We start from the raw sequence: 279,433 nt of genomic DNA, 5'->3' as shown, positions 1-279,433 counted from the left end.
ACAGTTTTCCAAACTGTGTGAACCATTTTAGAACCATTATACATTTAGCAGTGTTTAAGTCCCCAGGTTGTACAAACAGTTAAGGTGCTCAGCTGCTAACAAAAGGTTGGAGGTTCACGTCCACCCAGTGGCACCTTGGAAGAAAGGCCTGGTGATCTAAGAAAAAAAAAAAATTTCTTTTTCCCCCCCAAAAATCAGCCATTGAAAACCCTATGGAACACAGTTCTACTGAGACACGCATGGGGTCCCATGAGTCCAAATCGATTCAGCAGTCACTAGAGTAGACGGGAAGCAGTGTATAAGCATTCCATTTGTTCCATATCCTCAACAGCACTTGACCTTGACTTTTTGCATTTTAGCCATTCTGATGGGTATTGTTTTGTGGTTTGAATTTAAATTTCCTGATGATTATTGAGGTCAAGCACCTTTTTATTTGCTTGTTGGTTATTCGCATATCCTCTTGTAAAGTACTTATTCAAGTCCTTTGCCCTGGCTTTGTAAATTTACCTTTTTCTTAAACTGACTTTTGAAATAAATACTAAGCTTGTATGTATGAACATTCTCACTCAGAGGGCTAGCAAACCCCATTGACTCCATTACAGCAGATAACTTCCAAGACGTCTGCTGATATATGTGTTAAACCAAGACGGTTTTCTTCCCACAAGATTGTCTTCTAGGTAACTTTAGGAGCAAGAGGAAACCTTGAATGGAGTATTCTTTTCAGGTCATTTTTTTTAAGTGTTAAATGAAACTGTCAGCATTTATTGTTGGTAAGGAAGGACAAAATAAATTTTTGTCCTTCCTTACCAATAATATTGGTCCAAAAAAATTTTTTTAAGAAATACAAACTTTTTCTAATTAGCCTTTAGAATTTTATTACTTTTTTGCCTTTTTGTTTCTATGAATTTGTTTTATGAATTCTGATTATTAACAGAATCAGCTGTTAATTAGTAAAAACCTTACTAATTAGAAGAGTTAAGAAAAGAATGTGGCTATCTCTGTAGTTGCTGAGTTGGTTTTTGTTTTGTTTTTCTGCTTACAGAGTAATATGTGCTCATGGCCAAAACTTCAATAGTTATAGAAATACGTAGCATAGAAATTGAAAGTCTCCCCTAACCTCACCACCCAGATACAACCTCTGTTAAACTTGGTTTGTATTCACACAAATTTTCTTTCTATACATTTTCTTACACATATCACAAATGATAACATACTGTGTATACTGACTTGTTTTTGTAACCTAAGACTTACTATTACTGAATTTTCAGAGGTTTTTTTACTATAATTGGATACTCATTATCCAATAAATAAAATGTAAATAGTCTATCAATTTTATTAATTTTAGGTCCTTAAAAATTGATTCATTTTCTGGTAAGTTAAGTATGCATCTTTTCGTTTACTTAGTACAATGTTTTCCTAGTACACAGAAAAATTCCAACTAAGGGAATCTAAATTATTGGAGTTCATGAACAAATTCAAAGTGATTTGATTTTTCAGCAATTCCTTTTACATTTGAAACATCCTAATTGTGAAAATTGAGTTATTAAATTGGTAAATTTACCCTGTATTCAGAATGACACCGGAGATGGCATGATAGAATTTTTTAAGAACAATGACCTATTCATTGGAAATACCTATTTTCAACAACATAAATGGTGACTGTACATGTGGACCTCACCAGATGGAACACACAAGAATCAAATATACTACCTCTGTGGAAAGAGACAATGGAAAAGCTCAATATCATCAGTCAAAACAAGGTCAGGGGTGACTGTGGAACAGACCATCAATTGTTCATAAGCAAGTTTAACTTCAGGATGAAGAAAATTAAAGCAAGTCCATGAAAACCAAAGTGCAACACTGAGCATATCCCACCTGAAATTAGAGACCATCTAAGAATAGATTTGATTCACCGAACATTAGTGACCGAAGACCAGATGACATCATACATGAAGAAAGCAAAAAGTAAAGACAGGGAAGAAAGACCAAAATGGATGTCAGAAGAGGCTCTGAAACTTGGTCTTGATGTAGAGTAGCTAGAGCAAATGGTAAAATGATGAAGTAAAAGAACTGAACAGAAGATTTAGGGCAGCTCGAGAAAACAAAGTAAAATATAATGAAATGTACAAAGACATGGAGTTAGAAAACCAAAAGGGAAGAACACATTCAGTATTTCTCAAGATGAAAGAACTGAAGAAAAAATTAAAGACTCGAGTGGCAATATTGAAGGCTTCTTTGGGCAAAATATTGAACAATGTAGGAATCATCAAAAGAAGGTGAAAGGAACACACAGAGTCACTGTCCCAAAAAGAACTGGTCAATGATCAGCCATTTCAGGAGGTAGCGTATGATCAAGAACCAATGGTACTGAAGCAAAAAGTCCAAGCTGCACTGAAGGCATCGGCAAAAAACAGGGCTCCAGGAATTGACAGAGTACTAACTGAGATGTTTCAACAAACAGATGCAAAGCTGGAAGCGCTCACGGGAACTGCCAGAAATTCAAGCCAAACTCAGAATAGGACATGAAACAAGGGATATCATTGCTGATGTCAGACGGATTTGGGCTGAAAGCAGAGACTACCAGAAAGATGTTTACCTGTGTTTTATTGACTATGCAAAGGCATTTGACTGTGGGGATCATAACAAAATATGGATAACGTTGTGAAGAATGGGGATTCCAGAGCACTTAATTGTGCTCACGTGGAACCTGTGCATAGACCAGGAGGCAGGTCATTCAGACAGAACATGGGGATACTGCGTGGTTTAAAGTCAGGAAAGGTATGTGTCATGGTTGTATCCTTTCATCATACTTACTCAGTGTGTATGCTGAACAAATAATGCAAGAAGCCAGACTATAGGAAGCATCAGGATTGGAGGAAGATTCATTAACAACCTGCGATTTCCAGATGACACGACCTTGCTTGCTGAAAGTGAAGAGGACTTGAAGCACTTACCGGTGAAGATCAAGACTACACCCTTCAGTATGGATTACATTTCAACATAAAGAAAAGAAAAATTCTCACAACTGGACCAATAAGCAACATTGTGATAAACGGAGAAAATATTGAAGTTGTCAAGGATTTCATTTTACTTAGATCCACTATCAACACCCATGGAGACAGCAGTCAAGAAATCAAACTACTTATTGCATTGGACAAATCTGCTTCAAAAGACCTCTTTATGTTAAGAAGTGAAGATGTCACTTTGAAGACTGAGGTGCGCCCGACCCCAAGCCAGGGTATTTTCAGTCACCTGGACGATGAATAAAGAAGCCCAAAGAAGAATTGATGCATTTGAATTATGGTGTTGGCGAAGAATACTGAATGTACCATAGATTGCCCAAAGAATGAACAAATCTGTGTTGCAAGAACTAAAGCCAGAATGCTCCTTAGAAGGACGGCAAAACGTCATTTCACGTACTTTGGACAGGTTATCAGGAGGGACCAGTCCCTGGAGAAGGACATCATGCTTGGTTAAGTAGAGGATCAGCAAAAAAGAGGAGGACCCTCAATGAGATGGATTGGAGCAGCGGCCACAACAATGGGCTCAAACACAGCAATGATTTTGAGGATGGCGCAGGACCCGGCAGTGTCTCGTTCTGTTGTACATAAGTCACTGTGAGTCAGAACCAACTTGATAGCACTTAACTACAACAGCCCTGTATTCTTCATTAGAATTTCTGGTGTATGGGATTGAGCCTACACTTTGTAATAAAACTTCTGACCACTTCAGCTAGTCCAGGTGACAGTAGTCAGATTAAGGATGTGGTGGTCTACAGAGGACTTGCAGATCCAACTGATGACCCAAGTGCTCTGCTTGTTTTCTAGGTCTGTACTCAGCATTGTTAGGGATGTCATAGTGTCCTTCCTAAATGCCAGTATGCTAGTCTCTGACTGGAAATCTCCAATTGCTTTTTTTTTTTTGAACAGTGAGGCTAATGTAAAAGTATATGCTGTTAGGCTATATAAAAAGCAATATTGTACAAACGAAATAACATAAATTCCAAGACATTCTACTTTGGGGAGTAGTATAACATCTAATGTACAAACAAAATCTTCATTTTCCTCTAATCCAGACGCAGCTTTTCAGACAAGGGATTATATTTTGAGGTCTTTAATCTCAAGAGATTGCACCTTAGACTGAAATGAGAATAATTGAGCTGCATTTTCTCTATCCAATTTTAAAAGACTGTATAAAATAGTGTGAAATATTAAAGAAGATACGTTCTTTTAATATTATACCTTCATTGTGACTGTTGTTGGTGAAATCAGCATGTTTCTAGGTTTGGGATTTAATTGTCTTGAGTTTCCCGTCCTTAAGCACTAGTTTGCTAGTTGAAGATCGCCTTCCAGTTTTATACAATATTACACCAAATGTGTTTTTCTTTTCCAAAGGGACTAGATAGAAGTTTCTCTGTAGATTATAGGCTTGGCAGTCTCAGGGATAGAAAATAGACATTCTTCTCTGGAGGCTTTTCTGTGACCCAACTGGTATCACGTAACAGATGTCCTCAATAAGAACTGGGGAATAGGAAAGGTGTTTCCATGTAAGGGGAAAAATGCTGTGGCGTGTTGTTCCTTCTCTGTAAATGTGAAGTAATAGTTTTACTGGCTAATCAAATCATTGGTAGAATAAATTGTCTTATGCTGGCTCCAAAAAAAAGTGATTGAGATAATCTAACCATTTGATTTGCTTGGAAACACTAGGATCCAGAGGAGCATAAATGTAACCTTGTTCCTCTACTTCTTCCATGGATAGTATGGGAACCCAGATAAAATGACGATTAACCCTGTGTTTTGTAGATGTTTCCACTAATTGTATGGGAAAACATAATTGCTTCCCATTTATTCTTCTGGAAACACAGAGCTATAGTTCTTCAAACTGTTTGCGTAAGTGGTGAAATTACTTTTTTGTTTTTAAATGAGATTGTTTCCTGAGCTGAGAACTTGCTACCAGATTTACCCTGCAGTATGTTTTGTTGACTAAATTAAAGCAAATCAAAACAAAGCAACAACAAAGAAAATGCCCGCCATAACCTGCATGTAGGTTTTTAGCAGTAAGGAACCACTGGTGACAGATGCGGAGCCATTGTCATGTGAACGACTTTGTTGTAATAAACATAAACAAGAGTTGCACTGGGGGGACCTACTGGAACTGACTGATCAGACTTTAAGGAGACTCATTATACCTTACATAGCTTGACTGCTTAGGGAGTGTCTGTTCAAGATGTTGAAAAACTCAGTGTATGGCGCTGTGAAGGTTACAAGGCAGCGCTGTTCCCTAATGCCTAATACCAGATTTTATAGTTTTCGTTTTTAGTTTGAGTATCCTGTTGGTACCTTCCGTGTTAACTTTTTAAAATAATTTCTTCCTTTTCTTTTAAGTGAATCATGAAATAGGAACAAAAAAAAAAAAACCTGACTTCAGGGCCCTGGAAACAATACCTTGTGAGGAGATTTAATTTGTGAATAGAGTCTTGAGCTAGTATTGGCTAGCATAAAAATGACTTTCAGTGTATTTTATGGAATATATGTAATTAATTAGCCTTGTCCTTTATTCCTGATGTTTATAGGCTATGTGAAAAAAATCAGGTACTGCTTATAGAATTTCATTGCTCAAGATCTGACTTTGCAACTGCAGTTTTCTCTATGTTTTTGAATTGAAGAAGATATTAAGTGGGCCCCCTGAAAAGTTCAGAGAGAAGCAAATTAAACAAGCATAATCAAACCCCCAAGATGTTTTGGTTTCTTTTGTTTTGATTGTCGTTTTTGTTCTTTTTGACGGGGCGGGGGGTCTCTGATGATGCTATTCTCTTAGAGTGTTAGTATTTATCTTTTTTGTTTCCTTTAGTTTAATGTTTGAAATTCATTAAATGGGTTGAGTAAAATGGGAGTCCTGCCTTAAGGACTTTCCTGCTTAGTGGAAAAGCTGTGATTTATAAAGTCACAGCATAATGAAATAAAGTGGTAATGAAAAGCCTTGAGCAGACTGTTTGTGTCATAAATTTTAGGCAAGTTACCCAGGTTGGTTTGTTTAATTATTATGGGGCGGGGGGAGTCTTATCAAAATTTTCGTTTCTAATAGAAGGATCCCTCAAACTAATAGCTCAGATTTTTTCTTAAAGTCCAAACCATTCCTTTAAAGGCAAATAAATGTTTACCCTTCTCTTTAGTTAGTGAAAGATGACACTGAAGCCTTAACCAGTTCCTTTCCTCTTTGCTTTTAAAACATCACATTAAATAGATTTGGATCTCTTTGGGCTTTTGACCAAAGCACACACTCATATCCACCCGTTCTCCCTGGATCTAGTTCAAGATTTGGAGAGAAGGGTTTGTTTGGGGGCGTTTCCCTTGTCTTATCTCTGTGTGAGCATATGCTAGGGTTGCATTTATTTTGACCCTTCCCTTTTAAATTTGGAACTGAAGTGAGAGTTTAAAGTACAGCCAGAGAAGGAAGTCTGCTGAACTTTAGACATGAGGGATCCAGCGAGGAAGGTGCGTACATACATTCTGAAGCTTTCTCACAGAGGTGGCCATTTCTTACGTATGTAGATCTTTATAAGCTAATTCAATTAGCTATTCAAAGGGAAAATACTTAAAGCTATGTAAGGTCTAGGTGGTACTTACATTTTGTGTTTACATGCTTAAGTTTAGCAGCAGTGCCTCTGGTATTCATAATTTTGAAACTGATAGCAGAATAGAAGCAAATTCTGAATTTTTAGAGCTTTATGGAAACACTTAGGAGGGTGGGTATTTGCAAGGAAAAAATGTACAATTTGTGATTGATCTTCAGGGGAAAAACTGAAAAAGTATGTAGCTATTTTAAGCATTCTATCATTTTGTCTTCTAAAGCATCAAAGAAAGAATTACAAATGGTTATTATTAGATAAAGGTCACCCAGATTCTCCTCAGAGTTGAGAAGCAATTCTCTCTTCATTGATCTTTACTTATCTTTGTCCAGTAATTTCCAGCACAGTACCTTGCATATACAGTAGACTGGATTGATTTCTTTTTAACTGATCTTTTCCAGAGCCTGGCCCAACTAGAGAATCTGTGCAAACAGCTGTACGAAACAACAGATACCACCACTCGACTCCAGGCAGAGAAGGCCTTGGTTGAATTCACCAACAGCCCCGATTGCCTGAGCAAGTGCCAGCTGCTCCTCGAGAGAGGGAGTGTACGTAAGATTTGAAAAATCCCAAAGGATAACAGAGGCTTAGGAAAATAGACCCTGGTTCTAATGGTAGGGGTGGATTGTGATAGCTTCTGTTCGTTGATTCTTCTAGATGTCCCTGCCTTCTAATTTCACTTTTTAAAGGCACCATACTTGCCAGGTAGGCAAAACAGTCCATATCGACCCATCAGGAAAATCTCTTTGAACATATATTTTTGTCCTATCATTTTTCATCTGCGATCAAATTCCTAGGACTCCTTTTCTGTTTTTAAACTCCGTGTTATTTTATAAGATCCCCAGGCATCAATTTCTCCTCTTCTGTACCACAGCTGCTGCTTCTTGTTTAGAAGTCTAGGAAAAATTTATCTTGACAATGAAAGTACAGGATGTTTTAGGTTTTAAAAGTGGAATTAGAACCTCTTCCAAATGACATTAGACATTAAAAATGACATTGTAGTGATCAAAATAATACTACAAATGAGATGCCATTTGATTAATTTTAGGGGGAGGTTTGGTCTTTGGAAAGGTAAGATCCCACCAGGGTACCCTGAAAGGGTATTATAAAAGTCAGAATACCAACTAGAGTCTAGAATCTAGTGCTATCCTTCTTTAGACAAAGTGGCAGCATAACATGTCCAGTCTGCCTCTTATTTTTTCAAATGCTTAAACTACTTTCCATGCATGCTTACTTATTACCCTGCTTCACAGATGAAGGGAAGAAACCAAGAAAAAAAAAAAAAAAAAAATTTTTTTTTTTTTTTTTCAGAGAGTACAAATATTAGCCATAATTATTATCAGTGTAGCAGAGGGGAAAATAGGAATGATAGTGCTGTGTTATATCCTGAACAACAATGAATCCCTCAAGAATTGGTTATTAAAAATTTACTTTCCAAAAAGCATCCTTAAGGCTAAAAGGAGATGTGGGGGGAAAGAATGAAAGCAGTTAATTTGTTGAGAGGGTGGAATTCTAGATAGCTTCATTTACAAATCAGTGTTGTTACGATATTTATGCAGTGAATAGAACAAACTATAGTTGGTTTAAAATTATCCTTTAATAGCTGAGGTATCTGATTCTTCTTCCAAGTATCTCAGGGTTATAGATAGGATCATGGTCAGAGACTGTATGTAGGTACAGTCAGAGACTGTAGTGCTGTGATCTAAGTTTTACACATATTATATTTCTTTTAAATCACCTGGTTTTTGGGTTGATCCACATGTCTGTTGTAGAGGAGGTGTTCAGCTGGCTCTTCCAGTTGACCCTCACTGGAGGGACACGCTATACTCTCTGACACTGCTAATGCCAGTTACTCATTACTGACAATCAAAAAGCTGGAAAACAGGATAGGTACAATACTAAAAACCTTTCATTTTAGTGGTATGTTTCTTTTTTAATCTCTCAGTTGATTTCTTGGTGACTTAGCAAATTTGTTGAAATTAAGTGTACAAACCATGATCTGTAAGTTAGAGTAGGATATTTTCCACTATTAGTAAGTAGTTTGACATACCTGCTTTGACTAACCAATTTAAACCATGCTCAGGGGTGTTGATAAAAATCGTATTAATTTTCAAAGTCACTTTTATAGATTTTTTTTCTTAATCTTAGATGTTCTTTATACCTGGTGGTATTACATAATGCTAACATAGATGACCAACTGTCTTAGAATTCTTAGTTTCATGAAAAATTATCTTTGAGGTTGGTTAAGTTATCTTTAATGGCTCTGAGTCTGTTTCTTTTATATGACGTGCTGTAATAAAGCCACCTGCAGGGCTGCTTTTGTGGCTCCCTCTTATGCATTATAATCAGACAGAATGCTTGATTCTCCGTAGGGTTAAAAGCCACAGAATGAGATAATGCTGTTCTGTTGCTGAGGGTATAGTTTTTCCTTCTCACAAATAATTGTTGAGAAGTTTACTTTAAAACTAGCGTATATATTCCCCAGAGCTGTAGCCGACAGCTGTGTTAATAAAAAGATATAATTTGGGGACTAACTATATAGCCTAATGTGGTGGTTCCCCCTAATATTTCTTTTTTCTTTCTGATACTATACAGACAGGAATATTATGAGGTGAAACTTTTTGAAGTATTTTTAAAAACAGGGATATTGAGGGGAGAACATTTTTTGGTTAAATGAAAGATTTTTCTTCTAAAGATCTTATGATATCTTTCTGAAAAGATCTCTAGCATCTACCCCTCACTGATCCAAATATCTGCATTGGATTCAGTTTGGTCGTGCCATTCACTTTATCTTGCCCCTTGTTTGTGACTGAAGTCAGCTAAATAAGCTCTTATGCTATATGGTACTTATTTTATGGGAAATAAAATGATACACCCTCTAAAATCCAGGGGATCAAATATAGCAAAACTGATTTTTTTTACCCCCCTCATCTTAGCACAGATCTCCAAGTAAAAATCTTATGGCTTACTTATCCAATAATTTTAATTATAGGTCCTTTTCTTTCCTTCTTTTCACAGTCATCTTACTCCCAATTACTGGCAGCTACATGCCTTACAAAGCTTATATCACGCACAAACAACCCCCTACCATTGGAACAACGAATAGATATTCGTAAGTAGAGAATTTTCTGTTCTGTTTTAAAGAAATCAGTTTGTTTAGTAATGTGCTAGTAACAGTTAGATTTATGTGCTTGTTTGACAACACTCTGAAATTTCCTAAGCATACAGACTATCTAGAATCCAAGTTTTTTCCAGAACTTTGAGTTATTGAAAGTGAGCCAGCCAGTTGCCTCAAGTGGATTCTAATTCATGTCAATCCCATGTGTGTCAGGGTAGAACCATGCTCCATAGGTTTTTCAGTAGAAGAGGGTCCAATATAATTACTTCCAGGAAAATCCTAAGTCATTCCTTTTATTGTCAGAGGTTTCTTTCATTCAGTCTTTACTGCCACTAATAACTAAGAAAAACATTGTTAAACATTTTTAATTCTATTCAGAGGATATTATTTAACCCCCTGGGTGGTGCAAACAGTTAAATGCAGGTCTACTAGCCCAAAGGCTGGCTGTTCGAACCCATCCAGAGGCACCTAGAGAGACATGCCTGGAAATCTGCTTCTGAAAGGTTACAGCCTTAAAAACCCCGTGGAGCGGTTCGACTCTGCACACACGGGGTTGCCATGAGTCGGAGTCAACTCAGCAGCAGCTTACAACCGCAGGGTGGATTCAGGTCTATCATACTTCGTCTTCTTCTTTATGAAAATAAAATTCTGAATTAAAAAGCTAGTAATTCCAAATTCAAGGTCCTGTTTCTCAGTGGCATAATGAATAATGAGTGTTTAGGATAAATAGTCTAAATTTACCAATTCTTGGCCATTTAGTACATATTTAAAGATGTACACCTTTCTCTGTCAGAGCTTTCTATTATGTGAATTATTTTTGTTTTATAGGGAACTATGTGCTCAACTACCTTGCCACTCGGCCGAAGTTGGCTACTTTTGTGACCCAAGCACTCATTCAGTTATATGCCAGAATCACAAAACTGGGCTGGTTTGACTGTCAGAAGGATGACTATGTCTTCAGAAATGCAATCACAGATGTCACAAGATTTTTACAAGTAGGATGTGTATATTCGACATAATAAAATGGAAGAAGTAAAATGTATATACTTAGCTGCTTTTAAAAAATTACTCAAAGTGGAATTATTTCGTATATTTTCTTTTGCACCTTTTTTACTGTTAATACATCCTGGCAGTGTTTGCATGTTAGCACAAACAAACCCTGCTTCATTCTTTCTAATGCCTCCATACTATTTCAATCTAAAACACCATAATTTAATTAACTAATCTTTATAGATGGACATTTAGTTTGTTTCTAGGTTTTTTACTGTTAAATAATTACTTGAGTGAATATCCCAGTACATATACCTTGCCATACTTTGAATAAGTGTGTTGGTAGGATGAATTCCTAGCCTTGGAATTATTGAATCAGAGGTGTATGTATGTGTGTGTGAGTATATATATTTCTTTCTTTCAAAGATACTTCTAAATTACCCTCAAAAAAGTTATACCGTTTATACTTCCACCAATGGTTTGTAAGAGTGCCTGTTTCCCTGCACCTCAGCCTCTGAGGCAAAACTTTTTATTTTTCCAATTTGGTAGGTAAAAAGAATTAGTATCTCGTTGTTTGGGTTATAAGTGAGACAGAACAAGTTTTCATATGTTAATTTACTACTTATCTTTATTTTTCTGTGAACTTTCTGTTCATATCTTATGTGCATTTTTGTTATCAGGCTCTTTGCCTTTTTCTCATTGTTTATACAGTCTTTGTAAATTAAGTAACACATTTATTTTTCATTTATCTTACAAATGTGACTTAGCAGTTTATCTTTTCACAGTATTTATGGTATAAAGCTTATGGCACTTTTTAAAATACAAGAATTTTAAATTTTGATGAAGTCAGAGTTTATCAGTCCTCCTTTACAGCAGTTAGACTTTATGTCCTGCAGAGCAACAGTTGGAAATTAGAATTCCTTGCTTCTTTGTCTAGGTAGTTTCATTAGTGACACAGGAATCCATCATTCCAAAGCCTGACCTCATCCCAAATGCAGAAAGCAAGCTGCACATGCTAACTCCTTCTGCCTTGTGTTTTTTAACCAGGATAGTGTTGAATACTGCATCATTGGCGTCACAATTTTATCTCAGCTAACCAATGAAATTAATCAAGTAAGTGCTACAGCCTTCCTCATTGAAGTAAGTGCCATATTTTTTCTCAGTATTAGTGTTTTCTGCTGTGTGTGGGATGATCTTTTTTGGCAGTTGTGTGCTTTTGCGGTAAGTGATTAACGCCCTTTTGAAACAAGATAGTTCTATTGGGTTTTCCTCTGCAAGTATGACCTACCTCACTCTTATTGCCCCAGTCTGTTTTTGTCTCCAGAATTTTTTACCCTCCCACCTTGGCTTTCCTTCTTGGTATTAATTGTTCATCGTTCGAGATAAGAGCAATGGTCCTAAGTCAAAACTGTAATGAAATATTGCCTTGCTAGTGAAAGAGAATGAAAATGTGTCTTAGAAAAACAGATCATAAAAGTGGAATCAGCATCATTTGTATGCTCTCTCTGCTCCTGTGTACAGAAAAAGAGCTAACCGAAAGATTGGCAGTGCGAATCCACCAGCAGTTCCTTGGAAACCCTATGGGGCAGTTCTACTCTGTCCTGTAGGGTCACTATGAGCCAAAATTGACTCAAGGGCAACAAGTTTGATTTGGTTTTGGTGTAGTCATTTAAAAATCAGTTCCCATGGGCTATTATTAAAGATTTTGCCGGCAATCTTTTCAGAATATATGAAACATTGTTAAATACCATATAATTCTTTAGTCATTGATGGCACAGATTACTACAGAGGAAACACCAGTTGCTTTTAGTGCTCTATTATTTTCTCAATCATTTAACGTTTGTGTCCAGCTAAAATTTTATAGTTATTGGATGGGCCAGTATTAGTATTAGTTGTAACACCGCACCCTTAAGTTGTCAGCGTATTAATTACATTAGCATCACTGTTGCTGTTGCTCATAATTATGCAGACATTTTTATTAACCCTGAGAAATTGTCACTGGAGTTGGTATTGTTTTAAATGCACCAACTGATAGCCTATTAAAATCTGGAGTCCACATCATAGTCTGTGTCGCACGCAGTCCCCATGTGGTCAGTTATTATCAAAACCATAAAACTTACACTTTTGAGTGACTGTTGTGTGCCAGGCACTGTTGTAAGCATTTCCCTTATATTCGCTAATTTTATTCTTGCACCAGTCCTATGAGATAGGTACTGTTATCTCATTTTCTGGATAAGGAAGCTGTGGCACATAAAGGTTAAATAATTTACCTAAAATTTGACAGTTAGTAAGCAACAGTATCTGAATTTGAATCCAAGTAGTCTTATTCCAGAGCCTGTACTCGTAACAACAAACTTACTATTTAACCACTGTTACCTTAGTAGTGAAGTCTCTGGGTGTTGCAAACAGTTAAGCACTGGGCTACAAACCGAAAGGTTGGTAGTTTGAATCTACCCAGAGATGCCTCAGAAGAAAGGCCTGGAGATCTACTTCTGAAAGATCACAGCTATTGGAAAACCCTATGGAGCTCAGTTCTCCTCTGCAACCTGTGGGGTTACCATAAGTCAGAATTGACTCGGCAGCAACTGTTTTTGTTCACCTTAGTGGTAGGAGAGCAGGCATTAATACAGATACTGTGAGGTTAATGTTCTCCCCTCTGAAGCCTGGTCCCACAAAATACATCAATGTTGGTGTAAAAAAAATCTTTGTAAAATTTTACTTTGCTTTCTTAAGAAAATGACAGACATGTGTCTGTCCAAGATATTTATGATAACACAGGAACACTGAAGCTAGAATTGAGGAATATTATGAGCCTCTCTATAACTTAATCTACTGTTGTTTTTTGGTTGTCAGATTTAAATCAGAAAGTAGGTTTCTGTCACCATTACTGTTTGAACTTAAAATAAAATCAAGGCACATCCAACTTGATTGTCTGTCAGCAATCCTGCTGCATTACTCTTTAATGTGGCAAAGCAAAATGAGCTCTTGGATGAACTGATCAGTAATGAAGAGATTTAAGCTTTGCAACCTCAAAATTCTTTTTATTTCACTATTGAGCACCTACTATGGTCTAAAACTAGAGAGTATGCTAAAGAAGTAAAATATTTAGTCTTTAACCACAAAAAAACCTATAATTTAGCGAAAAGTCAAGAACAGCAATAAGTAAGAGACTAATAAAGCCATTTAAGTATTCACTTGTATGGTATAGACTGTACGTTGACTAAATGAGAAGGAAGAGCGAATTACAGGCTATTGTCATTTATCTTAAGTTCGTGGCTATTCGTTAATGTCTGTTTTGGCAGTTCTGTGAGTCGGAATCGACTGGACGGTGGGGTCGTGGGTTTTTTTTTTTTTTTTTAACAGTAACTTCAGCCCTGAATGGTTTGTTTACTAAAATCCAAACTCTGCTGTTTTGTCTATTTTTGAGACTAAGCCACAACGCAACATGACGGTAATTATTAGCAGTGTCTGCCAGCAACTTGGACATTTTACCTACCTGTGTGCAGAGGAAAATAAAAATCTACAGTGGAGATCCTCATCCCTTCTCCTTTTTCCCCTTGTAAGCTAGAGAGAGGTGATATCCTGGCTACCTATTTAACCAGTTTATGCTCTGCACACTCTCACCATGTATGATTTAACAGTCATCGAAATGTTAAAAATGTGTTTAGATGTTGTTACTGGAAATCCTTCTAATTTATTTGAAGTCTGTGTGATAATTTTTTTCTTTGCAATAAATTGTAAAACTTGCTTTGGTTTATTCTTTTTCCTTACAGGCAGACACCACCCATCCTTTGACCAAGCACAGAAAAATAGCCTCTTCTTTCCGAGATTCATCATTATTTGATATCTTCACACTTTCCTGCAATTTACTAAAACAGGTGAGATTGTAGGTTGGGTCATGCTCCCAGGCCCTTTTGAAAGGATAAGAATGAGTAGGGACTTGTTAGATGGATGTCAGCTCTTTGATCTTTCACATAATACATTTCTCAGAGGCCGTTAGAGAAACTTGCCAGATTGATCACTGAAGTTTGAAAACAATTGTGATTTCCCTATTTTCGATCCATTCGCCTAGGCAAAGAGCAGCAAGCAAACACTCATCCCATGCTGCTGTCTTAAAGGAATCCCGTTTACCACAGAGTTTGAAGTTTTGTTGTTTGTTTTTTTATAGCCACATAAAATCTTCCTATACGGAGTGAAAACATGTTAATTTTGTAGTGTTTGGATTCTTAGTACTCTGAAAGCAGGTTCAAACTACATTGTTAGCATACAAAAACCAGTCTGCCTTCCTTGTCCCCTGCTGAGCTAAGAGCATCAAGTAAACAAGAACATCTGTAAGGACAAGTAGACTCTGAATTTTTGACAACCATTTAGATTTAATAACCTGAAGGGATAGACAGTATCACATAAGGAAATTACCTGTTTTTAAAATAGAAAGTTGATGTTTCTATCCATTTATTGATAGAGTTGGGCTAATTAACCTAAGAGTCCTGCACATTTATAACAGTGTTGAGATCCTTGATGCTTTGTCCCTGTAGAAAGCTAAGTGGAATCTGTAAACATTACCTCTGGCTTAATGTTCGTTTTTTGTTTTTGGCTCTCATTTTCCAGTTTGTCGCAATTTTAGTGTTAGAAGCAAATTTGAATTCTTTCTGTTGCCCATCTTTTTCCTCAATTACGTATCTCAGATTTCCCAAACAATCCTCAGGTTGGGCAAGCTGCCTGGCAAAGTTCATTCTCCGTGCTAGAGGGAAAAGGCTTTGAGAAAACTTTAAGGATTGAACCCTCATCACTGATATCATCAAAAACTGTTAATTTTCTCTTAGCCAGCCAGTCATTGAGGCCATGGCTGGTATAACTTTTGAATCTGATAGTCACAGCAGCTGTGAACCTGTATTAAGCTATAGTCAGGTTCTCTGCAAATGAATAAATAAAATGCAGTGGTGCTTTTGTTTTAATTATGGTTTGAAAGATTTTTGTTCATGATAGTGATGATGGTGTTAAAAACAGGAAGGAAGGTAGGGCAGGGTGCAGAACTTGCTCAGAACTCTCTCCCAGAGTGTAATCCTTGCCCTATCTAGAAATAGCTAGGATTTTACAGGCAAATGAACCCACAGGCATCCCACATTGCTTCACAATTCCCTGTGGCCACTATGTCTACAACATATAAAAAGTAAGTGCTAAAAAAAGGTTTTTTGTTTTGTTTTCTTAATAGCAGCTTTATGTTTTTCAGTATCATTTAATGTTGTCTAGCACAGCTTTTCTGCAGAGAGATCCCTCTTTATAAGAATTTCTTTAACAAGCATGCCAAACATCCCTTATTCTTTAAGCAATATGACTTCTCTGAGTCTGTATTCTTATCCATCCCTTTTTACCACCTTTTATCCCTTGGAAACCCCAGCCTATTCTTAAGAGTGCTAACTAAACTAACAGGTAAGTAATCTCAGTTTCCATTTATCAGACATTTATACGCATCACTGGTCCCCTTCCATCCCCTGAATTGTCAAAAAATTTTGCCCTTTCCATTTTCTCCCCTGGTTCCTGACAGAATTTATTAGTAGCAAGTAACTAACCAGTCTACAAAATGTATGGCTGGCTAAGCTCTTATCTTAGTTGTACAACTAGTGACTTTTTCTGTAACAGTAAGTAAGGAACTAGACATTTTCATCGTGACGTTAAGACACTGGAAGTGCGGCATCCTTCTGGGAAAAGGCATCACTTTACGGCATTGAAATATAGCCCTCCTTTTCTGCTTCAACAGCCTCCTTTTGAGTCTGGGAGCAAGCTTGGAAGAGAGAAGTGATTATTAGGGGCTCATTATGTGGTCATTTTTACAGGCTTCAGGAAAGAATCTAAACTTGAATGATGAAAGTCAGCATGGCTTGCTCATGCAACTGCTCAAACTCACTCATAACTGCCTAAACTTTGATTTCATTGGCACGTCTACTGATGAGTCCTCAGATGACCTGTGTACCGTACAGATTCCCACCAGCTGGAGATCAGGTAACAGAACTCCACCTAAAATGACCTGCTGCCAAACTACCTGGTATCTATAGGATGATCTGAATAACCCTTGGTAATACCTTGTTTTACTCTGAGAGACAATTCAGAATTTTAGCATCTCTCTTTATTAATGGGGGAAGCAGTTAGTAGGGAAATTTTTACTGCTTTCCCCCAGCAAGGGAGAACTCTTACTTACTGACTACTAACTGATACGTATTTGACTTCCTTGCATTAATCAGCCTAGAGACTTCTGTTACCTCATATTCATTTGGGTAATGTCTATCTTTAAAAACAAAATTAAATAAAAGAACTTGTGCCTGTTTTTCTGTTCTTCGGGCTAAAAATTCCTGCTATGGACGAGTCCTAGTTGTCTGAAGTTCCTCAGAATCAGAAGAGTGAGTCTGTTTCTTAGAGAAGCTAAAAGCTAGTTCTTAAAAAGGGGGTGGAGGGTGGGAGGGGCAGTAAGCCACTATTGGCATGTCACTTTCTAAGGAAAAAATCATTCTATCAGAAAAGTAAGCAGAAGAGTATGTTCCCTAATAGTGCCAGAGGTAGGCCACCAGCAGTGTGCAGACATAGCCCGTAAAATGCTGTCTTTTGTCTTTGTTTCAGCATTCTTGGATTCTTCAACGCTGCAGCTGTTTTTTGACCTGTATCATTCCATCCCTCCTTCGTTTTCACCTCTGGTGAGTCAAGACCACTGTTCCTAAAGCAAAACTATTTCTAGAAAGTAACAATGGTGAATGAGCCTTGTGTTCATTTTCCTTTACAGAATCATGGAAGTAAGGCACAAAAATACTAGGGTTAGTTATCTAGCCTTTTGAGATAGTTCGTACCCTAAATCTTTTCACTATAAAATTGTTACTTATTATTTTTAAATTATTTCTGTCTAATGGGCAGTTGCCACTGATGGTCAAACTCTTTTGGTCTCATAACCAGATCTGACTTTATGCTCACCTCAAACTGCCATAGGCTACAGTGTGGGAATTCACTTGATACTGTCTGATTGAACCCTTAAGATTGTCCTGACTGAGAAAATTTTGGAAAATCCTTCAGGCATTTGTTACAGAAATGATAAATGGAAGCTGTAATGGGAAGGCAAATTTGCATACTCATCCACATACATTTGAAAGCTATTAGGAATGGTGTATTTCTCCTTTAAAGCAATAATTAACCTCCTCAAACTCCCACAATCCATTCAGGTTCTAAAATACTATTAGTACAGTATTACATGTTGGTGGTCTAAAATACTGTTGTACATAAAGTATGCAAAGAAAATACAGTAAAGTCATGGCTGCTTGGCATTGTGTTTCTGCAATAAACAACTTTCCTGGCCACTGTATTACTTTTCCAAGTTAACATAGATCTTGGCTTTAGCAGAAGTATGAATTTAGTGTAGTTGTGTGTATCATTAAGGTTACTGCAGGGAAGGTAGTACAGTAAAGAGGAATGATTAATGAAAGGATTTTTTGCAAAGGTGTGGGCAGAATTAAGGAAATCCAACCAAGGGTGGTGATGCACACCCCCTGGGTCTAACAAAAGTGGAAAGCTACCAATAGTGGGGAGCATCAAGGGAAAGGGAAGAAAACCCTGGAGAGAGCTGAAGCTGTGGCTTAGGAGAGGGATATACAACAGGAGCTATGGCCATCAGTAGAGAAAATCAACCACTGCCAACCCATAGCCCAGCCAGGGTGGAAAGAGTACCTCTTTCCTTCTGCCCTCTTATTTCCTGGTACTTTCCATTGGTTGAAGCCAACTAGAAGCCAGAGGACAGGGAACTTGGTTGTTCTAATCCATAGACGTCAGCCTCCCAGGGAACAGAGCAGTGTAAAGAAGGATAAAAATGGACCTGGAGGGACAAACAGAGAATATAAGTATCTAGCACAGAAGGGAAAGGGTAAATGTTTGCTGTGTAAAAGCTGTTTTTTTTTTTTCAGGGCTTCGATCTGACTTGGTTATTTCATTATAGCACTCTGTAGCAAAGCTTGATTAGCCAAAAGGCTCTAGTAAAACTAAAAAAACTTAGACCTTTAATCAGAAATCTTAAATATTTATACTATTGCTTGGTATTTGCAAGCATTAAATATATATATGTATGTGTGTGTATATATATATATAAACAAGAATCAAAGAAGCCATTGGGGTGGTCAAAGAATAGTACTTAAGTGTGTTTTCAAACTGCTAATTAATTGCTATGATCAACTTGGACCTAAGGCTTTTTTTTTTTTTTTAATCTATTTTAGATATGATCTTCCCATGTTCTTATAGTGGTAGCAGGGATAGAAAGGACAGAATTAGTGACATTTGTAAAGGAGAATATTATAGGAGGGGAAAGGGTCTGGTGAAAAATACCTGTGCCATCTTTTTAATCAGTTTTGTTTCGGGTTGTGTCCTTGCTTTTAGGTATTATCCTGCTTAGTACAGATTGCCTCGGTCCGAAGATCCCTGTTTAACAATGCAGAGAGGGCCAAGTTTCTCTCTCATCTTGTTGATGGAGTTAAACGAATACTGGAAAATCCACAGGTAAGATATGACTGTATATATATGTACATATGTAGGACTAGTATATGCCTATATGGAGTCCCAATAAGGAGACACAAATCTGTCTTGGAAGAAGTACAACCAGAATGCTCCTTAGAAGCAAGGATGGTGAGACTACGTCTCACATACTTTGGACATGTTATCAGGAGGGATCAGTCCCTGAAGAAGGACATCATGCTTGGTAAAATAGAGGGTCAGCAAAAAAACAGGAAGACCCTCAATGAGATGGACTGACACAGTGGCTGCAACAATGGGCTGAAGCTTAATGATGATTGTGAGGATGGCACAGGACTGGACAGTGTTTCGTTCTGTTGTACACAGGGTCGGTATGAGTCAGAACCGACTCAATGGCACCTAACAACAACATAAGGAATCCCTGGGTGGTGCGCCGGTTAACCACTTGGCTGCTAACCAAAAGGTTGGCAGTTTGAACCCACCCAGCAGCTCCATGGGAGAAAGACCTAGCAATCTGCTTCTGTAAAGACTGCAGCCAAGAAAACCCTGTGGCGTAGTTCTACTTTGTCACATGGGGTCACTATGAGGAGTCAGAATCAACTCAGTGGCACCCAGCAACAACTAACTGAAAGGTTGGCAGCTCATACCCACCCAGGGGCACCTCAGAAGTTAAGGTCTGTCAGTCTGCTTCTAAAATGTCACGGCCTTCATTGAAAACCATGTGGAGAAGTTTTACTCCACACACATGAGGTCACTATGAGTCAGAATCCACTCGACAGCAACTAACAATATCATATGCCTATCTACTAGAGGGTTGACCTATATATGTATACTAGAAAGAGATCCATCTAGAGGCCACACTTAGCAGAAAACAGTTCAGTCCGTTCATAGGAAGATTTGTGTGAATCACATTTGTAGGCAAATTCTGAGAGTATTTGTCCACAAGAGGCGCTTGTGTCCTCCAGCTTCAGTAATGCACGAATTGTACAAAGTGATAACTTTGAAAGAGGAAAATAAGGATGGAGCTAGTTATTTTTTCCCAAGAAATTAAGAATCCAGAGTTCGTTTTTGTTTTTTTTAATGTACATCATTAACCTGAGTGGATAAGGCTGCTTTTAGGTGGGAAGGGTGATGTGGCTCTTTCAATAACTTGATTGTCCTTTTTGTCTCAAAGATACAGCCAACACCTACTTTTTTAAAGTGCCACTTCCCAATACTAGGAAATATTGTAAAAAAAAATTTAATTTTAAATATACCTAGTTTAATCACTCTTGTAAAATTCATTTATTCATTTGACAAATTGTATCAAGCACCTACTATGTGCCAGGCACTATACTAGGCACGGGGATGAGTAGTGAACAAAACAAAGCATCTGCCTTCATATCCTAATAGGTGAAGATATATATAAAGAAACATTTAATTAAACAAACAGGTATAATATATAAATAAGTTAATACTATTTGATACAAGTATATAATCAAATATATAATTATAGTAATATGTGGATGAGGAGACCTGGTGGTGCAGTGGTTAAGAGCTCAGCTGCGAACCAAAAGGTCGGCAGTTCAAATCCACCATCCACTCCTTGGAAACCATATGGGGCAATTCTCTGTCCTATAGGGTCACTATGAGTCAGAATCAACTCAACAGCAATGGGTCAGTATATGGATAAATACATTTATTATAGTAATGATGACATAATATAAACATATAAACCATTTGTGTAACTTTGCCACTGTAGCTCAGTTGTGTTTCATGATAAATTTGACAGTGGTGAAAATGAAATTTCATTATCTTTTCTTTCACTGGTAGAAAGCAAACAGATCAGTCCCATCTTGGATTATGCCCTATTTCTCCCTTAATCACCTCTATAATTTTTAGGCAAGTAGTGTAATCCTTCTGGGCTTTCATTTCACATCCTTTGAATAGGAGTTAATAATCTCATTTTATAGGATGATTATTACAAACAGATGAGACATCCCTTTTAAAAGTGAGATTTTTTTTTTAATTGTTTTTAAACCTTATACAGACATATCATTAAGGATAATGATTTATAGCCCAGAAGTTAGAAAGTAGAGTCTTCCCCTATATGTCATCCTTGAAGTATGGTGAGTCACATTTTACGTTTTATTTTCCTCTTACACTGTTACCAGAGTTTATCAGACCCAAACAATTACCACGAGTTTTGCAGACTACTGGCTCGATTGAAAAGTAACTATCAACTGGGAGAATTGGTGAAGGTGGAAAACTACCCTGAGGTCATCCGATTGATAGCCAACTTCACAGTGACCAGCCTACAGGTTTGTCTTTGATTGCTTGTCCTTTTCTTCCCAAACATCAGAACCCCTTTTCTTTTACTCATTGGTTTTAACCTTGTAAGAATACTCTTTAGTTTTTTCTTGTTGACAAAGGCAAATGTAAGTATAGGATAACCCTGCAGAGAAGTTACTGTTACAGCCTATCCATACACATTTGCAAAAATGCAAGGAGTGGTTAGAGGAACATGTGGGAATTAGAAGGATAATATCTGGATTCAAGGCACACAGAATTCCCTCATAATTACCCCCAAAAGGGCAAGATTGGAACAGGGAACTAGACATAAGAGTCTCTCCTTTCTTTGTTCATCATGTAATAATAGGGCAGAAGTTCTCAAACTTTATGGCTTACATCAAAATCATGCAAGGAGCTTGATGAAAAATACAAGTGCTTGGGTTTTACCCCACAACTACTGATTCACTAGATCTTGGGTGGAGCCCAGGCGTCTATATTTCTAACAAGCTTGCCAAGTGATTCCGATGCATACCACCGCTTGAGAGCCACTTACATAAGGCTTTCCTTGTGGTAAGGTTTACACAACCAGCTTAGAACAGCTCTTCTCATCAGGCTTATCCTCTGAAATACTTAATAAACATTGAACTAGTTGCCACACACGGAACAAAGCCCATAAAATTTTCTCCTTTAAAAAAAAAAAGTCTTTATCTGTATTGAGTGGCCTGGGACTGATGTATCCTGTACAAAAATGAAAACTATGCCTTCTGCTCTTGATTTTCCGTAGCACTGGGAATTTGCCCCAAATAGTGTACACTATCTCCTGAGCCTGTGGCAGCGGCTAGCAGCCTCTGTGCCATACGTTAAAGCCACAGAGCCCCACATGCTGGAAACGTATACCCCTGAGGTCACCAAAGCCTACATAACGTCCCGCTTGGAATCTGTGCACATCATACTGAGGTAAGGGAACCGGGCAGCCTCCGTCATACCCCACCAGTAGCCTGGTGTCAGGCTCACCAGACTCAATTGGACACTCACTTGAGCCTTATTGGATCTAATACTCTTAACGAATCTTTTTCCTTGTCAACAGAATAGCAGATGAGAACATAAAGTGTGAAAGTCTTTAACACCCTATTTACGCCCCCCTTTATTACCATCAATAATTTTTTTTTTATTACCATCAATAGCTTGAATATAAAGTTTGTATAGTCAGTATATAGTAAATCAATATGTTTATCCTTGCCACAGGTTTTCTTTAAATGTGAGAGAAACATTTGTAGGATATAGGTGATAAGAATTACAATGTGTAAGTTATAGGTGCCTCATGTGAACTGCTAGAGAAATAAGTAGATAAAGTCACGCTATCTAGTTATCAACTCTAATTCCAGAGCTAACTAGAAAACGTAAGAATTTTAGGCAGCTGATCACTGATTCAGTCGCTAATCTAAACCATAAAGCACATGGTTTCTGTTCACCTTACCTATTAACTGGACCAGAAACCTGTAGCTAAAGAAATGTCAGACTCTTTTAAAATAGCTTTTATATAAAGCAAAGGTATTCTTTGTTTAGGGACCTTTGGTGTATATTTTTTCATTGGCTATTCCTCAAGGGAATTCTCTTAAGGTCTGGGTTGTTGTTGTAGTTGTATTAAGTAACTTGGGTTCTTAATTTGCTCAGAGTTTAGTGCCATTAGTTGTCATAGAGCTACAGTCTTAATGATTTATAACTTGAGTCATTTCAAATTCTGAGTAATCCTGAAGTTCACTGAAAAACACTGTTCTATTATTAGCTCTGGAGCTCTGGTGGCACAGTGGTTAAGAGCTCGGCTGCTAACCAAAAGGTCAGCAGTTTGAATTCACCAGCCTTGTAAACCTTATGGGGCAGTTCTCCTGTGTGTTGTAAGGTTGATGTGAGTCAGAATCAACTCGACGGCAACGGGTTTGGTTTTTTTGGTATCATTAGCTCCACAGTTTCTGTTCCTGAGGAATCAGCTGATTTAATGAGATAGTATTGCAGACTGATTAAGTGTATGTGGGGGCTCTGGGGCCAGAAAGTCAGCTAATAGCTGTGTACTCTTAGGCAAGTTTCTCAGTTTCCTTATTTGTAAAATATGAATAGTAATAGGCCTACCTCATAAGGTTATTAGGAGGATTAACATGTCCTAGAGCAGCGATCCACGAAAACAACACAGTATTAACTGCTCGTGGTGGTAGCAATGCTAGTGCTGCTGTTGCTACAGTGTGACAACAGACAGCTTGTCATAGGGCAAGACTTTAAAATCTAGGAACCAGTAGATAAGAAAGACTTGGTGCAGATCCACAACCCTTTGTCTCCAGTTCTGAAATTCAAGAAACCGTGAAAGCTAAATTTTCTCATAAATTTGGCGCTAAAACTCATTTGGTGGCAAAACTGGACATAAACTGCTATAAGGTCATTTGGAGTCTTGATAATCCTATTAATATGATTCATACATTTTGCTGCAGAAATGTGTTTGATACCGCCTCCAAGCCCATTGAGGTTCTACGTAGCATAGTAGAGGCATCATATTTCGTTCCTTTAATCTGAAAATTTTTGAATTCCAAAACACATCTGGCCCCATTGACTTCAGACAAAGGATTGTGTACCTGTAGTAAGTCCCAAGCTTACTATGGTCAAGACAAGCTAAAGACACAGAACTAAGAGCTCATAGAGGTGAGAAGCATGGGACTGAGAGGGTCAAGACAGACAAATGTTAAGGGACTGATAATTCAGATATACCAACATGCGGACTACAGGAGACTGATGCTAGGGCAGAGACAGCTGCCTTCCAACTGTTTCTATATCCCTTCCCTGGTAAAAAGTCGTGTGAGGATGTGGGCTTCTAGGATTGGAAATGGGGGCTTTAGCTGATTAAGAATTAATTGCTGAATTGGGGAAATCAATGGGCATGTTTTAAGAGAGCTGCCGTCCTTCTTCCCTGGGGAACAGAGATGGGCTGGAAGATCCTCTGGAAGATACAGGCCTGGTCCAGCAGCAGTTGGACCAGCTGTCTACAATTGGGCGTTGTGAATATGAGAAGACATGTGCACTCCTTGTGCAGCTGTTTGACCAGTCGGCCCAGTCCTATCAGGAGCTGCTACAAAGTGCCAGTGCAAGTCCTATGGATATTGCAGTGCAGGAAGGTGAGTGTACAGTGCTTTTACCTTGAACTCTAGACCCATAAGGAGAGGCCCTCATACCCCCTCACTCATTACCATCTTTCTTTTCTGCCTCTCCCTCAAAGAGATCCTTTCATCATCAATTACCTCCATATACACACACACAAAAATTGTGAATAAATATTTCAGGGAATTAGGAAAGAGTAACTAAAACCATATATGCAGTGGCTGTTTTTAACTCTAAAAAAGTGTTGTTGGTAGTTGCCACTGAGTCGATTCCAACTTGTGGCAACCCCAGGTATGCAGTTCTGCTGCTCCATGGGGTTTTCAAGGCTGTGACCTTTCAGAAGCATATTGCCAGGCCTGTCTTCTGAGGTGCCTCTGGACGGGTTCAGACTGCCAGCCTTTTGGCTAGCAGTCAAGTGCTAACTGTTTGCACCGCCCAGGTACTCCCTAAGTACTTGTCTGAAATAGGAATTCTAATGAATTTTCTGCTAGGCATCTCCGTTTTCCCAGAACAGAGTAGTGGCTCTACTATAGTGCTCTTAAGATTAAGGAAGTTCATAGTAAGAATTAACCTCATAGAGTAATTTCTTCATGAAATTATCACTGGAGATGACACTGATGGATCTTCTTTCTGTTTCAGGAAGGCTGACGTGGCTGGTTTACATCATTGGAGCAGTGATTGGTGGCCGGGTTTCTTTTGCCAGTACTGATGAGCAAGATGCTATGGATGGCGAGCTTGTCTGTCGGTAAGTGCTCCCCAGAGGGTTTCCATTTCATCACCATGTCCTCTACCCCTTTCTTTGAGTCCTGCAGCCATGGGGACTTGACATGCTTCTGTTAATGCTTTCCTCCCGTTTATAGAATAGAATCTTGTGAAAGTGATGATAGCCCATAGAAACGAAGGATTGTTACAGGTCCAACTTCAAGCCTTTTATAAGTATGGCAAGAATTCTGCCTAATAGTCTTACTTTTTAAAAAAAAGGATCTACAGTAATTTTGTAAAGAGATGATGGATAGGGAATTAGAAAAACCAAAGCGGGTAATAGCTTTCAGTTCTGTTTAAGGACAATGTCTCAGAGTTAGTAAAATGTGGGCTGCTTTTGTCAAATCAAAATAAATCTAATAGAAAGTTATGGGAAGCCCCCAAAGATGGAATTAAAGATTTCCAACAGCCTTTCAAATCTCTTGGCCATACATTTTTCCACGTAGAGAATTTCAAATTATTTTGTGTCTGTGTAATTCTCATCAAACACCTTTAAATGAGCATTAAAATTCTGGGCTGAAGGGAGGAGAAAATAAAACATATTAGTGATTTCCAAAAACTTTACCTAATGTAGAAATAAAAAGGCAGATTTTTTTAATATCCTAAAGCAGAAGTTCTTAAACCTTTTGGTCTCAGGACCACTTTCCCGTCTTAAAAATTATTGAGGATATCAAACGTCTTAGGTTTATTGGATTATATCTATTGATATCTACCATATTAGAAATTAAAACTGAGAAACTTTTAAAATATTTATTAATTTGTTTTAAAATAATAAACCCATTAAATGTTAATATATTTTTATGAAAAAAACTATATTTTCCCCCCAAAAATTAATGAGAAGAGTGTCTTAGTTTTACATTTTTACAACTTGCTTTAATGTTTGGCTTAGTGAAAGACAGCCGGATTCTCATATCTGCTTCTGCGTTCAGTCTGTTGTGACATCACAGGTCTCGTAGCCTCTGGCAAACCCCACTATACCCTCATGAGAATGCTAGTGGAAAGGGCAAATAATATCTTAGTATTATGATGAAAATGGTTTTGTGACCTTGAAGAGAAGTACTACCCCAAAGGGTTCTAAACCTTCAGATGCTTTCCTTAGAGATGAACATGTTTAAACTTCTAATACCTTAGAATTTGGTGCCACAGTGGTTAAGCACTCTGATGCTAACTGAAAGGTCGGCGGTTTAAACCTACCACCTGCTCTTCGGGAGAAAGATGTAGCAGAATGCTTCCATGAAGATTATAGCCTTGGAAACCCTACGAGGCAGTTCTACTCTGTCCTGAAGGGTCACTGTGAGTCGTAATCTACTTGACAGCAACAGGTTTTGAAACATCTCATTTAAAGATTGGGCTATAATTCCGATTCTTCATCTGGAAGTCCGATTTGTCTCTTTCCTGTCCTCTTTTTCTTTATCCAATGCCTGTTTGCCCATAGGTGCCTTAGTCCTAACAAAAGTCTCCATGGCATTGTGCCACGGCATTTTTTGAAGGATTCAGCAAAGATGTAATAAGGATGAAAATCTGATACGTTTCTGATTCTGCAGCCTGGTGTGATACTGTGTATGTGTCATAATGTAAATTTAGAGTTTAGAACATTGTCTTGTTGATTGGTTCTAAGCCTGAGTATTGCAACATTGAGTCTAATTCACTCATGATATGTCACAAATAGTTTGTTACCTATTCTCACAGTATGTAAATGTCAAATGACTCACTTGTAATAACATCATTCTTATTCATTGAACATCTACTCACTTGGATTCCAGTATGCTTTCGTTTGAGGGGAAGGCCACAAACAAAAAGGGGTGAAGTCACAGCTAGTGTATCTGCTATTTGTCCCTGCAAGTGTTCCCTGCCTGTGAGCATCATCTTCTACGTGTGTCCGTTCTTTTCATGGCTCTTTAGGAAAAAAGATTTGAGAACCACTGGTCTAGTCCAGTCTCCCTCGTTTCATAGAGAGGAACCTGAACTCAGAAAGTAAATTGCTTTACCCAAGGTCTCACAGAAGTTTCGAGGAAGCCGTTACCGCTCATACTAGTGTTTTGTCACTATTTTTAAGCTGATCAGGAGTTCTGCCTCAATCTGTAGTCTCAGTGGATTAGAAGTCTTAAACATCTGACTAGTCACTCCTCTACATGTTTCCTGTGAGGCAGAAATGAGGAGAATTTTGTCCCTCAACAGAGTTTAGAGCCTGCAAGAATGCCTTTCACACAGGATGGGTAAGGAGAGGAGGTATATATGACTATTCTGGGGTAGGTTGGATTTTCTAGAGTGACCAGGATATCCTGCTGTTGAGAGAATCATTGCTCCTCTTCCTCTAGGGTGCTGCAGCTGATGAACCTAACAGATTCTCGCTTGGCTCAGGCTGGTAACGAGAAGCTAGAACTGGCCATGCTGAGCTTTTTTGAACAATTTCGTAAGATCTACATTGGGGACCAGGTCCAGAAATCCTCTAAGGTAACAGAGACTCTCAGTTGGCTTCATTTAGTTTTCACTTCTTACTTATGGAATTGCTGATTGAGGGAAATGGTTGGTAACACTTCAGATCTAGCTTCCAGATCTTAGGTATCAGGATAGTCCAAGTATCTCCTCTTAGTCTATAGAATTCTGGGAGACTCATCAAAGAATTGGGTCCATTTCTCTAATGCTCCATATGCTTAACAAGTGGCCAGTCAGAACATCTGTTGTTCCTCTCAGAATGGGCAGTGCTTAGTCTCAATACATGAATTGTTCAGAACAGCAGAAATTCTTTTTATAATTTCAGGGTTGAAGGGGGCCAGTAAGTTAGCTCAGTATCATCCAGTGTTCATTAATACTTAGAAATTAGCTCATCCCTTCAGTAAAGTCTTCCCCAGCATTGTTGCCCATTTTCTTCCCACATCTTTCCCCCTCAATGTGGACAGAATAGTACTGGAGTGTGATTGTTCTAATCCTTATTTCCTGCTTACTCTTCCTTGAACACAACATCAGCTGTACCGCCGACTCTCAGAAGTTCTGGGCTTGAATGATGAGACCATGGTCCTCAGCGTCTTCATAGGAAAAATGTAAGTGTTTTACTTGCCATCAGCAAGAGTCCCTTGCAATCCTTTTGCAAGTGTAAAATGTGATCTTGGCATCGTGTTGCCAGTGCCTTGGTATCCTAGCATTGATCGTTTGCGTCAGAAAATTGTGTATTTGAGTGTGTGACAAGCTGTGCTTAGAGATATGGCCCGGCCCCAGAGCATTCCAGGCTTGTACAGGCAAGGATTTAATTTTGTTCATGTGGAATCCCATCTTCAGCCTCTGGAATCACAGGTGAAACCCCTGTCACAGCGTTAGCAAAACAAACCTGCCTCCCCAGTGATTGGCGCGCATCCTGTCACCCGATCACCGTGCTGCCAGGGACCCCCGGAGGAGGCATTCACTTCCTGGTGCTGACTGGCACTAGCTATGCCCCACAGGAGGAGAGCCCCACTTTAAAACAGGCTTTTTCCTCTCGAGAAGCTTCACCCTTTGGGAGTCTTGAGTCTCCAAAATATAGTGCTATTGTTTGAGCTGTCTTTAAAGTTGAATTTCCTAATTGGCCCTTTTTCTTTTAAGTTATGCTCTTTCGATTACTTTTTAGGAGCTCAATTTATTAAAGCACACACCAGCCAAGTATATTATCCAGGCTGTGTGCAAAGTATCATTTTGCCTCCTTGCAACTCCAACTATCCCAACCCTAAACACTCATATCCAAGAGCTGGTGAATAATTTCAGATGAATAAAGCAAAGGGGGTCTAAAGGACTCTCCCAGCCAAGAATCCAGAAGCAAGGGCTACTAGAATTCTGCAGCTGACAGTGGATGGTGCAGGTGCAGAATTGCATACGTCTGCATGTTATCACTGCCGCAGAAATCTCTTACCCTTGCTGCAGAAATCAGCCCTGGAGTGCCCCAGAATTCCAAGGGCCTGGGTATGGGCCAGTGTAGCTTTGGAACCAAGTAGTGAAGATTATCTGAAGGATAATTTTTCTAGTCAACCAAATGTAAGTACAGAGATTTTATACCCATTTTTCGTGGTCGTGATGTCTGTGAATTGGTGATGGAGGTGAATGGTGACTTTTGATGGATGATTTTCTTCTTCTCCCAACCCTCAAAGAAACCATGAAAATCAAAAGTGTCTTTTGCTTTTCTTTTCTTTTTGTCCTCCAGCATCACCAATTTGAAGTACTGGGGCCGTTGTGAACCAATCACCTCCAAGACACTACAGCTTCTCAATGACCTCTCCATTGGATATCCTTTTCTAAGATAGCTTCTGTGGACAACAGACTTTGTCGTGCTATAGTATAGAAATCATGGCCTCTCTGTTTCCCCTTTCATTTCATTCTAGTGTATATTCAAGTATTTTACATTTCCCGGTGAGCCAACACACAACCTAATAGTTCACTATATAGATTTTTCTCTGGCTGTTCCTACAGTCTACATATTTCATGTTCACCAGATCTGTCTCACAGGTATATAGACTCTGTGTAGCAAGAGTTTAGCACCTTCAGCGGAGTCAAAGTCCTTCTTGATTTCTCCTCTCAGCTGATTGGTAGAAGGATTCTGATTAGAAGCTTTGCAGTAAAAGGAATACACTTCCTCTTGACTTGGATTACCTATTGCTGTCAAGTTGATTCCAACTCACAGTGACACTATAGGACAGAGTAGAACTGCTCCATAGGGTTTCCAGGGAGTGGCTAGTGGATTTGAACTGCTGACTTTTTGGTTAGCAGTGGTAGCACGCCATAGCTCTTAACCACCGCACCACCAGGGCCCCTGACTTGGATTAGGTCTGCTATAAAGTTTGAGTTGTTCAAGTGCAGTCTTTCACAACCAGGGTTCTGCAAGTGAATTGAACCCTGTGAAAATTATTTAAGTGACCTTTTCTTTTCTCATTTCTCCAAAAGATTATACAATATAACTAGTACCGTTCTGAATGCATAGGAGAGAAGTTCATTACACACGACGGATGCCTTAGGCAGGGTATTAGGACTTAATTCCCTCTTAGAACCTCTGTTGAGAAAAGATACTGTAGGATATCCATGATTCTTGGGGAAAACTACCGGGATTTACTTATTTTCTTACAAATAGGAGTTTGGTATGGGTATTCTCTTATTGGTCTGTTAAATACTGCTTAAAAGAACAAATTTTTTCCTGCTTGAATGACAGTGGTATACTCAAGCAGTTAAGAAAAATAAGATATTTGGGTGTGGAAATCATAGTAAAGAAATAAACTGTACTTTATCCTGGAAAGTTTCAGTTTGCCTTAAATATTCTTAGTTTGCCTCACACTTTCCTTGACCTTCTCCCTTTGCCTTCACATACAGTAGTGTAAGGAAACTAGTGAAGCTTAGTGCGGTACAGTTCATGCTGAACAATCACACGGTGAGTAATTTACCCCCTTCCTGGTTCTAACCTCCAGTCACACATAGACGCATACACACACTTTCTTAGTTCTTAGTACATAAAGTAGATTTTTTAATTTAGGTCTTGGTGCTACTACAGCAAAGACTGTGTTCCCTAACCCATATCACGTTTCCAGATGATAAGTTTTTCCCAAAGGTTGGTCTGCCGTATTACACTTACTGCCCTCAGGGCTTTTCTTTGGGATCCCGATGATCCGAGTTATGGTGAAGTCACCCACTACTACATTCATACCTCATATAAATTACTTAAAGGTATGAACAACAATAATGGAAAAAAATATCCCTCAGATCCTTAAGGAATGACCATGTGGCCATTAGCTTGAGAGGGCTCAGTAATTCCTAAATTACTGGCTTGCATTCTACTTCTAATCCATGTTTTTACCTTTTTAACTTGTTTTCTTTTTTTCAATAGAGCGAGCACTTTTCATTTTTGGGTATTAACAATCAGTCCAACCTGACAGACATGCGGTGTCGGACTACCTTCTACACGGCACTTGGGCGTCTCCTCATGGTGGATTTAGGTACTGCAGTAAATCCTAGAGGCTCATGAAGTAATCTGGCACTGTTCTAAATTTTTATCTGAGGATAGAAGACTACACGTGGAGGAGGTCTTTTCTGTTATTTCAACAGTAACAAAACTATTTGAAATAACAGCCTGATTTCACCAAGAACAGATCATGCTATCATGGTTCCTGTAACTGGACGTGAATAACAACATGCTCCTGAAGTTTTTATCTGATATGCAGTGGTTTTAAAATTCTATCCATTACCTCATCTGTAAGATAAGGGGATTGAGAACTGCGGTTCCTAAATGCTTCTCATTGGCCAGATAAACCCCACCCCATGTTGAGGTGTGACCCCCCTGAGATGGTCAATAAAACTTTATACAACCCAGCTCATTAGCACATGTGAGTAGGAGAGCTTAATCACCTTTCTAGCTCTTGTGATATTAACAGTTTTGGGTCAACTAATATTGAAGCTCGATGTTATTATCATAGTTTTGAGCTGTTGAAATTCAGTCCCACTAAAATGATGCTATAAAACCTTCCAGGTTTACGAAGGGTTATGGGGGGAAGAGGGTGTAAATAAAGCCTCCACGAGCACCTGACTCAAGTTTGAATTTTATCTAGTTCTCATACACCAGACTCAGTCCTTTCTCAACTGGCAATATATCCATTGCTGTCGAGTTGATTCCAACTCAGAACGACCCTATAGGACAGAGTAGAACTGCCCCATAGAGTTTCCAAGGAGCACGTGATGGATTCAAACTGCTGACCTTTTGGTTAGCAGCCGTAGCTCTTAACCACTACGCTACCAGGATTTCCAGGCGGTATAGTTCTCACTTAAGGAAAAATAAATAGCTTAATACATTATACACATATGAATCTCTGGTATTGTGGCCCATTATTGAAAAAAATTAGGACATCCCTGGACTAGATGATTTCTGTAGTTTCCTAGTTTAAAAATCCCTGTTTCTGTGTATACACTTCACTCTTAAATTACTAATACCTGTTGGGATAACAAAGGGACCCCAATTTCCTAGTTTAAAAATTACTGTTTCTAGACATACACTTTACTCTTAATTATTACTAATACCTGTTGGGATAATAAAGGGACCTCTTTCAGTTATCCTTGGGTCATTCATCCTTCATCCCATCTTACTTTCCATACTTATACACCTTTGAATATTTGCCGTTGAGGCCACACCTTGGGTTGTTCTCCTTACAGGAGAGGATGAAGATCAGTATGAGCAGTTCATGCTGCCACTTACAGCGGCATTTGAGGCTGTGGCCCAGATGTTTAGCACCAACAGTTTCAACGAGCAAGAGGCAAAGGTGAGTCCTTCACCCGCTGATCAACTTCTGCTGGAGACTGGATTAGCTAGTACTGCAGAAAATGGTGCTTGTCCATAAACTAACCAGTGGTTTAGCTTTTTATTAATCTCTTGGTCTTCTGGAATTTTGAAATAGAGGGACCAGTATAGATGTACAGACTCTTGTATTTATGTTAAAGGTATACTCCTAAGCAGCTCTTAGGATTTCTTTTCATCTAGTTTTTCACATGTATTAGCATAAAGTTATTTATAGTTCTCTCATTGCCTTTTTAATCTCTGTTTTATTTTCCAACTGTGTCCGCTTTTCATTTTTGATATTGCCTATTAGTGCTTTCTCTCTTTTTTCTTGATTGGTCTTTCCAGAGATTTGTCAGTTTTATTAATGTTTGGGGGAAAACAGATTTTTGGTTTTTTATTATTTTAGCTCTGTTCTATCTGTGTTTTCTATTTCATTTATTTCCGCTCTTTATTTTCTTGCTTATGTCTTCCTTGGGGTTATGCTGTTTTATCAGATTTCTTAACTTTTCAGCCCTTCTTACCTTATGAAATCATTTAAGACTATAAATGTTCCCCTAGTTACAGTGTTCAACTAGTTTTGATACATAATATTTTCATTATCATTCAGTACACTGTATTTTCTAATTTCCATTAAGATTTCTTCTTCGACACATGAGTTATTCATAAGGGTTTTTAACTTCCATATGCATGGAATTTTACTTTTAGCAGGGCTTTGAACCAGAAAGTTACACATCAAGAACCACCTAGTGATCTTATAAAATATAGATTCTGCTTCAGTATATCTAGGGTGGAAATGCAAATTGTCAGCAGGGAACTTCTTAGAAATGTAAATTCTCAGCAGAAGTTCAAACTGAGCTGAACCAGTTTGAAGCCCTGCTTTTTAGTTACTGAATTTTAGCTCTCAGAATTGTCATTTCTTGATTTTTGTTTCCGTCCTCTTTTTACTTCACACACACCTGCTCTCTGTGCCAAAATCAGAAGACATTAGGATATTAATATTTGTGGGACTTTTTGCAGTGTCCTCAAGGACACGGGACCTGAATTGTAGAGCCACCAAATAGCCAGGAGTACTGCCAGAAAAAAATACTAGGCTTTACCTGACATTCTAAAGTTCTTTTATCTTTAGAAAACTTGTTTCCTAAGTCCAAGTCAGCAGGGAAATCAGATAGCAACATCACTTTGTCTAACTCTCTCCCTTCTTAGTCTGATGGTTTCAGAGGTAGAGTTAGTATATAACACATAAGAAACTTAGAATATCAACCAATATCTTCAACTTAATTATGGGATATCAGTGAACCTCAGCCCTTTTCCCCATCACATTAGTTCCATACAAAGCAAATAAAATGAACAAAAAGAAGCACCCGGGCCGTGGACTGCAACTGTCACCCATGCCTTTGGCACGCTCCCTATAACAAGTCTTTTAGATTGATGATATCTTAGATGTGAAAATTGAGCTTATGGTATCAGCTTAGGAATAGAACTATTTGCTTAAAGCAAGCTGTTAGCAGGGTGCAGAAGTTTTTGACAAATGAGTGAAGACACCAAATATGCTGCCTCCCTGAGCATATTGATGACCATTAGCTTTTAAGGCAGTCTTACTGCTGGCCCACAAGTAAGTTTTATTGAGGAAGACCTGTGATAGACTAGATAATGGATTTGGAGTCTCAGTGCTTTGAGTCCTAATCCTGACCCTCCTACCACCTACCAGTATGACCCTGGGCAAGTCATTTGACCTCTTTAGGGCTTAGCCTTTTTCTGTAAAAGAAGAGTATGGTATTTTCTCACTGTAATATTCAACATCTCAGTCTTATTTCCAGACACCCCAAGCAAAGGGACCAGCTAGACTCCCCTCTTTGTCTTCCCCTTGGCAGGGTCTGCATTTGAGCTCCTTTGATGTTGATGCCCTCGTGTAATTAGGTACAGCACCAGGCCTTTAGCTTATGTGGCCCTTCTACCTCTTGTATGAATGCGTTTTCCACTTTTTACATATGATTTACCACTTTAATGTCTTAAAACTTTATCAGCCTCTGCTTATGCTGTGATGGGCCAGGAACCATCCCATTTTCTTAGTTTAACGAGCTTCTAAAATTAATTTTCCAAACAAAAAGATTTCATTCTAGCATTGAAAAATATTTGGGAAGGAATGGGTCACTCTGAGTTGGAATCAACTCAGTGTTAACGGGTTATTTGTTAAAACTGTGGGAGGAAGAATTTAATTACAGATACGAAAAATCCTCCATCAGGTGGTTATAGGCTTTGTTTTTCTATTTTAACATATTTCTGCCTTCTACTACAGAGAACTCTAGTTGGCCTAGTAAGAGACCTGAGAGGGATAGCTTTCGCCTTCAACGCCAAGACCAGCTTCATGATGCTGTTTGAATGGATGTATCCTAACTCAGACTAGGAGTGGGCCACAGCAGGCCTCAGCTGGGGTGTGAATGGGCGATGGAGTCACTGGGGAAGGAGGGGGAGTAAAGTGTGGTGAGGCACAGAAGACACAGAGTTATCCAAAAGGCCTGGCACACATATCCTGTGAACTGCCTCTCCCTAGATGTCTAATGACATAATGTCTGCTCTGGTCATCGAGATTGAGAAATGTGTGAGGAAGTTTCCAAATTTCACTTTTGGGTCCCAGATAGAAATGCCTGTGGAACTATACCGTATAGACTACTGTACATGCATTTTGCTACACTCAGAAAAGAGAGACAGTTCTTGCTTTAAAAAGAAAAAAAAAAGGCAGCTTTACTAAGAATTAGGAAGTTTGGGTTTTTTTTTTTTTTTAATCTTTATTACTGACTTCATAACCTTAATCAGATTATTTAAAATCTGAGTGCCTCTGTTTCTCCAGTAGTTACTAATGGAAATAGCTGAGTCCTTACATCATAGAAGTAGTGAGAGGATCAATAACAATCTGAAATACAGTGGGCACTTCAGAAGTAAGGCATTATGTAACTTAAAATGTATTAATAGATTCCTGTAACAGGTTAAGGAGCCCTGGTGGTACCGTAGGTAAAGCTCATGGCTGTTAACCAAAAGGTTAGGTTAGTGGTTTGAAGCTCTGAGGGACAAAGATGTGGCAGTCTGCTTTCATAGAGATAACAGCCTTGGAAACCTATGGGGCAGTTCTGCTCTGTCTCGTAGGGTCACTGTGAGTCAGAATCAATTCAACAGCAGTGGGTTTGGGGTTTTATTACAGGTTAAAGGACACAGTTACTTCAGCATCTTTTGGTAAGAAAGACCCCAAGATTAACAAGAGGGAAGAGACAGGCAGTGAGAGAGTTGTAATTTAATAGTTTATGCTTAGCTAGTGCTGAGTAATTATTTTAAATTCTGAACCTTTCTGGATTCAGAAACTTTTCCTTAGCTTCTCACTTACAGATATCCATCCTACATGCCAATTCTCCAGCGGGCAATTGAGCTGTGGTACCATGATCCAGCCTGTACCACACCTGTGCTAAAGCTGATGGCTGAATTAGTTCATAATCGGTAAGCAAGAAGAAGACTCTCAAAGGGCACAACTGCCCTTTTCCTTGAGAAAGGCCTGAGAGAACTTGCTTTATCTATTGTCTTAGGCAGATTGTGAGAGATAAGAGGATTCACTGCTATTAAAATTTGAAAACCTATCTTTATGTGCATATGTTTTTGTATTTGAAATAACAGTATACCCAAACAAAGCCTAGCAGCTTGCAGGAAGGAAACCACTTTAGGAAGAGTCTGAAGGTATCCATTCTTATGAGCAGTGAATTTGGCAACCTTTCCACAGATGTCAAAGTTAACGTTTTGGCGGTGGTGCCATATCCATCACGTTTAGATAGATAGAGACAATTGAGAATGCTATGGGATGTAGCAGAATACCATTTCTTAAGAAAGGTACTTCATTAGGCAAATTGTAGCTGAATCAGTAAAGAGTTACCAAAAAAGAAAGCAAAAAAAAAATTTTCCAATGTACTAAATTTTACACTTACCCAACAATTTAGGGATGGAAACAAAGAAAAATCCAGCACCTTGACTTTGCTAGAATTTCTGATATGTGCATCTGCCTCTCTTGGGACTCCTGAGAATTAATATTAAAACTACCTTAGTTAGGGGGAGTGAGTAATACTCAGAAGCTGTATCCTCCCATGAGGCTCATATTCAAGAGCTACTCATTTATAAAACAGATTTGGACCTGTCTACTCATTGCCAGACAAAATCTGCCCTCTTGGATGTTGCAATCTGTGGGGAAGACAGACAAAACTAATAAATAAAATACAGAAGTATCAGACAGTGATAAGTGCTATGAAAAAAATAGTAAAACAAGGTAATAGAGTAGAGAGGAACTTGAAGAATAGGGTCAGGAAAGGCCTTTCTGGGGTAATATTTAAGCTGGCATCTAAATGACAAAGATTCTAGCAGCCTTGCAAAGATAAAGGAGAAAGAGTGTTCTAAACAGAGAAAACAACCCCAAGAGTCCTAAGCTAAGCTGGGATGAGCTTGCTGGGACCATGAGGCAGAAAAATGCCAGTATGGTAGATGAGTGGCCATGGTAGACAATGAGCCGAAGACGTGGGCAGAGACCTGGTCATGTAAGGGTCTAGTGTGGTAGCAGTGAGGACCGGGCCTTTATTCTCCTTGTGATGGGAAGCTGTTGGATTCTTTGAAGAAAGAGATTAAAATGATCCCATTTACATTTTTAAAAGGCATTCTGGCCTGGGAGACCATACAGGAAGTGAATGGATTCAGGGCATATTTTAGAGCTAGATCTTGATGGATGAGATGTGGAGAGAGAAGGAAAGAAGGATCAAGGAGGACTTGTAGGTCTGAAGCCTTAACAACTAGAATCCAGTGAAGCTCATTAAAGGGTGAGCAGGATAAAGAGGGGTTCTTGTCTAATGAACAGTTAGTAACTCAAAACTAAGGTGGTTTTAAAAAATAAAGTCCTCCCCTGCCTGACTTGTTCTGTAGCATTCCAGGTCCCTTTGCATCTGTACAGGTTTCTTTTTATAAAGTGGTAATATTCCTTGTACCCTTCCCTCACCTGCCACTGAAGCCATAAAGTGAGATGTAAATTAATGTCAGCAGTAGTAGGAAGTGACTGTGACAGAAGCTATACTTTAATCAAATGAAAACTGAGAATTCTAAGAGAGTTATTATATCTGCTGCCTCCTTTTTTGGTTCCTTTAAATGTTTTTAATTTGAGCAGCAAAACTTGAATCTAGCATGTTGGTCTTCAAAGATACATCACTGACTAAATACCTTTGACTAATTTGGTTTCTTCATACTAGGATAGGTAATTTGTGCATCTTAGTGCAAAAAGAATCATCCAAGGTACTCAGAAGAGAAACTGAAGTACCTCAGTCGTCCAGCAGCCCATCTCTGACGTTTTCTCCTTCTTGTTCTCTGCTCAGATCTCAGCGACTGCAGTTTGATGTCTCTTCCCCCAATGGCATCTTACTGTTCCGAGAAACCAGCAAGATGATAACAATGTATGGTAAGTGTTTTAGTGGCTGGAAGTGAATCCCAGCTCAATCACCACGCTGTATGCAGTGTGTGGGTCTCAGGACAACATTCCCATGGGCTGGTTGTATTCCTCATCAGTTTGTATTAAGAGTGCCAACTGTCATCAAGGGCCTGCCAGAATTTGTATGCCTTTGAAGTAGGATGGTTGTGTTTGGATATACTTGTTGTTGTATACTGTCGCCTCAATTCCAACTCGTAGCGACCCCATGTGACAGGAGAACTGCCCCACAGGGTTTCCTAGGCTGTAATCTTTATGGGACCATATCACCAGATCTTTCTCCCGTAGAGCCACCAGTGAGTTTGAACAGCTGACCTTTTGGTTAGCAGCCCAGCACTTAACCATTGCACCACCAGAGCTCCTTTGGTATATACTGTGATTTAATAAATACATATATTTGTTAAATATAAATTACATATTGTACATCTACTTAGGCAATCGCATCCTGACACTAGGAGAGGTCCCAAAGGATCAGGTCTATGCGCTGAAGCTCAAGGGCATCTCCATCTGCTTCTCCATGCTGAAGGCCGCACTCAGTGGGAGCTATGTCAATTTTGGAGTCTTCCGTCTCTACGGAGATGATGCCCTGGACAATGCTCTACAGACCTTCATCAAGCTGCTCCTCTCTATTCCCCACAGTGATCTCCTGGTAAGCCTTCAGCTTCATTGACAGGCTTCTGCCCTCATCACGTTCAGACTCTTTTTTTACCTGAGACCGTGACTGAAGGTTTCTCTTCAGAAACCGTTAAGCTAGATCCTTTGCACTATAACTCTCTCCTGGACAGAACTAAGCTATTTAAGATCCTGCTCCCTGCATGTTAACGGTACTCAGTGCCTAACCTGATTTTCTTCCTCCTCTGCTCCCACAGGATTACCCCAAGCTCAGCCAGTCTTATTATTCATTACTGGAAGTCCTGACTCAGGACCACATGAACTTTATTGCAAGCCTGGAACCTCATGTCATCATGTATATTCTCTCTTCCATTTCTGAAGGACTTACTGCACTTGGTAAGCATTTGGGCTTTGTTTGTTACCGCTCAACTAAACTGAAGGGAAGAGTCTTGCCCCAACGTCCAGCTGGATTACTGCTTTGGGGAGTTGGATGTCACAACAGAGTGCATAATTCACAGGTACATTTTCATCCAGCACATGGTCACTGATCCCTCCTAAGTGCCAGGCACTGTGCTGGACACTAAGGAGACAGTAATTAACAACACACAGTTCCTGTTCTTGAAGAGCTGTTTGTCTGGTGGATGAAACAAACACCATACTTAAGTACTACGATGGGGGTGAATACCAAATGCTGTGGAAGCCTTCAGGAAGAATACTGAAACTCCTGGTTTTGAGGTGGGTCAGGGATAGCTTGCTGAGAGAATTAGCATCAATGCTTAAATATAAAAGCAGAACTAGTGTCAGCCAAGTTAGCAGGGGGAGGATTCCTAGCAGCAGGAACAGCAAAGACTAACACCTCTAGGCAAGAAAGAACAAGAAAATGAGAGGGCTGGCACAGCAGTGCAGAAGAGTTGGCGGGGAATGAAGTGAACAGGGAATGAAATGAGCTGTAGAGATAAGCAGGGGCAGATTATGAAGGGGACCCTTATGCCATATGACAGTACTTCATCCTGAGGGCAGTGGAAACCAGGGAAGGGTTTCAAGTAGCTCATTGCATAAGTTTTTTCACCCTAGTCCAGCTGGTTCCTGTCAACTATTTTGTTTCTAGGCTGCCTTCCAGCAGTGTTATTAAGTGTATGTGTCCAGAGAATAAAGCATATGTTAGGCTGAGAAAAAATATAAATAGGAAGATTAAGTCAACTGAAAAATAATCATGATACATTGCAAATACACAGAAGGCCTTTTGGATTGTCTGCTGTCGTGACTAAGCCACAGCTCTGTGCCACTTTGTTGATAGGTATTTCCTTCGAGCAGGGTCCACGGCCACATCTAGTACAGTCCAGCCACGGTGTCAGACTTTCCTTTGGGAGGCTGTTTTATAGCTTCTTGAAAATAGAGGGACCTCTGCATATAGTATCAGCCCATGAGAAACAGAATGGGTTAGTGTTTTGAGGGCCCATGCCTAAGTCCTTTGGCCTGTGCCTCACCAAGTCAAAGTTCTGACCACAGGTTTGCTGCAGTGTCCACTTTATAAAATGCATGGAAGAGTCTGTGGCTTCTTCCCTGCCCTCTCCCCAGAGATGCTTCAGAGATAAATAATACAGTGCCACATTCTCACAAATTGTAGCTGTCTACATACTATCTAAGTTGGCTCTGATGACATCCCCCAAGTAACCTGGACTATGGGCTCACTTCTCAGACTTCTTTGATTCTAATACAGCTCTTCCAGTTAGTAGCAGCGTGATTGTCAGGCAAGCACATAACCTCCCCAAACTTTGGTTTCCTTGTCTGTAAAATGGAACACCACTTCATGGAGTTCTTGAGGATAAACTAGAGATAATACCTATAAGGCATTTAGCACAATATCTGGCACAAAAGAAGCACTTACTGAATGTAAATTAATATTTTATTGTTTTATGAAGCAAGAGACATACATCCAATCCACAACACACCAAGTCAAAAATTGTCAGTACTGTTCATGTTATCTGTTACCACACACTGTCAAACTTAGAAATCAGGCCTTGCTATATCATAAGGTAAGAGAGTAACAGGAGTAGTGAATAGTGAGTAGTGGCCTTGGCTGAAATGGCTGTAGCTCCCCGTCTGACTGGGTACCTCTGTGGTCTCAGGTTAGGCCGAGGGAATCCATGTTTGCCAAGTGACCACCAGCCATTCAGTAACCCTGTTCTACTCCACCCTGCCCCTCTTCTTCCAGATACCATGGTATGCACAGGCTGCTGCTCTTGCCTAGACCACATTGTGACATACCTCTTCAAGCAGCTGTCACGTAGCACCAAGAAGAGGACGACACCCCTCAACCAGGAGAGTGACCGCTTTCTGCACATCATGCAGCAGCATCCAGAGATGATCCAGCAGGTAAGGATCGTGAGCGTTAGGAGGCAGTGAGGAGTGTCCTGCGGTGGGGGAAATCTCTCTGCAGGATGATGAGTTTGACTAAGACATCATCAAGTTAACAGCGCCGGGGTGAAGTTACTGCAGTGGGCTTTTAGATTTTACTGAGTTATCGTTGGATATGGAAAATCTGGGGAGAAAAATCATGTTCTAATTGTTCTTCCAAATGTCACCCACCCTCCTGTATGCCTTGCCCCATCTAATAAGCACTCTTTCCATGAAAATGACTCTGTTCACCTACTGCCAGAAATGGAACATGGGTCAGCAGTGTCTATCCTTATGGCCTGTATTCTCATTTGCAAAACGGGAACAAGAATGCAGGTCAGAAGGAAATAACTGACCCATATGCTTGCCTTCAGTTTATTTGTATGCAATATCTTTTCAAAAATAAGATATTTGAAGCAAATTAAATATGATACTAGATAAAAATAGATAAGGAAATGGGCCAGTGGAGTTATTGTCATAGTATTTTACCAATCTCACCTTTGTCCACATTGTTCTCTATAAAGCAGTGAAGTAATTCACTTCCCCATCACATTCCCAAAAATGTTACAAAGCTGTCTCCTCAGAGACAAGTACCTGGGAGCAATAATGCAAGGCAGTATCGCCTACTGTAATTGTTTGCTTGACCCCATCCCATTCCCTACAAAAATCAGGATGACCTGGGAAAGTCCAGTTTTTAAGGAAATTATCAAACTAATTTAAAGAACAGGAAACATCTGAGAAGAAAAGCTTACCTTGAAATGTAAGATTAAAATGAAACTCCATAAAAGATTTGTCTGGCTTACCCGAGACAGAAAAGACCTTCAGCTAATTTGGAATCTGTGACTTTATCTCCCACCAAACCACACACTTCCCAGGGTCATGCCTCAGTTCTCCATTTCCAGATGCTGTCAACGGTGCTGAACATCATCATCTTCGAGGACTGCAGGAACCAGTGGTCTATGTCCCGTCCCCTGCTCGGCTTGATACTACTTAATGAAAAGGTAGGTAAGCCAGACCTCTGCCCAGAGCCAGCAGAGTGGTAGGCACGCAGTTAGCTCTCATTTTCCGGGGCACTGTGAGAAGCCCTAACAAACACCCCCAAAGGGTAAAATGGAGAGGAAAGGGCCCATTTACTAAGCATATCCTATTCGTGCTTTAAACATCAACTATACTAATAATTGCTTAAAATGGTTGGAAGTCCGCACGTGTGGCAGTCAGACAAAGGTAAAGGATGAGGAAGAAAAAGAAATGCTTTAAAAGGAGAAATAGTACCTGAAGGTCAAAGCACCTAAGTTCTAGTTCCAGCCCTGCCGTAAATGAATGTAAACAGAGAAGTCTTGAGATTCTTATAAAAGAAAGGTCTGGATCAGGTGACCCTTAAGGTGCTTTACAGGTTTAAAATTCTTTATTTTTAAGTTGAGCGTAGATAAATTATCCTGCAAGTGTTTGCCTTAAAAAAAAGAAGTCTGATAGATAGATGTTCCCTCCTGAAGAACATTCCTTCAGCCCTGCAGATGACGGGGGCTGATCCGCCTTTCCCCCATCTTCTCCTTACCCTCTGTCTTACTCCTTGCCCCACAGTATTTTTCTGACCTAAGGAACAGTATCGTCAACAGCCAGCCACCAGAGAAGCAGCAGGCTATGCATCTGTGTTTTGAAAACCTGATGGAAGGCATCGAGCGAAACCTTCTTACAAAAAACAGAGACAGGTGAGTGTAGTGGGTCCTGCCAAGAAATCCTGGGCAGTTGTTATTTTTCAAGCCATTGAAGCAAGAGAGATGCTTTAAAAGTCTTTGTGTACCCATATATGGAGACCATCTAAAGCAGTGCTGTCCAAGAGAAAAGCGAGCCACATATGTAATTTTAAATTTTCTAGGAGCAACATTTAAATAAAAAGAAACAGGCAGAACTCATTTTAATAATATATCTTATTTAATCTAATGTACCCAGAATATTATCATGTCAATGTGTAATTCATATAATAATTGAGAATTTAAATTCCTTTTTTTTGTACTAAGTCTTCAAAATCCTGTGTGTATTTTACACTTGCAGTGCAGCTCAATTCAGATGCTAAATTTTCATCAGAAATACTTAATCTGTATTTAGATTCCATAAATTTTCCAATAACTGAATCGATTATCAGGGTTGTTGGTTTTCTTTTTTAATTAATTAAATTTAAAATTCTGTTTCTCATTTGCACTGGCCATAATTCAGGTACTCACTAGCCACATGTGGCTAGTGGCTACCATACGGGACAGCACAAATCTAAGCCATTGGTCTCCTGACATTAAGAAATGATACAGCTTCATCCTCTTACTGCCCTACTTGGTGAAGGCTACTTCCTACCTGTGGCAGTGAGCCAGCTTAAATGTAGCCCCAAGACCAGATTCTTTTTGTGCTCCATGAGCCCAACATGGCTCACAAGGCCCCAGATTTAACCAGATCTCTAGCTACCATGAAGTTGCCAGGTAGAAAGGGGGGCAAGAGTAGCCCAGCTTTCCCATATAGTCTTAAGACAGAGATTAACTGACTTTAGAAACAAAACCCATCAGTTCAGACATTCTGCTTCTCAGTAGCCACTTCTCTGCTAAGAACATTTTAGCCAAAGACCTTTCCCTTCCACCCTATTCCCCCAACCCACATGCATCCTCTCTGCAGGTTCACCCAGAACCTGTCAGCATTCCGTCGAGAAGTCAACGACTCGATGAAGAATTCCACTTATGGCGTGAATAGCAATGACATGATGAGCTGACACCTCCTTGGACTCTACCTGTACAGAGCAGCGTCCCTTTGGTCTGGCCCAGAGGGGTGAACAGTTACAAGGGAGAGGGCCTCGCTGATCCTGGCTCCTTCCTCCAGGGGTGTGGGGGAAATGGTGAAGGTCAACTAGCTGTTTCCCCAGGGAATAGGGGTGTGAGTGCACTCACTGGGGCAGGACGCTGTTGGTTCCTAGGGGATTGGGCGGGGAGGGTGGTGGGAGGAGACAGAGACACAAACGTGTGAGACTCCAGCCCCCTCCTCCTGGGGCCACCCAAGGCGGGAGAACCCCCAGTGTCCTGCCACAACCTGCCTTGTATAAACATGTACATTTTTTCATAACATTTTGAACAAGGTTTATATTGACTCAAGTTTAAAAACAAAAAGCGTGACTGAAAAATTTTTACAGAGTCTAGTGCACCAATGCTGATGTGAGGGGCTGTGTATGCGAGTGAAGAAAATGTGTATTCTGGTGGCCTGAAGCTTTACTGGACAAGGACGTGTGAAAGTGCAGAGATATATTTAGTGACACAAGTGTAGAGAGGCAAAAAAGAAAGATTCCAAATGTATATTTTTTCTTATTGCCCTTTCCTCGCCCCCCAAATTATCACTTCCTGTTACTGTATTAACCCTTGTTATTAGGAACTCTAAGCCATGCCAGAGCACCATCCCTCCCCTTAACCACAGATGCTGCCCTAGGTCCCCTGGCCTCGCAGTGACACAACTCCAGCCAGAAGTGTTTGCTGTTTTTATATCCTTTTCCCACTTTGATCCTCAGACAGATGCCTCTTGCTTTTAAAGTCCGGTTTTTACCTATAAATTTAGGGTCCTTTGTCTCTGGAAAGGTGGAGACCTGAGAGAAGTAATTTTAAGCCAGTTGCTCTGCTGCTGAGTAACTTAGATGCATCCATCAGAGGCCCGACTGCGTGTGGCCAGTAACTTTTAGTCTTCCCCGCCCTTGAGGCAGTGTGTGTGGGTGTGTGCGTGTGGCTATTTATGTATACCCTGCACTCGTGAATGTATGAACTGGAGGAAGTTACTACAGTGGAGGGTTCTTAGTAACAAGGTCTGCCTAGCATGAAGTATTTAACATTATCCCACCTCTTTAAAAATATACATTTTTATAAAATGAAAACCATAATAAATGTTTTGAATATTAAAAAAATTAACCTACAGAGGAAAATTAATGGAGAAAGCTATTTGCCTTGTACTTTTTCCACAATTGTTGCTGCTAGTTGTACGCATCTCTAGTTCAGCTCTTGCCCATGGGACACTCATCAATTAGGTTTTATTTTTATTTCTCTCCTCTACCCCAGAAACAACCTGTTAATTTTTTTTCTTTCTCCTCTGGCGACTGTGTGGTGAATCCTTTCTTGCGTGATCAGGTTGCGGATAGACTTGTAAGGGTGTTTGCTGCATACAGTGTAAGCATTGTGACCGCCAATAAACTTCAATGGTTTCTACTGACCTGGTTTCAGCAATCAAGTCTAGTGTGTTTATAGGGACATGTTTAACTCTAAACACATGAAGATATTTGAAACATGCATTCTTAAAAACCAGTGGATGGCAGGGGCCCCTCAGCCTTCTAAAATTAGCTTGTTTCTCATTGGACTAAGTCTGACTCAATTTCCTTTAAAAATACTACTTTAGTTAATGTGTGTGTATGTATATATATATATATATATATGGCATATACTATTGTCTGTAGCTATAGAAGGGAAGCTACTCTACCTGGCCTTTTTTTTACTAGCTTCCATGTAATGATACGGCTACCAGCAGAGAAGTAGTAATTGAAGAAAGCCCAGTTTTGTTCATGTTCTGACATCTCTGATGAAGGCTGGACTTTCTCATTAGACCTTGTCAAGTTCAAGGGCAAATGTTATCTAATAGAATACTCTGCAAACCTCACAGGTCAGATTTATCAAATGAACACTGTAGTTCTCAGGGACTACTTCTGATCCCTCCATTCTATAGTACCCGAGTGTGAGGGAACATCAGTGCCAGGAACATTGAGAAGCATTAAAATACAGATAGGTATCTGTACCTAAACGCAGATTTAAATCCTGTGAATTACAGGCTAGAGTGCCACTCGTGTCTGCCTCATTTAGGTATTCTACTACATTGATGGGCTCTATAGGGTCGCTATGAGAAGGAATGGACTCAACGGCAACAGGTTGCGGTTACAGGTTTAGTCTGCTGGATTCTATTACAACCTTCCTGGTCCTGAGTTATTTCAAAGGCAAAACAAAATTGTATTCTGTTAACCTGGAAGGCAAATAGAAATGAGTATTATCTTAGCCAAGTTCCTTCTCTAGGTTTAATGGAAATACAAAATTGTGAAGCTTAATTTGGAAAACAGTCCTGTCATATGCTCCAGGGACCTAGAATTCTAATCCTGTAGTATATGAGACTACAAATAACTCTCACAGAAAAAGTGGGAGAAGAGCCTCCCCTCCCCACCAAATACTCTGGGATGATGACTGATCAGCAAAACCCCACATCCCCCTTCCTTTCCACAAGAACAATTCCAGAGGCAAGAAACTCACCAGAGAGATGTTTGGTTTCACTGCAGCCCTAAGCACAGTCCAGCCCTGACAAGGTGCCGTGGTTAAACTTCCACAGCCCCCTTCAAGCTTTTCAAACAGTACAGTTGGTCCCCTCCTTCACTGACAATTAGAAGAGGGGACATAAAAAAGGAGTCATTTCTTTTGGTCAAAAATGGTCAATTACCAGCAATTTCCTATGACTCAATAAATGTGAAAGTCAATTACCTTTAAACTCTGGTTTCCCCCAGAAATCATGTGAGAGGCTTTATTCAGTCAAAACAGGCATTTATTTAGAAGTTTCTGGGCTATCCTGGTACCACACTCATTAAGCTGTGTCTTTAGATGATGTTTCCTGACACAAACCATACCTTACATTGGCAGAATCCCTGAATTTTTCACCGCAGATTATTAAATCTTATTATGTATGTATTTTGTTGGCTCAGTTCAAGTAAGAGTTGTCTGTTGCCACTAAAGAATAAATCAGACAAAGGAAGAAGGGATTTGACCCAACATCACAATTTTAAGATTTTAGATTTTTAAAAGAAATGGCTTTCAGAAGTATAAATTTTCTAATGACAAGTGACAACCTATTAAGAAATAAAAGTTTAACATTCTGCAAAAAAATGGTCTTATTCAAAAAAACCTTTTTCCGTAAGTGGAAGAAATATTGTTTTAGTACTCTATTAAATTTCAACCAAGTACAGAAACAAACCAGTTTCTAAAAATATCCATGGGCATGGAGTAACATGAATTTAAATCTAGAAAGCCAAACCCCATCAAGCTGATTCTGACTTATGGCGACCCCATGTGTTACTGAGCTGCTCCATGGGGTCTTCTTGGGTATAATCTTAATGGAAGCCAATAGCCAGGCCTTTCTTCTGCAGTACCACTGGGTGGGTTTGACGCACCATCTTTAGTTGAGCACAAACCATTTGCACCAAAACACCTCTCTCCTATTTGCCACCAGCCAACCCCACAGCCCCAGCATTTTTGGCTAGTTCTACAAACCTAGGTTGACATCTACCATGCCAAAGCCAAATACCAAAACAAAAAAAAAAGGCAAGATAGTTACAGGAAGCTTTCAAAAATATAAATCTGATAGGCAGGCCTTAAAAAATGTTTTACTACTTTCAAGCCCTATGTTCTTTTAAATAACTGAAAGGATAAAAATGTATCCCATTAGCCCAGTGCCGTCTACACCACCCATAATTAAACAGCTGCCAATTAAATGCTAGATAATATCTAAGAGGATTCTTACCTCTGTAGCTTGTGTTGTAGGTCCATTACATCTATCTCAGGTATCTTTGATACCCTGGAATTCACAGGTCACCCACTTGGAGCGTCTCTGGAATGGTGGGTCAACTAAAGAAATCAGTTGCCAGACAATGGGGCGTTAGATAGTTGGAATGGAGGATGGAATCAAGTTTGGAATGATAATACCCCCTTACTCAGAAAACCCTTACAGGTCAAAGGACAGTCTGGCTGCTTCCTCTGTCCTCTGTTCATTCACCAAATACAGCAACAAAAAAACGAATCTCAGAAGCAAAAATCTTTGCAAAGCAAATTTATTTCTACCCTTCTGCTTTCTGTGGGTAAGATCCCTCAGTAGAACTGATTCCAAAACACACATGCAAGCACCATAAGCAGCAGTTACGTTTTTAATTTCGCCTGACAGCCATGAAGACAGACAACTCATAATAGACTTAAGCGTGCAGCATTACTCATATGGCCCAAAACCATCTCAGTATAACTTGCAAAGGAGTGAAAAACCACGAATGGGGAATTTCCTAACCCCTACTGTTTTATGACAAATTAAGCGGGTCTGCGTCTTTGGGTTCAGGATCTGAAGGGCAACCAGACTGTCACCGGATAAAAACTTACTAATGGACAATGGACCTATGTAAAGCTCAGCGAGGTCACTATACAGGGTGATAAGTACTCCCTGCAGCTAATAAAAGGATGGGAAAAGATAAAGCAGTACTCTAGAAGTCAGAAAACCCAGGCCACCTCTTCAGCTCTTAAATACTGTACAACGAAGATAAATCATCTTCTCAGGGCTGAATTAATTCTGGAAAAATGGTTGTTGAGAACACCAAGTAAAATAATGGAAATGAAACCACTCGTTTTAAGAGTATAGCGAAACATCATCGTATTTATTAGAAACCAATTACCCATCTTTAACACCTTGCAGTTCGGGGTGTGTTTAATAAAGCAGACCATGTCATAAACTTTATCAACCAAGCTACAAACTGGCTGCAGCAGAATCCTTCAACTAGACTCATGTAACTGTCACCTCTGCCTCCAAGCCCAGTTACTTCACGCCTTTTCCCGGTCTGCAGAATCCTTCTCGGTCTAAACTTCCACATCATCCTTTGCCCACCTACCCTTTTCAAGACCCAAAGTCGAACCCCACTCCCTCTCAAGTCTTCTCTTACTGTCTCCGTCCCTAATAATCTTACAGCCTGCTCACCCGTCTACTCACTGTTTCTGAGTTTTGCTAGTCCCCACTCTCTCGCCGTCCCGGCAGCCAAACTACGCCTTACAAGTAGGGAGGGACCGGGGGGGAAAGATCATGATCAATGAAAAAGAGAGGTAGTTTCTGGGGCGTGGGGAGTGCAGAGGCCGGCAGGTGCCGGATGGAGGGAGTAGGAGGGACATGTTTGCGGAAACCCCTGCGGAGATGCCAAGCTTTCTGGTTTGGGTGGGCTAAACTCACATCTTTGCCATAGACTTCTACCGAAAGGCAAAGGGCAGAAGCCGCTAACACCATTCCCCCCTGGACCCTGCAGAGGAAAGAGGTAAGGAGTTCTCGACCCGGCTCGGCTTCTGCAACGACCACCCACTAGCTGGCCGCGGCCACGCTACCGCCAGAAACAGCCGCCCGCTTTCCCGGAAGTGACTCTCGGCGGTCCTTCAGCCGGCGGACACGCTGCGGCTGGCGCTCCCGTCGCGTCTGCGCAGAGAGGCGGCTCCCGGGGCGAGTCGTCTCCGCGCCGTCGTTTGCCCCGCCTTCGCCCCCCTGCGCAGGCGCAGTCATCGCTCCTTCCTGCACGGTAGGGTGGGTTGTGTGGCCGCCGAGAGACTGGGAGTTTGACTGCTTAGTCCCTGTGAGGTCGTTCTTCTTGAAGAAGACCTGGGTTGAGCTGCTGCCGCCTCCGGCCCCACTCAAGCCGAGTGCCTGGCAGAAGCTGGAGTTCACGCGCGTCGTGTTCTCACAGTGGTAACCGTAGAGGCCCTGGTCCATGAGGTACAGGGATAAAGGACCAGGTCCCGGCCTTGGAAGAACTCCGTGGAGTGGGCAGGCAGACGGAAAAGGATGATTGATTACCGCGCAGCACGGAATGCCCTGGGAGTGCGAAGGCGGAGCACCCAAACTGAGCCCTAACGATTAAAACTAACCAGTCGAAGAGGGCAGAGAACACTACTCAGGCTGAGGGACTCAAGCGCGAAAACGTTAAGGCATGAAACACCTTGTACCTCTCTAGGAGTTGCAAAAATTGTTTGGCCGGTGGTAGAGTGCAGCCGTCTATGGGTGAAGGTGGGGCGCTTTGCTGGCTGCATAGCAGGAGGCTGGGATTTGATCCTAAAAGCAGTAAGTTTCCAAAGGCCACTCACTATGCACAGCAACCTAGTGATTAGTCTTTACTTCGAAAAGGCCACTGTTGCAGCCATGCACTGTGGAGAATAAATTTGAAGAGACCAGCTAGGGTAACGAGGACTTGAACCAAGATGAACGCTGTGTGGAAAGAGTTGAGAAATATTAAAGGTCTTTGTGACCAGTTGAATGTGGAGAGTAAAGGAAAGAGAGGATTCTATATGACTCCCAGTTTCCAAAAAAAGATGTGGGGATCCTGAGCTAGAGGACAAAGAAGGAAGGTCAGGTTGGAGAGATGGGGAGGGAGAGGACATCAGACAGAGGAAGGCCTGAGCAGAGATATGTGATCATTGACGATCTGGGTTTGGAGGAGGGTGTGAAGAGTAAGAGCAGAGAGCTGGGGGCAGAACCCTAGGGAGACATGTGTAGCGGAGGAGAATGAGAAAGAATAGTCAGAGTGGTGTTCCAGAAGCCAAGAGCTTGCAAGGGGAGTGAGCAACTGTGTCAGACACCACAGGTTAAGTACATTAAGCACAAAGAAGTGTCCATTACAATTACATATTAAGAGCTGTGGTACTAATTAGGATTGTTCATCACATATCTCAGTTTTTCTTCCCTGACCTGTTTTGAAGTTAGGCATGACCATGAAACTTTGGTCAGTAAAATGTTAGCAGAGATGAGGGTGTGACTTCCGAGTGGAAACTTTAAAAGCTAGTGCATAGTTTGCCATGTGCATTGTCCACTACTGGGTAAATTTGAAAGCCTCCACAGCCTGGGTCCTTGAGTGACTGAAGCGCAGAGCCCCACTACCATGCATGTTGGACATACAATGTAAGTGAGAAAGAAACTTCTTGTGTTTTAAGCCAATGAGTTTTCAGGGTTACTTGTTCCACAGCATAACGTATGCCATCCTGACTGATGAAGGCACTCAGTGAAAACCTTTGCAAGAACAGTTTCAACAGTGATAGGAACTGAAACCAGAAAGCAGTAGTTGAGGAGGGAATGCCTAACTGTGAGGGAAGAGAAGCATGGTCTGGAAATAGCAGTGAGAAGCTAGAAGAGACATGAATCTGGCCTCTGTTACTTATAGGGAATGGGAGGACAGGGGCCACAAGGATAGACTCCTTAGAGGAAAACCAGGGCTCAAGTAGGCACAAAGAATCCTCATGGGATTAAGAGTTAGGTTGCTCATCAGAGGGCAAAATAGAAGAGGGAGGGAAAAGACTTAGTGCAGCAGCTGAGTCAAGGAAGAGGAAGCATGGGGTGAGTGTCGTGTAGAGATGGCACAGTGCTTGGTGAGCCTGAACAGAACTCAGATCCAAAGACACTTCCCTGCTGTTACAGGCAGAGCACCTGAGAGTTGTCAAAAGCTGATTCTTAAAGAAGAAATAATACCAGTCACACTAAACCTCAAAAGATAGAATACTTCCCAACTCGTTTTATGATATCAAAACCCGACAAAGACATTACAAAAGAAAAAAAAAAAACTTTTAGACTAATATCCCTCATGAATATAGATGCAAATATCCTAAACAAAATATGAGCAAATAAAATCCAGCAATACGTAATAAGGATAATACATCATGACCAAGTGGGATTTATCCTAGGAATGCAAGGTTGGTTCAAAATTCAAAAAAAAAAAAAATCAGTAAAAGTCATTCACCATATAAACAAAATAATGGAGAGAAAAAAATATCATCTATATAGATAAAAAGCATTTGACAACATTCAACACCCATTCATGGTAAAAACTCTAAGCAAACAAGGACTAAAGAGCAGCATTCTTAACCTGATAAAGGACATCTGTAAAAAGCCTTCCACCAACAGCATATTTGATGGTGAAAGATTGAATAGTTTTCCCCTACAATCAAGAACAAGGCAAGGATGCTCACTCTGAACACTTTTATTCAACATTGTACCAGAGGTCCTAGCCAGAGCAATAAGGCACAAAAATGAACTGCAAACAGATCAGTAAAGAAGTAAAACTGCCTTTATTCACAGATGACATGATTTGGGGTACAAAAAAAGCTACTAGAACTAATAAGAGAATTTAGCAAAATCACAGAATACAAGGTCAATATACCAAAAAAAAAGTTGTATTTCTATAAATTAACAATTAGGAAATGAAATTTTAAAAATATGTACTATTTACTATGGCATCCAAAAACATGAAACATGGGAATAAATATAAGAAGATAAGTGCCAGCCTGTATACTAAACATTGCTAAGGAAAATTTTAAAAGACCTAAATAAATGGAGAGATTATAACCCGTTCATGGATTGGATGACTCAAAATCGTGTTGTCAGTTCTCCTCGAATTGACCTATACATTCAGCAAAATCCCAGGATGGTGTTTGTACAAATTGACAAGCTGATTCTAAAATGTATATGAAAATGCAAAGGATCTAGACTAACCAAGATTTGTTGTAAAAGAACAGAGTTGAAGGACATGATTTTAAGATTTACTGTAAAGCTACAGTAATGAAGACTGTGGTATTGGGCTTAGTGTAGACTTGTAGATCAGTGGGACACAATAAGGTCCAGAAATAGACCAACACACATATGGTTAATTGATTTTCAACAAAGGTGCCAAGGTAATTCGATAGGAAAGGGATAGTCTTTTCTAAAAATGGTGCTGGAGGAACTGGATACCCACTTGGGTCGGGGGTAGGGGGTGGAGAACTTCAACTCTTAACACCATACACAAAAATTGACTCAAAATGGATCGTAGATATAAAAAAGTGAAACTAAGTTTTCTAAAAGAAAATTTAGGAAAATCTCACGACCTTGGATTAAGCAAAGATTTCTTAAGACATCAAAAGCACGAAGTCATAAAAAAAAGTATTGGACTTAAGAAAAATGTCTGCTCTTCAAAAGGCACCACTAAGAAAATGAAAAGGCAAGCCATAGACTGGAGTGAAAAAAAATCTATGTAATACATGTATTTGACACAGACAGGTATCCAGAATATATAAAGAACATCTGCAACTCAAGGAAACAAGCCAATTTAAAAGTGGGCAAAAGACTTGAAAAATAGTTCACAAAAGAAGATATGCAAATGGCCAATAATCAACATTCCTAGTTATCAAGGAAATACAAATAAAAGCCACAGTGAGATGCCATTCAATGTCCACTGGAAGAGCCAAAATAAAGACTGACAATACTGAGTCCACAAGGGTATGGAGCAAGTGGAACTGTTACATATTGCTAATGAGAATGTGAAATGGTACAGCCACTCTGGAAACCAGTTGGCAGTTTTGTGTAAAGTTAAACGTACACTTACCCTATGACTCAGCCATTCCACTATTAGGTATTTACCTAAGAGGAAACATAGGTCCACACAAAATCTTACTCTGAAGTGTTTATAACAGCTGTATTCATGACAGCTTTCTTCGTAAAGAGGAAGACCCTCAATGAGATGGATCGACATGGCTGCAACAGTGGGCTCGAGCATACCGACGATTGTGAGGATGGCACAGGACCAGTGTTTTGTTCTGTTGTACGTAGGGCTGCTATGAGTGGGAGTCAACTCGATGGCACCTAGCAACAACAACATAACAGTTTAAAACTGGAAACTATCCAAGTGTTCATCAACAGGTGACTAGATAAACACATTGCAGTACAGCCATACAATGGGATACTGCTCAACAATAGAAAGAAGGAACTACAGTATGGGTAAATCTCAAACATTTTGCTGAGCAAAAGAAGGTAGATAAAAAATAGTACATTCTGTGTGGTTCCATTTATATGAAATTCTAGAGCAGCCAATATTAATCGATAGTATCAGAAAGCAGATAGCATTTGCCTAATGCTAGGGGTGAGGGAAGGGATTGACTGCAAGAGAAACAAAACTTTCTGGAATGACGGAAATTAGTCTATAGCTTGGCTGTGACAGTGGTTACATGGGTGTATCCACCACCACCGGTTGCCATCAAGTCAATTACGATTCATGGCGACCCAGTGTGTATCAGAGTAGAACTGTGTTCCACAAGGTTTTCGGTGGCTGATTTTTTGGAAGTAGATCCCCAGGCCTTTTCTTCTGAGGTACCTCTGGGTGGACTAAAACTTCCAGCCTTTTGGTTAGTAGCCGAACGTGTTAACCATTTGCACCATCCAGGGACTCCCATAGGTATATATATTTGTTAAAATTCATCGAATTATACTCTTAAAATTGGTGCATTTTATTCTGTGAAAATTTTTTTTCAATAAAGTTGATTTCTTTAAAAAAGAAGAAAAAGTTGATTCTTGCACAGCAGAAGCTGTCTGATCAGGGTTCCAGAAAGGACACTGGTAAGAAGTTTTCCAGGTGGGAGTGAAGGGTCAATGCAATGAGAGAAATCCCTGTTTAGTTCCAACTCCCAAACAGGTGTTTTATGAGTGGGACAGAAAGGAGTATGGTAGCTGAAACGCCTGCTCCTCTTCACGACCCCGATCCAAACAAGCATTTAAGTGCATCACTGTGCCCTATAAACTACTTGTTAGCAATTGGTCCATGCAAAGTCGCTGTACTCTGTAGCTCATCTCTTACTGAGGTTGCAGGCGCCTCTCCAGTCACTTTCCCCACCTCCCACCCCTTCCCGGCCAGACTTCCTTATGGGAGAATTGATCATTCTGGAAGCAGGTCTCTCACTCCCTGGATACCTCAGCCCTGGGGAACAGAGCCCTCTGGGCCTTGGAAAAGGCCTGCACTTGTGGGGGCGGGGGGGTGGGGAGCACAGGAAAGGCAATAAACAAATAAGCCAAAAAAACTCCGTTGTCATCGCATCAATTTTGACTCATAGTGACCCTATAGGACAGAGTAGAACTGCCCCATAGGGTTTCCAAGGAGCGGCTGGTGAATTTGGGCTGCTGACATTCGGTTGGCAGCCGTAGCACTTAACCACTGGTCCACCAGGGCTCCAAACTAATGAGGCAGAGCACTTACTGCTGCTGCTTCATACTGGGTCACAAAGCATCTCTAAGCTTGGCAGCAAGGGTTCCCTCTCTGCAGTGGCACATCTAAGGTATTGCACCTGCCCTGGGTGTGTGGTGCCACTGAGCAGTTTCTGTTAAGCTGGTACAGCCCAACATCCTTCATCAAGCATAGTAATGTGTTAATTAAAATATTAACGAGCTTGACTTTTATTTTTGAGCTGATTTTTTTTATTATTATTATTATGGTAAAATTATCTAAAAAGAGGGGTATCAGATATTTCAACAGGGACCCGATTTCAATGTTTTCCATAGGCACCATTTTCTGTAGCTGTGCTGCTGGTCATACTAGAGTTAATAGAAACTGCTCGGTGGTACCAGGTGGCCAGGACCGGTGTGGTACCTGCCATAATCACATACTCTAGTTATGCCTCCACACCCCGGTGCAGTAGAGAGCATGTTCTTGTTAGTTGCCATGGAATTGATTCCAACTCATGGCATTCCTATACGTGCAGAGTAGACCTGCTCCATAGGGTTTTCAAAGCTGTGACCTTTCAGAAACAGATCGCCAGGCCTGTCTTCCAAGGCACCTCTGGGTAGGTTAGAACTGCCACTCTTTCACCTAGTAGTCTAGCATGTAACCATTTGTGCAACTCAGGCACACCATAGTAGAGAGCATTAAAAATAAAAATAAATTGCCGAGAAGTCAATTCTGACTCATAGCGACCCCATGGGACAGAGTAGAACTGCCCCATAAGGTTTCCAAGACTATAATCTTTACAGAAGCAGAATGCCACATCTTTCCTCCATGGTGCGGCTGGTGGGTTCAAGCCTCAACCTTTTGGTTAGCAGCCAAGTGCTTAACCGCTGCAACACCAGGGCTCCTTCAGCAAATCAAACCCACTGCCGTTGATTCTGACTGATAGTGACCCTACAGGACCAGGTGTACCTGCTCCATAGGGTTTCCAAGGCTGTACATCTTTACAGAAGCAGACAGCCACATCTTTCTCCAGTGGAGCAGTTGGTGGGTTCCAACCACTGACCTTTCAGTTAGCAGCAAGCACTTAACCACTGCACCACCAGGGCTCCTTCAGCAAATCATAACCAAACCCATTGCTGTCAAATCAATTCTGACTCAGCGACCCTGTAAAACAGAGTAGAACTGCTCCATAGGGTTATCAAAGGAGGCTGGTGAATTCAAACTAACAACTTTTTGGTTTGCGGCTAAGCTGTTAAGCACTGTGCCACCAGCAAATCATAAGTCTCAGCAAATCCTCTTGGCTATGGCAGTGGTTCTCACTGCGTTATTCCTGGCCAGCAGCAGCAACCTTACCTGGGAGCTTGTTACGCATGCTAATTCTCTTGGCCCACCTAGACTTTGTTATCCTGTGCCAGGAGACCTACTGAATCAGAAACTCCTGGCGGGGGAGCCCAGCAATCTGTGTTTTAACAAGCCCTGCAGGTGGTTTGGGGCACAAAGAGGAGGAAAGAATAGAAGAATGGAATGGGGCTTTAAGAGCCTATCCTGAAGGATAATTGGCCACCTCCCATTCTCCTCCCAGGCTTCATAATGGCCATCAGGTGCACCAGGTTGAGGCTGGAGTGAGTGTGCTTCTGAGAGAGAAGAGCTCCGAAGAGCAGTGGATGGCCTGGTTGGCAGCCCGCAGAAAAGAGACAGTCAGGTTGAGGGGCTGAGAAGGACCGGGACCCAGGGTATGAGAGTAACTGAGACCAACATGGGCACAGACCCGGACTTTCTTTGGGATTCTGCAAGGAAGTCACACCCACTCGGGGTCTCTCCTCAAGGGTGTTGGGAGGGCCATTCTCCATGAGGGGAGCTAGGAGGTCCCACAGAAACCTTTCGAGCTTGGGGTTGACCTGACTCATCATCTGGGCTGCTCTGACAGGTATGTCAGTTAGTCTTTCAGGAATTTAATGACTCGATTGTCAGGCACTCACTTAGGCCAGAGCCAAGGCCTCATCACCTCACCAGGCTGGGCAATGGAGTGAGTGCTGCTGGGATCCCAACAGAGAGAGCAGGCCATCTCTCTACAGGCTCCCCTTCTTCACAGCTGTTCTCCCACCCTCAGCTCCTCTGCCCAGTGCCATGAGTCACAGCAGCACCAGCAGCAGAGAGGAGAAGGCAGTAACAACCATGCTGTGGGGTGAGTTAGAGATGGAGGTTCATTCTCATAGTGGTCTAGGCAATGTTCCACCTTCTATCCCGGGCAGAAGGGCAGAAGCCTGCACTCGGGGGTGTGCAGATGAGTGAGGGCTGGAAGGGCGAAAGGGAGTGCTTCTCTTGAGCCTCCCTGCCCCATTTCCCTCTCTCCCTCCCTTCCCAGGCTGTGAGCTAAATCAGGAGAAGCGAACTTGGACCCTCAAACCCCAGAAGGAGGGGAAGCAGGACTGTAAGCTGTTGCTTAGTACGGTGAGTGTCCCTCAAGGAGGTGAGGAAGGTTGAAGCGGGGAAGAACTTAGCGCTACTTCAGAGGAGGAGGTGGGAGTCTCTGGTCCCAACAGACAAGAACAGGGTTTTCACTTCTGCCCTCAGTGTGATGGGGTACCTCTGTTTTCAACTCCTCTCAGATTTGCTTGGGCGAGAAAGCCAAAGATGAGATGAATCTCGTGGAAATCCTGCCCCCAGCAAACCAGGTGGATAAGAAGACACAGCCTGTTACCATTGCCTGTCTTCAGGCCTCCATCCTACCCATGGTAAGCTACTCCTGGCAGCTGAGGAAAATTGCTGCCCACTCTGGCACCAGGAGGCCCCTCTGGGTGGGATGGACACAAACAGGGGGAAACACTCATTCTACAGAAGGACACACACGCCAGAGAGGCAATGTGGCCTCTGACCGAGAGTCAGGGAGAAAGCCCAGGGCTTCCATTCCAGCTTTGCCACTTACGAGCTATGTGACCTTGGGCAAGTCAGATTACCTGTCTTGAAAGATTACATTTTAAAGTTGCTTATTGCTGGCAACAGAAAACACTGCTTATGTTTTACTTATTTATTGTGTATTCAAGTTGTATGTCCAGAAATTCTCATTAATTCTAATAACTTACCTTGGATTTTCTAGAAATAATTATTGTGAATGATGGCAATTTTGTTTTGTTTTGTTTTTTTAATTCTACTACACTGACTAGGACATCCAGTATGTTGTTGGATAAAAGTGATAATAGTTGCTGGTTTTTAAAGGGAGTGCATCCAATGTTTTTTCCATTAAGGATGATGGTTTTGGTAGATACCCTTTATCAGGTTAGGGAAGTCCCCATCGAGTTTACTTTGCTTTACATTGTTTTAATCATGAATGGAAGTTAAAATTTTATCAAATGCTTTTTTATTGTGGAAACCCTGGTGGCATAGTGGTTAAGTGCTACGGCTGCTAACCAAAGGGTCAGCAGTTCGAATCCACCAGGTGCTCCTTGGAAACTCTATGGGGCAGTTCTACTCTGTCCTGTAGGGTCGCTGTGAGTCGGAATTGACTTGATGGCACTGGGTTTAGTTTTTGGTTTTTTTATTGTGATCATGAGTTATTTCTTCTTTAATCTGTTAATCGGTAAGTTATAGTAATAGAATAATACTTAACCAGCTTTGCATTCCTGGGGTAGACACTGCTTGATCATATCATACACTTTTAGATGATCTGCTTTGCTAATATATTAAGACCTTTTTTTTTATTATTTAACTTATACACTCATAAGTGAGGTTGGCTTATAATTTATCTTATTTGGGTGTCAAGATAACACTGGCCTCATGAACTGAAGGATGGATTATCCTCTCTTCATTCTCTTGAATGGCTAGTTTAAGATAGAATTCTCTGTCCCTGAAGGTTTGGGAGAACCCATCTGCAAAACTGCCCTCAGACTTATTTTCTTTTTTTAATCTATACACACTCCCTAGGAGATCTCATCCGTACCCATGATTTTAAAGACCATCTATATACAAAGAAAAACTCTGATATTTTTATCTCTAAACCCAACCTCTCTCTTGCACTCCAGGTCCTATATGCAGCTACCCAACTCAATGTATCTAATGGATATTTAACGGATATTCCAAACTATTCTTACCATGTATGTCTAAATCCAAGTTCTTGGATTTTCCCCAAATCTGACCCTTTCCCAGTAAATAGCAAGTCTGTTCTTCCAATTAGGACAAACACCTCTCTCTCAAACCCTGTATTTGATCCACCAACAAATCCTGTTGGCTCTACTTTCATAATATACCCCGACTCTAACCACGTCTCAACACCTGCCCTGCTACACTCTGGTCCAGGTGATCATTGCCTCTTGCTCAATTTTATTGCAAGGCCTCCTGTCTGGTCTGCTTGCCCTTGGTCCCTTACGATCTATTTCAGGGTTTGGCAAACTACAGGGCTAAGTGCAACCCACTGCCTGTTTGTATAAGCCAAGTTTTATTGGTACACAGCCTACTCATTTGTTTACACATTGTCCATGGCTGCTTTTACCCTTCAACAGCAGAGTTGAGTAGTCTCAACAGAGACTATAGGGCTGGCAACCCTAAAATATTTACTATCTGACCCCTGCTCTATTCTGTACACAACTGCCAGAAAGATCCTTTTAAACACAAGTCAGATCATGGTGCTTCTCTGATAGAACACTTTGGTCAATGGCTTCTCTTTTCACTCAAAATAAGATCCAAAATCCTTACCACAGCCTTAAAGCCCTTTGTATTCTAGCCCCAGCAACCTCTCTGGCCTCAACCTTTGCTATTCTCCCCTCCCTAAGCCTGCTCTAACCACAGCAGCTTCTTTGACTGTACCTTGAAAACTCCAAACTAGATTCATTCAGGTCCGAACCCCTGCTGAGAACTTACATTTCTTACAGGTTCCCAGGAGATGAGGATACTGCTGGTTAGAGACCAATTCTGAGAACCACTAGTGGAGCAGTGGTTCTCAAAATTTATCATACATAAGAATCACATGGAGATGTTAAAATGTAGATGCTGGTTCAGTATATCTGGGGTGGAAATGCAAATTCTCAGCAGGGATTTTTGAACCAGTTCCCAGCCCTGCTCCAAACACACTCCTCCTCAGGGTCTTTGCACTTACTCTTCCCGATGCTGGAAGCATTTTTCCCTTGCATATTCCTGTGGCTCTCTCCCTTACTTCAACCCAATCTTTGCTCAAATGTCATCTCAACAAGGCGGTCTTCCCTGACTACAAGCAGCATCCCTTCTTCCTGCCCCTCCCACAATCACTTCTTTCTTCCCCATTGGACCCCTCACTGACATCATTTTTTGTCTACTGTCTTTCTCACCAACCAGCATATAAGCTCCAAGAAGGCAGGGAATTTGTTTCGTGTGCTGCGTAATGTATATACGATAAAATTCACCATTGTTAAGTTACAATTTGATGAGTTTTGATAAAGGTATATAATTGTGTAACCACCATGACAATCAAGGTAGAGAAAATTTCTATCGCTCCAAAAAATTTCCCCATGCCTCTTTGCAGTTAGTCCCTTCCACCTACGCCCCTTTCTCTGGCAACAATTGATCTACGGTCTCTTACTGTAGTTTTGCCTTTTCTGGAATTTCATATAAATGGAATCCTACAGTATGCTATCAGTCGTACCCAACTCTTTTCACTTGACATAATGCTTTTGAGATTTATCCATGTCATTGGTGAGTAATGTGCCCAGCTAAGGGCTGGGTAATATTCCATTCTATGGATGGATGTATCTAATTTATTCATTCACCTGTTAGTGGACATTTGAGTTGTTTCCAGTTTCAGACTATTATGAATGAAGCTGTTATGGACGTTTGAGTGGAAGTCTTTGTGTGAACATGTTTTCATTTCTCTCTGGTAAATCCTAGGAGTGGAATTGCTGGATCATATGGTAAATGTATGTTATACAAAGCTGCTAAACTATTTTGCAAACTGATATACCATTTTGCTGTCAGCAGTGTATGGGAATTCCAGTTGCTCCATATCTTCACGAATACTTGATATTGTTAGTCTTCTTAGTTTGAGCTAGTCTAGTGGATGTATAGATAGTGTATACCACATCTCATTGTGGGGTTGATTTGTATTTCCTTAAGACGTTAAGTCTCTTTTCATGTATTTATTGGTCATTTGTATATCTTTTGCAAAATGCATGTTCAGATATTTTGTTCATTTTTAAGTTGGATTATTATCATTACTGAGTTGCTGTTGGTTACCATCGAGTCAATTCTGACTCATGGTGACACCGTGAGTTATAGAGTAGAACTGCTCCATAGGATTTTTTTTGGATAATCTTAACAGAAGCAGATTGCCAGGCCTTTTCTTCCACTGTACTGCTGGATGGGTTCCAACCACCAACCTTTCCGAAAGCAGCTGAGCACACACCATTTGCACTACCCAGGGACCTTTTATTGCATAACAGGAGTTCTTTATATATTTTAGATGCAAGTCCTTTATCAAATGTATGTATTTCAGATATTTTCTCCAAGTGTATGGCTTGCCCATTTCATTTTCTTAATGTTTTTTGAAGAGCACAAGTTTTAATTTTGATGAAGTCCAGTTTAACAGGTTCTTCTTTTGGTATCTTATCTAAGAAACCTTGGCCTAAACTAAGGTCACAAATATTTTCTTCTAGAAATGCTACTGTTTTAGCTCTTATATTTGTCTATGATCTATTTCAAGTTAACTTTTATGTATGGTGTGAGGTGTAAGGATAGAGCAACATTTTTTTTCCAAATTGCTCCTCAGTGCTCCAGTACCTTCTTTTGAAAAGACTATCCTTCCCCTATACAGTTACCTTGGTATCTCTGCCAAAAGTCAATCAACCATATGTGTATGTATACAGCTCTACACTCTATTCTGTCTCATTGCCTGTATGTTTACCCTTATGCCAATACCACACTGATTTGATTATTGCAGTTTTACAGTAAGTCTTGAAATTGTGTAGCGTGAGTTATTCTCTTCCAAAATTGTTTTGGCTATTCTAGGTCCTTAGCATGTCCCTATAAATTTCAAAATCGACTTATTTTTAAAAAGCAAACAACCTGCTGGAATTTTAATTGAGATGGTATGGAATCTATAGGTTACTTTGATGAGGAAAATCAGCATCTTAACAGTTTTGAGTCACCCGATAATTGAGCATGATGTATTCCTCCATGTAATAAGGTCTTCTTTAAAATTTTAACAAGGCTCTGTAGTTTGTCATTTTCAGTGTACTGGTTATAGGCACACTTTGTCAAATTTACCTCTACATATTTCATGAGTTGTGGTGCTATTAGGAATGGTACATTTTAACATATTTATTGACAGGTAATTCACATGCCGTAAATTTCACTGATTTAAAGTATACAATTCAGTGGCTTTTAGTAAATTCACAGAGTTGTGCAACCGTCATCACAATCTAAGTTAGAACATTTTCCTCATCCAAGAAAAGAAAAAAAAACCATATCCAATAGCAGTCACTCCCATTTCCTATACCACCCACCTATCTCCTATCACTACGCAACTACTAATCTTCTTTCTCTATAGATTTGCCTATTCTGGACTTTCATATAAATAGATTTGTAAATATATAGTCATTTGTGACTGACTTCTTTCACTTAGCATGTTTTTAAGTTCATCTATGTTGTAGCATGTATCACTACTTCATTTCTTTTTGTTGTCAAATAATATTCCATGTATGGATATACTATATTTTATTTATCTATTCATTTGTTGATGAATATTTGGGTGGTTTCTACATTTTTTTTTCTTTTATTGTGGTTTAGGTGACAGTTTACAGCTCAAGTTAATTTCTCATTCAAAAATTTATATACATATTGTTTTGTGACATTGGTGCAATTCCCACAACGTGACAGCATGCTCCCCCTTTTCACCCTGGGTTCCCTGTGTCCATTCATCCAGTTCTTGTCCCTTCCTGCTGTCTCATCTTGCTTTAGGACAGGAGTTGCCCATTTGGTCTTTTTTTTTTTTGTGCTTTAAGTGAAAGTTTACAAATCAAGTCAGTCTCTCATACAAAAACTTACATATACCTTGCTACATACTCCCAATTGCTCTCCCCCTAATGAGACAGCCCAATCCCTCCTTCCACTCTCTCTTTTCGTGTCCATTTCGCCCATTTGGTCTTCTATATTTGATTGAACTAAGAAGCACATTCCTCACGTGTTATTTTTTTTATTTTATAGGCCTGTCTAATCTTTGTCTGAAAAGTGGACTTCAGGAATGATTTCAGTTTGGGGTTAGCAGAGTATCCAGAGGCCATAGTCTTAGGCAGTCCTCCGCTCTCTATCAGACCAGTAAGTCTGGTCTTTTTTCATGAATTTGAATTCTGTTCTGCATTTTTCTCCTCTGTCCAGGACTCTCTGTTGTGACCCCTGTCAGAGCAGTCAGTGGTGGTAGCTGGGCACTATCTAGTTCTGATCTCCGGCTGGTGGAGTCTCTGGTTCATGTGGTTCTTTAGTCCTTTGGGCTACTATTTTCCTGATGTCTTTGGCTTTCTTCATACTCCTTTGCTCCTCACAGGATGGGACCAATAGATGTATCTTAGATGGCCATTCACAAGCTCCTAAGACCCCAGATGCTACTCACCAAAGTGGGATGTAGAACATTTTCTTTATGAACTATGCTATGCCAGTTGACCTAGATGTCCCCCGAGACTATGGTCCGCAGCCTCCATCCCCAGCTACTTGGTCCCTCAAAGTGCTTGGATGTGTCTAGGAAACTTCTACGCTTTTGCTTTGGTCCAGTTGTGCTGAATTCTCTTAAATTGTGTGCTGTCCTTCCCTTCACAAGTGACACTTGTCTACTATCTGGTTAGTGATTTTTCCCTCCCTCATAACCATCAAAGATGGTTTTTCTTCTGTGTGTAAACCTTTTCTTGAGTTCTTCTAATCGTGGTCTCATACAATATTTGTCCTTTTGTGACTGACTTATTTCATTCAGCATAATGCCCTCCAGATCTCATCTGTGTTGTGAGATGTTTCACAGATTCATCATTGTTCTTTATCATTGCATAGTATTCCATTGTGTGTATGTACCATAATTTCTTTATCCATTCATCTGTTGGTGGGCATTTAGATTGTTTCCATCTTTTTGCTATTGTGAATAGTGCTGCAATGAACATGAGTGTGCATATGTCTGTTCGTGTGATGGCTCTTACTTCTCTAGTATATTCCTAGAAGTGGCATTGGTGGATCGTATATTGTTTCTCTTTCTAGCTTTTTAAGGAAGCACCATATTGTTTTCCAGAATGGTTGTACCATTTTATATTCCCACCAGTAGTGCATAAGAATTCCAGTCTCCTTGCAACCTTGGTTATTTTGTGTTTTTTTTTTTTTTTTAGATGGGGTGAGATAGTATCTCAGTGTAGTTTCGATTTGCATTTCTCTAATGGCTAATGATCGCAAACATTTCCTCATGTGTCTTTTAGCCACCTGAATGTCTTCTCTGGCGAAGCGTCTGTTCATATCCTTTGCCCATATTGTAGTTGGGTTATTTGTCTCTTTGTTGTTGAGGTGTTGCAGTATCTTATAGATTTTAGAGATTAGACCCTTGTTGGATATGTTGTAGCCAAAAAATTTTTTCCACCTCATAGATTCTCTTTTTACTCTTTTGGTGAAGTCTTTTGATAAGCATAAGTGTTTAATTTTTAGGAGCTCCCAGTTATCTAGTTTCTATTCTGGTGTTTGTGCACTGTTAGTTATGGTTTGTATCATTTTAAATTTTTATATTTAGGTCTTTGATCCATTTTGAGTTATTTTTTGTGCATAGTGTAAAGGATGGATCTTGTTTCATTTTTTTACAGATGGACATCCAATTATGCCAACATCATTTGTTAAAGCGACTGTCTTTTCCCCACTTAACGGACTTTGGCCATGTGTCAAATATCAACTGCTCTTAGATGAATGGATTTACATCTGGTTCTCAATTCTATTCTATTGGTCTTTGTGTCTTGTTGTACCAGTACCAGGCTGTTTTGACTACCGTGGCTGTATAATAGTTTCTAAAATCAGGTGGGTGTGAGGCGTCCCACTTTGCTCTTCTCCAGTAATGCTTTACTTATCCGAGGCATCTTCCATTTCTGTATAAAGTTGGTGAGTTGTTTCTCCAACTCATTAAAGAATGCATTTGGAATTCAGATGGGGATTGCATTGTACCTGTTGATCGCTTTGGGCAGAATTGATATTTTCAGTGTTGAGTCTTCTATCCATGAGCATGGTATGTTTTTCCCCTTATGTAGGTCTCTTTTGATTTCTTGCAATAGTATTTTGTAGTTTTCTTTGTATAGGTCTTTTACGTCCCCAGTTAAATTTATTCCCGAGTACTTTATCTTCTTGGGGGCTGTTGTAAGTACTTTTGATTTGGTGATTTCCTTTTGGAAGTTCTCTTTGTTGGTGTAGAGGAATTCAACTGATTTTTGTATGTTAATCTTGTGTCCTGCTACTTTGCTGAAATCATCTATTAGTTCCAGTAGCTTTCATGTGAATTCTTTGGGGTTTTCTGTATGTAAGATCATATCATTGCAAATAGGAATAGTTTTACCTCTTTACCCGTTTGGATGCCTTTATTTCTTTTTCTTCCCTTATTGCTCTAGTTAGAACTTCCAGCACAATGTTGAATGAGAGTGGTGAAAAAGGGCATCCTTGTCTGGATCCCATTGTCAAGGGGAATGCTTTCAGTCTCTCTCCATTTAGAATGACATTGGCTGTTGGTTTTGTATACCAAACCAAAAACCAAACCCGTTGCCATTGAGTCAATTCTGACTCGTAGCAACTCTATAGGACAGAGTAGAACTGCCCCCAAGTGCCCTTTATTATGTGGAGGAATTTCCCTTCTATTCCTATTTTGCTGAGAGTTTTTATCAGGAATGTGTGTTTGATTTTGACAAATGCCTTTTTTGCATCAACTGATAAAGCATGTGGTTCTTTTGTTTTATTTGTGTGGTGGATTATATTGATTGCTTTTTCGAATGTTGAACCATCCCTGCATACCTGGTGTGAATCCCACTTGGTCATGATGTATTATTTTTTTTATTTACTGTTGAGTTCTATTGGCTAGAATTTTGTTGAGAATTTTTGTGTCTATGTTCGTGAGGAATATAGGCCTGTAGTTTTCTTTTGTTGTGGTGTCTTTGCCTTGGCTTTGGTATCAAGGTTATGCTGGCTTCATAGAATTAATTTGGGAGTATTCCTTCCTTTTTGTGTGCTCTGAAATAGCTTGAGTAGCATTGGTGTTTGTTCTTCTCTGCAGGTTTGGTAGAATTCTCCAGTGAAGCTGCACAGGCCAGGGCTTTTGTTGTTGTTGTTGTTGTTGTTAGGAGTTTATTCCTTTTCAGCCTTTTCTTTTGTTGTAGGTCTGTTTAGTTCTTCTACCTCAGTTTGTGTTTAGGTAGGTAGGGTGTTTCTAGAAATTTGTCCATTTCCTCTTGGTTTTCAAATTTGTTGGAGTACAGTTTTTCATAGTATTCTGTTCTGATGTTTTTATTTCAGTTGGGTCTGTTGTTTCACATGTCTCATTTCTTATTTGGGTTATTTGCTTCCTCTCCTGTTTTTCTTTTGTCAGTTTGATTTTGTTGAGCTTTTCAAAGAACCAACTTTTGGTCTTCTTGATTCTTTCAGTTGTTTTTATTTCATTTATTTCTACTCTAATCTTACTTCTTTCTAAAAGTGCCTGAGGGCTACTTTTGCTGCTCTTTTTCTATTTGTTCGAGTTATTTTGATTTTGGCCTTTTATCTTTTTGGATGTGTGCATTTATTGCTGTAAATTGGCCTCTAAGTACTGCTTTTGCTGTGTCCCAAAAGTTTTGGTCAGATGTGTTTTCATTCTCATTTGATTCTATGATTTTTTTTTTATTCCGCCCATGATTTTTTTGTATTACCCAGTAGCTTTTAAGCAAGGTGTTTTTCAGTTTCCATGTATTTGATTTTTTTCCCTTGCTGTTTGTTACTGATTTCTACTTTTATGGCGTTATTACCAGAGAAGATGTTTTATATTATTTCGATGTTTTGGATTTTGTTAAGGCTTGCTTTGTGGACTAGAATGTGGTCTATTCTGGAGAATGTTCCATGCACACTGGAAAAGAATGTGTATTTTGCTGCTGTTGAGAGGAGTGTTCTGTATATGTTTATGAGGTCAAGTTGGTTGGTTGTGGCATTTAGGTCTTCTGTATCTTTACTGAGTTTCTTTCTAGACATTCTGTCCTTCACCAGAAGTGATGTGGTTGAAGTCTCCTACTATTATTGTGGAACTATTTCTCATTTCAATGCTGTTAGTTTGTTTTATATATTTTGGAGCCTTGTCATTGGGTGCATATGTACTTACTATGGTTATGTCCTCCCAGCGTATTGGCCTTTCATTATATAGTGTCCTTCCTTATCCTTTATGATGTATTTTGCTTTAAATTCTATTTTGACAGAGATTAATATTGGCACTCTTGCTCTTCTTTGGTTATTGTTCGTCTGATATATTTTTCTATCCTTTGAGTTTTAGTTCGTTTATGTCTTTGTGTCCAAGGTGTGTCTCTTGTAGGCAGTGTTCTGCCACTCTCTGTCTCTTTACTGGTACATCTAGGCCATTTATATTCAGTGTAATTATTGATTTTTTTTATGAGTTTACTGTTGTCATTTTGATGTATTTGTGTGTGTGTGTGTGCTGCTGGTGGTTTTTTATTCTGCTTAATTTTCTGTATTTAGTTCTTTTTGTTTATGTGTTTTCTTTTCATCTGTTTCATTACTGTTGATTTTGTGTTTGCTGAGTCGTTTTGGTTTTCTTTATTTTCATGGTGTGATCAACTTGGCTGGGCCATAATTCTCAGTTGTCTGACATTTATGAAATAGTTTGGCAGTTATATGATAATGTGATCACTTCCATGATGGGATCTGCTCTGAGTAGCCAACCAGCTGAAAGGGAGTTTCCTTGGGAGTATGGCCTGCATTGAATATATGTGAACTTTCTGGCAAGGCTTGCAGGCTTTTATTCACTCTGGATCCTGCAGCTGGTTCCTGTTTGTCTGACCTCTGGTTGTTGGGACTAGAGCTCACAGCTTGCCTGTGGTCTTGACTGCTGATCTTGGGATTCGCCAGTCTTTGCAGCCTGTGAGCCAAAGCCCTGCTCTCTGACCTGCTGATCTTGGATTCATCAGCCCCTGTGGCTATGTGAATCAAGAGAAGCCTCCAGCCTGACACACAGATTTGGGATGTACTAGCCTCTACAACCACATGAGCCATTTCCTTGATATAAACCTCTCTATATAGATATTTATACTCTTTACTGGTTTTGCTTCTCTAGAGAACCCAGCCTAATACAGATGGGTAGGTTTTGTTAGCTTCCTTTGTGGTTACCTTGAAATTTACCTTTATTTTTCTAAGTTTAAACCAGACTTTTATTTCTTGATATGTCCTTGATTTCTTCTCCATATGGAAATTCTATGTCTACACCACTTATTCCCTCTTCATTGTTTTGATGTTGTTGTCATTTACATGTTGACATCTCTGGTTTTCTATTTTCAGTATTTTAACTTTGTTTCATTTTTGCGAATTCTCTATTCAGGTTGGTATCTGGTTGATCTGTCCTGTGTCCTAGTCTTGGATTGTTATCTGATGTCATTGATTCTTTTTAACTGGAGTATTCCCTTTAATATTTCTTGTAATTTTGGTCTGATTTTTACAAATTCCCTTAATTTCTGTTTATCTGGATGTGACCTAATTTCACCATATCTGAGAGACAATTTTGCTGGATAAATAATTCAGGTTTTTTTTCCTTCAAGGCTTTATGTGTGTCATTCCATTGCCTTCTTGCCTATAAGGTTTCTGCTGAGTAATCAGAGTTTAGTCTTACTGGTTCTTTCTTGTAGGTGACTTTTCCTTTATCCCTAGCCACTCTCAGAATTCTTTCTTTGTCTTTTGTTTTGGCAGATTTGATTATGATATGTCTTGGTGACTTTCTTTTGGGGTCTATCCTATATGGGGTTCATTGAGCTTCTTGGATAGATATTTTCTCATCTTTCATGATGTTAGGGAAGTTTTCTGCCTGCAAATCTTCAACAATTCTCTCTGTGTTTTCCATCGTGCCCTCCTGTTCTGGTAATCCTATCACTCATAGGTTTTTCCTCTTGATAATATCCCAAATAATTCTTGGGCTTTCTTCTTCTTCTTTTTTTTTTTTTTTTCTTTCTCTTTTCTGATTTTTCCTCAAACAAATCAGTGTCAAGGTATTTATCTTCAGCCTCTTTAATTCTGACTTCTGTTGTCTCATTCTGCCCCTATAACCATCTATTTACTTGCCTAATTGTGAAATTTTATTGTTAGTTTTTGGATTTCTAGTTGCTGTTTCTGTGTGGTTTCTAGCAGCCTGTTCTGTCATTTTGTTCTTGTATTGTTTTCCTGAATTCTTCTATTGCTTTGTTTGTGTGTTCCTTCGTTTAGTCAGTGTTTTGCCAGATCTCCTTCTTGATCTCTTGGAGAGCTCTGTATATTAGTCTTTTGAATTCTTTATCAAGTAATTCCATTACCTTATCTTCCTCTGGAAGGTTTTCTGCTTCTTTATTTTGGTTCCTTACTGGAATCGTCTTGTCCTGCTTCTTTATGTGATTTGATATTGACTGTTGTGTCTAAGATTCAGTAAGTTATTATATTTATTAATTGTATTTTTGTTTACTGCATCCTGTATTTTTGTTTCATTTTCTCTTGTTTTGATATGTCCAAGTAGGCTGGGCATGTGTGCTACTCTGGTCATTGGCATCATTGAAGGTCTCACCTCCTGTCTCCAGGTGGTAAGAGCAGCTACTAGGTGTGTGAGCCCAGGAGTCTGTTCACTGTTCTTGCAGGGATGCTGAAGATGTAGGCAAAAATTTTTGGTGAGGTGATGAATCTGTCCGGCTGGTCACCTGGCCAGGGTTGCAGGGGGTGTTCTCCCTGGTTGTTGGGTTGGGTGTTGTGTGTGTGCTCCATTGCTTAGTGGATGGGTGCCAGGATCATGGGTCACTGAGTGTGTGGTGCAGAGACTCTCACCAACAGTCCTGGGCAGGCAGAATTGTGTGGATATGTTCAGAAGAGGCTCAGGTCTCTGGCTGCAGTGAAGGGTGATGTGGGGGGCAAGGCAGGGGCTGTCGGCTACCCCCCGGGTGCCTAGATGGAAGATGTGCCCTTATCCACTACTGCACATGGTAGGGGGCAGTGCAACCAGTCCTTGGGTACCCTGTGCCATTGGCTGAAGGAATTGGAAGGCACCACTAATTCTCAGGCCTCTGTCGTGGGTGGTACCACAGGCCCTCAGACCCCCAGTGTGAGTAGGTGAGGCCCCTTCTCAGGGGGCGGAGCAGTATTGAATGTCAGGAATCTGCAGCTCCCACTTGGATGTTGCAGGTGAAAACGGGCTTCAGCTGGATGCCCTGCCCATTTCATCCTAATGAGAGCATGCCATGCTGGGTATGCCTGCAAGGCCCTAGTCCTAGTAACCGGCAGGGATAAAGGGTGCTGCAAGTCTGTGGCTCCCCTATGCCAGTGGTTGGGCAAAGGAATGGCTACCTCCAGGCCCAGCTGTCCTAGTTTATGGGGTGTGGTGGTGGTGAATGCTGCAGGACTGCTGTCAGAGCGGGGAGGGGGACAGATGAGGGGAAGGAAGTACTACTCAGCAGTGGAGCTCTGTTGGGGTGAGGGGTTATGGTACACCCATAGTGGTTTTGGAGCTTGCACTTTCCCAGGGCTGCTGTTGCTGCTGTTTGGTTCTGGAGGTGCATGCAGGTTCTCTGCAGTTTGGCTGCACCTGGGGTGAGTTTCAAGCTTAGAATGTTGTGGCTTGCTCAACCTGTGTGTAGTGTGCAAATTCAGCTATCAGGACACTGGCGAGCCTGTGATCTGTAATTGCCTGTTTCTGCTGTTTTTGAATTGTTTCTCCTTCTACCTATGGCTCAGTCTAATTCTTCAGCTTTGTCTTTGATGATTAGGTTTCCTAGATTGTCTATATATCCAATTCACTTGTTTTTTTTTTTTATTATTATTTGATCTTTGTTGTAAGAAGACAACACGAAGCATCAGACAATTTCACCATCTTGGCCCTGCTTCTGTTTCTACATTTTGGCTATTAAGAATAATGCCACTATGAACATTCATATACAGATTTTTTTTATAAACATGTTTTCATTTTTCTGGGCCATATGGTAGCTCTATATTTAACATTTTGACAAACTTCCAGACTATTTTCCAAAACAGTCACACTATTTTACAATCCCACCAAAAAAGTTTAAGGATTCCAACTTTTCCACATCCTCGCTTGTTATTATCTGTTGTTCTGATTATAGTCACCCACTTTAGAATTAGTGGGTATGATGTGGTGTCTCTTTGTGGTTTTGTGGTGCAGTGGTTAAGAGCTATGGCTGCTAACCAAAGGGTCAGCAGTTCAAATCTACCAGGTGCTCCTTGGAAACCCTGTGGGGCAGTTCTACACTGCCCTCTAGGGTCACTATGAGTTGGAATCGACTCGACGGCAAAGATTTGGTTTTTGGTTTTAATGATTAATAACGTTGAACATCTTTTCATGTGTTTATTGAACATTTGTACAACTTCTTTGGAGAATGTCTATTCAAATCCCTTGCTCATTTTTTAAAATTGGGTTATTCGTCTTTTTATTGAGTTGTATGAGCTCTTTAAGGAGCACTGTTTGTGCGATGGTTAAGCAGCTTGGCTGCTAACCAAAAGGTCAACAGTTTGAAACCACCAGCTACTCTGTGGGAGAAAGATGTGGCAGTCTGCTTTCATAAAAATTTACAGCCTAGGAATCCCTATGGGGCAATTCTACTCTGTCTTATAGGGACACTGAGTCAGAACCAACTTGACAGCACAACAACAGCAACTAGTTCTTCATACATTCTGCATACAAGCTTCTTACGTGATTTACAAATACATCTTCTCCTATTCCATGGGTTATCTTTTTACTTTCTTAATGATTTCATTTGCACCACTAAAGTTTTTAATTTTTATATAACTCAATCTATTTTTTTCTTTTGTTGCTTGTGCTTTTGGTATTGAATCTAAGAAACTGTTGTCTAACCCAAGGTCACAAACTGTTACTCCTATATTTTCTTCTAGGAGTTTCATACAAGCATTTCACGCATCCTACTTGTATTTAGGTCTATGATCATTTTGAATTAATATTTGTGTATGATGTGAGATATACAAATGATATTTTAAAATTTCATTTTACAATTGCTCGTTGCTAGTACGTAGTTACTCAATTTTTTTTCTATAAAGCAACCTTGCTAAATTTGCATATAAGTACTAGTAGCTTTTTTGTTGCTTCCTTGCTGTGTATTTATTCATGTCATCTGTGGGGAAAGACGATTTAACTTCTTCCTTTTTGATCTCTATGTTTTGTATTTCTTTTTCCTGCCTTATTGTACTGGCTAGGATCTGTTGGCACAGCAGTTAATTGATACAGCTGCTAACCAAAACATCAGCAGTTCAAATCCACCAGTTGCTCCTTAGAACCCTATTGGGACGGTTCTACTCTGTCCTGTAGGATCACTATAACTAAGAATCGACTCCACAGCCACGGGTTAGTTCAGATTAGTTAGGTCCTCAATTACAATGTTGAATAAAAGTGGTAAGAGCAGGGGCATTCTTTTTTTGTTCTAGATCTTAAAGGAAGAACATTCAGTCTTTCACCATTAAGTAAGAAAAAGGATTTTTATAGATGTCCTATCTCAGGTTGAACACATTCCCTTCTATTCATAGTTTGCTGAGATATTTTATCATGAAGGGGTGTTGAATGTTATCAAATGATTTTTTTTTTCCATCTATTGAGGTGATTTTTTTCTCCTGTATTCTCTTATGTGGTAAATTGCCTTTATTGATTTTTCAAATTTTTAAAAATTTTTATTGTGTTTTAGGTGAAAGTTTATAGTGCTAATTAGTTTCTCAATCAAAAATTTTACACACAAGTTGTTTTGTGACATTAGTTGCAATACCCACAATGTGTCAGCACTCTCCCTGTCATGAATTGAATTGTGTCCCCAGAAATGTGTGTCAACTTGGCTAGGCCATGATTCCCAGTATTGTCTGATTGTCCACCATTTTGTCATCTGGTGTGATTTTCTTACGCGTTGTAAATCCTGCCTCTACGATGTTAATGAGGCAGAACTAGAGGCAGTTATATTAATGAGGCAGGACTCAATCTCAAGATTAGATTGTGTCTTTCGAGATATAAAAGAGAATCAAGCAGAAACATGGACAACTCTTGCCAACAAGAAACAAGAGCCAGGAGAATAGCTCCATGACCAGGAAAAATTGATGACAAGGACCTTCCCCCAGAGCCAACAGAGTGAGAAAGCCTTCCCCTGGAGCTGGCACCCTCATTACAGACTTCTAGCCTCCTAGACTGTGAGAATAAATTTCTCTTTGTTAAAGCCATCCACTTGCGGTATTTCTGTTATAGCAGCATTAGGAAACTAAGACATTAACCCTTTTCTTTTCCACCCTGGGTTCTCAGTGTCCATCCAGTTTTCCTGTCCCTTCCTCCCTTCAGGTGTTAACCATTTGGTCACATATACTTGATTGAACTAAGAAGCATGTTCCTCACATGTGTCGTTTGTTTCATAGGCCTATCTAATCTGGCTGAAAGGGATACTCCAGGAGTGGCTTCAGTTCAGAGCTAGCAGGGTATTTGGGGGCCATAGTCTCAGGGGTTCCTCCAGTCACTGTTAGGACTAGTAAGTCTGGTCTTTTTTTGTGAATTTGAGTTTTGTTCTACACTCTTCTCCCACTCTGCCTGGGACCTTCTATTGTGGTGGTAGCCAGGCACCATCGAGTTCTTCTGGGCTTAGGCTGGTGGAGGCTGTGGTTCATATGGTCCACTAGTCTTTTGGACTGATATTTTCCTTGTATCTTCAGTTTTCTTCATTCTCCTTTGCTCCAAATGTGATGAGACCAATACATTTATTTTAGATGGCCTCTCACAAGCTTTTAGGACCCAGACGCTACTCACCAAAGTAGGATGTAGAACATTTTCTTTACGAACTATGTTATGCCAGTTGAGCTAGATATCCCCAAGACCATGGTCCCCAGCCCTCAGCCCTAGTAACTCAGTCCTTCAAGGTGTTTGGATGTGTCTAGGAAGCTTCTATGGCTTTGCCTTGGTTGAGTTGTACTGACTTCCGCTGTATTGTGTGTTGTCTTTCCCTTCACCATAGTTAACACTTGTCTTCTACCTAGTTAGTGATTTCCCCTCCCCACCCTTCCTCTCCCTCATAACCAAAAAGATTGTTTTTTTCTGTGTGTAAACCTTTTCTTGAGTTTTTGTAATAGTGGTCTCATACAATATTTGTCCTTTTGCGATTGACTTATTTCACTCAGCATAATGCCCTCCAGGTTCATCCATGTTATGAGATGTTTCACAGATTCATCATTGTTCTTTGATCATTGCATAGTATCCCCCTGTGTGTATGTACCATAATTTGTTTATCCATTCATCTGTTGATGAGTTATTTTTCAAATTTTAAATTCACTGTGCATTCTTAGGATAAGGCCCTTTTGATCAAAACATGTTATCCTTTATGTTAGATTCCATTTGCTAATATTTTCTTAAGGATAGTCTGTGTTTATAAGCGACATTGATCTGTTGTTTCCTTTAATGTCTTTGTCTGGTTTTAGAATCAGGGTAATGCTGGCTTCATAAAATGAGAAGGAAAGTATTATTTCCTGTTCTATTTTCTGCAAGAGTTCATATAAATTTAGTATTAACTCCTTCTTGAACATTTGGTAGAAGACACCTGTTTTTGTTAGTTGTTGTTAATTCTGACTCATGGTAACCCTATGTGTGCAGAGTAAAACTGCTCCATAGAGTGGAGATTTCCAGACCTGTCTTCCAAGACATCTCTGGGTAAGTCTGAACTGCCAACCTTTTGGCTAGTAGTTGAGCCCTTAACCATTTGTATCACCCAGGTACTCCCAAAGTTGTTCATAATATTTCCTTACTGTCCTTTCTGTATGATCTGTGGTGAAGTTCCCTCTTTTATTCCTGATACTGGTAATTTAAGGAGCCCTGGTGGTAAAGCGGTTAAGCACTCAGCTGCTAACCAGAAGATTGGTGGTTTTAACCCACCAGCTGCTCTACAGGAGAAAGATGTGGCACTCTGCTTCCATAACGATTACAGCCTTGAAAACCCTATGGGGCAGTTCTATTCTGTCCTATAGGGTCACTATGAGTGAAATCAACTTAGTGGCAATGGGTTTTGTTTTGTTTTTATTGGTAATTTGTGTCTTCTCTCCTTTTATTCCTTATCTAGTCTGGCTAGAGATTTAATAATTTTATCAAACTTTTTCAAGAACCAGCTTTTGGTTTCCTCTATTTTTTTTTTTTTATTGTTTATTCATTTTTGTATTCTATTAATCTCTGTTCTTTTATTTGCTTGCTTCTGCTTATTTTGGTTTTAATTTGCTCTTTTTCTAGTTTCTTAAGGCAGAAGCTTAGATCACTGATTTGTTTATATCTTTCTTGTTTTTCTGATACAAGCATTTCATGTTATTTTCTTCCAAGCACCAGTCATGCTTCATCCCATAAATTTTGATAAGCACTGTTTTCAATTTCATTTAGTTCAAATGATTTTCTAGTTCTCACCTTTAGCCCCTGGTGTATTTAGAAGTGTGTGCTTTAAATTTCCAAATATTTAGGGATTTTCTAAGATTCTTTTATTGATTTCTAGTTTAATTCCACTGTGGTCTGAGAACATACACTAGATCATTTTAGCCTATAATGTGTTTTATGGCCCAAAATATGTTCTATCTTGGTGATTATTTCATTTACATCTAAAGAATATGTGTTCTTTTGTTGTTCAGTGTAGTGTTCTGTAAATGTCAATTACATTAACTTGGTTGATAATTTTGTTCAAGTCTTCTATATCCTTACTCATTTTTCCTCTACTTGATCTATTACTGAGAGAAGTATTGAGGCCTCCAACAATAATCATGGCTTTGTCTAGTTATCCTTTCATTATCAGGTTTTGCCTCAAATATTTTTTATTGTAGTAAAATATATATACCAAAACAATTGACATTTAAATTTTTTTTACATGTACAATTCAGTGTGTTTCATGTACTCTGAAGCTCTTTTTTAGGTACATACATATCTAGGATTGTTATATTCTCTTGGTTAATTGATCCCTTTATCCTTATGAAATGTCCCTCTGTATCAATGAGAACATTCCTTATTCTGAAGTCTACTTAGTCTAATTAACAATCTTGCTTTCTTTTGATTGGTGTTTACATGATTTTTTTTCTATTTTACTTTTAACCTCTGTATCTGTTAATCCCATAAGTGTTTCTTCATCTCAGGTATTACAGTTTTCATCTCTAAAAATTAGGGTTTTTTTTTTTTTTTATCTTCCATGTCGCTAACATTTACAATATTTCCTCTAGTTTCTTGAATATATGAACACCAGTCATAAGAATTGTTTTAATGTCTTTGTCTACTAACTCTATCATCTGTATAATTTTTGTGTCAGTTTAGATTGAATTTTTTTCCTCCTCAATCCACTTGATGGCACTGGGTTTTTTTTTTTTTCTGGGTCACTATTTTTTTTTTTATAGATGTAGCTTGCTGCTTCTTTCTATGTCTGGTAATTTTTTGTTGAATGCAGGACATTGATTTTTATGTTGCATGCTGGATGTTTTTGTAATCCAATAAGTGCTTATGAGTTTTGTTCTGAGATGCAGTCAAGCTACGTGAATGCCATTCAATCCTTTTGAGTTTCGTTTTAAAGCTTTGTTAGGTAGACTAGAGCTGAGTTTAGCCTAGAGTTAATTATTCCCTCCCCATGCCCCCACTACTGAGGCAAGACCTTCTTAATAAATGATGAGATTTTCCACTCTGACTGTTGGAAACAGGTACTATTCCTGACCCTGTATGAGCTCTAGGAATGTTATTTTTAATTCTTTGTTGTTGTTATGTTGTTAGGCGACATTGAGTCAGTTCTGACTCATAGCGACCCTATTTACAACTCCCTGGTCCTACACCATCCTCACAATCATTACCATGCTTCAGCCCATTGTTGCAGCTACTGTGTCAATCCATCTCATTGAGGGTCTTCCTCTGTTTCACTGACCCTCTACTTTACCAAACATTATGTCCTTCCCCAGGGAATGATCCCTCCTGATAACACACCCAAAGTATGTGAGATGAATTCTCGCCATCCTTACTTCTAAGGAGCATTCTGGCTGTACTTCTTCCAACACAAATTTGTTTTTTTGGCAGTCCATGGTATATTCAGTATCCTTCGCCAACACCATAATTCAAAGGCATCAATTCTTCTTTGGTCTTCTTTATTCATTGTCCAGCTTTCACATGCATATGAGGCAATTGAAAACACCATAGTTTGGGTCAGGCACACCTTAAGTCTTAAGATGATATCTTTTTTTTTTTTTTTTTAACACTTTAAAGAGGTCTTTTACAGCAGATTTACTGAATGCAATGCATCGTTTGATTTCTTGGCTGCTGCTTCCATTTACTTGTGGATCCAAGTAAAATGAGATCTTTGACAACTTTAATGTTTTCTCCTTTTATCATGATGTTGCTTACTGGTCCAGTTGTCAGGATTTTTGTTTTTTTTAGTTGAAGTGTAATCCATATTGAAGGCTGAAGTCTTTGATCTGCATCAGTAAGTGCTTCAAGTCCTCTTTACTTTCAGCAAGCAAGGTTGGGTCATCTGCATATGGTAGGTTATTAATGAGTCTTCCTCCAGTCCTGATGCTGCATTCTTCATATGGTCTAGCTTCTCAGGTTATATGCTCAGCATACAGATTGAATCAGTATGGTAAAAGGATACAACCATGACACACACCTTTCGTGACTTTAAACCACAGAGTATCCCTTGGTTTTGTTCGAACAACTGCCTCTTGATCTATGTGCAGGTTCCTCATGAGCACAATTAAGTGTTCGGGAATTCCTATCCTTCCCAATGCTATCCATAATGCCACACAGTTGAATGCCTTTGCCTAGTCAATAAAACACAGGTAAACATCTTTCTGGTATTCTCTGCCTTCAGCAAGGATCCATCTGACATCAGCAATGATATCCCTCATTCCACGTCCTTTTCTGAATCCAGCTTGAATTTTTGACAGTTCCCTGTCGATGTACTGCTGCAACTGATTTCGAATGATTTTCAGCAACATTTTACTTGTGTGTGATATTACTGATATTGTTTGCTGATTCAACTGAATGAGAAAATTATCTTTCTTTGGAATAGGCATAAATATGGGTCTCTTCTAGTCAGCTGGCCAACTAGCTGTCTTCAAATTTCTTTGCATAGACAAGTGAGCACATTCAGCACTGCATCCATTTGTTGAAACATCTCAATTGGTATTCTGTCAATTCCTGGAGCCTTGTTTTTTGCTGATGTCTTCAGTGCAGCTTGGACTTCTTCCTTCAGTACCACTGGTTCTTGATCGTATGCTACCTCCTGAAGTGACTGAACACTCACCAGTTCTGCATCATTCAGTATTTTGCCCACAAAATCCTTCATTATTGCGGCTCAAGGCTTGAATTTTTTCTTCAGTTCTTTCAGCTTGAGAAATACATCCGTTTAATTCTTCAGAGTGATTCGCTCCCTAGCCTTGGGTAGTTTCCTCACATGCATGTACCGATCACTATTAAATGAAGGAGATCTTCTGCAGATCTCTCTTCTGTACTCTGACCATGAACTATAGCTGCCTTGACTTCTTCGGGCTCCCAGTTTCATTTCCTCAAGTCAGGGAGACCACTAAGTTCTGCCTGAAAACTTTGTCCAATAAGGCCAAATGGGTCTCATCTCATTTCTTTCCCACCTCTCAAGGATCATTGTTCTTGGTTGTGTGATGTTAATGTCCTGAAAACCATTGCTTCATATATTATGTCAGGTGTTTTAGTTATTTCAGGTTGGAAGGTAAATCCAGTTTCTGCTGCCTCATCTTGACATGAACCCAATGTCTTCTCTGAATCAATTTTGATCATTTATACTTTTCTAGGTAATTATTCATGCTGTTTCTAATAATATTCTTAATCATGATTAGATGTTATTATATCCCCCCTCTTTCACTACCAGTAGAGTTAATCACCTTTCCTTCCTTTTTTCCCCTTAATTTGAATAACTAGAGATTTGTCTGGTTTTTCCTTTTGTTTTTTGTTGTTGTTAATGATGATGTCTTCTATTCTTTATTTTTTATTTTATTAATTTCTCTGTTTACCTGATACTTTCTACTTTTTTTATTCCTTTTTCTTACTTACTGATTAGATATTTTAGCACATTCATATTCTAACATATTTTTCCAAGTATGTTTTATTTATCATTTTTGGATGATATAAATTTCCCTTAAAGGATATTTTTAGATACATCCCTCAATTTGTGCTTTGTGTTTTCACTTTTCTAAATATTTTCTAATTTCCATTACGATTATTTGATGTATGAGTTGCATAGATTTTTTTCATTTCTAGAGGTATGGATGGTTTGTGTTATCACTGTTTTTCTTAATGTAATTGTAACAGAAAATGTGGTCCATATGTATCAATTCTTTGGTATTTATTGAGCCTTGATTTGTGCCTTAGTTACGTGGTAGTATTATAGGATCATACTATGTGTTTCCTAATACTAAAACCAGACAAAACATTACTAGGAAGGAAAATTACCAATGAATATCTCTCATGAACAGAGATATAAAAATCCTCAACAAAATATTAGCAAAGTGAGTCTAACAATGTATAAGAAGAATGACACACTACAACCAAGTAGGATTTACTCCAGGTATGCAAGACTGGGTCAACATTTGAAAACCAGTTAATGTAATTCATCACATCAACAGGTTAAAGAAAAAAATGATATGATCCTATAATAAAAAACAAAAAAAAAGATGCAGAAAAACATTTGACTAAATCCAACACCCATTCACGATTTTTTTGTAAATCTCAGCGAACTAGAAATAGAGGGAAACTTCCTCAACCAATAAATAACATCTATAAAAAAAACTACAGCTAACATCATACTTAATGGTGAGAAAACTAGATACTAAGATTGGGAACATGACACAGATGTTCCCTCTCACCACTCCTATTAAATATCATACTGAAAGTCTGACTAATGCAATAAGATAAGAAAAGAAAAGAAAAGGTATACGGATTGGGAAGGAAGAAATAAACATGTCTTTGTTTGCAGATGATACCATTATCTATGTAGAAAATTCCAAAGAATCAACAACAAAAAAAAACCTTCCTCAAACTAACAAATGATTATAACAAGACTGCACAATACAAGTTTAATACATTAAAGTCAATTGTTTTCATATGTACCAGCAATAAACAATGGGAATTTGCAATTAAAAACATAACACCATTTATATTAGCACCCAAAAAAATGAAATACTTAGGTGTAAATCTAACAAAATATATATAAGATCTATATAAGGAAAACTACAAAACTTTGATGAAAGAATATCTAAGTAAATGAAGATATATTCCATGTCTACAGATAGGAAAACTTATTATCAAGATGTCAGTTCTTCCCAATATGAACTGTAGATTCAATGCAATCCAAATCAAAATTCCAGTTGTTTTGGGGATATCTACAAGCAAATTCCAAAGTTCATATGAAAAGGCAAAAAACCCAGAACAGCCAACATAATACTGAAGAAGAACAAAGTCAGAGGGCTGACACTACCCAACTTTAAGAATTACTGTAAAGCTAAAGTGATCATGACAGTGTGGTATTGGTGAAAGATAAACAAATAGATGGAACAGAATACATAGCCCAGAAATAAACCCAAACAAATAAAATCAACTAATCTTTGGCAACTGATCAGTTCAATGGAGAAAGGATAATTTTTTCAACAAATGGTGCTGGAACAACTGAATAAATAAAATAATAAATCTAAAACAGACCTAGACATTTCATAAAAATTCACTCAAAATGGATCACAGACTTAATTTTTCAATGCAAAGCTATACAACTTCTAGAAGACAACTTAGGAGAAAATCTAGGTGGCCCTGGGTTTGGCAATGAGTTTTTAGACACAACACCAAAAGTATGATTTATGAAAGAAAAAATTGAAAAGTTGGACTTCATTAAAATTTAAAACTTTTGTTCTGTAAAAAACATTATTAGGAGAATGAAAAGACAAGCCACAGAGTAAAACACATAACTGATAATGGACTTGTATCTAAAATATACAAAGAACTCTTAAAAACTAACAATAAGAAAATAATCCAATTTAAAAAGCAGACCAATGACATGAATGTTTATAGCAGATTTCTTCATAATTGCTAAAAATTGGAAGCAACCAAGATGTCCTTCAATAAGTGAAAGGATAAAGAAACTATGATACATCCATACAGTGGAGTAGTATTCAGTGATAAAAGGAAATGAGCTACAAGCTAAAAAAAAAAAAGAGATATGGAGGTCCCTTAAGGGCATATTGCTTAGTGAATGAACTCAGTCTGAAAAAAAAAGTACGTACTGTATGATTCCAACTATATGACATTCTAGAAAAAGCAAAACTATAAAAACAGTAAAAAGATCAGTAGTTGTCAGGGGTTCAGGGATACAGGGAAAAGATGAATAGGTGGAAACCCTGGCGGCATGGTGGTGAAGTGCTACCACTGCTAACCAAAGAGTCAGCAGTTCGAATCCACCAGGCCCTCCTTGGAAACTCTATGGGGCAGTTCTACTCTGTCCTATAGGGTGGCTATGAGTCGGAATCGACTCGACGGCATTGCGTTTTTTGGAAAGGCGTTTTTAGGGCAGTGAAACTATCCTGCATGATACTCTAATGGTGGATACATGACATTACACATTTGTCAAAACCCATACAACGACACAACACAAAGAGTGAACCCTAATGTAAACTATGAGCTTCAGTTAATAAAAATGCATCAATATCGGTTCATCAGTTGTTACAAATATACCACACTAACGTCAGATGTTAATAATAGGAGAAATTGTGCAGAGGGAAGAAGGGATATATAAGAACTCTCTACTTTTTGCAGTTTTTCTATAAACCTAAAACTGCTCTTTAAAAATGTATTTTTTTAATTTTCCATTTGTGAATTTTCAGTGGATTCATATAATTTTATTAATTTTTGCTTTATGTGTGTTAATTTTATTGTGTCTCAGGTGAAAGTTTTACAGTGCAAATTAGTTTGTCGTTCAAAAATTTATACACAAATTGTTTTGTGACATTGGTTGCAGTCCCTGCACTGTGTCAGCACTCCCCTCTTTCCCTTGACACCCCAGTTCCCCTTGACCATTCCTCCAGGTTTCCTTTCCCTTCCTGCCTTCTTATCTTTGCTTTTGGGTGGGCGTTGCCCCTTTGGTCTCATATACTTGATTGAATTAAGAAGCATGTTCCTCACAGGTGTTATTGTTTGTTTTATAGACCTATCTAATCTTTGGCTAAAAGGTGGACTTCAGGATTGGCTTCAGTTCTGAGTTAGTGGGGTATCTGGGGGCCATATTCTTGGGGGTTCCTCTAGTCTCTGTCAGACCAGTAAGTCAGGTCTTGTGTGTGTGTGTGTGTGTGTGTGTGTGTGAATTTGAATTATGTTCTACACTTTTCTTCTGCTGTGTCCAGAACCTTCTATTGTGATCCCTGCCAGAGCTGGTAGTGGTGGTAGCCGGGCACCATCTAATTCTTCTGGGCTCAGACTGATTCATGTGGTCCATTAGTCCTTTCTACCGATACTTTCCTTTAGTGTCTTTGGTTTTCTTCATTCTCCTTTTCTCCAAATGTGATGGGACCAATACATGTATTTCAGATGGCCACTCACAAGTTTTTAGGACCCCAAACACTCACCAAAGTAGGATGTAGAACATTGCCTTTATGAATTATGTTATGCCAGTTGACCTAGATATCCCCTGAGACCACGGTCCCTAGCCCTCAGTCTCAGTAACTCGGTCCCTCAAGGTGTCTGGATGTGTCTAGGAATCTTCTATGTGTATGTTTACTTTTCATTTATTTATTTATTTTAGATAATTGTAGACTCTGTACAGTTGTTCAGAATAACACAGGGAAATTCCTTGCGCATTTTGCCCAGTCGTAACATTTGGGTAACATTTTGCAAAACTGCTATAATATTACAACCAGGATATTGACATGGATACAATCCATTGATCTTATTCAGATTTCCCCAGTTTCCCTTGTATTTATTTGTGTTTGTATATGTGTGTATTAACTTCTATACTGTATAATTCATGTATCCACCACCCAGTCAAGATACTGAATAGTTCCAGCACCACAGGGATCCCTCATGTTGCCCCTTTATAACTACGCCCACCTCCCTCCCACTCCCTTCCTTACCTCAACCCTTGGCAACCATGCATCTGTCTTCCATTTCTGAAAGTTTGTCATTTAAAAAATGTTATATAAATATTTATATAAAGTTAATATAAATGAGATTAGCTTTTTCCACTCAGCATAATACTCTGGAGATCCATCCAAGTTGCATGTATCGATAGTTTATTTCTTTTTATTGCTGAATAATCGTCCACTGTATGGATGTACCACAGTTTAACCATGTATCTGTTGAAGGACATCTGAGCTGATTCTGTTTTTGCCTGTTACCAATAAAGTTGACCTGAACATTTGTGTACAGGTTTTTACGTGGACATAAGCTTTCAGTTCTCTGGGATGAATACCCAGGAGTGCAATTGCTGGGTCATATGGTAGTTGTATATTTGGTTTGTTAAGAAACTGCTATTTTCCGGAGTAGCTGTACCATTTTACATTCTACTAGCATTGCATGAGTAATCCAGTTGTCATTATTTTTTTATTATTTTAGCCATTCAAACATTTTTATAGTGATATCTATAAATTTGCATTTTTAATTTGCATTTCCCTAATGGTTAGAGATGTAGACCATCTTCTCAGGAGCTTTTTTGCCATTTGTATGTCCTCTTCATAAAATACCTGTTCATGTCTTTGCTCATTTTTTTTTAACTGGTTTGTACTGTTGATTCTTAAGAGTTCTTTATATATTCTAAATACTTGTTCTTTGTTGAATGTGTGATTTATAAATATGTTCTCTGATTCTACAACTTTTCTTTTCATCCTCTTCACATGAGCTTTCACAGAACACAAGTTTTTATTTTGATAAGCACATCTTATCAATTTTTTGTGACTTTTGGTGTCAAATCTCGGCTCTTTGCCTAGCCCAAGATTTTGAAAATTTTTTGTTTTTTATCTACTAGTTTAATAGTTTTGTTTTACTTTAAGTCTGTGATCCACTTGGAGTTAATTTTGAATAAAGCGTGAGGTTTAGGTTGAGGTTTATTTCTTTGCCTGTTGTTGTTGTCAGATGCTGTTGAGTCGATTCCAACTCATAGCGGCCCTCTTGGACAGAGTAGAACTGCCACGTCATAAGGTTTCCCAGGCCGTAATCTGAACAGGAGTAGATAGCCAGAGTTTTCTCCTGAGGAGCCACAGGGTGGGTTTGAACCACCAACCTCTCGGTTAACAGCCAAGCACTCTTAAATGTTGTGCCACTAGGGCTCCTTTTTCTTTGCCTGTGGATGTCCAGTTGCTCCAGCACAATTTGTTGACAAGGCTATCCTTTTGCACCTTTGTCAAAAATCAGTTGAGAAAGGGCCACATGAACCAGCGACTACATCATCCTGAGACCAGAAGAACCAGATGGTGCCCGGCTACAACCGATGACTGCCCTGACAGGCAGCATAACAGAGAACTCCTGAGGGAGTAGGAGAGCAGTGGGATGCAGACCCCAAATTCTCATAAGACCAGCCTTAATGGTCTGACTGAGACTGGAAGGACCCCGGCGGTCATGGCCCCCAGACCTTCTCTTGGCCCAGGACAGGAACCATTCCCGAAGCCAACTCTTCAGACATGGATTGGACTGGACAATGGGTTGGAGAGCGATGCTGGTGAGGAGAGAGCTTCTTGGATCAGGTGGGCACTTGAGACTATGTTGGCATCCCCTGCCTGGAGGGGAGATGAGAGGGTGGAGGGGGTTAGAAGCTGGCGAAATGGACACGAAAAGAGAGAGTAGAGGGCGAAAGTGGGCTATCTCATTAGGCGGAGAGTAATTGGGAGTGTGTAGCAAGGTGTATATGGGTTTTTGTGTGAGAGACTGACTTGATTTGTAAACTTTCACTTAAAGCACAATAAAAATTATTTTTAAAAAAAATCAGTTGAGCTTCTATAGCAGAATCCTGATCAAAAAGCGGAAAATACAGAACAGAATTTCAAATTCTCATGGACTCCAGACTTCCAGAGCCATGAACCTGGGATGAACGCTTAAAACCATTACCCTGAGATAATGCTTAAACGTTAAACCAAAAATATCCCTGAAGTCATCTTAAAACTAAATGGTAGTTAAGCTTAACTAGTAAAAAATGTCTGCCTGAGTATTAAACTCTTTTAAGAACTATCTTGCATGTTTGAAAGTGAAGAGGACTTGAAAAGAAAATAAAAATCGTTATAAGTGGATCCATAAGCAACATCATAATAAACAGAGAAGATACTGAAGTTGTCAAGGATTTCATTTTTCTTGGATCCACAGTTAATGCCCATGGAAGCAGCAGTCAAGAAATCAAACGACGTATTGCACTGGGCACATCTGCTGCGAAAGATGTCTTTAAAGTGTTAAAAAGCAAAGATGTCACCTTAAGGACTAAGATGTGCCTGACCCAAGCCATGGTATTTTCAATCGCCTCATTTCACTGGACAGTGAATAAGGAAGGCCAAAGAAAAATTGATGCATTTGAATTATGGCATAGATGAAGAATATTGTATGTACCGTAGACTGTCAGAAGAACAAACAAATCTGTCTTGGAAGAAGTACAGCCAGAATGCTCCTTAGACGCAAGGACGGTGAGACTTAATCTCACATACTTTGGACATGTAATCAGGAAGATCCAGTCCCTGGAGAAAGACATCATGCTTGGTAAAGTAGAGGGTCAGTGAAAAACAGGAAGACCCTCGATGAGATGAACTGACACAGTGGTTGCAACAATGGACTCTAACGTGGCAAAGATTGTGAGGATGATGCAGGACTGGATGGTGTTTTGTTCTGTTATACGTGGGGTTACTATGAGTCAGAACTGACTCAACGACACCTAACAACAATAAGAAGAACTATCTATATGGGATCTAATCGAAAACAGCAACTTGAGAGATTAGATAGGAGCCTCAGGGGGCAGTAAATTTATGTTAATGTGGAAGAAACAACTCAGAAAAGGAGGGTGAGAATGGTTGCACAACTCGAAGAATGTAATCAGTGTCATTGAATGGTACATGTCGAAACTGTTGACTTGGCGTATGTTTTGCTGTATATATTCTCAACAACAATACTAAAATAAATAAAATTTTAAATACCAAAAAAGTCAGTTGAACATATTTATGTGGGTCTATTTCTGGGCCCTCTATCTGTTCCATTGATCTATAGGTCTATCCCTACCAATAACACATTGTCTTGATCACTGTAGCTATAGCTTTGTATATGTTTAGACTATGTTGTTAGTGCATAGAATTACAGAATTATCTTCCTTGTAAAAAAATTTTTTTATCATTAAGCACTAATCTCTCTATTCCTACCAGTGCTCATTGAATTGAAGTCTATTTTATCTGATATTAATTTGTTTCCCAACTGTCCCTGATATCCATTTTTCCTTTATTCATTAGTTATAGAATTCATAACTATAAACCCATTGCCCTTAAGTCAATTCAGACTCATAGTGACCCTATAGGACAGAATAGAACTGCCCCCTAGAGGTTCCAGGGCTGTAATCTTTATGGAAGCAGACTGCTACATCTTTCTCTCTAGAATCGTGGACCTTTCAGTTAGCAACTGAGCACCTAACCACTGCACCACCAGGGCTCCTTATAAAGACTGTATTCCCTCTGAATTAGGCATGGCCATGAAATTCCAGCATATGAAGAATGGATATTTGATAAGCAACTGGAAGACTCTGTCACACGTGGTATATATGTTTTCATCTCTTTACTTACAACATTTCTATGTCCTGATGTTTTAGATGCGTATTTTGTAAACAGAATGTAGCTAAACATTTTTTTTTTTTCCATCTATCTGGCCAGTATAGTCTGGTTATATTTATTGGTGATATACTTGGATTTGTGCTTTCTTGTTATTTATTTATTTATCCCTCCCCTCCCCCCCTTTTATTAGATGGATTAAGATTTCTTCTTCCCTTTTCTATTGGCTGGGAAGCTATAGGTTCTAAGTTTTATTGGTTATCCTTAAATATTTAACAATCACGCATGGCTCAGCAAAGCCTTAATGTTTTATTCCTCTCAAACAATCCAAGGAGCTTTTCCAGTTATCCTCTTCTTAACTTAAATGTTGTTATCATCTGGTGTTTTAGCTCCAATTTGTTGTAAATCCCCCCAAGACTAACCATTACTAGTACCATTTTATCTTACAGTCAACACTCATTTAGGTTTTTCTTTGTTTATTAGTTTGTTTGCTCACCGCTGCTTCTTTTTTTTTTTTTTAATTTTATTGTGTTTTAGGTGAAAGTTTATAGTGCAAATCAGTTCTCCTTCAAAAATTTATACACAAATTGTTTTATAACACCAGTTGCTGACCATGCTTCTTGCAACCCACCACCACTTCCCTCCTGATTTAATCTCTATCCTTCTGAAATATCCTTTAGTAGGTCTGGGAGTGGTAAAAACTCACTCCAGCTTTGCCTGGAAATACCTTCCTTTTGACCTCACCCCTTCAATGGTGGACAACTAGGTTCCCTCAAACTTTGAAGGAGTTCTCTTCTGGTTTCTGATATTGTTGCTGAAATGCTTAGTCTGTCTGATTTTTGCTTCTTCTTTTGGGGATCTGTGTTTCCTCTCTGGTTTATTTTAAAATATTCTCTTTGTTTTTGCTATCTACAGTTTCGCCGCTATATATTTAGGCATGGATTCATTTTTATCTGTTCAAGACTTAGGTTTTCTGGATATGAGGATTCATGTCTTTGATGGTTTCTGGAAAATTCTCAGTTGTTATCACTTTGGATATTGATTCTCCTCCATCCTTACTAGTCCCTTGCCCTGATTCGATGCATGGTTGGACCTTATCATTCTGTCCTCCGTGTATCAGCCACTCTTTCATATTTTCAGTCTCTCACTCTGTGTACATATTGGTGATTTCTTCACCTCGCTGTTCCTGCTTACAAATTGTCACTTCAGCTGGTTTATTCTTCTTTTTAACCATTTAGTCACTTTATTTCACTGTTTATATTTATTTCTAGAAGCTACATTTGGTTCTTTTAAAAAAAATCTATTATTTTTTCGTAGTGTTTTGTTCTTATATTTCTAATTCCTGATTTTATATTTATTTGGTTTCAAACAAACTTAATTCATAGTTTTTTAGATTGTTACTCTCTTCTCTCAAGTTCTCGGTTGTGCTAGCCTGCAGTCATTTTGTTCCTTTCTGCTGAATCTAGCAGAATTGTTTCTTGTTTGTTTTGTAATTTTAGGTGGTGAACTCATTGTCAGTCTTTTGTTTTGTTTCCCTGAAAGAGTTCCATGTGGCCTGGGTTTGGGGAATATCCCACCAGAGTAATATCACAAGTCTAGAATTAATTTTATGCAAGACTCTTGGCAGGGCAGTATCCATCAGGTAAATTCAGACTTCATGTAACTGAGAGGTACAGGCATGGATTTTTAGAGTCTCACAGGAGACTTCTTTTATTCCTACTCAAGGTTCTTCATAACCTTCCTTTGAACCCTGGGGCCCAGCAGTTAGGCACTTGGCTGCTAACTGAAAGCTTGACAATTAGAATCCACCCAGTGGCTCCAAAAGAGAAAGACCTGGCAGTCTCCTCCTATAAAGATTACAGCCTAGACACCAGGCAGGCCCAAGGTCCAAGAGGCCTGAGGAGTCTAGGAACCAGGAAGCAGAAGCTGAAGAGACAAGGAACGCAGGAAGCAGAGCCGCCTCAGTCTCAAAGGGTGGGGCCACGGCCTCCTAGGTTTCAGAGTCAGATCTTTACCAACTTGTCTCCAGAGTGTGGGGCTGCCATTCACAAGTGCCAGGAGGATGGGGCCAGATCCAAGCTGAGGGGGCAGGGTTGCCGTCCTCAAGGGACAGAAGAACAGGGCCTGCCAGGGCTGAGGAGTAGAGTCTGCCACTCAAATGGACTAGGAGAATGGGGCCGCCCAAATCTGAAGGAGTAGAGTTGCCATCCCAGTGGTCCTGGAAGGTAGAGCCGAAGCCTAGGGCCGAGGACCTCCATCCAGAATCTGGAAAGCATGGCCAACACCCAGGGTCTGGAAAGCAGGGCCATTGCCTAAATGGTCTCAGAGAACAGAGGATTATTTTCAAGCCTTGAGAGCTAATGTAAAGTGTTCTGCTGACTTGATCGATGCTTGTTATCCCTTCTTTCCTTCTAATTTCTCCCATTTGTAGTGGAAATGTCTAGCTTGTGCCTGTTCCACCATTGTTCTTTGGAAGCAGATAACTTGTATTCTACATTTCACAGATGATGAGGAATTTTGTCCCAGGATGAAATTTGGGCTTGGAGTTGACTTAAGACTTTTGGGATGATATGATGGGGTGAATGTGTTTTATATATGGCAAGGACATGCATCTTGGAGAGCCAAAGCGTGGCATGTTATGGATTGAATTTTGTCCCCCCAAAATGCATGTCAACTTGTCTGGGCCATGATTCCCAGTATTGTATGGTTGTCCTCCATTTTGTTATCTGATGTAATTATCCTATGTGTTATAAATTCTAACCTCTATGATGTTAATGAGGCAGGATTAGAGGCAGTTATGTTAATGAGGCAGGATACAATCTACAGGATTAGATTGTATCTTGAGTCGGTCTGTTTTGAGATATAAAAAAGAGACACTAACAGAAAGAAGGACCTCATGCCACTAAGAAAGAAGTACCAGGAGCAAAGCACATCCTTTGGACCCAGGGTCCCTGCGCTGAGAAGCTCCTAGACCAGGAGAAGACTGACGACAAGGACCTTCCCCCAGAACTGACAGAGAAAATCCTCCTGGGGAGCTAGCACCGTGAATTCAGACTTTATAGCCTCCTGGACTGTGAGAGAATAAATTTGTTTTTTAAAGCCATTCACTTGTGATATTTCTGTTATAGCAGCACTAGATAACTAAGACAGAAACCCTATGGGGCAGTTCTATTCTGTCATGTGGGGTGACTATGAACCAAAAATTGACTCAATGGCACCCAACAACAACAGTGTTGGTTAGTTGGTTGGTTGGTTTTGGTTTGTTTTTCTTACTCCTCTCTTCTCAGTCCTTGTCCTGGGGCTTTTTACGGAGGGTGCAGCTCTTTGAGGATCCTGCCTCTGTACAGTCGTCTCAGTTGCCACTCTCTTCCTCTCTTAAGCCCAGGTCTTGTCCCTCTCTGTTCGTGAGCATGAGACCCACAGCCCTCGCTGTGTCCAGGCCTGTTTTCCCTTCAGCGCAGCTGTAGCTGCTCTTGCGCGTGTTCCTCCTCCTTTCTGGCACACGGAGACCCCTCTTTCTACCTTACTAGTTCAGCTATGCAGTAAAGGCACTGCATTACATTTTATCCAGCATTCTAGTTGTTTGTGGCTGTAGCATTTTAGTTTTAGCTTATCTGCTTCATGTCTGAATCAGAAGCACTAAGTTAATTTCTCTAAGTTTGTAGTGTGCCTGCTTCATCGGCTCACTGTGAAGACTGAAAGGAGATAAAGCAGGTACAACACTTAGCATGGTGCCTGGCAGGTGGTAGGAGCTCAACAAATATAAGTTATCATAGTTGTTGTTCTAGAAAATTTGGAAAAGTATAAAAAAAAAATACTGTACTACCCACTGACAACTATGATTAGGATGTTAGTATGTTTCTAACTTTTATTCATATGTATATGTCATAGATTGAATTATGTCCCTCCAAAAAATGTGTGGTATTAACTTGGTTGGGCCATGATTCCCAGTATTCTATGGTTGTCCTCCATTTTGTGATTGTAATTTTATGTTAAAGAGGATTAGGGTGGGATTGTAACACCTTTACCAGGTCCAATGTAAAGGGAGTTTCCCTGGGGTGTGGCCTACACCACCTTTTATCTCTCAAGAGATAAAAGGAAAAGGAAGTAAGAGGAAAGTCGGGAACCTCTTACCACCAAGAAAGCAGCAGACCTTGTCCTTTGGACCTGAGGTTCCTGAGCTGAGGTGCTCCCAGACCACAGGAAGACTGACGAAAAGGACCTTCCTCCAGAGCCGACAGAGAGAGAGAGCCTTCCCACGGAGCCAGCACCCTGAATTCAGACTTCTAGGCTACTGGACTGTGAGAGAAAAAACTTCTTTGTTAAAGCCATCCACTTGTGGTATTTCTGTTAAGGCAGCACTAGATGACTAAGACAGTATATATCACACATTATTTTTTAAGACATAGGTAATACTGTACATAAAATTGTAGCTGCTTTTCTGTTTTGATCAGACTCGTCTATTTCACAGCTGCTTCTCAGCTCAGAAGCCCATCTATCATCTTAGCGAGAATGCAGTTATTAGGATCACTTTCTTCTTCCACAGAGCCCACCTCAGTAGGTTGGTACACGGTGGCCGAGAAAGAAGTGAGGTCCAGAGCACACATAAAGTGTGTGTGGTGGGCAGAAACTCTCGAGTGATTCTGCCAGATGCCAGCCCCCAGCCAGGTGCTAGGCCTGACTGACTGACTGTCTCTTCCCTGCTCCCCCTCGCCTCTCTCCCTGCCGCAGGTCTCCATAGTGGGATTGGAACTTGCCTTACCAGTTACTTTTCAGCTCCGGGCTGGCTCTGGACCCGTGTTCCTTAGTGGTCAGGAATGTTATGGTAAGTTGGAGCTTTGGCGTGAAGAAGGTTCGAAGGTATAGTGCCTAGCACAGGTACTTGTTCAAACACTTGAGGAATTCGCTTGAGGATTATTGAAGAAAATCCCCAAAGTCAGCGTGGTAGGCTATGGGCAGGGGTCCTAGCCTCTACCCCCTTTATCTCCCAGTAACGTCCTCTCTCTCGGCCTCAGCCACCTCACATGTAACAGAGGGTGGGGGGGGCATACTTGGTTTCATCGTCAAAGAGTTTTTGTGAGGAATAAATAGGACGTTCAGGGAAAGCACTCAGCATAATGCCTAGTACATAGTGAGCACTTAAACATGGAGCTGAAGGAGTAAGAAGGACCACAGCAAATTGGTGTAATATTGACCCCTTTAATATCCCTTTGGGGAGCCCTGGTGGTGCTGTAATTAAGCGCTCAGCTACGAACAAAAGGTCAGTGGTTTGAATCTACCAGCCACTCCTTGGAAACCCTGTGGGGCAGTTTTACTCTGTCCTATGGGGTTGCTATGAGTCAGAATCAACTCAACCAGAATGAGTTTAAGGGAATATCCCTTTAACTGGTCATCTTCTCAGGACACCTATGCCTCTTTTATCAGGGCACTCTTCGGCCCAGAAGCCCTTGGCAGATCTCACTTCCCTTAGGATGAGGTATAAATTCCTCAGCTACCTGTTTAGGTTCCCCTCCACCATCTGTCTCATCTCTTCTTTTCTCCTCTCTTCTCTTGTCCTCTCACCTCTCCCTTCCCCTCCCCATCGCCTTCTTCTCCCTCTCTCCCTCTGGCACCCACGCACCCACGCACCCACGCACCCACACACGCGCTCCACCCACCCTCACCCCACTCCCACTCCTTGCCAGTATGAACCCTCTCCCCACCCAGTCAGAAGAGTCAGCTGACTACTCCCCATCACTGGAACAGTTTCCCTTCCCTCCTCCTACCACCCCCAGCCCGCTGTGGAGCTTTTTCAGATTCCGACCTACCTCAGCCCTCACTTTGTCAGGGTGGCCATGAAGGCCTCTTACGGGAGGTGGGTAGGGGCTTTCAACTCACAAGTCAGGATTCCACTGGGGCAACACGTGGAGCAAAACAGGGCGGGGCAGGAGCTGGGCGTAACCCTGCAGCCCTGAAGCTCTGCCTTTCTCCCCACACCCATTGCTGCCCCTTTCCCGTGGCTTTATAGAAACTTCAGGCCTACCTTGGGAAGAGGAAGAGGAGGAGGAGGAAGAGGAAGAAGAAGGTAATGAAGATGATGACTACGATGAAGATGTGTCGCTGGAGGAGGAGACCCCTGTGAAACAAGTCAAGAGGCCAGCGCCCCAGAAGCAAATGAGTGCTGCTAAGGTGGGCAGAGGGATGCGGCTGCCCTAAATGAGTTGGCGACCTTCCAGAGGCGACTCAGAGGGACTGGGCACCAGCAACTTGGGCCAAGCCTCCTGAGTTAGGGTGCCAAGGCTCAGCTGAGGACCTAGTGGATCTTGGGAGTCTATTCTGGCCCTGGACCTCACCCTAAGTCTCCTAATAATGCCTGTTTTTGGTTCCTAGAAAAAAAAGCTTGAAAAAGAAGAGGAGGCCGTGAGGTATCTCTTTCCCTCTACTAAATTAGCCAAAGCATTTTAGCTGAGGTATATAGTGCATAAAAGAATATAGTGCAACCGGGGCGGGGGAGGGGTTGTACATGTGCACACGTATGCACACACGCACAGATACAGGGGTTGGTCGTTCATGTGCACACATATGCACACATGCACACACATAGAGGGGTTGGTCGTACATGTGCATATGTATGCACATGTATGCACACGCACACACATGTACAGGGGTTGGGGGCACTCTAGGTTGGTGTAGCCTTTTTGAAAAGCATTGAAATGTTCTTATCTGCTGACCTAATTCCACTTATGGCAACCCCTTCCAAAGAGTCCCATCCAAACGTCGGGGGAAATTATATGCACTAGAAATTTATCACTGCAGTATTCAAATAATAGTGAAAATGGAACCAATCTAAATGTCTACCAATACAGTAGGGATTAAACCAAGCCATATCTTCTCAATGGAATATTACATAAAACCAGTCACCGTCAACTCAATTCTGACTCATGGAATATGCTTGTGAAGAGTACGGCAACCTGGAAAGTGTGTATAGAGTTAGAAGAGCAGGATATTGAATTGTTCTCATTTTTTCATATGTTTTTAGAAGTTTGAACAACAGCAAAACCCGAAAGGAATTATACCAAAATGTTTATGTGGTGGGGGATAGAGAAAAATTCTGTTATTCTGTTAACTATGTTTTGCGCATAACATTGCTTTTATAATGAAAAAGACATATTTGTGATAAAGAAAGCAGATGGGAGACTAAGAAGAAAAATCATCCTATTTAAAGTGGGCAATAGAGTCAGAGTCATCCCTGGAGGGTGATCAGGTGTAGAAGTGACTTCGGCAGCCTCTGGGTTGCGGGCCCTGCTTCCCAGAACTGTCCAGGACCCAGCCTTTCCTTCACAGGCACTAGGTGGGCCAGGCTGCTGGGTATCACCCTGAGCTGTCTCTCTTTCCCACCTGTATCCCCACTCCTTACCCAACCCTCCCCGGTCCCTGACACCCCACCCCCTATTCCAGATCCACCGTTAAAAACAAGAGTCCTGTGAGAAAGGTGAGTATTGAGTAAGATGGGGCTGGCCTTGGAGGCAGGGGGCTGAGAAGGGTGGCTTTTGGGGAGGTGGCCAAGACGGGGCGTGGGGGGGAGGAGGGGGAGATAGAGCCCTCTCTTCTCTTCATAGGCCAAACTCACACCCAGACCTAAAAAGCCTGGATTCAAGAAGTGAGGCACCAGGAATGGACTGGCAGGAGTGACCCCCCACGCAAGGCTGGCCTTCCTTGGGGTGTGCTGCCGATGCAGAATGCCCACCCCAGTCTCTCTCCATCCCTGAGTCTGAATGTGATGGGGATATTGGGGGGCAACACAAGAGCCCTTCACTCCCAACTCTCCAGTTCCAGCAGGACCAGGAGAGAAAAGCCCAGACCTCAGGGCCACAATAAAGTTAGCTTTGTCAAAGTCTTGTTTCCTCCTCCTTCTCCCTGGAGCTGCCCTTTTGCCAGCTGCAGTGAGCCCATGTGCCCAGCAGAGGGCGGTGGCGCACCAGCACACCCAGGCCCTGGCACACTCCACCCCGGCCTGTTCCTGTTCCCCCATCCCAGGTCTGAAGCCGCATCATTCCTACAGGTCCCAAGGAAGGGGAGCCAGCCCCCAGCTGTGTTCCACTCTGCTTTTTTATCTCCCTCTTTTCCTGGAGCCCCCAACCTCCAGCTTTGAAGAAGGAACCAAGCATCTCAGACCCTTGCTCAGCCTCAACTTTCTGCTCCCTCCTGAGCTGCGTAACAGGGCCAGGCCTAGGGCTGGTGTGGGTCTTCCCACATCCACACCCCTTCAGCCAGGGCCCAGTTTTACAGGTACAGAACTTAAGGGCTACAGTGCTGCCCCTACCAGGAAGGGCCTGGCCCCTAGGGGACCAGCCTGAGGCACCCCGACCCCCACCCCACTTCAGTCCTCAGTGGGTTGTCAGATGCAGGTACATTTATTGGAGCTCTGGGGAACAGCGTGGTTCTCCTTTAGGGGAGCTCTTGCTCACACCCACCTTCACATATGGGAGGATCAGTGTCAGACAGTGGCCTGGACCTCCAAAGAGCCCTTCCAGGTGGGCTGGAGAGGGCAGGCTAAGGAGCTAAGCCCCACAAGCCACTTGAGGGGTAGGAGTTGGACTAGTAAAATATAGGCCAGTAGAAAGGACTGGAAAACAGGGTGGAGGACACGCTGTATGACTGGCCTCCTGCCCTCTCGCAGGCCTGCAGAGGTGGCTCTGGGATCTGGTTCACCCATAGGTGACCATTGCTTAGTCCCCAAAGCAGGCAGACCCACAGATGGCCTCCACTCAGGTTCATGCTTGGAGAGCCTCTGCTGGGCTTTTTCCTGCTCCTCCCTGTGCCCCCAACCTTTGAGGCCAATGGGGAGTTGGCCGGCCCTCCACCCCCATGAGCCCCAGGGATGGGTCCTTTGAACACCTGCATAGGATGGTCAGCAACCAGGCTTTGGGCTCCCAGTTCAGCTTTAGCATCTCTTGATGCCAGAGACAGAGGAGGAGGGCAGGGATGGCATCTTACACCCTGTGAAACCCATGTGGGAGTTGGCCCTCTAGCAAATGAAAACAAGTCACTGACCTCAGGTCATGCAGAGAATGACAAGGGACCTAAGTCCAGGTCTGGCTCCAGTTAGCTGAGATTTATTGAGCATGATTCCAGCACAAGGACACAGAGTGGAAAAGGTGAATTCCACCCCTTCCAGTCACTTACAGTCTAGTTGAAACAAAAAAACCAACAGTATTTCAAGTGTCCTGAATGAAGTAAAAGAAGTTAATTCACTTACGAGGTCTCAGAAAGTCTTCTGAGGGGGTGGTTGGTAAGAAGAGGGTCACCAGCTACACAAAGAGCTGGCAGAAGGATATTGCTAGCAACAGGAGCAAAAAGTCCAAAGGGCCTGAGGCAGGAGGTTGGGGGATGGACAGAAGGCTGATCCAATTGCAGTCATAGCAGCTAACACACACACATACACACTGTGTGCTAGGCAGTGCTCTAAACACCTTCCATAGACACCCTGGTTTGATCCTACAACAACACCTTGAGTTGGGTGTTATCAGCCCCATTTCTCAGATGAGGAAAGTGAGGTACAGAGATGTTAAACAACTTGCCCCCAAATCACACAGCTAGTGGAGAAGCCTGGGTTCAAACCCAGGAAGCCTGGCCCCCAGAGCCTTGATTTTAGCCCCTCTGCTGATGACAGGGAACGATGGGCAGCAGCCAGACCACCCAGGAAGTCTTGAAAGCTGAGAGTAGGAGGCAGAATTAAGTCTACAGCCTAAAGGGAGTCCTAGGAGGGACAGCAGGAAACCTCTTTCCAGGTGCACAGGCAGTTCCCTTCCCCACCCCAGCCAAGTGCCTTGGTTCTTTTGTTCAGCCATGGATCTGTACATATGGATACTCTACAGATAACCTGTTGATTTCATTTTTTGAGGGGTAAAAGAGCAAAGATGGGAGGTCCATCTGCATTGCCTGGGCAGCCCCTTGCCCTTCCATGGCCTTCGGCCCATCCCCAGCGCCAGCTCTTCTGTTGTTCAACAGGAAAGCAGTGGGCTGGGGTGGGGCAGGGAGGGCTGAAGCAGGTGGTGACAAGTGGCAGGTCTGCAGGTGGGCTCTGTGGGTGTGTTTGCACCAGCTGGACTGCCAGGAGGAGGAGGCGTGAGACAGCCCCAGTTGGGGGTGTTGAACTTGGCACTAGGGGGTGGGGATTAACCACTGCAGCCCAGGCTACTTCTCACTTCCCTGATCACCTCCTGTCGCCCCCCAATAGATGTTAATGAACCCTACTCTTTTCCCTCCATCTCACTCCAGTCAAGGGAGAAAGTCAGTCAAACTTTAGGTAAACTAAGCCCCAACCACAGAAGAGGGCCTCTGTCTTCTGTCCTCATGCTTGTGGCACTTGATACTTTTCAATAAGTGTCCTTTATCTCAGTTGACACTGATGGTGGCAGTTTTGATGGCATCAGTGCTGACATCATTTCCTTTATATAAATTGGGAACTTGAGACCGGGGAAGTAAAGGAACTTGCTGTAAATCACACAGCTTCTAAGTATCAGGACCAGGGTGGGGTAAAACCCAGAGTCCAAGCCTAGAACAGGAATCCCTGAGAGGTGCAAATGGTTAACCAGCTCAGCTGCTAACTGAAAAGTTGGCAGGTCAAGTCTATCCAGAGGAACTTTGGAAGAAAGGCCTGGTGATCTACTTTCAAAACATCAGCCACTGAAAACCCCAAGGAGCACAGGTCTACTCTGACACACATGGGGTCACCATGAGTCAGAGCTGAATCAACAGCAACTAGATGATAATGGTGATGAGTCTAGAACACTCTCCATGCTGCCGCTTCACTGGGACCCACCACTGCCCTTCCCATTGGGGCAAAGGAGCAAAGAATCAGAAAGCCAGGCCTGCAGGTGTGGAATGGGAAGAAATGAAGAACAGGGAGCCGAAGATGTCTCACCCATGAAACAGGCTACCCAGCCATGCCCTGGAGCCCCCTGGCTGAGCCCCAAGGCCAAGCTTGACTGCTGGCACCTGTTACCATGGAGACCCAGGCTGACTGAGGCCTGGCCAGTGACAGCAGGCACTTCCCCCACTGATAGGAGCCAGGCCCTCAGGTTGAGAGGTCTTAAGCGTCTCCCACTGCCCGCCAGTCAAGAAGCCCAGGGTGCACTAGGTGGAACTCCAGTGCCTGCCTCACCCTTATTGCCCTCTGTTTTCCCAGCTGACACCTCCACCCTGTGACCCTAAGGGCCTGTGCTACCTGCTCCATTGTGTCTGCTCTCTTACTGGGTGACCCTGTCCCGCCCCCCTAGAATTGAGGTCAGGTGAAGGTAGCCTTTAATACCCGAGCTGGGAGCTGGGAGCTGGGAGCTGGGAGCTAATGAGGATGTAGGCACAAGGTCAAAGTTTTCCAGAGAACAGGGCCAGGGCCAGAACCAATTACATCAGAGAAGTTGACTCAAGAAGTCTCCATGGAAGAGGTAGAGTTTAAGATGGGCCTCAAAATGTTGGAAATAGTGGGAAAAATGGAAATAATCAAGGGAAACCAGCCTAAGCATGGGGACCAGCATGAGCCAAAGCAGGTGTGACAGTCTGGGGTAGGTTTGGAGGACAGTGAGTACTGGACTGGGAGCTTGGACACCTGATACCTTGTCCCATCAGTGCCACTAACTAGCTGTGAGACCTTGGGCTGGTCTTGGACCCTCTCTGGGCTTCATCTGTGAAACAAGTTCGAAGCAGATGATGAATCTCAAAGGTCCCTTCCAGTTTTGACATTGAGTTTGATTCCAAAACCCAGACGCCCCCAGTTAGCCAGGGCCTGGGCTAGCACTACCTTCCCCAAACCAGCTCAGGAAAAGTCATTCCACAATCACCCGCTGCGTGCTTTGTGCCTAGGGAAGGCGGAGCTGGAAGCCACTGTGAGTGGAGTTGGATCCAGCCCTGGAGGTGTCTGTCCTTGTTTGTGTGTTTGGGGGGAGGGGGTGGCAGACAACTTTGTGGATTGATCTAGCTCAGGAAGGTGAGAAGGAGACCTAGAGGTGAGAGTTTCACCCTCCCAGTCATCTCTTTAGGTAAATAAATCCACATCCAACATTCGCCCTCTTCCCGTGCTGAGGACATGGAGCTCCAGGGAGCCCAGAGCTGAGCTCATCCCGTGCTGAGGACATGGAGCTCCAGGGAGCCCAGAGCTGAGGTGTGAGCTCGCATCGCCAGACCTGGAAGCTTCCCTCAGATTCCCTTTAAACACTAGCCCCCCTCCCCAGGCACCATCATCCACCGTTGTGTAGGTGGGTCACAGCATCAAACTGGTCACTAGCATCCAGGGCCTCAGATATCACCTTTGGTCCAATAAACCCAGTAAAGCTTCTAGGGCCCCTGCAATGAACTTGTGCCGTGCCCAGCCCCAGGAAGGCATGGGCACAGTAGAAAGGCTTGAGACACAGTCCAAGACATTGTGGAGAGTAGAAAGGGCATGGACTTTGGAAACCCGTTACTCCATTTATTAGCTGCGTAATTTTGAGCGAAGTGCCTACTAATGTGCCTCTGCAAAACAGGGGCGATAACTCGCATTGTCCAGAGCAGTGTGGGGATTGAAGGTGATATGAACTGCTTAGTAGCCACTTCATCTAAGACAGCTGCTAGGGGACATGGGGAGGGCAGTTCCCCCCAGATCTGAGAGGCTCCAGGGACAGACTCACTGTCTGGGTGATGGCGAGTCATCCCAGCCTTGGCCAAGAACATATGCCTTTTGATGTCTATGGAGTGCAGTTATCTCATTTGGTCCCCCAAAACCCTGAGACATCAGTGTCCCCATTTCCCAGAGGAAACTGCTGAGGCCCAGAGGAAAAAGGCTTGTGCCAGCACACTTGGCTGTTCCCTGACTCTCCATCTCAGAGGCCAGCCTCCCACCCCGTGTTAGGGGCCTTCCACAACACCCAACTTCTTCTTCCTCCCCATTCCTGACCCCCAACCTGTTGCTCCCACTGTCTGCTGCCAATTGGGATAGACTTAACCCCTCCTTCCCTGGTGACCAGACAGGGGATAGGGGGAGCAAAGGGTGACAGAGGCAGTGGAAGGAACTGCTTCCAGCCAAGCCCACCCCTTGCCCCCTGGAGGGAGGCTCCTCCTTTTAAGGCTGCTTCTGGGAATTTCCACCCCCAGAGCCAGAACCAGCAACCCCAACCGCTGCTCAATGCCTGTACTCGCCCTTGGGGAGATGGGGTGCCAAACCTAAGGGTGGAGAGCTGACCCTGAGAGGGGAGGAGGGGCCCTTCCTCCCCCCCATCCCCCCCCCCCACCTGACACAATTCCCAAGTCTGGGTCTGTGCGGGTCAGGAATAATGCAGGAGACCGAAGGGACCAGCCTCCTTATCAAGAAGGCGCCTGCGGCTCCATCCTCTGTGCTTGGGTAGCGCAGCTGAGAGCCTGGCAGCTGAGGTTGAGAGTGCAGTGCACGCAAGCCCCCGCCAGTGGCGGCTGTGCAGTCTCGCTGGACAGGAAGGTGGACACCTCACACCTCAGCTCTACCAATTACTCCCTCCTCCCCCTTTCCTCCCCCTCCTCCCCCCTTTTCTTTCTCCTTCTCCTCCTCCCCTCTCTCTCCTCCTCTCCCCCCTGAAAACCTGTGGCTTGGAGAGACCTTGGCTTCTCTGGGACTCTGCCCCTGGGGACTGCCCACATCTGCTCCTGACTTTGGGGGCAGGGGGGCAGCCACCCCAAGACATCTCTTCAGCGATGGAAGCCGCCCGCCTGCTGCCAAACCTCACTCTGTAAGTGTGTTGCGTTGCTGACTTGAGTTTTGTTGCCATTTCCAGCCTTGGGGCAGACCTAATCTCACCGGGACTCCCGGCTGCCCACGCGGACTGCTGGCCGGGCAGGGCAGGGGGTGTAAACGCGTGCCTGGGTGGTGCCCTGTACTTGCGGCTGGCAGCCACAGCTGGTTCTGTTTTGTCTCCCCACACAGGTGCTTGCAGCTATTGATTCTCTGCTGTCAAACTCAGGTAGGCAGGCATTCCCCACCTCCGACCACACCAACGAAGGGGCGTCTACTTTCAGGGTGGACAGAGGCAGGTTCGGGCCTCTCCCCCATCTGAGGCTCTGAAGTTTGGAGGGTCAGCCTATGCAGTGGAGGGTACAGTGTTTCCAGTGGAGGTAGGGGAAGGGGTTATGGCAGATTTGGGGGTACCTGAGATCTGCTGAGCAATGCTCCCTCTAACGGGTGCTCCCTACTTCCTATGGAGTCTACTTCTCCATCCCTCTGCGCTTGGTTCCCCGAGAAACCTGAGTGCATGGGGCAGCCCAGGCTTGAGGGATGGAGTCTCGGAGTGGTTGGAAGAGGGTGGAGATGACGGCTCAGGTGAGACTGGTACTTGCACTGAGGACAGGTTTCAATGAAAACGACCTTTGTATTCCACTCACCACTCCACTCCCACCAACACGAATGTCCTGGGGAGGAGGGAGAGTCAAGTGGGCACATAGGATGCCCAGCCAGGGTGGGGTGAATCCCCACCTGCACGCAAAGACGTCAATCCCAGAGAGGTTTGTCTGGGGCAGGATTCAGGATTTGTTTCTCCACACTCCCCCCACCCCACATCAGTCCCCCATCTTGCCCCCCCACGCACACCTCCCACCCCCAAGCCTTAGCCCCCTGTTCGAGGCTCGGTCCTTTTTTTGTGATCCTCCATAAAAGTGCAGCTATTAAAATGCACTGGTCCAGAACCGCGCTGGGGCGAGATCGCTTGGCTTTCCCAGGCCAGAGGCCCGCTTCTCTTCATATCCAGTGGGGACTTTTTTTGAAGGTAAATGCCTTTTCTCTGGGAGAGGGAAAGGGGCTGCCTTTGAAGCAGTGGGGGGGTGGGAGAGAGAGAGAGAGACAACTCCCCCCCTTTTCCTTCCCCCCTTTTGCTCTAGCCCCCATTCCAGGCCTTTTGCTTCACACATCCAGGGAGAGCAAGAAGAAAGCCCCCAGCCTGGCCGGGAGGGGGCTGGGGGTGGGCCCAACCTGTTCTGGAAGGGGAATTAGCACAATGGTGCGGCTGGCCGGGGCGTTTATGGCCCAGCTGAGGCCCCATTCAGGACTCAGGGAAGGTGGCAAAGCTGTCCTTTCCCCTTGAAGTGCCCCCTCGCCCCCCTCCAAGGGGGGGCCAGCAGGCCGGACCACAGCCATGCTTGAGGGGCTGTCTGACAAGCAGCTGTCTGCGGCAGTGGAAGGGGAGGTCCCCCCGCAGCGGGAACATGAAAGGGACAGGCAAGGTCCCGCGGGGAGAGAGACTTGTGGGCTGTGGGCTGTGGGGGAGCGTGGGGCGGCTTTTGTGCAGGACTTGAAGGGGGACAAGGAGAGGAGGGGGCTTCGGGGGGGCCCTCTATGCTCCTGACCTGGAACAGACAGCCAGAGGAGGCTGCCCGCCAAGAGGGGCGGAGGGCCTGAACCTGGGCCAGGAGGCTTAGGGGCCAGGGAGTCAGGCAGGACCCCACCGAGGGTCCCTGGCATGACAGGCCCCACCCCCTGGCAGAGAGGCCAGCGAGGGGCAGGCCTGGCAGGTCCCCTACCCCAAATGCTCTCCTTAGTTTTTTCCAGGGTGGGGCGTGGGGCGGGCACAGCTGCCCTGAGTCCTGCAGACACTGCCTTCTCAGGCGGGTGTCCTGGCTGTACTGGCCTAAGGGGAGCTGGAGTTGGAAAGTAACAATGACAGGCATGAAGGGTTAACCCTGAGCAGGTTAAACTTGCAGCCTGGAGAGCTGTGGCCTCACCTCCCCCTGCCTCAAAGGTGATACTTCCCACCCCCTCTCTCTAGGAAAGGGGCCCCTAACAGATGCTGATCTGGGCCTCGCTCAGTCCAGATGGTTGGGATTGGGCCTGGGATAAAGGTGGAATTAGGGATTTGGGGCAGGGACAGGGAAAGGCTGCCCAGCACAGGCCAACACGGGGAGAGAGAGACAAAAACAAGGTACACTTTATGTGCCAGCCCTGTGGCCACCATAAGCACCCTGGGAGATGACATCTTGGTTTGCGCCTCGAGGGAGAGGGCAGGCAACTAACCTGTTTCCATTCGTTCACCCTCAGAGCCACAGGTGGGTAAGGAGAGGCCCAGCTTGGAGAAGGTACTTGTCCGGGCTTTGCAGTATGAGTGGGTGGAAATAGCTCCTCTCCTCTCCACGGGAAGCAGGAGGGCGGTATCACCCGGCTGGCAGGCCAGGGCCTATTACTGTTACATTGTGGTGCAGGCAGGCCGCCTGGGAGGAGCTGCCGTAGGGCCACCACTGATAGCTGCTGATAGCTGCCTCACCGGCCTCCATGAAGAAGCCCCTTTGAGGACTGATAGGGGCAGGACTGGCTCTGAGGGCCCTGAGCACCCAGGGGAGAGGCAGGAGAGAGTGAACATGTGGCTCAGGATTGCATGGCTAGTGCTCTCAAGGAATGCTCACAGGGACCCTGCAGGAACCTAAAAAGAAGGGTCTTAGAGACCCACCCCCCCCCAACACACAATGCTCTCCCTCTCTGAGTTTATTCCCCTGACCCTATCTCAGAGATCTCAACAAATGCACCACTGTGTATGTGTGTGTGCGCACACGTGCGCACACTCACATGTACACACGTGGTGGGATGAGGTCCTTCAAGGCCAGTGGGGAGGAGCGAGGAGGAAGCTTGTTGTCCTGGCTAATGGCGCCAAGGCCTTGGAGGTCCAGGAAAGGGACAGGTACTGATTTGAGAGGCAGGGGCAGGGGTTCTTCTCTAATTAGCAGTGTGGTCCTGGGGACCTTCTCCATAGAACATGGGTATCGGACACCATCATCTTGAAAGTTCCTTCCAGCTTCCAGAGTCATGATTCTAGGTCTGTGCTATACTGCTACATGCCCCGCAAGCTGGACAACAACCAGTCCTCTGTTCCGGGGGGGTGTAGAGCCAAAGGGTCACAATTGGCTCACCCAGTGGCAAGGGAAGATGGTGGCCATTCCCTCCTCCAGCCCTTGGCCACACGCCCACGTCACAGCCTGCACCCTCTGCTCTGATGATAGGACAAATGGCTTGCCCCCACCACACTCATCTCCTCACCCTTCTCCCCTGGCTGGACTGGTGGTGGTGTTACCCAAAGCAAATTGACACTATTTTTCCCTTGGTAACCGCAAAGGGGGAGAATCACCCGTCTCCTAATTTTAACCAGTACGTGAGGGACCAGGGTGCCATGACTGACCAGCTGAGCAGGCGGCAGATCCGTGAGTACCAGCTGTACAGCCGGACCAGCGGCAAGCATGTGCAGGTCACCGGACGTCGCATCTCCGCCACCGCCGAGGATGGCAACAAGTTTGGTGAGCTCTAGCCCTCAGCCCAGTCCCCCGGCACCCTGCCTGGCTTGCAATCCACAGAGCATGTGTCAGCCCGAGGCTGCAGGGGGAAAGCAGGGAAAAGCCTCACGGAGGAGGGCCCCCAAGGGCCTGTCGGCCAGGCCAAGGTCTGACAGTTCCCACTCCCACTCAGCCGAGTTTGGAGGTCAGGTTGGTTGTGGGGCCCCCCGCCACACCACTGTGCCAGCAGCCCCAATGGACAGAGGTCTTTCTCCCCCTCCCCCCATCACAGCCAAGCTTATAGTGGAGACGGACACCTTTGGCAGCCGGGTGCGCATCAAGGGGGCAGAGAGCGAGAAATACATCTGTATGAACAAGAGGGGCAAGCTCATCGGGAAGGTGAGGCCTGGGAGACAGTGAACTAGATGAATGAATGAATCTTACTGGGGTGGAGGCATGCAGGGCCACAACAGCATCCCGGCCCCCTCTCCAACACACCTGCCTACAAACAGGGGCCTTGGGCAAGGCTACACTTCTCATTCTACTCTCTCCACACCCACTCAGCCACTCTCTGGTTTCTCTGTTTAAATGAGTCCCAGTGGGTCTGTAAGCCCTCTGATGGGACTGATCCATGAGGGTCCTTGACTCTGACATATTAGGTCTTTCCCCAGCATCAATCAGTAAATATCTTAACACCTGCATGATGTGGCCGCCCCTGTGTTCAGGGCTCAGGGCTGATCAGGGTTGAGAGTTGGGGCATTCATATAAGACAAGAAGCTTCAGTGCATCCAACTAGCACAATGCACACTAGCCACCTACTAGTGTCACCATCTGCACTGGTGGATCCAGCGCTGTTGTGAAGGCGAATTCTGTTTCCTGTGGACTGAATCAATCCTGGCTTCCAGTTTTGGTTGTCGCTTACCCAAAAACCTCTTAGTTACTTATTTTTGCCAAGCCTCAGGCTTCTTATCTGTAAAAATGCGCATAGCTCCCAAGCGATCTATAGGACAAATGGATGACTGTGTGGTTCCTGACACCTGGCAAGTGGTCAATAAATGTCTGTCCCCTTCTTTCCATCAGAGGCTGTTGCCTCGGGTCCCTCCACTCAGCAACACCATTCACTTACACTTTGTGAGAGTTCTCATGTAGTGGTGCCACTGGTTATGCGCTGCAGTATATAATTACTTCATCTTTACGCGCCACCTCAGGAAACTGAGGCACACAGTGGTTAAATGCCTTGCTCAAGGTACACAACTTCCAGAGGAAGCCTGTACTTAAGTTTAGATCTGATTCCAAGCAAAGGTTGTTCCTTTCTTCCACTGTTGCCTCTAACAAGGGCTCTAACTTTGTTGCCTCTAACTTTGCCATCCACCAGGCAAAGGTCCTCGGCTCACAGCTCCCATTGCTCCCTCCTCATTCCTACAAAACAGGCCTAAGAGAGCAGATCACCCAGCCAGGGTGGGTGGACAAACTGCCCTTCTCTCCCTCTCCCGCAGCCCAGCGGGAAGAGCAAAGACTGCGTGTTCACCGAGATCGTGCTGGAGAACAACTACACCGCCTTCCAAAACGCCCGGCACGAGGGTTGGTTCATGGCTTTCACGCGGCAGGGCCGGCCGCGTCAGGCTTCCCGCAGCCGCCAGAACCAGCGAGAGGCCCACTTCATCAAGCGCCTCTACCAGGGCCAGCTGCCCTTCCCCAACCACGCCGAGAGGCAGAAGCAGTTCGAGTTTGTGGGCTCAGCCCCCACTCGCCGGACCAAGCGCACTCGGCGGCCCCAGCCCATCACGTAGTCCCAGAGGCAGGGGGCAACTGCCCCTAACCAGCCTTCCCGTCCCCTTCCCTTTCCTAATCCAAAGACTGGGCTGGGGCAGAGGGAGGGGAACCAGATCCCCAAGGCCGACCCCTGAGGACCAGGAAGCATCAGCGCCTCCAGCTGGAAAGAGGCAGGACTGCAGCAAACAAGGGGTTGGCGCCAGAGGGCAGCCGCCCCAAGACCTCACACTGGAATAGGCTCCCTTCCAGGGGGTGGGGCAAACCCCCAAGAGAGGAACTGTAGTGTTAACCCTGGACTCAAACGCCGGCCTCCCAGCCCTGGCTGCGTGAAACAAGTGGCCACGTCAGCAGATTCAAGGCCTTGGAGACATCGTCTGGAGGTGGCTTTCCTCAAATTCTGTCCCTCGTGTCTCCCTCGGTCTGCCCCCAGCCCCCAAATTCCTCCTGGCCAGACTGTAGGAAGGGACTTTTGTTTTGTTCCAGGAAAAAAAAGAAAGAGGGGAAAAAGAGAGTTGGCCATTCTTCACATTCCACTTCCCAGGCCTGCACCCCACCCCCAACTCCCAGCCCTAGAATAAAACCATTTTCCTGCAAACGGGTTATCTGAAGGGGGACCCGAGGGAATCCAACCACAAACTCAACTGGTAACAAACTTGCTTCCCCAAGAGGCACAGAGAAGCACCCGTGCTATCAGTGGAAGACAAGCGCGCCCTAGGCCGGGTCATGGGGATGGCAGGCGGACGGGCCACGCGCCGGGAGCGCCTGAGCCAGAGCCCGACATTCCTGCAGGGTGGCAGGTGGACCGTGCCCGCCTCCCGGGGAAGAAGGGGATGGAGTGGCAGGGTAGCCCTGTGCTCCAGGAAAGCACCTGCACCTCCGCCCCAAGTGAGGCTGGCGGCCCAGGGCGTGCCCAGGCCCCCGGGACCGGCAGGCGCGCCCCTCCCTCCGCTCGGGCTCCGGTTTCCTCGGCTTTCACTGCGCGTCCCGTGCTACCTGTTGGGCCGAAGGAAACCAAAACCCTTCGGCCGGCCCGAGCCGCTGGGGCCGGGGTGGAGTGGGACGGGCGAGCCGGAGGTGCCAGGCCAGAGGAGCGGACGAGGGACCTGTGGACACAGGACCGGCCGCTCCCGGGCGCCCGCGGCGGTGTTGGCCTGCCGAGCGAGGCCCCGGCGGCCTGCGGACGCCTGAAGCCTCCTAGCAGGTAGCAAGGTTGCTTTTTTCCGGTGAGGAGGGTGGAGGGCGGAGGGTGTGGGAGGAGGGTTCTGGAAGAGAGGAAGTGGGGTAAGGGCGAGAAAGTGCCCTCATGTTCTCCCAGGTGCCCGTTGGGGGCCGGGAGGAGGCAATACCCGAGGGGAAATCTCAATTAGAAGAGGCAGCGTGGCTTTACCCAGAGGGGGCTGAGTCGGGCAGAGGAAGGAAGAAAAGGGGGTGAGGCTCCTATCCCCCACCCAGAGCTTCTCTGGGTGGGCTTTCGCATAAGCCCCCAGGTGTGCAGTTAGGGAGTGGAACTAAGAGGCCATAAAAGCCGCTTCTTTCCTTCTTTACACTCACTTTTAATCTTGCCAAGTGGGAGGCTCTTCCTAAAATGGCCCCCACCCCAAGTCTGCTCCTCAAGAGAGACATCTTCAATGAGCCCTCTCTTCTGCTGGTGGACCCTGAGCCTCAGTTTCACTTTTCCTCTGTCTTTGTGAGAAAACATTGGGAAGGGGTTTATGGAGAGAAAAGAAAGACATGTCTCCTCACTTCTCCCAAGAATGGTCTAAAAATAAGGAAAGAATGGGATGTTGTGGAGAGGCCTGGTTTAGTCAAAATGGGAGGTGAGTGGAGCAGCTTTACTCGCCGTCCAAGCTGATGGGGGCTGAAGGGGTTGCTCACCTCTCTGTTGGTGAGAACTGGAGCAGTCTGACACCCCTAACCCTGGGCAATTTAGAAGGTGGGGACAGCAGCCAAGAGGGAGGTCTCCCAGGCCCCAGGACAGACATTCTCCCGCCCTCCAGCTTGTCATAATTGCTTTTCACCAGGTTGCTTTTTTTCTCTCCCCCCATCACAAAGAGCCTTAATCCCGGTGAAGACTGCGGGATGTGTTGGGGGTAGTTTTCTGGGGTGTGTGTAGGGAGGGTGGTCTGGAGCCACAGCTGATAACTGGTGAGTTCAATAGGACTTTAAAAGCAGGGGCAACACCCAGCAATTACTTGAGGACAAAGGGTTGGGGGCCCCCCAGGTGTGGAGGACTGGACTTTGGGGGGGCTTTTTTGGGGGGGAGGAGGTGTATTGGGGAGGGGGAGCTCTTACAATCCCTCTGACTTCCGTAGGAATTTGAGACATTCTTTAAAACTCTAGACTGGCTCCCCCCCGAGCCAGGCTCTCTGGCCCACCCCCACCTCTGCCTCCCATGGGTTAGAGAGCTTCAAAGGTGGACCGGGCCCTTTGTCCTGCTTCTTCTTTCTTCCCTGCCTCTCTCAGGCCCCTCCCTCCCTCTCTGTGACCTCCCCAGCACAGACAGGCCTCTGGGGGCCGGCTCCAGAAAGCCCTCACTGTTTCCTTTCTTGCTTTTTTGAGGTGAGACCTGGTAGGGAGGGACAGAGAAGAGGGAAGGGTGAGAAAGGAGGGCAGCTTTGGAGGCCTGTGGCATCTCCGAGAGTGCCCTCACCCTACCTGCTTCTGGACTTGGGCCCCTGACTAGACTGTCTGAACCTTCTTTCTCACCACACCTTTTAGTGCCTCTCTGCCCAGCGCCCAGGCCCGTACCCTGGGCATTCTTCACACTCAGGGGAAGTCTGTTTAGCTCATTCACCCTGAACTGGTAGGTAACTTAGATGCTAAAAGGAAGATGCCAAAGAAATAGATCTCTCATAATGGAACCTCAGAGGGGATTAATATATATATGCATGTAGTGGGAGGGAGGCTTCCCCAGATACCTCAGACAGCCCCACAGCTGGCTACCTGCTCTGCCCACGTTGACAGCAATCTTGGTTGCTTCTGTGTGCCTGAAGGTTCTAAGCAAGTGTGAGGATGAGAGTGGACACAGGGAGCTGAAGGCAAGATGGACTCATCTCAGGGAGGATGTTCCAAGGTAGAGGGAGAAGGCAGGAGTGTGCCTCAAGTCCTGTGCCCTATATGATTACCAAGAACTCTAGCTAAAAATAGCCTACATATTGATCTCTCCCTTCTCCATCCTGTCCTTCAAAAGGCCATATGAAGCAGAAGGGAGTTAAAGCAGGAAGTCAGAAGGGGAAATCCACTCACTTTTTAGTCCATGAAGTCTGGCTTCTACTTATCTCTCTCTATTCAGCCCTGCCCCTCTGATGCCAATGGCCAGTGACCTCCAGTCGCCAGGCCAAAAGCCTCGCCTCAGTTCTCAGCCTCACGGAACAGCACAGACCATCCCTTCTTGAAAGGCCTTCCTCAGCATGCAGGAGGCTGGCCTTCCCTTGTCCTCTCACCTCTCTGACCCATCTCTTCACTGGCTCCTCTTCAGTCGGTAAATCCCTTCTCAGAAACGTTTTCTTAGGTTTCTTTGACTCTATTCCCTTCTTGTCCTTCATACTGTCTCTCTCTCTCTGAACAATCTCAACATCTCAACTATCACCTCCTTGCACATGACTTTCTCCCCGCAACTCTGAAGCTCTGCACCATTGTCAGACCTCTTCATGATCAGTCTAAATTACTGCAGCAGCTTCTGAATGGTCTGTCTGCCTCCTGATACCCTTACAGTCCAATACATTACACATTTTGCTCATCTTACCTTATTCTACCATAAACCACGGCCCTGACCATGTCATGCTTTCACCAACAAATGCCTTAGCATGGTTTCAGGACTACTGTACAATCCTATCCAGCCTCCCTTTCCAGCCCTATCCCTAAGAAAATCCCTTAAGTGGTCTATCAAAACTGGAATCCTTGCCATCCAAAAAACACACTGTTCCCTTCTTTGTTCATGAAGCTCCCACTGTCTAGCATGCCTTAACTAGAGTATTTGCATGTCCACACTCTGCCCACCCTCTGTCCTCCAAGAAGTTTCCTCACTCTCTCAGGGGTGAGCAGCAGTCTCCACTACTGCTGGTCTCTGGTTGCCCTTTACATGTCCTTGCCTTATGGCACACGTCACAGTTTACCCAAAACTGCAGCTATTTATGTTCATGCCATAGTCCTGCTAGACATTAAGTGCCTCAATCACAGACATAGCCTATCTTAGTATCCCCCATAATAAAAAAAAACCTGTTGCCATCGAGTCGATTCTGACTCATAGTGACCAGTAAATATTTATTGAGGGAATAAACCAAGTGAAGCACCAGAAAGAAATCATTGGCCTGGCACCCTGCACCCTCAGGTGGAGCCAGGATAAGAAGCCAGAATCTGCCTCCACCCTCCATCCTGAGTATCAGCAAGTATCAGGGGCAATGACCATGGACTCGGGTGGGGAGGGGTCCTAAGCAGTTAATCCAGATACTTATTTCCTATACAGTTCAGGCACCATGCTAACCCTCCAGTTAAAAAAGATGGACAAGATATTGTGTCATCCCCTGTTGAGATCTCAAGCTACTCGAAATTCAACTGGGGGTTGGGGGGGATAAGCCCATAAAAAGGTACATTCCAAAAAAGCAAAAGAGGAGCTAAGAGTGATTGGAAATAAGGACATGAATATGTGCTGAGCTTTGAAGTGCTCAGCATGCTCAGAGGTAACACCCCAGTGAGGGAGGTAACATTTGTCCCATGTCATGCGTGGGGAAGCTCAAGCTCAGGGAGGTTAAATCGTCCGTGGTCACCATCCAGTGAACACCAGCCTAATTCTCACCTGTTCTGCCCTCACTTGCAAAGCACAGTGGGTCCAGGGGTAAGAGAGACCCCTGGGGGCTGGGATTGGGAAAGGCTTAGTGGAAGGGTTGAAGTTTGCATGATCTTTAAAAGTGGGCAGGACTTCCGTTGGCAAAGAAGACATATGAGGGGGAAGAAATGAAAGGGAAACATAAGAAGAAAGGCTGAGGCAGGAAAATGGGAGGGGTGTTCAGAAGGTGAGCAGTGATCAGTTTGCCTGAAACTGAAAATTTGCATAGAGAATTCATGGGATATGACTAAGGTCAATTTCTGGAAAGTTTGGTCTTTATGCAGTGAAGAACTAGGAAAGGACTTTGAGAAGACATAATCCTAGGTGTAGGGGAGAGGCTGGTCTGGTGGCAGCTCTGGTGGCTGAGGCTGGGAGAACAGAGGCTCAGAGATCAGGAAGATGGAGATTCCGGTGCTCAGAGGTAGGGGGAGGTAGCTTCCCAATCTCAGATGAGAAATGTCGGTCTTCTCTGTCGCCTTTCCCTTTTCCTCCGATGCCCAGGTGCCATAGCTCAGCCTCTCCAGTTGTTAATATTTAGACAGCACAGGGGGAGTGTCCTTGGTGCACCCTGTCCCCAGCAGGTTGATGCCCAGGGTGGGGCAGGGGGGCACTGGAGTGAGACAGATGGACATGGTCAGAGAAGCCTATTGCACAGTCCCAGGGGAGGGGGCAGGCAGCAGGGCCAGAGTCCGGCAGGACATCTGGCACGAATAACCTTGCTGGGGAAAGGCGCCAAGAACCAGGTATCTGGGGGCCTGGGACTGCCTGCCTGAGAGGGGCAGGAGCCCCTGCCCCCTGATTTGGACACAAGTACTCATCCCCAAGCCCTCAAGAGACTCCTGAGTCTAAAGGTATGCTAGATCTATTCACAGTCTCCTACACGCTGGGTAGGGCCCAGAGCAGTCCGCAAGGAAACCTGCCTGGGGCCTGAACTAAAAGGCACCTGGTGTTCAGCGTTGCCTGCTTCTGGGGAGGAGAATTTGCCTCCCCTCTCATCCCAGCCTGAACAGAAAGGGCAGGTCAGCCACCGGGGAGGGTTATTCAACTGGCGTGGAGGAGTTGGGGAGGGGGCCTGCCCAGGAGGAGGAGGGCTGAACACTGAGCATATCTCCCTCGTAGGTAGGCCGAGGTCGAATCAGACATGAGGTAGAGGCGGAGGAAGCAGGGCAGGGGAGAGAAGGGTCTCCTGACAGGTTAACCCCACTGCCAACACACACACACACACACACACACCCAGGATTCATCCCTCTCAGAAGTAATGACCTTGGCAGCTATCATGCCTCAGGTCGACAGAGGGAGCCCTAACTCTGCAGTCCCCTTGGTTCCAAGGTAGCCTGATCTGGCAGAGGGAGATTCCTAAGGGGTGTGGGGCTTGGGTGTGGGGCTTGGGCGTGGGAGGCCATGGAAACGGGGCCTTGTGGAATTCAAACAGAGCTATCACTTTGACTTTTCTCTAGGTCAAGAGGAATGAGAGAGGGTTTGGGATTTGGACAAGGTGCTTAGATAGGGATAGGTCAGGTGGGGGAAAGACCTCTGGGCCCACAGCCCCATGCCCACCCCAGCCAGTGCCCAGCAGCCTCCCCTTCCTGTGGGAAGCCACCCCTCTGGCCCTTCAGCACATGGCCTGTTTTTTGCCCAAGTTCCTCATCTCTTCTCTGTTGGTCTCTAGCGCCCTTTCTCAACTCCCCCTGGGCTTTCTGGAATAGGAGAGCTTCTCCAGCACCGCTTCCCCTTCTAAGGCCAGCCTGCTGTTTGGCCCTAAATTAAGGTTCTCCTGAGGCCATACCAGTATCCAATCCTAGAGTCTTAAAGAGGCAGAAGAAGGGGAGGGGAGATCTGGTGGGGGCTCAGTGCAGTTCTAGCTCCTGAAGCTTTCCGCAAAGCCCCCACCCCCAGCACTAAGACGCTAAGTGGCCCCCTCCCTCCATCACTGAGGAAGAGGCAGTAGGAGCCACTTCTTCCTCCTCCTCCCCCTCCCTACCACAGCCGTTAAGCCAGGCCTGGGCTGCCAGCAGGTTGTCTTGGCAACGGGAGGCGGAGAGGAGATGCGCCGAGGGATGGAGGTGTATGTCACCGAGGAAGCTGCCGTGCTCCTGCCTCACGCCCCAGGTCCTTGAAGGTACCGGAGAACCCTCTCCTCCTCCTCCTCCCTTTGGCCCTTTCGCCTTGGTCCCCCCACTCCATTCTACATGCTTGTTTCCATAAGGGTGCTCCCCTCCTCCCACCCACTTATCACAGCACACCTCACTCCAGGGCCCTGTCCACAGCTGTCCTTCCCGGCATCAACTCCTTCCATCCCCACCTCTGGGGACCCTTGCACCAGAAGACCAATCTCTTGGGGTGGGGCCTAGGGGTGGAGGGTGAGAAGCAGGGGAGGAACAGAGGTTTTGGCAGCCTAAACAGCTGAGGTATACAATCACCTGGTCCTTAGTTTCATGGAGGGGTGGAGGGAAGGAAATTGCTCAGGACTGGGATGGGGCCAGGTATCACCTTTCTCTCTGAGGCAGGCCCTGATTTGAGGACCCTAAGGAGGGGGGCACTGAAGGGTCAGAAGGCTGAGAGGCTGGGGCTGGTGATCAAGAAACAGGCCTAGTTAGCCCCTCCTCCAAGGCGAGTGCCCCACTCTTTGCCACATCAAAGGTATAACACCCCCTACCCCACATCCCTCTCCTGGCCCTTTCTTTTGTGGTTAGATCGATCTGACGTTTCTTCTCCCACCCCCAGGTTTTTCTGTACCTTTCCACAGCACCCTGCTCTCCCCGTGAGCACACACATACACCAGCTAAGCCTGGACACTATCTGCTCTTTCCTGGCCATTCAGCTACCTGCCTTCCTCCATTTCTCCTTTCCTTCTGGAGCCCACCCTTCAGTGTTATGTTCTTCTGTCTTCCACTAACCAGATACACCGCTCCCTTCCTGTCCCTACCTGTCCCCTCCTGTCCTCTTCTCTTTGAGAAAGTGATCCTGGGGCACATTCTCTCCTGCCCCCCTCAAGACCCTCCCCTGTGATTTTTCTATTCAGATACCCCAGAGTCCCCTCCCCAGATTTTAGATCTCCTGAACAACAGCTGATACCATCAGCTGACTGGCTGTGGGCAGCGGTTACCAGGGCAACAGCAAGGGCTGCCTAGGTAGGCAAGTATGCTAGAGGAGGTGGAGAGAAAGCTGGGGCCAGGGCAAGGGGTCAGCCATCTGAGTGCACTTCCTTCCATCCCCCAGGTGGGGCACAAGTGAAACCCGGGGCTCTATTCTGAGCCCACAGGGAACCAAAAGGCCAATGACAGGCCCTGGGGTGGTTCCTGTTTTCTAGGTACAGGGAAGACACATCCCTGTACTTTCCCTGCTGGAACCTGGGGATCACCTGGCAGGACATTCCCTTTTTATGAAGCTGCCCTGGCAAGAAATGGGGTCCTTCTCCTCACACTGCTGTGCCCTATTGCAGTTCCCAGGAGGCTCAGGTTACCAAATGGGCCAAAGGGAGTCTCCCATACTGAAGACCTGGTTTCTCCGCATCTTCCTGTTTGTCCACCCCAGGAGAGGGTTAACCCTTGACTGACCAATTCTGGCACCTCTGCCCCTACTGCATGTCCTTTAGCACCCCAGGAGTATCTGGGACCCAGGAAGCCTCTGTTGCTGCTGTATTAGGTGGTGGGGATAGCCATGGAATGGGGTAGGAGATACAGGTTTTTGGAGAAACGAGGAATTGTCATCCTCGCTTATCCATCCATAGAGTCCCTCCGCCCCCAAATTTGAACTCTGGCTGTTTTTACCAGGAGGCTTGATGGACTGTGTGTGCACGAGTGAGTGAGTGTTGCAGGGTGGGGTGAGGTGTGGGAAAGCGAGAAAGGACAATGCTGCGGATTCTGCTTCGTCATGATGCTGGGTTAATGCTCCTCTTGTTTAAAATGGATTGAGCTGCAGCAGAGCTGAGGTAGACGAGCAACACAGACAAACACACACACCCTGCTTGCAGCCACATGCTATCAGCTGGAGGTGGGGAGGGTGCAGGGAGGGCGCGTGGGGGAGCCAGGGCCCGCCCGCCATCCTGCCCGTCTGCCGGCCCGCCTACCAGACACGGACTCCCCAGCACCAGGGGATCTGAGCGGCTGTGGCTTGTGGAGAAACGGGGTGGGAGCCCAGCGGGGAGATCAGACTGCTCAGCCGAGACCAGCTCCCCTCCTTCGCCAGCTCCCACCCCACCTACCTCAAGCCAGCTTTTTTCCCGTTATTTGTGCTCTGGGAGAGCGCAGCTGGGTTCCTGGAAGAGGCGCCTCTTACCTAGGCTCTTGAGAAAAAAAAGCAGCAGCTGGTGGAGCTGGGCCTACACCTCTCCCTACCTCTGGCCTTAGGACCTCAGAGCATCCGGGCCACCTTGTCTGGGAAAAGGTAGGTGGCAGAGTCTCCCACCTCTCTTCCTCTCTGTGGACACTTTGGGCCACAGCACCTGCCTACGAGTGAGGCTTTGGGTGATGGCAGGATCCCCTAGGGAAGGGAGTTAGCTGTGGCCCCTGGTTCAGTGACAGAATGGGCCTGGGTGGCTAGACCCTGGGACAAGCTGGCTTTGTTCTGACCAATCCTCTTTCCGATGTGAGGAGAAGGGGTTGGGGCCCCTGCAGCCACCCCAGTGCCCCCTTCCCTGGCTATTCTCCCTGCCCACCTAGTTCTGCTGGCCAGAAATGGAAGTGATGGGATCCTGTGGGGTGCAGGGTGGGCAGGGGAGTTGTTCCTTCTTTGCTGAATAATGGGAAGATGAAGCCATTGCCTGCCTTCCTCCTTCCACCCCACAGATACCCTTGGGGGTTGGAGTAGTTGACAGAGAGGCCAAATGCCGTTGATTTGGAGCCCCCTTCTAGCCGGTAGCTGGCCAGGCTGGGGTGAGGGCCAGATGAGGAAAGAGGCTTGGTGGCAGGGCGGGGCAGGGTGGCAGGCCCTAACCTCGGCGCTCGCTGTTGTTAGCTGCGGAAGTGCCTGAAGTGGCAGGCTGAGAGGACCTACAAGCCTCCGAGGGTCCTGGGCACCCCCCGCCCAGCTCTGCCCCCCACCCCCCGGCAGGCCAAGCGCCCTTTCCGGCAGACTCATCTGGCCTTTCCCTCCCTGGGGACTGTGTGCCAGGGTGTGGAGTCAGAGGAACAGCAGCAGGTCTGGGAAAAGGAAGGCAGTTGCACTAAGGGAATGGGGGACCCGCGGGAGCCCCCAGGGCATGGGTAAGTGAAGGGGTCTGTGTGCTGCTGCACACGTGACCAGCTCGGAGAGGGGGCTCAGCACGTGTGCGAGTGGCTGTGAGTGTAGAAAGCAGTGCCAAGGGGAGGACTGGTGGGTGGGTGTGAGTGGGTGTCAGCATGCCCGTGTGCCATTGTGTGGGGGCCTTGCTGGGAGAGTGGGGGCATGATGTTGCAAAGCAGGGCTGCGGAGTCTCCCCATGTGCACCCGTGTGCATGAGTGTCGCAACTGCGTTTCACCGTGGGCTTTCTGCCTGTGTGAGTGAAGAGCCTGTATGTCCATATGGGAGTCTGATATGGGGGCCTCTCCGTGGCCATGTGTCCAACACCTGGCTCAGTTGTCCACCTGTAGACAGAAGTCTGCAGGGACTCCTCTCTCAGAGTTCATGTGTGTGTATGTAAAGACCAGAACAGGGGCGCGCCCAGAAGCTGAATGTAGGGTACGAGACCCTTCCCTCTCCCCCAGCACTATCCATCCAACATGTACAAGTAACACTACAACCTGCCAACAGGACCAGCTATAAATAGGAGCATGCTGAAGACTCAGCAGGCATGATGGGCTGGGGGAACCTAGGAAGAGGGGGGCTCTTCTGAGAAAGGGCATATAGAGAGAGGGTATGTTTTTTTTTTTATGAAAACCCAAGCAAGAGAGACCTTCAGAAAAAAGGATAGGTAGTTGCATATTTATGGGGGGTGGTGGGGAGAAAGGGGGCACATGAGCCCAGTCCTGTTGGCATCAAGAGAATAGGTGAGCAGGTGGGTCCTCAGGCTGGACCCAGGTTCTGATCCTTTACCAGAGTGTGAGAGGGTGTTGTATAGTGTTGGCAGGCATCATAGGGGGCCCCAGCCCTAGCCGTTGAGTCGATTCCCACCCATAGCAACCCTATAGGACAGAGTAGAACTGCCCCATAGGGTTTCCAAGGAGCAGCTGGTGGATTTGAACTGCTGACCTTTTGGTTAGCAGCCCTAGCTCTTAACCACTGGGCCAGGAGTTTAAAAAAAAAAAAAAAATTGGAAGAAGGAGAAAATGAGAGAAGAGAGGAGGTGGCGAGATAAGTGCCCAGGGCTCAGGCCTAGTCTAGGTAGGGGACGTTCTGGTGAGTCGAATCCTCCCCTGCTCTCTCCATATCCTTTCTGGGGCAATCGTGGTTGCCCCACCCCACCCCACAACACACACACGTACACACAGACCCCATGGGAGCAGGCCTGGTCCCTCCCTTCCCCTCCCCACCCTAGGATGCTGTTTTGGGAACCAACGACCTAGCTGGATCCTGCCTTTATTTCTGGCATGGAGTTGTTGCCACAGTAACTGCGGGGGTGGGGCCAGGAGGGGAAGAGGGTGAAAGGGAAGCAGAGATGGAGGGAGGAAAGATGATGAAGAAAACTAAAGGGGACTGGAAGGCAGAAAGAAAGGGGGGAGAAAGGGAAGGGGCAAGGCAGGCACACTGTGAATGAGACTGGAGACAGAGGAGAGGGGTAGTGTTCTGCCCACCTTGACCCCAGCCTACTTGGACACCTCAACTCAACTCATTTCATAACTTGCTTACTGTCTACACTAGCTGGCACCCAGCCTGCTTGACCCTGCCCATAGGACACAGAGCCCAAGTCCCCAGACTCCTGGCTCCTTTTCTGTAGATGAGGTCAGCAAGCAGGACTGTGAGTGGCACCACCATATAAGGTTAGCACAGGGGACTTGAGTCCAGAGTTCTAATGGGGTGGGGTCTCCGGGGACTCATTGAAAAGCGCATTCACTGGCTTCTATGTTAGACAGGCAAGGGTAGGAATTCCAGCTTGGCTTCTATTTGGGTGGCCTTTGGCAAGTTAACCTCTCAATTAACCTCATCTCTAAAACGAGGGCAATAATTGCTAGGTAGCTGGTTTGTGTGAACTTTAGAGAGGAGTTATGGACAGCTCCTAACACAGTGACTGGCCTAGAGCAAGTGGCAGTGGTTGTCTTAGGATGGAGCAGAGGCTGGACTGGAGGGCCTGAGGTGGATTCTGTCAGTTGAGCCTTCATTTCTAAAAGTTCTAGCCAGCCGTCACCTGGGTCAGCCCCTGCCTGGAGCAGAGCCCACTGGAACAGGTGGGCAAAAACTTGGAGGTCCCTGTGGGCGGGTCTTATCACCTACATCCTGGGGAGTTGAGAGGCTCTAATTGCCTTGCTGGGGTGATGAGAAGGTGGGTGGTGTGAGGTGGGGCTGGGCTGGTGGCTCAGATAAGGCAAGGATGCACAGCTGGGGGAGGGTGGGGCCGAGAGGCGGCACTGAGAACCTCTCTGGCTGGCATCAGACCAGAGCCGGGGCAGCTGAGATGTCCCTTCCACCATCTGGGCTCACCTTCCTCTGCATTTCTTTCCCTTTCCTTCCATTCCTCCCTCCCTTCCTGCCTGCAGCCTGCCCTTTTGGTCTCTTCATTCACGGTGGTTATGGGACTTAGGGGTGTGCAGGGATGGGAAGGGGTCAGGACAGAGGAGGACAAGTGTTGTTGATGTGTGAGGAAATCAACTTTGGGAGAGGGAGTTACATGTGGGTGGAGTAGGTAGTTGTCTGCATGGTGTGATTTGAGAGAAGCCAAAAAAACTCTCTCTCTTTTTCTCACATACACACACACACACACACACACACACACTTCTCCCCAAACATCTTCTCAGTTGGCCTTCTGCAGCCTAAAATTTTACCACTAAGAACTTTATTCCTTAAGGCTAGCCCCAAATTAAAATGCAAATGTCCTGGGGGCGGGGGAAGGATAATATATTAACATAATTCATCCATTAGCACCTCTATGGAGGTAATTTACCAGCATGCTCTCTAACACCCAGGGAAGGGGCGGCTGGGGGCAGGATCCAGAAGGAGTGTGGCTCTGGGCCCTAGTAGAGGATGCTAATGGGCAAGACCCAGCCCTGGGGATGGGGATAGGGCTGTGGACAGCTGTGGACAAGAAGGCACAGAGCTGGGGGCCAGAGCAGAGACAGGAGGCCAGAGGCTCAGTGAGTCACGCCACAGTTTTGCCCTGGGTGGTATCGTGGTTAACAGCATGGCTTTGGAAGTCAGACAGATGCAGGCTTAAATTCCACATGGTAGTGTGTCCTTGACAAATTACTTAAATATTTAAGTCTTAATTTCCTTATCTTCAAAGTTGAGATAATAGCCAATTCACAGGGTTGCAATGTAAGGATTAAATGGGGGAAAATATAAAATGCCTAGCACAGTGCCAGCCATACGGTAGAAATTCCATAAACAGTAGCTATTAATATTATGACCAGCATTATTTTGAATCATGTTTCTGAGTGAATATGCCTATGGGATAGGATTTGTGCATGTGTGAGCGTGGGTCTCAAAGCATGACCTGTGACATGGTTCACCCTGGACCCCCTCACCTCCCTCCTTGCCTGGGCAGTTACCACACTGACAGACAGTCATCGTCCTACTCTATACATGCCCATCGCCCATCGGTGTTCAAGGGGAAGGGTGCCAGGGCTGGCCCTACACTCAGCAGGAGACTCCAGAACCCACTGAAGCTATCCATTCTTCCTGGCCCCTTTCTAAGGCTCAGCTGCATGGAGTCACCACAGTGATCATTCCAAACCTTTTCTACTCTCTTCAAGTCTCACCCCTCACCCACCTATAAGATTGTCATATGATCATATCTCATACTTTTACTGGGAAAATAGAAGCCTCCGAGTCGGCTTCCTCTAAATGCCCCTGTTACCCCACTTCTTTCCCTTTCCTCTTCCTTCAGGGAAGCATGCATTTTTGTTTCCAAAGCTAATCCTCCACTTAGGCTTGGACTGAATCCCTTTCTCCCTGCTTGGACTTTGTTCCATCAAACACCCCTCTTTTCTGCAGCTTTCATCTCTTGCTCTCAACTGTTCCCTATCCATTGCCTAAAAACATATTCAAGTCTTCCCTTTCCTTAAAAGCTGGCCCTCAATCTTGCTTCTTCCAAAGTTACTCTCCTAGCTCCTTCCTGCATGTCATCCTTCTTGAGAGTTCCGTCCCCGCTGCCTGTGCATCCTTGGCCAAGCCTAAGCCCAAGCCCCCACTCTATGGAATCCCTAACACAGAGGCTTCTCTGTTCTCTGAACATGCTCTCAGAGGCCGTCATGGTCCTGATAGCCAAACTGGAGGCATACACTTCCTTGGTCACTTCTCCACACCTTCTCTACAGAAGAAGATTCTTGGTTTCCATGACATTCTAGTTTCTTAGTCCTTCCTCCCCTTCCTTCCCCCTACCCTCTCTCCAATATTTATTGAACACTTACTCTGTGACAGACCCTTTGCTGAAAATACAAAGAATCACTAGATATGCTCTGTCTCCCAAAGAGCTATCAGTTTTCCTTCTCCCTTTCTGACTGTGCCATCTCCAGCTATTTCTTCCAGTTTTCCAGCTGTTCCCAAGATTCTGTTTTTAAAAAAAAAAAAAAATTTTTTTTTTTCTTCCTTGGCAATCTCACGTCCCAGCTATCACCTCTAGGCAAATGGCTCCTAGATCTCTGTTTCCAGCCCTTACTCCTCCCCTAAGCTCCTTTTCCAGCCTCTTCCTGGACATCTCCACCTGTTCACCTACCTCGACTTCAACCTGTCAAAAAAGGGAACTCATTGTTCCTCGCCTCCTTCCAGGCTCTCGCGCTTGCAAACTGCTCCTCCTTTGGGGCCTCTCCACATCGGGTTTTCCTTTGCTTATTCTGCCACTAGGATTTCTCCTATTTGTCCCCATTCCATCCTTACCATCACTGCCCAAGTCTAGACCTTCACAATCCTCTGCCTGAATTATTGCCGCAGCTTCCTGGCTGGTCTCCCTGTGGACCGCCTCTTCCTGTGCAATCCACTTCCCAGCCGACAGCCAGATTAATTTTCCTGTAGCACCTCGTGAATTGTATCACTTCTTTGTTTTTTTAAAAAAAAAAGAAAGAAAAAGAAAGTTTTTAAGCCTTTCATGGCCCCCTGTTCCCCAAAGAATACGATCTAAATTCCATCCTCCAGGTTCAATGCCTTCACAATCTGGCCCCAACTTCCTACCCCAAACGTATCTTAACCTCATGAGCTGTTCAATTAAGTCATCTTTGCTGTTCTCCAGACAGATCCAGTGCTTCCCCATATCCCCACCTTCACATGTGTTGCCTCCTCTTTCAAGAATCCCCTTTTCAAATTTTCCATGACCTCACACTGGGCATCCTTCAAGGCCTACCTCAAATACCTCCTCCTCCAAGAAAGCTTTTTTGTTTTCCCCTTCTGACACCCTGTGGGAGTAATCTCTCTCTCCTGTGATATCTCATAGCCCCTTATACTATCTTATCTTACACATGTAATTTTCTACTTTGCATTGGAGTCATCTATATGCATGAGCCTTATTTTTAGAGAGGTAGCTCAGCTTTGACTCATCTTTCTGTTCTCCACAGGGCCAATCACAGAACATTGCTCTCTGTTCATTGCAGAATAGGTGCTCAGAAAATGTTTGTTGAATGGATGGATAAAACAACACATGACTGGGTGGGTGGGCGAGTGGATGGATGGATAAGCATTTGTCTCTAGGGCTAAGCCAAGTGTATATCTAGTTTGACAACGGCTCTTAATAAAGTAAAAATGAGGAGAGGGAGCTAACAGCTCTTCAGGTATGTACTAGACTTCATCCAGGTCCTAAAGCATTACAAACCAAAAAAAGAAAAAAAAACCAAACCCGTTGCCGTTGAGTCAATTCCGACTCATAACGATCCTAAAAGTCCAAGTAAAACTGCCCCATAGAGTTTCTAAGGAGCACAAGGTGGATTTGAACTGCTGACCTTTTGGTTAGCAGCCTTAGCAGCTGGAGCACTTAGCTGCTGCGCCCAGGGTTTCCAAAAGCATTACAAAGTACATGCTAAAAGGGCAGAAGAAGAATGAAGCTCTGGAATGGAGTCTTTCTATGGGCACCAAATACCACGTGTGACTCTGGTGATCAGAGTTGTGTCTTGGAGATGCCATAGACCTGAGCAATCTGGAAGGTTCTAGTCTGTCCCCACTATGCACCTGGCACAGTACTAGGCAGGTACTGTGAATGATGTCAAAACTGAAGATACAGTCATTTTTAGCTCCACAACTTTGCAAAGTTTTTTAACTTCCCTGAGCCTCAGTTTCCCTATCCACAAAATGAGTCTACCTTATAGGGTTGTTGTGTAGATGAAACAAAATAATCCATGTAAAGTGCTCATCGAAGTACTTAGCATATAATGAACATTCAAAAAATGATAGCTATCATTATTGTGGACCCCTGGTGGTGCAGTGGTTAAGAGCTTGGTTGCTAACCAAAGGGTGGCAGTTCCAATCCACTAGCTGCTCCTTGGAAATCCTATGGGGGCAGTTCTACTTTGTCCTATAGGGTCACTATGAGTCAGAACTGACTCGATGGCAATGAGTTTTTATCATTATTGTTGTCGCCCTGAGAAGTTAGCAGTCAGTCTAGTTAGGAAAGTCAAGTGCTAAATTATATGGTTCTCTTTAAAGTCCCACCGGAATTCTAAGAAGCGTTTATCAGTGAGGACTGGTGTAAAAATGGCATGGTGGGGGTGTCAGACCTCCTCTAACTTCATAAGGGGGAGAGAGAATCACCGTCAGCATCAGGCCAAGGCTGATGCCTATGAAGCAAAGGTCAGACATACCTCCTCTCTTCAAACTTTTTACCAGTTCTAACACCAGCCATCCCTCCCACGGCGCCCTCTGCTTCTCTGCTGTGTTTGATAATTTGTTGCAATGGCCACTAAAGGACACCCACAAAATACTCATGATTAAGGGGCTTATTAGGGAAGTAACAGGTTATAATTCAGGATCAGAAACAACTCAGGATACAGTTCTTCGGTCAGAACAGCTTTTCGGCCATGTCTATAGGCAGGCCTCTCCCTGGCCCTCGGCCCCCTTGGCCCCTTGAGCTCCTTGGGCCTCTAGGGCTGAACCAGCCTCTGCCCTGCTCAGGCAAATGTTACAAAGTTCTTTAGCCCTACCGTTAAGTGCCGAGAGGCACTCCACTCTGCCAGCAAGCCTCAGCCTGAAGACACTTAGCTCTCTCGCTTCATGGATCTCCAGCCCTAGCTCTGTTGAGAAGTACCTGGAGGCACCTTACTCCACCAGCAAATGCCCTCTGCCCAAAGGTGCTCAGCTCTCTAGCTTCATGGATCTGTGAGCCTAGCTCTGACAGGTGCCTGGAGGCACCCCATTCTACCAGGAAGCCTCCTGCCTGAAGGCACTTAGCTCTCTCACTCCGTGGGCTGGAAAGCCCACCTTGCCATATCCTGCCGGTCTCCTGGTTGTGCTATTGGCAGTTCTCTGCTGCGCTTCCCATGGCTTCTTGCCACCTTGCTCTGTCTGTGATGTTACAGCTCACTGTCTCCTGGGTCCAGGATGTTCTCAGTGCAAGGACCCTAGGTCCAAAGGTCCAGGCTTTTCTTTCTTGGTAGTAGTGAGGTCCCCCCTTTCCACCTCTGGGTTGGCTCATTTTAAACCTGGTAGGATGGCAGAACTGACCAATCCCCTCGTTAGGGTTCAATACACCTTATTTGCATGGTCTCACCTCCACAAGAGTGCCATTCACCTTATTTGCCTTATTAGCAAGCTGTCCAGTCCTCTTGGTAGGCCATAAGCAACTTATTTGTATAGTCCCACCCCATCAATAAGCAACATCATGATAAATGGAGAAAAGACTGAAGTTGTCAAGGATTTTATTTTACTTGGATCTACAATCGATGCCCATGGAAGCAGCAGTCAAGAAATCAAACACCATATTGCATTGGGAAAATCTGCTGCAAAAGACCTCTTTAAAGTATTAAAAAGCAAAGATGTCACTTTAAGGACTAAGGTGCGTCTGACCCAAGTCATGATGTTTTCAGTCACCTCAAATGCATGTGAAAGCTGGACAGTGAATAATGAAGACCAAAGAAGAATTGATACCTTTGAATTACGGTGTTGGAGAAGAATATTGAATATACCATGGACTGCCAGAAGAAAGAACAAATCTGTCTCGAAAGAAGTACAGCCAGAATGCGCAAAGATGGCGAGGCTTCATCTCACATACTCTGAACATGTTATCAGTAGGGACCAGTCCTGGAGAAGGACATCATGCTTGGTAAAGTAGAGGGTCAGCAAAAGAGAGGAAGACCCTCAACAAGATGGATTGATACAGTGGCTACAACAGTGGGCTAAAGCATAACGATGATTGTGAGGATGTCACAGGACCAGGCAGTATTTCATTCTATTGGTCATAGGGTCACTATGAGTCAAAATTGACTTGACGGCATCTAATAACAAGAACAACAGCCTAGTCATTTGGTGGGAGTTACAAGACCACGATGAGAAAAGCCGTATGAAAGCAATCCATTACACTGCAACTAGAATAGCAGGGGAGGCCTCCCAGAGGAAGAGGCAGTTTAAGATGGACCAAAGGATGGGTGGGGTCGGAGAGGCAGAGAGGTGGACAAAGAATAGTGAACAGCATGTGCAAAAGCAGGGAAGTGGGAGGGCTGCCTGCGCAGGGAATGGGTAGTGCCAGTGAGCACCGGTGGAGAGACAGTGAGCAGAAGAATGACCTGATACAAAGTAGGAGGTGATAAGATTGGGAACGCCAATGACCTTGGTCTTCTATGACCTTCTGTAGCAAGGAATGGCTACAGAAAGGTCCTTGGGAAGATAGAAATTATATTAGCTAACACTTTACAAAGAATTTACAATGTTTTAAGTACTTTGCTATAATAACAATACTATGATACAGGTACTAGTATTACCCCTTCCCCCATTTTACAGATGAGAAACATGAGGCACAGAGAAGATAACTAACTTGCTCAAGGCCACCCAGCTTATAGCAGAGTCAGTACTCACGCCCAGGCACTCTGGTCCCAAGTTCATGCTCTTAACCACAATGTTATGCTGCCTCCTCCCAGTCCCTTCTGTAGCTGTCAGCTCTCTTCGTGCTATAGCTTATAGCCTGCTGCCACCATCACACTTGACACTCGTCACACTCAGCCAGGAGCTCATGTTATTATGTGTCCAGTGTGGAGTGGGGGTGGGGGTGGGGGTGGCACAAGGAGGCTGGAGGGATTGCTAAGAGAGTTACAGAGGAAGGAAACAAGGGCTGTGCCCCAGGGGACTCACATTCTAACGTAGCAGAAAGGACCCAGCTCCACAGGAACAAAAAGAGCAGCGCCAGGGAAGATGACTTCCTGCTGAACCAGTGGCGCTGACTTGTAGTGTCACAGCCCTTCAGACAGAGTCGTCGTCTCAGCACAGGCATTCTGAGAAGTCTGTGAGGAGCTGGGATGTGGCTGAGGCCCCAAAGGATGTTTTCTCAAAAGTCCCCACATGAGACTGACTGCTGTACAGGGAATAGGGGTGAGGGAGATATGGGCTCCCTCTGGGCCCTCTCCTCCCTTCTTAACCACCGATTGAACCTGGGGCAGAGATGACAGTCAGCAAGCAGTCCTTAAGCCCACGACCTGACTGCCTCATACCAAGGCAGCTGCTGCTTTTGGCTGTCTCTGCCTCCCTTCTCCCCCAGTGTCCACCTCCCAGGTATTACTCAGTCTCTCTGTGTTAAACCTTCTTGGGTGAGTATCAGGGAGACGCGGTCAGTGGACAGTAGATTGAGGGGGAGTGGACCAGTGGTTGAGGGGAAGAGGGGACCAGCACAGAGCCAGAGAGAGACGCCTTGGTAGAGGCTGAGAGTGAGACCTTGGGCCTGAAACAGGGCTCCAGCCCCTGGGGCAGGGAAGGTGTGACAAAGCAGGGCACGTGGAGGCTGCCCGGGAAGCCTCTGTCCCCTGCCGTCATTTCCTTTGGAGCCTGAGAACAATGGCTCAAAAACAAGTGCAGCCCCTCCACTTTCCCGTCTCGCAGTCCACAAACACACTTTCTCTGGGGTGAGCGAATGGAAAGCCTGAGCCAACGAAGGCCCGAGCTCCCTTCCGTCTCCGGGGAGCAAGGGGGCCGCCCCGCCCCCACCCTCTGAGACCCAGAGCTTACCAGCCCTCTCTGGCACTTTCTCCCTTTCCCTTCTCCTTCTAGACCCTCCGCTTGGTCTGCACCCTGAAGAATCACCGAGGGATGAGGACGCTACAGCTTGGTGGTACGACCTTTCTGCTTTCGCGGCCCCAAACACGCAGCACCCAGGAGCGGAGCCGAGCCTGAGCCCTTGTCCTCTTCCTCCCACCCAGGGCTCTGTGAGTGATCTGACCAGCGAGCTCCCTGCTGCATGGAACGGCAGCAGAAGGTGTGCGGGGGCTGCACCCACTCCCCGGGCAGGTGGGGCACCTAGGGCAGGGGTGAGGGGGCTCGCATCTCCTGCGGAAGCGTCAGATTGGGAGTCGAGGGTGCCACCTGGTGGTCACCTACAGCGCAGCACCCCGGATCCCTAGAGGCCGAGGGAAGACCTTCTTGCCCTCAACTCCAGCCCACATCCTCAGGTTCCTGAAGAGCCCCTGCCCCCGTTTCACCCCTCACACCCACGCACATACCCACTCGCCCGCCTTCTCACTCTCCCCAGCAACCACTTACCTCCCCAGGGAGCGTGAGCTCCTCCCGAGGCTCCAGTGTTCCCGGCTCTCCCTCCACCATCGTGGTGAGTACCCTTCTCTGACACCAGCATCCTCAGTCTGGGAGGAGGGAGGGGCAGGGGACAACAATGCAGAGGAAGCTTCACTCTGAGCCTGTAGCCGATGATCCTACCAGCGCTGGAAGGGAGAGAGAACCCAAAGCTCCAGATGGTGTGGTCTTTCTATTACCCAGATTGCTAGGTGAAGGACTATCATTTTTTAAGGTGACAATCTAAATCCTTCCAATTAAAATAACAGAGTTATTAACTTATAAGGGCTGACATCTAAAATAGCTGCCCATTTTCTTCTTAATAAATTATGAGTCTAGCTTGTAAGGCCAGGATTCCATGTGAGGCTTTCGGCACACCTGTTTCATAAGCACCCTTTTCCTTCAGGCCAAGATGGACAATCAGGTGCTGGGCTACAAGGACCTGGCTGCCATCCCCAAGGACAAGGCCATCCTGGACATTGAGCGGCCTGATCTCATGATCTACGAGCCCCACTTTACCTATTCCCTCCTGGAACACGTAGAGCTGCCCAGAAGCCGGGAGGTAAGGTGGTTCCCCTTGGACAGGACTTGGAGGAAGGATTCCACCAGTCACACTGGGCGGTGGACAGAATCCCTCTCATGCTTTATTCCCTGGAGGCCAGACTCAGCCAAACAAGAAAGGGAACTGTGCACAGGAATCCACCAGCTAGTCAGTCAACCAACCAAGTGTTTGTGGAGCACAGGCAGAGATGGGCTCAAGGTTGGGGTGTAGTTCTGAAAGAAGAGAGCAGAAAAGGCTGTGTTTGAATGGCAGAAGCATAAAGGGAGTGGCATGTAGGGAAAGGGTGGGAGTAGGCAGAGAGAGCAAAATTTATGGAAAGAGTCCAGGGAAATTGAACTTGTAGGCTGGAAGTCCTAGCTGAGTAACCTGTGTGATCCTGTGGTCTCAGTTCTCCTTCTTGTAAAATAAAGGTGATATCTCTGCCCTCACACCTCACAGAGTAGTCAGGGTAGGTACATGAGCACATGCAGGTCCTTAGTAAACTGTATTTAAGAAAAGGGTTAGTGTCATGGCTGGGGCAGTAAGATGGGACCAGACAGTGGGGAGACTTAAATAACTGGACCAGGAGCCTGTACCCCATCCTCGGATGTTTGTTGGTATTGTCTCTTCCATTAGCTCTTAGGCTCTGAGGGTAGGATGATAGTTACTCTTCAGTAGGCCCTTAGAGCACCAAGCACACTGCTCCCAGATCATGCTTTATAGAAAAAAAAGACTTAGAACTTTCTCCAGGAGAATACTAGGAAGAAGAATGGAAACCTAGTACTGGGACTTGGCAAGGATCTGCAAAAGAAGAGGTGGCTGAGAAGTTGGCCAGGAAAGGGTGTGGATGGACCAGGAAAGGGATGAAGTAGCTACTCTAGGCCTCTAGGGATGAGAGTTTAATCCTACCCTTGTGGTCTGACCAGCCTCCTCTCCATTCACAGCGCTCTCTGTCACCCAAATCTGTATCCCCCCCACCATCCCCAGAGGTGAGTCTGCCCTACACCTGAAACTCGCCCAGCCCTGCTCTGATGGGACCCCTACTATAACCCCCACAAGTCCAGAGAGCTCTGCATAGCCTAGGGGATATGACAGAATCAGCAGACTGAGGACTTTTCTGGGCCAAAGTGTTGGTCCGACCTCACCCTGTCCACTGGCCAGCTCTATAATCTGTCTGTCTGACCTAAAGTCTTATTTAATCCTTTCTCCCTGGGCCCGGCACCATCAGTGGGTCAAGTTTTTGGATTTCTGTCCTCTGCCTGGGGTTGGGGGAATGCAGCCTGCTAGGGTGGGAGGACAGAGATTGGTAGAGTGAGATGAAGTGGTATATATGTGGTTTCAGGAGTGGGTTGGGGGGATATAGGAGCTGCAATGAACCACACTTCTCCTCTACAGGTGTGGGCAGAGAGCCGATCCCCTGGAGTTATCTCTCAGGCTTCAGCCCCGAGAATCACTGGAACCCCCCGGACCAGCCTGCCCCATTTCCACCACCCTGGTAGGTTTTACTGTCAGCCTGGGTGTGTACTTTCCCTCAGACCTCTTTTTTCTTCAGGGGCCCTAAGCCACTTACTCTCAGTAGCCTGCTCTCTGGGGTATGTGCTCACCTGAGAACTGGCTGGGCCCCATGATTCCAGGACCCCTGTTGCTTCTTACCTCCCACCAACCAGAAAAGTGCTGAAAGTCCCAACCCTCTGAGGGACAGTTCAAGGAACTCTGATTCTGTCTTGGCTCTTGGCAGAAGCCAGCAAGTTTCCTACCTTCTCCCATTCTATTTGCCTCCATTCTCTTTACCCACCCAACCCCCCTCTGCCACCAACATATGCCCCTTCTCATCCCCTCTTGCTCCCTCTCCACAGAGACCTCCCGCCCAGATTCCAACATCTACAAGAAGCCACCCATTTACAAGCAGAGAGGTGAGGGATTCCCTAACTTACCAGAGCCCCTTTGCTGCCACATGTTAGGAGGCTTGTGGCTGTGGTCACTGCATGGCTGGGGAGGGTGATGGGAGAATAACTGTTGATAACAATACGCAATAGTTGCCTTGTGTTCTTCCTTGTGCATTGCTTTTACATCCACTTTCTCATAAGTGTGAAGGGACAAGTGAGGGAGTTGGGGGCTGAGGATGGAAGAATAGTTGGCCTCGGGGCGAGGTGCGTGTGTGCTGACTCTGTCTTCCACCTGCAGAGTCTTTGGGAGGCAGCCCTCAGAGCAAGCACCCCATTGAGGACTTCATCATCGAGTCATCCAAGTTCCCTGCGGCCCAGCCCCCTGACCCCAACCAGCCGGCCAAGATAGAAACTGACTACTGGCCATGCCCCCCATCGCTGGCTGTTGTGGGTAGGAGAAATTGTCGGGAGGTGGGGAAAAAGGGAGGCCCCAGGACACCCCCTCGCTGACCTCCCTCTTGAAGCCCCCATGAACCCACCCCAACCCTTTTATGCTTTTTCTGCCTTCATGAAACCCTCCAGGCTCCTTGTTCAGGCAGTTCACAGAGAGCGCTCTCTCTCTGTATTACTATAGGCTTTGGTGTTAAGTGGCGCTGTTTGTTAGTCATTCATTCACTTTCCATTCGCTTACTTGATCACTCAAAAGACATTTATCGAACTTCTACTATGTATCATGCTCTGTGATGGAAGCTCTGGGAAAGAGAAAGATAAATGAAACAAGGTCTTGGTCCCCGATGAATTTAAGCCGCGCATGCATGTGCGCGCGCACGTGTGTGTGTGTGTGTGTGTGTGTGTGTGTGTGTGTGTGTGTGTGTGTTGCCTATCCAGTTTCACTGCAAGGCTAGGAAATACTATCTTTTTTACAAAAACATAACCTATAGGGTCCTCTTTAAGTCCAGCCCAGTCCTGCTTACAAAGCCAGCACTTGATAAATACTTGTTGCATGACTGACTGTTGGCTACTTTTACCTGTGTTTCCTAGAGACAGAATGGAGGAAGCGGAAGGCATCTCAGAAAAAGGAAGAAGAAGAGGAGAAAGCTGATGACTCTGAAGAGGAGAGGAAGGCTTTCAGGGAGCGTCAGAAAGAGGAACTCAGTAAGGTAGCATCTCGCTACCTGCTACCCAACCTGTGTCTTCCTGACGACAAAAGTTCTGGTCTTGTTGCTAACCCAAGTGAATTTATGCCAGAAAAATATCCTTGTTAGAATATGTGAGAAGTCCTCCTTCTTTCCCAGGATTTCAGGGTGCCGCTTTTCAAGGGACACCTGGACTTTATGCTGCTTTTGTGGGGAAAGCTACTTGATATTAGGGTCAAAAGCATAGAAAAGGGTGGTCCTACCAGTGCCAGGTTTTAGCAAGCTGAGTAGATGGAGAAGAGAGAAGAGGACAGGAGAGGGAAGAGAGAAAAGGAGTGTGACTTACTGATCTCGAGGGGAGGAGAGAGGGTACTGAGAGTCATGGAAAGGCCATTTACAGTGATATCAGCCATGCTCTGGACATCGTATCCTGGGATGGGGAGGCCACTGGGGCAGAATTACACTAAGCAGCTCTGACTTCTTGCCCCAAGGGTGTCCAAACTCAGTGTGGTAGTGCAACAGACAAGAATGAGAGGCTCCATGGGCTCCGGACATGAAACAGCCATAATCTGTCCCTAGTAAAGGGGTCTTGCAAGGGCCTGTGTCCTGCATGCAGTTTCCCCAACTCTGAAGGTTTTGGAGATCAGAAATGAGTGTTTAAGTGTTGGATCCATCTTCCTTTCCCCCTGTCCAGGTTACTTCCAACTTGGGAAAGATAATCTTGAAAGAAGAGATGGAAAAGTCATTGCCTATCCGGAGGAAAGCCCGCTCCCTGCCTGACCGAACACCCTTCCATGCCTGTGAGTGCCCTGGAGGGGGCTCTGCTCACCTAACCAGACTATTGATCTGTAGAGTTTGCATATCATATGCCCAGCACTGTGTTACTACAAGTATAAGAGGTGTATAAGATGTGGTCTCTGGCTCAAATCACTCATGCTATCCTTAGGGAAGTTATAACTCAGTCATGTAACAACATTAAATGATTAAAGATGGTATCAAATAAAGTAGAATTAGCAAATATAGGTAAACAAACATTTATAGCTTAGAATACATAAATGCTATCAGGCACTGTACTGAGCACTAGAGACATAAAGAGTAAAAATACCACAGTCCTTGTTTTCAAGTAGCTTATAGTCAATGAGGAAACTTGATATGGAAACTGGGGTTTATACAATGTAGCCATGTTATGGTAGGGGTTACAGTGGGTGTTTTGAGAATTCAGTGACAAGGCCTGGGGTCAGAGGGTCAGGGAAGGCTAAACTGAGTCTTGAAGAATGAGACAAAGTGAGCCAGGTAAACGAGTCGAGGAGAAGGATATGGCAGACACCGAGCAACATGAGGGAGGAAAGGCAGAGAACATGAACAAACTGACCAGCTTAGAGAATCACTGGTCATCTGGAACTAGAGAGCACAGACTGTGTACCACAGAGTGGTGGGAAGTGAGGCCAGAGAGATGGGGCAGGCCAGGGCTTTGAATGCTGGGCTCCTAAAAACTCAATGTAAATCTTAGTTATCTAGTGCTGCTATAACAGAAATACCACAAGTGGATGGTTCTAACAAACAGAAATTTATTTTCTCACAGTTTAGTAGGCTAGAAGTCTGAATTCAGAGTGCTAGCTGGAAGGGAAGCCTTTCTCTCTCTGTAGCTCTAGAGGGAGGTTGTTCCTTGTCTCTTCAGCTTCTGCTTCCTGGTTCCTTGGAGATCTCCATGTGTCTTGGCATCTATCTTACCCCATCTCTGCTTGCTTGTTTAACCTCTTTTATATCTCAGAAGAGATTGACTTAAGACACACCCTACAATAATCTTGCCTCATTAACATAACAAAGATACCCCATTCCCAAATGGGATTATAACCACAGGTATAGAGGTTAAGATTTATAACACGTATTTTGGGGGAACACCATTCAATCCGTAACATTCACCCTTTGGCCCCCCAAATTCATGTCCTTGCCACATGCAAAACCTATTCACCCCATCACATCATCCCAAAAGTCTTAAACGAACTCAAAGTCTAAAATCTTATCTTCTGAATCATTTAAATCAAATATGAGTGAGACTTTAGGCATATTCCACCCCAGGGCAAAATTTCTTTTCTTCTGTGAACCTGTGAAATCTAGAATACAAGTTATCTGTTTCCAAAGCACAATGATGAAACAGGTACAAAGTAAATCTTTCTATTACAAATATGAGAAATTGGAGGGAAAAAAGGGATAGTGGGAACCAAGCAAGTCCAAAACCCAGCAGAACAATTTACATTAGCTCTCAAGGTTTGAAAATAATCCTCTGTTCTTTGAGACCATCTGGACAACGGCCCCATCCTTCAGATTCTAGGTGTTGGCCATGCCTTCTGGATTCTGGGTGGAGACCCCTGGGCCCTGGGCTTCAGCTCTGCCTTGCAGGCCCACTGGGATGGCAACTTTTCTCCCTTGGCTTTGGGTAGCTCCATTCTCCTAGTTTATCTGAGGGGCAACCTCACCCCCTCGGCCACAGCAGGCTCTGTTCTTTTGCCCCTTGGGCATGGCAACCCCTCCCCCTCAGCTTTGGGCAGCAGCCCCATCCCCTGGCACACCTTAATAATAGCCCCACACTCCAGAACCAAGTTGGCAAAGATCTGACTCTTAGAAACCTAGGAGGCTGTGGCCCTACTCTTTGAAACCAAGAAGGACCTGCTTTCGGTGCTCCTTCCAACAGTTCTGCTGATTTCTGAGCTGCTCCAGGGGTGACCCTTTTTTTCTCTCAGAGGACAACAGATGTAGCTCCTTTGGCCTGTTTTCTGCCTGTAGAATTCTAAGAGGTAGAGAGCATTCTTTCCTTTTTTTCTTTCTCTTCTCCCTTTGGTCTAAGCCGATGAGTTTTCTAATGTGGTAGTTGGTTAGATCCATCAGTCACAGGCTTAATCTCTTTAACAAATGATTGTGTAGCACATCCTTGATGAACATTCTAGGACACATGTCCTTAGTGTGTACAACAGAATATTCGAAATCTTTAAGTTCTGTTTTCAAGTTCATCTCTTTTCTCTCCCATTTTACTATAGGTGGCAAAGAGAAATCACACAGGCTCTCTAAGATTTTGCTTAGAAATCTCCTCAGCTAAATTCCCAAGTTCATCACTTACAAGTTCTACCTTCCACCAAATATTTGAACATAACTCAGACTAGCTCTTGGCCACTGCATAAAAAGCATCGCCCTTTCTCCACTGTCCAATCACATGTTCCTCATTTTCTTTTAAAGGCTCACCAGAAGCACACTTAACGTCCACATTTCTAGCAGCATTCTGTTGCTGACACCATATGTATTCTCTAAGATGACAGGGCATGTCTCTATAGCTCCTTTCACTTCCTTCTGAGCTCTCATCAGAATCACCTTTGACGTCCATAATTCTACCAGCAGTCTCTTCAAGGCAATCTAGGCTTTTACTGTTAGGTAAAAAAAAAAAAAAAATGTAGGCACCTTAAAACTCATCCAGCCTCTACCCATTACCCAATTCCAAAACTGCTTCCACATTTTTATGTATCTGTTAGAGCGGTACCCCAATCTTCTGTCACCAAATTCTGTCTTAGTTATCTAGTGCTGCTATAACAGAAATGCCACAAGTAGATGGCTCTAGTGAACAGAAATTTATTTTCTCACAGTTTAGGAGGCTAGAAGTCTGAATTCGGAGTGCCAGCTGGAGGGGAAGCCTTTCTCTCTCTGGAGCTCTAGAGGAAGGTCTTTCCTTGTCTCTTCAGCTTCTGCTTCCATGTGTCTTAACATCTATCTTACCCCATCTCTACTTGCTTGAGATTAACTCAAAATATACCCTATATTAATCCTGCCTCACTAACCATAACAAAAACACCTCATTCCCAAATGGGATTATAACGACAGGCATAGAGGTTAGGATTTACAACACATAATTTTGGGGGTTGCTGTGAGTCAGAATCGACTCAACAGAAATGTGTTTTTTGGTTTATTTTGGGGGGACACAATTCAATCCATAATAGTGTTCCAGTCTGAACTTCCTTAGAGGGTGTTGGCTGGGCCCCAAGAGGGAGTGATCAAGAACTCAAACATGGAAGCTACAAGACCTCTTTAAAGCCTAGCCTCAGAAGCCACACAGTGTCACTTCTACTACATTCTCTTGGTCAAAGCAAGTCACAGGTCCAATCTAAAGTCAATGGGGGGTGAAATGGACTCCACTTCATGATGAGAGGAACAGCAAAGTTTTATTGCAAAAGGCATGCCAGATGGAGATGTTGTTGTAGGCCACTTTTAGAAACCATCTACCATACTTCCTAGTAGTCTAGATAAGGCCTAGAGATGTACATAAGTCCAGAGAAGAGGGAATGGGTTTGAGAAATACATAGGAGAGAGAATCAGCAGAACTTAGTGGCTAATTGGATGTGGGAGGTGAGGGAGAGAGAAGTGGGGTTTTTGTCGTGTGTGACAGAGTGATGACAAACCTGGAATGAGATAATCAAAGAGGCAGGTTTTCAAGGAAAGATGAAGAGACTAGTTTTGGAGGTACTGAAGTGCACTATATAAGACATGTAAGTAGGTGCTGAATTTGGCTGAGTCAGAAGCTCGAGGAAAGAATCAGGGTTCAAATAGGGTCTTCAGCTTATAGGTAGGAGTAAAACCATGAGAAAAATAAATGACACTGTGCAGAGAGAGAAGGGAAAGAAAAAGAAGGGGGGTGGGGTGCCTAGAGCTGTTCCCTGGAGAGGACTCACCTTAAAGATGCAGTTGGCAGGAGGTCAGAAAGGAGACAGAGCCTCAGGAGTTGGGGGGCTGACCTTGAAAAGAGGAAGAACCCTCATTCTCTGAGGGAGGGGACACAGATCTGGGAACAGGACAGCTTAGAAGTTAGGGTGTCTTCTGAGGGTAAGAGGAGCAAAGCTTGGTGAGATTGGTGGTTTAGAATATCTGTGACGGGAAAGGGAAACGACTATGGCGCAAGACAACAGGGTCCAGCTGAGATTCAGGACCTACCATTTGTAGTGCGGCTAGTCTACATGGCTGTGGGTTTTACCTCCAACCCCGCTGAGCAGCAAGGGCAGAAAGGGAGATGCTGGGTTGATCCAGGGTTAGCATTTTTTAAGAAAGGTGCTGAGGGACTGAGCTGCTGAAGTGTAGGTGAAAGTGGTTAGTACAGCCAGCCACAGGATGGAGGCTGAGTAGGTAAGGAAGGAGGGCCAGGGGTGGTGTGGGGGCAGGGAGGGGTGGGAATCCAGAAACTGGAGGCCTTCCTGAGACTGATAAACAGGTACAGTGGGAATGATGCTGAGCAAAACAAAGGCCTCAGAGTGGGATACCTGGGCTTAATATTTCAGGGTCAAAGCAGTTGTCAATGATGACAAGCTCCAGAGTGTGGCTATTTGAAAGGGTTACCTGATTTGGAGTGGAGATGAGGGCTACTGGAATTGGGGAATTCAGGGAACTGGAAGGTTAAAACGTGACTAAGATATCCACATGGCCACCGAAGGCTCCCAGGATGATGTGTTAGTATGGATGGGAATAGCTACAAAAGGCGTTTTAAGAGAATGTAGAATAAATAGGTAAGGCCCGAAGAATGAGGTAGTTATAGGGATGCCCCAAAGATTGGATTCTGTTTCAGTGTTCCATCGAAAGTAGCTCCTTAACTTCCTTTTGGCTGGTGAAGTTGAATAGCCAAATGCCTTCCTCAGTATCACTTTTGACATCCCTGAACTTGTGCGTGATCAATTATCATGTGATCGCCTGTTATTATCATATCTAATCAACCTTAACAATTTCAGAATTATGTCATTCTGATTTAATGGCATATTGGAATAGTTACCGCCAACATAACTAAGCATTCTAGAAGTTGAAGTGAAAATCCTATATGCTTTAAAGGCTGAAATTCTGTCCATCAGTGGAAGTATAAATGTGTATTATCATAAGAGTGAAATGCTTCAGTTATGAATGATGACCTTGAAAGCTGATAATCTTCTATACAAAAACAAGTGTCAGGAAAAAAAAAAGATGAGGTCCTCAAAAAGTTCCTTCTCACCAAACTTCCAAACTACAGATTTTATGAGAATGCTTTAAGACAACAGTTTTGTTTTCTTAAAAAAAAAAAAAAAAACAGGATTCCCTACAGTTTTGAATCCAGGGAAGCTAAACATTTAAATAAGAATGCTTGTCAAAACAACTGCTATAGAATGTTAACAATTTCTAGTAATTGGAGATGAAGGAATTTTCGAGACCTGCCCCAGCTAAGAATGTTAGGTACAAAGTTCTTTCTAGGAAAACAAATTACTGAAAACAAATCATCATGAATTATAATCTGCAGTGCTTAGAGGTTTAGTGATATTATTAAACGTGTGAGTTGAAAGTGACATCTAACAATGCAAAGTGCAGTATATTGACTGCAGGGGCCATCTAGCAGCTGATGGTGCTGAGAAAATCATTGTTTCTAGTATAATGTCGAATGTTTAAAATTTGACTATTAACACTGTCAGTAATAATTATAATCCTTAAATCATTTTGGTTAACTTTTAGATTTATTTATGTACCCCAGAAGTTCATTCCGTGACGGTGATATCTGGCTTCAGCCTCAGCTTTGGCTGAACAGAGACTTTAACACCAGGCATTTGGCCCAAATATACTTTTGCTGCACTTGTAGTTAGTAAGAAGAGGGAAGAAATTATAGACAGTTCAGAAGCACCAGCACTGTGTCACCTGCTGAAGGTAATGGGTAGGAGCTGGAAACCACCTCAACTCCACCCTTCACTGCCCTTCCCTCTCAGGAATGACCATTAGGGTCAAAGGGACTGAACCTGGACCTCTTGCTCTCTTCCAGCCTTGTACCCTGGAACATCTAAGTCTTCTTCTCTCCCCACCTATGGCAGAACCACACTGAGCCGGGTAAGGTCCCTGGACCAGAGATACAGACTGTGTGGGGAGTTTGTATGTGGGTGCCTCTGAGGCACAGGGCCACTTGGGCATTCTAGGGGACAGGGAGACCCTCAAAGTGAAGAGGAAAGATAAGAGGTCCTCCCAGCTTCCTTCTGATCCTTCTGTGTCCTTTCTAGCTACAGTCCACAGACTTCAGCCCATCGGGGACTGAGACCGGAAGCTCAGGTGAGAAGCAGACGGATCTGATGCCAGGGGAGCTGGGAAGAAGCATAAGCAGGCTGGCTTCTCGGCCTGTGTCTGTGTCGTGGGCAGGGTTATGTAGCTGGAGGGCTGGGAGGCTGAGCTGGGAGAAGGTTTGGAGGCCAGCTGACTTTGGATTTGCCTCTGAATGTTGACTCTTCTCTTCCGCAGGCCTGCAGGTGAGTACCTTCTGGAGAGAAACATGTGGTACACCAGAAGCGAGGGACAGGTGACTGGAAGTGTGGCGGGGGGTATAGGGTGTGGGGCCACAGAGTTGCCTGCCGAAGACATGAGCTTCTCAGGGTAAGGCTGGGAAGGTCTCCCTGCCCCACTCTGGCTCACTGCGGCTTTGGTCTCCCCAGAACGGAGAGGGCCAGAGGGGGAGGATGGACCGGGGGAACTCCCTGCCCTGTGTGCTGGAGCAGAAGGTGAGGGGCAGGGGCCAGAGACAGGGGAGGTGGGCAGGGAACAAGCTGGCAAAAGAATAAGAGCTAGAACCATCTCTCTCGGGTGGGGGCTGGGGAAGAAGCCAGGGAAATGGAATGGGCTGAGGGGCCTCCTGGAGTTGATGATGGGAGGGACAGCAGGGAAGATGGGACAGATGGATGGCAAAATGGCATGAGCCCCAGACAGTCCCTGCAGGCTAAGAGGGGCGTTTCATTGAGGAGTTGAGGGGTTATTTGACAAGAGAACTCTATGAGCCTAACATTACCTCCCACCCCTAACCCCTAGATCTATCCCTATGAAATGCTGGTGGTGACCAGTAGGGGGCGAACCAAGTTGCCTCCAGGCGTGGACCGGATGCGGCTTGAGGTATTTAGGGAGAAGGCAGTGGGTGGGTGTTGAGAGGCTATCAGTGGGGCATTGTCCCCTGCCTGGTGGAAGGTAATGGGGAGCCTTTTGTCTGCATGCCCCTCTAGTCGCTCAGCACAGCCCCCCAGCCCCCCACCGTGCCTCTGTTCCCTAAACTGCCTCTATGTATCTCTGTGACAGAGACATCTATCAGCCGAGGACTTCTCAAGGGTATTCTCCATGTCTCCTGAAGAGTTTGGCAAGCTGGCTCTGTGGAAGCGGAATGAACTCAAGAAAAAGGCCTCCCTCTTCTGATTGCCCCCTCCCTCTCCATGATCAACCCCTCCCTCTGCTGCTTCAGGGCTCTGGAGCTGGGGTTATGAGATCGCAAAACATCCTCTTCCCCTGGTGGGCTGGGAGCAGTCATCTCTTGGAGAGTAGGAAGGTGGGACGGGGTGGGATTGGCTCTATTCCCCAGGTAGGTGGGGAGACCAAGGCCTCCACAGTCCTGGGGTTGTGAGGCATGGACTTTCTTCCCCATAATGAGCTAAGGGGATCTCCTCTGACATCCCTGGTCCTCACTGCACAGGGCAGCCCAGCCTGGATTCCAGCACACAGAGAGTTAATGTTTGTGCCCTCTCCCTGCCTCCCACCCCACACAAAGGTCCCCAGAAGAGGGCAAGGAGAAATCAAAGTGGGGGTTCAGTTGTCAGCGTTTGTGAACAATGAGCAGGAATTGCCCTGGTGGGAGTCGGTGGGAGGCAGGAAGCAGCCAGGCAGAACTCCGGGACCTTGTGTGTGCCCAAGCACTCTACCACACCTCACTTTGACAGCTTCCCCTGTACCTAGGACTCCTGCTTCTCTGGCTCTGGAAGGAGCCGGCTAGAGTTCGGACCTCCAGCAGGGAGGCCAGCCTTCCCTCTAGCTCTCCCTGTTCTCAACTTGCACCCCTCAAGCTTCAAAGCCTCTTGCTCAGCTCTGCGGCTTCCCCAGAAGCCTTGGCTTAGAGTGGAGATGTTGCCTATACAAAACTCCAGCCCACTATCAGCTTCCAGGCAAAGTCAGCTAGAATTCTATCTTCTAGCACCGACCAGGTACTGGACCGAACTCGGGCCTTCTAGGTTCCCTTGGAGGGACCAAGAGGCCAGGCTACAAAGACCTTTCTGAGTGTCCTGGCTACCAAGCCACACCCATAACCGTGCATCCCACACCAGGCTCTCTAAAGAATGTAATTTATTGGGGCACCCCCAGCTGCTTTCCTCACCTAACTCTCCGCCCTACCTTAATCACACTCTCAGATTTTCTTCTCTACAAATACATATGTGTATATAATTATATATATATATATTTTTGCCCAGGTCTGGGTTTTGTTCCTGCCTAGACCCTGGCATCCCTTTCCACTGTGCGTGTGATAATGCTGGGGGAGGGAGACTCTGCTTGGAATTAAAAGGTTGTGTTGAGTTCCCAAATCTATTTGTTCTTTATGAGGCACCAGTCCTGGGTGAGAGGGGCAGGTAATGTCAGGCTGAGGGAAGTCATGGGAGTCAGAGTTCAAGTACAGGCACACAAGGGATGGAGGGAGTGTGGAGACAGCACACACTACTCTTCCCTCACCCTCAGGCCACAAAAACTGGCTGTCTACGCAGTGCCCTGTCTACCTCCTCTGCTTCAGCAGCTCTGTGATGGTAGCAATGGAGGAGGGGGCAGAAACCTTTGTGTTTGGGGGCTGGAGGGAGCGCACATTCTGCGAAAGGAGCCTGATAGGACAGCCAGCTAGAAGAAAAGGCTGCTTCTGTCCTCCACCAAGGGCCTACACCCTCATCTTGGCCATCAAGCTAACCAACATCTGACAGGGCTGTACTCTCAAAGGCCCAAGTTCAATGGGGAGGACACACACCCAGAAAAGGTCAACAAGAATGTGAATCTGTGGTGAACAGACTGTCAAGGATCAGGCAGAGAAAACTAAGAAATGGAGAAAAGCAGCAAAAAACATACCAGGGGCCAGGGCTAAATGGAGGCCAAAGGAGGAAGATGATGGTTAGGTCTTGGTTGGTTTGGCAAGGCTTCCAAAGGGGGAGTAACCATGCTAAAGGGGAGCTGAGATGGTGACGATCTGAATGGAAGAAGAGGAGGACTGAGGGTGTGTGTGTGGGCTGGGGGAACAGGATGTGTATGTGGGACAAATGAAGGGGCCTGTGGTCAGAGGGATCAGGTGAGTTGGAGGAGTGTCCAAGTTGTGAACCTAAGGCTGGGGTTGGTACCTGATCCAAGTCTTCTATTCCCAGAACGAGAGTCTAGCTCCTTTGGCTGAAACAAAACAAAGTGGATAAAGAGTCATCTCAATTGAAACCATTCTTTTAAATTTTAGGTGTTCTGTAAGCGGGTTTATGGGTTGCATCCATTATTGTCTTATCCTTTCAACAAACCTGTGAGGTCAATAGGACAGATAACTTCGATCTTTTTAGCCAACGAGAAAATTGTGGAATAGAAAAATTTTATCTGAAGCTACATACAACTACTGAGTGGAGAATGGAAACACTCAAGTTTCTTGACTTCTGACTCAAGACTCTCCCAATATGTAATGTACCGTTACCTCTCAAGGGGAAGTGGAGGAGGGCAGATCAGAGGTGCAGAGAGAGACATCTACACACGAAGCTCATATTAGGCATTCAGCTAAGTTGGAAGGCTAACCCTGTTCCAAGCATTAGGGACACAGGGTGACAAGGCAGGCATGCTCCCTGTCCACACGGAGCTCCCAGGCTGTTGGGGGAAATGTCAAGGTCAGTGAGCACCAAGGGATACTGAAGGCAATGCTTGACCAGAGTTAACAGGGAAAGGCTTGCCATGGGGGGCAGATGTGATGCTAAATTCTAAAGGATTTTAAGTTGCTGAATTTAGAACAATTCAAAGGGAAGCTTTCTGCCCCTAAAGCAAAACCTTAGAGGGTCTCTCAGTGCTTCCTCCCCACAATACACACACAGGCACATACATACATGCACGCATGCACATAGATGCAAAACCCTGGAGATTATTTAGTCCAATGGGTTCCAAGCCTTTTAGTAGCAGAACTTTGTATTTAAAAAAAAAAATGAAAATCCTATTATTAGTTATCAGAATACATTTATAAGTTGAATTTTAGAGTTAATGATTATGAAATCAATGAGAACAATGAAGTTGTTGGATGAATAAGTCAGGGTTACATATGCCAATAGCACTTCTACAAATCACAGAATGGAATTACGGGTTGGGTTGCACAGTACTGAGAAAATCCTGATTAATGCAAAATTGTGGTGGTTTAAAAAACGTGTGCATAAATTCTTTCCCATTCCTCCTATTGAGAGGCAGGGTCCATGTCACCTCTCCTAGAATCTGGGCTGACTGACTTGCTCACTGAAAACAGCTTACCCCACAGTAACCTCATACTCTTCATTCAAACTGATTGGAGGAGAGGTCTTTCCCCAAGTGAGCTGACCTCATTCAAAGTCCTTTCCCAAAACGAGCTCACCTGGCAGCAGAAAAATATACCCCTGATCTCTAACACTTTTGGCATATAATACTTGTGAGGGTGTACGCTGACTTTCATTAGAGTTTTTCAAAAAGACGTTTAAAAAGTTAAGTCAAATAAAAGGTTATAAACTCCTGAGGCACTTCCCCTATAGAGTTCCTGGAAATAGTTGGGGGAAAACAACTGATTTAATCCAGCCAGCCTGCTTCCTTTACCTATGAGGAAGCAGGCACAGAAAAGTACAGTGGCTTTCCAGAGTTAACATGACTGGTCTGGAACACAGGCCTCCCAACTTTCTATCTAGGGTTTTTTATGCTACACAAAACAAGGTTGTTTCTTCCCTTTGTTCTTATACCCGTTGGCCTAAAAGCCTCTCATTTCCCATAGGGCTCTTCACCCAGGGACCTATTTGCAGCTGAACTGTTTGTTTTTCTCAAGCAGCTGGTAGAGAACAGAGATCTAAATCCTAGCTCTGTGTGGGCTCGGCCGAACACCAGCACTTCCTAGAGCCCAAGGCCCAAGCCGTGGCCTCCCCAGCTCTGAGTCAGTCTGGACTGCAGGCTCCACTCCATAGCACATAGCCAACACTGGGCAAGTCACCCTCTCCTGGGCCTTAGCCCCACTGGTAAAAGGGGCTGACGATGCTCTACCAGCCAAAAGGCAGGATCTGTCCTGTGAAGCTCCAAGACCCCAAGGCACTAGGATCTACAATTCTGGGATAGGGGCTACTCCTCCTTCCCTAGCAAGACTCTTAATGGCTTACTCTTTCATCATAGGGTTGCTATGAGTTGGAACTGGCTCAATGGCACCTGACAATAGCAACAACAGAAATATATTTTAAGCCCCGTCCTTAGAATCTCTTCCATTCCTGGGATGGCAGGAGTAGTAGTGGTGAAAACCACATTAAACCTGCAGAGTCGCTGCTAGAAGGCTTAGTCTCTAAGGCCCTCACTTTGATTTGAACATGCAGGACTCCTGATCTTGTTGAGCAATTGCCCATGTAATTCTGGGGCTTCATTTTCCAGGGTATGCCCCCACCCACAGGGAACCCACCTTCTGTTTCTTTCCTTGGTGTGGCTGGAAGGGCAAAGGGGTGAGGTGTGACTTCCTTCTGCCAGACTTCTAGAGCAACACTGCCCAGTGGAAACAGTGCAAACCACATATGTCGCTTACAATTCTCTAACACTACAAAATACAGCTGGTTGCTATTATACTCCACTCTGATTCATGGAGACCCCATGTGTGATGGTTAAGGTCGTGTATCAATTTGACTGGGCCATGATTCTCAATGGTTTGACAGTTATGTAGTAGCATAGTTTGGCAGTTATATAATGATGTAATTTGGCAGTTATTAATGATGTACTCATCCTCCATGATGTGATCTGACGTGATCAGCCAATCAGTTGTAAAAGGCATTTCCTTAGGGGTGTGACTGGCAAAGCTTGTTGGCTTGCTCTGGATCCTGCATTTGACTTGTCATCATCTAACCTCCGGTTCTTGGTACTTGAGCCAGCAGCCTTCTGCCTTCCCAGCCGAGCTTGGGTTCGTCAGCTTCTGCAGCCCATGAGCCAGCAACCTGCCGTTTGACCTGTGGATCTTGCGTTCATCAGCCCCTGCAGCCACTTGAGTCAGGAGAAACCTCTAGCCTGACACCTGACTCACAGACTTGGGACTTGCCAGCCTCTACAACTGTGTGAACCACTTCCTTGAGATAAATCTCTCTCTGCGTATATACATGTGTATGTATATGTGTATCTATGTGTGTATATATATGTGTGCATGTGTGTGTGTGTATATACACACACACACATACACACACACGCTTCACTGGTTTTGCTTCTCTAGAGATCCCAGCCTAAGACACCATGTGTGTCAGAGTAGAACGGGGCTTCACAGGATTTTCCACGCCTTTCTTCCTAGGCACCTCTGGGTAGACTTGAACTTCCAAACTTAGTCAGCTGAGCTAGCCTGATAACAGTTTGCACCACCTAGGGACTCCTTACAATATTGTAGTAGCTGCTTAAAAAGAGTAACCCAATATACCTATATATTATCATTTCATCATGTAATCAATCTAAAACATTATTAGCGCAATTTTTTGGTACTAAATCTTTGAAATCCAGTGTGTATTTTACACGTACTTGTTAAAGAAACCCGCTGCCCTCAAATCCATTCCGACTCAAAGCGACCCTATAGGACGGAGTAGAACTGCCCCATAGAGTTCCCGAGGAGCGCCTAGTGGATTTGAACCGCTGACCTTTTGGTGAGGAGCGCCTAGTGGATTCCAGCTGCTGACCTTTTGGTTTGCAGTAGCACTTCACTAACAACGCCACCAAGGTTTTCTTTACACTTAACAGCACATCCCAATTCAGACCACCGCATTTCAAATGCTCAATAGCCACATGTGGCCAGTGGCTACCGTTTTGGACAGCGGGGATTTACAAAACTTCGATTCATGGAGGAATTAGACCCTCATCAGGATAACCTCCCGGACCCACACGCCCTTAACTAAGGGTCGTTCGCTCGCTGCCACCAGGCTCCCCAAGGTGCGGCGCAAGGTGTCCGCGCTCCCGCGCTCCAGCGAAGCGTGAACCTCCTCCTCCACGGCGCCCCTCTGCAGCGGACGGCCCTCAGTCTCTCCGCGCCGCTGGCTCCAAGGCCCAGTCTTTCTCTCCCCGGAGCCCGGGCCACGTCGGCACCCTGCTCGGCTCCCGAAGCCGACGGGCGGGCGGCCGCCCCTAGCCGGGCCGGGGCGGGCCGGGCCGGGCTCCGCCTCCCTCGCGCCGCGCCGCCCGGGCCGCCTCCTCCGCCGACGCCGACGCCCGGGAGCTGGGCCGGGCCGCCATCATGCTGAGCCGGCTCGGGGCGCTGCTACAGGAGGCCGTGGGGGCGGTGAGGCCGGGGCGGCCGGGGCGGGCGGCCGGGGCGCGCTGGGGCCTAGGCCGGAAGGGCGGGCGCGGAGGCGGGGAGGAGCCGGCGGACGCGAGGGAGGGCGCAGGGCCGCCTCGGGAAAGGGACCCTCAGCCAGGCCGCAGCGCCCCTGGCCGGTCTTCCTTTCCCCCCACCCCCGCTCCGTGGCGCGCCTCCCTCGGATCGTTCCCTATTTCCTTCCACTTGCTTCTTTCCAATCGTACCTTTTTCTCAGCTCGCCCTCTGGTCGCTCCTAGTTCCCTAAGCTTTCTCCCCACATTGTTTCCTGTTTATTTTACCTGTTCCCGGAGTCTCTCCCAATTCCCAAACTCTTCTCTTCCCAGGTGCACCCTTGTCACCAAATAGTTTCTTCCCAGCCCCCCATCCCCACCCCCTTCTCTTTCTTCCTTCCCTTCCCTCCTCCCTTCTTGGTCACCTGGGCTTAAATAAAGAAGTCCCTTCGCTCCTCTGACTTCTCAGACAACTCCAAGGCCCTATTCAGATGGAACGTTCTGACCCTGACCCTTTCTCCACCCGCCCTGTCACGCCTCAACTTGGGAAGTGCCCGGGCCTGAAGGACCAGGTTCTCAGGATTCAGCCCTCCAAGTAGGGGTGGGTGGGCGTCTAGCCCAAGAAACAGCGTTCTGCAGTGTAAAACGCATTTTTCCAGGATATTCTCTCTCACTGTACAAGCCCGATTGAGTCCGGGAGGATCAGCCCGTGGTGGGGCCTGGGACTGCCATGTGTGGACGATTATATTGATTTTTCACATTCCATCATAGCTTGTGTTTTTGCCATTTCCCAGAGGGTGTAAAGACTGGTCAGAGACTGCCCATCACTTTGTTTTCAGCAGGATCCAAGTGCCACTGTAGAAAGCTGCTTGTAAATAAAGCGGTTTAGATAGGGTGGGGGCTTGCTCTCTATTTAAGGTGACCCTGCCAAGACGCTGTCTGTGAAGTCAACAGTCCTTTTGTTTCATAGTATAATTCTCCCCCTAATTGATCAGCTTAATAATGATCAGCTTAATGTATCAAATTTTCCCCCAAGAAACAACCCAGAGTCTGACTCCCTCTTCCCCCTCCATACCAAAATCAGAGCTCCTTATGAATAGCAGACTCAGCCTTAGGGAAAACTGAAGAAAAACTCTGCTCCTTGGCCCACCTTTCTTCAGCCTTCCTGCAGCCCTCCTCGTCCCAGACGTCCAGGTTCTTGGGGGCATACCACCTAGGGAAAGCTTCATATGGCGGGGGCGGGGGGGGGGGCGCTAGATGGGACAGACAGTATCTTAACCCTGAGAAGTCACTTTGTAATGCTCCCAGCACAGGAATTTCAGGCATCGGTGACCCTGGTCTAGAGAGAAATTTTTAAGCCCCTCGGTGTAAAGTGATAGATGGTGCTTAGAAGTTTGGCTGGTCCTGTGTGGTCATTGGGAACCACGTCTTCCCTCTCCACCTTCCACATCACGGGTCTAGGTCTTTCCTTGGGTTCAGGCACCAGGTTAGTGTATGACCCTCACAAGTCAATTGACTCCTCGTCAAGGAGGAGGAATGCTCCTTCCTGTACTCTTTTTACCAGATAGAATAGCAATCATTATGGCTCTTTTTAAAAATAATATCATTTAAAAAATAATATATCTAAAAATAATAATACTATCTTCAAAAAGAATTTTTTTTCTTTTAAAGAAATACAGTTTCTTTGGTCTGGAGTTATAGTACTGAGTAATACCAAAACCAAACCCCTTGCCATCGAGTCAATTCCAACTGATAGCAACTCTGTAGGATGGAGAGTCAGGTAAATATCCCCCTTCTTTCTTCTAACAGGCTGTGTTGGCTAACCAGCTTTGTGTTGCTTCTCCTGTTTTCACTGGATTATTCTCTTTGATTTAAGCCCAGCTGAAGGCTTTAAAAACCAAACCCATTGCCGTGGAATCAATTTTGTCTCATAGCGACCTTATAGGACAGAGTAGAATTGCCCTGTAAGGTTTCCAAGGAGCAGCTCGTGGATTCAAACTAATGATCTTTTGGTTAGCGGCGGAGCTCTTAACCACTGCACCACCAGGGCTCCAGCTGAAGGCTTTAGACTATAAATGAATTTTGAAGCTAGATGAGACCCCATCACAGAAACTGTAAGATAATTATGCTGGTCAAGGGTCAGAAGACTTTCCAAAAGACAAGGAAATGTGGAAAGAATGTCTTAAGGAGTTTGTTGAGACAGTGGGTAAATACTGATGAGTATTTACTATGTGCGGAACACTTTAAGAGCAGGCAGAGGTATAAGACACAGAAGCCTTGCCTTCAGGGAGTTCACAGTCTAGTGGAAGAGATGAGTGCTTAACCAACAATTATATTATCACGTAGAATGTGATGAGGTGCAGCCACTCCATATGGACAGTATGTGTGGGATGACTGGGAGGTGCTACTTCCATAAGGGTCACAGCCCCTACAACCTTACTTTAAAAGGAGATGAGATTGCCTGGGCAGCCGAAAGAGGAGTGTTTCAAGGTCTCTGATTCAGTGTTATCGCCTCCTTTCTCCTTGTAATAGCCTTCTAAGCACTCTTCCTGCCTTTGTGTCCCCTCCTCCACATGACTGCCAGATGAATCTTCCTAAAACCCTGCTCAGATGTAATTGACCTGCCTGCAAAAAAAAAAAAAAAAAAACAGACCTCTTAGCCTGGTATTCAAGGCCCCACTCGCTCTCTCATTAATCCAACCTTGCCCCAAACACACTTTGCAGAGTTCCTTCCACAAGAAATGACTTTCCTTCATTTCTAATTGCTGAAATCTGGCCCAGTTCTTCAAGGTTCAGTTCAGGTGTCACCTCCTCAGTAGAACCTTCCTGTTCCAACTTGTTAGGAGTGACCCCTCGCTCCCCGAGAGGTCACTTTTCCAGCTCCCCTGTGGTATCACAATACTACCTGGTAGTTTAGTTATTCGGTACAATTTTATATTCTCTTCTTGTCCATGGTACGTTTCATGAGCGCTAGGTCTTAGTCATTCTTGTATTGCTTGTGGTGTCTAGCAGTGTCTTGCACATAGTAGACACTCAAAAGATATTTCGTGAATAAGTTAATTAGGGATTAAGTATTCAGTTCTTTGGTGCAGTAAAGCATGAGGTTAGAAAGAGATGTGTGTGGGCCAGAACCCTGGAGAGGGCTTTGTGGAGCTGGTGGCCCTTAGCTGAACCTCCCTGGGGACTGCTAGGATTGAGACAAGGATAGAGGAATAAAGGGCCTTCTGGACAGAGGGGTGGCCCGAGGAGCAAAGACACAGAGGTAGAAATGAGCATATGTGGACAGGCAATATCTGATGGTGCGTTTTTCCCTGCAAACATTTACTCTTCAAGGAAAGAGAAGAAATGCCTTTTTTGGGAGAAGTTTTCAGGAAAAGTGGTTGTTATCAACTCACAGCCAGAGTGTGGAAATGGAAGGAACGCTTGTGGAAAAGGAAGAGGCTTAGGGGTTTGCCATAGCAGAATTAGAATTTTCCAGGGCCCAAGGAAAGAGCCAGTGGAGAAGTGGACAGGAAGGACAAGAGCTAGCCCAAGGATGAGTAGAGGTGCACAGCCTGAGTCTTGGACAAAAGATCAAAGCACATTATAAGTAAGGTACTTTCTTAATATTATGCTAACATCTAGCTAAACCCAGCTTGTCATGGCCTTAAACACAGATTGTCATAGACCATCAGACTGAGAGGGACCTGAAAGCTTTGTCTTTACCATGCTTTCTGTTTGCTTTTGTTATCTGGGGGGCTCTTTGGTTTTTCTATATTATCTCTATTGTGGAGTCCCTGGATGGCGGAAATGGTTCAGCAGCACAGCTGCTAACTCAAAGGTTGGCAGTTCGAACCCACCCAAAGGCACCTCTGAAGACAGGCCTGGCAATCTGCTTCTGAAAGGCCATGGCCTTGAAAACCTTATGGAGCAATTCTCTGCACACATGGGGTCACCATGAGTCAGAATTGACTCAGCGGCAACTAACAACAACCTTTACTGTAGCGTAACCATGTTGTATTGAAATTATCTGTTTCGATGTTTATTTCCACCACCAAAATTCTTAGCTCCTCCAGGACAGAGGAAACCTTGGTGGTGTAGTGATTAAGTGCTATCTATCTATGGCTGCTAACCAAAAAGTCAGCAGTTCGAATCCACCAGGCGCTCCCTGGAAACTCTATGGGGCAGTTCTACTCTGTCCTATTAGGGTCGCTATGAGTTGGGAGTGACTCCACGGCAACAGGTTTTTTTTTTTTGGTTTCTAGGACAGAGGAGGAAACCCTGGTGGCATAGTGGTTAAGTGCTACGGCTGCTAGCCCAAGGGTCGGCAGTTCAAATCCACCAGGCGCTCCTTGGAAACTCTCTGGGGCAGTTCTACTCTGTCCTATAGGGTCGCTATGAGTCAGAATGGACTCGACGGCACTGGGTTTGGTTTTGGTTTAGGACAGAGGAGGCAGTGGTGGTTCAGTGATAGAATTCTCACCTTCCACACGGAAGACCCAGGTTCGATTCCTGGCCAGTGCACCTCATGCGCAGCCACCACCCGTCTGTCAGTGGAGGCTTGCATTAGCTATGATGGTGAACAGGTTTCAGCAGAGCTTCCGGACTAAGCCAGAATAGGAAGAGAGGGCTGGCTATCTACTCCCCAAAGCCAGCCTATGAATCACAATGGTTTGATCCACAACCAATCACAGGGGTGCAGGACCGGCAGTGTTTTATTCCGTTGCGCAGGGGGTCTCCATGAGTTGGGGATGACTTGATGGCAGCTAACAACTGCTGGTACAGGGACTGTCGAATCCTGGCATGTAGCAGAAGCACCGCATTTCCAGCAGGAGAGGGGCCAGGGGACTGTGGGCAAGATACAGAGGCAATTTGTATGTGTCCTGGAGAAAATGTGTTACTCTGCCCTTTGAACACCCTGGAGCAGAGCGCCTCCTCCAGGGCCTAGAGCTGAGCCTGGGATGCCTGTGAGTGAAAGCTAAGTGGCTGGGGCAGCAGGTCTGCGTCATTGTGGGTGGCTACTGCATGGGTTGTCTCTGCTCTCTTCACAGCGGGAGCCCAGCATTGACCTGCTGGAGGCCTTTGTGGAGCACTGGAAGGGCATCACTCACTACTACATCGAAAGCACAGGTAGGGCTTGAGCCCCCCTCACCAGGGGCCCTGAAGGAATTGGGGGGAAGGTGTAAGCAGTTTCTCCACCCAGCTCAGAGATGCTGCTGCCCAGGAGTCAGAGTTGGGGCTGAGTTCATGGAGACAGGGAAGGAGACAGGAATCAGGCAGATCTAGAGCCTCAGCTACCTCTGTTTCTGCCCTTTAGTTGCTGGTCTCACCTGGCCCCACCCTCACTTTTTGGGAGAGAAGCTACGAGAGGTGGGACTGGGGACCTGGAGGCTGGGTGTTTCACTGGGCAAACTCTGCATGGCAGCCTAAGGGGTGAGCTTCACTCACCCCCAGCTCCCACTGGGTAGAGGGTCCACGCCTTTGGTCCCCAAGTGCTTGTGCCAGGGTTTACTGATTAAGAGAAAAGAAAGGTATCAAATTCTCCTCTCCCCTTAGCCAATGTAGAGGATATTTCCCAAGTCTATTTCCCAAGTCAAGATTCGGGGTAGGAGGAAAATAAAAACCAAGGCATATACCTGCCCAGGTCAGTCTTCCCAAGCTGACACCCAGAGAGCCAAAGTCTTAGGGTCAGCTGGGCCCTTCAGGATCATACTCTGAGTGAGCAGAATCTGATGAGCTGCTTTGTTGTCAATATGCTGGTATTGGTGGATACAAACTGGTTGCCAAGTCACCTCGTCCTGTGTCCCTAGCTTTCCACCTCCTGGAGTTCAGACAGAAGTTTGGTTCCAGCCTACACCTTTTCTAAAGGCTTTATTTTTAGCCTGAGTCAGTCCAAGAAAATTAAAAAGTGGTCTTTGGACACTGAGGAACCCTTTAGAGTTCCCATAGACGAGGAGTTCTCAGCCTCAGCACTACTGATGTTTGGGGTCGGGTATCTCTGTTGTGGGGACTGTCCTGTGCACTGTAGGATGTTTAGCAGCAACTCTACCCTACATGTCAGTAGTACCACCCTCAGTTGTGACAACCATAAATGTCTCCAGACGTTGCCAGATGTTCCCTGAGGGGAAAAACCACCCCCAGTTGAGAACCACTGCATAGACTGAAGAACTCTGAAGAAGATCCCTTTACAGAGCCCTAGTCCACCAGGAGAGCAGAGAGAAATCCAGAACTGACTCAGACTCTACCTGGGCCTTCACCTGGACTCAGTTCTCTACCTTCCAGAATGATCCCTAGGACCAGAGGAATCAGGAGTGGGTGAGGCAGGCTGCCTTGCTAAAGATTCTATGCCTTAAAAAGAAGCTAGGGGGTGCTCCAAGGCCAATCCCAGAGTACTGAAACTTTTTTTTTTTTCTTTAAACACTCTATCCTCTGAGACTCCTGGTCTGGGTGGCTAAAAAAAGCCCCACTAACTAGCTCCTGCCATCAGGGCCTGCACAAGGGAGCAGCTTCAAGGCGGAATGAATGGCAGAACACACATTCTTTTTCTGCTTTATAAAATCAGAGTATTATCTCTAGGACATAAACAGGTTCTAGGAGGTTCTCTCTCAAGAAGGTGCTAGAATATAGCTTCTAAATTAGATGACGGAGACCGTGAGTCCGTGGCTTCTTACTCAGGCCCAAAGCTGTCAGGCAACCCTAGCTGTCCTTCTGAAGGATCACAGCATGTCCTGTCCCAGGACTTGGAGAAAAATGATGCTACCTGGTCTTTCTGATAAAGTGCTAGGGGCATGCACATTTTGTCAGTCTGAGGGCTATATCCTGGCCACATCCAACAGGTCTTTTGTCTTTTTAAATACAGAGGCCTTTACCATAAACTTCCATTTCCTCTGGTCTTTGTTTGAAGCAAACTTCGTTTCCTCAGTATATTTGTCTGCTCCTGGTTGCCCTCAGCCCTCTGGGCCCCAGGGCTTGACCCCATCTCTCAGACACGACTCCCTCCTCTGCTTTGGCAGGAGTGTGGGTCTTTTCAGGAGGAGGGTCCCTCTTCACCCCGCTCATCCTTTTTTTCCGGAATCTCGGTTTAGATGAAAACACCCCAGCCAAGAGAACAGACATTCCCTGGCGGCTGAAGCAAATGCTGGACATCCTGGTGTATGAGGAGAAGCAGCAGGGGGCCGCCGGCGAGGCTGGGCCCTGCCTGGAGTACCTGCTGCAGCACAAGATCCTGGAGACCCTGTGCACGCTGGGCAAAGCCGAGGTGGGCAGGGCCTATGCCCAGACCCCAGAGTGCCTCCGAGCACCCGGCAACTTTCTGCCAGGGACAGGGCCTCAGGAGGCACCAGGGCACTGCTGGCAGCAGCCTGGAGTAAAAACCCCTGGATTCCAGTCTCTTCTACCTGTGTTCCTCCCAGTCCTGACCTGAGGGTGGGGGGCAGAACAGGGGACTGGTACTGCAGCTTTCTCAGACGATTCCACCAGCCCTGGGGACTCTGGCCCTTGTTTATGTACTTGGGTGTCTTCTCACTGTCAGCATTCATTCAGCAAAGATATACTGAGCCTCAGCCATGTGCCAGGTGCTGTTCTAGATGCTGGGAATACAGCAGTCATTGAAATGGACAAAAATTCCGGCTCCCACAGAGCTTACATTCTAGTGGGGGAGAGAGAGAAGAATCTAATGAACTCATATAAGAGGTTCAATAATGACAAAGTTATGGGGGTGAGGGGGAAATAAAGCAGCGGAGGGGGAGAGGAAGCGCAGGGGAGGTCAGTCTCAAACAGCGTAGTGAGGGAAGAAAGCCTTGTGCAAACGGTGCCCTTGGAGCAGTGACCAAGGTGGGAAATGGGCTGGACACAGCTGCCATCTTCTGACAAGGTGCCCTGTTCCCTGACGTTAGTACCCCCCAGGCATGCGGCAACAGGTGTTCCAGTTCTTCAGCAAGGTTCTGGCCCAGGTGCAACACCCCCTCCTGCATTACCTCAACGTCCACAGGCCTGTGCAGGTGAGGGGCCAAGAAGCCAAGGGGTGCCTGAGGTGAGGGCTGGGGGCAAATGGCCCTCTCTCTTCCCTGCCACCCCATTCCTTTCTGTTTCTACCCTGCTCCCCTTCCAGAAACTTCTCCGACTTGGTGGGACAGTCCCTGGATCCCTCACAGAAAAGGAGGAGGTGCAGTTCACTACCGTCCTCTGCTCCAAGATCCAGCAGGATCCAGCCCTGCTCACCTACATCCTGGAAGTGAGCACTTCTGTGGGGAACAGGCATGGGAGGGCCCAGAACCCCAGGGGGAAGCCCTCTTGGCCCTTCTGAGGAAACAGGAGAGAGCAGGTGCCCAGAGAGGTATTCAAGTAGTTTCCTCTCCCACTTGGTGCAGAGGCCCTGACCTCCAGCACATCCTGCATTCTCAAGGGGAGATCATGAGGAATGGTCTCTACCATAGCCTGGCCTCATCGGACCTTCTCTACAGGGTAAAAAGATTATAGGCAAGAAGACAACATCCAGAGAATCCATCACCCTGCCTAAAGAGGCACCCAGCCACAAGGAGGCTCCTGACAGGGAGTCCAGACTTGACGGGGAGCCCGGTGCGGCCCAGGCCTCAAACGCCCAGCAGCCTGCTGAGACTGAGAACCCAGATGGTGGGATTGGAGAGAGCAACCTGATTACTTCCCTGATCGGGCTGTGCAAGAGCAAGGTGCTGGCTGCACAGATGGAGTGGGCAGAGAATTGGAAAGGGGTAGGGTGAATTATGGGGAGGCGGTTTGGGGTTCAGATGCATGCCCCTGAAGTCATATTCCCATCCCTTAGAAAAGCCGCGTGGCCCTGAAGGCCCAGGAGAATCTGCTGCTCCTGGTAAGCGTGGCTTCCCAGGCAGCTGCCAGCTACCTGGTACAGAGCAGCCCCTGTTGCCTTGCAATCACTGAGCACCTTTGCCAGCTGTACCAGTCCATGCCTGCCTTCCTTGACCCTGCAGACATTGCTGCTTTAGAGGGCATCAGCTGGAGGTAAGTCCTTGGCCAGGGAAGGCTAGCAGACATCTTCAGTGGCTAAAAGCCTTGCCTATATTTCTGGTAGATGGCTCCTCTTGTATTCCAAGTGGGATGGGGACCTCTGCTGGCCACCCTCTTCCCAAGGTTCTGGCTGTTCCCCAAGGGCCTTCTCACCCTCAAGGGAGGCATCACTTTTGCTGTCTCTGACCACAAAGCCCCAAATCAAACTGGCCCTCCAGCAACAGAGATTTGAAGGGAGAGGAGAGAGGGCCCAGCTCCCATAACAGTTTTGAGGAAGACCTAGCAGCTCTTCTTTCCCTCCCCAGACTTGGCTCCCTCCTCTCCCTTCAGGTTACCCAGTGCCCCATCTGATGAGGCTTCCTTCCCTGGCAAAGAGGCCTTGGCTGCCTTCTTGGGCTGGTTTGATTACTGCGACCACCTCATCATGGAGGCACACACGGTGAGGAAGAACAGCACAGATGGGGGTTTCGGTGCAGTAGGTGCTCTCCCCAGCTTCATGCCCTTCCCTTCATTGTCTCCATTTCAAGGACCGAGTGGAGCAGGTGCCTGGAAACCTGGGATCTGTCAGGAGCCTAGCATGGCTCTGTGTTGTTGTGAGTTGTCGTCAAGTCGATTCTGACTTATGGCGACCACATGTGTATAGAGTAGAACTGCTCCATAGGGTCTTTATGACCGTGACCTTTCAGAAGCAGATCTCCAGGCCTGTCTTCTGAGGCATCTCTGGGTGGGTTTGTAGTTGAGGGCATAACTATTTGCACCACCTAGGGATCTTCTGCCCGTTGTGTTAGGTGCTGTGCAAGGATATAATTCTTTTTCAGCGGGTAATGGTCAGTGACTGTAAAACATGTTTAAGACATGCTCTTTTGTGCCCAGGTTGTTGCAGATGCCTTGGCAAAGGCTGTGGCTGAGAAGTTATTTGTGGAGACTCTGCAGCCCCAGCTCTTGCACGTGTAAGTGTATGTCCATTTCCCTTGGACATGGCCATGGTCTGGATCAAACCACCCACTCCACCAAGCCCCTTCTTGTCCCTAATGCCAGGAACCTCCTTGGCCAGAGTCACATGTATGGACCCCACTGGTTAATGTTTGCCAAGATGCTCACCTTACAGGCACATAGCTCTGAGCCACATAGGCTAAACAAAGGCCTCCCACTCTTGGACTTCAGGACCTCACTAGGGATGGGAAATGAGCAGAGAGATAATAGCCAAGATGTAAGGAAACCGAGGAAGAGGGTTTTACCACCCCCCTGCTCATTCAGGAAATCCTGGTGGCATAGTGGTGAAGAGCTACAGCTGCTGACCAAAAGGTCAGCAGTTTGAATCCACCAGGTGCTCCTTGGAAACCCTATGGGGCAATTCTACTCTGTCCTTTAGGGTTGCTGTGACTCGGAATCAACTTGATGGCAACAGGTTTGGTTTTGGTTGGTTTACGCTCATTCACTCCCTGCTTCTCCTCTGCTCATCCACCTGGCTGTGAGCACCGAGGCCTAGCTAAAGTATGCTCTTGCTATAGGTGTGAGCAGAGCATCCTGACCTCCACCGCCCTGCTGACGGCCATGCTGCGCCAGCTTCGGTCCCCTATTCTGCTGCGTGAGGCCGTGACTTTTCTCCTGGGCACAGAGCGGCAGCCTGAGGCCCCTGAGGACAGCCCCCGTACCCTGTGTGCCCACCTCATTGGGCACTGTGACCACCTCTCTGATGAGGTAAGGTAGGCGGGGCCATCAGCTCCACTTGCTCCTTTCCTTCCAGATCCTGCCTCTCATCCTTGCCAAAGGGGTTTCCTGATCACTCCTTCCCATTTTCAGTAGCTTTCCCAGGAAATTTTCTCTGTCTTTGAGGCATTGAACCCCCCAAAACAGTAAAGTCACGAATGACAGCAAACTGCTTACGTCATGCGGCAATTTTCTGTGATGGCATACTTTTACAGCATGTTATATTTTGCAAATCTCATTTATGTTCACTTGGCTTGTTTGAGGCTGACAACCACTCTGTGAAGTAGGTGAAGCTGATACTCCTATTTTACAGACATGAAAACTGAGGCGCAGAGAAGCCAACTAGCTTGCCCAGTATCACACATGAAATTAGTAACAGGACATGGACCACTCAAACTTCCTGGTTCCTAGGCCAGCACCCATCCACTCTCCCCAGAACCTGCTGCCTTGGTCCCCGGCCAGGGGAGCCACCTCCTTAGAAGACGTTTCTTATCTGAGCAATTCCAAGGCACCCCTTGAAGCTGCGTTGGTGTTGGATGCCTCGGTTTCCCTGGAGCGGGGAAGGGGCCATTCTGTTGACCCCTTTCTGGCCCCAGATCAGCATCGTCTCCCTGCGGCTGTTTGAGGAGCTGCTCCAGAAGCCGCACGAGTGGGTCATCTACAGCCTGATCCTGCGCAACCTTGAGGGCCGCCTCTACGTGGCCCGGGGCTCGCCCGAGCCTGAGAACTATGAGGACACCCTGTAAGTGCAAGTAGGCACCTCTGGGAGGCCTCGGGCTGTTCAGGACCCACCCCAGCCCTCAGCACACCCACACTCATTCTTCCATGGGTGTGTGCTTCGTCTGCCCTGGCCACAGGGATCTGGAGGAAGACCCCTACTTCACTGACGGCTTCCTCGATTCCGGCTTTCAACCCTCCTCAAAGCCTCCCCCAGTTCCTGCCACCAACTCAGATGGCAAAACAGCAGTGACTGAGATCGTCAACAGGTGGGAAATAGGGTAGGAAATTGAGCTACTTGGAGTTTTGTTCTGTCTCTGGCTATAACCCTAATGGGGTCCAGCCAGGGCGGGAGTGCTTCCTCAGGGCTGGAGATCCCATAGACCCAGGCTTGGGGAAAGTAGGGCGAGCCCAGGTGGAGCACCCCCATACCTAGGCTAATGTCTCTCAGTTTCCTCTGCCTGGTTCCTGAGGAAGCCAAGACATCAGCTTTCCTGGAGGAGACTGGCTATGACACCTACGTCCATGATGCATACGGACTGGTAAGCGTCTAGGACTGGTAAGCATCTAGGCCTCTGCCAGCACCCACCTCTCATCCCTCAACACGTTGGTTTGATAAACTCTACATTCCCCCTCTTTGATCACTATCTCTGGCCCCAGGTGTTCCCAGCTCTGGCCAAAAGCTCCAAGCCCGTCCTTCCTGGGTGGTGTCCCTTGGTCTGCTGGCCTCTCCTGACCACTGGGCCCAGTTCCTCAACTCTCCCCCTCTCCTGTTTCAGTTCCAGGAGTGCAGCGCCCGAGTCGCCCCCTGGGGTTGGCCCCTGGGCCCCACACCCCTGGATCCCCACGAGCCCGAAAGGCCTTTCTTTGAGGGTCACTTCTTCCAAGTGCTCTTTGACCGGATGTCCCGGATTTTGGATCAGGTAGCCAACGGGACTGGGCCCCGACAACAGGGCAAGGACCCATAGGAGAACTCCAGCCTCGTGCCCTCTTAAGTACCTCAGGAGAGGGGCTGCTTCTTGGGGTCGACTCCTGTTCAGGTCTTAGGTTCCACAACAGCCCCTCCCCCCCATCCCAACTTTCCCTGGGCGAGAAGCCCCATCTTGCCTCTGCTCTACACGTCCTAACATGTTCTGGCCCTCAGTCCCAGGGAATACATGACACATACATCACGTGAGCCTCCCACCCCACACACGTTCACACTGGCCAGGCGCCTTGCTGGGGGAGTGACAAATGCTCACCAGCCCTGCCAGCCCTCAGCTTTGTCCACCATGTTCCCTATAGCCATACAGCCTGAACCTGCAAGTGACCTCAGTCCTGTCCCGGCTCGCCCTCTTCCCCCACCCCCATATCCATGAGTATCTCCTGGATCCCTACATCAACCTGGCCCCTGGCTGTAGGAGCCTGTTCTCTGTGCTTGTCAGGGTAAGTCTGCCTGGGCCCTGTGGGTGGGGAGTAGGAAGAAAGGGGAATAAACAAAAGGCAGACTGCACTGAAGGCATCTAGGACAGGGTGGTTGGGGGCTGGAAGAGTGGGCACCCTTGCCCTGCATGGGGAAAGCCCAGATACACACACACAAACACACCCATGACACAGCAGAGTCAGGGGGCCCTGCTAGAGTGTCACTGGCACCTGGTACCCTGAGAGAGGCCTCAGTGGCCTGGTTCCCCCATCTCAGTCTTCCCTTGGTCCCACTCTAGGTAATTGGAGACTTGATGCAGAGAATTCAGAGGGTACCCCAGTTCCCAGGCAAACTGCTCCTGGTGCGAAAGCAGCTAATGGGTCAGGTCCCTGGGGAACAGTAAGTATCCAGGGGAAGTGGGTGCCCAAGGAAGTGCCTTGAGGGTGGAAGGTGGAGCGCTGTAGGTTGTGGGAGGTGCCAGACATGGAGAGCATATGACAGCCTGTTGCCCTCTGTCTTCCACCTCTGGTTATGCCATATGGACACCAGGATGTCACTCTGGGCACACATCCACTTCCTCTCAGTCATGACACCCATGCTGTCTCCCTCCAGGCTGGACCATCAGACCCTCCTTCAAGGTGTGGTAGTACTTGAGGAATTCTGCAAGGAGCTGGCCGCCATTGCTTTTGTTAAGTTTCCCCCACATGGTCCTCACCTGAACCTCTCCCCACCCCCATAAGGGCATGTCTGAGCCAGAAGGATGACGGGTGGAGAGATTCCTGTCCATACTTCTGCCCAAGAGCTGCCTCCTGCCTGGCATTCCTGCCACCACTCTCCTCCCAGGAGTTGGGGGCTGGGCTTGCCTCCTCTGTATCCCAGGGACCTCTGCCTCTGCCAAAGCCTGGGCTTCAGCTCCCAGGTTAACTAAGAAGACCTTGGCTTGTTGACCAGACCGGACTGGGTTTCAGGGAGTAGCCCTCAGAGGCACCAGATGCCACAGGAGCTAAAGAGATGGCTTCCCAGGCAGCACGGTGTCCTCGGGGCCTTCTCAGAGGAGCTGAGTGATGGCCAGATGAGCACCCGGACCCCAACCTCATGTTTTCTGCACATATCACCCTTCTGGCCAGGGCCAAGACCTGCAACTCAATTCTGGAGGCAAGAGCGGGAGTGAGCAGATGGCTCCAGAGGCTGCTCAGGAACCTAGGCCAGAGACAGGGGGCACGGGGGCCCTGTTCCTGTCGTATTAGGTACCACAGAAGCTCCTGAGACTTGGCATTTTTCTTCCTTGGCTGGACCCATGGGGAAGGGGCAGTGAAGGAGAGCAGGGGAAGCCCCCTCTGCCTGCTCTGCCCTCCTGGACATGATTGCAAAATTCCCAACCACCTCATGGCAAATGCCCAAAGCGTGCTCCGCACCCAGGCGGGGGTAGCTGCTAATGAGAGCCTTGATGCAACTGCAGCCAGGGCGGGAGAGGGCCTGGGGAGCTGGGGAGCTGGGTGCCAGGCTACAGCTACAGCTGGTTTCTCTCCGGCGCCTTCTGAACCCGTCTCAGCAGGTCCACAACACCTGGGCACAGAGGCTCAGAGACCAGACCTTGCCCTTAGCATTCTGCCCAGCCCCCAGTATTCTCGACAGAATGCCCTTCTAGAGGGGCATGTGAGGCCAGTATCCCACCCGACTAGAGGCCCCCAAGGCCTGGCAGGGAGGGGCTGAGGCACAGGCAGCCAGTTCTGGCGTTGTTCTCCCTGCGTGCCCTCCACGGCTGGGGCTGTCACCCCACCCGCTCCGAATCTGTCTCGACCTGCAGGAACACACAGGCGGCGCCAGGCATTACCTCACGTCAGGACTGCAGCTGCTGGCTTCGCTCCTGGGCAAGGAGGAGCAGGCCAGAGCCCCTTTCGCTTCCTTTTCCTGCCCATGTCGCTTCTAGAAGCCGGGCGCAGGTTGCCAAGAGGTGACATGAAAGAGGAGGAAACTCAATGACCTCTACCTCTCCACGTTCCTCCAAGCTGGGGAGGACTTAGCTGCTGCTCAGAAGAACGCCGTGCATTTGTGCGTGTGCGCGTGTTGGTCTTGGTATGGGACAGGAGAGCAGATCTCAGTGGATGAACTGTCTGGACTCGTAGATTCAGAAAATGCTCAAGGGTCTGGGCGTCACAGGCCCTCCACTCTCGATGCACTTTGGCATTTGCATGGCACCTTCCCTGAGACAGCACAGCAATAAACGGTGTGGTTGCGCGGACACAGTGGCTTTGTTCTTCTCCCTTTGCGTCCTTCTACCCAGGGATCCACTGCTAATTCGGACCTCTCTTTCTCCCCATGGGAAGACAAATTAAATTCCTTTTCCGGCACTGTCTGGAGGGGGTGGTGTGTGGTGGGGTGGTAAACAGAGACAGGCTCTGGCAGTGCAAATCCGATGTTCCTCAGCCTCTGCCAGGAATCAGGCTCTCTTGGCCAAGCATCAGGATTTCTGCTCAGCTCACCTACAACTAAGAGCCGGCTAGCCTTAGAGACAGACACCATGAGGGACTGAACCGTCTGTTAGCATCTATACGTAGTTCTCATTTTTATGTGTTTATGTTGTGTATGACTGTTTTGGTCTTAAACAGTGGGCCAGATGTTTTTAAAACGTCCCTAAATGTGTGTGTATTGGAGGGGGAAGGGAAGGCTCAGCTGACAACTTGGGGAAGGGGCTGATCAGTGGCTCTCGATGTGGCGTGGTGCACGTTAGAATCTCCTGGGTTGCTTTTTAAACTACCAGTGCCCAGGCCCCTCCCTCCCCCAGTTAAATCAGTATCTCTGGGGGTGGGGCCCAGAGTAGGTGTAAAAGCTCCCCCAGGTGATTCTAACTTGCACCCAGGGTTGAAGGCTACTTGGCTAAAATCATGGGAGCAAACATTATTAGCCTTCTAAGTGGACATGGCCAGGTGGGTCCCTCAGAGTGGACACTGAGAGGGGTAGACCAAAAGAAAGGGTTTGGTTCCATCTTGTGGAAGATGTTTGTCCTCAGAGAGGACATGGAGGATTCCTGCAACAGTTCCAGAGGCCAGAAAGATAAGATGGCAGCAGCTGGAGGCCTCCAGCCAAGAGAGGCAGGGAGGGGAGCTGGGGAAGGAGCCTTTGAGGTTATCTTGGGCCTTCTGGGTAGAGTGTAGTTACCTTGGGAGAAAGGAAGTCCATGCAAGTGTTTCCCTGCATAGAATCAAAAACCTGTACATTATATACAATGATAAATATAAAATTTTTGTTTCCTTTGGCTTTCCCTTAAATTTTAGTACAGATCTTAAAAAAAAAAAAAAAAAATCCTACCATGGTTCAGCTGGGGCTAAGGGGAAATGGAGAAAAGGCTTTGGTCCAGCTTGGGGTAAGGTTGTAAAAAGGCAGAGGCACAAGCCTGGGGGCCGCTGGGAGTGATGGGGAAGGAATCTGAGACAGAGAAACTCAGGGAGAAAGAAACTCCAGCAGAGAGGCAGGGGCAGCATTTATGACCCTGCTCCCACCTGAAGCTCCTCCTGGCATTTCCACCATTCAAACCTTGAAGGGGCTGGAGTTTTATTTTAATAGGGATGTGGTTCTCTCACAGTCACGTTCCTGGCTGGCAAGATGAAGAGCACCCCAGTGGGGTCGCTTACGCCTAAAGCTTGCGGCCTAAAGCTTGCCTGCCCCAGCCACTCACCCTCTAGCAGGCTGGCCCCTCCAGCATCAGCACGCCATTTGGAAAAGGCCAGGGTGACTGTCTGGTGGAACAAGGGAAGCAACTCCTCTTTTCTAACAGCAGTCCTACCTTCCAGCTCACTTCCTCCCCACAGAGACATTTAGGCAGGGAAGGCCAGGTAAGCAGCACTTATTTACTTCAGCAAGGGGCCTGCTCCCCACATGCCCCTTTCATGTTCTAAGTGCCTGAGAGGACTCAGATGTAGGCATGTATGGAGGTGGACACAGGAAATGATGACTATATGACATCTCAGGTTCAGACAGTTCCCACATCCCCTTATGAAATAGCTTCAGTTTGCCCTCAGGGCAATCAGGTCCCCGAGCTCTGGACTCCTTGCTTGGTTAAAGGCACTGTCCTTCTTGGTGGGTGTGATGTAGGACCTGCTCCATAGCCAGGGAGAGATGGGAATCCCCTGAGAATCAAGAAAACTGCCCCTGCTCCCAATGCAACAAGATCCCTGGTCTCCAGCTTCCTGTCTCCCTCAGAGGAGAGATGAAGCCGTGGTGGAGGAGAGCAGCTTCTTGCCCACTCCTGGCCCCTTCCTATCTGTTGACTGGGATGACAGATGACTCCTGAAGCCTCTGTAAGAGCTGGCTTTGTAGGTCCTTCTCTACTACCTTCCACCAAAAGAAGTTCTCACCCCGAATCTTCGGGGGCTCATTTTGGATACCTGGGTTCCGGAAAGCCACTGTCACCAGCACATTCAGACAGATGCCATCTGTGTGGTCTTTGCCCAGATGCTGCAGTCCCAGCAACCCCTTGGTTTCCACTGCCAAATGGTGCAGGGTCAGACACTCCTGTAACAGCCGCAGGACGGCCATCTTCATGCCGCCCCTCTGCTCCATGGGGGTGAAGCCACAGGCCGTGATGGGCAAGTGAGGCATCCCCACGGTGCCCACCAACACCCACACAGTCTGGACACTGGTAAAGGTGGCCACGAGCCGTTGGCAGACCAGACTGCAGGGAAGCTCTTGGGGTAAAATTAGAGGGTGCCTAGCTTGCTGGCAATATTGGGCAGCTAGCTCTACCAGGTACAGCATGTCGTGGGCTCGCAATGGAGTAGGCAGGGAGGTTCGTGGGTACCAGCCAGCCTGTAGGGACTCTGCATCTGCATCCTTAGAAGTCTTGAGAATTCCACCTAAGGGGATTTGGGAGACAGGATAAGCAAAAGAGAAGTGCCTGGTCCGGCAGAGTAGAACAGACCCCCAGGCTCTCTAGCCCCGACCCAGGGAGGAGGCCCAGAGTTCTCAGGCTTGTACCAGCCACAAGAGGGCTGGCTGTGGAGGGGCTCGGCTCGTCTCACCTGAAGACAAGCTGGGGGAAAAGGTGTCAATTGCTCCCTGCCACCAGGCAATACTGTACCTGTGGGGCGAGCGAGGAACACAAAGCGGACCCAGGAGGGGCCCCGTTCCTCCACAGACAGCAGAGTCAGAGGCTCACACTGCAGTCCGGCCTCCTCCTTCACTTCGCGCTTCAGTGCCTCCACGATGGTCTCTCCCGGCTCCATTCTCCCGGCGGGTAGGTACCAGGACCCACGGCATTCTCGCTTGGCCTCCTGGATCAGTAGCACCTCATCCTGAAGGGAAAGAGAGGATCCTCACCCCCCCACCACAGCTGGTCTGGGGGCTCCAGTGCTGAGAAGTCCAGAGGAGCAGCATAGCCCCAAGCCCTTCCTTGCTGTAGGGCCTGATCACATCTCACATTCATTCTGCCTAACACGCCCCTCCTGACACCCAGCTGCCATCGCATCAACTCCAACTCATGGTGATGCATTATGTATTAGAGTAGAACTGGGCTCCACAGGGTTTTCGAGAGCTGATTTTTTGGAAGTAAGACCACCAGGCCTTTCCTCCAAGGTGCCTCTGGGTGGACTTAAACCTCCAACCTTCCGGTTAGCAGATGAGCACGTTAGCCATTTGCAGCACCCAGGGAGTCCTCCTTTCTGATGGCCACCGTCAAATGGTTGAGCTATTCAGGAGTACCTTCTGTAATTCTTCCCTCTTCAGATTCAGAAGGAGCCCTGGTGGTGCAGTGGTTAAGAGCTCAGCTGCTAACCAACATGGTCAGCAGTTCAAATCTACCAGCTGCTCCTTGGAAACCCTATGGGGCAGTTTCACCCTCTCCTACAGGGTGACTATTCTGACTCGACTGCAACGGCTTTGTTTTTTGGTTTTAGATTCAGGAAGACTTCCTCTTGAGAAAGGGGCTGAGATTCCTGGGTGTTGCTTCAGGGGTTGGGCGTGTGGCCCCAGAGTGAGACTCACTATGAGTCCTGAGCTGAATCATGTCTATATTTGTCACTATGTATCTAGACTCGCCACATAGTTGATTAACTGCTTATGACTCGTCCTTTCACTAATGGCTACATTTTGAATCATGCCCTTCCTCAACCCTATGTAACCCTATGTATGGTCCTGGCCCCTTCTAGCTGTTATTACAGCAACTTGTACAGGAAAATCAGTACCAAAAAGGGCATTAGACAGGAGTCAGAAGGCCTGAGTGTAAGTGTGGGTTCTGCTATTGCTATTCGTGGGGCCCAGGGGAGGTCTCCGATCTTCAAGAGAGCCCACTACGTGCCAAGCACTGTACTGGACTCCTGGGAAAGGAAGATGAGTAAGACAGCCCTCCCCTCAAGGTTCTGAGGCCTAGGGGACAAACCTGGGAAAGAGTTCCAGAGCCCCTGGGCCTCAGTTTCCTCCTCTGTACATCGGGATGATAGCAGTCCTGGACCGCACCAGGCTCAAATGCTAGTGTAAGTGAAAGTGCTTTGCAAAACTGGAAAATGCCACACACAAGCGAGCTGCGGTTGTCTCCACCTGGGCTGCCTGCGTGCTCGAGAGGCCCGGCGGTGGGGCTGGCGGTCGGCCGCGGCCACTCACCTGCTCGTTGAGGAACACCGCCAGCACGACGTAGCAGACGTTCTTCCGCAGCCGCACCGGGGCCACCAGCTCCTCGGCCGGCACCGAGTCGCAGCTCTGCACGAGCGGCCCCCCGCCCTCCAGCACGTCCGCCAGCGCCCCCGCCAGGCCTTCAGAGGCCATCGGGTCCCGTGGGAGGCGGCGGGCGCTGACCGCGCAGAGCAGCCCGACGCAGTGCGACGCGAGCCGAGCGTGTGGCCGGCCGGTCTCTCCCCACCCCCTGCCGCGGCCTCGGCCCGGGCGCGCTCGCGAACGCGGAAGGGCCGGCGAGCCCTCGCCGCTGATAGGCTGCGCGTCACCGCGGCCGGCCCCGGTTGGCTGGCCAGCGCAGGGCCCGGAGGGGGCGGAGCCAGTCCAGAGGGGGCGGAGCCAGCCCGGAGCGCAGGGGGAGCCGCCGGGCAGCGCGGCCTCCCGCCGGGCGTCGGCTGCTCCTGCAGCCTCCTCTGTCTTTCCGGATTTCTCCCGCCGCCGACCTCGCTCATTCCTTTAGTGCGCACTTGCCTCTACTGGTTCCGAAGGTGACGTCATCCTGCCTGCCGGGTGCAGAGACGCCCCAGTGGCTAGCGACGATGACGTGACAACGAGCGCGATGACGTCACGGGGCTTTGGCACGCGGCTTAGATCCACTTTGGAACTTTTGTTGTAAACAAGCAATGCCATTACTCCAGAGGATCACTTTCCAAATGACTTTCTTCTTTCAATGTCACATGGCAGGGGAGACCTAACCCCCGTGTTGGAGATTCTAGTTGGGGAGATGGACATATACATATAAAAAAGGCATCTGAGGGTTATAAGCTAAGTGCTAAATGAGTGATGTGGCAGGAGGTGTGACAGGCACTCGGAGAAGGGAGAGGTCACCTCCGGGATGACCAAGGTGTGGTACGGCGGGCGGGGGGGTTGGGGGATAGGCTGAGAGAGGGCCTGGAATCAGCCGGCCAAGCCTCATCAGTGTAGGACGTTACGCTTCTTCCTCTTTGTTTCCTTCCACGAGTACACGGGCCTGGCACATTGAGAACAGGGTGTGGGTTGTTTTGGTGAGCTCTGCTTCTCTCCCAGGCTGACCTTTCCTCCTCAGAGCTTCCTTTAACCTCCTCAAAGGACAGGAAGTCTGGACCAGCTGGAATGAAACTATGAAGCAAGCCAAGTCTGGGCTCCTCACCTCCATTTAGGCCTCCCCTTTACTCTTTCCCTCCTGCTGGCTTTGTGTCCCTCCCTTTTGAGAGAGTGCCTGTGGTGAGATGGATAAAGCATTGGACTTGAAGCTAGAAAGTCTGGCCACTGCCCCTGGCTTGCTCTATGCCCTTGGGAAAGTTATGGGCCTCCGTTTCCTCATCTGTAGAATAAATAGAATCATAAAAACTCTTCACAGGGTTGTTTGGGAGGTGAGGCGAGATGTTGTGGGAGTTGCTCTGTGCACTGTCCAGTGTTGGGCAGAGGGAGGTGCCATCATCCGGCAGCCCCCCAACCCTCCAGGCTGAGCCCTCCTGGCCACAGGACTTGCAATGAAAAAAGGCGCTCCCCCTCATGAAATATGCCTACAGGGCCACCATAGCACTAAACTTTATTCTCGGGAACTCCAGCCACACTATGTTTGCCTCTTTAGGCCCTTCTCATACATACTGACACTAACTGCAAGTTCCCTGGAGGTAGGGCCCTATGTTCAGCCGCAGGACAGCCCCGGTGGGCTCGTGAACTTTTGAGACACTTGGTGAATGCTGCTGCCCTCAGCCATATCCAAGACTTCCTTACCTCCCAGACAACTGAACTTACAAGACTGAGAGCCAGGACCCCAGGACTGCAGAGCAACTTGTTAACTTATTTGCTCTATGTGTGTGTGTTTATCCCTTGGTTTTCCCATCTGTGAAGTGGGGACAGCGTTGGTCCCAGACGCCTTTCTGCCTCCCAGGGATGATTTGAGAGGGAGTGAGGTCATGTCTGGGCAAGGCTCTGAGAGCCTCAAAGGCAGCCTAAGATAAACACCAGACAGCCTAACTGCCTGGAAGAGCGAAGACTACAACAAACCGCGGCTCCACTCCCCCCATTATCACTGAGGGAAAGTCTTCCTCTGCTACCCCAAGTGGGCCTAATCACCGCTGTGGCGAAGATCACATGAGGCAATGGAATGTGCAAAAGTCCCTTGTAAACTGTGAAGGGCTGCACACATGGGAGGGACTGTTCAGCCCTTTCCCAATGCTAAAGGAGACAACAAAGACTCTTCTCAAGGCATTGAGAGGAAGGGAGCATATTCAAGAGACCCTGAGACAGAAAGAGGGAAAAGCTGAGGAGGGAGAGGGGCTGAGATAGAAAGACACGGAGGCTGAGGCAGCTAGGTGCTGAAAGAGACCCAGCCAGTGAGGGTGGTCCTCTAAAACCAGGAACCAAGAAAGATCTCTGTCAAGTTAGGTCTGTGTCCTCCATTCCCAGACAGGGAAGAAAACTGGCTGGTGTGGGTGCCACTCAAGCAATACCAGTGGAGCGAACAGGAACAGCCTGACTGGTACAGTGCCATGCTCCCAACACCTATGGGAGAGAAGCCTGGGCCAGCCATTTCAAGGTGCATACACGTGTGTGCGTGTGAACACGTGTGCGGAAAGGCCTGTAGTAGGGAGCATCAGGGACAAGGGTGGGGCAAGAGTATCTGTGACACTAAAGGCATGTACAGAGTAGCAAATCTTCTTGTCTCTTAACAAAGCATGAAAGGTGAGGAGGGCCATAGCCCAAGCTTCCAGGCCCTCTTACGAAAGAAGTCTGGCTCAGGCTGGGCTCTGCCACTAGCTTGTTGAGTGACCTTAGAGGAACCACATCTATTCTCTAGGCCATCTGTGAAAAGAAGGCATTGTTGGATCCTGGATCAGAAAAAGGACATTAGTGAAAAGCTGGTGAAATCCCAGTAGAGTCTGTTGCTTTGTTAACAAAGTTGTATCAATGTTGATTTCTTAAAAAAAAAAAAAAATTTTTTTTTTTGATAAATGTACCATGGTGTCTTATAAGATGTTAACATTAGGGGAAGCTGGGTGAAGGGTAATTGGAAACTTTCTATCATATCTTGCAGCTCTTCTGTAAATCTAAAATTATTTCAAAATAAAAAGTCTAAACAATTTATAAGAAAAAGAAGGTATTGGATGCGAGGGGATATACACGCTCTGAGCTCATGTCCAGCTCTGAGGGCTGTACATGTGAAATCTGGCCAGTGAGAGGGGCTGGAAACAACAGAAGATTGACAATGGGGATGCTGGGACAGGCCTGTGAGAAGCAGAGGCCCAAAGGGCAGGTCTAGACTGGGGTCAAGCAGCCGCCGAGCCTATATGAGATACAGTGCTATCGAGTGCCCATAGGCCCAGTCTCAGGGTCCGTGCCCACCTGGACCGGGCCAGCCCTGGAACAAATGAACACTGATCCACCTGCTGTTTATAAGCAGTCAGACCACATATGACCTCTGGGATGGGTCACCATGATGGGGTAGGGGTGTGATGCAGATTGGGGGAGGTCTGTGTGGGGAAGAGAGGCCCAGTGACTCCTTAATGGCAAAAGTTCAGAGCACCATCTTTCCACAGCAGGGACCCTGTACTTTGGGTTCTGGGGTGACATCAGGACACGGCTATACACAGTGAAATGTAAGTGGGAATGGGTCATTCAGGGCTACTTGGAACATGATCAGACATAAAGTGCTTAATGTTGGAAGGAGGAGGACAGAGAAGAGGGCAAACCCATCTTTAAACTCCATTAAGAGCTCAGACTATAATGTAAACGAGATGGCTTGAGTCAGAAAACTTGGTTCAAATCCCAGTTCTGCCACTCAAATAGCTGTGTGACCTTGGGTGACTGTCTTAACCCTAATCTGCCCATGTCCTCATCTGTAAAATGGAAATAACATCTACCTCAAAATGTTGGTAAGAGATTATATGAAATAATTTAAATGAACACAGTGCAGTACCTGGTAAAGTGTAGGACTTCTCTATTTTTTTATCCCATGAAAAAAATAACCTAGCTTTCTGAACAATGAAGAAATCTAAATTAAAAAAAAGAGGGGGGGATGGTTACATAAATCATGGCAAAACCACTTAATGGGATATAATGGGACATTTCAATGAAGGTTTGGTAGCAACTTGGACAATGTCTATAATACAATGTTAAAAGACAGAAACCAAGTACAAAACCTTGTGGAAAATACCAAAAGGAAACATACCAAAATACTAATAGTGGTTCAGCCTAGAGCAGGTAGGGATGGGTTTACAGGTGGCTTTTTCTTATTTTGTAATTTTTCTTAAAGTATATTAACGTTTAAAAAAAAATTATTTAATAAAAAAATTCCCCTAACCACCACAGAAACAATCAGGTATAACAATACTTGGCGCATGTATGGGGCTGAGATATACAAGCAGAGGGGTGGAGGGGCAGAGTCACACCAGAGGGAAGTGGGGGGCAGTCAGCTGTCTGAGGCACTCAGGGCTGACCCGCTGGGCAAGGGCTCCTCTGGGCCACATGCATGGATCTCTACCTCAGGTCAGACAGGAGAGGTGGGTGGCTGGGGCCTGGGGTTTGCAGAGAGGGTTGCAGATCCAGGGTCTCTGCGGGCCATTGCTGCCCAGGGAAGCAGTGCTGTTCTGCCCCAGGGCTCTGCCTCAATGCTGTGTCTGTCAGGAGCCATCTTTGGGGGGCAGCCACATAGAAGGCTTTATCTTCTCAGTGAGAGCCAGGGACCTGGGCCCCCAGGAAAAGAGCAGGCAGAGGTGCTGCCGGTCCCTGTTACCCCGGCCCCAGGTTCCCACCCACCCACTCCATTTGCCCCTGCTCCTGAGCAAATTTCCATGTCTCCTCTCCCTCCCCAGACCACGTGGCCTGCATGAGCAGTGCCAACCACACTGGCAGCGTTCACAGAACAACAGACTTTAATGGAAATCTCAAAGGAGAGAGGACGGAGGGAGGGAGGAGCACAGGCAGGGTGGCATCGCCCCAATCACTCCCTCCAGCCAAGCCCGGGCAGTCCCCTGGTCCCATCCCTTCCCCACACTTCACAGCTCTCCAGTGAGAGGGCAGATTTCAAGGGCCCCTTGCCCAGCAATGCCTGCAGTGCAAAGGGTTGCCCAGGGCCCAGGGAGGATGAGGGTGGTGTGAACAGAGCTCAGGGCATGGGTGGGGGCAGAAGGTGATGAGGCAGCGGAAGGAGGTATTGCTAAAGCCAGAAGGATTCCCAAGGTCCCCCAAGGAAGGGCTCTTTTTCTCCTGGGTTGGTGGGGTGGCGGGGGGGGTTGGAGGGAGCCAGTGATCCCCAACATGGGCCCAGTATCATGAAGAGGGGCATGGGGCAGAGGAGATGCCAGCCTCACAAAGGGCAGGTGGGAGCTTTGGTGGCACTATGGTTGTTGGCTTTAGTGCCCAGGGCAGGGGCATGGAATGAGGCAATCTGTTTATACCCAGAGTGGTGTTTGTGGGATTAACCAAAAGTCCCCAAATCCCCGAGCATCTCTTCCTGCTGAAGCTGTGGCCTGGCTGAGCACCTGGTCTACCTATTCCTTGCCCCTGTCCCCAGACACCTGAGGTCACCCTATTTAGCCTCTTGTAATGTTCCCACAGCCACCTTCACTGCTTGGAACACGGCCCAATCCATCTAGGAGAAAGAGAGAGGACAGGAGAGTTCAGTCACATTCTTGGGCCTGGCCCTGGCCCTGGGGTGTGGAGCCCTCCCCCTTCCCACTCAGAAAGAATGCCCTTCCTCCGCCCAGCCAGCTGCCTCCACAGCACAGAGCTGGATCTGCTATTTTGCTATGCGCATTACCCCAGCTGGGCCCCTAAAAGGCAGACCCTGGCAGGGGAGGGTTTGGGCAGCCCACCTGCCTCTTGGCCAGTGTCACACTCACCTGGGCATAAAGCCGGCGGTGGTCAGGGGACAGGCTGGGTCCCTGGTGGCAGAGCTGAGCAGAGAGGGCCGATGTCTCAGGGGACAGGAAGTGCTGAGTGACACTGATTGTACTAACCAGGCCCTGCACCTGTGCCAGGGAGGAGATGGCATGAGAGTCAGCAGAGGCTCAGGATCATAGATCCTCATCCTGCCATCTGGTCCCTGAGGTCTAATTGCTATAATAACCTCTACCCAGCTCTTAGAGAGCAGGGGCCCTAGATACAACACCAGGCACCACAAAGGGCTTAGCCAAAACTAGACTAAGAACAAAGATGCCAGCAAGGGCACAGGCAGAGTGGCATCTGAGGACACAAAGCACCGCATCATCCTGAGGGGGTCAGGACGAGACAGAGATCTCTTGGTGGAATCCCAGTTTGGCTTGATGGCTTCAAGAACACACTCAGCTTCTCCATTTCCACTTCTCTACCATGGGGACCTGCATTCCTGCTCCCTGTCCCCAGCTCTCCAGTATTGAGAGGGCTGAGGATATCACTGGGCTGGAGAATGCCATATACAGGTAGTCTTTGTTCTTGCTGCCTCTGCTGTTCTGATCTCTCCACAAGCCCCTGGCCCACTGGGGGAGCACCTGGTGGGGAGCCCCTGCGGGGACCAGCACGGCCTCTCCAGGGGCCTGCAGCAGGGTCCAGCAGCTTACACCCCACTCCTCCCGCAGGCGCCGCCGCAGCCCCGCATCCAGATAGCAGCTGCCCGGGGTTCCGGGCTCCAGGGTGCCTGCCCCAGCAGGGCACACCTAGAAGAAGAGAAGGGTGAATGAACAAGGGGTGGGAAGGGAGGACAGGGCTGCAAGAGGACCTGGACATAAACTTCCCAGAAGAAAGGGGCATAGAAAAGAGCTGATGTGTCTCAACTCTTGAAGGGCAAGCAGGGGAGACAGAGGGGTAGGAGAGAAAGGGGGCTGGGGGAACAGCTTAGAGGCAAGGATTGAGGGTTCTGAGCCTGAGGGGTCTAAATCCCTGCTTTTCTTGGGACTAGATGCCTTTAATGGAGTCCCTTCCCGGGTGGTGCAAATGCTTAACGCACTTGGCAGCTAAGCGAAAGGTTGGAGGTTTGAGTCCACCCAAGGGTGCCTCGGAAGAAAGGCCTAGTGATTTACTTCCAAAACACCAGCCACTGAAAACCCTATGGTGCAGTTTTACTCTGACGCATACAGGGTTGCCATGAATTGGAATCGACTAGAAAGCAACTGTTTTTGTTTGTTCATTTAGATACCTTTAATAGCCTCTGTGTCCCTGGCCCTGACCCCTCTGCTCCTTCTCTCAATAGTACTCCTTTCTCCAAAACCCAGGAAGACATCCTGAATAATTCCAGCTCATAAACGTCTACACCAGTTCTTAACCTGGAGTCCTTGTGAACTTCCTTAACTGTGTGCTAAACTGTGGGTGAGTAGGGAGTTGCATGCCCCTGATGAGGTAATCTAAAACATTCAACAGATTCTTCTAAGATCTCCAACCAATAAAAGCAAGGCCACACAGGAGTTCTCATTCTCGGTGGGTGGAGAGGTGTGCCCGTCCAGGCTTTGTCCTCTGGAGTGGGCACAGGTATGAGAGGCCTTCACCAGCCCAACCAGAACTGGGAGCTCCTTAGACAGGCAGGGACTCGTGGAGGCCAAAGAAGGAAGTGCTCTGTGAACACCTGTAGAGGTGCGCGGCAGCGGCAGCGTCATGCTTCAACTGGCCACCAGCCTCATTCAGCTAGGACCTCAGCCATTGTTCCTGGGCTTAGGGCTACAAGACTCCACGGGGGAGAAATTGGTTGGTGAACCAGGTTGGATCCCAGGGCAACCCTAACCATGTGCCAAGATTTCTTTGCCCCCTGAAGTTCAAGTCCATCTTGAGCCTAGAGCCGTGCTCCCCAGGCGCATCCAGTTAGAATGAGCATTCAGACCTTCCCCATGAGTCATCCTGGTCTAGCTATACAGGACTTCCCAGGGCCACCTAAGATCACAGCCAGTCACACCCAGACTAGATTAGGCTGTCCATTTATAAAGGTATGCTTCTGTCTGCTCCCCTCTGCAAGTTCCAACATCTGTGTGTGTATCTATTGATGTGTGTGTCTCTAGATGTGTGTGCCTGTGAGCAGAAGGGTAGTATTGGACAGTTATGGTGTGTGTGTTTGTGTGTGTGCGCCTAGCAGGGGTAGACACTTGGTAGAAGTTCTTTCCCCAGGATAACAAGGGTTCATCTGGACTTTGGAACTACTGGACCTGCCCTAAACTTAATACTGGCCTCCCACCTCTCCTGCCCTTCTGGAGTGTCCTACCTCCTGCCTCCTCTGCCCATGCCCCCATCATCTTCTCCTTTCCTGGCCCCTTATGCTGGCCCAGTCTCTGCCTCCACCTACCATGCTGTTTCCTTCAGCCACCTTACTTGCTGGTACCCCAGAGAGCCCCTCTGTCAGGAAGTCTCTCCTCATAAGGTGTAGTTGATGGAAAGGGGACATGGCAAGATGGCATCTCAGACAGGCTCCCTTTGCCTTTCCCTTTGAAGGGGAGGCTGCCTCCCCAAGAAGGAGCATGGTCTAGTGACCATGGGGTGGAACAGACATAGGCTCAGTTACCAGCTCTACCACTGCATCTGTCCTCTCATCTGCAAAATGGGGTTAGCAATACTCACCTCAGGGGGAGACTGTGACAAATAAACAAGATGATGTACCAAAAGCCCTTGGCACAATGCCTAGCATATGGCAGGCACCCAAGAAGCAACGGTATTGCTTCCATTGCCTCGTTAGGTCCAGACTCTCCTGCCTCAACCTCCCCCTTTTCTGAACTCCAGCATGTAACTGGGTCCCAGTCTGCCTTCTCTGCACCTGTCTGTCTGAATTGGGTCTGTCCAGTTCACCTGAGGGAGCGAGGTAGGGAAAGAGCCTGGCTTTGGGCAGCACACGTGTATATGGGGGCACTTCGGCAGACAGGAAGATCTTCTCAGTCTGGGAGCTCCATCCAGTCTGGGGGTCTGGGAAGGGGGAAAGGGAAGGCTCCCTGGCTCCCTCCTCACCATCTGGAGAAAGCGGCGGATGCGCTGGGTGTCCTGTGCTCGGAACACATGCCACACGATGCTGACCTGGCTGCCTGGAGACCACAGCCCCTCCCCATCCAGGCCTGTGAGGAAGTCTGAGGGAGAAAGCAAGCTTAGCATGACCAGGTCGGGCAGAGACCCCGTGCGTCTGTAGTTTGTCCCCACTCTCATCTAAAGCCAAATACCCACCTTTCTGTGGCCGGTGCCAGGCCGGCAGTGGTGCTTCAGCGTATACCAGGATACTGACCAGGTCAGTCACCTCCACAGATAGGTTCTTGGTCCCCAGATGTCCACGGTGTGGGCTCACACCTGTAGGGAGGTGGAGAAAGGACAGTTGGGGAATAAAATAAGAGAGGCGCTTCAGGCCCCAGGGCATTGGGCCAGACACACACAGGCCTAGCAATGACAGGGCATGGGGATAGAGACTGGGCAGTGGTGGAGTGGACTTGGTGCCCAGCACTCACCATAGGCTGCCCAGAGCTGGGGCTCCAGTGGACGCAGGGCAGGGCCCGGTGGGAGGTAGGAAGCCAGGTTGAGTTTTCCATGGCAGGCACAGTACTCTGGGAGTGGCAGGCTGGCAGCCAGGTTCTCCACCCTATGGGGGAAGAGGGTCATACCCAGCAGATCAACCCAGCCACCAGATACCCCATCAAAGCATCCACTACCAGTAGGGGTAACCCAGGGCACAAGCACAGGAGAGCTGAGTGTCAGAGAGGAAGGGGGCACAGAAGAGGAGGAAAAGGGGTGGACCAAAGCACAAGCGGTAGCTGGGGAGGCGGGGCTAGCCCTTGGTACCATACACACCTGCTGGTGTCTTTCTCCCCCAGAGCTCTGCGCAGCAGGAGGAGAGAGCCCTCATCTGACTTCGGGCGAACTGGGGAAAAGACAGAATGGCCATTGGCCCAGGGAGGAACCTCCTAGCCCCAGAGGCCCATGCCTCAGTGATAGCAACCAATGAGTCCAGTTTTTGCCCTGGGCCCTGCTTCCAGCCACTGCCAGGGTCACTCTGGGTCTTGGCTGCTACCCTATGGCTCAGGCTTCTGGCTCCCGCTAGTCCATCTCAGGGGTACTTACTCTCAGGCCGGGAGAATCCCTCCCAGAATGTTGTGCTGCCTAGGCTTGTGGGCTGGGGAGGCCCGAGGGGTGTCAGCGCCTGCACCTGTCCTCCAAGTGCCCCAAGAGCTTCCATCCCCCAAAGGTTGCCTCGCAATGTCCTCTGAATCCCTGACACCAACACGGGCTGTGAGGGAGAGCGGGGAAAGTCAGGAGGCACAGAACAGTGGATGGAGAGGGGTAGAGGGGTACCCACCATGGCCAGGCTGGGGTATGTTGTAGAAGGAACCAGAACAGCATGGGGACCAGGCCCTGCTGCTCTCTTCAGGCAACTGGGTCTGCATGGGCCCAGGAACCAAGGCCCTGATCAGTAGACCAAGCAGCGAGAAGAAGGGGAGAGGTGGGGAGCCTCACCTGGCCCTGCCTCCAGTGCTCCTGGAAAAGGTGAAAGCCACGGTGAGGCCTGGGCTCCTGAAGCCACAGCAAAGCCCCAGGGGTAGGTAGCCTGGGCTGTACTGGCGAGAGGGGCAGGCCCAGGCCCTTGCGCAGGCCGGATCCAGCCCGCAGCCCCGGCCCCAGGGCTTTCTCCTGGATCTTCCGCTCCACTACTTGTGCAATGATGCTGTCCAGGATGTTGGTGATGCGGTCATCCTGTGGGGAGGGAGGGATGGACGGGCGGGAGGGCTTAGGACCCCCCAAGCCAGCAGGGAGAGCCAGCCTGGCTTCTGGTCCCCAGTCTCCCAGTCCTCCCTCCATGCCCTTGCTCACGCTAGGCAGGGCTGGAGTGACAGGGGCAAAGGCCATGTGTATCCGATCGTGCCCCAAGCAGAGTTTGACAGCAGTGGAGGCCAGCAGTTCACAGAGAGATGGACAAGGCAGGGGCCCTCGGCCTGAGCGGTCCTCTGCTGGTGTCTCTGTGGAGTCTGGGATCTCTGCTGCGGAGGAAAACGGTGAGGGGCCTCACGTTTGTTCCCTCACTTTTCTCTTGAGGCTTCACTACCCACTATGCTCTTCCCTCCATTCCCGGCCAGACCTGCTCTCTTCACACTGGCACTTGCTCGTCTTACTCTGCTCTGGATACACTCCCTCCCACCAACATGGTCCCTGATGGCAGCTCCAGAATCTCTAGAAAAGAGGGCTCAGAACAGGTACTTCGGTTGGGCTCAGAATGGAAGATTCAAAAGAAGGCCTTGGGACTGGGCTGTGGGCTGAGCTTGTCTTAGTTTTTTTTTTTTTTTTTAATGTCTAGAATGACTTGAGAGGAGTGATAGTGGTCCGCCATCCCTCCTCCACAGTCCAAGTGTACAAGGGGAGCTGCTTACCCTCTTTCATGTCCTTGGTCCTGTTGGTATTCCTGTTGCAGGAAGGTTGTGGAGTTGGGGGAGTTTTTTCTGGTGGCTCCTTCTAGTAAACCCATCCACCACCCCCCCATCCAACCAGAGATTAAAAAATGGCAAATTCAACTAGATTCAAGTCAACTGACAAGTAGTAACAATGGACCCTTATATAGTCCTAAAATTATGTTTACAAAGAGCAAACTGTTATATGATATAACGTTAGCTGGAAAAAAGTTGCTTAGGGAACGCTAAACACAGTATGGGTCTAAAGCATGCTAAAATAAACTCATTGCCGTCGAGTCAATTCCGACTGATAGCAACCCTATAGGACAGAGTAGAACTGCCCCACAGAGTTTCCAAGGAGCGCCTGGTAGATTCAAACTGCCAGCCTTTTGATTAGCAGCCATAGCACTTAACCACTACACCACCACTGCCCAGAAGGGTTTCTAAGGCTGTAATCTTTACAGAAGCAGGCTGCCACATCTTTCTCCCATGGAGTAGCTGGTGGGTTCAAACTGGTGACCTTTAGGTTAGCAGCCGAGCACTTAACCACCGTGCCACTAGGGCTCTTTTATGTTAAAATAGGTGTGAAAAAACATATAGACAAATGACTAGAAAGAAAAATGCCAAGATGTTAATGGTGGCATGATTTAGGGCTTGTTATTTTTCTTGCTTATACTTGTCTGTATTTTCCAAGTTTTCCACAATCAGTATGTGGAGCAGGGTAGGGCACACAAAATGCATTTGATAAAATATTTCTTGAATGAACAAGTTTTATAACAAAAAATTTACTTCATGAAAAAATTTTCAGAACTGTGTGTTGAGCACCCATTATGTGCTAGGTTCAGGAAATACTGTGAAGGCGGGCCAAAGCTTCACCTGAAGGAGCCTGTGGTCTGGCACACACCAACAAGCAGTTCTATTATGAGGTGACAAGTGCTAAGCTGGAATATGCACCAAGTAGGACAGGAGCTCTGGACAGACTGGGAGAGAGAAATTGTGCTGGGTGAAGAGGGAGGCGGGGCAAGTGCTAGAAACCAGCCTGGATCCTAATCCCCAGGGGGAGGTGGGGAAGTGACCTGACTTCACCCAGCTTTCAGGTCCCTCTTCATCCCCAACAATAGAAAAGCACCAAACGGAACAACCAGAATGGAAATAATGAGAATGTTCATACATAGTGAAGAATGTAACCAATGTCACCGAACAACTTATGTGGAAATTGTTGAATGCGAACCAAAACTATTGTGCAAACCTTCACTGAAAACACAATAAAATATTATTTAAAAAAGAAAAGCATCAAATCCCTGCCAAGTCAGTAATTTGCAGACCACCACCCAATTCTATGGCCCACCAGGTATGCCCCTGTCACCTGTCTGTTGCCCTGATTCTTACCTGCTGGCCCCCATCTCCAGGAGCCCACACCCGGGCATCAGCTTGGCAGGGGCAGTGCCCGCGAATGTCAAACTTGACCCAGACCTGGTGCATTGCAGTGCTCAGTTCTGCCAAAACTGTGGGGTTGGGAGGAGAGGAGTTTGGTGGTAAGTGGGGACCAGGAGCTACCCCTATGCTGTTTTGCCTCACCAACCAGGAGGGGATGGGACCAGGGTGAAGGACATACAGACAGGAAGCTGGTCTCCCTCAGGAACTGCCCACTGCACTCCACACCCCTCCAAGATAGCTCACCCTGGCTGGAGACAATCTGGGTCAGCCTCAAGGAACAGGCACTGTGCCCAGCCTCCTGGGCACACTCCTCTGTGGACTGTTCCTGAGAGCCTGTGTGGTGGGAAGGGAGAAGCTACAAGTCAGGAAATCAAGGTAACCAAGGTGAAGTTCAGGCAAGTAGGTTAAGGACATAATGTTTAAATCAGGGGGCTCCAAAACCTGCAAAACATGGACTTTTGGGGAAACTTGGGGTAAACAGTGAAATAGACTTCTTTGCTTAGAGAATGCAGAGCTGTTAATATCCTGATATGCATTGCAAGACTCCAATGTGGCCATATAGAATAGAGTGTTCTGAAACTGATTTGACCCTGGAACTCTTTTTGGCCATATCTATTAGAACATTTTTTTTTTTTTTTTTTTATTAGAACAGGAACATTGGGAAATTTCAAGCCCTCGAATGACCAGGTCGAACTGAGGGAGAGAAACTGAGAACTGTAAACAGAACAGGACAGAATCAGAAGACCTGACTCCAGATCCTGGCTGCAACACTTATTAGCTGTGTGACCTTGGCCAAGTCACTTAACCTGAGCTTTTTTTAATTTGTAAAATGGAGGCAATAATACCCACTTGTAAGGTTTAAAAATGTGAAAGTTGAGCAAAGTGGGAGGCATCTAGTAAGTGCTTGGCTTCTTGTCAGTGTGAGCAAGGACACAGGCTTGGCCCTTTGATCAGGAAAGAGGGAAGGGTCTGCTCTAAGGGGCATTAAGGCCGAGCCTGGAGCTAGGAGCTGGTGGGAAGACCTTCTCGGGAAGAGGAAGCCAAGAAATGGCTACAAACTTTAGAACAGCTCAACTGAGACCTCCATCCCTGCCCCACCAGCCTGGGCCTCCAGCTCCTTTCCTACCTGCTTTCTCCCTGGCCCTCCCAGCGCCCACCATGCGACCACAGGCAACACAGAGCCGATGGCTGCAGTGGGGGCATCTCCAGTGGGTGTTGAAGAGTCCATGTTGGCAACGGCTGCAGCTGTGCAGAATACATGGGTCATCCTCGGTAGCAGCTGGCCCCTGGCCTGGTAACCACAGGAGAGAACAGGGTCAGAGGGATCAGGAAATAGGCCCCTTTTGAGGACCCAGGCAGGGGTGTGGAGAAGCAGGGAGCAGTTACCACTGAGGGGCCGCCCAAAGAAAAGGCAGATGGGTTGCTTGACAGATACCCCTTACTTATCCTGTGGCCTAATTCAAGAACCTCACCCAGCACCATCCTCCCCAGCAAAATCTTTCCAGGGACAGTGGAGGCCTAAGCTCCCCCTACTGCAGCCCCTCCCCCAGTCCTGCCCCAGGGATCTCTCCATTGGCCCTGAATCCATCCCACTTCTAACACATTCTTCATCTGCCTCTCTCAGTCCCAAGCCCTGTGTGCTACCAGAAGTAGAAATGTGTGGGAACTGTTCTGGTGGGGTGTCCTCCAGAGGACATTGTATACTAGAAAAGGAAACCTTAAGAGATCTCACCCAAAGGAAAGGATATTTTTCACAGCAAATTTCAGACTAAGTCCTCACTGGTTGGTGGAAAAGATGCCACTGAGCATGTATTCGCTTATTCATTCAACAAACACCTATTGCTTGCTGTCTGTGTCCTGTGCTGGGTATTGGAGATTCGGAGCTTTTGAAGACTTGGTCCTTGCCCTCCCAGAGCTTACATGCCAAGGATTAGGGCACCAGTTGGTGGTGCTAGAGTAGGAAAATGCAACGGAAGGCTGAGGGCAGGCACGATGGGGGAAGCTTCACAAGTGGGCCCCAAACGATGAGTAAGTGTGTCATTCACCAGGCAGAAAGGCAGGAGAAGGCAATTCCAGAAAGAGGGATTGGCAAGTGCCAAGACCTGAGGGTATGGACAAGCTTGGGTGATCCGGGAAGGATGGTGGGGTGGTGTGCCTGGAATCCAGGGTGCGTGTGAGGGAGTGGCAGGAGAAGAGGGGCTCACTGATGAAATGGGACAGGGCTGGCCTTTCTGGGGCAAGAGGGAGCCAACAGTGACCCTCCATCTAGGGAGGGACAGGACCAGAGATGTCCTGAAAGGGAGGCAGTTGGAACCATCTGAATGCCTGCTGCTCTACCAGCCTCTAATATCAGCCCCACGTCTACCAGGCTCCCCGGACCAGTGCACCTCACCACCCCAGCCTTCCTTATCTGCTCAAACCCTCATGAGCCCCTTACCTCCAGGTGCTCTTGCACACATTTGGCATTCAGTCTTGTTTTCTCAACAAGGTCAAAAGCTCTTAGAGAGCTGGGCTGGACCAGGTTTTACACCTTCCCGACATCCCCACCCAGGCCAGAAACTTCCTAAGACATGTTGACTAAGCGCATAAATCAGGAATAAAGGCAAAGTAGGGCAGGAGAGCTTCTCAGCAATGGGCAGGAATAGGAAATGGCAGCATTGGTGGGGGGAGGGGAGGAATAACAGAGAGCCACTCCCCCCACCACCCCCCCACAGGCCCCATGGTCCTTGTGAAAGCACCTTTGACTGGGATCTCTTGGGGTCCCGAATGCCCTGTGGGTCCTGCTCACCTTCCCGCTGTGCCCAGGCCAGGGCCTCCCGCTCCCTTCGCAGCAGGCGGCACAATCGGTCCCCCAAACCACTTAGCAGGTGCTTGGCGAGGCCCATGCTGAGCTGCACCTCTGGGCCAGACCCTCCTCCCTCCTGGGAGCTGGCTGCTGAGTCCTCCTCTGGCTGCTTTTCCCCTCCCAGAGACAATCTGGAGACAGAGCAGAGGTAGATGAGAAGGGAGCCTTGAGGGGAGCATGCTGGGCCATTCAGGGGCGAGAGGGGTCCAGCTCACCTCTTTGCGTGCTGGGAGTGGCAGGCCAGCCCTCCCACCTCTCCAGCTGCCTGAGCACAGCCTTGGCATTGAGAGACGCCTGCCAGGTGAGCTGGGCAAGGTACATCCTGAAGCCCCTCATCCTGAAGGCTGGCCCTGCCATCTCGGGTTCCTAAGGGGACAGTGCAACTGGTCAGGAGCCTGGGCTTTCTCCAGCCCAGCCCCCGCCTTAGCCCCCACCCTGTCCCCACACAGAGCATGCCCAGTGCCTAGCCATAGGCCTATAAAGCTTGATTCAGAACTAGTGAGAGGGGACCAGGCACGTAGAAGTTTTAAAAAAAAATAAAAAAGCTGAACAGGGAGCCTGAGAATGCTTTGCCACAGACTGAAGAGTGGAGGAGATGGGATCTGGTGTGCTGGGCCCAAGGCTGGGGGCAGTTAGGGAGATCATCCTGCCATGAGAAGAGGATCCAGCCAGCGTAGAGTTTGGATAGCTCTACTGTGGGCTTAGTGATAGCGTTGGCTGCATGACAGTGTGAGGAGATAATCCCAACATGAACGGAGGGCACCAGAAGGTGAGAAGGCTGCAGGGTTTCAACACAGGACACAGGTGCGGTAACCCAAGAAGGCGAAGGGGCCAACAACTTCCAAGTCCAGGCAGAGAGGTCTGGGAGGGCACGGACAGACCCACACCAGGTGCAGGGTTACTTGGGCAAGGCCATCAAGAGTTCTGATCCTGGCCCAGCAGTCCAGAAGGCTGAGAAATTGAGATCATTCCAAAAAACTCAGGCCGGCCATGCTGGAAGCCTCCAAGAAGGGCATAACATGGCAGAGGGGTCCAGGATGTGCCCAAAGCCCTAAGGCTGGCAGAGTCCAAACCAAGGTTCCAGGATCCAACTGGCCAAGAGAGCAGCCATTCCTGAGGCAGGAAAAGGAGTCCTTGAGGAGTGGCAGGAGAAGAAATTGGCCAGACAGGGAACTGTGGCCGAAATAATCATAACAACAAAAAAAACATTGCCATCAAGTCTATTCCAACTCACAAACATAGCATCCCTATAATAAAAAACAAACAAACCCCACTGCCATTGAGTCAAATAGGGCAGAGTAAATCTTTACAGAAGCAGACTGCCACATCTTTCTCCTGAGGAGCGGTTCGTGGGTTCAAACCTCTGACCTTTCAGTTAGCAGCTGAGCGCTTAACCGCTGCACCATCAGGGCTCCTTCAGTAATCATAATTGCCAGCATTTATTGATGTTTACTAAATGCGAGGAATTCTTCAAAGCCCTTTATGTGAATTTTATCATTTAATCTTTGCAGAGCTCTTTATAAGGTAGGTGCCATCTTTATCCCCATTGCATTGGTGAAGAAACTGAGGCTCGGAGAGGTGAAGTAACTTGCCCAAGGTCACACAGCTAGCAGTCGGCAAAACCAGGAACCAGACAATCTGACTCCAGAGCCCATGCTCTTAACCATGTCATTACACTGCCACCAATACACCATGGCTTGGGAGGAGACATGAAGGTAGAAGCCACTTGCTGGGCTGTAGATGCTGAAGAATTCCCAGGAAGCCATCATGTTCAGGGTGGGAAACCTGACAACTGGGTGTGATCCACTCATAAAAGACCTACTGACTCCCACCCCACTGCAAACCCCCAGCACTGGCTGCCCCTTCTCAAGCAGGGCCCCCTGCAGCCCCTCATCTGCCCTCTTACCTCTCTGGTCATCACGCTGTTCTGCCTCCGCCTTGTTCCCTATTGATGAGTTCAGCACTTCCTGCCAATCTCTGGCCCCCTGCCCCGTGCTGCCTGGGATAGGGTCAGGTGGGCGCTTGGGGGCTGGGCTGCCCTCTGCTCCCTGGACCTCAGGGCTGCCTGCCCTCTTGAGGGCCCGGAGCTGGCCAGCTGGGCTCTCCTCGTCCCCAGGGCAACCACCTGGGCACCCAAACTGCTCAGAGTGTCGTGTGAGCCATGTCTTCTTCAGCTTGGTGTGGTGGCTGGGCAGGCAGGCCCTGGGGTCAGGGGGCTTGTTCACTTCATCACTGGATTCACTTGCCCCACTGGTGCCCCCATCTAGGCCCTCTTGGCATTTCCCACAAGGGCCAAGGCTCCCATCTCTCTCGGGTGGGTGAGATGAGCAACAGCCCACCTGGGCGGTAGGAGGCCCAGGAGAGGAGCACTGTGATGTGGCTGTTGGTTCCAGCTGGCTCCCACTCCCTGGTACAGCCCAGACACTTCCAAGAGTGTGAACCAGGCTTGGGGGACAAGTGGGCCAGGGGGTCTGGGGAGCAGAGTCTGGACGCCCCAGGAAAAGTGGGCAGAGATTCTGATGTTTGCTAGCTCCTGTCTCTCCATCTCTCTGGTGGAGCAAAGGGCGTTCTAACTCCCCTGCTCTCTGGAGGTGCCCACCAGGGGCTAAGCCCAACAACCCAGCTTCTGCAGATGCCAATGGCTCCTTTGCCAGCCTGAGAATGCTTGGATCCTTGTGGTAAAAGCCCTAAAGGGAGGAGAAAACGTTAAGCTAGTGCTGGCTTTGGTTCCCAGTGCTTAAAAGGATGGGCGGAACTGACACACAACAGGTGTGCACACACCTGTGTGGCCTTAAGGGTTGTGAAAGTGCAGAAGAAGAATTCCCATACGGGTTGATAAACGGCACCTCTCTGGGTCCCCTGAGTGCCTCTACTGCTGCTCTGTCTACCCCCAGATCCTTCCCCAGGAATTCTCAAGCCTCCTCACAATCCAGCTGCCAATATGTTAATGCCGGCACAGCCAAAGGGCCTCCAGGATCTATTCTGATTGCTTGATGCCCTCTATCATACTGGTTTTTAAATATTTTAAAATCACATCCCTGGAAGTATGGATCACCTATGGGAGAGGTCCCCTAGACACAGGCCATGAGGGTGCCTGAATGTCCCCAGGGGCCTTGCCTGCCCCCAACACAAGGCCACATATTCTAAGGTCCGATTCCCAGGGCCTTGCCCTGGGGGGACAAGGATGAGTCAATTCCCTGGAAGCCTAGTGAGATGGAGTTGACCAGAGTAGGAATTGCTTGAGATTCACTTTAGGGCCTAGGACAGTTCTGAGCTGACAGGCCCCATTTGACCAGGCCTCTACTTGGGTGCTGCCTTATCTTTTCATCAAATGGAGAAGCAGAGTGGTGCTGCCCTGGCAGGACTGCTCCAGGGTCACTGAACTCCCTTGCATGGCTTGAGCCCCAGATACCCACTCTTCTAGCACTCACCTTGCTGCCTAGGCTGAAGGCAGAGGGCACTTTGGGCTGGCCCGCTGAGTATACCCAAGGGTACGGTGCCAGGGGCCAGTCACATGGACGCTCTGGGGGCAGACCAGATACTAGGTAAGGTGGTAAGCAGGTGGGCACCCAGAAAGGAGTTCGCTCCAGGATCTTGGTCTCCAGAAGGAAGGGGCAGTGCAAGGACCGGAAGGCTCCAGAGTCACTCTTGGGATGGCCACCACTATGCTCAGGAATCAGGGGGCCATAGCGAGGCGGGCATGCTGGCCCACAGAATGCCAGAGGATGGGCAAGCATTGCTTCTTTCCAACACAGCCCCTCCTTGCTGCCCAGCCAGCTGGCCTTCCTCTCCCCATTCTGAGGTCCCTCGCCCTCCACCAGTGGGAGTACATCCTTGGGACCCTGAGGGAAACCAGGGGGAAGCCAGGAGTCTGGAGTGCTCAGGACACCCCTCCAGAAGGGAACAGGCTCTTCCAGGCACAGCGCCCCATGGCGCAGGCCATCCTGCTGTGGGGTACCCAGCTCCTGTCCCACGGTGCCGTTCTCAGAGGCTGTCTTCTGCCAAGCTGGGATGTCCTTCAGGAAGATGGGCGTACTCTCCATCACTCTCCTGCCCTCATGGGGCTCTCCCAGAGGGGTCCCTGAAGCATAATCACCAAAGCATGAGCTCCTTGGGCACATGGGCCAAGCACTCTACCACCTAGCGCAGAGTGGGCACCGCCCTGGTAGTACCAAGGCAGCTCAAACCAGTATGGCAAGTGCCAACTCACAGGTGGGCACCATGCTGCCTACCCACATGTAGCTGGAAGGATTCTGCCTGGTGAGATGCTCCAGTACTTCCAAGGGTGGGAAGGGCACTTTTTCCCCCAAATTCCTTGGACTTGGCAGCCCACCTGGGACTGAACCCCTCAGCCAAGGCTGCCATTTCTAGGATGATATGTCCTGTCCTCACCTAGTCAGAAAGCTGGTCTCAAGCCATGGGAAAAGACAGGGAGCAAGAACCCAAAAGGTGAGCTCAGTAGAAAGGCACTGCTCGGGAAAATAAGAGGGCTGGATCTTGGCTCTGACTCAGTTACCAGCTGTGTGATTTTGGGCAAGTCATGTCACTCTACTGGGTCTCAGTGTCCCCGCGTATCAAATGGGGCTTGGAAACTGGCGAGGGCTCTTCCTACACTGCGTTCTGTGGTCCTCGGGGTGCTGCTTGCCCAGTCCCACCTAGGTTTACAGAGGAGGGAAGCGCAAGCTGGGCAGATTGGAGTCACTGGGGAGGGCTCCCAGCCAGCGTTGGCTGGTGTCTTCCTACACTAGGGCAGCCCCTAGTGCACCTCTTCACAGCTCTACAGTTTCTTGCCTTCTGAAGCAGAAGTTCACGGCAACTGCTAGGGGCTGAGATCTCCAACCCTGCCCCCCAAGGGAAGGAGCGAGCCAGCCCAGGAGAGGGGGATTAGGAGGCCTCAGTTGGAATGGGTCAAGCTACCCTAGCCCAGGCGGCAGTGCCAGGGCAGCCAGCCGCCACTGCTAACTGCAGTCTGGCCGGGAGGAGGGAAGGAGGCGGGCAAAGCGGGCTGGGGCCCAGAGAGAGGCAAGAGAGGGAAAATTGAACGTGAGTGCATGGGACCAGGATGACAGGTGGCACCAGAGCGGCAGCGCTCTCACCGCGCAGCCCCCTCGGCCAGTCGGGCGAAGTCCGAAATCCGAGAACCGGGAGGGTGCGGTAGCAGAGGGCGCCTAGGTTTTCTGGGGCCACCGCTCCGACGCAATTCAGCCCCGTCGGGCATCCTAACTTTCAGATGTGTGGCCCAGCCCAGAGGTGCGCGGGAACTCATTTCTTGTGTGCGGCGCGGGCTCAACTCTCAGAAATCCTCGCCATGAGTCTCCCCAGAAGGCGCTCCCCTGGCGCCCCCTCTCGGCGCTTACCTGGGCTTCACCGGCCGGGCGCAGCGCAGGCGGCGGCGGGCGTCCTGGCCGGCGCCGGGCGCTCGCTCCCCATGGGCCGGCTCCGGGGCCTCCCGGCCGGCGGGCGAAGGCGAGTCCTCTCGCTTTCTCCGCTCAGCGCTCTCGTTCCCCCGGGGCGGCGGGGGCACTCTAGGACCGCAGGTTGGAGGGGTCGGACTCCGGGATCTGCAGGATGCGGCACACGGCGCGGATCGGCCGCACCAGCTTCTGGGCCGAGGCCGTGGGTTGCTCCATGGGACGCCGAGACTCCGTGCTGCGCCGCGGGGAGTGCCGGGCCGGGGCTAGGGAGCGGGTGCCCCTGGAGGGAGAGAGGGAGCCGGGCCGGGGGGAAAGCGCGCCCCCGGTAGGAGATAGCAGAGTTGGGGGAAAGGCCGAGGGGCAGGGGGAGGGGGTCGTGTCTGGAAGGGAGGCCGATCCCGAGACTCAGGAGAGAGGCACCAGCGAGGGCGCAGCACAGCGCAGCGCGGCTAATGGAGAGAGAGCGCGGCAGAGAGCGCAGCGGGACCTCTGATCGCCATCGCCAGACGCGCAACTGAGTAGGGAAGCTGCTCCGCCGGTTTCCTCCTCCAGCACCCTGCGGGAAACAGGAGCCGTGATTCGGCGGCCCCGCCTGGGCCTGCCCCCTCCCAGGCCCCGGGGGCTTCCGCCAACGCCCCGGCGATGCCACCGGCTGCGCAAGGGGAGAATGAGCCCTTTGTTCCCCCCTCCCCCCCGCGGCACCCGGGCGCCTGCCTAGAGAGGCTCCCCAGGGGCAGTGTGCCAGCTTCCCAGCCGCCCCACCCTCCCGTGGGCCCGGCCCCGGAGCCTGGCAGGCGGGCAGCACCCCGACTATAGGTGCCAAGCCCGGGAACTGGAGCAAAGGGCGGGAGGGGCCGGACCAGGCCACGGTAGGGCGGGGTGCCCCCCGGGGTGCTAGGGCGGGGCGAATGGGAGGATACAGTGCCAGAGCTGGCAGGGGCAGTCGGGTTCTCACGGGTCAGTGATGGGCGCTCTGACCCACGCCAGCCCGGCCCTGTGCCTGCTGGACCACTGGATCCTGCTTCTTTCCAGCGCTGGCACGTGGGCACACCCCGCTGGCCTGAGTCTGCCCTGCCTCCTCCTCACCTGGCCGAACTGCTCTTCAGTACCCCCCACCCAATCCCCCTCCTGAGGCCCAATGGCAGAATGTGTCCTAGGTTAGCAGTTCTGGGAGGCCCTAGGCTCTAGTCCGCCCCTGCTCTAAGGGCTTGGGTTTCGCCAAGTGTCAAGAAAGGTGGTGGGATGAAATGAGTGCCCTGTCCCTGAGTTCTGGGGGTCTGCCCCATCCCTAGTGTTCCTAGTGCTTCCAGGCCCAGCGCTGGAGAGCAGCCCATGGGAGTGGCTCCTGGGAGGGAGCACAGAGTAGGAGAGGAAATGGGAAAGCAGGGCACCCTCCACCCGAGGAAGCATCCCGGCTCCTCTGCGGGGGTGGTTCCAGAGCACAGACACAAACAGACAGATTCAAACACACACAGACAGATTCAGGCACACATAGAAACCCACACGCCCAACGGGCGCTTCCCTTGCCCTCAGGCACCCACTTCCCACCGCTAGACTCCCCCAGCCTCTCTGTGGAAGCCATCCTCGGTGTGCCTTCATACAGCCTTGGACAGAGGCCCTGTCCCTCTCCCTGTCCCCAAGCTACTCTAAAGAGAGGAATGAGTACCCAGGTGCCTCTAGCCTGGTCCCAAGTAGTCACACCACCAATCCCGAGAGGGAAGCCATGAAAGGTCAGGGAACCTTCCTCCCCAGAGGCTGGATGGAAGGCAAGGAGCCTTTCACCAGTTGAGGAGAGGAGGAAGGGTCCCAAGGACCGGGGGTCTGAAAGGCCAACACTGGACAGGACTTGAGCAACGTTGGCATAGATTTGTTGAGCCCCTTCTGTTCCCCTCAGGGGCCAGTTCTGTGGCAGGGCAGGCTGGTAGGGCTTGTTTACGTGACTGAGTTGTTAACACTCCCTTCCTCCCCCAGTTCCCTTGAGGGGTAGCCCGGACCTCAGTGTGCCAGGGGAGATGATTGTACAGGGTCTAAAGCAAGTGAGAATCCCAAGGCCCCCAACCCCAGCCTCCCACTCACTCTCAGACTGGCTTCAGGGGTGACAATGGTTGACTGGAGTGTGCTCGTGGTCCCCCATTTGTGTCCTCTGGCCTCCCTCCTCAGCAGCCGGCAGCTTGTGGGAGAGTCCTGCGGCTTGGGGCCTGGAAGAGGCACTGCAAAGTGGGAGTCCTGAGGGCCTGTCACTGTCATCCCCAAAAGGGATGGGGACTGTCCCACGGGAGCAGGATAGCCACCTTCCCCACCCCACCGCCAGTTGCCATGCCCGCTGTGTCAAGCCAATGTCCCTGGACTAGACTAGGGCTCTCAGAACAGGCCCCTGAAATGCCCAGGGGTTCGTGGGGGAAGGGGAAGGCACGGATCCCCTCTCCACCCGCCCCCGGCTCCCATCCTGCCCTCAGAGCCCATGCCACAGGCCCATGGAGTCATTGTAGCTGGCTGTTCTGTGACTCAGGACAGAACAGATCTGAGGAGACACACAAAAGACACACACACAGAAGGAAAGCCACACAAAGCCCAGACACCGTGCTAGACTCATGGACAAAGGCAAGATGACCAGCACCCCCAGATGCGTGTGGGCCAGCCCCGGACCCACACCAAGCCCTCACGCACTGACACACACACTGATACGCACACTCGTGCTGACAAGCACAGCAGCACTCACGAGCCAGCTGCCCTCAAACCGTCCCCAGAGCCCCTTACCTGGGCAAGCACAGTGCCCCTCGGGTGGAGCAGCCCCCTGCCCAAGGGAAGGCAGCAGGCGGGGGTGGGGGAAGGAGCCCCGGAGAGTCAGGCCAAGCTGCCACTAATCCGGGCGGGGAGAGGGGGGGCACCCACGTCAGAGCGGGGACTGCCGGGTGGAGGGCATCTGAGGACATCCCCTCCCACACACGCGGCCGTCTGGGCACCTAGCCCTACTTCCCCAGCCCCTCCATCCTTCAGACAGCTGAGGCTGGCCTCCCCCTACCCCACCCCCCACCCTTGTGGCAACGCCAGGGGTGGGGCATGGGGGGAGGGGGAATACCAGGGAGAATTCTCCCAGGACCTGGGGGAAGGGGGAAGAGGAAGGGAAGCCTGGAGATGCTTTTGGAGCCAAGAGGAAGCTTGGTGGCAGATGCCACCCTCCCCTCTTGCCCACCCACCCCATCACTGACCTAATTCCTCTTCTCAGTCAGCGCCTCCCCAACCCCCCTTTCCTTCCTCCCCAGCCCCCACCTCTAAATCTAACCACCCTGGTAGAGAACACACCCTCCGTTCTGCCCTAGGCTCAGGACCTTTTTGCCTAGCAACACCAGCTCTGGTCCCCCAGGATTTCAGGAGAAACAGGTATCATCCTTCTGCCTGGGTTTCTGTCCCCTACCCAGCTACTGGGTGTTCCAGTTCCTGACACTGGGGAGGGGCAGGGGCTGAGAGCCTTAGTGCCCATCTCCTCAACCCCCTCAAGGGTGGGGGAGTGCCACCTAGAGCTCCCCAACTCAGCCCCGGCTAGGGCCGTGTTGAAACAAGAGGCTAATTACGTGGTCGAGAGTAGCAGCTAAAAATATAGCAGTGGGGCCATGTGTGTGTGGGGCACATGAAGGCAAGAAGCAGGAAAGGGGACACCAGGACATGGAAGGGCCACAGGCCTAGAGGGTCAGTGAGTGATGAAGAGGCAGGGAGACAGACGAACAACCTTGAAGGCTCAAGGGATGGTGGGGACATGGGGGAAGGGAGAAGGGAGGACAGAGAGGGAAAGAGACATCTGAACCCTGAACTTGGAAGAAACGGAGGAGTTCATCAGAAGCAGGCAAGGTGTGGGTGGCAAGGCTGAAGAGGGAGCCTAGGCCACACACCCAGTGGGCCTGGTACCAGGACCAACTGGAGGTATTGCTTCCAAGGGGGCTGGTTTTTGTTGTTTAATGTGCCTACGCAGTGCCCAGCATAGAACCTGGAGCATCAGTGTCCCAGGCAATTTGGTGAAACCAAGGCCCAGCCCTGATCCTGCCTGGGGAAGCAGTGGGCACACTGGTAGAGATAGATAGTTGGGGCCTTCCTCTAGTGGCTAGGCCAGAGTGGGTGAAGGGTGGACCAGAGACCCCACTCAGATGGAGGCAGTGTTGGACAGAGGATGGGCCTCAGCAATTCTCAGACAGGCAGTGTAGGCTTTGGGGGGAGTCCAGCCAACACCCAATATCTCAAGCCTCAGGATCACACATATGCTTGGCCAGAAATGAACCTGAACTTGGAATTCTCCTTGCCTCTTCCCCTCTGGCTCCAAGATGCCTTGGAACGGCCATACGCCTACAGGCAGCCACTTACCAAATGTGTATTATAGAGACTCTGGCATTTTCAAGGCTCTGTGGTGGACACCAAGGAGATACAAGGCACAAAGACAAAAAAAAGCACATGACCATCCCAACCCTTGAGGAGCTTATAGTCACTTAAGCACATTTGTTCTTTTACCAACAAATATTTGTTGAGGCTTCTTGGGTGTCAGGCCATGTGCTGGGCACTGTGGGGTGACTGCAGAGGACTCAGGCCTATTAACAAATGATTACAAGGTGCTTCTAGCTCCACCCTGGGGAAGTCAGGAGAGCTTCACAGAGCTTCGAAGTCTCAGAGAAGAAGTCAGCCTTTACCATGGAGTCTCACACTTACACAAATATTTCACTTTGGTTAAACTACCATTTGTTCCAGGCTGGTACACAAAAGTGAGTAAGATGCAAGTCTGTTCTTCATCAAGTAACAATACAGTGGGGAGAAAATACAATGTGTCCAAGGCAACACCAGAAATCTGTGCAAGAGATGATGAGCAGTCAACCCTGAGGTGCAGTGGTGTTTTCTGAGGGCTTCCTGGAGGAGGTGATGTTCTAGTGGGGTTTTGAAGGTCAAATAGGAAAAGAACTCAGAGTTGGGGTGGGAGCACGACAAGAGGGTACAGCACACACCAGGTGTGCGGAGGCACATGACACTTTGTTGATGACTTGGGGAACATTAAGCAGCTGGGGTGTAGGGAAGGCCAGTTGGAAGGGGAAGGGAAGGCAATGGAAGGCCCACGGCAGCCCAAGGCATTGTGTGCTCAGCGTAGGGTCAGAGATCAAGAGCCATAGGAGCTTCAGGAGGGGTTGATGAGCAAGGATAGGCTTCTTGGAGAAAGCAGGTTTTGAATGACAATCACCACAGGCTGAGGAAGAAAGATTGTTTGGAGGGCAGGAGAGTCATACGGCCTGTGCAAAGGCCTAGAGCTGGAATGAGTGTGGTGTGCTCAGGAGGCAGAAATGAGTAGTGTGGCTGAAGGCAAAGTTTGGGCGGCAGCTGAGCCAGTGATGAGGCTGGAAGACTGAGTTGGAGATCATGGAGCCTGAGAAAGCAACAACTCAGCAAAAGGGCCCGTGGAAGCCTGTTGCCCACTCTAAGCACTTGTTCTAAGAATGAGGGCAAGTGAAGGCCTAGCCCCAGTCAACTCTCCCTCATCACCTCATAACTTCAGGCCTCACCTCACCTTCCTTTCTTCTGAATTTTCATTTCATTTTAACTTCAGTGTAATTCAATATTAATTACATGCTCTGAACATCATATGTTTTATTCACTCAGCTCAGGTGTGTGGATTCCCCCACCCACCTATACCAAGGCAACCCTTGGGCAGGCTTGCATCAGAAGACAGTGTCTCTAATTGACAGGCAGCACACTCTTAGACAAATTCCTTCACTTCTCTGAGCCTCAGTGTTTTTGTCTGTAAAATAGGTATAACCCTTACCTCACGGGCTTGTTGGGGGGACTCAAGGAAATAAGCTCTGTCAAATGCCCAGCAGAAGGTCAGGCACACATCAAATGCTCCATACTTGGTAGTCTCCTCCTTGCCATCACTTCAGTATTTGAAAGTGGTTAAGTGTACTGACTCTGGAGCCAGACTGCCTGGTTCAAAGCCCAATTCTGCCATTTAATGTGGCCAAATGACTTGGCCTGTCTATGCCTGCTTTCCTATTTGTAAAACGGAGATTATAATCATAGTACCTACACCCTGAGATTATTGGGAGGATTAAATTAATATACATCAGGGGTATCGAGCAAGGTCTCCTGCATGGAATCATTACTAGTCCTCGCAGCCCTACATCATTTAGCACGATGACTGGTATCTGGTAGATGCTCAAGAACGATTTTCTGAATGGATAAATGTGGGGGTAAGATAACACCTTGATACAAGGGAACACCCTGGTAGGAAGCCACAAAGCACCAATATGTGAGGAGCTAAACCACCCCAGCAGATTAAGCGCCTCCTCCTAAGTAAAACCTGGATAATCCCCACACCGAGAGTTAATCCCCACTCTCAGGCCACTCCGGGTTACCACCCCATTTCTGCCTTCCCATCCAATCCTCTCACCCACGTTTTTGCTTAATCAAAAGTGGGAAGGGGAGCAGGCAGGAGGTAAAGAGGGGAGCCACCTGGGACTCGGTAGTGAGACCAGCATCCAGGGGATGGAGCCAGCCCAGGCAGAGCCTGGCTGTCAAGAGAGCAGAGGGCTCGCTGAGGAGAGAGCCGTGGATGGGGCAGGCCGAGGACCAGTGACCAGGAGTAGCAGGGAGGGCCAGGGAAGGCTCCGTCAGAGTTCTGAATCGTCCTTCCAGCCAGCAGGCAGCCAAGCCCTGGCAGGGTGAGGCTCTGGCCAGCCTCCAAACCCCACCCTCCTTGAGCTGGAAGCTGGGGGCAGCCCAGACCCTGACAGCTGCTGCCCTCTCGTGGCCACTCCTTAGAGGCGCAATGCTGCCCCTGACATTCCTGCGTGATTATAGGAAATCAGTGGTCCCTGTGCTACCTGGAGATCCCTCGGGCTCATGGAGGAATTAGGACTTCCCAGGCCCAATCTGTGCACAACTCCGAGTACATCCTCAGCTGACTAACGTGCCTCCCAAACACCTTCCAATCTCTGCTACCACTGGTTTCTCTCCCTGTCAGACAATTGCACCTTCCCTTCAGTGCTCAATCCTGTCTCCTCCTGACTGATGTCCTCTCAGACTGACCCCTCCTCAGGCCTGTTCGCAGCGCTCCCAAAGAGCTCTTCCATCACAGCCCTGGCCCCAGTGTAATTCTCTGTTGATGGCTGTCTTCCTGCCCTGCCAGTGCCTGGAACCTCCAGGGGCCTGTCATTTTAGCCCTAGTCCTACCAAACCAAACCAAAAAAAAAAAAAAAAACCCATTGCCGTCGAGTTGATTCCGACTCACAGCGACCCTATAGGACAGAGCAGAACTGCACAATAGAGTTTCCAAGGACTGCCTGGTGGATTCGAACTGCCGCTATAACTCTTAACAACTATACCACCAGGGTTTCCCCTTGGCCTACAGCAGACTGTTAATAAAGGCTTGACGGTTGGTGTTTGTTGGAGTGGGACAAACCAGGAAAAATGGAACATTTTTATGTCTTTATTTATCAAAACTTTCATAAGCCTGACCTCATCCTCCAACACAAAACATACAACCAGACACACACACGCAAGGGTCTTAGAAAAGGCCCATCAAGTAATTCAAATGAACACAGCTGGGTGGGCTTTTGGTTTCATCTGCAGGGGGAGAAGGGAAGCTCTGGTCCCATACCAAAAGAAGGCAGAGGGATGAGGAAGGCAATAAATATAACCCTGGACCAGGCTGCTTTGGTACACTGTGGATGCATCCCTGGGTGTGGCCCCTGGCAGCATCTACCCCTGGTCCTTAACCAACAGCAGAGGCCAGGAGGGGCAAAGCTGAGGCAGTTGATGCAGGTAGGCCAGGTGTGCAGCCAAAGGGCTCCTCAAAACGGCCTCCAGCCCCCTGCAGGGCATGAGGTAAGACCGGACCAGACTCCTCAGACTCTAGCTTTCCATGTCGGAAGGCATGGCCTTTTTTCTTGTCCGGACCTTCAGGGATCGTGACGTTCCCTGGGGGAGAGACAGCAGGTACCCCATGAGATGTCTGGGTGAGAAGAGCCAGTGCAGCCCACTTCCCTCATCACCGATCTCCCATACCAATGGTTTCCTCTTGACCACACGCAGGCTCTGGCTACGGTTCAGAGGCTTCTCTCGAGGCCGGGCTGGTGGCTGCGGGATGGCCTCAGTATCTGACCAGCACTCATCCTCTGTGTCACTGTCCTGCAGGCCCCCTGCCCGGTATCCTGCATGGAAGACATGGAGGCCAGGGTGAGGTGAAACTCGACATTTATACAGTCTAGAGGTCCAGGGCTGAGCCAGGCCTTCCTCCAGCCTAGGTGAAGCCACAGCGTGCATGGAGGAAAGCCATTCCTCCCAGGACAGCTCTGGGTGCCTGTCTACTCACCGATGGGTGGCCTCCGGTGGGGCACCTGGTCCTCCATGTAGAGGGGATCTTGGTAGGTAGGGGCAGGGGTGTCAGGGATGGAGCGCAGGTCCTGCATGGAGAAGCTCCGCAGCCTGCCAGCCAGTGCACCCTGACTCTGTGAGGGAGGAGAGCTGCTGAATCATCTGGGTGGGGTGGGAGGGGCTCCCAGCAGGAGGCTGGTGGTGGGGGACCAAGGGCCCAGCTGAGAATAATCACTGGTGCACAGGACTCAGAAATTAGCGACCATCTAGCCTCATGCCTTTGTGGTACCAACAGAAAACTAAGGCCCAGTGAGAAAGAGCAATCTGCTGACAGTTGAGGAAAACGTAAACTTCCAGCTCCACATTCCTGTCAACACCCCACTTGTCATCTTCTCACCCCTGTTCCCCCAACAACTAGCTGCTCTCAGCACCTTGACATAAAGGGGGTGGGGTGGAGGGGCTGCTGGAGGGCTGGGGGTCCTGCACCTTGGTGGCAGCCTGCACAGCAGCTGAGGCAGCAATGTTGAGGCCCCGCTTCCCAAAGCTGAGCATCGTCTCGTAGCTGCGTTCCTTGGCCTGCACGATGTATGTATCGATTTCCTGCAGGCCCAGGGAAGGAGAGTTCAGATGGACAGCCAGAGCCATTCCTCCACTGCAGACCCCAGAGATGCCACTGGTAGCCACACCTCCCAGGCCTACCCCCATCCACAATGTACCGGGAGCTACAGGTATAGGACCAGAACACACACCCGGAGCAGGGCTCCCCCCAACTCACCCACCCCCACCATCCTCACACCAGCTCCTATTCAGCCACTATGGCCCTATCCCTATCATGGCCCTAAAAGGTCATTCATGCGCATCCCCTATTGATTATCATGGCAGGTGAGGAAGGTTAGGCCCCGTCCAGGTCCTGTAATTAAACAGCAACAGGGCTGGGATTAGAACCTGGGTGGCTCCAGTGTCCTGAACCAGGGTTTTTTCCCTCACACCTACCCCTATGCTTACTTCCCCACCTCCCTCTGGGGTACCTTCTCATGGCGGGACAGGGATGGGTGGACAAACTTGCGGTAAAGCAGGCTGGCTCCCTTGGTATAGGGCGAGAGCAGCCACAGCACAAAGGCCATCTTGATCTCATAGTAGAAAGGGAACCTGCCAGAGCACAGGGGAGCAACATAAGGTAGGGAGCCAGGTCAAGGGTGAGCCATCCCGCCCCACAGCCCGCCAACCCTCGTGCCCACACCAGGAGACGAAGGTGTCTGTGAAGGTCTCCAATGACATGAAGAGCGCAAAGACAATCCAGTACATCATCCACCGGACCTGTGGGGGACAGAAAGGTCAGAGGTCAGCAGCTAAGCTTCCTCCTTGACTCTGGCCCAGCCCAGAGATTCCAGAGAGCCTGTCACACTGCATTTCCCCAGCAGCCTGGCTGGCCCTGGGCAGGCATCTCTGAGAAGCTGCTGTTCATTCCTGTACCCACCTGCAATGGGCTTCACCACAAGATTTTCTAGTCACCCCAGTGCCGAACTGACATCCCTCACTCCATTCAGACCCGCTTGAACAGGGTCTTCTTTCTCTTTCCCCCTCTACTCAGGATAGGCCACTGGGCTGTGCCCTGGAGGAGGGGAGGCCAACTCAGAGCTTCCCCACCTCACCAAGTTACCAAGTTCTGTGGGTGCCAAGCCCTATGACACGCACCCTCCCCCCAGGCTGTCGGCCCACCCTGCCTCAGACAAACCCTCTTCATCACACCTGCACTCACATATTCACGAATGTTCTTGGTCTTCACAGCCTTGTAGGAAGCATAAGCTGGATAGAGCATTCCAAACACCAGACTGGAAGAGCATACCAAAAAGGAGAGGCAGAGTGTGAGGGACCCCACGTCCCACCCCCACCCCATCAGGTGGCCACCTCCCCTACTGGTGTGCGAGGTGGCAGTGCCTGCCCTGTTTTTCCCGCTTGGCTTGCACGGCCCACACCTGAGTCAGTGCCCTGGAGGCCGCCTCCCCACCCTGCTGTTTACAAACATCCCGAGCCTGCCCGGGCCTGCGCCAGTGGCCCATGGGTGCATGACGGAGTGAGCACACAGCCACTCAATGAACTGGTGGGAGGCAGGCTTTGGAGAGGGTGAGAACACCAGGCTGTCCCCTCCCATGGACATGCAATCAGGCCCAGGGCGGCCGGGCAGTGCGGGGCTGCAGACAGGGATATTCGACCCAGGTGGTAAAGTACACAAAGGTGAGGAGTAGTTCAGAGTGGCGAGGCTGAGGCCAGAATGGCGAGTCACGTGACTGCTCAGTTGCAAAGCAGACACCTTGATTCTCCACCCACAACGTGCCACAACGTCTTTGTGTTAGCCAAGGGGCTGCGGGCCGGCCTGGGAGTCTCGGCCCCACGCACCCTTCTGCAAAGTGAGTGAGTGCGGGAGGGGTCACCATCGCCCAAGGAGGCTTCTGGCGGCGGTGGGGGCAGGGGGTGTCAAACACGCGGTGCCCCGCGGTGAATGTTGGGGGGGGGCGTAGGGGTGTGATGGAGCTCGGAAAATCCCCTTTCTAACGTTCCCCACCAGGCGCTCCCAGCTTCCAACCCAGGGGCGGGCTGGTACCCTGGGATGGGGGTGCAAAGAGCGGCCATACTCACACCACCAGACGACAGATCATCCAGGACACCATCCTGCCAGCCTCGGAGGCGACAGGAGATCCCAAAGAAGAGGCGTAGAGGGACGTTCACACGGGGGCTCCGGGGGCTAATCAGTGGAGATGGGGGAACCGGCGGTGGCGCCCGGCTGTCCGCTAGTGAAGAAAGAGCCCACCGCCCGAACTCCTGGCTCCCCGGCCCACTCGCTTCGCCGTGCGGGGAGCCTGAAGAATGGGGAGACAAGTGGCCCGGGGGCGAGGCGGCCCCGGCTGGGAGGAAGCCGATTTGGAGCGGGGTACCGGCGGCGCTCTCCTTCGCCGCGCCTCTCGGGCAGTTAGCGCTCCGGCTGGCACTTCCTGCTGCTGAGAATCGGGCTTTCGGCCCTCGTGCAGCGCCGCTTCCTGGTCCCGAGCCAGGGGTGGCGGCTTGCGGCCTTCGCTCGTGCGGGGCCCCGCAGTCCCGGTACGTCCGGCTACCGGCACCGGCCCCCGGGGCGGAGTTTGCAACTCACTTGAAAGTTGCACGGAACTGGGATCTGCCCAACCCCAGGTCGCTGGCGCTTGGCGCAGGCGCAGCGCGGTCCGGAGCGGGGGCGGGGCCGAGGTCAGGGCGGCGAGAGGCCCGCCCCTTAAAGGGGCGGTGCGCACCGGCCACCGGGATGGGGCCGGTAGGTACAACAGCCTTTCTAATCCGCAAGGTTAGCGAGAGTGAAAAAGAGGCAGAAGCAGAACGAAGGAAATCTGGATTTCATCGTTTTCCCAGCTCGTCATTAGTTTCTCCCAATGTTTTTGCTTCTTGTCTCATTTGTTCCCCTCTGTAAAATGGGAAGGAGCCCTAGTGGCGCAGTGGTTAAGCGCTTAGCTGCTAACCTAAAGGTGGGCAGTTCAAACCCACCAGCCGCTCCTTGGGAGAAGATGTAGCAGTCTGCTTGCATAAAGATTACAGCTTTGGAAACCCTATGGAGCAGTTCTACTCTATCCTATAGGGCCGGTGCGTCGGAATCTACTGGAAGGAAACGGGGCTTGGTTGTTTTGGTGAAATCCGAAAGGGCATGAGAGGTGCCAAGCCTCAGGCTCAAACTGCAAGAAGGCTTGGCTGAGCGCCAGCAGATCTGGTTTTCACACCACACTGGGTCATGGAGACCCTTTAACCCTAAAGGATGCTGAGTTGATTTGGAGGCAGAGGGAGGAGGAAGTGGGGGAGAGGGAGCCTCAGGGACTCATCACCACCACCCACTCACGCCAAAGTCCGAGTTTCCGGGGTTCACTTTTCTCTGGTACACCCTTCCAGAGCCCACACACCTGGGCAGAATAACCATGGTGATCTAAGAGACTCTGAGCAGAATCCCCGTCCCTTCGTCACCAGAGGCTTGAAATTCCACCTGTTCCTCTGAGCCCAAAACACAAATATCCCTGAGAGCTTAATATCAACGATTGCCATTTTGTAGTGCGTTTCTGTGCACAGAGCCTCAATCTTTACCAATATCCTTTTTCTCATTTAGGAAATAAGCCCAGGGATGGAAAGCGACTTGCCCAAATGTAGCACCGTTGTTGGTGTTAGTTGTCCTAGAGTCCCTTCCCACTCACGGTGACCCCATGTGTGCAGACTAGAACTGTGTACCTCTGGGCGAGTTCCAAAGACCAGCATTTCCACTAATAGTCCTGCTAGTATTCTAGCCACCCAGGGACTAGAAACAGTACAGTGGCATTTATTGCTACATGGATGGTACATGCCTGGCTTGACCAGGCTTCTGAGGGATCAGCTGAGTGAAAGAAACCCTGGGAGGGGGACAGAGAACTGGAGAAATCCCTCTGAGAGGGAGGCATATATCAGAAAGAGAAAGAAAGAAAGAAAGAAAAAAAACCCTGTTGTCATCCAGTTGATTCCATGTGTTTCAGAGTACAACTGTGCTCCATAGGGTTTTCAGGGCTGTGAACTTTGAGAAGCAGATCACCCATCTGCCAGGCCTTCCTTCCAAGGTGCGTCTGGGTGGGGTTTGAACTACCAACCTTTCAAGTCAAGTGCTTAACCATTTGCAGCTACCCCCCACCCCCCCCCAAAAAAGCCAAACCTGAGGCTGTGAGGTCAATTCTGACTCATAGTGACCCCATGTGTTACAGAGTGGAACTGCTCTGTAGGGTTTTCTTGGCTGTAATCTTTATGGAAGCAGATTGCCAGGCCTTTCTTCCATGGCACCACTGGGTGGGTTTGAACCTCCAACCTTTACATTAGTAGTCAAACGCAAACCATTTGTGCCACCCTGGGACTCTAAAACATAAGGCAAACGCTACTACTTCTACAATTTAGTATGCGGGTTTCATTCTTTGTGATACCTTCTGCTTTGTGACTCAATTCGTCTCAGTGAAAGTGGGGAGAACAGTATCCCTCCCACCCTGCACATCCTTCCCCCCTCCGCCTCTCAGGGCTGAGGTGAGGGTGAGAACAGAGCTACCCAGGGCTGTGAGTGACTGGAAACACGGGCAGTTATTACTTTTTATTAGAGCCATAGTTAACGCCCACCACCTATCAAAAGGATGGAATAGGTAATGATGGGGGCCAGGGAAAGGAAGCTTCTTGGAGATAAATAAACACACACAGTGATTATATAGTCTTAATTATTATCAACAATTTTGTTGGTATTCAGGTATGAGAGCTAGCAGTGAAGCCAGCCCATGGGAGAAACCCCCGCAAGGCCCTGATGTCTCTCTCTTCCTCACCACCCCCTCACACTCAGCCCAGCTTCTATTCTGGCTGGAAGAATGAGAAGTGCCCAAGGCAGGATCCTCTCTGGGAAGGCCCCAGTCGCCATCCATCTCTAGGCACAGACATTGTAATGGAGGCAGAAAGTATCCCAGATCTCCTTGAAGGAGGAAAGGTGGGACCCATTGAGTTGGGGACCAGCTCAAGGACGAGTAAGGGGGTCTTAGAAGAGGGAGGAGACAACCACCATTCTGGAGGGATGGATGTCTGGGACACCGTGTGTGTGTGAGCCTCGAGTCCTTTGGTACCTGCTACAGAATTGCCTCCTTCCCACTGGCTACCTTCCAGAGCCACTGGCCTGACCTCAGCATCACAGGCCTCTCTCGCCCCCCATTCACTGGGCACAAGTGCTCCTGTGCCCACTCTAAGGCCACCCAGCTGGGACGGTGCCACATGGAGACTTCTAGTCCCACATCCTGTGCTTGGGAAATCTAAGGGACAAGATGTCAAAGGTCTGCCACCTAGAGCAGAACTTAGCGTGGAGGGCGTGAGGCTGGCAGCTGAGCAGTGTCACCCTCTGCTCTGGCAGAGGGTAGACTAGCCTCTCACGGTCTTTAGGCCCAAGCTGTTGACATACACTGGGTTGCTCAGCAGCTCCCTGGACACATGGATGATCCCCACGGCAAGTGACCAGGCGGGCACACAGTGAGCTCCATTACCAATCTGCAGAAAGCTGGGCACTCAGAAGCGGACAGGGAGAGAAATGTCTCCCAGCCTTTAGGCCCTGGGGGGAATGCTGACAGACTGATGTTTATCTTTCTACTGGGCAATAGAGTGCCAACGTGTCTGAGAGACCCAGCTCATTTTCCCTGGCTACCACTCCCCGACACAGGATAGGGACCCATTCCCCTTTTGAAAAAGCAGGACAGTTATTCCCAGGATGATGTGGTACCTGCTAAACCCAGAGTACACGAACATGGCTTGAGGAGGTGGAACAACAACAAAGCCCAGTGTGCGTTCTACCATACAACACTGTTTATAGTAATCTATTTCCTTCACTGTCTGTGACCTTTCCAAGCTCTCAGACCAGGTGCTCACAAGTACTCCCTGAAAGACAAATAAATGAAGGAGGTTTTGTGACAGGTGAGAGTTGAGAGGCCCTGAAGATCAAATGAGGACCTGGAGCCCAGACAAGTTAAGTGACTTTTCCAGGGTCATACAGCCAGGCAGCCTGTGCCTGAGGGTCTATCATCTCACCCATTGCCATTCCCCTATCTCTTGCTCTCTCTCTGTCATTGACCTACACAAGGTAACAAACGGCTTAATAGTTCAGGATTCCATTTATTCAAATTCATAAGTAGAGAGGGGGTGACAAGGAGAAGACAAGTTCACAGGTCAAAAACACCCCCATTTTGCCATACAGCTGTTGTGTCCTTGCTCTCCCCAAGACCCTCCCTACCCATACTGACTTGGCACTGCTTCTGGTTGGGTCTCACCCCTGCCCCTGCCTGACTCCCACCTGACTCCTCCCTCACTCTCTTTTTATCACCAATCTTACTACTCCATTCTCAGAGCTAGTATGGGACCCTAACTGCCCGCAGGTGCTTGGGTACATAAGATGGGACCAGAGAACAGCGGTCTTCATGTGAGGGAGAGCTCCAGAAGCAATAGGGAGCCAAGGTAGGTTCCTGAGCAGGGGATGACATGATGAAAGAATATTTTAGGAAGATGAGTCTAGAAGTGTGTGAGAAATGGGTTGTCAGGGAGCTGTGTAAAGGACCCAAGATAATGAGTGATGAAGGAGAGTTTGCACAAAGGTTGTAGTAGGGAGAGGGGAAAAAAAGAGGGCTTAACTGGAAGGTTGGTTGTTTGAACCCACCCAGTGGTACCACGAAAGAAAGGACTGGTGATCTGCTTCTGTAAAGATTATAGCCAAGAAAACCCCATGGAGCAGTTCTACTCTGTATCACATGGGGTTGTCATGAGTTGGAATCCACTCAAAGGCAATGAATTTGGATATCTGGCAAACATTTGGAAGGAAGAATGGAGAGGACTTGGTGGCTGACTCACTATGAGGAGAAGAGAGACCAAGATGCTCGCCAGTACTTCAAGGTGCCTCACCTAGGATGGAGGGTAGAGGTAAGGGGGGGATTGCAAGGAACTGCTGAGCTTGTCTTTGGCCATGTCGTTTGGAGTTGACCTGACAGGGACAGACTCAAGTCTCACTGGGCCCCACAACTGTGATCTCCAGGAAGGAACTGAGGACATGAGTCAGGCCCAGGCAGTGGAGACTAGTCACCCTCACCCAGCACCTGAGTGTCATCACCGGAGAACTCCTGAACCCAGGATCAGCTGACGTTGGGGATGCCCACTCCTTGGAGGGAAGGACATGGCCAGGAAGAGGCTCTGAAAACTGATGCTGGACCTCCTGTGAGCAGCAGACAGCATGGCCCTGGCTGTTCATGAGACAGCTGCCTCTGACTTTGTCATCGTTGGACATCTGAGAGTCGGCAATGGGGTGGGAACTTTTTATTTGAAGCAAGTGAATCATAGCATTGCCCCCAAGTGCCCCTGGGCATCCTGCCACAGGAAACCCTCACACAATCTGGGCACAGGAAAGAGCCTCCCCACCGCCCTCTCTCCCCAGGCCTTGCATCTCAGAGTTCTATGTTCCCACTAGACAGCAGATGGCAGCAGAAGCTTGATACCCGGTGCCCTTCCCACAGGACCCTCACCCTCTCCACCACTCTGTAAACCCAAGGCAGAGAAGCTCTTGGGGTGCCTGTGTGGATTAGAGGGGTGCCAGAACCCCCCAAGCTGTTCTCAAGCCAAGCTCCATTCCGGGCACCTGCACAAGTGGCTTGGCGTGCTTGGAGGTTCCCTGGCTAGGCCAGCTCTTTGTATCCACTCAAAGGAGCCAGCACAACTCAGGGTCCACATCCCAAAGATGGGGCTGGTCCAAGGCTGAGGCAGCAGCAGTTATAGGAAAGGAAAGCAGAAAGGCTTTCATCTGAGTGCTCTCCTGTTCATGAGGGAGATGCGAGTCAGGGTCACAGCAGGAAACTCCAGTGAAAACAGACAGAGAGCACTGGAAAGAGCCAAGGGTCTGTTGTTGCTGTCGTTGATATTATTATTGCTTTGGGGTATTGGGGGCTTTGCCCCCGGAAGGTGGTCAAGCTGGTGCACAGAGGCTGGCACCACCATTCCCATCCTTGTTAGCAGCAGGGCGGGCACCATGGGGGCGGATGTGAGCAGAGGAGGAACAGAAGAAGAGAGGCAAAGTAGCAGGCGGGGCCCCTGTGGGTAAAGCTGACCACCTGTGTGCACACACTCCTTGACAGGTGTGTATATGGAAACAGGAGGGCAGACAGGTCTGTGAGAGAGTGTGTCACTGAGCAGGGCTGTCAGTGTGCTTGTGTGTACACAGAGGAGTGTAGCATGGATGAAACACCCAGAGCTATGAAGGATGTGGCTGTGGGCAGCAGTGGTGACCGTGAACAGACAAACAAACACCTGGAGCACCAACAGGAGAGACCAGAGGGTGAGATCAGCAAGCAGGAGAACAGGAGGGTGGGGTCATCCTTCCTCCCTGCACCCCTACCCCAGCCACTAGTATGCATGAGTCAAGGGGGGCAGCAGGGTGACAGGAACCTGTATGGGGGAGGGGGTGACTTGTCCATGTACAGGAGGGCACCTTGGTGTGCTGGGTTGCCTGGGTGTGTCTGGTATGTCTGTACAGTTGTTCACGCCGATTACATCTACAATGACAGGCTCCCCTGGGCTTGCCCAAGGTGCATGCCCAGGCTCACCGGGCATGTGTGTAGGTGAGGGCATGTGTGCGGGTTGGTTACATGTGTCTTCACATGGGCACATGTGCTGCTCACCCATCGGCCTCCAGCAGCCGTCCTGAGGAACCCAGAGGCCTGGGCACTCCTCTAGGCACTGAGATCCACCACAACATGTCGGTACACAAGTGTTTGTCCCTTGAAGCTGGGGGCCAGGAGCAGCTGGGTGTCCCCAGCAGGCATGTAGCAGAAGGCCCGAGGGGCCTGCACAGCCAGCTCCTGGAACCGCACAAACTTCTGCCGCCCCTCATCCCACTGGTAGATCTGGGTGAAGGAGAAGTCGCTGCCCAGCGCCAGGTACCGGCGGCCACCCACCAGGAAGGGCTGCAGGGCCAGGGAGCCCCGGGAAGGCAGGGCCTGCACCTCCGAAAAACGAGTGGCCTCCCAGCGCAGGATCTTGGAGTCACCGATGTAGCGGCTGAGGCAAAGGTAGCTGTCACGGCCAGCGCGAAAATGTTTCACTGCCTGGGCATCAGGCACTTGGGTCACCTCGCCCTGGGCCACAAATTGCTTCTGGATTCGACTCCACTGGTAGATGACCGGCGCCTGGGAGCTGCTTGAGACAATCAGCCGCGGCTTGCCCTCACCATCCACAAACTCCAGGTCGGTGTCTCGATGCCAGGCATGCAGGGCCTGGTGGGAGTAGAAGCCATTCTGGTGCCAGCGGTAGAGACTGGTGGCACCTGCCTTGGAGCTGTCGGCCACGGCAAAGTACCAGTCCCCGTCAATGCGAAAGGCCTCTAGGTCATTGGGCTTGCGCACACGCTGGGGGTCAATGTCCTGCAGCTTGGTGAAGCGCGTGGTGTTGGGATCCCAGTGGTAAATGTAAGAGCCACCAAACAGCTGTGCCACGACCACGTACAGTTGGCTGTCCACCACCATGGGCTTGCAGTGCACTGCCGAGGGGGCTGCCCAGACAGAGGCAGGCAGGGTCAGGCAGGGTCAAGCTGCTCCCACCCTGTCCAACCCTGGGCCAGAACTAAGGTTCTCTGCTCTCGTATTCCATTCCCACTTAAGTTCATCAACTCAGCACTCAATGTTTTCTAGTTGTTTCTAGCTGTTAATCAGTCTCAGCATCACAAAATAGGCACCCCTAGATATTGATCGGAGTTCCTGGGTGGTGCAAATGTGCTCAACTGCTAAGCTTAGTCTGCCCTCCTGTATGCTTATGGCCCCCTAGCTCCCAATCTGGAAGTTCAAGTCCACCCAGAGGCACCTTGGAAGAAAGACCTGGCCATCTACTTCTGAAAAATCAGCCACCGAAAACCCTATGGAGCACAGTTCTGCTCTGACACACGTGGAATCACCAGGAGTCAGAACTGACTCCATGGCAACGGGTTGGTTGGTTGGTAGATATTGACTGATTGTTTAACCGTAGTATCAGTTACCAGATTTTTATTGTATGTCACTGTGCTAAGTGTTTAACACATATCACCTCAAACAATAGCTTTGAAAAGGGCCCTACTAGTTTGCCAAATTCGCACAAAAAGAAACTGAGGGTAAGTAACTTTCCCAAAGTCCCCCCACTGATAAATAGCCAGGAAGGGGAAGGAGGAAGGGTTTGAGCACAACCATAGCCATGCCTATCAAATCCTAGGTGCACCAAAACGATACCCAGATGTTTGGATACGTGTGAGAAAGCACATTCTCCCAGGAGTTCCCACTTTTCAAAGGCCAGAACATACGTGGGGTTTTATGTACAAGAACATATACATGTGTGTACCTGTATTCACAACCAAATATTTCTGAACCCTCCTCAGGCACCCGAAGCATATGAGGCCATGCACTTCTTGCTGGCTCTGGTGACCCCCATCAACACCCCTCATTTCCTCCTCATCATCCTTGCTTCACCTACCTCTCCTTTCACCTTGGCCACACCCTTCCCCAAATGGGTGCTCATGCCGAGCCTCTGGCTCTGGCAGCCACAATGTCTAAATCCCTGCTTTGAGCCGTGGTCTGCCCACCCATAAGCTAATGACCCTTCAGCTCCCAGTCTGCAGCTCAAACTCTCCCTGCCACCCCCCATCCACAAGCACCTCAAACTTAGCCTGGAGAAAATTGAGCTGCATACCCACCTGCAAACCTGTTCCTCCTCCTCCTGTGTTCTCAATGTCAGTGAGTGGCTTCACTTACAAGCCCAAGCAGAAACCTGGAGAGTCATCTCCAACACCCTCCTGTCCCTCACTCACTCCACAGCTGATCACCCCCAAATTTGTCAATGCTTCCTTCTATTTTCTGATAGAGTTTGTGTAAGACTGGTGTTATTTTCTTTCTCAAATGTTTTGTAGAATTTACCAGGGAAACTATCCGGAGTGGAGTTTCCTTTGTGGGAGAAGATTTTTTTTTTTTTTTTTAAATAATGGCTTTAAGTTCTTTAATAGATACAAGGCAATTTAAATTTTCTGTTTCATCTTGTGTCAGTTCAATCCTCGCTTCTAAATTTATCTCTTTGTTCTCACTGCTACTGGCCCAGTCCAGGCTCTAGCATCCTTCCCACAGGCAGGAGCACATCCCCCAACTGGTCTCCTCACACATCCTGGCCCATGCCTGTCTACTCTCCATGCTGCTCGCAGAGGGAACTTTCCAAAACGCAGACTGGCTTGGTTGGCACACCCTACTCAAAACTTGCCAATGACCTGATCATCTCTCTCTCGTCTCATCTCCTGCCACTCCTCACCTTGAAAATGCTCTAGTCATACGAGCTGCTTATAGTTTACACACACACACACGCCCATGCACACACGCCCACGCACACACACACTAAGCCGTTACACACCTCTGCCAGAACACCCTTCCCACGTTTTTCCTCCCAGCTAACTTTCCCTTGGCCTTCAAGACTCAGCTCAAACTTAGTGGATCCAAAACTGAATCTAATAGCTACTTATACTTCCTCTCCTTATTTCACTAGCATCATCTAGTTACCTAAGCCAGGGACCTAGGGATCATCTCTGACTCCTTCCTCTCCCTCATCCTTCAAGACTCAGTGTATGCATCCCCTCCACTAGGAAGCCTTCCTTGATTGCCTAAGGCAGGCTTATCCTTTGTGTTCCCAGAGCATCATGTTTATATTTCCATCCTTGCATGTACCCATTTTACGGATGTGATCTGCGTATCTATCTGCCTCCCCCCAAACACCAGAAAGTTCTTATGGGCAGAGACCTTGCTTCATCCATCCCTCTATAAGAACTCAGTAAATGTTTGTTGAACAATGAATACCCCTTCCCCTACATCCCATCTAGGGCCAGCACACCCAAGCCAGTCACAGGTACCTGGAATTCTATCATAGTCTCGCAGCTGTCGTTCAACATAGTCCCACTTGAGGATGGTGCAGGCGCTGGCACCTGGTTGGGCCAGAGCCAGATAGAGGTCGCTGGAGTAAAGGAAGGGCTCAGCTGACACTGCCGGGAAGGACAGGGTCTGGTACAGCACAAAATCTGCAGGGGCAAGAGGGGCACATGTATGAAGGGGCATTACTGAAGCCAGACAGGAGAAAAGTCAGAGCTTATTGGGTGGTGAAGTGTGTTGAAGGGAGGTTCAGGGGGTGCCTCTGGAACTACCTGGGGGAGGGCAGACCTGATGCCTGAGGGCAGGGGCAACTCCTACCCGTGGTGATGCAGTCAAACTCCCGCAGCGGCAGATCCTGCACCTTGTGCTCCTGGAAGCGGGGCGGGCTGTTGCAATAGATGGGGGCCACTGTAGTGTTCGTGTGTGCCAGCCACTCCACCAGCCACTTCACCTTGCAGTCACAGTTGAATGAGTTGCCCCGGAGGTCTCTGGATCATGAGAGTGGCAGAGTGGGCACAGAGAGGGATAGACTCTCAGCTACTCTGCCCACCCAGGCCCTCTAGGTTTTCAGAAGTAGATATTGTCAAGGCTGCTGCTAGTCTCTCACAGGGCTCTTTGTGCAAATAGAAAAAGATTCCCCTCAGGGTGGATGCAGCCCTGTAGATACATTTTTGGCAAGGAGAGTGTGGGCTTAGTTTCAGTTCCTACTCACCTTGCTTTTTGCAGTGTACAACCTGCACAGCTGTATGTTACATCCCTGATCCTCCAAAGCTTCCACAATCCAGGGTTGTTTTATATATATATATATATATATATATATATATATATATATATATATATATATATATATAATGATACATGATTGTGGCTATGCTATAGGACTTTAATGTAGATTCAATCAAACATACATTTTAAAAACATACCCACACAGTGTCTAATGAGCATTCTGAGGGAACCACAGATATTTTGAGGAACTCCAATTTGGAAAGCCATTGATCTCTATCTAACTCCACCTAGCCTTCTCCAAGACCCCTAGCCCCAAATCCTCTCAGCCTCTCAAGGCTTTAGGATTTTCCTAATCTGTAACTCCCCTCCACTCCTTCCAGGGCCACACCCCTCTGAGGCCTTATTAGAAGAGCTAGGACGCAGGTCTTACAAGTCACTCAGGATGACCAGGGGTCGAAAGATGTCTCGAGGCAGTGTCTGCAAGTTATTGTTGGCCAGTGAGCTGTAAGAGAGGCCCCTGGGTCACCTGAAGATAGTGACCAAGGCCAAAGGCCACAGGATATAGAGGGCTTTGTTCCAATGTAGGTATGCGTGTGATGTACTCACAGATGCGTCAAGGACTTGAGTCCTCTGAAGGTAAACTTGGAGAGTGCCCAGATGTCATTGTTCTCAATGAAGCTGGAAAGAATGAGAACTTGTCTCAGCCACCACTCAGGATCCCAGACCCCACAACAACCTATTTCCCTGTGCCTACCCCCCAGCCTAGATTCCTGCCTATGTCCCTGAAACAGGCTTCCATTCTGAATCTGGCAGCATTAGGCTGAGTAGTAGAGGCAACTGGACAGAATGGTTTAGGAAGGAAGATGGATGAAATGACCCTTGCTTGGGTCCTTCCAGTGAGAGGATTCAAGGGCTCTCACCTCCCCATCACCTCCTCCCAGCCTCCTTCATTCAACCTCCCCTCTTAGCTCCCCAGACCTGGGCTCCCTCCTCCCTCCTCCCATTCCCCTCTCCTTCCCACACACAGGTACTGCAGGTGGGACAGTCCTGTGAAGGCGTTGTCTCCAATCAGCGTGAACTTGTTGGAGTTGAGTAACCTGGGGAGACAAAGGAGGAATTAGAGCTCCCAGGGTGTGTCTGCTGCCCCGGCCCCCAGCACACTGCCTCACCCCTGGGCTTGCCTGAGATCTGGCTGCTCCCCCCCCCCCCACACCTCTGGACCCCAGCTGAGAGCCTCAAAACAGCCTGGGCAGCAAGACCAGGCAGGAGCCCATTCTGGCCCCAGAAGCTCCCCGAGTCCCTGTGTGCACCTAGGGTAAAAAGAGTCAGGGGCAGATTTCTCCTGCCAGGCTGGGTCCTGGTCCTTCCCCACTGCATCTCCTCTCCCTGTCTCTGCACTGTCACCCCAGCCTGCTCTAGTCCACCAGGGACTGATGGTAAGTTGAGGATAACCCTCAGTGAGGAGGTGGGGTATCACATATGTCCTCTCTCCTATGGCTCAGGCTTTAATCTTAAGCAGCACCTTCTAGAATTCCAGGCCTTCCTATCATCCCTCCCTTTTAGACCCCGTTCTTTCTTCAAACCCTGACCCCTGGGTTACCCACCCACTGACCACCCTCTGGCGCAGTCCAAGCTATTGTACCCAGCTTCTTTGGGTCTCTTCCTAAATGGGCCCCAAATACCCCTTTACTGGCTTCTGGATGCAATCCCTAGTTCTCCCTCTTCCCAACTGCTGCCCTTTGGGCCCTCAGATCCTTGTCCTGAGTTCCTGACTCTAGGCTGCTCCACCTTTTGCAGCATATCCTATCAGAGCAAAAGTAAGGGACACCTGCATGTTCACGTTCACATCCAAACACTGCATAGGACCCGCCCCCCTCCCCCAAAGGCCCTGTCCATACAAGAACTGTAGCAGTGGCAGGTGAGAAAATGCTCCGTCCTGAATCTCGGAGAAGGCAGCATTCACCAGAGTCCTGCAGGGCGACACAGAGTCAGTACTGGGGCGGTATGCAGTATGCAGGGGTCGGGATGGCAAGTGAGAGATGGGCAGGGCAATGGGTTCTGTACTCACTGGCCCTGAATGCTTCCATCTCACCAGCCCTGGCCCTTCACCTGGGTCAGTCTGTCCCTTCTTTTCACAAACTCACTGCCTTCCTTCACCAGGATCCTCCCCTGCTGCCTCCCTGAGCACCAAAGGCCTCAGGCTCTGGCTTCCCCCTCACCCAAAAGAAGGCTCCATTACTCTCACCATCATCACCAGCCAAACACCCACACATGCTGGCTGCTGTTGAGGGATGGGCACTGGGATGGGGATGTGCCTAGCATCCTGCTCTCCAGGGCCTGAGCCTCTCCAGTTCACCATGCATAGGGAATCTGAGACAGGTTGCTGCAACGGACAGGTGGCTGGCTGGCCAGCTGGCTGCGTGAAGAATGGCTGGCAAGACCAGTGGCAGGAGACTCCGCACCCCACCCCACCCCCACTGTGTGGGGTATCTCACTCCCCAAGGCACCCCTTTCCCATCCCCCACAAGAAGCTTTTCTGCCCTAGGTGTAACATCCTAGGCAGGGGCCCACGTGCTCCTGTAAACAACCCCCCAAGTCCAGAGCCCTGCGCACAGTAGGTCTCATTGATGCTCATGTGGCAATGATTGATTCTTGGCCGTAAACTCCAGCTTTGCCCAGCCATGGCCACTGAGCCTGCATGGCTGCAGAACTTCCTGCCCTGCCAGTGCCTGGAACCTCCAGCCTGAGAATCTATCCCCTGGCGTCCTCCTGGACCCCACACCCTGAAGAGGGGGGACCAGGGGTTCCCCCCATCCTTTCCCAGAGCTTTTCCTGCTACTGTCCCTCCCCCCATTCCGTCCCCAGGCCAGGGCTCAGCACTCACAAGGAGATGACCTCTGAGGGCAGGTTTCTGGGCACTGCCTTAGAGTCCACGCAGAAGGCGGTGTCCCTGGTGCAGGAGCAGCTGGGCGGGCACGGGGGCGTCTTGGGGGGCCTCTTGGCACTGACTTGCAGCATTAGGCAGAAGCCCAGCGTGGACAGCGCCATCAGCCCCAGCCCCGGGCCCCGCCTGGCCCGCAGCCCCGCCATGCCGCCTGCGAGCGCTGCCTAGGACCGCCCGCAGTCCCCGCCCCGCCGCTCCCGCGGGCTGTGGCAGCCGGCGCGGGCAGGCACCTCTGGGCCACCGGCAGCCGCAGCCACAGCCGCAGCTAGGGGTCTTGCGTCTGCTGCGGAGAGCAGACTCCCCTTGTTGCCCCGTGTGCCTCCTCCTGCCCTCGAGCGCCGGCTGCGGTCCCCTCCCTTGCTGGCTCCTGCAGGCTGGCTTGGGAGAGATGCTCGGAGCTCCGGAGCGAGCGAGGGCTGGCCAGGATCGGGTGGACGCGGACTGCGGCGGCGGGCGGCGGGGGCGCGCTCGGGGGCTGGGTGTGGGAAGTCCCGGCGCTGGCAGTAGCCAGAGAAAGGAGCGCTTGCGGGCCCTTGCCGCTGTGTGCCCTAAAAGCAGTCCCTGGGGCCATCTGCTTGTTTGTCTGGTACCCAGAGCGTCTGTGCGTGAACGCGTGTGTGTGCGCGCGCGCGCGCGTATACAGGTGCATCCGTATGTTGGGCGTGACGGTGTGCACGCTCATTCTGTGCAGTGCATGTACCTTCTCCCTTGCGGAGGCTTTTCTGCCTTATGAATCCATGTGCGTCTGTGTACCTGTGCTCACGTCTTGGCCTTCAGGGGACACATCCTCCAAGTAGACGTCCATGGATGTGTCGTAAGTGACATATGTATAGCTGGCATGCACAAGTATGTACACGAAGCCCTGCGTGTGCATGCATAGCTGTGTGCACATGTGTTTCCACGGCTACTGAACAGAATGCGCCTTTGTGTCCCTGTGAGCAGAAAAGGGCAATGTAGTCACTGGAGCTGGAGTGGGAGCGTGTGGCGCTCTGGAGCGTTTCTCACTGCACAGCCACAGCTTGTCGGAGCTGGGAGAGCCCTGGACGTTTTCCAGTTCAGTCCTTTGTTTAACAACTGAGGAAACTGAGGCGCGAAAGACGAGGACGCAGCCCAGCTTTAGATCACATACACTATCCTGTTGTATACTTTACGTACTTGATCCTCTCAACCTTTTGAGGTAGGTAGGTAAGGCCCAGAGTATCGGAAGAAGAAAATGACAGAGCAGGGATTTTAGTCCACTCTGCCTAACTCCAAAGCTTACAGTCATTCTACACAAGTAATTTTCAAAGTGTGGTCCAGGGAGGCTGGGGGTCCTTGAGAACCTTTCAGGGAGTCCTTGAGGTCAAAACAATTTTCCTAGTAATATTAAGATATTACTTGCCTTTTTCACTTTCATGGTTTCATAAAAGTGCCCCGGAATTTTCCAGAAGCCACATGGTAAAGCTTCTATTAAGCCAGACATTAAAGAGATTTGCAAAAATGTAAAACCACGATATCCTTATCTCTGAATGTTTTGCTTTATAAAATAGTTATTTACACTTAAAATATGTTATTTCTATTGACATAAAATGAGTTTGTTGTTGCTATTTTAAATAAATAATTTAAAATTTTCAGTAAATACCAACAGACATAACCTACAAAACAAAAATTCTTTGGGGTCCTCAATATGTTTTAAGAGTGTAAAGAGTTATTAAAGTAAAAAAAAAAATTGAGAACTGTTGCTCTACCGTACCACCTCTCAGGGGGAGGGAAGTGACTGTCCCAAGAGCTCACAGCTACAGGCAGGGCAAGGGGAGCCTGGAAGTCAGGTGCCTGGGCACCTAGTCTAGTACTCTTTCTACATCAGTCCAGGGAACTGAGATCCCTGGGTTTAAGATGCTTCCTCAGCTGCCCCTAGCCTCTGCCAGCAAGGGATTCTCTGGTCTGAGCTTAAGTCCCTCCTCCCTCAGCCAGAGATTCCCCTGCCCTTTGATGCCCACTTGCCACTGCCCATCCAGCTGCTCATGCTGCCCTCCGTACATCAGCTTGTGGGAAGGAGAGCAATGGAGGTGGGGAGGGTGGCTGGGGCAGCTGGGCAACCGCCTCCACTCGTCCCTGGCACAGCTCTGCCCAGCACACAAAGAGCAGAGTGAATCTTGTCCCATACTCTGCAGCTGAGGCGCTGGGACAGAGGAAGGGGAGGGGCACACATAGAAGCAATGGTTACCATGGGACTGTCCATCACCCATGGCTCTCAGAGGGGTTTAACCCAGGGACAGCAAAAAGTGGGAGTCTCGATCCTATTCCTAGCTAGTAAGAGGTGCCCTGGGAGACGAAGTAGATGAAGACAACCATGATGATTGGACTTTCACATAGTGATATCACTGGATCCTTTCAACATCTTGATCAGGTGGACAAAACAGGAAGTATTAGCCCTATTTCACAGATGAACATACTAGAACCTAGAAAGGCAGAATAACTCTTCCAGGGTCCAGAGCCAGCCAGTGGGAACACTGAGATTGCCACATACTGAAGAAATGAACTATTGACAGCCCAGGAGCCCCTTCATGTGTGGTAACAGAGCCTTATCATTGAATACAATTAAATATTGTCTGTCTACATGCTCTGTGCCCAGTAAGCAAGAATGATAGCCTAGTTGGGAAGATGGGGCAACAAAATGCATGCCCATAGCTGACAAGAATAGCAGTATGGTCAGTAGCAAGAGAATTTCAGAGAAGGGAGAGGGGCACTGTGGGGAGGCGAGGTCATGGAGGCATGGCATTGGCTCTTGGCCTTTTAGGATGGGTGGTGTCCAGAGAGGTGGAGAGATGCTGGGAGTGGGCTTTCCACGAGGGAGAAATGGCCTAAGACAAAGCAAAGAAATGAGAAGGCTGGAGCAGAGGGCTGGTGTTGGGGAGAGTGGGCCATGTGGCTAAAGAGGGAGACTGGAGCTTCAAGGTTGAAGGAGCATGCGTGCCCACCTAAATTCCCTCCTTCCAGGAAGAACACCAAAGACACAAGGTAGACACAAGGTAATTATGAGCCCAAGAGACTGATAGGGCCGCATAAATCAGAGACTACATCAGCCTGAGACTGGAAGAACTAGATGGCGCCCAGCTACAGTTGATGACTGCCCTGACAGGGAACACAGCAGAGAATCCCTGATGGAGCGGGAAAGCATTGTAATGAAGACCTCAAATTCTTGTAAAAAGACTAAACTTAATGGTCTGAGACCGAAGGGACCTGGGAGGTCATGTTCCCCAGACCTTCTATTAGCCCAAGACCAGAACCATTCCCAAAGGCAACTCTTCAGACAAGGATTGGACTGGACTATGGGATAGAAAATGATACTGGTGAGGAGTGAGCTTCTTGGCTCAAGTAGACACATCAGACTATGTGGTCAGCTTCCGTTTGGAGAAGAGATGAGAACGCAGAGTGGGACAGAAGCTGGCTGAATGGACACAGGGAATACAGGGTGGAGAGTGTGTACGGGCCTCATTAGGGGGAGAGCAACTAGGGTACATAGCAAGGTGTATACAAATTTTTGTGTAAGAGACTGGCCTGATTTGTAAGCTTTCACTTAAAGCACAATAATATAAATAAAATACTTAAAAAAAAAAAATCCCTCCTTTCATTCCTTCTTCAAGCATCCCAAAACCTCTACCAGTTGGTGGTAGAATGTAAACTTTTCTTATGAAACTTGAGGGCTTCCTTCCCTGGCCCGCAAACAGACAAAAAAACGAGTGAAGAAGAAGAAAGAGAAGGAAAAGAAGAGGCAGCCACTGCCATAAAGCTTGTGAGAACTGTATACAACCTAAGGGCAGTCTTGCAGAGAGAGTGAGGACCCAAGACAGCGTGGCTTCTTTCCAAGGAACAGACCCCTTTCCCAGCATGCACTGAGGATGGCAAGCCCTGGCACCTGCTCAGAACAAGCCCTGCCACTGGACCCTGCGGCCTCCTGAAATGCCCACAGGGACCCCGAAATGCCTGCAGTTCTCCCACTGGCCTGCTGCCCGCCTGGCTCAGGCCCAGTACTCGTGAGTCAGCCGATCAATCCCAACGTTGCTAGGACAACCAGAGGCAGGAGTGGGGGCCCTGGGGAGAGGGCAGGGGTGGGCACTGCAGGCGGGCTGTCTCCAGCATCTGGCACCTGGACACAGCTGAGGCCAAGTTGAGAGGAGGATGCTTCTCCCCACTCCCCCTTCATGCCTGCACTCCTCCCCCTCTTCCACTCATCCTAGGACACTCTCCCTGCTGGCAGAGGCTTGGGCAAATATTTAAAGGGGCAGCTGGGGGGAGAGGAGGGTAGTGGGAGCAAATATTTCCCTTCCCTCTGTCCTTCCCTGAGCTTCTCAGGGGCTCTCAGCTCGGATGCCATGCTGTTGTGCAATCTCTAGAGTGAAGGCCCTCCAGCTGGAGAGAGTGTCCTCGTGGGGATAGGGAGCCTGCCAGGGCTAAAGAATGGGGGCCAGTTCATGATTGAAGGGCAGGCCAAGGTGTGAAGGACCCCTGAGCAAGGAACAGGAATTGGGCTGAAGTGTTGGAGTTAAAGTGTAGGAGGATAAGAGAGTCAGGCCAATAGAGAAGTGAGGTGTAGGGCTCTTAGTAATACACTTGTGCCAGATTAGAGGGGAAGGCACTTTAGAGACCACCTGGCCCAACAAGTGAAAGGCGGCCGAGAGGATGTAGCCAAACCAAAGTCGTTAGTGGATTTGATTTAGTACAAGAGGTGAGGAAAACAGTGGAGAAGGAGAAGATCCAGAGAGGGGACCATATTTGGGTGAGTGGCAGGCATTCTTAGGGTAAGTTTAAGGTCAAACCAAAAAACCAACGCTGTTGCCGTTGAGTTGATTCTGATTCACGGCGACCCCATGTGTTACAGAGTAGAGCTGCGGTTCATAGGGTCTTCTTGACTGTGATCTTTACAGGAGCAGATCGCTGCCAGACCTTTCTTCTGAGGTGGCACTGGATGGGTTCAAACCAACAACCTTTAGACTTGTAGCCAAGTGCAAACCATTTGCACCACTCAGGGACCTAATTTAGGATCAAGGGATATAAAAAGTGGAGTCCAGAGGAGCAGGGGGATAGGTACCATGGAGTGAGAGGGCTGGTTCAAAGACAAGAAGGTTGGGACCTAGTCAATCACCACGTCTAGCTCTGTGCAAGGCTGTCTGGGAGCAAGAAAGAAGGGCCAGACATGGGATCTACCATCAGAAGCCTTCAGCTTACAAACAAACCCATGGCGTGGGCAGGGTTGGGGGGAAACATGTGAAAAACAGTTATCAGCAGAGTGGACAAAAATAGGAAAAGAGACTCGTGGCAAGTCTGAGGTTAGGTAAGGCAGGTAAAGAGGACTTGAGGTGGAAATCTGACTCTCCACAGGAAAGAAATAGAAATTGCTGACCCTCACCCCCCTCCCCCAAACCTATGCCAAATCACCTTCTGCTTTCCGCAGTGCCCCCTCTGGGTCTACAGGCACTGCCTCCTCAGTCCTCTTCCTGAGCTCATCCCTTATCTTGGGGGACATTCTGTTGGGGAATGTAATGGATGGCCTATTGGGCCAGACCCTTGGCGTCCTGAGTGGTTCAGCCTGGCAAAGAACAGAAAGAGCCACAGGGTTGCAGGGGCAGGTGCCAGCAAGAAAGGCAGTTGTGCCAGGAAGACACCCATGGTGAAAGGTGCAGATTGCCTAAGGGCAAGTTTGCTCAGCTCACCCAGGTTTGTTCTTGCTGGGGCCAAGAGGACTCATGTGCCAGGGCCAACGGCCCTTGGGCGCTCTTGTAACTGGCTTATCAGGGCCTTGGTTCTGGAGGGTCAGGAACAAACAGGCTTCAAAGCTGAGGGCTTGGATGGCAAACATGAGCCTGGTTCTTCACTTCTGGCCCCCTCTCTCCACTGGTACATATAAGACTCTGGTCACACTTGGGAGATGAGGGAAGGAAGACACCTATAGCAAGATGGATGTTGGCAGCAAAGAGATCTTGATGGAGAGCCCGCCGGTGAGTGTGATTGTGTGTGTGTGTGGTGGTGGGTCTTGCCTCCTACATGCCTCTCTGGGCCTGTTCCTCATCCAGATTCATCCATTCAACTAACTCACCTACCAACCAACCAATCAACCAACCAGTTGCAGTTGAGTCAATTCTGACTCATGGCAACCCCATGTGTGCCAGAGTAAAACTGTGCTCCATAGGGTTTTCAATGGCTGATTTTTCAGAAGTAGGTATTCAAGCCTTTCTTCTGAGTGCTGCTGGGTGGACTACAAACTCCAACCTTTGATTGTACTAAGTTAGGATGGGGACACCAAGACCACCAAGACAAAGTCCCTTGGAGAGGTAGACATGGCTGAAAGCCACCATAGAGGTATATGGAAAGTGCTGTAGAGAGCATAGAGTAATGAGCCACTACATGTTTGGGAGGCTTAAATGACATTTCAGCTGGATCCAGAAGAATAAATAGGAGCTTACCAGCTAGAGAAGGAGGAAGGCATTTCAGGAAGAACAGGTAGTATGTATAAGGGCGTGGAGGAATGAGGGAGCCTGGATCATTTGGGGAACAGAGAACATCCGGGCATGACTGGAGTACCAGACGCTTGGAGGAAAGGGCAGGAGATAAGGCTGGTGAAACAGGCTTTCTTGGGTCCATCTAAACTAGTCCTTGCTTCTAAGCATCTATGGGTTGGTTGGAGTCCTGTGCATCTTCTAGTTCCACCTCCTTCAAGGAGCCATCTCAGTCCTCCTTTGCATGTCCATAGCATTAACTGTCCAGCTCTGGGAGGGTATGGGAAGGTGTCCAGCTTGTGCAAGGAGAGGAGGGGGAATCCTCATGACCTCACTCCTATCTCCCTGCTTGTCCCATCATGTCAGGACTACTCAGCAGCCCCACGGGGCCGATTTGTCATCCCCTGCTGCCCTGGGAACCTCAAACGCCTTCTCATCATAGTTGTGGTCGTGGTCCTTGTCGTCGTGGTGATTGTAGGGGCCCTGCTTATGGGTCTTCACATGAGCCAGAAACATACCGAGATGGTGAGCAAGGCTGGGATAGGGTGGGCAGTGGGCAGAGGGCCTGGGTGGGGATGGACACAAGAAACTTCAAGGGAAATGAAGAGGAAGAGGAAAGGGACACAGCATGGGAAGGATGGAGGGAGGAACAGGGGGTAAACATGGCCTGGGCTTATCCACTGAGCCCCTGCCCTACAGTGTAACAGCCTATATCCTGCAGCACTCGGTTCATTCAGCCTCTCTGAGCTCTCAGGAAAGAATGAATTGCATTTGAAAAAAGAGGCAGCGCTATCCTCCACCTCCAGGTCCTAGAGATGAGCATGGGGGGACTGGAAACTCAGCAACGCACGGCCCTGACTGAGCATGCGGGTACCACTGCCACCTTCTCCATCGGCTCCACTGGCATCGTAGTGTATGACTACAAGAGGGTGGGTATGCCTGAACCTCTTGACCTTGGGGCTGGCAGCCAATGACAAGACTTTGTCAGGTGCACTCAGTTGTGCCACTTCATAACATCCAACTCTCCCATTCCCCAGCCTCTTTCCCTCCTCTTAAGATGCATGACCCCAGATTCCAATATGAATTTCATGGCCAACCTAGAGGGAGATGGGTAAGGATCAGGGTTGGGAGTGAGCCAGGCAGGGGGCTTCCTAATGAACTCTGCCGTTCCTGTGCCCAGCTCCTGATCGCTTACAAGTCAGCCCCTGGAACCTGTTGCTACATCATGAAGATGGCTCCGGAGGGCATCCCCAGTCTTGAGGCTCTGATTAGAAAATTCCAGAACTTCCAGGTAGGTGTGTGGGAGAGAGGGAGTGGGCTGTCTCCCTCCCAAGGTTGCTGTGAGGACAATTTGCAATGACAGATATTGTCAACTGTAAAGCACTACTCTTCGTGGGCTGTCGGGTGAGTGCCCCTCTCTATACTCACCTGCACAGCGCCTTCCCTACCCGTTTCTGCCCACTCCACTGCCAAGCTACCGGACCCACACAAAACCTCTGGCTGTAGCACAATCCCCTCTTTATTGGTAAGGAAACAGGCTCAGAGAGAGTACCTGACATACCTGAGGTCCCACAATAAGGTCAGAGGTAAGACAAAAACTCAGTTCCCAGACTCCGAATCAGGTACTCTTTCCAGGCCAAGCCTGCAGTGCCTACCTCTAAGCTAGACCAGGAAGAAAGGCGCAGCGCTAGCTCAGCATCCACTGGAGACCTGGCCTTCCTGGGCACCGCCGTGAGCACCCTGTGTGGCGAGGTGCCTCTCTACTACATCTAGGACCCTCAGGTGAGCTGGTGCCAGGGCACTGGAGCAGCAGCACTCCAGGAGGGCTTGCTTGGGCCACCTGCCGTGTCAGTTGACCAGGCCTTGGAGGAACCACTGGTGCCCCTTCACCTGGGGAGCTCAGGGGAGGGAAGGTTCAAAGACATCCTTCCCCAGTCCTTCTCCCTCACATGATAGTGTTCCTTTGCTTCACAGGGTCTGTGGAAGCCCCAAGGGGACAGGAAAGATCCATCAAGCAAAGGGTCTTTTGCAGACAGGCAGAAAGCTGTTCTCCAACCTTACTGTGGGACTGGCCCTGGAGAAATGGGAGCTTGTGGGGCGAGGATGGGAGCTGGGAGAGGAGGGGTGGCTTCTATGGGCCAGCGCGTTCCTACCGCAAAAGAATAAAGCAGCCTTATAGAAAAACAAAGGGTGTACCTCTTCTATCGCCTGACACCCCCTCGGTCCTGCTCTTGGTAGGGGCTGGCTAGCGGAAGCCAGAGCCTTAGGGGACCAGAGGGTGCTTTCGCGTTCTCCCTCTGTCCCAGTGTGTTGGGGATTCAGTCCACCACCGGCAGGGGAGGACGGGCAGTAGGGAGGGAACTGGGGAGCAATCCACGGACTTCAGGCGCCCTCCAGTGGTGTCTGCAGGGAGAGGGAGAGAGACAGAGACGGAAAGGCAGAAACAGAGAGACAGAGACCGAGAGTGGGAGAGATTGAGGGTCCAAATACGGGAGAGGGTGAGAGATGCAAGGTGAGAAACACACAGATATAGGGACAGAGAGGCAGAGGCAGCGCAAGGGACGCAGCGCGAGGGACCCAGCGCCTGACAGCGTGTCCCGCAGCCCGGAAGGGGGCTGCGGGGCTGGGACACCCCCGGTAGAAGTCACCGCTAGAGGGCACTTTGCGGCAGCGGCCACCCGGCCAGGGACCCCGGGGGGCCGAGCGCCCCCTCCGCAGACAGCGGGGCGGCCAGGAGGCGGCGGCGGGCGCCCCCTCCCAGTGCGGGCCGGCTTCTCGCCTTCTCCGCCTCGGGCTGGCGCAGTTCCCGGCCCGGCGGAGCACAGTCCCGGCCCCGGGGGGCCGAGCTCCGAGGGAAAACACGCCCTCCAGCGAGCTCATTTCCCTAAAACGGGGGGAGAAGGAGGGAGGGAGTGAAGGAGAGAAAGAAAGAAAGGAAAAGAAGGGAAGTGAGAGGCAGAAGGCCGGAGGCGAAGGCAGAGGAAGGGAGATCGGGAAAGGGCAGGGGAGGGAGACAGGAAGGAGGGCGGGCGAGCGGAGGGAAGGGGGAGAGGTAGGGAAGGAGCCAGGGGCGAGGGGGAGGGAGGGAGCCGGCCGGGAGAGGGAGGGAGCGAGCGAGCGAGAAGAGGGGAGCGCCCTCCTCCTCGCTTCCATTCCTCCGCTTCCCCTCTCGCCCGCTCCCGCGTCCGGGCGCGACCCGCCGCCGCCGCCGCGCCCGCCGCCGCCGCCGCCGCCGCGCCCGCCAGCATGCCCGGCGTGGCCCGCCTGCCGCTGCCGCTGCCGCTGCTGCTCTGGCTGCTGCTGCTCCCGCGCCCGGGCCGGCCGCTGGACTTGGCCGACTACACCTATGACCTGGGAGAGGAGGACGACTGGGAGCCCCTCAACTACAAAGACCCCTGCAAGGCGGGTAGGGAGCAGCCCGCCACCGGCCGGCCGGGCGCGAGGGGCTAGGGCTCGGGCAGGCCCGGCAGGGAGGCGCGGGCTGGGTTTAGGGTTTGGGCTTGGGGGAGGACAGTCCAGTGTGGGAAGCCGGGAGCTGCCTGGTTGGCAATGCAGTGGGGAACAAAAGAACGAGGGGGAGAGGGAGGGGGAAGTTTGGGGGACTTTTAGGACTCAAGTTTTGCTGCTGTTTGTGGAAGCTGCTGCCGCTGCCTCTGGTCTTCAGAGAGGATTCCTGAGGAAATTTCCCAGGGTCCCTGAGAGAAACCAGCGGGGCAAAGAGGCTTTTCCTTCTGCAGGAAACTTTTCTGGCCAGACTCCCGAGACAGAGTGTGTGTGTGTGCACTTTTTCCTTCTCTCCCATCTCCTACTCCAGGACACAGTCCGTCTTGACTGCCCTGGGGCTGCACATCTGTCTAGCTTGCTATGGGGTGGCCTGCACCCCCAAGGAGAAGTCTCTGGAGACCCCCGGCCCAGCCCAAGTGGAAGAAGACAGTTTTTCCTGTGATCCCCAGAGACAGTGCTCCTTGGGTATCCCATAGTCCCTGACTGGCAGCAGCAGCTTTCTGGGATCCAGGAGGCAGCTGTCAAAGTCAGAGAAGCCAGCCCAGAAGGGACTTATCTTTTCCACTATGTGCCAGGAGGCCCTTACCAAGGCCAAGTTGAGGTGGAAAGAGGAAAAACACAAAGAGAACTCAGATCCTGTGTATCAGTTCTCTCACCCCATAGACACCAGAGGCTAATTAGCCTAGGTCAGAGCCCCTGGAGTGTGTGTTTGTGTCTATGTGTATGTGTTCTTTGTCCATGAAGACCTTGTATAACCCCCTGTAGTGACCAGATGGCCAGGCACTTGGGCCATTTGTTTGACCAAATGACCCTGAGCAGGCTGCCTGGAACAAGAGCACACAGAGGGCACAAGCTATCAGAACTTTTTCTCCACTTCCTGCCTCTGACTTCAGCTTGGCTCCAAATAGCCAGAGCCAGGGGCTGTGGTACAGTTTCTAGAATGAATTGCCTGACTCTGGGGACCCTGTTCAAGGACTTTCCTTTCCTTCACACCCTCTTTGAATGGATGGATTATAGCAGACTGCAGGAATGGGAGACCCTTCACAGTGGAAGGGGACAAGCCCAGCCCCCCATGCCTTCCTCCTGCACCCCCCTGGGCTATGGATAAACTGGGATGTTAGCTGTCATCTTTCTCGCTGGGTGCCTGGGGTGGGCATGAGGCTAAGTAGACGGAGCATGGGCTTTATTTGCAGGCCACCTAGTTTCAATCCTGGACCCACTACTCATCAGCTATACCACCTTGGGAATGTTAATTATCATCTCTGAACTTGGTTTTTCTCACCTGTAAAATGGATTTGATAACACACAGAGTGGTTGTAAGGATTAAGTATGAGACCATATAAAAACACTTATTAGTGCTTAACACACAGTATGCACTAAATAAATGTTGGCTGCCTACCCTCTGTTTTCTGTGCCTTGGACTTTCACTTTATTTTATTTGTTTATTTTTAGGTTTTCTTCCTGGCTTTGTCTTTGTGTCACTTATTTATCCAATTAATCTGCATTTACCAAATGCCTAATACATGCCAGGCACTTTGCTTGATGCTGTCAGCGATACAGAAAAGTGTAAAACATGGCCCCTGCCCTCATGGAGCTAATAGTCTAGTAGGGGGACAAGACACAGACACGACCAAGAGCATAAACCAATGTGTGTTAAGTACCAAATTAGAAAACAAGACTTTGATGGCTAAAGGAGTTCTTGCCCTCTTCGTAGCCTGGTGGTGATGGTGGCAGAGAAAAAGTGAGCACTGTAGGCTGGGAAGGTTTGGGGATGTCTTCATGGAAGAGGTGGGGCTGGGGCAAGGCCTTAAAGAATGGGTAGGAAGCCAATCTGATGTATTTCACTTCTAGTTTGAAATTGGAGTGATTTTCGGAGCAGCGAAAGGCTGAGGGCCCTATCCCCAGTCTCAGATTTCATGCTAGGGTGGGGCTAGCTGAGTTGGAACTTCAAACAACAGCTCTGGAGAAAGCTTTCCACAAGGGTGAAGTGAGGCTTGTGGGGAGCCGGGCCAGGCATGGGGGTGGCTCTAGGGCCCTAGTGCTTGACAAGGCTAAGCTTCAGGGTCAGGCCAGGCCTCCCTCCTGCACGTGATTGATGCCCAAGTCCCATTGCCCGTGTCTAGAGGAAACTCAGATGTGCATTCCCGGGCCCTTACCTACATACACCTCTGCTGAGCCTTGCCTTCCTCCTGCTTGACTCTTTAAGACCCCACCCTGTTGCCCTCAAGTCAAGGGTCCACTGGCTTTCTTCTGTGTGTCGTCTTCTCCTGCTTGCCTTTGCTTCTTGCCCCTCCTGCAGCCCTGCTCTCCAGATGTTGGTGATAATGGTGGCAATGCCTGACTCTACTTCTATTGGATGACTGCTACCCTCCTCACTTGCTCTTCTCCAGCTTTTTCCTTTTCCTCCACCCAAACCAAGGACCAGGAATAAAAGCCCCATTGACTGCCTGGCTTACTCGGAATCTCTCAGGTTGCTCTGAGGATAGCCATCTCCCTTCATTTGAAGTCACTTCTTGCTGTTACTGTTGGAGTGTGGTTACTGTTGCAGTAAGGGCGAATTGAGGACCCTTGAGACTCTGGGGAGGTTCCTGGATCTTCTTGGCCAAGAACAGAGTAATGGGCAGGAAGTCAAGCAGGTCTGTTTGTGTGTTCAGAGCTGATTCTACTAAGCCCTCTCTCTTGCCCTTGCTCAGCTGATTTCAAGTCAGCCCTGATTTATTGTGCATTGGGATGCTAAACGTTCGAGGGTCTTCTTCCCCAAGATTCCCTTGCCCTTTGGCCAGCCCAGCTGCTCTGATGCGGGAACAGACTTGCCAGTGATCTTGGGGCTGTGGGAGAGACTGTGGAGGCAGGAATTGGGACAGAGTTGATCCCATAGCAGAGAAACCCATGTGGACTGATCCTGAGCCAGTCAGGACCTTGCTTCCACTTCTACCTCAGCTGACAGCTCAGAGGTCCGCAGAGGGTGAGGTGGAGCCGTAGTTCCCCATCCCTCCTCATTGTCCTCACCCCAGGGGCTTCAGGGCTCAGGTTTGGACTTTGGGAGCCCTGGAGGTTGAAAAATGATCCCTTCTTTCACCAGACCACATTCCCCCTCCAGACATGCTGGATGAGTCATCCCACCCACCTCTGCTCCTGCTGAGTCACCTTTTCTTTTAGGTGCCCCAAGGGAGGAGGAAAAGACTTAAAATCTCCCCAGGCTCCAGATGGAGGGAGACCAGTGGGACTCCCCAGGAAGAAGGGACTCCTACGAATTCTAGTTTCTCCAGAGTGTTACTCCTCAGGCCACTAAGGCTCTCCTAAGTGATATCAAGGAGGCTTGGCCAATCTCTCTCCCTCTAGCTTCTGGCGGGGGTGGGGGTGTCCTTTGCAGATGTGTTGTGAACAAGCAGTGATTTGTGTGTTTGAAAGCACTAGGGCTTGGACAAGGAAGTGGCCAAGTGTGTGTGTGCTTGTATGTTTGTGAGTATCACTGCATTATGGGCAAGTCTATTCAACTGTGCATGTGGGTACTCCTGAGTATGTGCAAGTGTGCATGCAAATATGCAGCTATGTGTAAGTGTACACATGTGGTTAATTAAGTCCATTTGCTTATTCTTGGGAGCTTGAGTGTGTCCTCGCCAGCTGGAAATTTGCATTTATGTCATGGGACACGTATATACCCTGTACACATGGTCTTACAGGGCTGTATCACACTGGCCAGGGTCCTCCCATTCCCCACCGCCTCCTCAGCTGGTGATGTCTTACCATGCCCTGGGGGAGGTGACTTTGGGGTCCAGAGGCTGACCTGGAGGAGAAAGACTCTTTCCCAGCCCAAGGCCCACAGGGTCCGACTCTTTCCCTTCTTTCCTCTCCTGCTCTGGCCTGGCTGTGGAGCAGCCACGAGTGCTCCTGGCTGGTTTACAGCCGGAAAACAAAACAAAAACTTTTGATCCTGTGTTGAAAACAACTACTACCCTGACCCTGACCCCAGGGCTTCCTTCCGGGTAAGGGAGGCTGTCGTGGACTCTCTAGATTGCCTAGTTTCCCAAGAAGGAATCCCAAAGGGTCAGGGTCTTCAGGCTTAGTGCCTGAGCCATAAGGTCTCCTGCCCACCCATCTCTTCCCACCCTGACTCTGTTCCCATGCATTCTTCAGCCATGACATCCCCACCACAGGGCTCCCCGCTCACTCGGCAGATGAGCTCTTGGGCCCCGGGCCTATTCCGCCTTCTGCTTGCCCTGTCCTCCACACTGCCCTGGCCCGCAGGCCAGCAGAGTTCTATGGCCTCCAGACTTGGAATTTGAGGTTTTGGTTCTCATCGCCCAGAGCTTCACTCAGCCAGGAGGCGAGTGTGGATGAACCAGCACGCTCTTGGAAAGTATAGTGGTGAACTTGAGCTTAGGGGTTGTTGTTGGGAAATTGATAAAAGTGGCCTTTTAATGGGTGCTGACTGTGCTCCAGGTTCTGTGCTAGCTGCTTTATTTCCATGCCTTATTTCATGCAGTAATCCTAGGAGACAGATTCTATTATTAGCCCCTTTTTACATGAGAAAACTGACGTTTAGAAGAGTTTATATGATTTGTCAGCTAGTGGTAGCAAGCTGGGATTCAAAAGCAGGTCTGCCTGACTCCAAAGACCTTGTTCTTTGCTTCCATATCCAAAGACGAGTCTAAACATCCAGCCACATGTGTATATGGGGGTATTTTTTTATGTGAGTGTGGCTGTGGGTGTGTGAGTCTGGAGGTGCAGCGTCTGCAGGTGTGCAAAGGCATGGGGGTACTTATGTGGCACGTGTGCACCTGCGTGAATGTTAACATCTAAGAACCCACCATCACATCCTTAGAATGCACTTTCCATCCCATATCCTTGCTAAAGCCACTCTTGCATGTCAGCTGAGAAATGTCTTCTTCTGTTGCTGTCCCATCAGTTGCTGAGCCAAGCCACTGAGGGTGGCATTTGAAGTAAGAGAGGCTTTTTAAGTGGTGGAAGAGATTCTGAGCCACTTACCTGCTGGTGACCTTGAGTAAGTCATTTCCTCTCTCTAGACCCAAGTGTTCTGATCTCTAAAGACAGGGATGTGGGCTGGAATCTAGTCACTAGGTTATCTCTCCAAGAGTTTGTAATGGGACACTCCCAGGCAACTGCATGGGGTGGAGTATGGCCTATTGGGCATGTTGTGGGTGAGCCAGGATTAAATGAACTCATTAAAGTGAGAGCAGTTTGTAAACTGGAAAGTGACACATAAATTTCAACAGACATTTACCTAAGGTATCATTATTGCTATTATTATTGTCTTAGTGGGTCCAGAGTTTGGCTTTGATTTGTTCCTGAAATTGTATGTTGGAACTTGCATGTGTGTGTGTGTGGTTTTTTTTTTTTTTTTTGGACTATCTGTGATTGTGTGTGTATTTTTTTGTGGATGTGTGTCTGCATGAGTATCTATTTTTGTGTGTATGTATTTACAAGACGGATTCTAGAGAGAGGTAATGTACTCAAGGGCACTAGACTGGGAATCGGGAGGTCTGAGTTATCAATTCATCTTTTCCAGTGACTGGAAGTATGGCCTTAATTAAATCATTTTCCTTCTGGACCTCAGTTTCCTCATCTGTAAAATGGGAGGTTGGCTTAGGTGACTGCTGAAGTCACTCCCATGTTCAGTTGATCAGTGTCTAGATCACATCTGCATATAAGCATGGGTCTGTCTGGGCATGTATTTGCAGGCCAGAAGAATATCGTGATACTACATTCATTCAAACACTTATTGAATGCCTGACGCATGGAAGTCCTGTGCTGGGCACTGTTTGCCTGCACAGGATGTCTCTGTGACTTTGTGGAGCTCTGTGTTTGATGGCATGGGCGTGGATATCATCGTATGTCTGAGGGACACTAACAGACTGTCTTCTTCTGTGTATGATGAACTAAGTGTGTGCATTTACCCAGTAGGGCCATCGGGGGAGGAGAAACCTGTGTGTAAGGCCTCAAGGTTAAAACAATTTGTGTAATGCTGACCGCCAGGCCTGTGTAGCACTCCAGGATGAGAAGCAGATGTCGCCGTGGGTGGAGCTGCAGGGAAGCTGCTCTCTGCTCCCACCTCCGGCTCAGCCTCCCGTCTCCCCCACCCCAGCCCAGCACGAAGCTCCCATCTGAGCTTCTTCCAAAGCGGTCAGCTGTATGACCTCTGCTTCTTCCTGCTCCAGACTTCTCAAAAAGAAGACAGATTGTTGAGCCCATCTCTCCAGAAACATCTCTCCCCAGCTCCAGAAATCTAAATGGCCTATTAGGGAAGCTCTCTTCCCACAGAGCCTCTTCCACCAGAGAGGGGGACCCTAAGACTCAGAATGGGCATCACTTGAGAACTGTAAAACCTTTTCCTCCTGGCTGGAAAGCTCCCATTGCGTGTCTCAGTTTCCCTAATATCCTTTTCTGCTCCAATTTTTATTCATATCCTCCCCTCAATTTAATTAAGTTGGCATTTGTTGAGTGAACACAGCATGCTTAGCACAGTGCCAGGGATTATGGGCACATGAAGTAGTCACTCCATTATCTCACCTCATTTTATTTTTTTACAGCACCCATCACTATCTAGAATTTTCTCGTTCGGTATTCGTTTACTTGTTTACAGTTGGTTTTCCCCTACTACAATGTTAGCTTCTCAGTCTTGCTAATCTCTGGAATAGTACCTGGCCCAGGTTGTTGTTAGCTGCCATTGAGTTGGCTCCAACTCAGAGCATCTCCATATACAGCAAATGAAACATTGCCTGGTCCTGTGCATCTTCACCATTGTTGGTATGCTTGAGTCCATTGTTGCGGTCACTGTGTATTTAGAGTGCCTTCAAAACTAGGGGACACACCTTCCAGCACCACATCAGACAAGACTCTGTTGTGAGCCACTGGGTTTTTAATGGTCACTTTTCAGAAGTAGATCACTAAGCCTTTATTCCTAGTCTTTCTTAGCCTGGAAGCTCCCCTGAAACTTGGCCACCCTGGGTGAGCCTGCTGGTATTTGAAATACTGGTAACATAGCTTCCAGCATCATAATAACACTCAAGCCACCAAAGTACAACAAATACCTGGCCCATAGTAGGTGCTTACTAAGCATTTGTTAAACAAAGAATAAATGATGCAACTGTGTCTTCTTGGATCTAATAGTTTGCTGGGGGCTGGGCATCAGCTTTGCTGGGATTCCAACTAAAAAGTGGGCAGGAGTTTCCCAAGAGACCCTCAAGGCCAGTCCCTCCCTGCCCTTCTCTTTATTCTTCCTTATATGGGGTTTGAGCATTAAAGTTGCTGCGGGGGAGGGGGGTGTGGGCATGTGCCCACGGGGTTAGGCTCATGAGCACACTGCACTCAGTCTGGGTAGGAACATTAACACAGCTCCTGGTCTCTCTTTCTCTCCAGCTGCCTTTCTTGGTGACATTGCCCTGGACGAAGAGGACTTGAGGGCCTTCCAGGTGCAGCAGGCTGCGGATCTAAGACAGCGTGCAATCCATCGGTCTTCCATCAAAGCTTCAGGTACACTTGGTATGGACCAGCTTTTCCGTGCCCTGGGAATGGGTTCCAAACTTGCAGAAACAAGGAACCTCCCTGCTCCCAGACACAAATTGTGGTTCATAGACAGAGGCCATTAACTTGAACCCAGCACAAGGGCCTTTCTTCCCCTGGGATACCTTTATCCCTTCCCCAGAGGAGCAGTTATTGTAGACATACCCAGGAACTAAGAACTAATGTCCTCTCTGCTTAGAGTTTACAAAGCACTTTCATAAGTATTATCTAACTTCACTGTCCTCAACCACCTTCAAAAGTAGGTGTTAGAACAACTCAAGTTTTACAAATACGGAAACTAAGGCTCACAGAGGTAAAGTGACTTGTCCAAGATCACAACATTAGTTAGTGGCAGAGTTGGGCCTGAAATTCAAGCCTTCTCATTCCAAATCCAAGTCTCTTCCCCCAGTAGTGTAATTCCTTCTGGCTTTTCCTCCTGCTTCTACTTTTCAAGCTTCTATGCATCCTTCAAGGCCCATATCAAAGGCTTCTCTTGTGAAATCTTCCCTAATTGCCCCAAACATGACTATATCTCCATTTTCTGTGCTCTCTCTCTGCTCTGTGTTTACAATGTTAGTATAATTACCACACTGTATCAAAGTTATTTGTTTCTATGGCTCTCTCCACAGTGGGACTCAAAGCTCTTCAAGGGCAGGATGGTTCCTGCTTATCTCTGGTTGTGGTCCAAGTACCTGATAGCACACCTGGCACTTGTGAATAGGGGAGGGGATGGGAAGAATGAGGGCCTGGGCGGGGGGTGGTCAGTTCTTTCTAACTTTCTCATTACTCTGTAGTGGGGCAAAGGCTGGTCATTGCCAAAGGTGTTGACCAAGACACAGTCCTGCCCGCATGTAGCTCTCCCATTGCCCAAGGGCAGGGATTTTCACTTAGTCCTGTTCTCAGCATACACTGGTGGTGCCAGGCAGTTGTCCTGTCCAGCATAAGAGAGGATCCTGCATGAGCAACCAGTGGATAAAGGTCAAACTACCCCAGAGAGCAACTGACATTGGAGGGTGACCTTGACCTTAGTGGGGAACTAGTACACATGTGCAAGGGGAAAACAGCATGTAGGGGTTTGATCACTTGGGTTCTGTGACTGACCCACTGTGTGACTTAGGGCAAATTACTTCTTTGGCCTTAGTTTCTGCATCTGTCCATCCCATAGTGCTGCTGTATCAAACAAGAACACACATTTGGGAATCCTTAAAGAAGACTTAAAGAGCCCTGGTGGTACAATGGTTAAGTGCTAGGCTGCTAACTGAAAGGTAGATTCTTTGATCCCACCCAGCGGCTCTGCAGGAGAAAGACCTGGCCATCTGCTCCCATAAAGATTATAGCCCAGAAAACCTTATGGGGCAGTTCTACTCTGTCACACGTGGGGTTACTATGAGTTGAAATTGACTTGATGGCATATAACAACAAAAGAAGACATAAAATTTTGTGTTACACCACAAGCAAAAGGTTTATGAAATGAGACACGAACATTTTCCTAACCTGGGGTCCCCCCAGCTGTCCCGCAGTTCCTAGGAAATGATAACACAATTGCTCACTTTTTCAATTAGTTTTCCTTCTCTTCCGCTCCACCCACTTTCTACCAGTGTTTTCCTCTTTCACATCCAGGAAACTCTTCCATTCCTAACTGCCAGAGTGCTAGTGGGCAGCCTCAGAGGAAACCCCGTCGGAGATGGAGAGGCAGGTCCAGGAGCCGGAGCCGACGGGCAGCAACATCCAGACCAGAACGGGTGTGGCCCGATGGAGTCATCCCCTTTGTCATTGGGGGAAATTTCACCGGTAAGCGTGGGTCCTAGCAGGGGAACACGGAAGGCAGCCTTGGGGCAGCCCTGTCCCACGGCAGTCTGCACGGTACCTTCTGCCTCTCTGTCCACAAGTTCCTTTTCATGCAGTCTGCTCTCAGAATGGCTGTGACTCTAGCGGTGGGTGGAGGTGGGCCTAGGTGAGCCCACCTGGACACTGTGACAGCCTGGCCTCCTTTGTCCTGGCAGGTAGCCAGAGGGCAGTCTTCCGGCAGGCCATGAGACACTGGGAGAAGCATACGTGTGTCACTTTCCTGGAGCGCACAGATGAGGACAGCTATATTGTATTCACCTATCGACCCTGCGGGTGAGCAGGGGCCCCTGGGCATTGCACCCGCAGGCCTCGCCCCAACCCATGTTCTGCCCGCTACACTGCAGCTGCCCCCAGCTGGGCACCGCCCTGGATCTGTCCCCTCTCTGGCACTGGGCATCTCCCCATGAACTGCCCCTTGATGTGACCACGACCCCAACACATAGCTTCCAGCTTGGGCGTTCCACACTCAGGTCCTTCCCGGGCCCCTCTGCTCCCACCCACCCCTGGCAGCCTCGCCCGGCCCGGCCCCTGAGTGGATGCACTCCCCCAGCTCGGGACCGCCCCCCTGAGCTGGTCCCGCCCCCCAGGTGCTGCTCTTACGTGGGTCGCCGTGGCGGAGGCCCCCAGGCCATCTCCATAGGGAAGAACTGCGACAAGTTTGGCATCGTGGTCCACGAGCTGGGCCACGTCATCGGCTTCTGGCACGAGCACACACGGCCGGACCGGGATCGCCATGTCTCTATCATTCGCGAGAACATCCAGCCAGGTAGGAGCTGCTCACTCTCGGCGTCCGCCTTCCGCCCCCACTTCCAGGGCCGCCATAGACATCGTCTTTGGTTTTGGTCAACTTAGCATTATAGACGTAGCAGGCTAGGCAGTTGCAGCCCCTGCCCTTGGCCCAGGTCGGTCCACATTTCATCCCTGAGGCTCAGGGACGGAGAATGAGTTATGGAGCTACTCTGAGGGTCCTGGATAGTTCCTAGTCCAGGACTCCGGCCAGCATGAGCAGCCAGAGCCAGATAGCCTACCCTGCAGTGTTGGCGGCGTGGTCAGCTCAACCTTGGATACGTGGCAGGCCTTTTTCCTCATCTTTATCCAGTCTTCTGTCTTCTGTCCTCTAAGGGTTTTTTACTTTCTTCCTTCTCCTCACTATTTCTCTCCCCTGGAGTCCCTGGGAGGTGTAAATGGTTAAGCAGAGGTGCCTTTGAAGAAAGGCCTGGTGATCAGCAATGGAACACAGTTCTACTCTGACACACATGGGGTCACTATGAGTTGAAGTCGACTCTATGGCAACTCTGTTTTGTATTATTTTTTATCTCTCTCCCCTTCTTTTCTGCTTCCTCCCTCTCTCCTCCAGGCCTCCTCCAGTCTTCACTGAATCCTTCCAGGCTATGGTTCTAGAAATGGGTGCTTCCTTCCCATATTCCTTTGAGCCTTTCCTCCAGAAAGTCTTCCATTCACTTTGCCCCTCTGCTGGACAGGACTTTTCTAGAGACCCTCCCTTACTCTCCCCGCAAGCTTCTCTTGACTGATCCCCGACCCTCAGGTGGGGGAGGACACCTCTCAGGTACAGGGAGGACCCCATTTCCAACTCAGAAAAGGCAGCACTCCATCTCTCACAGGCCCGCCCCTCTCTGCCCCTCCCCCACATCTTTTCCTGATCCGCAGGGCAGGAGTATAACTTCTTGAAGATGGAGTTCCAGGAAGTGGAGTCCCTGGGGGAGACCTATGATTTTGACAGTATCATGCACTATGCTCGGAACACGTTCTCCAGGTGAGAGATGGAGTCAGGGCCTCTCTGGACCAGCCCAGCCCTGCCCTCTCTAGGCCATTCTCTTTCTCCTTCCCGCTTCATACCAGCCTGGCCTGCTGAGGTAGTGACCAATGACAAGAGTTGTCCTCTGGGAGGCTGTGTTCCCAGGCAGAGGATCTGTGGGTGTTGGCTACCCTACAGCCCTCTTCCTCGCGTGAGTCCACCTCAGACTGGATTCACAAAATCTGAGTTCTTCACGTAATACTGTGCACACCCAGAATACCTGGCCGAGGAGGCTGAAACCCAGCCACTCTGCAAGCCAGTTGTGCCGTGGCACCAGAACTGTATCAGTCAAAGAGGGCATACTTTTCTAGTTGCTCGTCCTGCAAGGGGTGCCTTTTTGTAATTGACTAATCTGCGCAAAGCCTAGCTCTTGCCCTGGACTAGTCCCCACACCCAACTCACAGGCACACATACACACACCTATTCCCTATCCTGGGGCCCACCGTGATCAGGGTGCTGATTCCCAGGTTCCCAGCAGTCACAGCCAGACCCTCCAAAGGTACTGATTCAGCTGAAAAACTGCCCTCTGGCTATGTGCCAGGACAACAGAAGCCAGGCTGCCATGGTGTCCAGGTGGGCCTACCTCAGCCCACCTCCACCCACTGCTAAATAGCCACAGCCATTCTGAGAGCCCAGCTTCTTCTTGGAGGAGTGTGGGAAATGACCCCTCCCTGCCCTCACTCTCCTTCCCAACTGACCTTTCCCATGTCTGGCTCTTTCTTCATCTACTGTCTCTGCTTTCCTAGACAGTGGCCCTCCTCCCTCTCCTCCGTCACTCCTTCTAGACCCCACTCTTTCTGCCTCCAGGCCTGAGGGAATAGAGACCAAGGAAGGGCGATGAGGTCATTCCAGCCCCCACACCCACAGACCCCCCACCCTTACATTTCCCACCACATCCTACCCCACCCCCTGCTGTGTTCCACCCAGCTGGGTGTGAGTCAGGGGCCCTGGGGAGGTGGAGGTCTGCCTGTTTCCCCTTCGTTCTGCTCCTCCCAGATGGAAATGCCCAGAGTTTAACACGGAGGAACTGGTGGGGGATAGGAGACACTAATGGATTGGGAGCTGGCAGGGCTGCCCCCAGAGTCTGGCCTGGCTGAGGTAGAACTTGTCCTTGGCTTTGTTCCAGGTGCTGTCAGAGCAGCCAGTGCCAGTAGGGTGAAGCATTGGCCCTGGATAAACCTGGGAGAAGTTCAGTCAGGGCTGAATGAGTATGAGGGGCAGCTGGGAGGAAGACAAGATGGGCCAGGGATCTATAGCTCTTCTGTGGCTGAGAGTTGGGGCCTGATTGGGCTGGAGGGCAACAGTGGGATCCCCACTGCATCACAGGCCCATGTCCTTGACCTCCCAAAGCGTTCCTGGTGTGGCTGCCACGGAGCAGGGTGAATGCTGGTCAGTGGGCAGCTTAATGACAGGGTGAGACGACTCCACCCTTCCCTGACCCTGCTGAGGAATGTCTGGGCTCAGGCAGGGTCGTGACCTGTGGGCACAGACCGGCACGCCACCATCTATCAGACTCTCATCCAGGTTGGGGCTTTTTCCTCCCAGGGGCATCTTCCTGGACACCATCGTTCCCAAGTATGAGGTGAATGGGGTGAAACCGCCAATTGGCCAAAGGACCCGGCTCAGCAAAGGGGATATTGCCCAGGCCCGCAAGCTCTACAAGTGCCCAGGTTTGTGCTTCAAGCATAGTGCCGGGAAGGACTGGTCCAGGGAGCAGTAGAGGCCGGGGCCTGGGGCCTCCAAGAAGGTCAAAGCCATATGTCTTAGACAATGAAGGAGGCTGCCTAGAGTTGGGAGGAGGGGGCACAGAGGGAGGGGCAATATTGAAGTCAAGGAACCAAACTGGGATGAGGGTCAGGTGGTGGTGAGGAGCTGAAGGCCTGAGAGAGTGAGGGACAGTGACACTAGAAAAAGGGGAGAACAGTTGGAAGGGAGTGAGGTGGAGTTGAGACGCACCAAAGGAGTGGGTTGACACCAGAGCTTGACCTTAACTCTGGAACCTATGTTGCCTTGACAACATGGCAGTTGGTTACCCTGGCAGCACTAGCCCTGGAGAGGTAGGATGGTATGTACTTATATGTGAGGAGAGGGGGTGGGTCTTAAAGGGATAGGACCCTCCCTGACTCCCTCTTCTCCTCAGCCATTCTTCTCTCCCCTGGAGTATGCCAAGGCTCAGAGCTGAGTGAGCCAGAGGGTGGGGGGATTCCACACCTGCAGCCAGCTTCCCAGTCATTTCCTTTCCTTGACAGCCTGTGGAGAGACCCTACAAGACAGCACAGGCAACTTCTCTTCCCCTGAGTACCCCAACGGATACTCTGCCCACATGCACTGCGTATGGCGCATCTCCGTCACACCTGGGGAGAAGGTAACTGTGGCCTTGGGCCTCTGAGCGTCCCCTCCTCTGCCAGTACCCCGAGAGCAGGGGAGCTTATCTCCTCCCCAGAACCCTAGCTCAGTGACTCAGTCCCACAGTGGGGGTCAACGTGGTGTGAATGACCTACCTAGCTAATGCAACTCCATTAGTATTATGGAGCACCGCAGTGAGGAGGGGCCCTCTATAATTCAGAGCCTTCCACTACTTCTAATATTAATCGTAATTGAATGTTAACTATTAGATAGCACTTACTCTATGCCAGGCTCTTTTCTAAGTGTTTTCCATATATACCTCTTCTTATTCTTACAGCTATCCTGTGTCTTTATTTTATAAATGATGAAACTGAGGCACAGAGAGGCTAAATAATTTGCCCAAAGCCACATAGCTAGCAACGGGTAAGGCAAGATTTGAACCCTTCTCAGGGCTGGGTTTGATCCCCAGCCTTTCCCCAACTGCTTGGGTGGCCTTGAATGAGCTGCTCTACCCTGGCCCTCAGCTCTTTCATCTGTCTCATTGGCCAAGATGTTCCCACCAGTACCTTCCCAGTTGTGACAACCTCTCATCCTGGGATACAGTTAAGGAGCAGTGCAAAAGCCTGCAAGGTAATGCTTCCCTGCGGGTCTCTCCTTCCCACCCTTCCTTTTCTTTTACACACATTAGAACCCACCAGAGTTTGCGTCTTTGGCCTGATTTTCTATACTCCCTTTCTCTACCAACACTCCGGTTCTCCTCTCCCCACCTTTTATCTGCTGAATCATTTCTGCTTCAGAGAGAAATCTTGGCCTCTACCTCCCCACTCACCTTCTTGTGGGTAAGCTCCTGGTCTTCACACTTGCTGTCACTGTGGGGCTGACTTTGGGCAAACTATGGAAGTGGGTCAAGTTTGTCTCCATCTTCAAGGCCTAGTTCAGATATTACCTCCTCCAGGAAGCCATAGAACTTGATGAGCATCTGCCAGGAAAGACACTCATTGGCCTCAAGCAGGGTGGAAGCTGGGCACTGGAAGGACTCCAGTGGTCCAATCTCTCACTGCACGGTTGAGTAGCCTTTGTTTGAATACCCAAGGTGATAAGATGATCACTACTATTCAGTATATCCCATTCTGTTCTCCAGCCAGCTCTTCATGTTAGAGTTTCTTCTTGATACGTGGGAGAATCACTCACTTGCCCCAATACTTCTCTTTAGAAAAATTCAGAATAATTGGCTCCTTCTTTCCCATGTCAGCCCTCCTAATGTGTGAAGGCCACTCTCATGCCTCTCCAGATCCCTTCACAGGCTTTTCACATGGAGGCCAGACCTCTCACCCAACCGTGGGTCTTCTGTGTTCTTATATTTGTGGCTCCCAAGAGTGAACTATAAGACTTTATTTCCCTTGATTGGAACATGGTATTTAATATACTAGAGTGGCCTCAAGCTGAATTAGATTTTATTATTGGTCACCTTGTTCATTCCAACATCTTGGATCATTTTGAATCAGAATTCTACTATCCAGCATGGTGGCCATCCCTCTTCCCTCTGCCATGTGCTAATTTGATAAGCATATCTTCTGGGTTTTGATCTTGGTCTTTGATCAGAACATTGAACAGGACATGAACAAAAACAGGCCATGAGAGCTGCCATCCAGTATCTCCCTTGAAACTGACATTGATCTGTTGATCTGTAGGCTTTGGGCATAGTTATCCAACCAGCTGTGATGCCACTTAACCATCTGGGCTACAGGCCACCGCCTTGTTGACAGGGATGTAAACTCCTTTCATCGTTACATCCCTGGCACAGGTAGTGGTTCATAAATGCTGACTGCGTAGATGGAATGCCTTATCAAAATCAAATCCACTGTTCCACCAGTTGATAAAACCCCTTTTAAAAAGGAATAGAAATTCATTTGACATGCCTTGTTTCAAGTGAACCCAAACTGGCTTCTAGTAATCAAGAGTTTCTTTTCTAAATGGTCACAGAAAATCTGTTTAATTGGGCATTGACGTTCAACTCAGTGGGTAGCAATTCCCAGAATCCACTCCCAACTCTCCTTCAACAGACACATACACACTCCACACACGCACACACACCCATACACCCCCATTTTGAAGATTGGGAAAGCATTTGTTCTAAGTTCTCAAATGACAGTCACTGATCACATCTGCAAATTATTTGAATGCCCTATGACGTAAGTTTGAGCCTAGAGACAATAGCCAACTTACAGAGAAGAGGCGCTCACTGGCTCTCCAACGTCTATGTTATTGAGCTTTCCTTTCCTTTCCAAATGATGCTTATTTTATTTCTTGTAATTTAAGAGTTACTCTCACTTAAGACGGACTTTTATTGAGTAATTCTGTTGTCGCCTTTGATTAACTTTCTACCGTCTTCCCTCAAAAGTGAACCTATACCTTCCTTGTTTTTTTTTTTTTTGTTTGTTTTGTTTTGAAGCTAACTTAAAAATTGCAATTCTTTTTTACTATCTTGTATTGATTTACTATCTGGCCATCCCTCTTCCACGGGTCTCTACTCAGGGCTTTGAACCTGTTGGTTCTGGTTTGAACCCCTGCTGAGAACCTGCATTTCTAGCAAGTTCCCAGGCCAAGCTGCTGCCGCTGGGTAGGGACCAGTTCTGAGAACCACTAGTAGAGCAGTGGGTCTCCAAATGTATTATACGTTGGAATCACCTGGGGATCTTGTTAAACTGTGGATTCTGATTCAGTATATCTGGGGTAGAAATGCAAATTTCAGCAGGGGTTCCAACCAGAATGAACTGGTTCAAAGCTCCTTTTCTACTATGCGACTCTTTGAAAATCTCACCTGCAGGTAATAATAATACCCAAAGCCCACTGCTGTTGCGTCAGTTCTCTACAGCAACAGACTACTACTCTTTCTCCCATGGAGCCACTGGTGGCTTTGAACCGCCAACCTTTCGGTTAGCAGTCAATCACTTTAACTACTGCGCCACCAGGTTCCTTAATAATAATAATAACTAATGATTATTGAGTATACAGTTGGCAAGGCATGTGTTAAATTCCTCATTTGTGTTATGTTTTCTAATTAGCACCCCAACATTATAGGCCAAGTACTAACATCCCCATTTTTATATGAGAAAACAGACTTGGAAAAGTTAAGCAATATATCCACAGATCATGTAGAACTTGGATTATGACTCAAAAGTCTGTGATTACAATACTGAAAACAAACAAAACAAAGCAAAAAACCCAGTCGTTGTTGAGTCAGCTCTAACTCATGGCGACCCCATATGAGTCAGAGTAGGGCTGTGCTCCATAGGGTTTTCATTGGCTGATTTTTGGGCAGTAGAGCACCAGGCCTTTCTTCTGAGGTACCTCTGGGTGGACTCAAATCACCAACCTTTTGGTTAGCAGCCTAGCACGTTAACCGTTTGCACCACCCAGGGCCTCGGATTGCAATACTATGTTTCTAAAATCCTGTTCCATTTCAACAGCTCCTTTAGTGCTCTTCAGCAGATGTGTGTGCTTACTCTGTGCCCGGCACTGGGCCAAGCTCTGTAAAGATGTATAAGACAGTCCCTGGCCCCGAGGAGCATAGAGTTGGGTAGAGCACTTCACTCATTCCTGCTCAGGAGTTCTATTCAGTAGGCACAGGTATGGAAGCTTCTTTCCCTGTTGTCCAAGGCTGGCATGGACTGGCCCTAGTCTCTCTAGTGGACACATGGCCTTGCCCCAGGAGCCTCTCTGTGCCTTGGGTCTGCTCCTTCCATTATTCCCAGAAGACTTCTCATCCTTTTTCAGAGGCCTGCCTGGATCCTGGAGCTCTAGGCAAAGAAGTGGGCTAGAGAGAAAAATTCCAGAGTCATCAGCACATGGGTTGTAGTTGAATCATCCATGGTCTTGGATAAAATTGTAGAGTTGTAAGTGAACCAAAGATGGAACCCTGAGGGATATAAACATTTAAAGGGCCTGCAAAGGCTGGGAAGCCAGAAGAGAATGGTGTCATCAAATAATAATGGTCACTTTTTTGTTTAACAGTTATGTGCCAGGCAAAGTATTATCTTGTATGCATTGTTTCATTATTCCTTATAATAGCTTTATGACATAGGTACCGTTATCCCCATAGATGATATACCCAGTAAACCCCAGTATAGATAAGGGAATTGAGGCTCAAAGGAATTGAGTAATCTGCTCAAATCTGCGTAAGTAGTTAAGTGGTAGAGCCAGCATTCAAATCTAGGACTATCTGACTCCAAAGTCTATGCTTTCAACAGTGAACCTTAAATAAATCCTCCTGCTTTAGCAGGTGGACTTTGACTTCTGTTTTGGCTGCTGACAGGTATTTTTTCCCTTGCTTCCCAGTTCTCAGCTTATCGTCGGAAACGTGAGTGGTAAAATCTTAGAGGACAGCATATGCCATGGGTATGTCAAACAAGAGAAAATGCCATTTTGAAAGCCCTCTTTTAGGTTCCCCAAGTCTCTATACTTCAAATAATTTGTAGCCGACTTGAAGAAGACTTACTAAGTTTTCCAAGCAGTAAAGACAGGCCCTTGATGAGGAAGAGAGAGTTTTAAGGAGATTGTGGTCAACAGGTCAAGTGTTGCCGAGGAGCCAAGAGGATAAGAACTTAAAATGCCTTTTGGATTTGGCGGTATCATTCCTAACTCTGCCTTCTCATATCCTACTACATCCTGCCTCCTCCACAATGCTGTCCCTGGCCTCAGCCTCCCATCTCCCAACCAGGCGAATGTGCCCCCTCCCTTCTCTGCAAGGCCTGTGCTATCCCTTTGTCTAAGTCCCTATTTTTTGTGTGCTGCAGGGCACGGGGCTCTGAGGATGAAGTGAAAGCTAATGCTTGTTCTTAGCACAGCTGCTGAGCAGAACTGATTTGCAGACCCAGGGAGGTCACCTGGAGTAGTGGTTAAGGGTGTGAGTTTAGGATTCAAAGTGCCTGGATGCTTTTTACTGGATGTGTGATCCTGGAGTCCCTGGTGGTACAGTTAATGTGCTTGGGTGCCAACTGAAAGATTGGCCTTTCAAGTTCACCCAGAGGTGCTTTGGAAGAAGGGCCTGGTGATCTACTTCTGAAAAATCAGCCATTGAAAACCCTGTGGAGCTCAATTCTACTCTAACGCACATAGGATCACCATGAGTCAGAATCGACTCGATGGCAACTGGGTTCTTGGGGAAGTTGCGTAACCTCTTTGTGCCTTTGTTCCCTCATCTGTAAAATGGGCATGGTGATAGCACCTCCCTCATGGGGTTGATAGGAGGATTAAACAAGTTAATCAACATAAAGTGCATAGAACAGTGCCTAGCACAGTGAGAATTCAATTAGTGTCAGCTGTATTATATCAGTTTATTCTTAATCTATTAAGTGAGTAAGCCCTGGTCAACTCCCCCAACTGCTCCATTTGCCTCATTCTACTTCCAGGATTCTGGTCTTAACCATTCAGTATGAAAATCTTATGCAAACTATAATAGTAAAATTAGCATTTATTGAGTGCTTATCATCTGCCAGACTGTGAAGCTTTACACGTTGATATTCCCCTGAACCTCACAAGCCAGGCACTATCATTAACCCAATTACCATTGAGTTGATTCCATCATGGCAACCTCATGTGCGTCAGAGCAGAACTGCTCCATAGGGCTTTCAGTAGCTGGGTGGACTCAAACCTCCAACCTTTCGGTTAACAGCTGAGTGTGTGAACTGTTTGCACCATCCAGGGACTCCACTATTACATTACCATTTTACAAAAAAGGAAATGGAGACTCAGAGAAGTTAAATTACATGCTAAGATCACACAGCAAAGCCAGGCATGAAGCCAGGCAGTGGGTCTTGGAGGGGTTCTGTGCTTAACAGCACTTTTTGGCTCTGCCTGAAATGAGAAGCTAGTTGTTCTCTTGATTCTTCTCTGAGAGCATCCAGCGAACATAATGAGTTCTTCCTACATGCCAGTGCACTAGGAGATTTGCACCCAGTAGTACCTCTTTTAAGGAGCTCTGGTGGTGCAGTGATTAAGCACATGGCTGCTAGCCAAAAGGGAGAAAGATGTGGCAGTCTGCTTTGGTAAAGATTACAGACTTGGAAACCCTACGGGGCAGTTTTACTCTGTCCTATAGGATCACGATGAGTCAGACTTGACTCAACAGTGGTGGATATGTACTAGAGGTCTCCGGGTGGCACAGTTTGTGCTTGACTACTTACCTAAAAGTTGGTGATTTGAATCTGCCCAGTGGTACCACACAAGAAAGGAAATCTGCTTCCGTAAAGATTACTGCCAATTATGCTGAGTGAAATTAGTTGCAAAAGGACAAATGTTATTTGAGACCACTATTATAAGAACTCAAGAAGTAGTTTAAATGCAGAAGAAAATATTTTTTGATGGTTATGAGGGTAGGAAGGGAGGGAAAGGGGTATTCACTAATTAGATAGTAGACAAGAACTATTTTAGGTGAAGGAAAAGACAGCACACAATACAGGAGAGGTCAGCACAACTGGACTAAACCAAAAGCAAAGAAATTTTCTGAATACAGCTGAATGCTTCAAAGGCCGGAGTAGCAGGGATGGGGTTCTGGGCACCATGGTTTCGGGGGCATCTAGGTCGATTGGCATAGCAAAATGTATTAAGAAAACGTTCTGCATCCCACTTGGGTGAGTGGCGTCAGGGGTCTTCAATGTGAGCAAGCGGCCATCTAAGATGCATCACTTGGCCTCAACCCACCTGGAGCAAAGAAGAATGAAGAACACCAAAGACACAAAGGTAAATATGAGCCCAAGAGACAGAAAGGACCACATAAACCAGAGACTCCATCAGCCTGAGACCGGAAGAAGTAGATGGTACCTGGCTACAACTGATGACTGCCCTGACAGGGAAAACAACAGAGAAACCCTGATGGAGCAGGAGAACAGTGGGATGCAGACCTCAAATTCTCATTAAAAAAAGCCAGACTTAATGGTCTGACTGAGACTAGAGGGAACCCAGAGGTCATGGTCCCTGGAACCTTCTGTCAACCCTAGACTGGAACCATTCCTGAAACCAACTCTTCAGATAGGGATTGGACTGGACTATAAGACAGAAAATGGTACTGGTGAGGAGTGAGCTTCTTGGCTTAAGTAGACACATGAGACTATGTGGGCAGCTCCTGTCTGAAGGTGAGATGAGAAGGCAGAGGGGGACAGGAGCTGGTTGAATGGATGCGGGGAATACAGGGTGGAGAGAAGGAGTGAGCTGTCTCATTAGGGGGAGAGCAGCTAGGAATACATAGCAAGGTGTATATAAGTTTTTGTATGAGAGACTGACGTGATTTGTAAACTTTCACTTAAAGCACAAAAAAGTAAATAGATAAATTACCACCAAGAAAACCCTAGGGAGCAATTCTACTCTGTAACACATGGGGTCTCCATGAGTTGGAGCAGCAGGCTAAGCACCTCATTTAAACCACCCGACTCTCCAGTGGAGTAGTTATGTTTACCTCCATCTTTTCAGAAAAAGGCACTGAGGCCTAAAGAAGTCCAGTCACAGGCCCCAAGTCACGGAGCAGGAAGTGGCAGAGCTGGCCAAGTTTTCTTTGGCAAAGGGCAGTGCTCCCGTCACCAGAGCACAGCTGTTTCCACATGACAGAAGTCATTACAACTCTTAATTAGACATCTCCGGTCTCAATATAGCCATCACTGTACCTCCCTGTAGGATGTCCCTAACTGCCAGCATGTCTCTTCCTGTTGAATGAGGTAACTTTGGGTCCCTCCTGGCTGACAGGAGGTCTGGGGTGGGCCCTTTGGGGTTCTGGTGACGAGCGCGGGTTCCTTCTTCGGAAAGTCTGAATTCATCCTCTCAGGACAGAGCCAGGTAGTTTCCTTACTCAGTCCTCTGCTTTCCTTCTTCCTCCCAGCAACTCTTTTAATGATATCTTTGTTTTTTGTTAGATATAAAGATAATTTAAATATCATGTTTTTAGATATAAAGAGAATTGTGCATGTTGTAAAAAAATTTGAACAATGTAATATAGCAGTGTATAAAGTAAAAAGTGAATATTTTCCCTTTGGTCCTCCTCCAAATCCCTGTCCTCAGAAGTGGCTAAACATTGGTAATACTTTGGTGTGTCCTTCCAGACCATTTTGTGTATTTTTTTTTATGTGTGTACATGCATGCATGTGTATACACATTTTGGTGTTGTTAGTTGCCCTCAAATTGGCTCCAACTCACGGCGACCTTATGTGTAACAGAAAGAAACATTGCTCAGTCCTGCACCGTCTTCATGATTGTCGCTATGTTTGAGTCCATTGTTGTGGCTCTTGTGTCAAGCCACCTCACTGAGGATTTCCTTTATTTTAGCTGACCCTCGATTTTACCACCATGGTATCCTTTTTTAGCAACTGGTCTTTCCAAGGTAAGAGAGCCAAAGTCTTCCCATCCTCACTTCTAAGGAGCATTCTGGTTGTATTTCTTCCCAAGATTAATTTGTTTGTTCTTTTGGTTGTTGTTGTTGTTGCTGTTAGGTGTCATTAAGTCAGCTCTGACTCAAAGTGACCCTATGTACAACAGAGTGAAACACTGCCCAGTCCTGCTCCATCTTCCCAATCGTTGTTATGCTTGAACCTGTTGTTGCTGCCACTGTGTTAATCCATCTTGTAGTGGGTCTCCCTCTTTTTCGCTGGCTCTCTACTTTACCCAGCATGATGCCCTTCTCCAGGGACTGATCCCTCCTGATAACATGTCCAAAGTATGTGAAACATCGTCTCGCCATCCTTGCTTCCAAGGAGCATTCTGGTTGTACTTCTTCCAAGACAGATTTGTTTGTTCTTTTGGCAGTCCATAGTGTATTCAATATTCTTCTCCTACACCACAATTCAAGGGTGTCAGTTCTTCTTTGGTCTTCTTTATTCATTGTCCAGCTTTCACATACATATGAGACGACTGAAAACACCATGGGTTGAGTCAGACACATGTTAATCTTCAAGTTGACATCTTCGCTTTTCAACACACTTTAAAGAGGCCTTTTGCTGCAGATTTGCCTAGTGCAATGCTTCCTTTGATTTCTTGACTGCTGTTTCTATAGGTGTTGATTGTGGGTCCAAGTAAAATGAAATCCTTGACAACTTCAGTCTTTTCTCCATTTATCATGATGTTACTTATCCGTCCAGCTGCGAGGATTTTTGTTTTCCTTATGTTGAGGTATAATCCATACTGGAGGCTGTAGTCCTTGATCTTCATCAGTGCTTCAAGTCCTCTTTGCTTTCAGCAAGCAAGATTGTGTTATCTGCATAATGAAGGTTTTTAATGAGTCTTACTCCAATCCTGCTGCCCTGTTCTTCTTCACAGAGTCCAGCTTCTTGGATTATTTGCTCAGCATACAGATTGAATAGGTATGGTGAAAGGATGCAATCCTGATGCACACCTTTCCTGACTTTAAACCACACAGTATCCCCTTATTCTGTGGGAACGACTGTCTCTTGCTCTAGGTACAGGTTCCTCAAGAGCACAATTAAATGTTCTGGAATTCCCATTCTTTGGAGTGTTATCTATAATTTGTTATGATCCACAATATTGTAAATATTTTTAAACACGCATCTTTGTACACTTGGGCAAGTCTATCTGTAGAAATAGATTCCTAAAAGCAAAATTCCATTCATTCATTTTAAAAATATTTATTAAGCATCTATTATGTGCCGGGCACTGGGGATACCACAGTGAATTAAACAGACAAAATTCATACCCTTATAGGGTTTCCATTTTGGTATAGGGTGAGGGAGAGACAGACAATAAGCGAATAACTGCGCAGTAGATCAGATGCTGATAAGTGCTATAGAGGAAACCACAGCAGCAGGGGTAAGGCGATGAGGTGGAAATGGGAGTTTGTCTTAGCTTCCTAGTGCTGCTTTGACAGGAATACCACACGTAGGTGATTTTAAGGAACAGAAATGTATTTTCTCACAGTTCTGGAGGCTAAAAGTCCAAATCAGAGTCGCAGCATTGTGGATTCCCTCCTTGTCAGCAGCCCCAGGCATTCCCTGGTTCCTTGGCTTGTAGTAGATTCTCACATTGCACATGTCTTCCCCTGTGTGTCTCTGTGTCTAATCTGGTCTTTTTATAACTCAAAAGTGATCAGATTTAGGACACACCCTGCACCGATATGGCTTTACTAACATAAGGCCAAACAGGATTACATCCACGGGTATAGGGTCAGGACTCCAGCACACATTTGTGGGAGGTGGGGGCACGATCAACCCATAAAAGGATCACTGTTACATGTGGGATGGTCAGGGAAGGGCTCATTCATGTCAGGTAACCTTGGGGCAGAAACTGGCAAGAAGTGAGGGAACATGCTGGGTGAATATCTGGGATAAGCTTCCAGGCAGCAAGTGCAAAGGCCCTGAAGCAGGAGGACACTTGGTGTGTTTGAGGAACAGGTGGAGGTCACTGTGGCCAGAGCAGAGTAAGCAAGGAGGAGGGTGGAGGGAGATGGGATCAGAGAGGCAACAAGACTTTGAGTTTTACTCTGAGTTGCATGCATTAAACGATTTTGAGCAGAGGGGAGACATGATCCAAATTATGTCATGAAAGAGTTTCTCTGGCTGCTGTGGTAGGGTGGCAAGATCAAAAGCAGGGACTAATGAACTCACCCTGGAAAGAGATGATGGTGGGGCTGGGACTGAGTGAAGAAGGAGGACAAGGTGTGGCAGCCCTGTGTGTGTCAGAGGAGAAATGTGCTCCAGTCAAAGTTGGTGGTCTTGAATTTCAGGTGGTAATGTGTGGCCAAGAAAGGATAGAGAATGGTAGAAAGAAGAGGTCACAGAACTGAGAGGCCAGGAAATTGGAAGGATCGTCCAAGTGGATGTTGAAATCACCAAGCAATATGACAAGATCGGTGTTAGAGAGTGACAGTGAGCCAGAAGTTCCTCCTTGACCATCATTGGCCCTGGTTACAGACAGCAGTTGCTGGCGCCCACTTAGGAGTCTTTTCATCCTGGCTTCCACTCTGTCTGCGTCTAACTCTCCAATAAGCCATAGGATAGGAAGACCTTCTTATCCACTTTTCCTGCAGCAGGGAACCCGGCTAGCACATAAATCATGAGCCTCCCAGGCCATCACATGTCCACAGGCCACCCTGGCAGTTTGGGGTGAACAGCCCTCTGGAGTTCCTGCCTGTTGGAACTCTGGACACAGGCTTTTGGGCTTACTCTGGAAACATACAAGGAAACCCTTTCTGGAAAGTGTGCCTCTCTACTTTTTCTCTACTTCTTGACCTGTTGGGAAGAATCAGTACTTACAGTGTCAAATGTTCCTCCAGCACTGAGTTAACATTTAATGAATTCATATTTAGTGAGGCTGAAATGAGTTAATACATGTGAGGTGCTTAGGACAATGCCTCAGACACATGAAGTGCTATGTAAGGGTCAGATGCTCTTGACCCTGATTTACAGCTGAGGTTCAGGAAGGTTGGGTAATTTACCCAAGGATGCATAGCAGGAAATGAAATGTAGAGCTGAGATTTAAACCCAGGTTCCTGTGCCTGGAACCTGAGCTTTTTTCATTAAGTGATCTTTTCATATCTATGTCTTATCCTTGTAAGTAAGATGTAATCTCCTTGAGGACAGGGATGTATCTTAAAACCCTTCAAGGGAAGGATTCACATCTGGTATCCCCCTCAGCAGACAGCATGACCCCTGCCCAGAGTAAGCACTCAATAAATATGTGATGGTTGGTGACTCAGCCTCTCTTCCCTCTGCCTCTCCTCCCTGGACCCTTAATTCTCATTTCAGACCCCTCATGCCACCCTGGACCCTCCCATCATTGAGGAGACCTGTTCACTCTCAAGATGCTGTGATTTATATTATTTAAGTTGACTGCAGACAGCTGGGTGTTTAACCCAAAGCAATGGCTCCTTACCAGGACTATGTCAGCAAAATGAGGCCCTTGGTCTCATACATATATCTTGTGATGGGAACAGAGAAGACTGGCCTGGGGTGTCTAGGAAGAAGGCTGACCTTAACTGGCAGGCATCTGGGTAGGAGTGACATTTCTGTGCCAAGAGCGCCTTTTTGGAATCCCCCCCTTTTTTTTTTTAATAATATTTTATTGAGTTTTTGGTGGAAGTTTACCCAGCGAGTTAGGTTCCCACTTGACAATTCGAACACAAATTGTTCAGTGACATTGTTGTTGCTAGGTGCCGTTAGGTTCCGACTCACAGCAACCCTATGTACAACAGAACTAAACACTGCCTGGTCCTGCTCCATTCTCACAATTGTCATTATGCTTGAGCTCATTGTTGCAGCCACGGGGTCAGTCTATGTTGTTGAGGGTCTTCTTCTCTTTTGCTGACCCTCTACCCTAGCAAGCATGATGTCCTTCTCCAGGGAGCATTTTCACTGTACTTCTTCCAAGACGGATTTGCTTGTTCTTCTGGCAGTCCGTGGTATATTCAATATTCTTCTCTAGCACCATAATTTGAAGGTATCACTTCTTCTTCAGTCTTCCTTATTCATTGTCCAGCTTTCACATTCATATGAGGCAACTGAAAACACCATGGCCTTGGTCAGGCACACCATAGTCCTTAAAGGGGCATCGTTGCTTTTTTTTTTTTAATACTTTAAAGAGGTCTTTTGCAGCAGATTTGCCCAATACAATATGTCATTTGATTTCTTGACTGCTGCTTCCATGGGTGTTGATTGTGGATCCAAGTAAAATGAAATGACATTATTTATTTTATCACAATGTGTGAGCCTTCTCTTTGTGTTCGGTTTGTTCCCTTCCCAGTACTCTAGTTTCCCTGCCCCCTTATCTTCTCATCCATGGTTTTAAGTAATCCTTGACCTTTTCGTCTCATACTGATGGTTTTTAGGTAGCACACCAATCTTATGGGTAATATCCTTTATTTCGCCTGCCACACTGCTATTTCACTAAAAAGTGATCTCAGGATAGGATCAATTGTAGGCTTAAAGCGTGTCTCAGGATAATGGTTTCAGAGAGTCTTCTATTCTCTACTGTTCCAGTTTTTCTGGATTCTTTCTTTTTTTCTTTTAAGAATTTCAGTTCTCCATGTTTTTCTCCCATTATTTTTTTTACATCTGGTAACAACTACTGTGCTCCGTCTGGTCTCAGGGTGGATGAGGTTGTGGCTTTTGGTTACCCTCTTACTGTTTTGCTCCTGGTGAATAGAGACCTGTAGTTGTGTCTTAGATAGCCACTCGCAAGCTTATAAGACCCCAGGCCCTACTCACTTCTTTAGGATGCACGTCATGCTTTTTGTGAACTGTGTTACTCCAATTGACTGAGTTGTTCCATGAAACTATGGTCCTAAGCCTTCAAACCCAGAAAACCAATGTTGGAAGGTGTTTGATCATATCTGCGGAGTATCTGCTTTTGTGTCTTCAATGACTATATATGCTTACACCCACGTATTTGTATTTACAAGTAAAAAAAAAAAATTTTTTTTTTTTAATAGATACTTCTATCTGTTCTTACCTATATACTCACCTGTACCTACCCATATACCAATTTGCCTATACCCATCCTATGTGCTCAAACACTCGTTTTTACTTTGGTTGTGCTGTGCTCACTACATTCACATTCAGTGCCACTTTTCCCATCACTAGAAATAACTAGTCTTTATGGTGCAACGCATACTCCCACTTCCCCCAACCACCACTGAACATCAGTCTCTATCTATTCTTGTCTTCTCATAAGAGGGGATCGTACAATATTTGTCCCTATGTGCTTGACTCACTCACGTAGCATGACGCCCTCCAGGTCCATCCATGTTATAATATGTTTCTCAGACTCATCATTGTTCTTTATGGATGTGTAGTATTCAATTGTATGTATGTACCACAATTTGCTTATCCATTCATCCATTGATGGACACTTCGGTTATTTTCTTTTATTTGCTATTGTGAATAAAGCAGCAATGAACAGAGTGTCCATATGTCTGTTCGTGTCATTATTTTTAGGCCTCTAGGGTATTTTCCTATGAGTGGGATTGCTGGATCATAGGGTAGTTCTATTTATAATATTTCTGAGAAAGCACCATGCCATTTTCCATAGTGGTTGTACCATTTTACAGTTCCACCAGCAATGGATAGGTGGAATCCCTTAACTATTACCCCTAGCAAACAGTCTAGCGTAGGTGGGCAGTGGTCATGGTGCTGGCAGGGGAAGGTCGATGAGGTGTGGGGAGCAGTGTAACCCTCTTCCTTACTCCCCACCCCATTTCCCCTAGATCATTCTTAACTTCACATCCATGGATCTGTATCGCAGCCGCCTGTGCTGGTATGACTACGTGGAGGTTCGAGATGGCTTCTGGAGAAAGGCACCCCTTCGAGGTAAAATGGCACCAGCTACCTTCCTGCTACCTGCGAGGCTGATTCCTTCTTAGGAGGACTCACACCATACTCTCTTCATCCTTCTCTGGGACCCAGCTCCATCACCAGCTAGCTGTGTGACTTTGGACAAGATCCTCCTGATCTGGACCTCAGGGTCTTTGGTGTGGTCTTCCAGGCCTCCCTGGGAGGGTGGCTGTCCTATGGGGAGGGGGAGGAAATCGTATGAGTTGCCAAACAGAGGCAGACAGGCTGTCCTGCTCTGGGCATTGAGGCATCCCCATAGCTCCATGGTCTGTTGCTCATCCGTGCAGTTCCAGAGGCTCTACCTTAATTGTCTGCTAGTTCTGGCTTAGGTGCCCACCATGCTGGCAGGCTCAAAAGAGAGCTGGTCTATTAACTGACCACGGGAGGGCTACATGCCTGGCGTGGTGGTCCATGGTTGCTTGCACAGGATATTTTTTCCCTGGTGGTGTGTGTCGAGGGCAGGGTGGTAGTGGGGGGTAATTGGGTTAAAACCACAGAGCAGAAGGTACTTTAATGAACCCAAAATTAGGGCAGAGGGAGTCAGGCGTTTCTTAACAGTATTTCCAACAAGCCTGAGGAGCTCTATGAATTATCCTTCTCCAGTCTGGACATAATCCTAAATAGCTCAGGGCTGCTCATTTGCATGAGAACTGTTGGTCCCACGGACTGTGCCTGAAGCAGGCTGACAAATTCTTGCTAACCCTCTCTCTTTTTTTTTTTTCAGTTCTGATATTCAAATATTTCTTATTAGTCACGCAAAGCAGCTGTCATTACAACACTTCTCCTGCAGACGTGTTGCCATTTCCAAGATTACAGTTTCTTTTTCATAACTTACATTCCTAGGCCAGCACCCTCTGTCCCTTGCTGAAAGTTGGGAAACACCCAGTCTTACTAGGAACACACAGGTCATCCCTAGTAGATTCTTGCCTACAGAGAATTCCACACATCCACTTATGATGATTTTTATTTCAAAGGGGACTTTTTCTGACCCAGTCCCCAGATTCTGGGATTTATTCAAGATCCTGTTGCATCCCTGTGTTGGAGCAAGTGAAAGCATTTGGTAGTGTACAAAGCTTTGTTTCCTTCTTGATTACTGTTTCTTGGCCTGGAGACCAAATAAGAAAAGACAAGGAAGGATGGTATATGCTGTTAAAAAAGAAAATAAAGCACACGTACAGTCGGTTATTTTGAGGATCTGCCTTTCCTGCCAGAAATAGATCCATATCCCAAGTGCCTGACATCCTCAAGAATGGTCTCTGGCTTTGCAAAGCCAAGCGGAACCTTGGGCAAATGCAAGCCAACCAGAAGGGGTGCAGTTGGGAGTGTGTGTCAGGCTGCGGGGGCCTGCGCGGCTGTGGGGAAACTGGTGTAGTGGGCAGAGGTTGGGGCTGGAGACCCCAAGCCACCCACCGGGGTAGGGCAGGTGTCTTAGAGGCCCAGGCCTGGTGCGAGAGGTGGAAAGGGGCTCACATTGGGGTCCTCACTACTCCTCTGTCCACACCGTGCAGGCCGGTTTTGCGGAGGCAAGCTTCCGGAGCCCATTGTTTCCACGGACAGCCGCCTCTGGGTCGAATTCCGCAGCAGCAGCAACTGGGTTGGAAAGGGCTTCTTTGCCGTCTATGAAGGTACTGAGGAAGGGTGGCAGAGTCAGATACAAGGCTCGTGGGTATCCTAGAAAGGATGGCTCCCGGAGGGGCAGGGTTGAAGGGAAGGTAAATAGGAGGACTCATGAGTGAGCAGAGAGAAGGGGGGAGGGAGGACTGGCTGAGGCTGGGAGGGTACTAGGAAGCTGGGGGCAGAGGGTAACAACGGAATGGAGAAAAGGGTTTGCAAGCAGGACAGAGCATTCTCACCAACCTTCCTTTCCCACTTCACCTTATGTCCCCAAAGCCATCTGCGGGGGTGATGTGAAAAAGGACAATGGCCACATCCAGTCACCCAATTACCCGGACGATTACCGGCCTAGCAAAGTCTGCATTTGGCGGATCCAAGTGTCTGAAGGCTTCCATGTGGGCCTCACGTTCCAGTCCTTTGAGGTACCTCAGAGACCCTCTGATCCAACATGAGTCCTCCCGTTGTCCACCTCTCTGCGGGCTCCGGCGTGTCGGGCCCCTGGCAGTTAGAGCTCCTTCTGCTGATCACCCCGCCCCCCAGATTGAGCGCCATGACAGCTGTGCCTATGACTACCTGGAGGTGCGCGACGGGCACAGCGAGAGCAGCACCCTCATCGGGCGCTACTGTGGCTACGAGAAGCCCGATGACATCAAAAGCACATCCAGCCGCCTCTGGCTCAAGTTCGTCTCTGATGGATCCATTAACAAAGCTGGCTTCGCTGTCAACTTTTTCAAAGGTGCCTCCTTCCCTAGTCCTCCCACTATGGCCAGTCTGTCTCCTTCAGTCCTCCTTCATTCATTCATTCAACATACAGACTCTATGAGGGATGCAGTTATGATTGAGACCCCAGGCCCCTGCTCTTGAGGAGCTCATGCCTCACTGGGGAGGAAGGATCAACCCAACTGAAAAACTCCATAATTGATTAAGTGATGTAACTTACATAACAGTAGCTGGCATATGGTAAGTGCTCAATAGTGAATTAAGCAGCGATTCAGGAGTTGCCCAGAAGTCCAAGAATTTGTATAGGAGAAATGCCAAGGAGGAGTAGAGGCAGGAAGTGCCATAGAAGCTGTGGGAGGGAGAGAGGCAGTGTGAATTCCTTAGCTGTGTCACCTTGGTAAGGTATTCTTCCTGACCCCCTTTCCTCTGCAGGGATGGGGATAGTAGCCATCCCTCCATCACAGGTGTGGTGTAAGGGTTGAAGCATAAATGGAAGAGTAGTACTTAGCCCAGGGCATGGCCCATGAGCAGCTCCAGTAAATGATGGTGGCCACTAGTCCAGCTGGTGTGCTCAGAAGGAAGGCTCTGTGGGGTCTCAGGTCCAACATCTCCCCACCTGTCCCCTCCTTCAGGTCACTACTGTCCTGTTGGGGCTCTCACAAGTAGGATCCCCTGGGACATGGGTGGAGTTCTGAGCAGCCATTGGTGGGCTGGGTGGGGCAGGGAGGCCCAAGGCCTCAGAGCTGCGTGGACATGAGGCTCATAGCTGACCCCCCACACACTAGAATGAGGCTGGGGGTGATCATGGGAAGTCTGAGGGCCGCCGGACTTGACCCTTAAGGAGGGGGCAGGAAGAAGGAACCAGGCCCTGGCCTGGAAGTCCCTGACCCCCTTTCCTTCCCTGTGGCAGAGGTGGATGAGTGCTCTAGGCCCAATCGTGGGGGCTGTGAGCAGCGGTGCCTCAACACCCTGGGCAGCTACAAGTGCAGTTGTGACCCTGGGTATGAGCTGGCCCCTGACAAGCGTCGCTGTGAGGGTAAGTGCCCTCACACTGCCTCAGAACCCCTGCTTCCTCCGTGCCCCACTGTCCCCAGCCAAGTTTTTTTTTTATCCCCTTGGACAGACGCCATCCTGGGAAAGCTAACACTTTTTTCACAACTCATGTAAAGAAACACATTTTATATTGCAACCCAGAACACACCATCACCATGTGTGATGCACCCTGGTGTGTGTTTATTTTTTCAACCTTCTTCTTTTTTTTTAATGCTGATCTTGACCTGCTAATTGATTTCACCACCCACAAGTGGGTCATGATCTACAATTTGAAAACCACTGTTCTAGGATGGCCTCTCTCTAAGCATGTTCCTAAGATGCTGGTGAAAATCTCTTCCTGACTTTACCAACCCCAACCTCAGCCTGAGCTGCGTGGCGCTTGGCCATCTTGTCGCCATCTTGTTACTCACTGCGGAATTGCACTCACTTTCCTCCCACTCCTCACTGTCCACCTGCACTGTGTGCCTTGAGCCCCTCTCTCCTCCTCCCCCTCAGCAGATACTCTGGCTGGATCTCTCAGAGGAAATAGAAATGGCCACGCAAATGATTCCTCACGCTCCCATATCCAGACTCGCCTCTGAAGACACCCGTCCTCACCCTGCCTCCTCCCCTTCTGTCCCAGGGGACCCAGGGGCTGCTGGAAATCCACCCGGTCCCTCTCCTCCCTCCTACCTCCCAGCACCCAGCTTTTCCTGAGCTCTCATGTTTCATCCCTTTCCCTAGAGCAGGGACACCGGCCAAAGGTGCCATCTCTCTTGTTCCCCCAGCTGCCTGTGGTGGATTCCTCACCAAGCTCAACGGCTCCATCACCAGCCCAGGCTGGCCCAAGGAGTATCCCCCGAACAAAAACTGCATCTGGCAGCTGGTGGCCCCCACGCAGTACCGCATCTCTCTGCAGTTCGACTTCTTCGAGACTGAGGGCAATGATGTAAGTGCCCTTCTCGGGCTGAGGAAGGGCGTGGGATCTCGGCTTGGCCTGCTTCCTACCCCGCTGAAAGACGTTCTGGCAGAAATATGCTAAAACTGCAGAGGAGGAGAGATGCTGCCAATTACAGGAAGCAGGGAGGGCTCAGATATGGGGATCCAGCGGGAGGGACGCTGAGGGGCAGGAGGGGGCACCATTGCCAATTGTTAGATTTGGTAGAGCAGGTAATTAAAGGCTAAAGGATTCGCAGGACAGAGAGCTCACCCCAGGTGGGAGTGACCAGGAGAGGCTTCCTGGAGGAGGCAGCCTGGACCTGGACTCCCCTGCAGGTGTGCAAGTACGACTTCGTGGAGGTGCGCAGTGGACTCACAGCTGACTCCAAGCTGCATGGCAAGTTCTGTGGCTCCGAGAAGCCTGAGGTCATCACATCCCAGTACAACAACATGCGCGTGGAGTTCAAGTCTGACAATACCGTCTCCAAAAAGGGCTTCAAGGCCCACTTTTTCTCAGGTAACCCAGGACTCCCCAGCTCTTAGCCCTTCCTCCCCCAGAGGGCAGGGCACCCCCCTTCTCCGTGCCTCTGCATTCCCCAGCCCTCCCTGGTGCCTGGACCACAGGGTCTGTCCCTCTCCTTCCCCCACCAGCCTTCTACCACCAGGCTGTCCCAAGCCAGCCTCCTGGCAGTTGGAATTTCCTTATTCCTGAGGCCATGACATGAGCCTCAGGGCAGGACATGAGCTTACAGAAATCCAGGGAGAGGGCATTCCAGGTGTCAGAAACCATGCAGGCCAAGGCCTGAGAGAGGGCAGGTCCTGGGAACAGGGAGTTCAGTTTGGCTGGAGCTTGGGGGGTGGATGGAGAGGGGGAGGGTGTTTGGATTGGCCTATGTAGGGTAGATTATCTGGCACTGATTGGACCTCTAATCAGACCCTGCACAAGCCAACTGGGTTCAGCCCATGGCCTTCAGAAAAAAGGAGTAGCCTCCGTTCTTTCAACACCAAAGCCATCTCTCCCCCTGGTGGGAGTTAGATCCCATCAGTTTATTGAGTCTGTCCAGGGTAAGGCTTGGGCTCCAGGTCCTTTGCCTCCTCTGGCTCTGGGATGGCCCTCCCCCATCTTCAGGGGCAGTAGAAAGTAGTTAGCTGGGCCCCCAGGGGTTCCGAGAGACCTCTCCTTACTTTATGAACCCCCTCAGCCCTATGGTTGGCAGTATATCTGGTACCCTGGGGATGGGCTGTAAGGGGTGGTGGTCTTCCAGAGGCAATAAGACCCAGGTACAGGCAGTGAATGCAGGAGCTCTATGGTGTGGGAGGAAATGGGAGGCCGGTGGGCTGTGGAGGAGTGGGCCAGAGATCCTTATCCTAACGTGCCTGGTGGTGCAGGCACGGGCGGACAGGAAGGCAGTCACGGCTCTGGGACTGAGCCCCTGTCCACGCTCCAGTCAGTGCCGCCTTCTTTTTCCACCACCCCGCCCCCCGCCCTTTGCCCAGGCTCCTGCATCCTTGAGCCCCCAAGTGGGCACCCTGCATCCCTGCCTGCTCCACTTGGATGCCATGCACGGCTCCCTGTGCACTGGTTCCCTGCTTGGCATTGCAGCTACCCTGCTCTGCTTGAGTGCCCATTTCCCATCTGTCCCACTGCCCCTCCCCATTGCTTGCCCAGACCTTTCCTCACTATGCAAATCCCTTTCTTCCCTGTGCCCACCTGGAACTCCTACAAGATGCTAACCAGAGGGCTGAGGGGATATAACTACTCAAGTGTGGGCTCTGCCCTAGGGAAACCATTACCTGCTTACTCTCGTCTCTTCCTGCCTCTCTGTTGCTCCAGTCTTGGAGGTGGGCAGGCTACCGATACTCACATCTGTCAGGCCTAGAGCCCAGAGCTCTCCACCCAAGGAATATTGCCCTGCCCTGGCGTGATTCTGTGCCCACCCCACCCTCAGCTCTGCACAGAGATGTGCATGCATACACCCACACACATGTGCACACTCACACGCACATACACACACTGCCCCACCGCACAAGAAACCTGCAGAAGAGCCTCACCAGTGGGCATGAAGGTGCAGCCCACAAGGTGTGGGGCATCTGACTCTGGCCGCTGAGGAGGGGACTCTTTGGACTTTTGGCATACCCATCGAGGAGACCCTAAGCCAAGAAGGAGAAGAAAGAGCCTGGAAGACCTTCAGTCTGACCCTGCCAGCTCTCGGGGCATTTGGGCACTGTAGGGTGAGTGCCATCCCCTTGTCTGGGCCCATGTCCATCTCCCCCTGCTCCTGCCATCCTGAAACCTGCTCCCTGGCTTAGAGGTGAGGCTGCCCACTCCCATTCCCCACCCGTGCCAGAGCCCCAGTTCCTGGGACGCTAAAGCAGACCTTCACCTAGGACTCACGTTTCTCTCACTGATTCATTCAGTCATTCACTTACCCATTCATTCATTCACTTGGCAAGTATTTCTTTTACCCCTACTATGTGCCAGACACTAGGTATTTGGAATGCAACTATGTGTGAGGCGTGGGGGTCAAAGTGTGTCAGGGAAATCTTTGCTCAGTCCCTGAGATGGAACCCTGCAAACTCCCAGCAGTCAGCCTCCTTGGATGCCCCTGCAATTCCCTCAGTGAATCCTCAGGATTAGTCCTGGGATGCCCCCTCACCCCCATGCTTCCTGCAGGGCTAGTGCAAAGCAGTTCCAGGGATGGCCCTCGGTCAGGGTCCTCTCTGATGCTCTAACTGAGCAAGGAGCCCTTGGGAAGGGACTTGGGGACTCTACCTTTTGGCCTGGGTTCCTGTGGGCCCTGAAGGGTCTGACCTGCCTGAGGATGGGTTGGAGAAGCAGAGCCTTCTGGAGCCAGTGCTTCAGGCTTCAGGCACCTCTCCTGATTGAGCCCCGAGGCAGGGCCTTTGTTACAGACCCCACCTGGCCATTGGAATGCCAGCAGGCATCTTTCTACCTCATGGTTCATCTCTGGAATTCTGGGTGCCCATTTGGATCATATGCTATGACCATGTGTATCTCTGTGTGCATCAATGCACAAGTTTGTGCGTTCATGTGAGTGCATGTCTGGGTCCACCAGAGTGTGAGCAACGGCATGTGTGAGTACACCTGGATCCAGAGGTCTGGTAGTGAACCTATGCGTCTTTGTGTCTCTGCATGTGCATGTGGGTCTATATCTTTGTGTGTGTATGTTGTTGTTAGGTGCCGCCAAGTTGGTTCCAACTCACAGAGATCCTACGTACAACAGAAAGAAACACTGCCCGGTCCTGCGCCATCCTCACAATCATTGCTATGTTTGAGCTCATTGTTGCAGCCACTGGGCCAATCCATCTCATCAAGAGTCTTCCTCTTTTTCACTGAACTAAGCATGATGCCCTTCTCCAGGGACTGGTCCCTCCTGATAACATGTCCAAAGTATGTAAAATAAAGTCTCACTCTTCTCCCTTCTAAGGAGCATTCTGGCTGTACTTCTCCCAAGACAGATTTGTTTGTTCTTCTGGAAATCCATGGTATATTCAATATTCTTTGCCAACACTATAATTCAAAGGCATCAATTCTTCAGACGTCTTTATATGTTGTCCAGCTTTTGCATACATATGAGGTGATTGAAAATATCATGGCTTGGGTCAGGCACACCTTGGTCCTCAAAGTGACATCTTTGCTTTCAACACTTTAAAGAGGTCTTTTGAAGCAGATTTGTCCAATGCAGTATGTTGTTTGATTTTTTGACTGCTTCTTCCATGGGCATTGATTATGGATCCAAGTAAAATAAAATCCTTGACAACTCCAGTCTTTTCTCCATTTATCATGATGTTGCTTATTGGTCCAGTTGTGAGGACTTTTGTTTTCTTTAAGTCGAAGAGTAATCCATACTGAAAAAAAAATACTGAAGGCTGTGGTCTTTGACCTTCATCAGTTAGTGCTTCAAGTCCTCTTCACTCTCAGTAAGCAAGGTTGTGTCATCTGCATATCACAGATTGTTAATGAATCTTCCTCCAATCCTGATGCCCCGTTCTTCTTCATATAGTCCAGGTTCTCAGATTGCGTGTGTATGCCTAGCTGTATGCCTCTATATCTGTGCGTGCTTCTTCACATATATGTGAGGATAAGTAATGTGTATCTCTTGTGTGCATCTGGACAAATCTGTGAATGGGTGATTACGTGTGTGTTCGGATGATGGTGTCTCTGTATCTTCACATGTATTAGTGTGTTTGTATCTGTGTGTCTGCCCATGCATTGGTGTGTATGCGTGGGTGATGTACACCTATGTACAGGTGTATGTGCACATGTGTGTATGTGCCTGTGGATCACTGCCTGTGTTTCCATATTTGGAACATCCATGAATGGAGCTGTGGGAGGTCTTGTATTTGCAGGTGTGTGTGTGAGTGTATGTCTGTCTGCCACGTTGTATGGATGCAGCAAGCCGAATGAGTGAGAGCAGAGGTCTCGTCAAGGCCCCCCTCTTGGTGTACTGCCCCCTCTACTGATGCCTAGTTGCTCTCCACACCAAGTGCACCGGCCTCCGTGTGCCTGTCCCCCCAGGATTTCCCCTTGCCACGGGCTTGCCCTGTCCCCTGTTGCTGTGCCTACTCCCACCGCTGCCCCTCCGTGGCCTGGCTGCACGGGGACACGCTGCCCTGCATGTGTATTCTCGCTGCTCCCACCCCGCCCTGTGGACGCCCCCTCAACAGAGGCCCCAACCTGGTTTTCACTGCTCTCCCTCCCAGGTCCCCGCCCCCCCACCCCCACCCTGTGGTCCCTTTTCTCCTTCTCTCTCTCTCGTTTCAGAAAAGAGGCCGGCTCTGCAGCCCCCTCGGGGACGCCCCCATCAGCTCAAATTCCGAGTGCAGAAAAGAAACCGGACCCCCCAATGAGGCCTGCCAGGCCTCCTGGACCCTTTGTTACTCAGGAACCTCACGTCGGATGGAATGGGACGGGGGCTTCGGTGCCCACCCCCCCACCTCCGCTCTGCCATTCCGGCCTGCCTCCTTCTGGCTGGACAGAACTGGTGCTCTCCTCTTCTCCCCTGTGCCCCCTTGCGTGGACAGGGGACCTTCCCTGCCCCACCCCCTCCCATTTTGATGGTGTCTGTGACATTTCCTGTTGTGAAGTAAAAGAGGGACCCCTGCGTCCTGCTCCTTTCTCTTGCAGTCTGCTTGTCCGTGTGTCTGTTTTTCCACTTGTCCGTCTGTCCAGTAAGCAGGTAATGGTAGAGGGTTCCCATGCTGGTCAGCTCTGGACCCTCAGTCCCTCCTCCATCCCACTTCTACTTTCTCTCCCCACAACGGGGACGCAGGGGCCTATAGCCAGGCCCCACTCAGCTGGTTCCATTTGATGCACTGCCCCAGATCCCCACGGCCTTGGCCTCCCACTGCCCACACCGCCGGCTGCTGTTGCTCTCTCCTGGGGGGAGGAAGCCCAGCCAGGCCCCCTCCTTCCCCTGGGGTGTTGCAGACCTCTGCCCTGCACAGACACGGGGTCTGCCCTTGTTTGCCCCCCTGCAGACAAGGATGAGTGCTCCAAGGATAATGGCGGCTGCCAGCAAGACTGTGTCAACACATTCGGCAGCTATGAGTGTCAGTGTCGCAGCGGCTTCGTTCTGCACGACAACAAACACGACTGCAAGGAAGGTAAGGGCTGCACAGAGATCAGCAATGACAGTGCTGGTGCCAGAGCCTGCTGGGGGCTGTGGGGAGGCCCACGTGCCTCGGGCTATCTGGACGTGAAGGACCAGAGCCTGGGGAGTGGTAGGTCAGAGAAGACCCATCTGTGTGAGCCTGACTTTAGACTTGTGGAATTGAGTGCCCCCTCAGGTCCCCTTGTTTAGCCTCCCACCTGGTGCACACACAGGTCCCTCCTCTCCCCCTCCAGCAATATCGGAGCCACATGCACTTCCAGTCTGTCTATGATGTGTCCAGAGCTCACTGCTGCCCCAAGACCACCTATTCTATTTCTAGGTTCTTCTGGTAGTTAGTACTTCTTAAAAACCAGGTCCAAACCTTTCTCTTTGTAATGTCTTCCCATTAGCAGAGAGGCTCATAGTGAGCACAATCATATGTGAACGTTAGCTGTTACCATTCTTGGTTGTACTCCTGCACTTTGAACAGGGCTGCTGCCTTCCTGAGAGATATTCCTTGCAAATATCTGGAAACAGTTGCTTATGTCATTGCCAATGTCGTCTGATACTCTCTGGACATGATACAACACAGGCCTACACCAAGTCATTAGTTCCAATGAAGCCCCTGCCTGCTGGCAACACACAATGCCAGCAGCAAGTGCACAGGGCAAGTGCACAGACTTCAACTCTTGCCTCTACTTCTTAATGTGTGTGACTTTGGGCAGTCACTCAGCCTCTCTGAGCTTGGTTCCTCATCCATAAAATGTTATAAATGCTGCCTGCTTTGCAGGGTACTGAGCTTGATAGATATTGCTCTGAAACCTAGCACAGCACCTGGCAAATGATTCTTTTTCCCATTGTCCCAAGATGGACAATCAAGGTATAAGCAAGCTGCTGACCACAGAACTGAAGCACTTTACAGTGAACCAGTGGACAGTTAAGGGCTTCCAACCCCGTGACTTCAGGCTTCCCCAACATAGAGTTCCTGACTCACAGAGCTCCCTCTCACCTACCTAGTTTTTTAGCTCAAGGGGACTCTTTCCTGATACTATCTAAATTCCATTCTACCTCTATATACTTTATGAAAAAAAAAAAAAAAAAGAAGAGCGTTTTGATAAATCAGATAGCAGCATCAACAAGATAGCCAGGAGAGGGTTTAAACTTTTAGGGAAGATGACCCGTTCATAACTCTGATTCACTTTAGAAGTACTCAGGGTTCCCTATGCAAATGATAGGCTAATTACCAATCCATCAGCATTTCCTGAAGCCCTCCTGAGGGCTCAGCACTGTGCAGAGTTCTGTAGGGTATTGAAGAGAGTTCTCTCTGCTGTCAGAGATTTCAGCCTAGCTGGGGAGAGGAGTGAATGTGCAAGGGAAAATGAGAGAGTGTGGAAGACCAGTGTATCAGTGGACGAGGGCAGAGGAGGAGATGTCAGACCACAGGTGGAGAGTGGAAACAACTCACAGCTCAAATGTGGGGATATCCTCCCTGGACCCCTGTGGCTGTGCCATTCGCTCTATGAGCCCCTGACTCTAGGCACGTATGTGCAGTCTACACACCCCATTCATCCCTTTTTCCTGCCTGGGTGCAACGATACACTAGCTGCTCACTGTTCCTCAGAGGGACCTGTCGGGTTGATTGGTAATGAAAAGTGAGCATCTGCTTTTAAATTTGACTTTGTGAGGCCATGCTTTTTAGAGGCAGAAGCCAGATTACAATAGACTGAGGAGCCATAAGTAGTGGTAACATGGTAATAACAAGTTATCTTAAACCGTAGCTGAAAAGAAAAGGGGAGAGAATAGGTGGTATCTAGATGGGAATTAGGGTCATGGGAGAGCTATTTTAAGATGGGATGATAGAGCCGGTAGAGAGAGTGAGGGTGATGGTGGATAATTTGTGGTATGAGGGCCCTCAGGTTGCAGGCAGCAAAGGACTCCAACCCACAGAAGAGAAATTCATCCCTGACAGAGAGGAGGAACACCTTCTCCTCTGAAACCAAAGGAAAGGAGAGAAGGTGGAGGCAGGTAAGTTATGTTTGCAGGTAGGGGGTGGGCAGTTGAAGTAGTTCATACCTGACGACCCTGATTCTCTCAAGAGAGGTAGGAGGTGAAGTGGTCTGCTCGGAGTGATGGGTTGGGAATTGAGCAGTGACTTGAGGTGAGTGCTGACGTTTTGGAACAGTTGCTGAGAAGGTGAGAAACGGAGCTGGCTAAGGGAAAATCCAAAGAGTATCAAGTGGTCTGCCGACCCAGCTGAAGTTATAGACCACAGATGGAGTTTTATAAGATGGGATGCAGGGCCATTAAGAGTGCTGATGTGTAGGGTGTTGAGTGATCAACCATGTAGTCTAGCTGGATAAGGACATGTGTTAAGTCAGTGGAGGAGGAGGCTTTACTGAGATAAAACTGAAAGATGAAGACCATGGGGGGTCTCTAAAGCTGAGTAACTATTGTAGGAAAAGTGAGGACCTGAGCCCACTAGAAGAATAAGAGATGGCCACAGAGAGAGTGATGCATTTGTAACATCAAGAAATCTTAGATGATGATGACAAACCCTGGGATGAGATCATGACCATGAGTATCTCAAGGAGATAATAACTGATAGAGCTGAGAAGGTCAAAGAACTGGAGGCCACTGTGTTGGAGGGACCGTCACATGTTTGTTGACATCACCTAGGATGGTGGCAGAAGTGAAGGGGGAGAGGAGAACTGAGTCAGGTGCCAAAGTCTTCTGTGAATGGGAGATGTGGCAGGAGATCAGCAGATGACACCACCAGGGAGGGGCAGAGGTGGTATGGCCAACAGCATGGGCCTCAAAGGTCCAGGGCTGGGGATGGCTACACAGGGGAGTCTGTGATGACAGCTTCTGTGGGTCTTGGGCATCTGTGCTGCTGCAAGGTAGGGCCTAGCTATGGCTTCTTTCAAAACCAGCTATCTAGGTTTTCCCCAGGCATGGGTAACTGAACGAGAGGTGATGTAAACCTTCAGTCCAGTTTTTAAGTGGGCGATGAGAAAAAAAAGAAAAGGGGGGTGGGCAGAAGGGAAGGGTCTTTCTTCATAGGGGGCATCAGAGCCCTGGAGTCCCTGCTGATTCCCTGCCATTTACTGACTCCCCCACAGCTGGCTGTGATCACAAGGTAACCTCCACCAGTGGCACCATCACTAGCCCCAACTGGCCTGACAAATATCCCAGCAAGAAGGAGTGCACCTGGGCCATCTCTAGCACCCCTGGGCACCGGGTCAAGCTGGTAAGGTGCCCATTCCCAGCCTGCATGGGCACAGCTGCCCCCTTAATGCAGTCCGCCCACTGCCTATATCTCCATCATCTCCAAAGTCCTAAACAAATCAGAGGTGCTGCTCAGAGCAATGCAGGCTGCAGACCCGGGGTCATGGCTGGGCCCATAGTGCAGCCATCTTCATGAGAACCCCCAAACCTGATCTTCACAGAGGCCCCCATTCCCAGTATCCATTGGGGTCTACTTGCTATTGCCTCATTCCTGGGTCCTCTCTCACTGTCATCCACCAACAGTGGCCACTCCCCTGAGATGTCTGTGAGCTGCAGTCCAGAAGCCTAGATTTGGGGCCTCCCAGTCCCCACCCCAGCCACCTTCCCAGCCACATTCCTAATCTGCACCCCTCTCCTCCAGACCTTCATGGAAATGGACATAGAGTCCCAGCCTGAGTGTGCGTATGACCACCTGGAGGTGTACGATGGGCGGGACGCCAAGGCTCCAGTCCTGGGCCGCTTCTGTGGAAGCAAGAAGCCGGAGGCTGTCCTGGCCACTAGCAACCGAATGTTCCTGAGATTCTTCTCTGACAACTCTGTCCAGAGGAAGGGTTTCCAAGCATCCCACTCCACAGGTGAGGCCTGCCTCAGGCCAAGGTGCTAGGCAGCTGGACCCTAAAGTCCTATGTTCTGGAGGTATTTGCTAATCCTCTACTTAAAGCCAAGGCCTAGACTAGAAGTGGGCATTGACAAAGAGCCTGTGTGAAGCACAGACAGACCATGCCTTGTAGCCTGGGTGGAGAGACAGCTTGTAGAATATAGAATGATGGATGAGGGAATCAGACAATGTGCTGTGAGGGCCAGGCCAGGGGAACAGAGAGCAAGCACTAGAGGGTGCAGGAGTGGAGGTTGTGATTGGGGACTGCGATGGCCAGAAAAGAAAGCAGTGATGAGGGGGTTAAGGAACCTAGGGACAAGGTGGGGGAAACTACCTATCGGTCCAGACCCCTCTCAGGAATCTCCCAAAGTCCCCAAGCATAGGGCACTTGACAATGCAGAGCCCACCCATATTCCAATTCCAAAGTTTCACTCATTCATTCAACAAACATTTATTAATGCATAATATGTAGGAGGCAGTGTTCTAAGTGTGGATCAAAAAAATGAACAAAGCAGGCGAAGACCCCTGCCCTTGAGGAGCTTACTCTGCATTTATGTGTTCATTTATTCAACAACTATTTTTGGAGCTCTCTATGTAAGAAGACTCTGAGGGGAACATGGCGATGAAGCAGGCGTGAAGCCTTCCACCCTGTTCCCCTAAGAACTCACAGTTCCATTGTGAGATAAAACACGCACAGATAATTATAGCATGAGACAAAACATGATAAGGGCAATAAGAAAGGCACTGGGCGCCAACTCAGCTGTGAGTTGGTGGGGTCATTCCAGGCGGGGCGGGGGGGGCGGGGAGTGCGGAGGTATAAGGGGGAAGCCCAAGGAAAGCCACAACCCATGACAGCTCAGGATGTATCCAGGTTACAGCAATTTATTTAGTCTGGCTAGAGTATTGGGTGTGTAAGGGAGCCCTGGTGGCACAATGGTTAAGCACTTGGCCACTAACCAAAAGGTTGGTGGTTCAAGCCCACCCAGTGGCTCTGCAGGAGGAAGACCTAGCTATCCGCTTCTGTAAAGGTTACAGCCAGGAAAACCCTATGTGGCAGTTCTACTCTATCACGGGGGTCACTATGAGTCAAAATCAACTTGACAGTACCCCACACCAGCAACAATACTGAGTGTGTGAGAACACTAACGGAGATGAAGTGGGAAGGATGTAGCTACCAAGAAAGGTTGGACCTAGTCCTGGGAGGCCTTGAATGCCAGACCAAGGATTCAGACATCTTCACAATTTCTTCATGGGTCTTGAGCCATCTGCTGAAGAGTTCCCAGAACTGCTGAGTCCACAGCCTTCCTCCCTTTTAGATTCAGTCCCTGACCCTGGCCCCACCCAGCTTTCTCCCCATCTCCTCCAGGGAGACATGAACACCAGCTGCAGGGAGGGAGGCCAGAGGGTGTCAGAAAGAGGGTGACCACTGAACTTCCTGGCCCACGTATTCTTCTTTGCCTTTCCCAGAACAGGGGTCACAAACTGGGGGCCCCAGAACTCCATCTGGCCCTCTGACCTGTTGTGTTTGGCCCACAATGTGTTTTTTATACATTTGAACTAGCATTTAAAAATCAGGAATTTTTACATAAATTCCAGACGTATAGCTTTTCTTTTAAAAATCGAAGACCTGGCAAGGCTGAACCCACATTCTTCCACGGCAGTCACCACCTGGAGTGAATTAGCAACCGTCCTTTTTCGACACAGTGTGCATTCCCAGTGCCATCACTCCGCCTGTCTTTCACTCGATGTCTTTCACCCCGATCCATTCCCCCGGCCTCAGCAGACATTGATCCCAGAGGTAGGAGGGCCAGCCATGCAGTTAAAGTTCTGGGCCAGGTCCAAACCCCACCCCTCCCTAGCTGCGGGGCCTTCTTCCAGGCCTCCATCTCACTGTGAGGATTAAACATGATGGGGCCCAGTGCCTGGCACATGGGCAGTACTTAGGAAATGCCCACCAATCTTGTCTCCCTCTGCAGAGTGTGGGGGCCAGGTGCGAGCAGAGGTGAAGACCAAGGACCTGTACTCCCACGCCCAGTTTGGAGACAACAACTACCCTGGGGGGGTGGACTGCGAGTGGGTCATTGTGGCAGAGGAGGGCTATGGCGTGGGGCTCGTGTTCCAGACCTTCGAGGTGGAGGAGGAGACTGACTGCGGCTACGACTACATGGAACTCTTTGACGGCTACGACAGCACAGCCCCCAGACTGGGGCGCTACTGCGGCTCTGGGGTAAGGCCCTGCCCATACCCTCTGGGGCTTATAGGCACTCACAACCCAACTCCCAGTGTGAGCAGTGCCCTGAAGGGATAGGGGAGCTGGGATTAGTGGTAGCACATACCTGGCCCCCTGTAGGAGCTGGGAGGGGGCTGCTCTGAGACCCTCCTGGCCTTGCACCATTCTCCCACCCAGAAGGACCAGGAAACCAGGTCCTTTCTAGGCAAAACGGAGGTTCCTGCAGACTCTGGGAGGTGTCTTGCCCCTGGGGAGGAGGATGGAATTCTCTCTGCCTCCTTTACTCCCCTCACGCCCATCCCAAGGCAGCTCTCCAGGGCCTGGAGTGGGGACCAGAGGTTGAGGCAAAGCCCAGGGCCAGGAGGCCCGAGCTTAGCCAATCTGCCTGGCTGATCCATTAAAACACCTCATGCCTTCTGCTGCCAGTTTTTTGTCCTGGTGAGATGCCAGTTTGTCCCAAAGACGTCGCTGTTGTCCAAGCAAACCCTGAGCATTGCTTCCACCATGAGGCCCCCGTAACATAGCACTTTCAGAGACAGTGGGCAAAGTTTTGCTTGATGGGATTTTAACTAAGACCAGGGGCTAATCACATAGGTGGATTTTTTTCCCTCCCAATAAGACTTTGTGGCTTCTTTTTTTCCTTTTGTTTCTTTGAATCCTCCTTTAGAGAAAGCCATCTTCCCTTCCCTACCCCACACACTCTGATGCACTTTCCCTCGACCATCCCCCTTGTTCCCCTCCCTTGTCCCTTGCCTTTCTCACAACCATGCTCCAGGACAACCTGGGGGCCCCAGGAAGGGTTAAACTGTCCAGGAACTGTGGCAGCTGCGGGACCCAACATTGGCTGAATCTTAGGAGCAGAGCTTCAGCCTTTGTGTGTGGTAGGGGCTAGAGAGGGCTGGAGGACAGGGTGGAGAGGTGGAGCAGGCAAGCAGAGCTTACAGCCCCTCTGCCTGCCCTCCACTGTTCTGGAATCCCCTGGCTACCGAGCTAACCCCTGCCCCGCTTGGCCCTTTACAGCTCCCTTGATTTGGCACAGCTTCTTCCAGAGAGCTCTACCAGGCTGGAGCATCAGGGAGGGAACCTAGGAAGGAACCCAGTCAGGGCTTCCCACATGGTTACAGTTAACTGGAAATGCCCCCATGGTTCTCAAAAAGGATTCTTTCTGTTCCCTGAGGGAGGGCCCAGGGCATTTAGGTACTGCTGCTTTGTGAGGTGGCTCACAGTGAGTGCTTTCTCACAGTGGTGAGGAGCAGGATTGCAGGGACCCTCCCAGAAAGAAGGCATCACCTAGTGTAGGTCATGGCCAGAACCTACATGGCAGAGGGTGGCAGAGTCCAGGTCTGAGGGGGACTGTGCCTCTCTCTGCCAGTGTCCTCCACACCACTGCAAAAAGAAGCACTGCCCAGTGTTCTCCAAGAGATGGGGGGGAGGGGCGGCAGCAAGAAGGCAGCCCACTCAGAGAACCCACTCCCTTTGCAAGACTCTCACATTCATCATCTCATTTGTTTTTCCCCACTAACCCTTCTAGGCTTGGAGAGCAGGTAGCATTTCCTCCCTTTTGCAGTTGGGGAAAATGAGGCCCAGAGAGTCCTTAAGACTATACAGCTAACTAGTTAGTAGTAGCAGGGCTAGGTTTAGTATGGAAGTCTACTCCGAACCTAAGGCAAACCTCTCCAACCCATGCTTTCTCCTTCCCCCCAGGTGCCCCATTAAACTCCTACCAACAAGAGTCTGCTTAAAGGGGCTGGAGGGATGTGGTGAAAGGCCAGGAGTCTCCTGCCTCCCTTATAGCTGGGGAGCCTGGGACTGGGGGAGAAGCTGGATTGTTTCTCTCCAGGTGGGAGGGCTGGCCTTCACCCCTTCCCAGCCCCACCGTCTTCCTCAGCCTTACACCATCCCTTTTCTCCCTCAGCCTCCTGAGGAGGTATACTCAGCGGGAGATTCTGTCCTGGTGAAATTCCACTCAGATGACACCATCACCAAAAAAGGCTTCCACCTGCGGTACACCAGCACCAAGTTTCAGGACACACTCCACAGCAGGAAGTGACCACTACCCTCGCACCGGGGAAGGGAACAGGAGGCATGCTTCCCTAGGAAGCCAGAAAATGCAGGGAGGGCAGAAGGCGGGCATACCAGCCCTCTCCCCCAGGCACCCGGACCTCAGTTGAGGCTGCTCTCAGGAGGCATGGGGATTGGACTCCTTCATAAACCACTTCCCCATGAGCCTTTCTTCTCTTGCCCCCACCCGAGCGAGGGGCCAGGGCCAGGAGTCAGAGCTTTCACTGAGACACTTGAAGTGACCGTTCTTCTCTGAGGGTCCTGCCCTGGTGAGAGGGACTGTCAGCAGGACCCTCCCACCTTTCCTGCCTGTCTCTACACACTGTATTGTGTAGAGCAGGTGGCATAACCTTCATTGTAATGTACATGTCCTACCCCCCCACCTGGATTTGGTTTTATTTGAAACCTCTATTTCCCCCGTTCCTGGGGCATGAGTGTCCATACACATCTCACAGGAGCCACGGTGGGGAGATGAGGGGGGGTGGACATACAGGACAGGGCTTCTCTCAGGCCCAGTGGCTGGTCAGCCACACCAGGGCACCCCAGCCAATAAACCGAAAGTGTTACAGCCAATATCCTGTGCCAGATGATGTCTGGGACATCGAGGGGGAAGGGGAGGCGCGTCTCACTCCAGAGGTGCAGGCTTGCTGTGTGTCTAGGGCCGGGCCGTGGCCAGGACACCTGGCTTCTCTGGCTGTTCTTCCCTCAATTCCAAGCCCCCTGAGGGTGTGATTTTACACTCAGGCACACAGAAACACAGACACATTGCACACGTCCACTGGTAGGCACACTGTATACACACACTGCCCATAGCCCTCCCACACCGAGGTAGGGCAAGGGGCACATTGTGTAAAGAGGCTACGTGGTGGGTCAGGGAGGTATTGTAAAATAGGGTAGGTTGTCTTTGACCATCCAGGCTTTCTGCCCCTGGGTCTGTGGAACGGGGGTGGGATGAAAGAGAGTCCAACGGGGGAATCATGGGGGCCTCATTTCCAGCTGGGGGAGTCCACTAGCTGTCCTGGTCTCTTGGCTGCATTGCTCCTGGTGCCTGCCTTCCTGAAGGCCAGACACGAAGCTTTGGCCCCAGCTGGTCCTCCTCTCCACGTGGGAGACAAAAGCCAGACGCTCGCAGCCACTGAGCAAACATTCCAGCTCCAGCCCCCTCGCCCAAGGCGACCCAAGGCCATGTCTTGTCTGGCCTCCTCTTTCCTCCCTCCGTAACAAGCTGCTCTCAGCAGTTCCCTCCTGGCACAAGGAGTGAGGCACATACCTGTGTCTCCTGGAGGCCAGGAGACAGAAACCACATTCCTGGGCCTTCCCTCAGAGGAGACTATCCTTCCACTTCCTTTACATGGATCTGACAGAGCAAGAAAGCTAAGAAGACTGTGGTTCTTAAGCCTTGGCTGGCCACTCTCACAGATTCTGGAGAGAGCAAGGCAGTCTGCGCTGAGCCCGGTGCTCCCTGGGAGCCTTCAGTAGGACTGTAGGTCTTTTACTGGCCCCAGGCTCCTCCCTATTGCAGGGGCCGATGCTATGCCAGACACTGTCTGGAACATGTGGGGGGAACCCACCCCCAGGGAGCAGTATGGCATGGTGGACACTATACTGGTTCTCTAGGCAGAAAGCAGTAGTGGAAACCAGGCACACTGCCTACTATCTGATGTTTGTGCCATTTGAGCCCACAGGACCCTCTTCTTCCAGGAAGCCAGCCTGATCTCACGGCCAGGCTACAGCTCTCTCTTCTAGTCCCTAGTACAGGTGTGGGTCCAAAACCGTGTGAGGGAGAGGGTGATGCCCGCAGGGGTTGCTGCTTGTTGCTGCAGTGAAATCGTAAGGCTGTGATGTCACTGCAACCCTCCCTGCCTCCTCCTCTCCTGACCATGGTGCTTGGCAAGAGTAGCCATGGAACAATCCAGAGGGCCACATGCAGAATAGAGAGGTCCCCAGACCATGCAGCTGCCTGGGCAGCTTACCCAGGCAGTTTGCCAACCAACTTGGCGTTAGCTTCTCTGTGGCAGAATTTGTAGTCAGTGGCTAACCCTCTCCTCACCAGCCCTCCAAGTTCTCTGAAGCTCAAAGGACCACAATCTCAGTTTACAAGCCACATGCCCAGAAGGAGCCAGCAACCCACAGAGATGTACCTGGTGCTCCACTTTGAACAGGGTCATATGAACAGCAACACCACAACAAGAGGTAGGCTTAGGATCAACTAATGCAGCCACCTCAGGGACATGTCCCAAGACTCTATCACCAGCAGAGACTCTTCTAATGGCTCAGGGATCCATGCTAGCAGGACCTCCCAATCTTCTACCCAGGCCCATCTTAAGAAGCAGACCCTAACTGTAGCACCTCAGGTTAAAGGTAGGCCCAACAGGGAAAGTTTGGTGGCAGTAGTAAAAGGAGCAGAACATCTTGGAGACCCATAACCAAACCTAAGCAGTCCTGAAGGCTCTTGTGCCAGGGCCAGAGCAACAGTGTGTAGCGTCTACACTGCCCAGTGAAGTGGAAGGAACTCTTGAAGACCAAGAAGCAGCTCAAGAAGTAGGGGTACAGGCCTGTCTAGATGCCCAGACTTTCACCCCCAAGTGCTTGGAATTGAGCAGCAGGCAGACCAAAGCATGGGTGATGAGCAGGCTCCGATGGAGCAGGAGGAAGAGGAGAAATACCAAGAGGACAGAGGCAGACAGAGCCAGGGGAAGATAAGATGGTGGTGGAGGAGAAGGAGGATGTGGAGCTGGCATCTGCCTTCTCTGGGTGGTGGAAGCTGCTTGGGAGCTGGCTGCAGGCCATTAATACATATTTTAGAGTTTAATACATTAGTAACGTTTGCTATGAGTTGGAAAATCGCCTCGACAACACACAACAATTACATTTTCTCTGGGCCCAGCCCACTCTCAGTGTCTAGCTGCACCAGGGTTCTAGATAGACCAACTCAAATGCAACTGCCCATCAGCTCAGGTGACCCCTTGAGAGGAAGGAACACCTGCTCCACCAGCCTCTTGTCTCCAAGCGCCTGGACATAAGGGCATAAGCCTGCAGACTCCCACACGGGTGCCATCTTGTCTCCAGAGCAGCTAGAGTGGAGGGGCCAAGTTTTTGAAGTCACTGGGACCCTCAGCAGAGGTGTGGGGGCCACCTGGGCCAATTGTTGACCCTGCCAAGTAAGTCAAGTCAGGCCCTGACCTGTGCCCTCACTCTTTTTCCCCTACTTTCCTTCCACTCTCCCTAACACCACGTGTTTCTCAGTAGTAAAAATGACATAAGCTTGAGAACATACAAAGCTGGCTTTGAACGCTCGCTCTACCATGTAGTGTCTGTGTGACTGTGGATGAGTCATTTAACCTCTCTGAGCCTCATCTATAAACATGGCATGGTAATTACACCTTCCTACACGGTTGTGAAGAAGGAATGAGATAACTGCTGAAGAGAGCCTGTTACCCAGTAACCCAGTGCCGTCGATGTTACAGTGCCTGGCAAATAGGAAAAAAAAAGCTCAATAAATGCAGCTTCCTTGCCTTTACCAGATAATTTACTACTTCCTGTACAACCCTATACCTGTCCTAAAAGGAAACTTCTGGGTGCACTAACTAGATGTTAGGAGCTCAGTGCAGAAAGACTCCTGCCAGAAAAGAGCAATGCTTAACCCACAGCAAGGGGCAGTAGGGGACATATTTCTGACTAACTGGTAGTCTTTCTGGACATCTCCCAAGTCACACCCTGTACTTGCCTGTCCCTACACACAAGGCTGATTCTAGAATCCGTGAAAAAGATTTGCTGCTCCAGTTTGCAAAGATAGTACTGCCTGATTTGGAGAGCTGGGAAGAGGGCAGCCAGATGCTTATCCTAGAGAACCATGAGGCCCCTAACCCAGCCTCCTGCCACTCAGAGCTGCTGCTTGCTCCTGCGCCAGCCCCCTCCCATCTGACGCCCTCCCCTTCCCCACCCTGAGAACATCTGGTTCTAATCTCCTCCAGATGTTGTGGCCAAGCTGTTTTATGGCCAATCACCTCAGCTCAGCTTCTTGAAGGCCTCCCTCCATTTCAGGCAATGGGCCCTGGTCCCTTTCCTTGGGCCCTCAGCCACCCCTTTTCCTAACATGGAGATGTGACACATACTAAAGAAGCCAAATGAAACTGTGAAGATCCTCAGAGCCAGTACCTTCCCTCAATCCAGCTTGGGGGGCCCTCTTATCCACCCAGGATAAAAAGTAAAGATGCTGCCCTGGGAGGAAGGAGTAGGCAGGAAAGTGTGGGCATCCATCTGAACAAAGGCGAATGTGTGAGCTGTGTTAGGGGTGAGAGTGTGTACGACCATGTGTGTATGTGCACAGCAGAGCACCCCACCTGTGAACCAGAGTTGCCCCTTTGTGGTCACCACCTCATCCTCCCCACCCCCACCTGCAGTGTGAGGGTAACCAACGATGAAGATGCAGCTAACCCTGGGGCCCCTCAGTTAAACAATGGCAGCTACCATCCAGGACTGGCCCTCACCTCGTAGCTCTATGTGGCCTACTAGGCTGTCCTCTAAATCCACCCCAGAGAGGGAGTGTGTGTATGTGTGTGTGTTTGCATGCACACGTAGACCTCTCTCCTTCCATTGGGTTAGATTAGAAGGAGGCAGGCCATGAGGGACTCCAGGGGAGAGTCTGGCGGGTACCTTGACCCAGCACCATCCGATGGGCTCCTCAAGCAGCCCAGGGCTGGCCACCTGGAGAGAAAAAAGAGAAGCAGGCTCTCGGGAGGCAACTTACCTGGAATTTCACATCTCCATTTGCTGCCTTCATCCCCCTCCTAAGAAACTCACAGGGAAGGGTTCAAAAAAGGAAGACTGAAACTTCCTCTTCTGGAAGACTCCGAAAACTTCTCAACTGGGGGGGAAATCCTGGGCAGAAACAGGGCGATGGACCATGGAAGTCACCTTCCATCTTTGGAATTCTGAGCTCCAAGTGTACCACCCTCAATGCCTTTAAAATAAACTTTTATGGCATTTGTAACTCCACAGCCCCCCCTGGTGTTACTCTGGAAGTAGGCATGGCCTCAGGGAGCCAGCAGAGATGTGGAGATCCCTTGGGGTGGGGGGACAGGAGGGTGGAGTTGTCAAGCCCCTGTGTCTGAGGCTGGCCCTCTCATGTCTTCCTGCCCCAGGTGGTCCCCAGCATATACTGGGGGAGACAGGGCAATGGCATGGGATGATTCTTGGGCACTGTCACCTATTAGCTATAAGACATGGGCCAAGTCATTTAACTTCATTTTGACTCAGTTTCTTCACATGTGAAATAGTAATACTACTGCATAGGGCCATTGTGAATATTAAATGAAATGTGTGTGGAAGGTCCTGGCTCGATGCCTGGCACATAGTAGGTTCTCAAGAAATGGCAGTTTGCCCTTCAGCTCTTCAGCTTTTCCTTCCTAGCCCAAAGAGGGTATACCCAAATTCTAGAAGGTACGTGTTAACTTGGCCCTGAGTCAGGCACCCAGTGTCAGCGAGGTGCCTTTGATTTTTCTGGAGCTTCTCCACTCAGGCAAAGGACCATTTTAATAAGCTCATAATAATAGATGCAGAGGTGACTCAGAGCTGCAAATAAGGAGCCCTGCTGGGGGAGGGGATATTTGAGTTCTGGGGTGAGGGAAATTCAGTGGCATCTGGGTCTGAAACAATGACAAGCAGCTGCAGGGGAAGGGCTCCAAATGAGGAGTTTGGGGAACTTGGTTGGGGTTGGACCTGGGAGACTCAGTTTTCCCATCTGGAAAGGGACTAAATGACCTCCAAAGTCCCTTTCAAGTTGGAGACACTGGCTCTGCATTCTAGCCCTGCCTCCCACAGTGGGATTTAGTGCACCCTTGGAGAAGATTCCCAGTAGCCTGTCCTGGGGGGCGTCCCAATTTGAGCTCCCCTGTGGACTTTGCAATTCACCCCCCTCACCCCTCCCAGGGCCCAAAGAGAGGCAGGGCCCTCAGGCCATGGCGGTTTATTGATGCACATTGAAAGCACAGCACAGGCAGGTGTGCCCCCAGCACAGGGCAGACACAGGGCTGGGGAGGGCGGCGGGCACCCCCACAGCAATGCTGTAAGCAGAGGGGTAAAGGGCCTGGGGCCCATGTCCTCTCCTTCTCCATGCATCTCCCAGAGCCCCCAGGCCTTCTGACTTGTTCCAAGGAGGCAGCTGACCACTCCCCACTGGCTACAGGAGAGGCTACCAGCTGTCCTGTCCCCCTCTCTGAAGTTATGCCCTTGTTGGCCTGCTGGCCCCATCAGCCCTTCATCACAGGGGTCCAGGTGCTTGTCTGTGGTCTCTGTTGCCTCGGAGCCAGTCACTCTGGGGACCGCTCTCTTCTCTGTCTGACATCACCTCCATCATCCCTCAAACAGCTAGCTGCCTCCGTCACACCTCTCTTGTCACTCCGCCTGGTTTGCTTCCCTTAGGGAGTCCACCCCCACCAGCCTCCTGACCCATACAAAAGTAGGAAATCATGAGAATGCCAGGAGGCCAAGGAAAGACTTCACCAAGAACTTCCGGGGGAGGGCCTCTCAGCCAATAGGCCCACCAGGTGAGCTAACAGTGCCAGTGGGTGCGGGCGGGAGGTGGAGTGGCGGAGAATCCATGGTCTGGTTCACACACAGGCACAATACAGTCACGGCACCGCGGCAGAGCACGAGCGAGCAAAGCGGCACAGCCAGGTGGGTGCCAGGGCTCTGCAGGGAAGCCTTCAGCTCTCTAGTTCCACGCCAGGCCCCACCAGGGCCCAAGGCAGCCCCCTCCTGGTACCTCTGGGCCTCAGGGGTCTCTTTCCCCCTCCTCGACCCCAATGGCTGTCATTCCAGACCCCAGAGTTCTGAGCAAGGGAGAAAAAATGCTAGGTGTATCATCTCCAGAAAGAAGAAAGGAAAAATCCCAACAGCCCAGAGCCTCCAAAGCCAAGAGAAAAAAGGTCCCTTTCTAGAAAGCAGGAGGAGGGTCCAGAGTGGGCAGGTGGGGAAGGGGAGGGACATCTCTCCCCATGCAGGAAGAAGGTTCTACAGGGCAAGGAGCAGCCAGGGGGTACAGCTGGGCACAGGGACTATTTATAGGGGGAAGGGCCCCAGGCCAGAGTGGGAGGCACAGGGGACCCCAGCTCAGAGGGGAGGGGCATTCTGTGGTTGGCCCTGAGTGGGGTGGGTGGGGCTAAGGAAAACCACGCCCCACATCTCTCTGCATCTCTTCTGAAGGCAGGCAAACTACACATGGGCTTTGGCCCAGAGAGGCCTCCCTGGGAGAGCTCAGAAGGCCAGCAGGTCTCCGAGATGGAGGGCTAGGTTGAGGCAAGGAAGAACAGGACAGGGAAAATAGAGGAAAGGAGACGTCTCCAGAAATCCAAACCATCCGCTGACCTACTGAGGCTAAGAAGCCTTCCCAAGTCAATGGGGCACGGGGTGGGCCACACTTACCAAGAGGACCACCCCCTATTGCCTCCAGTGCCAAGGGGTGGGGGAAAGGAGTAGACTGGTGGAGCCCAGGGGACAAGGGGCAGGGGGAGAGAAGACCAACGCCCTGAACCTACGCCAGCCCATCTCCACCCTTCTGGTCCTCTCTCCCTAGTCCCCCGGCTCCCCAGGAGCCCCTAGCGGCCCACACTGATGTTGCAGGTCTTGCAGCTGGGGTCTTTCTTGGCATCGGCAGTGGACAGGCTCATGAGCTGGTGACCGCTGATCTCGCCCAGGGTGCCCAGGGACAGGTCGACGGGCTCGGTGTAGATGATCTCCAGGATGAGGTCCTGGGCATGGCGGAAGACCAGCTCTCCGTCCTCCACGCTGCAGGTGAGGAACTTGTTGCAGGCAATGTCCAGGAGGGGCAGGCGGTCGCGGCAGAAGCGGTCCCCCAGGGAGCCCTTGGGCGCCAGCACCAGGATGGCGTAGTGGTAGGCCGTGTACATACAGTAGAAGTCCGCAAAGTAGAGGTTGGTGCTGGGGTTGAAAAGGCGCTGGGCGGGGATCTGGAAGCGCCAGCGGCCGTAGGGGGAGTCCTGGGGAGGCTGGCCTGTGTTGAACTCCGTGTTGCAGCTGAAGAAGACACCGTGCAGCATGCCGCTGGTGGGAGAGCCGTGGCTGCCACTGTTGTCCTTCAGGTAGGGCTGCAGCATGTTCCCGCAGTGGGTCCTGCCGGCCGGGAGAAGTGGCGCAGGGAAGAGAAAATGCCCCTGGTCAGCAAGGCTGAGCTGCAGCTGCAGTGTGTGGTGGAGAAGGGAGGGGGCCCTGCTCCTGGCTCTCCCACCAGCCCCACGCCTCCAGCATTCAAAAATGTAGCATTCCAGAGCCCTCGTAGGGGGGGCCCTCGGAGATCGGCTCATCTAGCCCACTCCAGAGAAGAGATCTGAACCTGTCACTCCCCAGCTGAAAACCCTTGGATGGGGTGTCACTGTCTACATGAAAAGCAAGGCCCTCCTGATCTGGTCTTTCTGGCCTCTCTCTACCTCCTACCTCCCACTCCCCCACACACCCACCCGCAGGTAACACCCTTGTGCCACGTGTGAACTCCATGCCCAGCTCTTTCCTGCCTCTGCACCTTTGCAGTGCTCGTCCCTCTGTCTGGATTGCCCTTCCCACCTGTCTCCACCGGGCCTGGCAAACTCCTAATCATCCTTCAAGGCCCAGCACAGGTGTCCACTTCTCTCTAAAACCATCCTGGAACATCTGCCATTTACATGCCACAAATACTTGGCTGCCTACCACCATGTGCTGGATACCGTGACTGTTACTTGACGACCACACGTATTTATTATGTTAGAGCTTTCTGTCTCCCTGACTAGACTCTGAGGTTCTGGAGAGTTCGGCTATGGCTTTATTTATCCTTATATCCTAGAACATAGTGAGGTGCCTGGCACATACAGGTGCTCTTCATCTCTCTCTTTCTCTCTGTCAGCGAGTGCCCTCACCACATACCTTACTGTACCTTACTGCCTCACTTCTTTAATACAAACACTAAGCCTCTTTCCTCCAGCCTCCCCCTTTCCCATCCCACCTCAGGCTCTGCCCCATTTGAATGTGGTGATAAAGGACCTGAACTCAGTGGTCTCAGCATGCATGGGTAGGGGTGGACAATCCCTGATCCTGCCTCACTCTTGCCTGGTCCTGGCTGCCCTAGAGACCTGCTGGCGTGGTAGGCCAACCTGCTTCCCCTCTGGGTCTCAGTCTCCTCATCTGTATGTTAGAGGGTTGGACAGATCATCAATTTTCAAACGTTTTTGGACTGCAGAACCCCCCTTTTTTTTCTTCCCAAAGGAAAGTACACAAAGGCAGGCAATAGGCAAATAAAATTGAAGTTGCTGTAGTTGGATTATATAGGCGGGGGCCACAAAGCCCCATCCTCTGGTTTCCTCTCCAGCCCCCTCACTACACCCTGAGGTGTTCCCTGACAGAACTCCCTGGAGTCTCCAGGCTCTTCAGCACATAGTTTCAAAGCCCCTGAGCTATGTATTCCCTAGGACCTTTCATGCTCAGAATCCTCTCATAGCGAGCTTCCCTCACCCACCTCCCCTTTGGTCTTGAATTTGAGAGACAGCTGATCTGGCTAAGGTGGTAGAGCCCAGTGAAAGGAACTGTCCCAGAGAGGATCAAACCCAGGACCCTGTTAACCCTGGCCCGTTAGCACAGTGGTCTGCCGGGCTGCCTCCACCCCACTAGCCCTCTACCTTCCCTGGTGTCCAATCTCAAAGTAGCCATCACTGCAGAGCCTGTCTGGTAACATGAGGGCATGGGGACTTCAGAAGAGGGCCCGACAATCAACAGGGTGGGGGTGGCCTCAGAGTGAGCTAGGGCAAGTGCAGAAAAGCCTCAGGAAGGAATGAGAGGCTGAGTAGGCCCTGCTGGGGAGCCTGCGCCAGGCCATACCTGGCGTGCTGGAAGTACTCCTTGTGATGGTTGCGGTAGAAGACGGAGAAGCGAAGCATGCGGCCTGCTATCTGCTCTGCCTTCTCCTGCAGCTGAGCCAGGTGCTCCTTGGCATAATCTGCAAGAGCCCAGGTTGGGGGCAGCCATGCCGGTCAGCTGGGGCATCACAACCTCTTCCCCCAACTCGCCCACCCCACACGGTGAATGCCAGTCAATCCCTGTACTCCAGAGCAGCAGGAGATACCAAACAGCCACAGCATCTTGGGCTGAAGTGGAAACAGGCCAGCTGGCCTCACCTGGGAACACTGAGAGCTGGATGCTGTCTGTCCTTCTCATCCCTGTGGCCTCACTGCCAGAGCTCAGGGCTCTATGGGTCAGAAAAGGGCAAAAAGGCTGCCAGTTATACGATCATTCCAGGGCCTCACAGGCTGTAATCCTAGGCCAGCCTCAAGTAAAAAGAGGACCACCAGACAAAAGAAGGACTTGAGAGGGTAGAACCTCTCAAATCCAGCAGATAGGAGGCTGCCTATACCACCTACATGAAAGCTGGTTGTAATCAAAGGTAGGGGCTCATGAGGAGGCTGGAAAGAACCAAGCCTGGGCCTTACAGAGGTGAAGGTTTAGGCAGACCAGAGCCCAGGGCAGTGACTCTCTGCCAGAGCATCCCAGGAGAAGCAGGGAAGCCTGGAAACAGGATAGTAAAATTGAAACCCTCAGCCAGGGCCAGAGGCTGGGGTCCTGGAATCCAGGCACAGCTGCTGCTAGCCTACGCAGCACCTTTGTACAAATTTAAAAGGTGCCCTTTCCTCCTTGCTGATGCAGCCCTGGCCCATTTGGCAAGAGGAGTGTGGACTGGACTGCAGCTATCCCCAGGTCCCCCAGTTTGAATTAAACTCCCACTACATGTGGAGTTTTAGGGCTTTCCCTGGTGGGAGTGAAAGTGCTTCCAGGGAGTGGAGTTTTGCAGCAGAGCTAAGAAAAAGCACCACTCAAAAAACACTGGTATTTCAAGGAGACTTGGGGCATGGGCCTTGGCAGAGGACGGAGCCAGCAGCCTTAGAGGCCTGGGGCTGAGAACGTTCCCTGCCCCTTCCTTGTGACAGAGGGAGATCTGGAGCAGTTCTCACCATGGACACCAAAAGAATGGAATATTGTGGGATAGGTCCTGGGTCATCGATGACACACAAGCCCAGTGTTCATGCTGGAATTTGCAAATTAAGTTCTGCTAAGAGGGCTTCCAGGGCCATTGAATAGGGACCATTTTCCCTGACAAAGAGTTCAAAACAACCAATACGGGATACCCCTAGCCAGGAAAGTAACTCCATCTCTTTATGAAAGTGTTATTGTCAACAGAATTAGCAATGTTTACATCTGCTTCCTACACTAGGCTACAGGCTTCTTGAGGACAGGAGGGTCTTATCCATGTCTGGTTCCCCTATGGCCTAAGCATAATGCCTAGTGTACAGCAGGTGCTTATAAATGTCTGCTGGGTGGCAATGAAGCCTCCTCTTGACCGTAAGTAAGCTAGGTGGGCCCTAGGAACAGGATAATGATGTGAGAGCTGGGCCTTACCCCCAGTGCAGAACTCAACCGTCTCACTCCAGCCAGACACTAGGTACTCCCCGTCACTCTGCTTCACCGCTGTCTGTACAGCCACGCTGTACTCTGTGCGGGGGCTCAGGAACCAGTGGCCTCTTACTGTCATGGGCAGTGGCACAGCCTTGGCCACGAGCTTGGTGGGGACATCCTGAGGAATGAGGTATAGACAGAGAGCCAAAAGTCAAACTGCGGGGTCAGGCCCAATGTTGGCCTTCCCCCAAATTTCTCACTCCCGAAATGGCTCCCATTCCTCCTGAGAGGGCCAGAGTTTCAGAGATTCGATGGCTCCATGCCCTGGCCACAATTTTCTTGGATAAGCATTGGGATACTCCCAATAGGATTCAGATACTCCCTAGCCTGTGCCCTTCTTAAAAGCCCCTGATGCCCCATTCTCTTGGGACCTGAGGTAAAAGGCCACCAGGGAGGAGGCCCACAAAGTTGAGGGCAGCAAGACCTTCGTTTTTGAGGGAGACTTAGAGCTCTGCACACTGCAGTGCCGTCTCCACGGCAACGGCAAATGCTGAAAAGCCTGGGAGGAAGGGAAAATATGCCTTATCCTCTGGGGGGGAGCTTTAAGGGGGTGGTGTTGAACATTCGCATCACCGTGGCAACTGGCCTGCCAAAAGACACCCTGATCAGGAGAACCAGTTCCAGAGAGAGAGGGTGAGTAACCCACGCCGATGCTGTCGTCGTGGGAACCAGCTTCTTCCCACCTCACTCTTCCTCCTTCCTCCCTGCCAGCTTGAGAAGATGGGAGGCTTCCACCCACCTGCCCCCACGAAGGCTTTAACCCAGGGAAAAGACTCACTTCATAAGTTAAAGCACCAGCAGAGGACTCTCTAACATTTCCTTTCTAAACCAAGAACATAATAGGCCAGAGGGCAAGGGCCAGAGACGCTCACGGGGGGGCCTGAGGGAGAATCATTGAGTACCACCCCCTTCCCACTGCGCATGCTACCCTCCCAGTTACCAACAAGGCTGTTCCCTGAGCCCAGAGCTTCATCAGAACTTGAGACGCCATCCGTGTGTGTGATGTGGAGTCCTTGGCCCCATCCCAGCACAGTTCTCTGCCTATGTCTGAAAACCCGGTAATAATGTGATAATAGTGCTCACTGTGTGCTAGGCACTGTGCCAAACAACACACACATGTTATCTCATTGATTTCTCTCAACAACCCTGTGAGGGCTGGCATTTTTCCCTTTTCACCAGTGAAGAAACTCGGGCTCAGAGAGGTTAAATAAGTTTCTCAAGCTTACACAGTAAGAAGTCTGGATTTTAACCAGGTCTATCTGGTTCCAAGTATACCCCCCAGGCATTCCATTATCTGGCCTCCTTCAGAACAGGTGTTGGGAAGAGGTGCCTCTGGGCACCCTCTCTACTCACCCGGTGCTTGAACTTGTTGGAGTTCTTATTCTCCTTCTTGTTGAGGTCAATGAAGTAATGGGTGACCCTCTCCAGGTCACTGTTCTCCATGGCCCAGGAGATGCGGAAGGAGTCACAAGTGATGTTGTTAATCTCAATGCTGTGGGGGGTAGACAGCAGCTCCATGCTCCCCTCTGGTTTGGCTCCTGTGGGGACTGAGGGGAAGGGGAGGGATCAGCACCTCCCTCTCACTATGGAGTTTTCTGGAATGTCTTGCTGTCAACATCCCTTTCGAGGTGGAACCTTGAGAACCCCTGGACTGCACCTACGATCTGATGGAAAAGATTGTACAGGGAAGGTTGGAGAGAAGGGACTGGAGATGGAATGTGGTGTCCCCCCCAGGGGCTCTGGCACTCCTCAGAGGGGTCTACAGAGCAGACGGCACCTGACAGGTGGCAGAGGCAGTGGGAATGCTGCAAACGTGCTGGGCGGGACAGATTTGCAGCAGATGGAGCCGAGGAGGGAGGGGGCCTTCAGCCAGCAGGCGTGAAAAGAGAAAGGAATGGGGTGGGAAAGGGGTGGGGGTGGAGAGAATGGGTAAGGCAAGTAGGAGAGACGGGAAACACCTGCTGAGGAGCTGTGGTGCAAGGAACGAGGCAGCCGAGGGACCAAGGGTGCCAGGGCTCTTGGACACGGGCCTCTCTCTTCTCTGGGGCTTCAAACTCCACAGAAAGGAAGCTCCAAGAGTCACCACACCACAGGGCCATGTAGGTACATGGGAATATGCTCGTGGGAGGAGGGGAGCAGCATGGGCGACATGCTGTTATTCCACCCGTAAGTTTTACGACTCTCAGTCACTCTCTTTCAGCCGATCCACCCTTGACTGACTTTTAAATAATTAGCTTTCACGTTAACATCAGTTGTGCTAATAATTTCATAAATATTACCTCATGCAACCTCTCAATAGGTAGGTCTTATCCCCATTTTCCAGATGAGGTAACTAAGGTTGGGGGACACAAACATACTCAAGGTAACCCAGCTAATAAATGACTTGAACTCAGGTCTGTCTAACACTGGAGCCAAGTTCTAAGGTTGTGTCCCCTTGTGTGTGGTGTGTGTGTGTGTGTCACATGTGTGGTGTGTGCGCAAACATAGGAGCACTGGTGTTTCCACTGTTTATTTTTCCTGCTTCCTCCTTCCCTTTTGAGCAATTACGTTTTCTCTCACCTCTCTCTCTCGCTTCTTCAGTTCTCCCGCTACTCTGGCTGCTGTTCAGGTATAAAAGGACCACACCACCATCACCATCACTGGTGCTGATTCTGAGTTGATTCTGGCCTTGACTTTGGCTGGCTCA

At 48.3% G+C, this 279,433-nt stretch overlaps 13 protein-coding genes and 1 long non-coding RNA gene across 27 annotated transcripts in view; 7 read left to right on the top strand and 7 right to left on the bottom strand.

Annotated features, from left to right (window-relative positions):
* Nucleotides 1–6,240: 6,240 nt before the first annotated feature.
* Nucleotides 6,241–45,605, top strand: XPO7 (exportin 7). The gene is made up of 28 exons (XM_049865134.1): nt 6,241–6,494; nt 7,030–7,176; nt 9,647–9,740; nt 10,575–10,741; nt 11,784–11,876; nt 14,510–14,614; nt 16,571–16,736; nt 17,349–17,422; nt 19,140–19,259; nt 21,386–21,532; nt 22,288–22,460; nt 24,468–24,661; nt 25,284–25,389; nt 27,725–27,860; nt 28,374–28,447; nt 29,575–29,658; nt 30,729–30,789; nt 31,243–31,351; nt 32,559–32,665; nt 34,979–35,067; nt 36,061–36,168; nt 38,070–38,152; nt 38,614–38,828; nt 39,049–39,187; nt 41,007–41,167; nt 42,091–42,189; nt 42,770–42,897; nt 43,847–45,605. The coding sequence occupies exons 1-28, from the start codon at nt 6,474–6,476 to the stop codon at nt 43,938–43,940; spliced, it is 3,294 nt and encodes a 1,097-aa protein (XP_049721091.1). The 5' UTR covers nt 6,241–6,473; the 3' UTR covers nt 43,941–45,605.
* An 11,350-nt stretch (nt 45,606–56,955) lies between these two features.
* Nucleotides 56,956–94,745, top strand: NPM2 (nucleophosmin/nucleoplasmin 2). The gene is made up of 8 exons (XM_049865138.1): nt 56,956–57,162; nt 57,343–57,428; nt 57,587–57,712; nt 91,647–91,740; nt 92,923–93,083; nt 93,285–93,319; nt 94,353–94,386; nt 94,514–94,745. The coding sequence occupies exons 1-8, from the start codon at nt 57,105–57,107 to the stop codon at nt 94,556–94,558; spliced, it is 639 nt and encodes a 212-aa protein (XP_049721095.1). The 5' UTR covers nt 56,956–57,104; the 3' UTR covers nt 94,559–94,745.
* A 5,853-nt stretch (nt 94,746–100,598) lies between these two features.
* Nucleotides 100,599–105,944, top strand: FGF17 (fibroblast growth factor 17). 2 transcript variants are annotated; one of them, XM_049866043.1, is made up of 5 exons: nt 100,599–100,633; nt 100,828–100,864; nt 104,027–104,171; nt 104,440–104,546; nt 105,644–105,944. In XM_049866043.1, exons 1-5 carry the CDS (start codon nt 100,599–100,601, stop codon nt 105,935–105,937), a joined length of 618 nt encoding a protein of 205 aa, XP_049722000.1. In that variant the 3' UTR covers nt 105,938–105,944. The 2 variants fall into 2 exon arrangements, with proteins under 2 accessions (XP_049722000.1, XP_049721999.1); XM_049866042.1 differs by having other exon boundaries at nt 103,994–104,171.
* Nucleotides 105,945–112,813: 6,869 nt separating this feature from the next.
* On the top strand, nt 112,814–139,418 carry DMTN (dematin actin binding protein). Of its 5 annotated transcripts, XM_049865812.1 has the most exons (16): nt 114,777–115,131; nt 125,987–126,191; nt 126,465–126,539; nt 126,909–127,064; nt 127,988–128,032; nt 128,439–128,538; nt 128,900–128,956; nt 129,228–129,380; nt 129,971–130,089; nt 130,760–130,865; nt 136,868–136,932; nt 137,100–137,148; nt 137,335–137,342; nt 137,526–137,591; nt 137,896–137,976; nt 138,157–139,418. In XM_049865812.1, exons 2-16 carry the CDS (start codon nt 126,174–126,176, stop codon nt 138,268–138,270), a joined length of 1,212 nt encoding a protein of 403 aa, XP_049721769.1. In that variant the 5' UTR covers nt 114,777–115,131; nt 125,987–126,173; the 3' UTR covers nt 138,271–139,418. The 5 variants fall into 5 exon arrangements, with proteins under 5 accessions (XP_049721765.1, XP_049721768.1, XP_049721766.1 ...); XM_049865809.1 differs by lacking the exons at nt 137,526–137,591; nt 137,896–137,976; nt 138,157–139,418 and having other exon boundaries at nt 114,771–115,131; nt 125,987–126,047; nt 126,136–126,191; nt 137,100–137,402; XM_049865810.1 differs by lacking the exons at nt 114,777–115,131; nt 137,526–137,591; nt 137,896–137,976; nt 138,157–139,418 and adding an exon at nt 115,764–115,949 and having other exon boundaries at nt 125,987–126,047; nt 126,136–126,191; nt 137,100–137,402.
* On the bottom strand, nt 137,143–144,772 carry LOC126065604 (uncharacterized). The gene is made up of 3 exons (XR_007514884.1): nt 144,670–144,772; nt 140,217–140,262; nt 137,143–137,353 (listed from the first exon to the last, which is right to left on the bottom strand). It is a non-coding gene; the product is annotated as an uncharacterized LOC126065604 (long non-coding RNA).
* On the top strand, nt 144,255–159,446 carry FHIP2B (FHF complex subunit HOOK interacting protein 2B). The gene is made up of 17 exons (XM_049865806.1): nt 144,255–144,352; nt 149,412–149,490; nt 151,446–151,618; nt 152,256–152,360; nt 152,471–152,593; nt 152,823–153,047; nt 153,161–153,357; nt 153,694–153,802; nt 154,237–154,313; nt 154,875–155,064; nt 155,670–155,815; nt 155,931–156,059; nt 156,242–156,332; nt 156,570–156,713; nt 157,075–157,215; nt 157,491–157,591; nt 157,805–159,446. The coding sequence occupies exons 1-17, from the start codon at nt 144,308–144,310 to the stop codon at nt 157,929–157,931; spliced, it is 2,202 nt and encodes a 733-aa protein (XP_049721763.1). The 5' UTR covers nt 144,255–144,307; the 3' UTR covers nt 157,932–159,446.
* Nucleotides 159,447–159,490: 44 nt separating this feature from the next.
* On the bottom strand, nt 159,491–164,137 carry NUDT18 (nudix hydrolase 18). Its single transcript, XM_049865813.1, has 3 exons — nt 163,787–164,137; nt 162,270–162,483; nt 159,491–162,045 (listed from the first exon to the last, which is right to left on the bottom strand). The coding sequence occupies exons 1-3, from the start codon at nt 163,946–163,948 to the stop codon at nt 161,450–161,452; spliced, it is 972 nt and encodes a 323-aa protein (XP_049721770.1). The 5' UTR covers nt 163,949–164,137; the 3' UTR covers nt 159,491–161,449.
* A 4,506-nt stretch (nt 164,138–168,643) lies between these two features.
* On the bottom strand, nt 168,644–184,879 carry HR (HR lysine demethylase and nuclear receptor corepressor). Of its 2 annotated transcripts, XM_049866511.1 has the most exons (20): nt 184,792–184,879; nt 182,866–183,515; nt 181,341–182,121; nt 179,650–179,800; nt 179,378–179,565; nt 177,716–177,880; nt 176,833–176,922; nt 176,542–176,657; nt 175,135–175,166; nt 174,846–174,937; nt 174,581–174,747; nt 174,227–174,463; nt 173,834–173,999; nt 173,564–173,633; nt 173,224–173,354; nt 172,949–173,068; nt 172,739–172,854; nt 170,311–170,475; nt 169,684–169,812; nt 168,644–169,433 (listed from the first exon to the last, which is right to left on the bottom strand). In XM_049866511.1, exons 2-20 carry the CDS (start codon nt 183,475–183,477, stop codon nt 169,371–169,373), a joined length of 3,591 nt encoding a protein of 1,196 aa, XP_049722468.1. In that variant the 5' UTR covers nt 183,478–183,515; nt 184,792–184,879; the 3' UTR covers nt 168,644–169,370. The 2 variants fall into 2 exon arrangements, with proteins under 2 accessions (XP_049722468.1, XP_049722469.1); XM_049866512.1 differs by lacking the exon at nt 174,846–174,937 and having other exon boundaries at nt 175,135–175,216.
* A 65-nt stretch (nt 184,880–184,944) lies between these two features.
* Nucleotides 184,945–187,693, bottom strand: HRURF (HR upstream open reading frame). Of its 2 annotated transcripts, XM_049866513.1 has the most exons (3): nt 187,606–187,693; nt 186,925–187,058; nt 184,945–185,404 (listed from the first exon to the last, which is right to left on the bottom strand). In XM_049866513.1, the coding sequence occupies exon 3, from the start codon at nt 185,062–185,064 to the stop codon at nt 184,960–184,962; it is 105 nt and encodes a 34-aa protein (XP_049722470.1). In that variant the 5' UTR covers nt 185,065–185,404; nt 186,925–187,058; nt 187,606–187,693; the 3' UTR covers nt 184,945–184,959. The 2 variants fall into 2 exon arrangements, with proteins under 2 accessions (XP_049722470.1, XP_049722471.1); XM_049866514.1 differs by lacking the exon at nt 186,925–187,058.
* A 4,874-nt stretch (nt 187,694–192,567) lies between these two features.
* Nucleotides 192,568–196,387, bottom strand: REEP4 (receptor accessory protein 4). Of its 3 annotated transcripts, XM_049866607.1 has the most exons (8): nt 195,826–196,385; nt 194,948–195,020; nt 194,429–194,505; nt 194,217–194,337; nt 193,675–193,788; nt 193,187–193,322; nt 192,880–193,025; nt 192,568–192,792 (listed from the first exon to the last, which is right to left on the bottom strand). In XM_049866607.1, the coding sequence occupies exons 1-8, from the start codon at nt 195,855–195,857 to the stop codon at nt 192,727–192,729; spliced, it is 765 nt and encodes a 254-aa protein (XP_049722564.1). In that variant the 5' UTR covers nt 195,858–196,385; the 3' UTR covers nt 192,568–192,726. The 3 variants fall into 3 exon arrangements, with proteins under 3 accessions (XP_049722564.1, XP_049722565.1, XP_049722566.1); XM_049866608.1 differs by lacking the exon at nt 194,217–194,337 and having other exon boundaries at nt 194,938–195,020; nt 195,826–196,387; XM_049866609.1 differs by lacking the exon at nt 195,826–196,385 and having other exon boundaries at nt 194,938–195,002.
* Nucleotides 196,388–202,295: 5,908 nt separating this feature from the next.
* Nucleotides 202,296–209,468, bottom strand: LGI3 (leucine rich repeat LGI family member 3). The gene is made up of 8 exons (XM_049866093.1): nt 209,263–209,468; nt 208,277–208,348; nt 207,404–207,475; nt 206,985–207,056; nt 206,809–206,880; nt 205,971–206,140; nt 205,637–205,801; nt 202,296–203,275 (listed from the first exon to the last, which is right to left on the bottom strand). The coding sequence occupies exons 1-8, from the start codon at nt 209,466–209,468 to the stop codon at nt 202,458–202,460; spliced, it is 1,647 nt and encodes a 548-aa protein (XP_049722050.1). The 3' UTR covers nt 202,296–202,457.
* A 5,731-nt stretch (nt 209,469–215,199) lies between these two features.
* SFTPC (surfactant protein C) lies at nt 215,200–217,947 on the top strand. The gene is made up of 6 exons (XM_049866094.1): nt 215,200–215,300; nt 216,165–216,323; nt 216,605–216,727; nt 216,979–217,089; nt 217,434–217,580; nt 217,773–217,947. The coding sequence occupies exons 1-5, from the start codon at nt 215,259–215,261 to the stop codon at nt 217,569–217,571; spliced, it is 573 nt and encodes a 190-aa protein (XP_049722051.1). The 5' UTR covers nt 215,200–215,258; the 3' UTR covers nt 217,572–217,580; nt 217,773–217,947.
* A 1,082-nt stretch (nt 217,948–219,029) lies between these two features.
* On the top strand, nt 219,030–265,821 carry BMP1 (bone morphogenetic protein 1). 4 transcript variants are annotated; one of them, XM_049866089.1, is made up of 20 exons: nt 219,030–219,204; nt 226,683–226,796; nt 228,447–228,617; nt 228,830–228,947; nt 229,262–229,440; nt 230,343–230,448; nt 232,036–232,160; nt 232,740–232,855; nt 247,034–247,136; nt 248,669–248,785; nt 249,051–249,196; nt 249,315–249,510; nt 250,405–250,530; nt 251,315–251,475; nt 251,802–251,982; nt 256,968–257,093; nt 260,200–260,327; nt 260,727–260,940; nt 262,940–263,190; nt 265,109–265,821. In XM_049866089.1, exons 1-20 carry the CDS (start codon nt 219,045–219,047, stop codon nt 265,241–265,243), a joined length of 2,973 nt encoding a protein of 990 aa, XP_049722046.1. In that variant the 5' UTR covers nt 219,030–219,044; the 3' UTR covers nt 265,244–265,821. The 4 variants fall into 4 exon arrangements, with proteins under 4 accessions (XP_049722046.1, XP_049722045.1, XP_049722049.1 ...); XM_049866088.1 differs by having other exon boundaries at nt 226,683–226,805; XM_049866090.1 differs by lacking the exons at nt 219,030–219,204; nt 226,683–226,796; nt 228,447–228,617 and having other exon boundaries at nt 228,835–228,947; nt 229,225–229,440.
* A 5,390-nt stretch (nt 265,822–271,211) lies between these two features.
* PHYHIP (phytanoyl-CoA 2-hydroxylase interacting protein) overlaps nt 271,212–279,433 on the bottom strand; it is a 10,613-nt gene continuing 2,391 nt past the window's right edge. For both annotated transcript variants that reach the window (XM_049865940.1, XM_049865941.1), the window contains exons 2-5: nt 278,101–278,294; nt 276,691–276,865; nt 275,119–275,236; nt 271,212–273,387 (exon numbers count right to left, since the gene is read on the bottom strand). In XM_049865940.1, coding sequence (XP_049721897.1) covers nt 272,853–273,387; nt 275,119–275,236; nt 276,691–276,865; nt 278,101–278,265 — 993 coding nt within the window. In that variant the 5' untranslated portion in view covers nt 278,266–278,294 and the 3' untranslated portion in view covers nt 271,212–272,852. The remainder of the gene's footprint in view (nt 273,388–275,118; nt 275,237–276,690; nt 276,866–278,100; nt 278,295–279,433) is intronic.

Source organism: Elephas maximus, chromosome 22 (assembly GCF_024166365.1).
Source record: "Elephas maximus indicus isolate mEleMax1 chromosome 22, mEleMax1 primary haplotype, whole genome shotgun sequence".
In the NCBI taxonomy this organism is placed as follows: domain Eukaryota; kingdom Metazoa; phylum Chordata; class Mammalia; order Proboscidea; family Elephantidae; genus Elephas; species Elephas maximus.
The sequence above is the reverse complement of the archived record's forward strand: the minus strand, read 5'-3'. Positions and strand labels throughout refer to the sequence as shown.

Excerpts from the sequence above, each read along its gene's own strand:
- XPO7 (XM_049865134.1), top strand. The coding sequence starts at position 6,474 with ATGAGGGATCCAGCGAGGAAG. Across the intron at positions 9,741-10,574 it reads GGAACAACGAATAGATATTC|GGAACTATGTGCTCAACTAC; the intron begins GTAAGTAGAGAA and ends TTTGTTTTATAG. Across the intron at positions 28,448-29,574 it reads AGCGTCTTCATAGGAAAAAT|CATCACCAATTTGAAGTACT; the intron begins GTAAGTGTTTTA and ends TTTGTCCTCCAG.
- NPM2 (XM_049865138.1), top strand. The coding sequence starts at position 57,105 with ATGAGTCACAGCAGCACCAGCAGCAGAGAGGAGAAGGCAGTAACAACC. Across the intron at positions 57,713-91,646 it reads AGGCCTCCATCCTACCCATG|GTCTCCATAGTGGGATTGGA; the intron begins GTAAGCTACTCC and ends TCCCTGCCGCAG. Across the intron at positions 94,387-94,513 it reads ACAAGAGTCCTGTGAGAAAG|GCCAAACTCACACCCAGACC; the intron begins GTGAGTATTGAG and ends TTCTCTTCATAG.
- FGF17 (XM_049866042.1), top strand. The coding sequence starts at position 100,599 with ATGGAAGCCGCCCGCCTGCTGCCAAACCTCACTCT. Across the intron at positions 100,865-103,993 it reads TTCTCTGCTGTCAAACTCAG|GGGGAGAATCACCCGTCTCC; the intron begins GTAGGCAGGCAT and ends GTAACCGCAAAG. Across the intron at positions 104,172-104,439 it reads CGAGGATGGCAACAAGTTTG|CCAAGCTTATAGTGGAGACG; the intron begins GTGAGCTCTAGC and ends CCCCCATCACAG.
- DMTN (XM_049865812.1), top strand. Across the intron at positions 127,065-127,987 it reads AGCTGCCCAGAAGCCGGGAG|CGCTCTCTGTCACCCAAATC; the intron begins GTAAGGTGGTTC and ends CTCCATTCACAG. Across the intron at positions 130,866-136,867 it reads CCGAACACCCTTCCATGCCT|CCTTGTACCCTGGAACATCT; the intron begins GTGAGTGCCCTG and ends GCTCTCTTCCAG.
- FHIP2B (XM_049865806.1), top strand. The coding sequence starts at position 144,308 with ATGCTGAGCCGGCTCGGGGCGCTGCTACAGGAGGCCGTGGGGGCG. Across the intron at positions 149,491-151,445 it reads CTACTACATCGAAAGCACAG|ATGAAAACACCCCAGCCAAG; the intron begins GTAGGGCTTGAG and ends ATCTCGGTTTAG. Across the intron at positions 155,065-155,669 it reads GTGACCACCTCTCTGATGAG|ATCAGCATCGTCTCCCTGCG; the intron begins GTAAGGTAGGCG and ends TTCTGGCCCCAG.
- NUDT18 (XM_049865813.1), bottom strand. The coding sequence starts at position 163,948 with ATGGCCTCTGAAGGCCTGGCGGGGGCGCTGGCGGACGTGCTGGAGGGC. Across the intron at positions 162,484-163,786 it reads CGGTGTTCCTCAACGAGCAG|GATGAGGTGCTACTGATCCA; the intron begins GTGAGTGGCCGC and ends CTTTCCCTTCAG. Across the intron at positions 162,046-162,269 it reads GTTCCTCGCTCGCCCCACAG|GTGGAATTCTCAAGACTTCT; the intron begins GTACAGTATTGC and ends AAATCCCCTTAG.
- HR (XM_049866511.1), bottom strand. The coding sequence starts at position 183,477 with ATGGAGAGTACGCCCATCTTCCTGAAGGACATCCCAGCTTGGCAGAAG. Across the intron at positions 177,881-179,377 it reads GGCCTGGGCACAGCGGGAAG|GCCAGGGGCCAGCTGCTACC; the intron begins GTGAGCAGGACC and ends TGTGGTTACCAG. Across the intron at positions 172,855-172,948 it reads CTGGCACCGGCCACAGAAAG|ACTTCCTCACAGGCCTGGAT; the intron begins GTGGGTATTTGG and ends TTTCTCCCTCAG.
- HRURF (XM_049866513.1), bottom strand. The coding sequence starts at position 185,064 with ATGGAGCAACCCACGGCCTCGGCCCAGAAGCTGGTGCGGCCGATCCGC.
- REEP4 (XM_049866607.1), bottom strand. The coding sequence starts at position 195,857 with ATGGTGTCCTGGATGATCTGTCGTCTGGTGGT. Across the intron at positions 193,323-193,674 it reads CTGTGCAGGCTGCCACCAAG|AGTCAGGGTGCACTGGCTGG; the intron begins GTGCAGGACCCC and ends CCTCCCTCACAG. Across the intron at positions 193,026-193,186 it reads CCACCGGAGGCCACCCATCG|GATACCGGGCAGGGGGCCTG; the intron begins GTGAGTAGACAG and ends TCTTCCATGCAG.
- LGI3 (XM_049866093.1), bottom strand. The coding sequence starts at position 209,468 with ATGGCGGGGCTGCGGGCCAGGCGGGGCCCGGGGCTGGGGCTGATGGCG. Across the intron at positions 207,476-208,276 it reads CTGCCACTGCTACAGTTCTT|GTTACTCAACTCCAACAAGT; the intron begins GTATGGACAGGG and ends TTGTCTCCCCAG. Across the intron at positions 206,881-206,984 it reads CTCAAGTCCTTGACGCATCT|CTCACTGGCCAACAATAACT; the intron begins GTGAGTACATCA and ends CCTCTCTTACAG.
- SFTPC (XM_049866094.1), top strand. The coding sequence starts at position 215,259 with ATGGATGTTGGCAGCAAAGAGATCTTGATGGAGAGCCCGCCG. Across the intron at positions 216,728-216,978 it reads TAGTGTATGACTACAAGAGG|CTCCTGATCGCTTACAAGTC; the intron begins GTGGGTATGCCT and ends TCCTGTGCCCAG. Across the intron at positions 217,090-217,433 it reads GAAAATTCCAGAACTTCCAG|GCCAAGCCTGCAGTGCCTAC; the intron begins GTAGGTGTGTGG and ends TACTCTTTCCAG.
- BMP1 (XM_049866088.1), top strand. The coding sequence starts at position 219,045 with ATGCCCGGCGTGGCCCGCCTGCCGCTGCCGCTGCCGCTGCTGCTCTGG. Across the intron at positions 219,205-226,682 it reads CAAAGACCCCTGCAAGGCGG|CTGCCTTTCTTGGTGACATT; the intron begins GTAGGGAGCAGC and ends CTTTCTCTCCAG. Across the intron at positions 249,511-250,404 it reads CGCTGTCAACTTTTTCAAAG|AGGTGGATGAGTGCTCTAGG; the intron begins GTGCCTCCTTCC and ends TCCCTGTGGCAG.